Source organism: Epinephelus lanceolatus, chromosome 4 (genome assembly GCF_041903045.1).
Source record: "Epinephelus lanceolatus isolate andai-2023 chromosome 4, ASM4190304v1, whole genome shotgun sequence".
In the NCBI taxonomy this organism is placed as follows: Eukaryota; Metazoa; Chordata; class Actinopteri; order Perciformes; family Serranidae; genus Epinephelus; species Epinephelus lanceolatus.
Genome location: NC_135737.1, coordinates 24,426,266 through 24,713,986, shown reverse-complemented (window position 1 = coordinate 24,713,986; position 287,721 = coordinate 24,426,266). Strand labels below are relative to the sequence as shown.

At 41.1% G+C, this 287,721-nt stretch overlaps 15 protein-coding genes and 1 pseudogene across 26 annotated transcripts; 8 read left to right on the top strand and 8 right to left on the bottom strand.

Moving 5' to 3' along the window:
* Positions 1-9,949: 9,949 nt before the first annotated feature.
* Positions 9,950-25,820, top strand: LOC117259544 (uncharacterized). 4 transcript variants are annotated; one of them, XM_078167058.1, is made up of 17 exons: positions 9,950-10,146; positions 16,027-16,308; positions 16,421-16,509; positions 17,157-17,333; positions 17,428-17,668; positions 17,789-17,944; positions 18,082-18,191; positions 19,529-19,636; positions 21,197-21,316; positions 21,442-21,519; positions 21,610-21,657; positions 22,152-22,762; positions 22,992-23,302; positions 23,690-23,868; positions 23,968-24,140; positions 24,230-24,444; positions 25,284-25,820. In XM_078167058.1, exons 1-17 carry the CDS (start codon positions 10,140-10,142, stop codon positions 25,526-25,528), a joined length of 3,150 nt encoding a protein of 1,049 aa, XP_078023184.1. In that variant the 5' UTR covers positions 9,950-10,139; the 3' UTR covers positions 25,529-25,820. The 4 variants fall into 4 exon arrangements, with proteins under 4 accessions (XP_078023184.1, XP_078023186.1, XP_078023185.1 ...); XM_078167060.1 differs by lacking the exon at positions 9,950-10,146 and adding an exon at positions 13,006-13,019 and having other exon boundaries at positions 22,350-22,762; XM_078167059.1 differs by lacking the exon at positions 9,950-10,146 and adding an exon at positions 13,006-13,019 and having other exon boundaries at positions 22,242-22,762.
* Positions 25,821-26,832: 1,012 nt separating this feature from the next.
* Positions 26,833-32,481, bottom strand: LOC144462740 (caspase recruitment domain-containing protein 18-like). The gene is made up of 4 exons (XM_078167069.1): positions 32,353-32,481; positions 31,650-31,782; positions 31,463-31,499; positions 26,833-28,112 (listed from the first exon to the last, which is right to left on the bottom strand). Exons 2-4 carry the CDS (start codon positions 31,764-31,766, stop codon positions 27,832-27,834), a joined length of 435 nt encoding a protein of 144 aa, XP_078023195.1. The 5' UTR covers positions 31,767-31,782; positions 32,353-32,481; the 3' UTR covers positions 26,833-27,831.
* Positions 32,482-32,598: 117 nt separating this feature from the next.
* Positions 32,599-47,061, bottom strand: LOC117259553 (caspase-1-like; annotated as a pseudogene). The gene is made up of 10 exons (XR_013490907.1): positions 46,744-47,061; positions 41,074-41,140; positions 39,255-39,528; positions 38,437-38,613; positions 38,105-38,341; positions 37,829-37,984; positions 37,582-37,691; positions 33,248-33,375; positions 32,776-32,990; positions 32,599-32,680 (listed from the first exon to the last, which is right to left on the bottom strand). The product of XR_013490907.1 is annotated as a caspase-1-like (transcript).
* Positions 47,062-50,294: 3,233 nt separating this feature from the next.
* LOC117250483 (caspase a-like) lies at positions 50,295-59,009 on the bottom strand. 2 transcript variants are annotated; one of them, XM_078167067.1, is made up of 8 exons: positions 58,912-59,009; positions 54,067-54,348; positions 53,866-53,954; positions 53,043-53,219; positions 52,657-52,897; positions 52,381-52,536; positions 52,134-52,243; positions 50,295-51,387 (listed from the first exon to the last, which is right to left on the bottom strand). In XM_078167067.1, the coding sequence occupies exons 1-8, from the start codon at positions 58,949-58,951 to the stop codon at positions 51,283-51,285; spliced, it is 1,200 nt and encodes a 399-aa protein (XP_078023193.1). In that variant the 5' UTR covers positions 58,952-59,009; the 3' UTR covers positions 50,295-51,282. The 2 variants fall into 2 exon arrangements, with proteins under 2 accessions (XP_078023193.1, XP_078023194.1); XM_078167068.1 differs by lacking the exon at positions 58,912-59,009 and adding an exon at positions 58,295-58,449.
* Positions 59,010-61,210: 2,201 nt separating this feature from the next.
* LOC117259555 (caspase recruitment domain-containing protein 18-like) lies at positions 61,211-66,244 on the bottom strand. Its single transcript, XM_033630939.2, has 3 exons — positions 66,004-66,244; positions 63,652-63,929; positions 61,211-61,538 (listed from the first exon to the last, which is right to left on the bottom strand). The coding sequence occupies exons 1-2, from the start codon at positions 66,008-66,010 to the stop codon at positions 63,652-63,654; spliced, it is 285 nt and encodes a 94-aa protein (XP_033486830.2). The 5' UTR covers positions 66,011-66,244; the 3' UTR covers positions 61,211-61,538.
* Positions 66,245-69,493: 3,249 nt separating this feature from the next.
* On the top strand, positions 69,494-76,936 carry rabgef1l (RAB guanine nucleotide exchange factor (GEF) 1, like). Of its 2 annotated transcripts, none has more exons than XM_033630937.2 (9): positions 69,494-69,631; positions 70,301-70,494; positions 70,633-70,805; positions 71,399-71,574; positions 72,251-72,332; positions 72,443-72,575; positions 72,710-72,801; positions 72,917-73,173; positions 74,056-76,936. In XM_033630937.2, the coding sequence occupies exons 2-9, from the start codon at positions 70,322-70,324 to the stop codon at positions 74,479-74,481; spliced, it is 1,512 nt and encodes a 503-aa protein (XP_033486828.1). In that variant the 5' UTR covers positions 69,494-69,631; positions 70,301-70,321; the 3' UTR covers positions 74,482-76,936. The 2 variants fall into 2 exon arrangements, with proteins under 2 accessions (XP_033486828.1, XP_033486827.1); XM_033630936.2 differs by having other exon boundaries at positions 70,298-70,494.
* A 2,303-nt stretch (positions 76,937-79,239) lies between these two features.
* Positions 79,240-83,178, top strand: LOC117259307 (high affinity immunoglobulin gamma Fc receptor I-like). The gene is made up of 6 exons (XM_033630571.2): positions 79,240-79,319; positions 79,427-79,462; positions 80,275-80,565; positions 80,852-81,124; positions 82,034-82,309; positions 82,450-83,178. The coding sequence occupies exons 1-6, from the start codon at positions 79,295-79,297 to the stop codon at positions 82,869-82,871; spliced, it is 1,323 nt and encodes a 440-aa protein (XP_033486462.1). The 5' UTR covers positions 79,240-79,294; the 3' UTR covers positions 82,872-83,178.
* A 1,532-nt stretch (positions 83,179-84,710) lies between these two features.
* On the bottom strand, positions 84,711-87,985 carry otol1b (otolin 1b). Its single transcript, XM_033630570.2, has 5 exons — positions 87,903-87,985; positions 86,978-87,393; positions 86,798-86,887; positions 85,963-86,034; positions 84,711-85,877 (listed from the first exon to the last, which is right to left on the bottom strand). The coding sequence occupies exons 2-5, from the start codon at positions 87,378-87,380 to the stop codon at positions 84,979-84,981; spliced, it is 1,464 nt and encodes a 487-aa protein (XP_033486461.1). The 5' UTR covers positions 87,381-87,393; positions 87,903-87,985; the 3' UTR covers positions 84,711-84,978.
* Positions 87,986-99,847: 11,862 nt separating this feature from the next.
* On the bottom strand, positions 99,848-106,088 carry sptssb (serine palmitoyltransferase, small subunit B). Of its 2 annotated transcripts, none has more exons than XM_033630419.2 (2): positions 105,331-106,088; positions 99,848-103,397 (listed from the first exon to the last, which is right to left on the bottom strand). In XM_033630419.2, exons 1-2 carry the CDS (start codon positions 105,344-105,346, stop codon positions 103,147-103,149), a joined length of 267 nt encoding a protein of 88 aa, XP_033486310.1. In that variant the 5' UTR covers positions 105,347-106,088; the 3' UTR covers positions 99,848-103,146. The 2 variants fall into 2 exon arrangements, with proteins under 2 accessions (XP_033486310.1, XP_033486311.1); XM_033630420.2 differs by lacking the exon at positions 105,331-106,088 and adding an exon at positions 105,116-105,324.
* Positions 106,089-111,458: 5,370 nt separating this feature from the next.
* Positions 111,459-127,481, bottom strand: nmd3 (NMD3 ribosome export adaptor). The gene is made up of 16 exons (XM_033630372.2): positions 127,344-127,481; positions 126,873-126,964; positions 124,889-125,023; positions 124,640-124,736; positions 122,505-122,585; positions 121,852-121,980; positions 120,673-120,763; positions 119,869-119,947; positions 118,795-118,891; positions 118,111-118,228; positions 114,905-115,050; positions 114,468-114,580; positions 114,311-114,383; positions 113,978-114,084; positions 112,097-112,167; positions 111,459-111,939 (listed from the first exon to the last, which is right to left on the bottom strand). The coding sequence occupies exons 2-16, from the start codon at positions 126,914-126,916 to the stop codon at positions 111,806-111,808; spliced, it is 1,515 nt and encodes a 504-aa protein (XP_033486263.1). The 5' UTR covers positions 126,917-126,964; positions 127,344-127,481; the 3' UTR covers positions 111,459-111,805.
* A 1,944-nt stretch (positions 127,482-129,425) lies between these two features.
* ppm1lb (protein phosphatase, Mg2+/Mn2+ dependent, 1Lb) lies at positions 129,426-192,867 on the top strand. The gene is made up of 4 exons (XM_033631825.2): positions 129,426-130,348; positions 175,230-175,446; positions 187,365-187,526; positions 190,636-192,867. Exons 1-4 carry the CDS (start codon positions 129,950-129,952, stop codon positions 190,974-190,976), a joined length of 1,119 nt encoding a protein of 372 aa, XP_033487716.2. The 5' UTR covers positions 129,426-129,949; the 3' UTR covers positions 190,977-192,867.
* Positions 192,868-194,680: 1,813 nt separating this feature from the next.
* LOC117259414 (ADP-ribosylation factor-like protein 14) lies at positions 194,681-197,033 on the top strand. Its single transcript, XM_033630735.2, has 2 exons — positions 194,681-195,165; positions 195,955-197,033. Exons 1-2 carry the CDS (start codon positions 194,851-194,853, stop codon positions 196,258-196,260), a joined length of 621 nt encoding a protein of 206 aa, XP_033486626.1. The 5' UTR covers positions 194,681-194,850; the 3' UTR covers positions 196,261-197,033.
* A 1,944-nt stretch (positions 197,034-198,977) lies between these two features.
* On the top strand, positions 198,978-213,641 carry kpna4 (karyopherin alpha 4 (importin alpha 3)). Its single transcript, XM_033631599.2, has 17 exons — positions 198,978-199,202; positions 201,039-201,083; positions 201,230-201,319; positions 203,914-203,943; positions 204,029-204,081; positions 205,712-205,807; positions 206,128-206,213; positions 207,106-207,192; positions 207,282-207,451; positions 208,000-208,044; positions 208,225-208,356; positions 208,515-208,643; positions 209,356-209,460; positions 209,551-209,622; positions 209,821-209,983; positions 210,088-210,182; positions 211,282-213,641. Exons 1-17 carry the CDS (start codon positions 199,134-199,136, stop codon positions 211,375-211,377), a joined length of 1,563 nt encoding a protein of 520 aa, XP_033487490.1. The 5' UTR covers positions 198,978-199,133; the 3' UTR covers positions 211,378-213,641.
* A 154-nt stretch (positions 213,642-213,795) lies between these two features.
* On the top strand, positions 213,796-225,623 carry trim59 (tripartite motif containing 59). 2 transcript variants are annotated; one of them, XM_078167066.1, is made up of 5 exons: positions 213,796-214,191; positions 216,654-216,954; positions 217,093-217,314; positions 217,430-217,639; positions 224,047-225,623. In XM_078167066.1, the coding sequence occupies exons 2-5, from the start codon at positions 216,700-216,702 to the stop codon at positions 224,587-224,589; spliced, it is 1,230 nt and encodes a 409-aa protein (XP_078023192.1). In that variant the 5' UTR covers positions 213,796-214,191; positions 216,654-216,699; the 3' UTR covers positions 224,590-225,623. The 2 variants fall into 2 exon arrangements, with proteins under 2 accessions (XP_078023192.1, XP_078023191.1); XM_078167065.1 differs by having other exon boundaries at positions 216,564-216,954.
* A 318-nt stretch (positions 225,624-225,941) lies between these two features.
* On the bottom strand, positions 225,942-246,947 carry smc4 (structural maintenance of chromosomes 4). Of its 3 annotated transcripts, none has more exons than XM_033631597.2 (24): positions 246,746-246,947; positions 245,112-245,269; positions 243,888-244,078; positions 243,123-243,314; positions 241,908-242,084; positions 239,651-239,815; positions 238,929-239,056; positions 238,514-238,654; positions 237,831-237,981; positions 235,692-235,856; positions 235,332-235,565; positions 234,924-235,109; positions 234,540-234,701; positions 233,999-234,224; positions 233,743-233,819; positions 232,852-233,004; positions 232,543-232,669; positions 232,149-232,338; positions 229,994-230,138; positions 229,679-229,852; positions 228,087-228,269; positions 227,638-227,870; positions 227,351-227,534; positions 225,942-226,270 (listed from the first exon to the last, which is right to left on the bottom strand). In XM_033631597.2, exons 2-24 carry the CDS (start codon positions 245,257-245,259, stop codon positions 226,106-226,108), a joined length of 3,897 nt encoding a protein of 1,298 aa, XP_033487488.2. In that variant the 5' UTR covers positions 245,260-245,269; positions 246,746-246,947; the 3' UTR covers positions 225,942-226,105. The 3 variants fall into 3 exon arrangements, with proteins under 3 accessions (XP_033487488.2, XP_033487487.2, XP_033487489.2); XM_033631596.2 differs by having other exon boundaries at positions 246,771-246,947; XM_033631598.2 differs by lacking the exons at positions 245,112-245,269; positions 246,746-246,947 and adding an exon at positions 244,852-245,034.
* A 467-nt stretch (positions 246,948-247,414) lies between these two features.
* Positions 247,415-287,494, top strand: ift80 (intraflagellar transport 80 homolog (Chlamydomonas)). Of its 2 annotated transcripts, none has more exons than XM_078167061.1 (20): positions 247,415-247,698; positions 247,911-247,974; positions 248,263-248,481; positions 250,726-250,836; positions 250,968-251,036; positions 254,504-254,613; positions 256,482-256,571; positions 256,962-257,099; positions 274,804-274,983; positions 276,720-276,838; positions 277,564-277,638; positions 278,754-278,917; positions 279,005-279,069; positions 279,974-280,109; positions 280,612-280,759; positions 282,423-282,594; positions 284,086-284,175; positions 284,319-284,491; positions 286,204-286,327; positions 286,759-287,494. In XM_078167061.1, the coding sequence occupies exons 2-20, from the start codon at positions 247,935-247,937 to the stop codon at positions 286,867-286,869; spliced, it is 2,334 nt and encodes a 777-aa protein (XP_078023187.1). In that variant the 5' UTR covers positions 247,415-247,698; positions 247,911-247,934; the 3' UTR covers positions 286,870-287,494. The 2 variants fall into 2 exon arrangements, with proteins under 2 accessions (XP_078023187.1, XP_078023188.1); XM_078167062.1 differs by having other exon boundaries at positions 247,415-247,782.
* The last annotated feature ends 227 nt before the right edge of the window (positions 287,495-287,721 follow it).

The window sequence follows — 287,721 nt, the reverse complement described above, 5'->3', positions numbered from 1 at the left end:
TGTAAACAGCTGGCAACATAAGTGAGTACACCCCACAGTGAACATGTCCAAATTGTGCCTAAAGTGTCAATATTTTGTGTGCAAACCATTATTATCTAGCACTGCCTTAACCCTTTTGGGCATGGACTTCACCAGAGCTCATAGGTTGCTTCAGGAATCCTCTCCCACTCCTCCATGATGACATCATGGAGCAGATGGATGTGAAGACACCTTGCGCTACCCCACCCTCAGCTTGAGGATGCCCCACAGGTGCACAGGTGAGTTTAGGGCTGGATACATACTTGGCTAGTCCATCACCTTCACCTTCCTCAGCAAGGCAGTTGTCATCTACTAGGTGTGTTTTGGGTCAAGCAAAAAAATGCTTGAAAAGATGGCGCCAGCATGTGCGGCTAGCCGTCTGTCAGCTCTGCTGGGATTAGTGTTTGCAGTTGTATTTAATATTTTCTGTCAAGATGTGTCTGCTCTCCTGGTGTATGATCACCAAGCACTTATTGATATTAAAACACCTCATGAGAAGCTGTTAATGTTTGATTATGGTGATCGGACCTCGAGCCCTCCACCATTCCTGGCATCCATACCAGCTTACCTGTGTCGCTCACCTGTCCTCTGGAAGAGGCGGTCCAGAAGACGAGGGAAACGAGGGGGTGTGCTGGTGAGAATCAAGGCTTACCTGAGGGCCGGCCTAGGGACTAATCCTCATCGTCTTCCCAACGGATTGTCTGCAGCTTGCTGGTCTATGGGAATCCGGTGGATCCGGCCTATTGTTCCCCCTCACCTGCCTGGGATCCTGCCTCACTCACCGGTGGAGATTCCTCTCTCTAGGCGGAGCCGGGTGCGCTATGGCGGCGTCAATCGCAGGAACCTTCGGGCGCTGGACCGCGCCGCTTTACCCAGACCAGAGGAAAAGGATCTTCACTTGGCTCTCTTTAACACACGATCGATAGCAAACAAGACGTTTTTGCTAAACGATTTCTTCGTCTCACGTAAACTGGATTTTATGTTCCTGACGGAGACATGGCTACATGTTGGTGAGTCCACCCCACTCTCGGAACTTCTCCCTCCCGGCTGTCTGTTTCTCAGCTCCCCGCGATTAACCGGCAGAGGAGGGGGGCTAGCGTCGGTGTTCATATCCAGCTTTCACTGCCAACAATCGTTACCTGGCTCCTTTTCTTCTTTTGAACTGCTGTTAAACTTAACATCTCCAATTCTGTGTGCGCTGGTCTATCGCCCACCTCACCTCAATAAGGATTTCATACAAGACTTTGGTGATTTTCTGGCAGAAACAACATTGAAATATGATCGGGTTTTAATTGTTGGTGATTTTAACATACATGTCTACTGTGAATCAAAACTTCTGGCCAGGGAATTCATGAATCTTATTGACTCGTTTAATCTCACCCAGTCAGTGGTTGGGCCAACGCATGAAAAAGGACACACACTGGACCTTGTGCTGTCACTTGGTTTAAACTTAAGCATTACTGAGATTTGTAATACTCATATCTCTGATCACTTCGCTGTTTTATTTACTGTTACTGTGCCTTCTTCCCATGTTACACCGTGCGCTCCTGCGCGCCATGCACGCACTATTAACTCTTTGACAGCATCTCAGTTTTCCGAAGCTTTTAATGTCTCTGGGCTCCTCGCCATCGAAGGGCGCTGTAATCTTAGTACCGAAAAGTTTACAGCTCTTTTAAATTATACATGTACTGACTTAATGGATTTGGTGGCGCCTTTTAGGATGAAACGCGCTAAACCACTGACTGAACCATGGCTGAATGACCACCTGCACTCTCAGACGTGCATGTAGACGCGCTGAGAGAAAGTGGAAGAGAGATCGTCTTCAAATCTCTCTAGATATTTTAAGAAATCGTTTATCTGAATATCAGAGAGCTGTTAAAGCTGCAAAAACTAATTTCTTCTCAAACCTTGTGACAAATAACAGCCACAAACCTCAGTTTCTTTTTAATACTCTTAATTTGCTTTTAAATACCTGTAATTCTACCTCCATTGTATCTTCTCCTGCACTATGTGAAAAATTTCTTAAATTTTTCAATGACAAGATTTCTGCCATCAGGTCCATTCCCTCTCCTCTGGCCTCTGACCCTGTTGCTTCCTCCGTAGCCCCAGTTATTTTTGAGGCTTTTGAGCAAGTGTCTCTTCCTTCTTTGACTAAAACAGTTCAGCAGCTGCTGCCATCCTACTGCCCCCTAGACAGCATTCCACCCCGTTTCTTCAAGGATGTTTTTATCACGCTGGGGCCTTGTATTGTCGACCTTATAAATTCTTCCTTGATGTCTGGCTGTGTCCCCGCTGCTTTCAAACATGCTGTGGTGCAGCCCCTCATCAAAAAGAATAATCTTGAACCTTCAGTTTTGTCGAACTACAGACCTATTTCTAAGCTGCCTTTTTTGTCCAAAGTCTTAGAAAAGGTAGTGTATGAACAACTGCAGTCGCATCTGGACTTAAATGGCATTTCTGAAAAGTTCCAGTTGGGCTTTAAAGCACGCCATAGCATAGAAACAGCCCTTTTAAGAGTCTTTAATGATCTGCTTTTAATTGTTGATTCTGGTAACACTGCTGTTCTGGTGCTCTTAGACTTGACTGCAGCTTTCGACACAGTAGATCATAAGATTCTTTTATCACGTCTTGACCTGTGTGTAGGTATTAAAGGTACAGCGCTCAAATGGTTTGAATCCTATTTATCAGAAAGGAGTTTCTCTGTTCACATGGGCCAGTATAGATCTGCTGCATCCTCACTCAATTGTGGGGTGCCTCAAGGTTCCATCTTGGGCCCCATTCTCTTCTCCATTTATATGCTGCCCCTGGGCGCTATATTTAGAAAGTACAATATAACATTTCATTGCTTTGCAGATGACTTACAGATCTACCTTCCTCTTCAAACAAACAGCTCTGCCTCCATTCAAGCTCTGCTGAACTGTCTCAATGATGTTCACACATGGATAGCTTCAAATTTCTTGAACCTAAACAAATCCAAAACTGAAATTATTTTATTTGGCCAGTCTGACCTTTTAGATGGCTATGACAGTGCCATTGGCCCATTGGCTTCCTACTGTCACCCTGCTGCAAGGAACCTAGGAGTAATTTTTGACTGTGCCTTTAAATTTAAAAAACAGATTCAAATCAAGCTTCTTTCAATTAAGGCTACTTAGTAAGGCAAAGCCCTACCTCCCTCCACTTTATTTTGAGAGGGCAATTCACGCTTTCATGTCGTCTGGATTATTGTAATTCTCTTTATGCTGGATTGGACCAGCAGTCACTGAAACGCCTGCAGGCTGTCCAGAATGCAGCAGCCAGACTGCTGACAGGAAAGAAAAGACGTGATCATATCACCCCAATACTGGCCTCTTTGCACTGGCTCCCTGTCCAGTTTAGAGTTCAGTTTAAAATCTTATTATTTGTTTTTAAAAGCCTGAATGGCTTAGCTCCATCCTATCTATCTAAGCTTGTTCAGCTTCACACGACAGCCAGAGCACTGAGATCAAGCAACCAGCTGCTGCTGGCCTGTCCCAGAACTAAACTTAAAAACAAGGGTGACAGAGCCTTTTCCGTTGTGGTGCCAAATTTATGGAATACTTTACCATTCCATATAAGGGCAGCTCGAACTTTGGAACACTTTAAATCTCTTTTAAAAACCTACCTCTTTTCGCTTGCTTTCACCTCTAGTTGAGACAGACATGTCTTTTACAGCTTTTATTTGTATTTAACCTGTACTCTAATGTTGATGTTTTATTGTCTAAACCTATTGTTGATCTTATTGATAATTTTTGTGGTTTTTGCTATTCATTCACTCTTTGGATGAACTGTACAGCACTTTGGTCAACCGAGGTTGTTTTTAAATGTGCTATATAAATAAATTTTGACTTGACTTGACTTCAACTTGAGATTAAACAGTCTTTTTCTTTGTGTATACTACACATTTCATGTCATCACTCAGTGTTTTCCTCACCAGCAGGTGGAGACAGATCCTGACTGCTTCACATCATCACAGACTACAGCATAACTAACAACTACTGATCTGCCTTCAGCTGAAACATAGTATACAATGGATGAGAGTTTCCCTTAAAGTCAACAAACAGGACATTGCAAACCTACTCAGAACTAATAAAAATATTTTTAAAATAGTTTATATCCAAGTTTAAACTGTAAATCTGTACAAATAGAGAATCATCATGAGCTTGGGTTTGTTCAGCAGCGCTGGACGTTCCTCTGAGCCCAAGTGTTTGTAAACGTTGTCAACAGGAAATTCATCTGTTCCCCATCATTATATTGTTATAGCCAGACCCAAACACAGCCACCAGTTTCCCATCAGACATGGTAACTACAAATACACTGTCTGTCTGGGCGAGTTTTGGATGTGACCTTTTCACAAGTACACCACTGGGGTTTGTGTGTTTCACCACTGCATATCACAGGGCTGTGAGCAGTTCTTCTGCGATGTTATTCTCAGCACCATCTCTGTTTATTTCTCATCAGGAAAAACTTTCCTAATAAAGTTTTAATCCAAACAGCATACATTTAAACAATATGGTTAAATTTACATCTTTAAACACCTCTTAAATAACCTCTTAATGGCAAAAACTATATCTGTATGTTATAGATTTACATTATAAAACTTAGGATAAAACTAAACAACCTTTATTGTACTCAGAATGTATTCATTCTGTATTCATTCTGCACTAGGGCTAGTTTTTGCATCTGTCAGTTGTCAGTTAAGAAAAAAAAGACTATGAGATGTTTGAAATAGATTAAAGAAAGATTTATAAATACGACCTCTGCTCCACTAGATGTGCCTGTTTTCCTGGCTGTTCTCGTTTGTTGCAGGATGCGAGTTAAGGCAGAGAGTTATCGCTGACATCATGAGCCACACCTGGGCCTGGTGTGCTTCATGATACATAACAGAAAGCCCTTCTTCCCTCACGGCGCAGCTGCTGTTCTTTTGGTTTTTCTACAGACATTTCCACACACCCATACACGCAACTTTCACATTCACATTTATTAAGTGATTTATCATTATTTTGTAAATAAATAAGCTTTTAACTTGTCTGATCTCACCAATATTTCTTCACAAGCCTCGTCTCACTGAGTTTTATCATTAAAATTACCCGGTGTGTGATTAAACACATTTTTCCCCACGCCTGTCTTCACAGCCTTCCACGGCCCGACGGGTTCGGTCAAAATGTATAAATTGTATTCGGGCTCGGGTCGGATTCGGTCAGCTTTCAGTGAAAATGTAGTGTAAAAATAAATAAAATCCTAATGTCTGTCCTGTTTATTGCTTGGGGAGTGTTATTTACGTGACAACACCTGAACACAACACACACACACACATTGGCTGTTTTTTTCTACCTCTCCCCTCTCTGGAAGCCTAGGACCTTCCGCCGCCCGCCTCCTGTTAAATAGCTTGTAACCATAACAACTGTGTGACACAAACTCAGTGCTTTAGTAATTAAATAATGTCGGGCTTGGTTTGGTTTCGGACATAACAACACAGATTGACTGTCGGGTTCGGATAGGTTCAGACAGAAATATGCGGCCTGTGCCCCACTCCAACACACACACACACACACACACACACACACACACACACACACACAAGGAAAACCAGACATTATCATCAATTTATAAACACCCCCCGGACGCCCCGGACAGGACGTCAAAAGTGGACATCTCCGGGCAAAAGAAGACATTTGGTCAGCCTAAAATTTTATGCTTACACTCAGACGACAAGATGATGAGAAATCAATTGTAGCTTTCTTGGGCTTCCCTGATTTAATTATGTTCTCTTGATTGCATCAGAGGAACATACCTGTTGCAACATGTTAGGTAATTGGCTGTATCTGTTAGACAGTCAGTGGACTGTCTTTGAAGATGAGATTACAGTGATTGTAAATCTCTTGATGATGTCAAGTAACGACAGATGTCTACAAAAGGGGAATGCAAAGGTCACACACAAACACATAGGAAGAATGAAACAATGTAAGCGTATGCATGAAGAAGACAAAATTTCCACCACACATCGTCGTTTAACTAACGTTGCATCTTCAGAAACTTTGACCTGTTAAGCAGTTCAAAACAAATTAAAATATGTTTTGCTGCCTTTTCATCTTTACTAGTTAACAGTTAGTTAGCTTCAGACTGAGAAAAAATAATACAATTCACTGTGCAGCTCAGAGGCTACCAGTAGTACCGGCAATGTTTAAGGTGGAATGTTAACACACCTTAAATGTCAATATGACAACTTTCACCATTCCGCTTGTTTTTATCATCTCCCTGGATGACAAACACTTTACGGATGATTAGATTTTTAAGCGCTTAAAAAAAATGTAAATACATTTCAACTGGATTATGCAAACTGCAAATATTCCATTTCCTCACTTGAGGAAATAAAGTGGTGGAGCACTGTTCTGGTGCGCTCGGAAACTGTTACATTACATTTATCATTTTTACAATATACTATTATTGTTTTTCTTGCCATTATTCTTAGGCCAAAGTTATCACCCTTGAGCAGAAGCATGAACCCATCTTTGTGAGAAAGCGTTCAGACTTAATCAGGAGGCAACTTTTTCAGGAGGTGCACATAGAGAGTCAATGTAAAGATGCAAGAGGGGGCAAACCAACCAAGAGTTCACACACATACACACACACACACATGTGAAATGATGCAAACAAGTGTCTGCGGGTTAGAAATCTGGTAACTTAAGCAAAACCATGTGTGCTTACTCTGGGCTGTATCAGTGAGAGACAACAACACAGTCAGCATGTTGACACAAGGATAGTAGAGTTGAAGCACAAACTAGCAGCCACTTTATTTTCCTTCACCTTGTAGGTAAGATTCATACAAATGCCAGAAACAACATGAGTTATCTTTTCATTCACAGACATTTTTCCACACCTAGTAAAGACAAAACTTAATGACCCATCAGTAAATATCCAAGGAGCTTCCAAAAACTGGCCTTAATTAACAAAAAAAAAAAAACAGTGCCCTCCCTTTTTGTTCACGTGAATAATATGATTTTGTTTATCATCTACATTTACACATTATCAGCAGACACAGTTTCAGTTCACACAAGAAATAAATCCAGCGTTAGTATTATACTCTCTTTTTAAATATGTTTTAGTCTTAACCTTCTCCTAATATCAAGCTCTTAGGCTCTTTAATGCTCCTCTGAAATTTGATAAGGAGTTACTGAAGAACTGACCATTAACTACTCCTTAGTTCCTCATTAGTTTCTCGGTAACTACTCTAATTTTGTGTATCTTATTGTAAAGTGCTACCAAAAGTTCTCCTTTCAAACTGAAAGACAGATGCCGACCAAAGACAGATGCACTCTAATAAAGCGCTTCTACTTCTTCCCAGGCCTCTAAGGGCAGGATTCACTGTTGTTCAACACAGACGTGTAGCTGCGTTTAAAATGATGCTTGCAGTGTCTTTTGAGGCACTACTTTGTGAAAAGATAAAACTTATAGATGTATTGCTTAACTGGCCCACTGGGCACAGGCCAAGGGGCCCGAGGGGCAGAGCAAAGAGATGTAAAGGGACACAAAACAACTGCAAAGAGACATAAAATTACTTAAAAGAGATGACAGTGACAGGCCATGTTGTTCACAGTTGCTTAGTGTCTCTTTTAAATCTTGGTGTTCTGCCTTTTTGTAGTAGGGGTTTGGGGCCTTCAATATGTCTGTCCAGGGGCCTGTTGTCTACATGCACATGTAGAACCACAAATAAAAACTTAACAAAATCAATATTGTGTCTTTTTTTGGGAGGACACATTCAGCATTCCAGGTGTTTTGAGATGAGCCAGGTTGGGAACGCTTGCTGTTGTGCTCCTTTACACAATGTGTGACACTGGGCTATCCAAATAATCTTCATCCCTTGTCTTGTAGCTACATGCACATGTAGCCATAACATTTTAACTAGGTTCATTAACAACCCAAAGTTCTGACTTCAGGTAGTTCACTGCTGGAAGGATGGTCTTTTTATATAGGCTTTTGGAATTGGGGCTATGACCAGAGAAAACAGAAGAAAATGAATGCGGCATTTGCTTTTGCTCAAGAGGCAGAAACACCTGAGACACCTTATCTATCCATGGCAACAGCCCTAGAGACATGAGCAAGAAGATCTGGACGCTGGTAAGATGGAGGGATGTTTACCACAGCTCATTTACACATACCACCCACATTATGATACAAAGCTGGTTAAAAATCAGTGAAATGTCCCTTTAAAGTAAATCCATTCTAACTAAACCCAGCAAATGTAAAGACAAAGTAACATGCTGAGCAGTTAATACTTCAGCCTTCTGATAACCAAGGAATATCTTTTCAAAATAAAACCCTCTTGTTGTTATAGGAAGTGAACTAAATTAAGGATTTTGTACTAAAAACACAAACTTTGGAGATCTCCAGTTGGTTTGTCTTATTCAGACTGCTGAATAAATCCAGCAGCCCAGGAGGTGGGGTGGCTCGTCCACTAGTCGTAAGATTGGCGGTATCGAAGTAGCCTCGGGCAGGACTGAACCCTAAATTGCACCCTGTTAACTGTGGTGATGTGTCATGTTCAGGTACTCCTCTTTGTGCTCTCTAGATGAGGTCCTCTGCCTTCCAGTCTCTTACTGTTACTTTTTTATCATGTTCAGTGGCTCTGTTTTGGCCACATGCTGCATGATGCTACCATTTTAGCAACACTTGCATGGAAGTCGTGTTTCTTGATAGCTTTGATGGGAATAGATTACCCTGTTGCAATGCAAGAAACATCCTCACATCATGCAATACTTGTTACTCACATATTGGAAGGCTGTGAAGATAGGTCTGGGGAAAAATGTGTTTAATCACCCACCAGGTAATTTTAATGATAAAACTCAGTGAGACGAGGCTTGTGAAGAAATATTGGTAAGATTTTGTTAAAACCTGGCTCTTAGGCTGCAACAATGACAGGAGACGAGACAAGTTAAAAGCTTATTTATTTACAAAATAATGATAAATAACTTAATAAATGTGAATGTGAAAGTTGCGTGTATGGGTGTGTGTCTGCGCCGTGAGGGAAGAAGGGCTTTCTGTTGGAAGGTGATGAGCTTTTATAAACTCAGCCTATTTAAAATATGGTTTAAATAACAAATGAGGGAACTTTTGGAGCAATGGTTCTTTTTTTGAGCCTGCAGCAGTGAACTGTAGGCTAGTACTGATGATAGTGCCAGTGCCATGAACCCGACTTAGTGATGGGAATACCGAGCTGGTTCTTTTGGCTCGGCTCACTAAAAACAGCCGGCTTTTTCGGTTCCCAAGTGGCTTCTCAGATTTTTGTTGTTAAAATTAATTTATTACCAACAATAATATAAAATAAATTACTAATGTAAACATTGTATCAAATGTTTAGCCTACTATTTATATGGCATTATATACTCTACAGAGTGCTACAAAAAATAAATTATTTTAAACTTTTAGCTTTTTACTATTAAACACTTAACTATCTTAAACTTGTAACTATTTACAGTGAAACAACATAGAGAAGTTTACAGAATCACACAACAGAATATAACTAAAACTGCAGCAGCAGTTGCAGTAGACACACTGGCACCTTCATTAATGGCAGGTTTGCTTGCTTCCAATTGCACTGATGGATGAACAGTTCTCATGTGCCTGTGCAGGTTGTTTGGATATGAGATTTTTATCTTGCAGACTCTACACTCTGCCCTTGTATTGTCAGTGTAATTGAAATGATTCCAAATTTTACTGCTTTTCCTGCTGTATTCATTTTCTCAACTTTTTTACCTTTCCAGCTTGTTGTCTCTCTCTGTAGCACCTGCTCTCTTTCTCTCTCTGTGTCCCTCGCTCCTGTTCATGTGCTCACTGTGCTGTGTGTGCCTGTAACCCTCGCCCCTCCCTCATCTGCTCACCAGGACACACAGAGGACACCACACATATTGACCATCACAGGCAGCTTGAACAGAAAAAAATAAAACCAAAGGGAGCCGGCTCCCGTTGTTAACTTCAAAGAGCCGGCTCTATGTGCCGTTTCGTTCGCGACCGACACATCACTAGAACCCGTCCCTGCGCACAGGCTGCCGCTGGAAGCTGTTTTCCTGAGTAATTTTTTCAGACTTCGGTTTAAACAGATTTGGGAAATGGCAGGTAAGAGTTCACAGTCTAAAAGCCCTTCATGGTAAGAAAGACAATGTGAGTTTATGATTAGTTCATGCTTAATGGATCATCATTTAATAGGCTAATTAACCCACACATGCATCATTCGTAGGCTACGCATTGCTTTTTCAGGGACCCTTTTAAGTTTGTTAAAGGATTGTTCAGCCAGGAAAAGGGAGGGCAGCTTAAAGCAGAAAGGTTAGAGGTTGAAGAATATTTGAGAAACACGTATTCAGATTTGGAGAAGAATAGGATAGTAGGTTTCCCACCTGATATCCCTCCATTAGGAGGGATAGAGCATGAGATGGATGTCAGGCCACCTAGGTGGAAGGAAGTTCAGGAGGTGGTCAGGCGTGCAAAGGCTTCTTCGGCCCCAGGGCCTAATGGAGTCCCCTACCGGGTTTATAAAAGTGCGCCTGATACCCTTAAATTTTTGTGGAAACAGCTAAGAATAGTTTGGGAAAAACAAATTATACCAAGAGCATGGCGTAGGGCAGGGGGTGTCCTCATTCCTAAGGAGAAGGAGTCTGTGGACCTTAGCCAGTTCCGGATGATTTCTCTCTTGAATGTGGAGGGGAAGATTTTCTTTAGTGTAGTAGCGCAGAGACTAGCTAGCTACTTAGAAAGGAATAGCTTAATAGATACCATGGTGCAGAAGGCAGGAATACCAGGTTTTTCAGGGTGTTTAGAGCATACTAGCATGATCTGGCACCAGATTCAGGCAGCGAAGATTAACAAAAGGGACCTACATGTAATATTTTTAGATCTTGCAAATGCGTTTGGTTCAGTACCGCACAGCCTCATTTGGAGTGCGTTTGACTACTTCAGAGTGCCACAGGTAGTTGTTAACTTAGTGAAAGCATATTTTCAGGATATTAGGTTGTGTCTAAGTACAGCAGGTTTCACAACAGGTTGGCAGAGGCTAGAAATAGGCATCATGGCAGGGTGTACAATTTCTCCATTAGCATTTACTATGGCAATGGAAGTAATCATCAGGGCTTCTAAGTGGGTGGTAGGTGGGGAGAGACGGCAGAATGGGTTGCATCTTCCACCAGTTAGGGCTTACATGGATGACATGACACTGGTGACCACAACAATGCCATGTACAAAGAGGCTACTAGAGAAGGTAAATAAGAACCTCAAGTGGGCCAGCATGAAAATCAAGCCTAGTAAATCTAGAAGCATCTCGATATGTAGAGGGAAGTTAAGTGATAGGAAGTTTGTCATAGATGATGAGGACATCCCAACAATTAGGGAAAAGGTAGGTGCTACAATGTAGAGTTGAATGATAAGGAACAGGTGGTGAAATTTAGAAAAGATGTGGCTGAAGGATTGGATAGAATAGATAAATCAGAACTTCCAGGAAAGTTGAAGTTGTGGTGTTTGCAATTTGGGCTATATCCTAGGTTAATGTGGCCATTGTCAGTTTATGAAATTCCAATATCTGTTGTGGAGAGAATTGAAAGGTCGGTTAGCTCCTACATTAGGAAGTGGTTGGGCGCTCCTAGGTGCCTAAGTAGTGTTGCATTGTATGGAAAAGGGATACTTCAGCTGCCAGTATCTAGTTTAACAGAGGAATTTAAATGTACCAAGGTCAGGACAGAGCTCTTGTTATCTGGGAGTAAGGACGTGGTAGTTAGGAGTGTGGTTCCAAATCCAACCAAGGGGAGGAAGTGGAACCCAAGATCGGCAGTTCAGGAGGCAGAGGCAGCTCTTAGACATGCAGAGATTGTAGGTAATGTTCAGTTTGGCCGGGGAGGCCTGGGGCTTGGCTCAGGTAAACCGGTATGGAATACAGCAGGCCTCAAAGATAAAAGAAAGCTGGTTGTAGAACAGATACGCAGACAGGAAGAGATAGTAAGGGGCGCAAAGGTAGTGGCCCAGGCTAAACAGGGACAGTGGTTGAATTGGGAAAGTGTAGAGAAGAGGAAGCTTAGTTGGAGGGACCTGTGGAGTATGGAGGAGAATCGTATTAGATTCCTGGTAGGGGCTACATACGATGTGTTACCAACCCCCCAGAACCTAAAACTGTGGGTAAATGAGGACCCATCATGCCCATTGTGTTCACGTACCGCAACTTTAAAGCATATTTTGTCAGGCTGTAAAGTTGGCTTGTCACAAGGCCGATATACATGGCGACATAATCAGGTGTTGAAATGTTTAGCTGCAGGCATCAAAGGGAAACGAAGACAGGTGAATTCAGAAGGTGTTAAGGATAGGGGCTTAGTAATTCAGTTTGTCCGTGAGGGAGAGAAATACAGAAGGGATAAGTTAGTGAGGAGGCAAGGGTGTGGCCGCCTAGAAGGTGCTTGTGATTGGGAAATGCAAGTAGATTTAGGGGGAAAGCTTGTTGTTCCTCAGGAAATAGTCTGTACCAGGCAGAGGCCTGACTTAGTGTTGTGGTCAGTGAGTCAACAGATAGTTTATTTCATTGAGCTGACAGTTCCTTGGGAAGACTCAGTGGAAGAAGCCTATGAAAGAAAAAAGCTTAGATATGCAGACTTAGGAGCAGAAGCTGAGCAGCGAGGATGGAAGACTAGGATTTGTCCAGTGGAAGTGGGGTGTAGGGGATTCATAGCAAGATCAACTGTCTCACTCCTGGGGGAACTCGGAGTGCGGGGACAGAATTTGAGGAAGACAGTGAGGGAAATGTCAGATGAAGCAATTAAATGCAGCCAGTTTATCTACTACAGAAGAAATAATGTCAGCTGGGGGCCAGCAGGGGGAACTACTAAGCAGGGCACATAACTCCTTGAGATCAGGTGGAGAGATCCACTTCCTGTCAGGAGAAATCCAGGAAGAGGAAGTATTTAAGTGTGGGAGTGGCCTATTGGAATCCATTTTGTTTGAGGCCATGCGGCAAGGTGAGTGTGCTTGCTGATCCTGTAAGTCCAGTTAGCTCCTTTAACTTTAGCTTATATTGTAGTTATGCTATGTAGTGTGTGAAATAGAGTATGGTGAATGTGACAGGAAAGCTAGTATCAGCATTGCTTCTGCCTGGAGCTCGCATGTATGGAGCCTGGGTTTGGTTGAAGATGGCAGTGCTGTTTGGGCTGAGAAAGCCATGTGTAAGTAAGAAGGAAATCCAGGAAGAGGAAGGTTATTTAAGTGTGGGAGTGGCCTATTTGAATCCATTTTGTTTGAGACCATGCTGCAAAGTGAGTGTGTTTGCTGATCCTGTGAGTTCATTTATCTCCTTTAACTTTAGCTTACATTGTAGTTATGCTATGTAGCGTGTCAAATAGAGTATGGTGAATGTGCTAGTAAAGGTAGTATCAGCATTGCTTCTGCCTGGAGCTCGCATAAACGGAGCCTGGGCTTGGTTGAAGTTGGCAGTGCTGTTTGGGCTGAGATCACTGTCCAGCCTCCTGGAGGTGTCATTGTTGTGAGGGCTCGTCCTGGGGAGGTAGACTGTACAGCCTAACCCGGCGGGGGAGTGTGATAGCCTAACAAGGCTTCCTTCCCTGGGTCTACCTCCTCTGTGGTAGTATAGGTAAGGTAAAGGAGGTTGTTCGGTTAGTGTGGGGAGCAGTGAGACCTGGCATTAGGGGAGTGTCTCTGGGACGCCAGAGATCACTGTCTAGCCTCCTGGAGGTGTCGTGGGACTAACTAGACGAAACACCGGTGAAAGGAGGTTCCCACCCGATGACCCCAAAGACATGTTAGTTATCACTGCTCACGGGTCTGTATAGTTAAGCCTTGCCATAATAGCTTATCGTAGGGCTTAGGAGGATTATTCACTGAGCGCTGATCCCTTTTTTTTTTTTTTTTTTAATTAGAGCACAAACTTCTTGTGTTTATTTGAACATGTGTTTACAGTGGGTACTGGTTAAAATGGACACCTCACTCTCACGGAGTGGGATTCACGCTAATTTATTATTGTAGAATGTATTTAGCAAATCACCACTTTCAACTGGAGACATGGCGCAGCAGCAGCGCAGCAGCAGCAAAAAAAGGCATTATAAAAAGCCTACAAATAGTGTTAATTAATTGACATGAGACATTGGAGAGGTTGTCAGTCCTATTCTATAGTCTGTAATATATTTTTTTACTTTATCATAACTTCTCGGAAATTACTCAAAAATACATTTTTTGTGTGCTTCTGAGCACAAGGGCAGCATAAACAATGAAGTTACATATGATGGTCTGGCAGACTGTTGCGGAGCTTGGAGGGGCACTGTAATCCTAGTTAGCCTATATAGCGTTCCTTGGTGAGACAGTCAGGTTTCTTTGCCTTCTGTAAATTGTCAGACTAAAGGCGAGCCCTGCCCCCTTCTTTCACAGCAGTTCAACTTTCTGAATGGGTTGCAAAGAGCCCATTTCGGCTGACCGCGCTGATGACGTGTGAATGTGCTGAAAGAATGTAATGTGTGAAGTGCGCTACACAAACAGTATGGACAGAGGAATAACTGGGAGGCAAAAATGTAATTTGTGAGATTGTTTACAATTGTGTAATTAGTTTATAAAAGCTTGTTTTGTTTTTTTTAAACTTAAGCTTCTAACTAAGCTGACATAGCAATATTGAAAAATGCTGCACTAAACATGCCTTTCGGAGCGCTGCCAAAGTGTCTTGAATTAATAACATGACAAAATGCGCAAAAACTGCTGCCAACAGAATGCTGAAGACTAAACTCAAATGAGAGAACCCTTTAATTAAAATATGAATTTCTACACAAATTAGTGCTATAGGCTAGTTATTTTATTATTATTATTATTATTATTAACTCTGAATCGGTGGAAATATTCTGATCCAAATACTACGACAGCGTACAGTATTAGGGCCACACGAAGAGAAAAAAAATGAGGAGGAAAAAAATTAAGTTCCTATTTCAAGAATAAACTCAAAATTTCGTGATTAAACTCGAAATGTTGAGAATAAAGTCGTATCTTAATGGCAAACGTAATAAACCACAACTTCCCACAAGTATAATAATACAATGAATAATGGTTGTTGTGGTTTGTTTGCCTATACACATAATAATGACCGTGGATGCAAAATCCAGGCGAGCAGGTCTGCACTCTCCGCGCCGATATCACCCAACGGAGCGGTGCCCTATACGGTGCAGTATTTCAGTAATAACTCAATAATAAAATCATAAAAATAATAAAATCATTCATCCAACATCAGTAATAATAAGTCTTTGTTATCGATGCCTATCGACAGTATCAGTCATCAGGACGGTAGTGGTCCGCCTGTTATCCGTTGAGTTTCTATGTAAAATAATTTAATAATAGCCTATTGGACATTACAGAATAAATGCTGTTTTGATTTTCACAAGCTACTGTCAATTAAATAGGTTATCATCTATCATACAGACCATTGTTACAACAGAAACTGATTCAGATCAGATCTATCAGGATGTAAATGTTTCTGTGACTTCCTAATACTGTATTCTGCTTTGAAAGCTACTGGAAACTGTCCGACTTGACTGCAGTTTTTTTTGTTTTTTTTTATCGCTGCTCCCTGCTGTATGGTTATGGCGGCGTCCTCCTGCTCACACATGCCACCTGGTGGTTGTTTGGGTACATTGCAGCTTCTCCTGAATAACACAATTACTCCTCCACTGCAAGACACGTGATCCCCGCGGGACTCACGTGAGAGTCATGTGTGAATCCCACCAAATTGAACCAGGACCCAAAAAAACAAAAACAAAAACAAAACACACAGTTAATACAACATCCTGCAATAAATCCTACCATGAACGGTGTAATATTTTTGTTAAAACTGGTTTTAAAGGTGTTGATCCAACTTGATAATTTTGAAGGATGTAGTTTGTGATGCGTTGAACTGTATTGCCTTGTACTTGCAGATGTCTGTATTATTTTGTCCAGCCAGTTTATATCAATGTTACTTCATATTCCCTCTTCCAGGTGAGCTCGGCAGAGTGAGGAGAAAATTTGTGGACAAAGTGTCCAACGTACTGATTATGCAGTTCCTGGACGACCTTTTAGACGATGGCGTCTTGAATCATGGCGAGAAAGATTCAATAGTTGAGGAGAACAACACCACAGCAGACAAGGCACGCACTCTTATCGACACAGTGAAGAAGAAAGGAGACGAAGCCAGCAGGAAGCTGATTGCTCACATTCACAGCAGAGATTCAACACTGTACTCTGAGCTGGGTCTGTCCTGTGTTCAACCTGCTCAGCCCGGTGAGCTGAAATATTTCAACCTATTTTGATTCAGACTTGTATTATACTTTAACACAGTCACAATCACAAAAGAAGTACATTGTTTTGAACAGAAATGTTTTGCTATCCCCAGCTGCAGTGCGACCGAGTGAGCAGGAATGGTCGATCACCCTCAACCCTGCCACTGAGTCATTCTGGATGGACAAAGTGAAAGATAACAGTGTCAGTCATTCAAAAAAATCACATCAAATATCTCACATGGCCTCAAAGGAATACTTAACCCACAAAATCACCATTTGTATATTAATTAATCATGCCCTGTTACCTTGACTTTGTGAAGAAAACTTAGCCTAGCATGCCTTCATTGAAAACAGCCAGCATATTTATGAACTGATTGGGCACCATGTTTAACAGCATCAAAACTATTAAAAACACATTTGGTTACAAATTCTCACACAAGTCATGCTGCATAATCCAAGTCTTTTTTTATCTAGTCATATGCTCAAAACTTCTCAAATATGTGCATATTTATAATAATTATAATAATAAGTCACCCAAGGACACTTCACACAACCAGATAAATGGATGCTTTGATATAGTTGATAAAAGTGGTCCCCAGTCAATAAATAAATCAATATGTTTGCTGTTTTCCGTGAAGGTATGCGAAGAAAAAAAGTTTTTTTTGCAAATTCAACAGTAACATGGCACAACTAATTTACAAATGGTCATTTTGTGGGTGAAGTATTGCTTTAAATGATGGATTTAACCTCTCTTGGATAGACAAGTGGAGAAACATTAAAGTCTACAATATATTGTCAGACACATGGTGTGTTTTTGTAATACTTGCTTCCTTTAAATTTGTTTCTCAGGTTTACCCTGTGGACAAAAAATCCATTAAGAACCGTGTGGCCCTGCTGATCACTAATATAAAGTTTACTGATGAGAAGATGAACAGAAATGGAGCTGACAAGGACGAGGAGAACATGGAGAAACTGCTCACGGCTTTGAAATATGAGGTGGTGAAATACACAAACCTCACAGGAAAGGTACCGCATAAAATATATATATAGCCTTTATTTTTTTTTCCCTGGTTGATTTTGTGGTATAGTAACGGATGTCTGACTTTTTGTGTTCTCACAGGCGATTGATGATGCTATACTTAAGTTCTCTAAACATCCGAAACTCAAAGAGACAGATAGTGTGATAGTGGTCATCATGTCTCATGGGAAACTGGGAAAAGTCCTCGGTGTCGACTGGAAAAAGGGTGATGAGAAACCAGATGAGTTCCTCATCGACAACATTTACAAACACTTGGGCTCAGAGAAATGTCCAGCGCTGCTGGACAAACCCAAGATCATCATCATCCAGGCGTGCAGAGGAGGTGACCCCAAACTATTACAAACATCTATAGACATTATTTTAGGAGTCTGCTGAAGTCTTGTTTGTCTTTATGTGAGCAAGGTCTCGTACACTGTTTTAAAGTATGCTTCATGTGTTTCAGAGGAGGAAGGATCAGCATTTGTTAGAGATGTGGTCAGTGATGATGCGTCACAGTCAAATGTGCCCCCGCCTGCTGATGAAGACAACTTAGAGGCTGATACAGTGAAATGTGTACACAAAGAAAAAGACTTTACTGCTCTTCTTTCCTGCACTCCTGGTCAGTTAACTCAAATATTGTGATATCTTATTCTGCACCTCACAACACAATGAAGATTAATAATCTCCATGAAAAATAGCAAAGGATGTTTATGTAACAACAAATATATTTTCTGTTCGGGTATGTTTTCCCTCCAGATACTGTCTCATATAGACAAAGAGATCTGGGGTCTTTTCTCATCCAGTATATTGTTGAGGTATTTAACACCTTCGTGCATAAGGATGACATTGAGGAACTCTTCAGAAGAGTAAGTGAAAAGTATTACCAGTTTTGAGTAGTGATGATGATGCTCTTGTTTCATTAAGCCCAGTTCAGACCAAAGATTCACGACAAGACAAAATTGTTTTCGTACATTGCAAAGGAAAGTTGCAGCGATGTGAACTGGCTGGTCTCAGGCCCCGTTTATACGACAACGATTTCAACTGAAAACAGTAAACTTTAGCTGCGTTTTGGCCGATCGTTTACACGACAGCGGAGTTTTTGGTGTCTGAAAATGCAACGTTTTGAAAACGGGTTCCAGAGTGCAATTTTTTGGAAACGGCAGCGTCTCTGTTGTCAAGAAGAAAGTCAAACAAGAAAGTCGACCGTCACAACAACAATGCCGAGCTCTGTTTGTGCTGCTCACCCTGTTGATTTGAAGGGAAGTGTAGATCTGTTACTGTAGCAACTCCACCTCGTTGTCCATCCGGACAGTTATCTGTGCATGCTTTCGCCATTGTGTCTTCTTTGTTGTGGTTTGTAATCACCGTGTTGTAGAGGAAGGCGCTTCAGCGCAGGCGCATGGCGTCATGTTATGGTGTTGCTTTGCAAATTTACACTGCCACCCATTGGCCTGGCGTGCATACTACAGCGTTTCCAATAGATTTTGCAGCTCTGTGTGAACAGGGATCGTTTCAATAACGTCCTCATATAAACGCAGAAGTTTTTTAAAACGCAAAGGACAGACTTTTCCATTTTTAGAGAAACCGTTGTCGTCTAAACAGGGTCTCAGTTTGACTCTGACTTGGCAGACGGCGTGCTCGCTTGCTGTGGCAGCAGCTCTCCATCCCTGCTAATCCTGAGTCTCTCTCATTTACATCCCTGGGGCTGTTAGCATAGCTGTCGGTCTGCATCCTCACAGTGTGCCAGTGTTGGACAGTGGGTTGCTGCTGCTCCCTGTATTTGTACATGTCACACACATACATACTTTTTGACTAAATAATCAGAGCTGGTTATTTAGGTCATTGTGGCGTATTAAGGCCACAGTGAGTACAGTCTAGCTGAACCTCAGGTCGGTAATGTTTTCCTGTTCCATTACTAAAAATGCAACTGTAGCAAATATCTCACTGTCACTACTCTCATTAATATTTTAGCAAGTTACAAATAAATAAAAAAAAACCCTGAAAAGCCTGAAGTTAGAACAGAAGCACATGCAGTTATTGCTATGGAGACAGTACACCGTCTCGTCTGGTGGAGTTGGTCTAAACTGGCATTGCAGACCGCTGCAAGTAGCTGCAAGGTTGTAACTCATCTTGTTGCAAGTCTTTGGTCTGAACTGGGTTCAGCCTTGCTTAATTTCACACACCGTTTGTTTCATCCACACAGGTCATGCAACGCTTTGAAAAGTTCTCCCCTCGAACTAAAAGACAGATGCCGACCAAAGACAGATGCACTCTGATAAAGCGCTTCTACTTCTTCCCACTTGACAATAAGGTACACAAAATTAGTGTAGGTACTGAGGAACTAATGAGGAACGATTGAGGAACTAATGCGAACGATTGAGGCACTAATGAGGAACTAATGAGTAGTTACTGAGGGACTAATGAGGAATGATTGAGGAACTAATAAGGAACGCATGAATAGTTACTGTGGAACTAAGCTACATAAAATTAGAGTAGTTACTGAAGAACTAATGAGGAACGAATGATGAACTAACTATTAGTTAATGGTCAGTTCTTCATTAACTCATGATCAAATTTCATAGAGGGGTTAATCACGACTTAATGATTAGTGAACTAGTTACTTCATCAGTACAGAATCATTACTCAATAACCTGTCCATTAGTTAACCTTTTTATATCCTAAAGTAAAGTGACACATAATGAGTAGTCTTTCGTTACTTCATCATCATCTTTACAATTAGTTCCTTAACAAAAATTCACAGACAGCAGGATTCTTGAGAAGAGTTTTGTTCATTATTTTCAGACCACATACACATTAATATGACCATCCATGTTAATCTGTCCGATGATGCCTTAGAAATAAATATGATAGTGTGTCACATTTTAGGTAGGCTAAGCTTAAAGAATTTATCACGGGGGCTGCGTGTAAAGTCCTGTATACTGATCACACTGTTGTTCGCAGTACAGTTGTTTGAGGTGCACAAAATTTAAAGTAGTTACTATGAAACAAATTTGGAATGAATGAGGAACTAACTATTAGTTAATGGTCAGTTCTTCAGTAACTCCTGATCAAATTTCAGAGGAGTAGTTACTGAGGAACTAATGAGGAACGATTGAGGAACGAATGAGGAACTAATGAGAGTGATATCTGCAACTGAATTGTGGATATCTGTAATTCCAGTTTGAGATATCTACAATTTAATTTTGACTAGTCATAATTCAAGTTCAAGATATCTTTAATTATCATCAATTGAAGATATCTACATGGTCCTTTCTAGATATCTTGAATTAAGTTTCAGATAGTCAGAATTACGTTGTAGATATCTTGAACTTGAATTGTGACTAGTCAAAATGACGTTGTAGATATCTGCAACTGAATTGTAGATATCTCCAATTCAGTTGCAGATATCCGCAATAAGAATTGCAGATATCCACAACTACATTGGAGATATCTATAATGAGAAACCCCATACACATGAATGGCAAAAGTAGTTTGAATCTTACTAGTCAAAACTGAATTACAGATATCTGTAATTAGAGTTTTGACCAGTCAAAATCTAATTACAGATATCTGTAACTGTAGTTTTGACTAGTCAGAATGACGTTATAGATATCTTCAATTAAAATTAATACTAGTCACAATGACATTACGACTAGTCAAAATGATGTTGTTGATATCTATAATGGTAATTCCGGATAGTCAAACTTAGCGATTAAATGTTAAAATGGCTTGCCATACCGCTACGGCAAGTGGAGAGCAGGAGCGATTTGCTCATCAAGCCATACCACCATGTCAGAGCATATGGCAAGCCGTTTTTCTTGATTATTTTGAAAGATATTACTGCTGTGTGTTTTTATTTCTCTTCCTGAAGCAACACCCACATCCTCTGCCATATCCCAGAGTTCATTCCCACCACTCAACTGCCCCAGTACAAGATGGGACCATCCTTGTGGCTGAGAGTACCCAAGCTCAAAATGTAGTTTCAGATCAGGTCAATAATTCTGACAATTTATATCTTAGAATTTTATTCTTTGTTTATTTATTTTATTAATGTGTGTCTGTGTGTCTGTACTATTTTATGGTGATTCATGAGGAATGTCATTTTGGATGATTTAGGCTCTTCAAGAATGGCGAGCAATACGTGCCCAGCAAGACCAAGAATGTAATGAAACCTTGTTGGAGGACCAGGAAAAGGTAAAATTCTCAAAGTGTTTTTGTTTATGATTTACATGCTCATACAAAAAGCATAAACACTTGTTTTTTATATGTTCTTTTTTTACACAGGAGATGAAGAAACTGGCTTATCAGGCCTTTGAGGAAAAACGTCAAAAGGTTTGTTTTTGTAGTGTGTTAGCTTGTTTTAGTTATCAACAAGACGTCAGCGAATGGCTGCGTGAGAGGAACCCTCAGATGGGGTATCATTAAAATTTAAATATGTCAACATGAGGAAATTCTGCTTGTCTGTGACAATTCAGGTGGGGTGTTCAGTTTCACAAAATATGAAGGGTCTTCTCAGTGGTTCTGAGGGTTGTAACACCTGTCTGGTATATTAGTTTTTTGTTTGACTTTGTTGGTCAACATGAAATGGCCAGTGAAATCTTTAAGGTGCAGGAAGCCATATCATCAAGAACAATTGAGAGCAATTCCTCTGGGTCAGTAATGGATCATGACCTAAAAGCATCCCCAACTCTATATGTACTTTGGCTTTCAAATCAGGATGTACAGGTAAATGGAAATGTATTTGCATATCTTACGTCCTGTCTCAAATGGAATCTGTGTTTGGTTCATGCGAGCGCATCTATTGTGCATGTTTGTCTTCAAATAAGGAAATTATCTCAGGTCAGCAAAATGATGGAGCTTATGCCCTACACCATGCATCTCCTGATCAGCCACTGCTGTCTGTGCCCTCCACCCAGCCTCCACTCTCTGTGCCCTCCACCCTGCCACTGCTGTCTCTGCCCTCCACCCTGCCACTGCTGTCTCTGCCCTCCACCCAGCCACTGCTGTCTGTGCCCTCCTCCCAGCCACCACTCTCTGTGCCCTCCACCCTGCCACTGCTGTCTCTGCCCTCCACCCAGCCACTGCTGTCTGTGCCCTCCTCCCAGCCACCACTCTCTGTGCCCTCCACCCAGCCACTGCTGTCTCTGCCCTCCACCCAGCCACTGCTGTCTCTGCCCTCCTCCCAGCCACCACTCTCTGTGCCCTCCACCCTGCCACTGCTGTCTCTGCCCTCCTCCCAGCCACCACTCTCTGTGCCCTCCACCCAGCCACCACTCAACCTGTTCTCATACACAACAGAAATCCAAATTCTTGAAGATGGACCACTCACTCCTTCATCTGCCCAGGATCTAGACATTATTGTTGATGAACAAGAGGAGCCAGTTTCACAAAGTCTGTCACCTGTATCACAACATCAACTGGGAGAACCTGTGGATGAGTATGTTTCTTCTCATTAACCCTGCCTTTATATTGTTTTGTTTGTCTGAGTGTACATTTCTCTTAATCTAAATCACACAAAGGACTCACTCTAACCCAAAGTAAATATATATAGCCAGTGTGATGTGTATGTCCTGTTGCATTTAATCATGTGAGCCCAAAAATTAGAACTGTTATAAAATGTGGTACATTTGGCATATGATTAAATGCATTAACTTTTTTGGTTGCAGGACTGATCTTCAGAACATACTGAAAAAACTGGTCAGCAAAGTTGATGAAAGCTTCTGTCCAACCAGCAACCAAATAAATGTATGCAGGAATAATGTCTTGCTGTGTAGCCTGCGAGCATTCAAACGTAGGAACTTCAACCCTGAAGCAAAATTGGACGTTGTGTTTGTGGATGAAGATGGCAATGGTGAAGGGGCAGTTGACGAAGGTGGGCCAACAAGAGAGTACCTAAGGCTGCTGATGAGGGCCATCCACCAGTCAAACATCTTTGAGGGCCACGAGAAAGATCGGCAGTTATCTCTTGATACTCAAGGTAAGTAAACCCACATTCTCATGATTGTCCTTTGGGTCCTTGCAAGTTTATACATGGAAACTAATTTTTAAGAAATGCTCTCCCTGAACTCTTTCTCCTGCCTGATTTGCCAGGTATTATCTTGTGTTATCATTGTCTGGGTATCACCTTACTTGTATCTGTTATTTTTGTTTAATAATTATTTTTGCCTTGAAGTGTGGATTCTTCATTGATTCATGTTTTAAATTGACTGAAACACCTTTTACATGTTTTGAAATGTGCTATAACAATTTATTATCATCTGTTGTAGCACTAATGTCAGTCATTATATTTTTAAGACATTAAATTTTTAAGGCATTACATTTTTAAGAACAGAACAACAATTTACAGCTTTTTCTTTCATTTTAGCTTTACAGACTAATCTATACACATGGGTGGCAAAAATGATAGCTGTGTGTGTCGTTCATGGAGGAGTTGGACCACATTTCTTCTCTGAAAGGCTTTTCCAGCAGATCTGTGGGATACCAACATCCCTCGCCAGTGTAGATGAAGTTTGTGACCATACCTTCAGGCAACAGTTAATCAAAGTAAGCAGGAGCGTATTATACATTGATTTTACAGTTTATGTGACACAGCCCTCAAGTTGCTTTCTATTAAATTTCTAATGAGAAATAAACTCTTTTTAGATACAGGAAGCGACAACGGTCCAAGAGGCAAACAGTGCCATTGCAGAGGGAGCAGACAGTCTCAGCATTATAGGTGCCTTGAGACATGTCTCCAACCTGAAAGAGAAGGACTCCCTTGTCCAGTCTGCTGCAGACTTTTTTGTCAACGGAAGGATGCAGACTGCCCTGGACCAGTAAGCATTTTCCTATCCTTTCTTTGGTCAGATTAATGAGACTGTGATTAGCCCGGGAAAAGTCACAAATGATGTAACATGTTTTACAGGTTTGTCGAGGGGTTTAGAACCCTAGGATTACTGGAGGAGCTTAGAGAGAATCCAGCAGTGTTCCGCAGCATGTTCGTCAGTGAGGAGAGGCCACTGCAGGCGAAGGACCTCTTCTCTCTATTTGGAATTGACTACTCTGTGCAGGGCAGCAACAAAAGAGCCAAAGAAAACAGCACAATATGCTATTGGCGTGACTGGCTCATTGATATCGAAGGTATACTATTTATGGCATTAGTTATAACTTCACTTTCACTTTCAGTTTATATCTTTTATTTATGAATGGCACTGCACATCAGTCCAGGTATTACCTCTCTACTACCATATGTAAATTTGTAGAAGATGGATGTAAAGTGGTTTTTCTTCTGTTAAAGTTGATGGAGACATCCAACTGGTAAAAGTAGCTGACATTGCACCAAATTACATTTTCACAATATTGCACTGGAAAGATGAAAATGTCTTTAACCCTTGGGAGTCTAGTCTCTTCAAAAACCAATCCACATGGAGCACTACCGTCAACTTCCATCAAAAGTGCAATATGGAAACTCCATGCCAGTTTTTGTTGGATGTTGATAGACCAAGTAAAAACGGAGATATGATCATATAAGGTTGAAGTGTTTTGTGTTTTTGAGTGTTTTGGGGTCTAGTATGTTAATATAGTATGTCAGTAATTGTCTGTCATGTCAGTGTTTGATATCTTTTTTTTTCAGCACAACCTCAGCTATGTGATCAAACATGTTTTTTTTAATGTGGTGTATAAAGGCAAAATCAAAAATAATTTAAAACGGCCAAAATAGCCCAAGACTCATAAGGGTTAACCCTCAGGGACTGTTTTTTCAGCTGCATCAAGGAGTGAAAGGCATTACATACTGTTAGCTGTTTAGATAGACTGAAACAAGTACTAACAAGAACTACTTAAATTTGTTTTATTTTTTCAAATACTTGTGAAACAATTTCCAGATTGTACTCTTGACATTTATACTGCTGTTTTTGTCATTCATACCTATACAAGGTTATGTATATACCATACATTTTTCACCACTTTCTGTCTTACAGAAGGAGAATGCAGTGCAATCACACTTGAGAAGGTACTGGAGTTTACCTCTGGAGCCTCAACAGTGCCTCCACTCGGATTTCCACACCGTCCACAAATTCACTTCATCCACGAAGCCAACAGAGTGTTTCCAGAGGCCAACACCTGCCTCATAATCCTCCGCTTGCCCATACATAGTGATTATGAGGACTTCAGCAAATACATGGAGGAGGGCATTCTGCAGGCCCCTACTTTTGGTGTTGCGTGAACAGTCTCTGAAAGCAATAGTTCACCTACAACATGTGTCTATGCATTTATGTTGTTCTTGCTACTGTTCCACTGTCACATGTGACACAAAGAACTTAATACTGGAATACTGTTCCACCAAATAAACTGTTGCTGTGCAGAGTTTTACAATGTTTGTCAAAGTTTTAACTATGATTTCAAACAGGCATTTTATAATGTTTACAAAATTTACCATGTTTACATTCGGTACAACTCGTTGAGAGTTAAATTAAGTGTAGAACTGAACCGAAATAAATGGATTGTTTCAACCTAAACCAGGGGTGTCAAAGTCATTTTCACTGAAGGCCACATCAGCATTATGGTTGCCCTCAAAGGGCCAGTTGTAACTGTAAGATGGTATAAATGTAACTACTCCTTAACATATTTTTAAATAACTGTCTCTGTATTTGATTATTTATTCAATATATGATTTACAAAAATAGTATATGTATTTGCATAGATGTAAAAATATATGTAAGCACATTGCTTTTTGACTCACCGGCCAAGTTGACTGGTAGATGAAAAAAATCCACTGGCCAAGCATATTTTTTATCGGCCAGATGCATATTGGGTGAATTTAGTATTTAAGCAGTTCGAAAAAATTAAAATATGTTTTGCTGCCTTTTCATCTTTACTAGTTAACAGTTAGTTAGCTTCAGACTGAGAAAAAAATAATACAATTCACTGTGCAGCTCAGAGGCTACCAGTAGTACCGGCAACGTTTAAGGTGGAATGTTAACACACCTTAAATGTCAATATGACAACTTTCACCATTCCGCTTGTTTTTATCATCTCCCTGGATGACAAACACTTTACAGATGATTAGATTTTTAAGCCCTTAAAAAAATGTAAATACATTTCAACTGGATTATGCAAACTGCAAATATTCTATTTCCTCACTTGAGGAAATAAAGTGGTGGAGCACTGTTCTGGTGCGCTCGGAAACTGTTACATTACATTTATCATTTTTACAATATACTATTATTGTTTTTCTTGCCATTATTCTTAGGCCAAAGTTATCACCCTTGAGCAGAAGCATGAACCCATCTTTGTGAGAAAGCGTTCAGACTTAATCAAGAGGCAACTTTTTCAGGAGGTGCACATAGAGAGTCAATGTAAAGATGCAAGAGGGGGCAAACCAACCAAGAGTTCACACACACATGTGAAATGATGCAAACAAGTGTCTGCAAGTTAGAAATCTGGTAACTTAAGCAAAACCATGTGTGCTTACTCTGGGCTGTATCAGTGAGAGACAACAACACAGTCAGCATGTTGACACAAGGATAGTAGAGTTGAAGCACAAACTAGCAGCCACTTTATTTTCCTTCACCTTGCAGGTAAGATTCATACAAATGCCAGAAACAACATAAATTATCTTTTCATTCACAGACATTTTTCCACACCTAGTAAAGACAAAACTTAATGACCCATCAGTAAATATCCAAGGAGCTTCCAAAAACTGACCTTAACAAAAAAAAAAAAAAAAACAGTGCCCTCCCTTTTTGTTCATGTAAATAATATGATTTTGTTTATCATCTACATTTACACATTATCAGCAGACACAGTTTCAGTCCACACAAGAAATAAATCCTGTGTTACTATTATACTCTCTTTTTAAATATGTTTTAGTCTTAACCTTCTCCTAATATCAAGCTCTTAAGCTGCTCAATGCTCCACTGTGTTCACCATTAGTTGCGTGTAGCAGAACTACAGTGGCCAACGCAAACACACAATGGCCCTGACGAGAGTCTGTGTTTGGTTTCTCTGTTCTGGGCGACTGGAGAACAACATGGACTACTCTGTGGAAGAGGACCTACTCTGTATGTAGATATAAATGGCTCATTCAGGCAATGAAAACACAACCATTCTTAGTTTCAGGTGATTATACTCTATGAATTAGATTCCATTTCTGCCAATATATCCCCCTAATTCCTACACACGGTACCCTTAATACAAAAATACTGATCAGTGCAGCGCTGATCAAGTTCTTGAGAGTTGATTTAACATATTAACAACTCAACCATTGATCATGTCTGTCACCTGATATGACTTTTAGTGCATAATGAATTAGGAGTGTCTTCATTCTTCATTTCTTTGTATCAGCAGCAGGGCTGAGTTTGGGTTTCTCTCCTTCGGTCTTTGCAGGTAAACCAAAATATATATCAATGCCATCAGATAATTGTTCAAGATAATATTTCACTGTGCACTAAACTGAAATATGAATAAGATCAAGGCCTCCCTCGCTCATTAACATTGGCCAGCTCTGCTGAGACAGACCTTACCTGACTAAACAGGTAGGCCAGAGGGCAGCCCCAGCTCAGCACAAAGCATAGGGTCTCTGCTTTGAAGGTGAGTTAACAACTTCCTGCTGGCTTTGCGTCCTTTCTTCCGTATCATGTCGATGAGGCGGCGTGCCCTGTTTGCATCATTACTGTTCTCCTGTAGTATCGAGTCTTTCTCCCCGTCATTCAAGACACCATCCTCCAACAGATCATCCAGCAGCTGATTGATAAGCTCTCTGGACACCCTCTCCACAAGTTTATGTCTCAGTCTGGCAAGCTCCTTGTCTAGAAGAAAAAGATAGATAGATAAAATAGATAGAGAAATACTTTATTGATCCCGAAGGAAATTCACTTTGCAGCTGCTCCATAACACACACATTCCAATAAAAATAATACTTAAAATATAAAATCAAAGAAAGATAAAATACAAGAATAATAAAAATGTAGGCATAAAAAATATATACATTATGTGTTGTAAAGTGGCAGAAGTGGCTTATAAAAAGTGTGAAAAGAAAAAAAAAAAAAAAGGGTTGGACCTAAATATTGGATTGTTCAGATTTTCATTTATCTGGTGGGTATTCAGTTTCCAATTTTGGGAATTTTTTTTTCTTTTTTCTGAGGAACAACAAAAAGAAAATTATAAATAAAAACAAATCACAGGGTTTCCCATACATTTGTGACGGTCCACTACTTTATCAACATTGACAGCCACTATTCATTTTCTATTTTCTGTTTGTTTACTATTTCAGATGGGTAAATTGTTGTTTCATTGTAGAGCTACACACAGCATATTAATTCACCCAGCTCCTCCTTGCCCTGCTCCCTCTCTGTCTTTATCACAAGAGCTCTGCACCGGGCACAGTTGGGCTAACTGTTAGCTTCACATGGCTAAGGGCTTGGGTACATGCAGTGTTTTTAACCACCTGGAAACCCCGATGTCGATCGCTGCTTGCTACTCCTGTGGCTACTCTGTGCCAACTTTATGGAAGACGAGAACGGCCATGTATTTTTTTTTTTTTTGTGCACTGTTATCTTGTGATAACGACTTATTATTTCGTTAGATGCCTCCTACTGCTGCTGTTATCATTAGTCACACTTCTACTGTTATTATACACATGATTATTGTCACATACAGCCCTCACGAGCTTCTCTCTCCCTGCCTGCAGGGCTGTCCCTCCTTGAGGCAATGAATGAGGAAATAATCGCCCCAGCGTTTAAACGGACCAGCGTTTAATACACAAAATGGGGTCAAACCACCGGCGGCTATTAGGTGCCTGGCGGCTATTTGCCACCGGGTGACTATTTGGAAATTTACGGTATGTGACAATAATCATATGTGTATAATAACAGTAGAGGTGTGACTAATGATAACAGCAGCAGCAGGAGGCATCTAGCAGGACCACAGCAGCTCTTGTAGGCTGAAATCAAGACGATCACATTAACCAGTCAATCATCAGACTTGACAGTTATCACAGGAAAACAATCTTTGTTATGTCGAGATAACAAAATAATAAGTTGTTATCACGACATAACAGTGCACCAAAAAAAAATAAATAAATACATTCTTGTCTTCCATACAACTTCACCTGAAGTTGCTAAGCGACCATAAACAGAAATCCAGAGTTTGTGGCTGATCTTCTTACAGGCGTTGTTTTTTAAGTGTCTCTGAGGCCTAAAATGTTGTCTCCATTGTATGGGTAGCCTTGATAAAAAAAAAACAAAAAAAACAACTGCTTCTCCATATCAATCATAGACTAATATTTAGGGAAGAAAGGGGCGCTATCTAACGGCTGTGATTGGTTGTTCCTCATCACATCATGTGGTGTGTGTTGTTGGTTCCAAAGGTGGAATGTTTTTTATCTTAGGGTGCAGCCGTTACGCCCTGAAAAACAGACACTTGAGAATGCCTGTGTGCTGCGACAGCATCCCTTTTGAGTGCACCTTCCACGTGTCTCCATTGACATTATATTCAAGGGGGCCAAGAAACACAGGATGTGTGCGGGCCCTAATGTTAACGATTATTAACAGCTTTAATGACAGAGATGAGCCATTTCAGTGTCGGTGTGAGTTTGTTGGGAGTGTTTAACAGCTCGGTATTGGATGTTAGCCGCTGCTGCTGTGGTAGCTTGTGCTAAGGGGCAGACGTACTGAACATTCGCCAGGAGAGCAGCTCTGGAGATGGTCCTTTAGTCCTGCGTCTAACCTGCGTTACAGACAGGCTAAATCTTATAATCTCAAATCCTACATTTGTGGAGCTAGTGTACTGTTTCTGCACTTCTGTTTTACAGCCCTTTGCCAGATATCATCTCAAATTTGGAGCCTATTATTATGACCACCCACCTCCACCCCAGGCCAAGTTTCAAATATTCACTGCTGATTACTCCCAAAGCCCAAAAAATGCTATTTGCAATGATGCTGCAATGATTAGTCGACTAATCGGTGACTAATCGACTATTAAAATAATCGGTGACTATTTTAGTAGTCGACTAATCGGTTTGAGTCATTTTTCATAGAAAAGTACTATAAAAGTACCCCAAAATACTCTTATTGCAGCTTCTTATGCTCAAATATTGGCAGCTTTACACACTCGTTGAACTAAAACCCTTTAGCGTGAGTACGAAACAAGACATTAAATGACAATAATTTTGGGGTTTGGGAGAGACAGACTGACATTTTTCAACATTTTAACACATTTTTTGATAAAATGATTAGTCGGCTAATCGAAGAAATAATCGACAGATTAGTCGACAATGACAATAATCGTTAGTTGCAGCCCTAGTTTGGGACGCCTTTTTTTTTTCCTAGAATGGCAAAGGCATGACCCACTCTACTCTTTTTCTGATTGGCTAGTGCTCGTTGTCTTCCTTATATTTTATACATGTGTATTAGGGCTGCACGATGTTGGAAAAAAACTGACATTGCGATTTTTTTTTTGCAATGTATATTGCGATGTTAAAAAATACAAGAATTCTCACCAGATGACTTGAGTAGCTCTATTTGGAAAGAATTAGGTTGATTCACACAAGTGGAATTAACACAAGTGACAAAATAGACGTTATTTAACACTTTATTTTAAGTAGTAAACATCTTTTAAACAAATCTACAAATAAAAGAGCAGCTGCATCAGCCCCAAGTGGTTCACACAAATCCAACAATGAAATAAAAATCTCTTTGAAAAACAGCAGCGAAGTAGTAAACATCTTTTCAACAAAAATATGAAAAATAAGAGCAGCTCTATCAGTGTACCATGTCTGTCGGCCAAGTCACGGCACGATTTTATGACTCCACAGTCATGTAATGTGACAGTGACTTTCAGAACGGGCAGAAAAGTCGTGTAGTGTGTACCAGGCATAAATCCTCCCTGCATGTCGCTCGTTTTCAGTGTGACTGCAGCGTGTGCGTGAGAGGGGGAGGGGCTGCTGCGTGCTCAGAGAGGCGAGAGACAGAGAGAGAGAGGCGAGTGGAACGGAGCAACGAGCGGAGCTTCAGAGCTGCTTTTCTGAAGCAAAACAAAAGTTTACATGTTCAAAAAAAAGAGAAAACCTTGCACGTCCTGCGATGACAATGTTTAAACGATGTATCGTGCAGCCCTAATGTGTATTTCTACTGAGTACTCATTATATATTATGTCTTACCAGACATCACCGGAACATCACCAGTGTTTTGATAGATCTGAAATATAATCCAGATAAACAATATGTAAATTTTATGTTCTGCATTCACAATACAAGACATTTAATTTAAGCCATTTTAGCTAAACAAGAATGATATACAGGTGCCGTAAATACACACATCACAGAATATCATTTCATCACCACTGACCTTTTCGAATCGCACAGGTCCACACTTGTCCACTTGTTCTGTGTGTGAGTCCGAGCTGGAAATTACTGTCAGGTTCGTCAATGAACACTTCGAAGAAGTTTGGGCCACACCATTCATATATAAGCTTTAATTTCTGTGACAGAAATATATAAAAGGGAAAGGAGCAGAGTTAGACTTTGTGCTGAGGTCAATTTTTAAAATGTGGTAAGTTACACTACTCGGTGTGTCTGTTTTCCTGGCTGTTTTTCTGTTTCAAGATGCGGGTCAAGGAAGAGGGTCGTCATTAACCTCATGAGCCACATCGGGGCCTGGCCATGATACAGAAGCTCACCACCTACCAGAGCCTCCCTCCTCGTTTTCACAGATATGACTGATGACTTCCACGTTTGTTTGGTTATTTATTGTTATTTTGTAAATAAATGAGCTCTTAAGTATTTGTTCACTCATCTCATTTCCCATCATTGTTCACAGTGTATTTAACAAGTTGCCATTTTACGAGAGATAATACAGACTGTTAGTTAGCTTAGAAGGTGCTGGTCAGATTTTGTGATCTTTGGACAGAGCCAGGCTAGCTGTTTCTTCCTGTTTTCAGTCTTTATACTACGCTAAGCTAACCATCTCCTGGCTTTAGTTTCATATTAGTCCATTTTATTTATTTCTGGACAACAATTAAATCAATAAGTAAAAACAGTCCAAACTTTACCTCAGGGTAAATTACTGCAGTGTCCTTATCAGCTGTGAGGGTGAAATAGTCACGCATTTTCAGGGATTTTGCTGGGTATGGCTTTTGGATCATTTTGTATCCACTGGATAATTCCTTGTTCTGTATTTTCTGTGGGAGGAAAAAAGACATCGTCAGCACAAAGATGCTTCAAGGTTACAGCAGCCAACATTGCTGCCAGTGTTTTGAAGTGTGAATCAACATGGTGCCAGTACGATATGTAATCACCTCTTCTAGAGCCGGATCACAATGTCTCCACATGTATCTATGTGGAGGACTGCAAACTTGTCTAAAACTGTAGGGTTGTCTTCTGCACAAAAGACACGTGTATAAAGGTTTTTAAAGACATACGTCAAACATTACTGAGGTTGTTATATCTTGTTTTTATCATATGATGTTGCTTACCTGTGCAGATCCAGTGTGGCAAATGTGCTTCATCTAACTTTCCAGCAATGACTGTAATGTCCAGTAGGGGACCTCCAGGGATGTACTGCATGGTTTTCATTCTGTCCAAGTGCCCCTCCCAAGAGCCAAACTGGTACCTGAAGCTGACCTTTTCCTTACAAACCCAGCACAAGCCAGAGACACTGCATTCAAAGGCACCTGCTTCAGACTGCAGGCTAATTCATGAAAGGGAAACAAGTATTTAAGTTTGGGTCTCCTTTGTGCTAGAATATTGTAAGATCAGAAATCAGAAAAGTCGTTAATGTAAACAGAAAACAAAATCTGCCTTGTTTTAATTTGCTGTGAAATGTAACAATACCACGATAATTGTAATAATGTATTGGCATTAATGTTAAAACACCGAAAAAGATCATAGTTTTCCTTTTGTAAAAATGTGTTTGCACTGCCAAAGTATTTGAAGACATTTTTTCACCTGTAAGTTGGAGCATCGTCTGCATCCACACAGTTCACTTCAGGCTCAAGTTTAATCCAGTCATGCTCAGGGAACAGATCACTTCCAGTTGCCCCCATACTCAAAGGAGGATCATTGTGTGACATCATCTGAAACAGGTTAAAGTAATAACTTACTGTAGATTCACAGTATATTCGAAACAGTAGTACAGCTGATACTTTTGTTGTGGTGAGATAAAAAGAGTCTTGAAAGGTTCTGTATGTGACATTCAGAGCATTAATGTAGCTGCAATCAACTATTTGCTGTGTAAAGATTTTAAAGAGTAATGACATCCTGAGCAGAGAATGAAGTCACGCTCACTCAGCGTGCTGTTATTCGAGCTTCTCTGTAGGCTACTCTGTTGTGGTCGACGGTCCTGCTATGAGTGTTGTTAATGCATGTTGGGCCGTGTGTGTTTATCCTGCTAGCTAGCTAATCTGCCACTGCACAACACTCAGAGGATTTACCACTGACAATGCCATCCTGACCCACGCTGGTGGGACGCTGTAGTCGGACAGGTCAAACTGATATGATGCTGATTTACAGGAGAATTCATGTCAAATGGAGGATAAACCATGAACATAAACTACAAATCACCTATAAAGCATTTTAATATCTATCATAATTAAAATAACTGGAGACTGAGAACAAACTGATATATGGGTCTGATCACTTTTTTAATGAACTGACATCATTCCAGACAGGATGTAAGTGTGTCTTTGACTTCCTATACGGACTGAAGGCTGCTGGAAACTGTCGGGAAACTGTCCGACTTCACTGCGGCTTTTTGTCACCGCCCCCCACTGCGGCCGCCTGCTCTCGTCTACTTTTCAGGCGAAGCGCAGTTCATCTCCAACGAACCTATTAACAAAGTAGCGGAGTGAGAGAGTGGTACATCCTGTCAGCCGAGGGGTTTCCTATCTGTGCAGCCCAGCACCGCAGCACCTCCACGGCCTGTTACATCCAGACAGTCCCGGTGTTTCCTCTGCAGGCTTCACTTCACTTAGCTGCCCTTTAATCCCGCTGCTTCTTCCCACTTTAACCTGAATAACAAAGCCGGGCTCGGTGCTCAGGTTGGGTCCAAACGGAGAGCCAGGGCTAGCTGGGAGGCTAGTGGAGGCTAACTGGCTGTGCTTCCCTCCGGTCATGCTGCTGCGGCTAATGCTCCACTAGCCACACAGCTAGCTCCGGTTTGTTATTCAGGTTAAAGTGGGAGAAAGCAGCGGGTCTGTCGGGCAGCTGAGTGAAGTGGAGCCTGAGGAGGAAGCACTGGTTAGCCCCAGTTTCACTACAGGCAGATTCACTTGCTACAGGGGCGAGGAAATAAAACCTGAACACCAAATCAGAGTGATCTCTCTCACCGACAAGCTCCGTCACCGATGCAACATGCTCAATCGGCCGCAAATTTGGAATGAATGAGGAACTATTACCTAATCATTACCTACCCTTTTTGTGTACCCTTAAGTAAAATGAGACATCAAAATGAGTAGGTAATGAGTACTGAATCATTACCTACTCATTTTGATGTCTCACTTTACTTTAGTAAAGTGACCATTAGTATAAGTATATAAATGTTTCTCTTTGAATAATAATGTATGCTATAGTTTCTCCACAAAAAAATCAATTATATTGTTAAAATCCTTAAAATGACATCTACACCTTCTCCCTCATTAAAAATGCTAGAATCTATCAATATGCCAATTTTATTCTTCATCCCAAAGGTTTCACTGTTAAGTCCATTCTCAGTGTACGTGCACTGGAGGCTTCAAGTTTCCACATCACACTTGTGTAAGTTGAACATTGGACCATGACTGGCTTCTAAAATATTTGTGATGTCACAAATCATGCTTGTAGCCCTTCCAAAGAATGAACGACATATTTAAGTTTTTGGCTTTTGATATGCAGACATATTTTAATTAAATGGTTCAAACACAGGCTACATAAGCCACCAACATAGGCTCGTAGCCCTAGCCCTTAAAATCATATGAGCATTTTCAGCAGATAAATGTGAAAACAGCCTTCGAGTGTCAAGCTCTGCACATACATCATTCTGCAGAGTAAGGCTCAAACATTCATCTGTAGGAACAAGAAGAAAACACATTTTTGAGTGGAGGAGGATTAAGTTATTGTAAACCATGGTTTTTAAAACCTTACAACCTGCACCTGACCCCCTATGAGAGCCAACCCATCCCGCACCGCCACTGTCTGAGGTGCTGAACAGGTACTGTAGGCCAGATGCTGCAGAGAAATCCGTATTAACAAGAGGCAGAAGAAAAGAAAATAAATCCAATTAAACGACATATTTGCTGCCACAGAGTAATTCTGTGAGCTGACAAGGAATGACCAATGTGTGTGTGTGTGTGTGTGTGTGTGTGTGTGTGTGTGTGTGTGTTTCTGTAAGGTATTTCTAACTTACTCAGAACACTGCTCTGTCACTTTCTGATCCGCCCCACCCAACCTGCGGGTTGCTTGTCAACACACGCATCACTATTGGCAGGTGTATAAGTAAACAAACAAACAACAACCACCACAAAGATCATTATTCAGTCTCATATTACATTTGTGGGAAGTTATTACAGTTTAGATTTTCACCTTCCCACATATGTAATAATTTTCCGCAAATGTAATAGTTATTACATTTGCGGAAAATTGTGTGTTACATTTGTAGTAGGCAGCTGCTATTGCATTTGTGGGAAATTTATTACATTTGCGGGATTATTACATTCAAAGCTGCAGATTTGTATTACGTTTGTGGGCTGTTATTACGTTTGCGGGTGTAACAAACCATTTTTTGTATTTTTGAATTTGATTATTAAACAAATAATGAAAAAAAACGTTTTTTGATTTTTTAATTTAAAGGAGCTATATGTAAGAAATCTAAAGCAAATAGTCATAAAATCCTCCTAATATGTCACAGAGACTAAGGAATAATGTTCTTATAACATACTGATCTCACCAACAACAACAGTACGGCCAGAATATTCGCATTTATAAAAATATTTTACAGTCCACAAATCACTTTATGTTTTGAATTTGTGTTTTGGCCTGTTGCACCACCCACCGCTGTCTACCAGTCATACAGTCAGTAGAGTCTCAGCATCAGTTACAGTTACGACTGAGTTACAGCAGCACGGCAAGCAGCATTAGCGGTGTCCTAGTACATAGCATTAGCACTCTCCTCCGCTGTATCCGGCAGCAGCGTTAGCAGCAGAGAAGCCGGACTTGCTCGAACGGTCCGCTGGAAAACCGAAGATCAAGAACGTGGCAACGCAGCCCTGCCACAGCAGCCGTCCGTGGGCAAACAAATCAGTCTCCAGCGTGCTGCTGTCCAGCAACCTCGAATCTGTAGGGGAGGGGGGGCGGACACAACTCGCAGCAGTATTTTGAATTTGAGTGCAGTAACTGTTTTGGCCACATTCTTACATACAGTGCCTTTAAATTGAAAATGGAATGAACGAATGATACACAGATCCTGCTGCCACAGCAAGCGAGCACGCCGTCTGCCAAGTCGGAGTCAAACTGAGGCCCTGTTTAGACGACAACGGTTTCTCTAAAAACGGAAAAGTCTGTCCTTTGCGTTTTAAAAAACTTCTGCGTTTATATGAGGACGTTATTGAAACAATCCCTGTTCACACAGAGCTGCAAAATCTATTGGAAATGCTGTAGTATGCACGCCAGGCCAATGGGTGGCAGTGTAAATTTGCAAAGCAACACCAAAGCATGACGCCATGCGCCTGCGCTGAAGCGCCTTCCTCTACAACACGGTGATTACAAACCACAACAAAGAAGACACAATGGCGAAAGCATGCACAGATAACTTTGTCTGGATGGACAACGAGGTGGAGTTGCTACAGTAACAGATCTACACTTCCCTTCAAATCAACAGGGTGAGCAGCACAAACAGAGCTCGGCATTGTTGTTGTGACCGTTGACTTCCTTGTGCATGCCTAGTGACTGGAACCGTAATGCGCATGTGCGAAAAGTCTCCGTTTTCAGAGGAACTGCATATTGCAAGTTTACATGACAACGGAGACGCTGCCGTTTCCAAAAAATTGCACTCTGGAACCCGTTTTCAAAACGTTGCATTTTCAGACACTCAAAATGCAGCTGCCAAAACGCAACTAGAGTTTACTGTTTTCAGTTGAAATCGTTGTTGTATAAACGGGGCCTGAGACCAGCCAGTTCACATCGCTGCAACTTTCCTTTGCAATGTGCGAAAACAGTTTTGTCTTGTCGTGAATCTTTGGTCTGAACTGGGCTTAATGAAACAAGAGCATCATCATCACTACTCAAAACTGGTAATACTTTTCACTTACTTTTCTGAAGAGTTCCTCAATGTCATCCTTATGCGCGAAGGTGTTAAATACCTCAACAATATACTGGATGAGAAAAGACCCCAGATCTCTTTGTCTATATGAGACAGTATCTGGAGGAAAAACATACCCAAACAGAAAATATATTTGTTGTTACATAAACATCCTTTGCTATTTTTCATGGAGATTATTAATCTTCATTGTGTTGTGAGGTGCAGAATAAGATATCACAATATTTGAGTTAACTGACCAGGAGTGCAGGAAAGAAGAGCAGTAAAGTCTTTTTCTTTGTGTACACATTTCACCGTATCAGCCTCTAAGTTGTCTTCATCAGCAGGCGGGGGCACATTTGACTGTGACGCATCATCACTGACCACATCTCTAACAAATGCTGATCCTTCCTCCTCTGAAACACATGAAGCATACTTTAAAACAGTGTACGAGACCTTGCTCACATAAAGACAAACAAGACTTCAGCAGACTCCTAAAATAATGTCTATAGATGTTTGTAATAGTTTGGGGTCACCTCCTCTGCACGCCTGGATGATGATGATCTTGGGTTTGTCCAGCAGCGCTGGATATTTCTCTGAGCCCAAGTGTTTGTAAATGTTGTTGATGAGGAACTCATCTGGTTTCTCATCACCCTTTTTCCAGTCGACACCGAGGACTTTTCCCAGTTTCCCATGAGACATGATGACCACTATCACACTGTCTCTTTGAGTTTCGGATGTTTAGAGAACTTAAGTATAGCATCATCAATCGCCTGTGAGAACACAAAAAGTCAGACACCCGTTACTATACCGCAAAATCAACCAGAGGAAAAAAAAAAAAGGCTACATATATAATTTTATGCGGTACCTTTCCTGTGAGGTTTGTGTATTTCACCACCTCATATTTCAAAGCCGTGAGCAGTTTCTCAATGTTCTCCTCGTCCTTGTCAGCTCCATTTCTGTTCATCTTCTCATCAGTAAACTTTATATTAGTGATCAGCAGGGCCACACGGTTCTTAATGGATTTTTTGTCCACAGGGTAAACCTGAGAAACAAATTTAAAGGAAGCAAGTATTACAAAAACACACCATGTGTCTGACAATATATTGTAGACTTTAATGTTTCTCCACTTGTCTGTCCAAGAGAGGTTAAATCCATCATTTAAAGCAATACTTCACCCACAAAATGACCATTTGTAAATTAGTTGTGCCATGTTACTGTTGAATTTGCAAAGAAAACTTTTTTTCTTCGCATACCTTCACGGAAAACAGCAAACATATTGATTCATTTATTGACTGGGGACCACTTTTATCAACTATATCAAAGCATCCAATTATCTGGTTGTGTAAAATGTCCTTGGGTGACTTATTATTATAAATATGCACATAGTTGGGAAGTATTGAGCATATGACTAGATAAAAAAGACTTGGATTACTCAGCATAAGTTGTGTGAGAATTTGTAACCAAATGTATTTTTAATAGTTTTGATGCTGTTAAACATGGTGCCCAATCAGTTCATAAATATGCTGGCTGTTTTCAATGAAGGCATGCTAAGAAAACCAAGTTTTCTTCACAAAGTCAAAGTAACAGGGCATGATTAATTAATATACAAATGGTAATTTTGTGGGTTAAGTATTCCTTTGAGGCCATGTGAGATATTTGATGTCATTTGTTTTAATGACTGACATTGTTATCATTCACTTTGTCCATCCAGAATGACACAGTGTCCAATCTCTGCTGTGAATGTGAGCAATCAGCTTCCTGCTGGCTTCGTCTGCTTTCTTCTCCACTGTGTCAATAAGAACGCGTGTCTTGTCTGCTGTGGTGCTGTACTCCTCTATTATTGAATCTTTCTCGCCATGATTCAAGACGCCATCGTCTAAAAGGTCGTCCAGGAGCTGCTTAATCAGTACGTTGGACACTTTGTCCACAAATTTTCTCCTCACTCTGCCGAGCTCAACTGGAAGAGGGAATATGAAGCAACATTGACATAAACTGGCTGGACAAAATAATACAGACATCTGCAAGTGCAAGGCAATACAGTTCAATACAATTTCTGATTCAACGCACCACAAACTACATCCTTCAAAATGATCATCAAGTTGGATCAACACCTTTAAAAACAGTTTTAACAAAAATATTACACCGTTCATGCAGGTAGGATTTATTGCAGGATGTTGTATTAACTGTTGTATTAACCCACTTGTATTGCACCAAAGAGTAAAACTGTCTGTGCCAACAATGTTCCGGTGCTGTGGAAGCTTTTCTTTTTGCATTTCCTCCATATCCTTTATATCAGATGTCATTTTCTTCAACTGCTCGACAAGTGAAGGCAAAAGCACTGTTAACACTGTTATCTAGTGTGAGTGTCTTTGAGTTTAATCGTTAACCTGCCGTGGCGAGCACCCTAACTTGTTTAATCTAATCACACTGTTGCAGTGATGGCTGTATTTACGAGTTTGAGGTTGTTCCAAAGGTCACAATCTTAGGGGGCGATCGCACAGAAATGAGATGCAGAAACGTGGACGCTTCAAAGACGCTTGAAACACTGGAAGCACTTATTCAGTGCACACTAGACAAAAAAAAAAAATCAGCAAGGAGCACCTGTGGAGCAGGGGTGCGTGCGCAACGGGCAACACACACACACAGTAGAGAAGACAGTAGAGACAGTAACTTACATGAAACTAGTACTGAGTTGTGCGCATGTTGTCTAATTCTTCAAAATCAAATATTGTCAGGATAAATTTCTCGTCTTCGGATTGCATTGTGTTGTCTGACGTTGGTAACTGCCACAACAAAACAGGGAGGAGGATTTGATTGGCTGCCTGGGCCAATGACGACAATGACGAATGGTGCTACTGGCGCCTGACGTTCAAAAAAATTGAAAATATTTTAACTTTTCAGCGTCTATGCGCGTCTAAAAACGAGCATCTAGTTTCATAGTCGACACAAAGGCACGCAGACGCTAACGCATTGTGACGCATCGAGACGCATTGGCCGCCATGATACGTGCTTGCGACACGTGTAATACGTTGCCAGCAGGGGTGATAATGCAAGCGACGTACTTGAAATTAACCACTTTTTGTTATTCACAGAACAAGCAGGTACTCAGTCAGTAGTACAAAGTGTGTGTGTGTGTGTGTGTGTGTGTGTGTGTGTGTGTTGCCATCCTCGAGAGGCTGCAGGAGATACAGCAGGAGAGAGAGAGGGATGGAGAAGGAGAGAGAGCAAGAGAAAGAGAGGCAGAGAGAAAGGAGCGACATACAAGTCACTTTTTGTAATTACCTGTGCACTTTTTTACAAGGTCTCCCACAGGAACAGAGCGCTATATCGATGCACAACATCAAACAACTGATGCGGCACGCACCACGAATCTTTGGTTAGGCCGATATGCAGTCATGCCTACATGTTAGATTAATTAGGTTCATTTTGTCTTCTTTTTAAAAACTTGTTCAATATTTTCTTGTCTTTAGACAAAAAAACATGTAGGAGATGTATCTTTTACCTGCTTGACAGTTTCGACTGTGACTCCAGTCTTCCTCAGAAGTGTCATCCGACGTGTTGCTGACGTGCTACTGCGAGCCTTCTGCGTAGCCACGTACCCTACGACGTATTGACGTCGTTGATTTAACGCAGGACCATAAATCAGGCTTAATTTATCAGCTGACCGGCCCAACAGACCTATCGGAATCTGTTGGGCCGGTCACACCCCCGCTGTTATACGGTCTCTGGAGGAGGGAATCCCATGCACACCTGGAATTCCCTCTCCTCTGTTGGGCCGGCCAGCTAATAAATGACGTCCTCTTCAGTAGCCATTTTGACCTCAATATCAAATATGATTTCACCCGTAATGTACCGGTGACTCTGCTACCCCCTACTGTGAAAGCGATGTATTGCATTTCAAGTGTCGCCCGCGTCGCTTGCGTTCAATGTTGAAAGGAAGCGCGTCGCTCGCGTCGCTTGCTCGCGTAGCATGCGTCAACTATGAAACGGCCCTAAAAAGAAGCGTCTACAAAAACGCGCGTCTAAAAAGACGACGGAAAAACACCCGTTTGTGTGTGGGAAGGCTGTTCACTTCAGTGGCAACACCACATATTTTTAAACAATAACAAAATAAACATGTTTCCTGCTTTACGCATAGAGATTATATCATCAGTAGCCTACTAGCCTACAGTTCACTGCTGCAGGCTCAAAAAAAAAACATTGCTCCAAAAGTTCCCTCATTTGTTATTTAAACCATATTTTAAATAGGCTGAGTTTTTAAAAGCTCACCACCTTCCAACAGAAAGGCCTTCTTCCCTCACACGGTGGCGGCGGCGGCTTCTTCTTCTTCTTCTTCTTCTTCTTCTTCTTCTTCTTCTTCTTCGTGGAGTTTAACCTCACACGGTGGCAGACAAGGGCGCAGCCATATATCCAATCCATACCGGAAGTCCATACCGGAAGTCCATACCTTCTTCTTCTTCTTCTTCTTTTGAATTTTGGAGGAGTGGTCTAGGTATCTAAATTATCTCTTATGTATTCAAATTTATGTATGTCAAACAAAACAAACAAAAGAAACAAAACAGTCCAAAAAAAATAAAAATAAATAAAACAATCAAAATTCACATAACATCAAATGACCCGGCCTTATATTCTATTCATTAATCTAGTTGATTTTAAAAAATTCATTAGCTGTTTCCAGCACTCGTCACCTGAAGATTTTCATAATATGTTAATGATATTGACTTCCCCTAGCTTTCTTATTTCCTCCTTTAACACAGCTCTCTCTGTTATATATCTTTGGCAGTATAATAGAATATGGTCCACTGTTTCCTCCTCTCCACAATGTTCACACTTTTCTGTATCATGTTTTTTTTATTAAAAACATAGAACTGTTTAACCCAGTATGCCCATTACTTCATCTGGTTATAACTCTCTCCTGGGTCCTGTTCCGCCCGCCTGTTCCTGCACTCCCTACTGGTTTATGTTTGAAAAGGTACCGTCCTTTACTCTCCTTGTTCCACTCATTTTGCCACCTCTTTCTGATCTGTCTCTTTATCACCCCCTTGACTTCTGATTTGCTAATATTTACATGGAGTTTATGCTCACTCCTCAAAGCTCCTTTGGCTGCTCCATCTGCCCTCTCATTCCCTTCAATCCCGATGTGTGCAGGAACCCACACAAAACTGACAGACAAGTGCATATGCTTGATTCTAAATAATGACATCATTATTTCAAATAATAAGTCTTCTCTGCATGTGGTGTTGAAATAAAATAAACTTTTTAATGCTGCTGCTGAATCTGATAGTATCAATACTCTTTCTGGCCTGCTGTCTTCTACCCACTGCAATGCAATTATTATAGCCATCATTTCACTTGTAAAGACAGATAATTCATCAGAGAGTCTCTTCCCGCATACCACATTCACTTCAGGGATGACTACTGCCGCTGCTGTTCTGCATATCTCTGGATCTTTTGAACCATCTGTATATATATGTAAATAACCATAGTATTTCTTTCTAATGTATGAATTTACACTATTAGTATTTCTCTCTTGTTCTTCATTTTCCCAATCCAGGAGGCTCAGATCTACCTCTGCCTGTGGCAGTAGCCAAGGTGGAACAGCTGGCAACACAACAGTTGGCGAAATTTAAATCCCCATTTCAGTGACCACTGCTCAACTCTTTTAATTGATTCCTGCAACTGTTTGACTACATATTTCACATTTCTTCCTCTTTTCCATAATGCTCCATCATCAGCGAACAGAGATCTCCCTATACTTTGGCAAATATCTTCATATACGTCATCAATCATTATTGAAAATAACAAGGGACTTATGACACTTCCTTGCGGTGTTCCATTATCCATACCATACCTTGCTGAAAATGTTTTCCCCACCCTCACCTCTATAGAACGTTCATACAAAAATTCCTTCACCCATCTGAACATTTTACCTGTTATACCTAAACTTTTCATTTTAATCAATAAACCTTCTTTCCACAGTAAATCATACGCTTTTTCAACATCAAAAACTACTGTTACCACCACCTCCTTATTGACTTGTGCCTTCCTCACTTCTGTTTCTAAACATAGTATTGGATCCATTGTTCCCCTTCCTTTCCTAAACCCACTTTGATGTTGTGATCTAAGATTTCTTATTGCCAAATAATATGTTAGCCTTTCAGTGATCATACGCTCCATGACTTTACACATATGAGATGTCAATGCGATTGGTCTATAGTTACTTGGATTAGTAGGATCATTTCCTGGTTTCCTGATTGGTACTATAACTGCACATTTCCAAATTTGTGGTAATTTCCCTTCCTGCCAAATCTTGCTGTATAAATGTAATATGACCTCTAATGATTTGTCAGACAGATGGCTCAACATGGTACAGCATATCTGATCTTTTCCCAGAGCAGTTAGTCCTGATTTACCTAAAGCCCTTTTCATTTCTTCCAGTGTAAAGGGAGCGTTAATTGCATCATCCATCTCTTCCCCCCTTTCCAGCAACTCCTTGTTTCCTTCACTTGTTTCCTGTCTTCCTTTTCTCCCCTCTTCAGACATATTTTCCAACACTGGGTACCCCCACTCACGTCTTACTCCCCCCATTTTCTTTATCATTCCCCAAATTTGGCTAATTGGTGCGGTTCTCCCTATGGAATCACAAAATGTTCTCCAATACTTCCTTTTAGCCTCTTTAATAGTCTTTCTCACCACTGCTTGCATTATTTTATACTGTATGAAATGTTGAAAATTATGTGTATTCTTTAATACCTTAAAAGCCTTATTACGTTTCTTTATTACCTTACTACATTCATCATTCCACCATGGAACCAACTTCCACCCTTTTGTACCAGCTTTCCTTACAATTGTCTCCTTGGCAGCCCCAATCATAGCATCTCTTACACTTTGTTGGGAATAGAATGATGTTATGTGTTTTACTATAAGTTGTGTTTCACTATATAAGTTTTAGATGTGTGAACAATGAGAATACTGAGATGATTTCAGCTGATCTGAATGTGTTTGCTTTGCAGAAGTGGAGAAGTACAGGAGAGGAAGAGACATGAAGTCTGAGGAGCACATACCGCAATGCTTAGATAATTAGTTTCATATATGGTAAAAAGAATAGAAAGTGATATACAGATAGTAAGGTACAGCACGTGTAGGGAGTTGTGTTGTTCTCTTGTCTTTCAAAACAGGAACCACGCCCCCACCGCCAGCGGGAAGGAGTCAGATTAACACGAGGCAGGGGCGTGGTGTGGTGAAGGAGGAAGTGGAACTGCCAATGAGAAGAGGACAACGCCTTGCGTGCACAATGACACTCTGTTACGCTCAAATATACTGGGTCAGGGAAAGGACAGGAGGTCAGACTTCGTGAACTGACACACCTTTGTTGTTCGTCAGGGACGTGAAGTTGAGACCCAGAGCTCTGTAATTTTATTCCTTTACTGCTTAATAAACTACATTAACTGAGACCGAATATCTTCTCCTATTGCTTCATTAAAGAACACGCAGGACTGAGCTCACACATAGCACATTAGAGAGTAGGATGAGACTCTTAGTCCATCAACTTCCATTCAATATCTCTATATCCTGTTTTCTATCTATATTCCTGAAACTTGATTCACTTATCTCTCTGAATTTATCCGACTGGGTCTTTCCAAACATCCACCTTTCTAATGAATCTTCTATGCCCAGCCTGCTTTCATTACCTATTTTACACAAAATTGGGTTATGATCACTTCCAACTGTTGTCTGATTCATTACCTCCCACAAATACCTGCTAAGGATTGTGATACTAGTGTTAAGTCTAAACTTGACTCTTTTCCTGTACTACAATCGATCCGTGTAAAACTCCCATCATTTAAACACACAAGTCCCAAAGAGTCCATCAAATCCTCCACTATCAAACCATTCCTGTCAGTTCTGTCCCCTCCCCAAAGAGTACTGTGGGCATTGAAGTCACCACACCAAATGACCCTCCTCTTATCTGCTCCCTTTCCAGTGTTTCCAATTCCATCCTCTGACATGGATTGTAGAAATTCACAATTACTAAACTTCCATCTCCTAACCAAACCTCAACCACTACATACTCCAGATCTTTCCCTTTTTCTAGTTCTCTGTACGAAACACCTTGCCTAATAAAGGTAGCACATCCTCCCCCATTACTCTCTACTCTATCCCTTCTTATGCAAACATATTGTGAAATTAAAAAATCTAAATTAGGTTTCAGCCATGTCTCTTCTACACATATTATATCTGGATTACTTTTTAAAGCCTTAAGAAATCCTTTAAATTCTTGGCCATTTGCAGACTTCTTGCATTCCACTGAAGAAGTAACATGATTAATACTAATCCAGTGAACATAGTTCTTTGTCCAACTGTCCCTGACTTTTAAGCTCTTCTTGAACATCCAACCCAGATACTCTGTGAATATTTAAATATTTTGCTGCACTCTTTACGATTATCTCAATCTTCTCAGATCTCCCCTTTGCTTGGAATGTGCAGTTAATTACTTCAGCCATGAAATACACAAAATTCTCCTTATTTACCAGCAATATATTTTCATCTTCCATCTGACTCTTTCTTACAGTTCGTTCGGTTGACTTTTCCTTCTCTATTGTTTCTTTTTCTCTCCTCTCCACTCTGTGCTCCCTCTGAACCACCTTCACTGCTTCTGCATAAGATAGATCATTGTTCACTCTTAGCTTCTGCACTTCCACTGCCTTCTTTCTCTCTTCACAACCCCCCATAGGCCTCCACAATTAACACATTTCGGCTGTGCCCCAACCTCGCATTTCCCGTATTCATGATCCCCTCCACACTTTCCACACTTTTGTTTACCTTTACACCCTGCTGCAATGTGCATATTTCTGGCATTTGAAACACCTCAAAGGTGGCGGGACATATGCTCTTACATTGTAACTTATATATCCCACAGTCACTTTATCTGGCAACACCCTCTCTTGAAAATCCAGCAATACTGACAAACTATCCACTTTCTCTCCTCCCCTCACCTTCTTGTTTGCAGACGTTTTATGCCAATAACTTTACCACCTCTTATGTTTGCCCTTAAATCCTCCAACTTTTCTTCCACAGGGATACCATGGATAACCCCCATCACAAAGCGACCATCGCCTGTCTTTTTGGCTATTTCCACCACTTTATTTCACACTTTAGTCAACTTCATTACTTCCTTTCTCTGCTCCTCGTCTTTACACTTAATGAACAGTCCGCCATCCCTCAGCACTTTCGCCGCCACAATTTCGCCAATCTTCTCCTTCAACCAGCGAGTTAATTCCACCGGAATTATATCATGCCCTTCCTTGAACCTCAAAATCACTTTAAACCCATCTTTCTCCTCAAACCTCCTCTTGATCACCCTGCCTTCCACTCTCTCATCATAACTACTACTACTTCCACTACACTCCTTTCTCTTATTCCGTACTACATTCCAGTCACTTGCATCCATATCCTCACTCCCACTCTCCCAGTCACTATTCCCCGCCATCCTAGTCCATTCACAGATCAGTTTATGCACAACCACCAAACCTCTCCTTCCAAACAATTTGTCCACTCCAACCAACTGACGCTGCCTTCAAGAAAGATCGGTAAGGGAATGAATCTTTTAATTATTAGAATAAGACAACTTTATGATCATTGTACATTGTACAACGAAATTCTGTTCAGCACTTAGCACTAGTACTAGCTAGTAGCATAGAGTACCAAGCCACTCCGTTTATACGCACCGTCATCTTCATTATATTTTAACACGTGTGTTATGTTCTCTAAGATGCAATTCTACGTAATGTATCGAATCATTAGGGGGACGTCTATGTGGGGAATCTCGGCATGCACAAATTACTACCACTGGATGGGTTTAGCTACATTTGTTGTGTAAAAACGAGGGCATGATTGGTATTAACTTAACGTTAGCTGCTCAAGGTCTGTTGTGCTCCCTTTCATCAATGTCTGTGTGTAAACAGTGTTAATGTTGGTCAGAGACTACTACTGTCCTCGCTTGATGTGTTGGTTAATTTCGATGTGTAGTTTGCAGCTGGGTTCATATGTGTTCCTCTGCTTTTTGGTATGTTGTGGTGTAAAACATCTGTGCACACACTCACTGCGCACAAGCCATTTTTTCCAATTTTTGGTTAGCCTGGTCTCCTTGTGTATTAATGCTTGTATAACCTCAACCCTGCACTGCTCAATCAAGTTCTATACATTTTTTTTTCCCGGAGATATTCTAAAAATAGTAATGAGAGTCGTCTCATGTGGTATACAACATGAGCCACCCCCGAGGGTTAACCGGGTCAGATAAATAACATATACATAGCCCCGGGTGTCTGCAAAAAATACATGTGTATTATGTTTTAGTAATGCAGAGCACTAATACACACACACATGTGGATGAATAAATAGCTTTAGTGCCTCCTCCACCATGAGTCCTTTAGATCGGTAAAATATGGTTGATGTTCAGTATGTTTTCCAGCTATCAATGTTGATTGGCTTCTCCTTTTTTCAGATGCACCCCTCTATTTTGAGTGATGAAGCCAATCTGGGGCACACAACCCTTTCACCATCCGAGTTTGGGTGTCCTCTCTGCCCAAAATTAAAACCAAAAATGAGAGCGCAATCCAGAGGCACCTGAAAAGCTATACGGAAAATGCAGTTCATTTCCATGGCATGTTGATGAGAAATATCTGTTTGAGATCATGTACTTCTACATTTAACAGTGTTTAATGATATTTGTTTGGGACAAAACAAGACATTTTAGGCTGCATCTTGGGATCCTGTGATTTGTGGAACAGTGGTTGACATTTTATACCATTTTCTTACATTTTATAAACCAAACAATTAAATTATTTTACTGTTTTTCCTTCTTCTTTTTTTCTACTTTTGAGATTGATATGGATATCTGGAATAAAAACTTGTTCACAAAAAAGAGAACTCCAAGTCTACTTCTTTATGTTGCCAGTACAATAGTGTAATATTGTGTTTACATGTGTTCCTGAAATATAATAAAATACATCTGACAATATGACAATCTAATTATTACGTTCATTTAATAGTTAAATAGTTATAATTAACCATACTGATGTAAGAATATGACATTTGTTGTGTCCATGGTTTTCAGTTGTTTTGAATGACCTGATAGTAATCTGCATGTTGCAGCTGTAGCCCAATAAATGAAAGTGGTCACCTCATTTAATCTTTGTTTAAAATTAAACCAACCAAAATTCATGTGTTTGCTGATTTTCTGCAATTTTTGTAGGTTTAACTTGTTGGGGTCAATGTTATTCCAAACAAAACATGATTGTATTTAAAATAATTGCTGAAATAATTGTATTATTATTATTTATTTTATGATATATAATTCTTGACTGCTTCAAAGTTTGTAAATGTAAATGGCGCCCTTGTCCGCCATCTTGTCTGCAGCTGGGTACTCTTGGGGGTTCTTTTGGTTTTTCTACAGACATTTCCACACACCCATACACGCAGCTTTCACATTCACATTTATTAAGTAATTTATCTTTATTTTGTAAATAAATAAGCTTTTAACTTGTCTTGTCTCCTGTCATTGTTGCAGCCTAAGAGCCAGGTTTTAACAAAATCTTACCAATATTTCTTCACAAGCCTCGTCTCACTGAGTTTTATCATTAAAATTAACCGGTGTGTGATTAAACACATTTTTTCCCCAGACCTATCTTCACAGCCTTCCAATATGTGAGTAACAAGTATTGCATGATGTGAGGATGTTTCTTGCATTGCAACAGGGTAATCTATTCCCATCAAAGCTATCAAGAAACACGACTTCCATGCAAGTGTTGCTAAAATGGTAGCATCATGCAGCATGTGGCCAAAACAGAGCCACTGAACATGATAAAAAAGTAACAGTAAGAGACTGGAAGGTAGAGGACCTCATCTAGAGAGCACAAAGAGGAGTACCTGAACATGACACATCACCACAGATAACAGGGTGCAATTTGGGGTTCAGTCCTGCCGCCAATCTTACCATTAGTGGACGAGCCACCCCACCTCCTGGGCTGCTGGATTTATTCAGCAGTCTGAATAAGACAAACCAACTGGAGATCTCCAAAGTTTGTGTTTTTAGTACAAAATCCTTAATTTAGTTCATTTCTTGTAACAACAAGAGGGTTTTATTTTGAAAAGATATTCCTTGGTTATCAGAAGGCTGAAGTATTAACTGCTCAGCATGTTACTTTGTCTTTACATTTGCTGGGTTTAGTTAGAATGGATTTACTTTAAAGGGACATTTCACTGATTTTTAACCAGCTTTGTATCATAATGTGGGTGGTATGTGTAAATGAGCTGTGGTAAACATCCCTCCATCTTACCAGCGTCCAGATCTTCTTGCTCATGTCTCTAGGGCTGTTGCCATGGATAGATAAGGTGTCTCAGGTGTTTCTGCCTCTTGAGCAAAAGCAAATGCCGCATTCATTTTCCTGTTTTCTCTGGTCACACCCCCAATTCCAAAAGCCTATATAAAAAGACCATCCTTCCAGCAGTGAACTACCTGAAGTCAGAACTTTGGGTTGTTAATGAACCTAGTTAAAATGTTATGGCTACATGTGCATGTAGCTACAAGACAAGGGATGAAGATTATTTGGATAGCCCAGTGTCACACATTGTGTAAAGGAGCACAACAGCAAGCGTTCCCAACCTGGCTCATCTCAAAACACCTGGAATGCTAAATGTGTCCTCCCAAAAAAAGACACAATATTGATTTTGTTAAGTTTTTATTTGTGGATCAAAGCCTGGACAAAATTAGGCTACTCCAAAAAAGTACAAAAGCAAATGCCCATTCAATGTTAACGTGTCACAATACAAATCAAAATAAGCTTCTCGTGTGTCTGTTCTGCAAATCACTTACAAGATCTGAGAGTTATCTGAGCAACCACATCTACCAACATTTTTATGCTGCCTGTCTCTGCCCTGGAAAGGATTTCCAAACATTCTAGTCTCTGTTAAATAAATACCACCACCTCTCTTAAATGGTGGGACGTTAGGAAAATAATTTGTCATTTAAATAATTCATGGCATTCATGTCTGGTGTCCCATAACTTTTACAGAGTTTAAACTAGATAACAAACCTTCCACATTTGACACGTTGCCTTGGTCGTCTCAAGGATCAAAGGGATTTCATACATTCACAGGCAGGCATGTTTTAAAATGTTTGGTGGAGGAACAAAAATCATTCATTCAGTATCTTGTAGACTAGCTGCATGACGTCCGTGAGTAAACAACCTGTTGAATGCAAGTTGATAAAAATGTCTATGTTCCATTTATCTAAAGGCTTACACACTGCCAGATATATAGAAATATAAATGTATGTTTTAAGTATATACAATAGTTTTATCATGGACAGATTAAGAGACAACATTCCCCTGGACAGACATATTGAAGGCCCCAAACCCCTACTACAAAAAGGCAAACCACCAAGATTTAAAAGAGACAACATGGCCGAATCTTTGTGGTCCTTTTCTGTCTGTCATCTCTTTTAAGAAATTTTATGTCTCTTTGCAGTTGTTTTGTGTCCCTTTACATCTCTTTGCTCTGCCCCTCGGGCCCCTTGGCCTGTGCCCAGTGGGCCAGTTAAGCCATACATCTATAAGTTTTATCTTTTCACAAAGTAGTGCCTCAAAAGACACTGCAAGCATCATTTTAAACACAGCTTCAAGTCTGTGTTGAACAACAGTGAATCCTGCCCTTAGAGGCCTGGGAAGAAGTAGAAGCGTTTTATCAGAGTGCATCTGTCTTTGGTCGGCATCTGTCTTTTAGTTTGAGGGGAGAACTTTTCAAAGCGTTGCATGACCTGTGTGGATGAAACAAACAGTGTGTGAAATTAAGCAAGGCTAAGACTTAAACCCAGTTCAGACCAAAGACTTTCAACAAGACGTGTTAAAAACTTGCAGCTACTTGCAGCGGTCTGCAATGCTAGTTTAGACCAACTCCACCAGACGAGACGGTGTACTGTCTCCACAGCAATAACTGCATGTGCTTCTGTTCTAACTTCAGGCTTTTCAATTTTGTTTTTTTATTTGTTTATTTGCTAAGATATTAATGAGAGTAGTGACAGTGAGATATTTGCTACAGTTGCATTTTTAGTAATGGAACAGGAAAACATTACCGACCTGAGATTCAGCTAGACTGCACTCACTGTGGCCTTAATACGCCACAATGACCTAAATAACCAGCTCTGATTATTTAGTCAAAAAGTATGTATGTGTGTGACATGTACAAATACAGGGAGCAGCAGCAACCCACTGTCCAACACTGGCACACTGTGAGGATGCAGACCGACAGCTATGCTAACAGCCCCAGGGATGTAAATGAGAGGGACTCTGGATCAGCAGGGATGGAGAGCTGCTGCCACAGTAAGCGAGCACGCCGTCTGCCAAGTCAGAGTCAAACTGAGACCAGCCAGTTCACATCACTGCAACTTTCCTTTGCAATGTGCGAAAACAGTTTTGTCTTGTCGTGAATCTTTGGTCTGAACTGGGCTTAATGAAACAAGATCACCATCATCACTACTCAAAACTAGTAATACTTTTCACTTACTCTTCTGAAGAGTTCCTCAATGTCATCCTTATGCGCGAAGGTGTTAAATACCTCAACAATATACTGGATGAGAAAAGACCCCAGATCTTTTTGTCTGTATGAGACAGTATCTGGAGGGAAAACATACCCAAACAGAAAATATATTTGTTGTTACATAAACATCCTTTGCTATTTTTCATGGAGATTATTAATCTTCATTGTGTTGTGAGGTGCAGAATAAGATATCACAATATTTGAGTTAACTGACCAGGAGTGCAGGAAAGAAGAGCAGTAAAGTCTTTTTCTTTGTGTACACATTTCAGGGCATCAGCCTCTAAGTTGTCTTCATCAGCAGGCGGGGGCACATTTGACTGTGATGCATCATCACTGACCACATCTCTAACAAATGCTGATCCTTCCTCCTCTGAAACACATGAAGCATACTTTAAAACAGTGTACGAGACCTTGCTCACATAAAGACAAACAAGACTTCAGCAGACTCCTAAAATAATGTCTATAGATGTTTGTAATAGTTTGGGGTCACCTCCTCTGCACGCCTGGATGATGATGATCTTGGGTTTGTCCAGCAGCGCTGGACATTTCTCTGAGCCCAAGTGTTTGTAAATGTTGTCGATGAGGAACTCATCTGGTTTCTCATCACCCTTTTTCCAGTCGACACCGAGGACTTTTCCCAGTTTCCCATGAGACATGATGACCACTATCACACTATCTGTCTCTTTGAGTTTCGGATGTTTAGAGAACTTAAGTATAGCATCATCAATCGCCTGTGAGAACACAAAAAGTCAGACATCCGTTACTATACCGCAAAATCAACCAGGCAAAAAAAAAATAGGCTATATATATATATATATATATATATATATATATATATATATATATGTATATCTACACACACATATTATGCGGTACCTTTCCTGTGAGGTTTGTGTATTTCACCACCTCATATTTCAAAGCCGTGAGCAGTTTCTCCATGTTCTCCTCGTCCTTGTCAGCTCCATTTCTGTTCATCTTCTCATCAGTAAACTTTATATTAGTGATCAGCAGGGCCACACGGTTCTTAATGGATTTTTTGTCCACAGGGTAAACCTGAGAAACAAATTTAAAGGAAGCAAGTATTACAAAAACACACCATGTGTCTGACAATATATTGTAGACTTTAATGTTTCTCCACTTGTCTATCCAAGAGAGGTTAAATCCATCATTTAAAGCAATACTTCACCCACAAAATGACCATTTGTAAATTAGTTGTGCCATGTTACTGTTGAATTTGCAAAGAAAACTTTTTTCTTTGCATACCTTCACGGAAAACAGCAAACATATTGATTTATTTATTGACTGGGGACCACTTTTATCAACTATATCAAAGCATCCATTTATCTGGTTGTGTAAAGTGTCCTTGGGTGACTTATTATTATAATTATTATAAATATGCACATATTTGAGAAGTTTTGAGCATATGACTAGATAAAAAAAGACTTGGATTATGCAGCATGACTTGTGTGAGAATTTGTAACCAAATGTGTTTTTAATAGTTTTGATGCTGTTAAACATGGTGCCCAATCAGTTCATAAATATGCTGGCTGTTTTCAATGAAGGCATGCTAGGCTAAGTTTTCTTCACAAAGTCAAGGTAACAGGGCATGATTAATTAATATACAAATGGTGATTTTGTGGGTTAAGTATTCCTTTGAGGCCGTGTGAGATATTTGATGTGATTTTTTTGAATGACTGACACTGTTATCTTTCACTTTGTCCATCCAGAATGACTCAGTGGCAGGGTTGAGGGTGATCGACCATTCCTGCTCACTCGGTCGCACTGCAGCTGGGGATAGCAAAACATTTCTGTTCAAAACAATGTACTTCTTTTGTGATTGTGACTGTGTTAAAGTATAATACAAGTCTGAATCAAAATAGGTTGAAATATTTCAGCTCACCGGGCTGAGCAGGTTGAACACAGGACAGACCCAGCTCAGAGTACAGTGTTGAATCTCTGCTGTGAATGTGAGCAATCAGCTTCCTGCTGGCTTCGTCTCCTTTCTTCTTCACTGTGTCGATGAGAACGCGTGCCTTGTCTGCTGTGGCGCTGTACTCCTCAACTATTGAGTCTTTCTGGCCATCATTCAAGACGCCATCGTCTAAAAGGTCGTCCAGGAGCTGCTTAATCAGTACTTTGGACACTTTGTCCACAAATTTTCTCCTCACTCTGCCGAGCTCAACTGGAACAGGAAATATGAAGCAACATTGATATAAACTGGCTGGACAAAATAATACAGACATCTGCAAGTACAAGGCAATACAGTTCAACGCACCACAAACTACATCCTTCAAAATGATCCTCAAGTTGGATCAACACCTTTAAAAACAATGACTTTAGTTGTTCTTTTATCTCAGACATGTTAGGATATTACATACATCCTACATTCCTATACATTACATACATATATACATACGTCTTTATCAGCTGATCTGTCATACTGCATGTTACAATGCAAGATAAGTTGAATATAGTCCCTTGACACGCCGCTGATGTGAAAAGCTCCCTCCCACCCAGTTTATCCGGTTGACGTGAATTAAACCCGGTGGAGCTCTTAAACCGGACCGAACCAGTTAAACCGGAAATCGGGGCAAGCCTAGTTGTCATAATGCATGTTACAATGCAAGATAAGTTGAATATAGTCCCTTGACACGCCGCTGATGTGAAACGCCCCCACCTGGTTTATCCGGTTGACGTGAATTAAACCGGGTGGAGCTCTTAAACCGGACCGAACCAGTTAAACCGGAAATCGGCACAAGCCTATGTCACGCCTCCCTAATATCGGCTGATCAACAGATCAGCTGATAAAGACGCGTCACAACCACCACCAAGTGACACTTCTGAGGAATGCGGAAGTTTCCGCCGAAACATGTCAAGGTATGTAACATCCTAACATGTCTGAGATAAAAGAACTAAAGTCATTATCATAAACTAAAGACATAATAAACACCATTGAACTACCTTTAAAAACAGTTTTAACAAAAATATAACACCGTTCATGCAGGTAGGATTTATTGCAGTATGTTGTATTAACTGTATTAGTTTATAGCAAGATGTACCTAATAAATTGAGTGTACAGTTAGTAAACACATGTTGAAGTAATGCATACAAATTAATCTGAATGATGCATGTGTGAGTTATCATTAAATCATGATCTCACATTGTCGTTTCTTAATAGTGATGTAAAGCACTACCATATCACACAGGTGAGTTGAATAACTCACCTGTGTGATATTCATTATTTTATAGTCATTATTTTGTTCCAGTGCATTGTTCTGCTGGGAAACCTTTGGTTCTGGCATTCATGTTGATACCACCTGACATGTTCCACCCACTCAAACACCGTTGCAGACCAAGTACCCCCCAGCAGGATTATGCATCCTGCTTACATCGCTCAGGATTGGCCCAAGGAATATGACAAAGTGCATCTGAGCATCTGTGGCATATGCCATTAACCACCTGTCAGTGGTTTTAATGTTTTGGTTATCACTATATATATATATATATATATATATATATATATATATATATATATACAGTACAGGCCAAAAGTTTGGACACACCTTCTCATTCAATGCGTTTTCTTTATTTTCATGACTGTTTACATTGTAGATTCTCACTGAAGGCATCAAAACTATGAATGAACACATGTGGAGTTATGTACTTAACAAAAAAAGGTGAAATAACTGAAAACATGTTTTATATTCTAGTTTCTTCAAAATAGCCACCCTTTGCTCTGATTACTGCTTTGCACACTCTTGGCATTCTCTCCATGAGCTTCAAGAGGTAGTCACCTGAAATGGTTTCCACTTCACAGGTGTGCCTTATCAGGGTTAATTAGTGGAATTTCTTGCTTTATCAATGGCGTTGGGACCATCAGTTGTGTTGTGCAGAAGTCAGGTTAATGCACAGCCGACAGCCCCATTGGACAACTGTTAAAATTCATATTATGGCAAGAACCAATCAGCTAACTAAAGAAAAACCAGTGGCCATCATTACTTTAAGAAATGAAGGTCAGTCAGTCCGGAAAATTGCAAAAACTTTAAATGTGTCCCCAAGTGGAGTCGCAAAAACCATCAAGCGCTACAACGAAACTGGCACACATGAGGACCGACCCAGGAAAGGAAGACCAAGAGTCACCTCTGCTTCTGAGGATAAGTTCATCCGAGTCACCAGCCTCAGAAATCGCAAGTTAACAGCAGCTCAGATCAGAGACCAGATGAATGCCACACAGAATTCTAGCAGCAGACCCATCTCTAGAACAACTGTTAAGAGGAGACTGCGCGAATCAGGCCTTCATGGTCAAATAGCTGCTAGGAAACCACTGCTAAGGAGAGGCAACAAGCAGAAGAGATTTGTTTGGGCCAAGAAACACAAGGAATAGACATTAGACCAGTGGAAATCTGTGCTTTGGTCTGATGAGTCCAAATTTGAGATCTTTGGTTCCAACCGCTGTGTCTTTGTGAGACGCAGAAAAGGTGAACAGATGGATTCCACATGCCTGGTTCCCACTGTGAAGCATGGAGGAGGAGGTGTGATGGTGTGGGGGTGTTTTGCTGGTGACACTGTTGGGGATTTATTCAAAATTGAAGGCACACTGAACCAGCATGGCTACCACAGCATCCTGCAGCGACATGCCATCCCATCCGGTTTGCGTTTAGTTGGACCATCATTTATTTTTCAACAGGACAATGACCCCAAACACACCTCCAGGCTGTGTAAGGGCTATTTGACCAAGAAGGAGAGTGATGGAGTGCTGCGGCAGATGACCTGGCCTCCACAGTCACTGGACATGAACCCAATCGAGATGGTTTGGGGTGAGCTGGACCGCAGAGTGAAGGCAAAGGGGCCAACAAGTGCTAAACACCTCTGGGAACTCCTTCAAGACTGTTGGAAAACCATTTCAGGTGACTACCTCTTGAAGCTCATGGAGAGAATGCCAAGAGTGTGCAAAGCAGTAATCAGAGCAAAGGGTGGCTATTTTGAAGAAACTAGAATATAAAACATGTTTTCAGTTATTTCACCTTTTTTTCTTAAGTACATAACTCCACATGTGTTCATTCATAGTTTTGATGCCTTCAGTGAGAATCTACAATGTAAATAGTCATGAAAATAAAGAAAACGCATTGAATGAGAAGGTGTGTCCAAACTTTTGGCCTGTACTGTATATATATATATATATATATATATATATATATATACACATATACATATATATATATATATATATATATATATATATATATATATATACATATATATACATATACATATATATACATATATATATATATATATATATATATATATATATATATATATATATATATATATATATATTCAATATCTCCATATGTTCCATAACTTTGAGTAAAGGCCCCTCTTTGTATATTGGCGGAGGGTTGGCTGTGGTGAGCCCTTCCTCCTCACAGATAGGAAACATACACACAGCTACGCCCAGGGTTACATTATTTGACTTGATCAGCTGAACACTTGTAACATTTTCACATTATATTATGACTTATTAAACCATAAGCGATGTGGCTTTTGTATTTAACCTTTCAGTCAGAGGACGCTTGAATAAATAAATATAATAAGTTTATCGGCTGACCCGGGACTTTGGACATTCTGGCTCCTTAAAGAAGTCGCTTTATGCTTTTCAACTTTCTGAGCCAACACTTGAAATGTCTGACAGTGAGCCGGCTATTAATACACTGTAGCCTATAACACACTACAGTTTTCATGTCAACAAGATAATCTTGTACAAAAAGCTTGTAGATGTAAATTCTGAAAGCCTTTAAAGGCTGCATCATATTGTTTTGTCTGCGTTTTGTTATACAACCAAACAGACTTCACAACGGCACAAACCAGCAGGGCGGGCAGGAGCCACGACAAAACGAAACTACAAACGTGGCACACACGCTGAAATGCAGAATTATCAAGACTTTTCTTTGACAGACTGAGTTACATAAAGGAAGCATAAGAAATTATATTTCTAACCCCATTCTCCTCACCGCCATCATAACGCTGCACGGATCGTTTACGGCAAGTTTGCCTGCATATTTCCGCCACCATACACCAGAGTAATTATTGTTACCATGAAGGGCTTTTAGACTGTGAACTCTTACCTGCCATTTCTCAAATCTGTTTAAACCGAAGTCTGAAAAAAGTTACTCAGGAAAACAGCTTCCAGCGGCAGCCTGTGCGCAGGGACGGGTTCGTGCGTACTGGCTGAGGTGATAAATCAACTGAAGTGGGCGGATCGATAGAGATAGGCTAGGTGTCGTTATGAAGATAGACTCCCAACGTCATAGGATCGATACCGAGGAGGGATCGGCTTCTCTCACCTACTTTGTAACACACTTGTATTGCACCAAAGAGTAAAACTGTCTGTGCCAACAATGGTCCGGTGCTGTGGAAGCTTTTCTTTTTGCATTTCCTCCACATCCTTTATATCAGATGTCATTTTTTAAACTGCTCTACAAGTGAGGCTGGTCCAAAGGTCACAATCTTAGATGTGTGTGGGAAGGCTGTTCACTTCAGTGGCAACACCACACATTGTTAAACAACAACAATAAATAAACATGCTTCCTGCTTTACACATAGAGATTATATCATCAGTACTAGCCCACAGTCCACTGCTGCAGGCTCAAAAAAGGAGAACCATTGCTCCAAAAGTTCTCTAATTTATTATTCAAACCATATTTTAAATAGGCCGAATTTAGACTCTTAACATGAACCACACCTTGAAACAGGGTGCTCGGCTGTGCGTCGTCCAGCAGCATGTAGCCAAATCAGGCGACTCTCAAATCAAGGACAGCAAAGGAACTGTTGACTGTTTGATTTGCAGCCTTTAACTGTGCAAACAGACCAACAAAAAGCCAAACGCATATATAGTCCACCTACAACAGGTATACAACTACCATTGGTTGACCAAGATTTCAAATCTATTGGATAAGAGGATCAAAAGGTGGGAGTCGCCATTTTTAGTATCCAAGTGACACACCCCATTTACCACAATCACATCAGGAACAACAGATCTGAGTAATGCTTAAAGTTACAAAGATATAATAAAATAAAAAAAGTGAGTTTGTGCATTAGATTAAAGGAAACATGGCAAATTCAGTGATTCGTTTAGATCAAAGGGCTCAGCTGCGTTAAAAGAGTGGGGACCCAACGTGCCCCTGTGCAAAGCAAAAGAGAGGGTGAAACTTTTTGTATTCCTTAGAACTTTAATGAAGTTACAAAGCCATGGTTAGCCTGTGCATATTGTGGGGAAACATCCCTGTAAAAGCCAAATATGTAATTTCCCTCAGTAGCCATGAATTGTATTTACTATTGGTGCACACTTGGTGGTGCTGTATTGGTATTTGGAGCATTTATGTAGCCTATGAAGGTAGGAACAAAATTGTTCTTGTCAAAACCACAAGAAGGCTAATTCTTTTGTTAGCCACACCACTAAAAAACAATACAAAATTCAGAAATTCATTACTTGCCGCTCTACATTCATGTCCGTGTGGCCTACAATATATAGATAAAACCAACCACCAACTCAGAACCAGCATCAAAGAACACAGAAGCTCCATCCACAGCGGTGATCCTAAATCCCCTGTAGCTAGACATTTCCAGGAAGCTAAACATCCAGCTACTGAACTTAGATTCTGCGGCACTGATAGAGTGAATCCCAGCCGTAGACACACAGACCTTGAAACAAAACTCCTTCAGTCTGAAAGCAGATGGATTTTTCTCCTTCAAACTGAACAGCCTCTAGGCCTTAATACTTAATTTGTCTTATTTTCTCTAGGTGGCCCTTTTCCATCCCGATCTGCATGTGCCAGCATGTATCTCCTGTACCTATGTAGATGCTTTTTATTCACACGCATGGTTTAGTGATAGTATTGTTGTTGTACATATCTTCTTTCCATATATATACATTCAAGTATCTCTGTTGTAGGGTCTTTTTATTACCAAGAATTGTATAATCATTACTTTTATTACATTGCTTCTGAATGTTAGTTGTACTCACAAGTATGTCACATCTTTTTAATCAACATCAGCTTCAGCTGCTAGATTGGCCACACTTGGTAGGGCCTGCCTGTCTTTATCTCTGTTGGAAAACACATGTAGCACTGATGATAATCTAGGACTGAAACATTTGCTTGCTGCCTCTTTTGCACTTTTTTGTTGAGCACTTTTTTGGTTTTTGCACTTATGTATTAATTAAAGTTTTGGACTTTTTCATATTGATCTCAGCCTGTGGACTCTTTATGTGGCTTTTTCCAGCCCATTTCTTTGGTGTGCGGGTTACTCCTTTGTGGTTCCCCTCACTTGTTTTCTCAGTACCGAGTCGACGCACCCAAATGAAAGCTTTTTGATTCCTCAGGTAGGCGCAGGGCCACAACATCTTTAACTCCTTACAGGAACAAAATTGTTGCCATCAGGTGTTTCACCCAGGAAGGGCAAAAGGTTTTTGACCACTTTGGCGCGGGACAGTGTGCAATGTGCTGAAAGCTCTGTGTTCGGTTTGGATAAATGTTAAAGAAATGGACATTTATTCAACCTATGTTTGGTGTGTATGAATAAATATGATGATGATTCTGCAACTGTAACCTGCAGTTTTTTGTCTGAACTCAACACAACCAAAGAAACTGTTGCCAGATCAGGCCAGGTGAAACATCCATGTTTATGTGCATATTGCAGTATTGTATTCAGAAAAATCCAAATCTTAAAAGCTCCTTTAGTTTGTCCAACATAAACCAAGACCACAGGGGCATTTCAGCATGTAGACAACATGTCCTGCTGCAGTTTATGAAGGATTTTATGGTTTATTTTTTACCAGTACGTGTAGCATCTACAACCCATAAGTTTCCCTGCAAGTATTACAATCAGCAGATATAATTTCTCCCAGTACAGGATACATTAATAATCTCAGAAGCTGCAAAAACATTTTTATTAATGAAATAATCATGACGTAAAATTCACCAGATGTCCCATAATCCGTTAGTCACGTGACAATTCGGTCAATTACAAAAAAAACACACACACACAGTTAAATATCATTTTATAATGAGTCACACATTTTATCATATATTTACTAAAAATAAGTATATAAAGGGCATTAATATTACCATAGATATTAAGACATCAAGTGATTATAAGTTCATGACTGCATGTCGTGCATTGAGAAGAGTCTTAATAGAAATCTTCTGAAGTAAAACTGTATTTTTTTTTATATTATACAGAAACAACGTCTTTATAAATTGCATGATAATGAATGACGAGTATCTCCATTCCTCATTTCCTCTGTGCACGGTGCATCAGCAGTAGGGATTAGTGTGGATGACCAGTTCCGCTTCTCTTGAGACACTGCGGCTGCAAACAGCAAAACACAACATCACTGCATTCAGGGTGCTGTTCAAAATGACATATTTCTTTGTGCTAGTGATACTGTATGTCTGTTTGTCTTATAGTCAACAAGTCCTGTGAAAAGACCGAAACAAGTGAACTGATCCTACCAACAGGTATTGCCTGGGTAGCCAAAGCTTGATATATCTTGTTCCTCTATTGTCGTACAAACACACATCAATGAGCCACACTGTTGCACCGGGTGACATTTTTCCACACTAGGTCCTTATCAGCCCTCTAAACGGACTTTTTGCGCATGTGTGAACACTCCAAGAGAACTCAGACCCCTCTGACACAAACCCAAGGTGGTCTGAGTTTGGTTCACTTCAAGTCAACGGTTCACTTAACCTGTGCCTTGTGAACACAAAATGCACCAGGTTCGCTTTGCTCTTTGCCACTGTATTTAGCCCTCTAGATTACATGCTTTTGCACTGGGATACTTGATAAAACAGACGAAACCACGTCGGCCTGTAATGCTTGCAAGCATGCAGGACGAGGAGTAGTTTGGTCCACAGAAGATACTGCACGTCTTCAGATGTGGCATGTAGAATACATCAAACAACAACAGTCTACAGCACAGAAACACTGAGGTTTTCCTCCAATTTTAAGTTCATCTGAAAGCGAGTGGCTTCATAACCTCACTGCAGGGCCACGTCAAAGTAAAAACATAACTATGTCAATATATATATTATATAGAGTGTGAACAGGAAGAGGACTGAGGCCCCATCAGAGCTGAAGTTTACCAGAAAGAGAACTGAGTGTTCTTTCAAATGAACTGACAATGTGAACACAAAAAGGACTGAGTCCCTTTTCTGTTGGTCCACTTTCAGAGGAATGAGTTTGGTTTGTTTAAACAAGACTACATGTGAAAACACCTTTAGTCTTTGCATGTTGCTGTTCCTATAGGAGTGCCACAAGGGGGCAGTATACAGCGGGGTACAAAATGCTCCAAAAAGAGCTATCTTTACATAAACTGAACATGTGCCAAATTTACGAGCAAGCATATTAGCTTGGGCGTACAACTTGCAACACTGTCTGTGGATATCTTTGTCATCAGATAAATCATTGACAATATAATGGCTGACATATTTAATCTCATTACACACTTTAAGAGCAACACCAGATAAGAAGAATTCAGGAAATACTAATTTTCTGTCTTCTTTACTTCTAACAGTCATAATGTTGCTCTTATTGGCGTTATATTTGATATCAGAATCTGCACCATAGTTGTTGTAGGCCGGCACTGTACGGGCAGAAGATTACCAAATCATCTGCATAAGATGATTTATTTAACTATATCCAGTCAAACACATCCTCAGTGGAAACAAAAAGTGTTGAGAGACAGACTACTGTGTTATCTGATTTTGTCATTTCATGGTATTCATAAAGGGATATATTGAATAATGCCAGACTTATTCTTTAGACAAAAATAGGATAAAGTTCTCTCCACCTCAGGCACATTTTACGTTTTCATTTGAACTTGAGTGTCAAGTGTCAGTTCTGCAAACAACGGATACGTTAAATTTGTACGTTTCATACATATATTAATGTTTCTGAAGTGGCACTTGAATATGAGCTAGCTTGTCATGGGGAGGTGGAGGGGATGGTGGATGGCTTGTCACCTATAGGCAAGATGTCTGCCAAGCTGTAGATCACTGTTACAGACCAACAAACAACAAAACCGGCTGTTTTAAAGCAATAAATCGTTGCATCTTTCATCAGCTTTTTAGCCACTGAACATGGTTGTTATTCAGTGACCCGTCTCTGTGTTTCATGCCGGGATAGTGCTACAAAAAGTGGTTGTTTCCTAGAAGCAGGATTGTGTTACCAAAACTGGGTATAAGCAAAAACGTGATTTATTTTTCTAACCATTACCAAGTGTTTTTTGTTCTTAAACCTAACCGCACATTAACCACAATGTTGTTGAAAAGTTAAAATATTCAATGTATCCGCTACATAATAATGGAAATATGTAACATAACCATGGTTTACAGAAATGTTTAATGCCAAAATTTATTCTGGCGACTGGGTTTCAAAGCTCAGAAATGCTGACCAGCTCCACTGCATAATGCCAGCTCACCTAAACAGGTTGATCCGAGGACAGGCCCAGCTCAGAGTACAGTGTCGCATCTCTGCTCTTCAGGTGAGCAATCAGCTTCCTGCTGGCTTCGTCTCCTTTCTTCTTCACTGTGTCAATGAGACAGCGTGCCTTGTCTGCCGTGGCGCTGTTCTCCTCGTCTATTGAGTCTTTCTCGCCATCATTCAAGATGCCATCGTCTAAAAGGTTGTCCAGGAGCTGCTTAATCAGTGCTCTGGACACTTTGTCCACAAACCTTCTTCTCACCCTGGCGAGCTCATCTGGAAGAGGAAATATGGAGCAAAAGAAATCACACAACTCAGAAGTTTTGATTTCAGCAGAGGTACAAACACTGAATGAGAAATTAGGAGTAAATGCTGTTTAGCGTACCTTCACTGACATAAATGGGGTGGACAAAATAATATTCAAGAGAAGGCACTCTCACTAATTCGCTGCAGGAAGCTTCCTTATCCACAGGAATCATGAAGCAAAAAAATGCACAACTTCAATACTGACTTCTTTAAATATTTTAAAGATCTTATGATGAATATCAAATTAAAGGGGAACTAATGTTTTTTTCAACCTGGGCCCTATTTTCTGATCTACTTTTGTCTAAATGAGTGATAGGACGTTCAATATTTGACATTTCTCCAGTACGAAGCTAGGGCTGACCTGCCTGCAGCCCATGAGCGCACGCTATATTAAATAAGGCACTCAGACAGCGTCAAACAACGTCAAAACATCTGCTCATCCCACTTCAGTCTTTTTTTTATTGCAGCAAATTGAATCTATTGGGCTGCAACAGCAATTGATTTTCAAGTGAGCTACCAAAAGTTTATTTGTAATTGCAATGTTAATAACTTATTGAATAAAGAATCAATAGCTACTTGGTGCCCAGGTATCGATCCAATATTACAGCACATAATATTGCAATTCTTTGCTGTATCGATTTTTTTTCTCCCACCCCCACTAAAGACACTGTATACAAAAAATTAATATATATGTACCAGTATGCACATATCATTTAATGTTGCATCTAGTAAAGGTGGAGCTAACTGTAAAACTTATTACACTGTTGTTTAATCCAGTGGTTCCCAACTGGTCCAGCCACAGGGTCCATATTTCTCCTTATGCAGGATTTACACTTCTGTATCGAATCGAGGCCGTACCTACGGCGTGTGCTCTGCTTGATGTACAGCCTACGCCGCTGCCTGACCTCCCAGAAAATGTAACATGTGCCGGCAACATCAACCTTCTGACTGTTTTTGTGAGCAGAAATCCATTTCCCTCAGTGGAAACGAAGCTTTTATTTTAATTTCACAGATAAGAAGACTGTGAAGACAATAAAGCCTCCACAAAAATACCATTTTAAGTTTAAGTTTTTAATCTTGTATTTATGATTATTGTGTATTTATTTATTCATTTTTATCAATCTGTTTTTTTTAGCTGGCATATTCTTCTGTTTCATTAGTTATTTGGTTTTTGTTGTTGGGGTTTTTTTTGGGGGGGGGGGTATTTTTATTGTGTGAAGCACTTTGTGTTGTGCTATATAAATGTTAGTGTAAAACAAAAACATTATTCATCTCAAACCATTTTAATAACATTTGCTCTCCCCTATTGTCACTTTCCACCAGTGCAGTGAATGCTGGTCTCTACAAGGTCAAAGTGTGTATTTATTTAGATTGCTGGTTTCCCCAGATATGAAACCAAACTTGTCTAACCAAGGTATGAATATCTGTTTTTAATGTACTGTTTGTTGCAGTCAGAGAACATAAATGTATTCATTACAAATTCTATTAAACCTAATTCTTTCCTTTTCTAATCTCTTGGGATTTAATATTCAGTCTCTAATCTGTGTAGATTGTTGAAGAGCAGGTGGCAAACTGTCACTTCTTGTGGTTACATAAAAAACAACAGAGACTGCAGCCTCATGGTCAAAGAGCATGTAAGAGAAAGCGAAAGTTTCCCTTCAGAATCAACTCTATTCAACTGAATGTCATATAAGACTCATGCGTTAATAACAGGCTTTCTGTGCTGACTGATTGATTGGAGAGTTATTTTAAAGTCTCAAACGTCTTAATAAGAAATTTAGTTCGTTTATCTTGCAACTGCAGTATGGATACGCCCAGGAAGCCTCACAGTTCAACTTGACTTTGAACTGGATTGTTTTACGCACCGCATGAAGCTGTGTATAATCCTCAGCAGGCTGCTGCAAACACTGTCAAAGAAAAGTCTTTACAGCCTCTGTAAGCTATTACTTTCTGCGCGCCAGTACGATTTAATTACCGCAAAATGTTCAACTTGACTTATGCAGCTTTAACTGTAAAGTTGTTTGCAAAGTGTATTTCCTCTTACCAGCCATCTCTCACACACTTCGTGTCACAGGATCGTAAAGAATATAGTCCAGCGAGGTTACATTAAAAACTGAACCCTGAGTGACGAGCTACTGCGTAAACTTTGCGTGGAGATTTTCGCGCCAAATATCCTGCATAATGTTACTAGTTATCAAAATGGAAAATGATGCAACATTTTGAATTATTGTTGCAGACAAACAACACGGAAACATCTGCACGCAGATGTTCGCCAGAGGAGAGGCGGAGTCATAATCTGATGGCTCATGTCTTCCTTAAACTGGGAAACTTTGTTTATTCTTACAGATTAGATCATGCAATTAAGTAGGTGAAAAAAGGCTCCACCTCGACCAGCAACATTAAAATAATCTTTACGTGTTAATGCAGCAGTAGCAGACTATAATACATTTATATAATAAATCATATATAATATAATTATAGAATAAATACAAACAGTAAGGGAATTTGCAATTTCCATCCTCTTCTTGTTTTGCACAACACCCTGGATGGCTTTGTCCTTTAATTCTCCCTTACTCTGATGCTCTCCACTCCATCATTTACCTTACACTCACTGGCCACTTTATTAGGTACACACATTAGGTAGGCCCTACAATTGCTCGTTGATACAAATAGCTGATCAGCCAATCACGTGGCAGCGACTCAAAGCATTTAGGCATGTAGGTCAAGACGACCTGCTGAAGTTCAAACCAAGCATCAGAATGGAGAAGAAAGGTGATTTAAGTGACTTTGAACATGGCATGTTTGTTGGTGCCAGATGGGCTGGTCTGAGTATTTAAAAAATTGCTGATCTACTGGGATTTTCACCCACAACCATCTCTAGGGTTTACAGAGGATGGTCCGAAAAAGAGAAAATACCAGTGAGCAGCAGTTCTCTGGGTGAAAATGCCTTGGTGATGCCAGAGGTCAGAGGAGAATGGCCAGACTGGTTCAAGGTGATAGAAAGGCAACAGTGAGCGCGTTTACATGCACACTAATAAATCAATCATTATCTGATTTCTGGAGTTACCTGACTATTCAAGTGGTCATGTAAACAGCATAATCCAATAGGCTTTATCAGATAAAAGCCATTATCTGATTATGAGAAATCAGATAAACACGCCTAGCTTTTTCCCCAGTAGTCAGATTATTTGGTGCATGTATACCCTTTAATCTGGTTTCTTTCGGGTTTTGCTATTTTATACTCCTACTCCACTACATTTTAGAGGGAAATATTGTACTTTCTACTCCACTACGTTAATCTGACAGCTTTTGTTTCCTTTCAGATAAAGATTTTACATAAAATAATATATTTTTATATTCTCAGTGTTTAAATTGTCACTTTTATTTTATCTTACTTATATGTTATGCACTTTGTGTGACAAGTTTATATACAATACACTTGTATATTGCACTTTGCAGTACTTTTACTCCGAATCTACCCAAAGTATGTAAAATTGGCTCCACATTGATAAACTACACATTAGAATGCTCTCACATGTATTTGTTAATGATAAAAACAAACAGTACTGTAAGAATATAAGCTGTCAGCATGATGAGTGTTTTATTTTCCAAATATATGACTTGCGTACTTTTTGAGGTTTTTCAAAGATATGAGTACCTACTGTAACAGGAAGTTTGAGTTTTATGTCATGTACTTGGGGAGAAATCCAACTGAAGGACTGAATCATGTAAACCAGGTTTTTCTGATTATCAGATTATTGAAGTGCACGTAAACACGTCAAATTGGATTATTACCATTACCTGATTATTCCCAGTTATCTGATTATTGTGTGCATGTAAACGTGCTCAGTAACTCAAATAACCACTGGTTACAACCAAGGTCTGCAGAAGACCATCTCTGAACCAACAGCACGTCCAACCTTGAAGCAGATGGGCTACAGCAGCAGAAGACCACAACAGGTGCCACTCCTGTCAGCTAACAACAGGAAACTGAGGCTACAGTTCACACAGGCTCACCAAAACTGGACAATAGAAGATTGGAAAAACGTTGCCTGGTCTGATGAGTCTGGATTCCTGCTGCAACATTCAGATGGTAGGGTCAGAATTTGGCATTAAAATCCTAAAAGCATAGATCCATCCTGCCTTGTATCAATGGTTCAGGCTGCTGGTGGTGGTGTAATGGTGTGGGAGATGTTTTCTTGGCACACTTTGGGCCCCTTAGTACCAACTGAGCATGGTTTAAACTCCACAGCCTACCTGAGTATTGTTGCTGACCGTGTCCATCCCTTTATGACCACAGTGTACCCATCTTCTGATGGCTACTTCCAGCAGGATAACGCACCATGTCACAAAGCTCAAATCATCTCAAACTGGTTTCTTGAACATGACAATGAGTTCACTGTACTCCAATGGCCTCCACAGTCACCAGATCTCAATCCAATAGAGCACCTTTGGGATGTGGTGGGACGGGAGAATCTCATCATGGATGTGCTGCCAACAAATCTGCAGCAACTGTGTGATGCTATCATGTCAATATGGATCAAGATCTCTGAGGAATGTTTCTAGCACCCTGTTGAATCTATGCCACCAAGAATTAAGGCAGTTCTGAAGGTAAAAGGGGGTCCAACCCGGGACTAACAAGGTGTACCTAATAAAGTGGGCTGTGAGTGTATATCTGACCTTTTAAATTCACCTATAGCAGCTGTCTATGTTGCCTATAGGTAGATCTTTCTCACAATATGAAGGTCATCCGGGAGGGATTTTAGGATAAAGATTTATCACAGACTTTAGAAAAAGCACAGGTGTACATAACAAAATTAATAATGCTAAGTTCCATTTAGCCGCTTCAGTTTCAGGGTTGTGGTCCTGTGCATGCTCGTCTTGCAGTCATGACTTACAAGGACTAATACAATGTGCTTTTCTTTTATGATAAGCTGTGAAAAAGGTCTATTGCATGATTCAAGTTGTGGCCACTCGAGATGACTTATCATGGGAAGGAGTCAACAATGAGAAATGTTGGCAAAATAATTTCAAATGATATTTTTTGACTGAATTCCTCAATATTGATTATGTGACATCCAATATTAGTACAGCAAAAAGGTAGAAGCATTGGAACTTCATTACACCTAGGCCTTCTTAAAAAAAATCTGGGTTTTAAAGGACATATCAAACTTTGTACCTCATCTTTTATATATCTCACAGTTTGTTTTTCTTTACAATGAGCATTACAGCCTGCCATCAAGCAATCTTGTTGGACAAACCAGCAAAACACATTTCAAGGGTCAATTAACCAAAATTGGGGATCTAAAATAGTGCTTTTCAAATGGTTGTTTTTATTATATTATGTTATAGAGTTGCATACAGACTTGTCTTTTTATTGAAGCAGGGTAATTAATTTTATTATCAGAGAGTTAATGCTATTTCTTGACAATCTAAGAGGAATAAAATATGGGCTATTGCAATATGGCAACGCTAGAGGACGATGATCCGTATAACCTGATTTGTTGCGTACTAAAAAAAAAAATCAGCGAAGAAGAAACAACTAACTGACAGACAAAATGGCTGTGGGACGAAGCTAGCCGCTGGGCTAATGTAAACATCCACCAACAGTAGACTGGAGCTGCAGAGACGATAACGTTACCCGATAGCTTTTTGACACTGCGAATGAGACTGTATGTTGACACAAAATTCACGCAGCGTCTTCGCTAGCATAACGTTAATTTGGCTTGTTAGCTTAGCTAGCTAGGTTAGCTCTGTAATTAGCTTAGGCAAACACTGGCAGCTAACTGTGGTTTAGCGTGTTGATTTAGCGTTTTTGAGTGACGTTAAACTTTTGGCGTGTGAGCATTCCGGTTATTTGTAACCACAAATAGTCACCTTCCAGAGTGATATATCTGTATGAGACATGGCTGTTTTGTGAGGATATTGTGTTAGAGTTTTGCTCTGTTCAGTCCTGAGAGAAAAGCTGCTAACTTAGCTATTAGCGAATGCTAACAAGTAGATAGGTCAGAGCTGAAGACATTCATCAGATGTATTGACCCGGAGAAAGACACGCAGTTAGAGTCGTCAGGGCCTTGATTAACTTAAACACTGTGGAATTTGTTACGATAAACAACTGTAGTGTTAAGACTAATTGGCTGGGTCTGTTAAACGACCTGTGGTGAGATTTGGATATAAGCTCAGCTGACGGAAGAGTCACTGCTGTACATAGTTGTTCTGCAGTCTTGAATGGATTAATGTGCAGCGAGGCCTGTCTGTTTGATCATAAAACAAAGCACCATTGTTGGTTGTACTCACTGTTTTGGTTGTTGAAGTTTCCTGTCTTCTGGTGCCCCCAGCAGTCTGTCTAACTTTGGTGAAGGATGATGAGCCAGCGGCGTGGGATCCATCTGGACCAATCAGAGCTGCTTTGCAAAAAAGGATGTGGTTTTTATGGCAACACTGGCTGGCAGGGCCTGTGCTCAAAGTGCTGGCGGGAGGAAAATCAACGAGAAAAGCAAAGGCAGATCCAAGAAGACTGGGCACTTGCTGAAAGGTTTGCCTGTGCCCTGTGTAGTCCCAAAATACAAATACTGTCTCTTTCTCTCCTTTACCTCTTCATTTTGTTGGCTCGTTCTCGTGTCCATGTGTCCAACCTCCAACGATTACAGTTGTACTGTCTTCTCCACCCCAGGCTGCAGAGAGAGGAAGAGGAAGCTTATGCAAGCAGACATCAGAAAGCCCAATCGCAACATACCATCACACCCTTCAGCCGGTTTGAGGAAAGAAAAACTAAAGAGAAGTCCAGCAAAGTCAACACAGTCACAAAGTTTTTTACTCCTTCCACAAAAACACCACCGAAAAAAGGTACATACTGTTGCATGTACTGTCATTTATTAAACCTTTCTTTTTTTAAGTTTTCATTGCTGTTCTTAAGTTAAACAATATATATTTATATTCATTTTTCATTATTCTAAGTGAAGGCTTGTTTTGATTAAACTTTCTTCTGCTTGGGGGCGCCCTGGTAGCTCTCAAGGTTGAGTGAGTGCCATTGAGGCTGAGTCCTTACGGCAGCAGCTTGGGTTTGTGTCTGGCCCAGCCCCTTTGCTGTATGTCATCCCCTGTCTGCCCTATGCCTTTCTTGTCTTTCTCTCTCTCCTTGAAAACAAAGCAGAAATGCCAAAAAAATACTGCCTGCAGTTTTGCGGAACTGGTTCTGAGTACGTGTTTTACTGGAAAAACATTTAAGAAACAAAACCAGGCTGAGGTCACCAAAATTTTAGCTCAATAATCTGTTTGTGGTTTTGTGGTCAACCCTTCCTTAGAATTCATAGCTTGATAACCTACACACACTGTCTGGTGAAAATAAGATATTACCCGCAGCACGTAGGGCTTCTAGAAAGCCTCTGTTTTTGTTTTTGCAGCTTTGGTTAAACTAACATTAAATGGCTTCCCCCCAGATGCTCATTTCGATGCTCACTCCAGCCCAAGCCCGAGCTCCTCTACAAGCCGGCATTCCTCTGTGGACAGTGACCATGCAACGCGAGAGTTCATTGATTTCCTCAAGCCTCTGAAATCAGGCAGGGAGATCTTCAAACAGTGCAGGGCCTTCACTGAGAGCATGGTCTATAAGCGGGTGAGCTAAAGTGGATTACTCATCAGTGTTTTGTGTGTTTGTGGGTGGAAATAGCTTGACAGAAATATTTAATTCCTATGAATGAATAGTTTGTAAATGTGAACAACCTGTGAACAAGATACTTACATTTATTTTTAGTATAAGATTGTGTTTTCACTCAAAGTCATACAGCAGTGTTAGCAGTCCTGATTTTCAGGTTATTGCGATGCACCACTGTCCACCAGTTTGTATCTTTGATACTGTCCCATTACCACTGTTCCTGATTTATAACTTAACACTTCTCCAAATTAACGTTGCAGCCGCTGAATAAATGGAGCTTAAATTGCTTCAACTCAAATGCTGATTGTATTATTTTTTGCATGACATTGTAAAATTCCTTAAACAATTCCTCTGCATCTCGTGAAACCTTGCATGTTTCCCTGTGAGATGCTAAAAGTCACAAAGTGAAAACAGGTGTTTTTAAATACATAATGGGGAAATATGCCCCTTCAGTCATTACAGATGTTTGTAGAAAGTCAGTTTGTTAAACATTTCAAAATATCAATATCAAAATTTTGCACAACATATCACTCTTTTATATTTGGGCTTGATTTTAATATCTGTACCCTCTAGCTTGTTTTGAAACTGAAATTCAATTCAGTCTGATCTGAATTGTTCATTTCCATTCTTTGCTCAGGACATGGGTGCTGATGAGCTGTCAGAGTGTGTGCAGGACTTCTACCAGAACCTCTCAGACCGTCTCCACACCCAGTTTAAAGGCACTGCTTAACTCTCAAGAAGACTCTAAACAGTGAATGTCACTAACATTATACAGCGTGTAATGCTGTTGCTTTGTATATCTTTGATGTTAGTGCTTTTATGTGTTTAGGTTCATCAGATCACGTAGAGAGTGTTATGGATGAAGTAGAGAAGTACATGATGACTCGTCTCTACAAAGAAGTGTTCTGTCCTGAGACCACAGACGATGAGAAGAAAGATCTGGCCATTCAGAAGAGAATCAGGTCAGCAAACAAAAGTTGTAGTAATGCTTAAATTTGCTACATGACTAATCACTGATTTCTCTGCGTTCCCTCTGAGCACAAGGAAACGCAATTGCAGAGACAAGAACCTAAATCGTTACTGTTTTCTGTTACAGAGCCTTGCATTGGGTCACCATTGAGATGCTGTGTGTTCCCGTAGATGAGGAGATTGCTGAGGTGTCGGACAGTGTAGTCAAAGCCATCACAGGTAAGTCTCGTTAGGCTTATTTTTGAGAAGGCCATGGTTGGACATCACCGTGTTTTATTAGCTGTATAGATCCAGAATTCGTTTGTCACCCTCTACCATCTCTGCATCATTTCAGATGTGATTGAAATGGATTCAAAGTGTGTGCCCAAGGAGAAGCTGGCGTGCATCACTCGTTGCAGCAAGCACATCTTCAACGCCATCAAAATCAGCAAGAAAGAGGCGGCATCTGCAGATGACTTCCTTCCCACACTCATCTACATCGTGCTGAAAGCGAACCCTCCGAGACTGCAGTCGAACATCCAGTATATCACCCGCTACAGCAACCCCAGCAGACTGATGACTGGAGAGGATGGTTACTACTTCACTAATCTGGTGAGGAAATGAGTACATGCTTGCATTTATGTAGTTTGTTGAGTATGTCAGCTAGTCTCCATGTTTCTGAATTTTTTGTAAAAGTGCTGCCAAATTGTGTGGTATTATACAGACAGGTGTTTCTATTATTTTGTCCATTACATTTTTGTCAATGCGGATAGGCTGGGGTGACAGAAACACCCCTGTGCATAATTCAATGCAGCAACACAAACTCAAAAATGAGTGTAAATAACAAAAACCAGATGTCAGATTTTTGTATCAGTCCAGCTCACCTAGAGATTTATGTTAGAAGCAGCTGAGTTACAAGTCAGACAGCAGTCTCAATAAATCATGATGCAATGCCGCTATAAGACGTGTAACATGGCTTTATTTTGAAAAACCTCTTGCTTCACTGTGCTGTTGTTCACTCTGGTAGCAAAGTGGGAAAAGACAGATTGAGAAAAAGAAGTTAATGCTGACTACTACATCAACCGTTTGTCAAAAATTACCTTCTGGAATTCACTGAATGTCAAAATCAGTGGGAAAGTATTAACATCCCTAAAACACGTAAGACTAAAAGTGGTCTTGATGTATACTGTTCCACTGGCAGCACCATATTCCAGGTTGCCGCTCTAGGGTTTTACATTTAAATTCATTTAAGTCTTAAATATATTACAGCTTTGTGTGCTGCTTTTCTCCTTGTGTAGTCTGTCTTCGAGTGGTTAACAACTGCTTTTATTTTGGTCATGGTCACCAGTTCAGTTGGCATTAAAAGCTCTAAAAAGTTTTCAATCTGAGTGGACATGGGACATCCTGCTAGGGCAAGTTGTTGGGATGCCACAGATTGATGGCATCCATAGGTGAGATTTTCTTTCAATGACTCTCCACATCTCCTCTCCCCAGTGCTGTGCGGTGGCCTTCATTGAGAAGCTGGATGGCCAGTCTCTGAATTTAAGCTCTGAGGAGTTTGAGCTCTACATGTCTGGTCAGGCATCCCCCCACTGGCCACCATCCAGCGAAGCTTCCTCCTGTTCTCCAGGCAGCGCGGCTCTCAGTCAGGTCCACAAACGGTTGGATCTGCTAACAGGGCTCGGGGAAAGGCAGGAGCGGGTCATGGAGAAGGCTCGCCAGCTGGAGAGCGACCTCATCGACTGGACAGACGAGGTGGAGCAGAAGGTGCAGAGCGTCCTGGAGAGCTTTCCACCAGAGACACAAAACCCTCCTGCACCCTCAGCTAGTGGGACAACTTCTGCATCAGCAATAGACTCTGATAACGTTGAGAATGAGCACCTGCCTCCACCACTGCAGCCACAAGTGTTTGCTGGTTGATGTGAAGAGATCGACTCAAAAAAAAAAAAAAAAATCCTCTAGATGCTTTACTCCACCCTCCCCTTTTTCCCTGCTGTTAAATGTTGCTGTCTGTATGCACATACAGCAGCTATCTGATATGGATCCCATTCATCTCCATTCCATCCATCCAAGTCCAAGAGGCCCTGCAACTACACTGAACAGTAACAGAGAGTTAGATGAGGAGATATAACCACTTAGCGTAGAAGAAAGGCGAAACAGGTAGTCTAGCTCTGCCCGAAGGTAACTAAAAGCAAATAAGTATTTCCCAGAATTTCCTGGATGCCAAATACACTCCGAGCCTCCAAGCTTTGTCCTGGTTGCAAAGGATTTGGTGCAGTACCTGTGGTAACGCCCTGCTTCAAGCACACACTGGTCTATTACATTCTGCTTCCTCAAAGCGAGACGTGCAGGGAAACCTTCCACGGAGTGGCGTCCAGGAGACATCCTGATGAGAATCCCCAAACCACCTCAACTTCTGCTCCTTTAAATGCAAAGAAGCAGACTGACTCCACTCCAAGCTCTTCCCGAACACACCCACAATGACATCTTCAGTACCTCAGTGCGTCTTCATTGTTGTTATTGCAGTTACATTTGAGCAGACGGGATAAATGGTTTGGATGTGAATTTGAAACATGTTTCTGTCATTCACAGCTTTTCAGACAAAACCAGATGTTTTTGTTTTTGTGTTGTGATGTCTCTAAGGTTGGGTATCATTTAAAAAAAAAATATACCAGTACCAATACCAGCACGCTCAAAGTGACAAATAGAGTACTTCATTTGATACCTTTTTTCCCTGCTTCATTCAGTACCTGTTTAAAATGTTTTAATGGCATCTCGGCACACTGAACTACACTGAGCTTGACTTCACCACACCACAGACTGAATCCCTTGTAGCTGCTGTGGTAGTGGGCCAATCTCACGTCGAATTAAATTGAAGAACTCTCGCAGTGAAAGAGTCTTTTTCTCTAGATCTGGGTACAAAAAGGGTGAAATGCAGGTATCGTGACTGGAGACGTTTCAATACTACTTGGTACTGGGTTATTTCAGTTGATACCTTAAAGAGGTTGAGTGCTGATACCCAGCCTTAGATGTCTCCAGGTGTAAACTGACAAGTGGAGGCTCAAGTGGACACACAGAGCCACACTGCCCAAGTAACCTCCAACAACTTTACAGGAATTTTTCAGTCAAATATGTTTTTGGCAGAGGAAATGGTGAAATCTGAATGATGCGAAACCTAACTTCCCCTCACTGAGACAACCCTCCAGCTCATGCTCGTGATTCGTGCTGTGTTTATTGTGTGTTTCTGCAGAGAAATATCCGGAGAGAACGAGACGTGCGTGTGTGTGACAGTTGTGCATGCGGGTGAGAGTGCGAGCGTGTGTTGCATGGACATGTTCCATTAATGTCGGTGAATCATAGAGTCCTCCAGCTGCGTGTGTGTGGATATCGTAGTCATGTTTTCATGCCAGACCTCTCAACTCCAGTCGTAAGCTGGGTGTACAGAAGTGATTTTATTTTTCTATAGAGTGGCAGGTATCAATTCTTTTGGATGCAATAGGAGACATTAATCCTGTAATATTTACAGTAGTACTCTTGTTAAAGAACATTGCTTGAAGACGTTACATGAATTCTAATGATTCAATAGTAAAATTTTCATTTATTTCACAAGAGGGTGTTGTAAGCATGTCCCATAAAAGGTTTTAGGTGATTTTTTTTTTTTTTTGGGGGGGGGGGGGGGGGGGGTTCGCCCTGTCAGAACTGTTGGATTAAATAGGTAAGAAGAAGTCAAAGATGATGCTGTTTGCTGTAAACAAGTCATAAAAAAACACTCCTATGGTCGGTTATTCTACTAGTGCTGAAGAATCATAGCATAACCAGTTTAATTTATTTTGAAGCACTTTTCTTCTGTTTGATTTTAAAAATTCTTGATTGAGAAGTGAATTTAATGAAGGAAGTAATGGCTTTATTCATTCGAAAGGATAAATGATAATTGGTGAAAGCAGTGTTGTTAAAGTGTGTCTGTATTTGGCAGTCATGTCTGGGAGAGTTTTGTTTTGCTCATGAGCTAAGATTTCCTTCTGTTGCTAGACTTGTATCTTTTTTTTTTTTTAATTCTTATTTGCAGCACGTATAGTCAGTGTGCAGCTGCTGTCCAATTTTAGTTTGAGAACAGACTTTTAATGCAAACTTAAACAATAGCTTGAACCGCTTCATATTGCACTGTATGCAGAAGCCATTTATCAGGTATTTTAATGAAGTTTAAAACATCATCTTTGTAACCTTATAGGTTTGTTATTGTATCACATATGGGAGAAAGTAACTCAATACTGTCTTTTATTTAAATGTAACTTATTGGGGCAGTATTGGTTTATTTGCCTCTGTGGGTGTGTGATGATGGTTAATAAAAATTGAAAATGCATGTGCAGTTCCTGTTCATCGTGTAGTTTCACATGACTCATAATTTTGCAAGACAGGATTAAATAAAGAGCTGACACACTGAGATTTTAACTTTCCGTACGGTTCTGGATCAGAGTGGAGAAATGAAAAGGATAGTGATTGTATAAGTTTAACAAAATATAGCATTACTGGGATTCATGAACCTTTTCTCCCTTTCCCAGTGTGTGAATTTACAAAGTAATTTCAGTATTTGCTGTATAGTCAAGAGTAAATGTTTGGGCTTTAATTCCCAGATGGGGGAATTCTAACATTACAGCAGCACAAAAACTATCTGAAGAGGTAGGAAACACATGAAGAACTATTTAAAATGAATAAAACAAAGTAAGAATGTATTTAAAAACAAATTCATTACAGAACCTAGTTGGAGTTAGTCTGACTAAATCATGTGAGTATCTTCCAAAGTGACATGTTCCTCTAGCTGTCAAAGTAAGAAAAGATCATTTTCTCCAGCAGGCAAAATAATGTAACTTTTAGTATTAATATGGAAAATACAACAGATACATTAAAAAAGACCAAACTAGTAGAATTTCCAGAGATGATTACTCAGTGCCAAAAAATTCTCTCCACTTCATCAGAGAATGATAGATCAGCATTTATTGTGTCCTTTTTTAACACTATGTATTGTGATTTGTTTCATTATTCCTTCCCATATATCTGTCAATGGGCGTAGCCACATTTTGACTGAAATTCAGAATCAGAAAAATAAGGGTGTGTTACTTTCACTTCCCTTAGTTTTTTACTTAACTTTCCAGGATGAGATGTACATCAGACGAGGGCATTAGGTAGAAATGAAGGAGTAACCTAAATAATATAAAGTAAAAAACTCAGTACACATTATTTACATTAACTGCAATATAACAAAAGATGATTGCTACTGAAATCAGAAATACTTGATCGATCCCCAGGGAGAAATTGTCATTCGTTACGTCACGTTTTCATAAAAATGCAAATACAAAGTATTTAAAACTATAAAAAAAAAAAGCACAATATTTAACAATGTTTAACAAGAATGTATTTAAAGACACAAGTGCATCTCAGAAAATTTGAGTATCATGGAAAAGTTCTTTTTTCCCCTTAATTCAGTTAAAAAAGTAAAACTTGTATATATTCTAGATCCATTACACATAATGTGAAACATTTCAAGCCATTGTTTGTTTAAATTTAATGATTACAGCTTATGAAAATCAAAAAATCTGAAAATTATCTTCATTTGCACTCAGGACTTGGTCTGGGCTCCTGTTGCACGAATCACTGCAGTAACGTGATGTGATATGGAGGCCGTCAGTCTGTGGCACTGCTGAGGTGTTATGGAAGTTCAGGTTGCTTTGATAGTGGCCTTCAGCTCTTCTGTGTTGTTGAGTCTGGTGTCTCTCATCTTCCTCTTGAAAATACCCCATAGATTGTCTGTGGAATTCAGGTCAGGCCAGTTGGCTGGCCGATCAAGCACAGTAACACCACATGGTCAGCACACCAGTTACTGGTAGTTTTGGCGATGTGGGCAGGTGTCCTGCTGGAAAAGAAATCAGCACATCCGTAAAGCTTGTCGGCAAACGGAAGCATGAGGGACTCTAAAATCTCCTGGTAGACGGCTGTGTTGACTTTGGACTTGAAAACAACAAAGCGGCCAACACCAGCAGATGACATGGCACCCCAAACCATCACTGGACCTCTAGACACTTGGATTCTTTGCCTCTCCGCTCTTCCTCCAGACTCTGGTACCTCGATTTCCAAATTAAATGTAAAGTTTACTTTCATCTGGAAAGAGAACTTTAGACCACCGAGACCATTGCAAACAGCCAGCCCTTTCAGCAATGACCTTCTGTGGGTTACGATCCTTGTGGAGGGTGTCAATGAGTCTTCTGGACTACTGTTGGGTCAGCAGTCTTCCACATGATGTGGTTGTGTGTACTGACCCAGACTGACATAGTTAATTAGCTGAGTAGAGCTCTTCTCAGGACTGTGTGAGTCCAGATTATATACAGTTTTCACTTTCTGAAATAACTGAACAACAGAACTTTTTCATGATATTCTAATTTTTTTCTGTATGTGTATCATGCTTAGTATGTGAATTATGTAAATACCCATCATAATACCCATTCGTTCTTGTGAACTCTGTTGTGTTTGAACAAAGAAATCCCCGTCTGTTTCCACAAAAGTATGCTTGCAATTCAAGAGGAAAAATAAACTTATGTCAGAAATTAAAGGGTTATTTTTGAAAAAGGGGATATCCTGTGTGATGTGTTAAGAAAAGAGAACATCATTTTCACTTCCCTCCCCAATTTGGAATAAAAGAATCTCCCTCAGTCTCTGTTTCTCACAAACAGAGACCATCACAATGGACAAGGTCATTTTCCTCCTTGGTGAGTTTCCTTCAGCTCATTCGTAATATCTCACTCACTTAACATTGTCTTTAAAGAATTTTTTATCAACCTTAATTTGTCTAATGCTCGATTATCTTTTTTTTCAGTTCTTTCATCACTACCACAGCTTGTAGTACCCGAGGGTATGTACCACATATTCTTCCAATTAGATGTTAACCTTACATTTCCACTGAACATGGGCATTATGTGATTTTAAAGGACCAGTTTGTATGAATTAGTGGCATCTTGCAGTGAGGTTGCTGATTGCAACAAACTGAATACCCCTTCCTTCACCTCTTTGTTTCCAAATATATAGACTAGAGAACCTGCGGTGGCCTCAGGTAATGTGAGGCCACTGTGGCTACTGTAGAAACTTGGGATGTCCTGACCTGATCTCAATGATCTGTATCAAGGCTGATCAAGGCATTTTTAACTGATCTTAATTGACTATATTAAGCTGTGTAGAGCCTGAACCGACCCTTTGTTTTACATCAGCTGTCACACAGGTGTTTTTATATGTGAGGCTTTCGTGAACAGTTACACAACACGTGCAGAAATCGTCAACTCTCCAATTCTGCGTCTCCCCAGTTAAACACCACACATCATAAACAACAGCAAAATGCAGTATGAGAATCTTAAAGGGATAGAGAAATTCCCTTGAGGAATGGGAGACTCCTTGGAAATGCTCCTGCTCCCTATGTAGATAAGACGGGCTCATTCTAAATTAATGAACACACAACAGTTTTCAGACACTTGTGAAAACATAATAAATAAGTTATAAATATTATATTCCATTTCTGCCAATAGATCCCCCTAAATCCTACACACTGGTGCTTTAAGTACATAAGTTGAACATTAATATTCATAATTAAAACATACAGTGCAGGTATACAAATGATTTAGATTCTTTTGGAGTATTCCTCTCTAACAAACCCAAATGTGTTTGTCTCCATAGTTCACTCTGTGACCTCCTTCAGAGCTGTGGTGGAGATGGTGTCAGGGGATTCAAGGATCTTCTCTGGAGAGAGTGTCCGACTGAAATGCAGCATTCCCAATGGCCACAGGTCTTCCTGGAAATACCTGTGGTTCAGGGGATCTGAGCAGCTCCCACAGCACGGAGAGCACTTCGTTCTGTGGAGAGCCAAGATTCAAGAGAGTGGGAAATATTACTGCCAAGGAGTGAGGGACACAGTGGTGGGAGACATACACACCCTCCAAAGTCTGCCTTTTGAGGTTAACGTTGATGGTAAGATTTTGTTTATTATAGTGCCATTTAATTAGAAATCTAACTGATTCACATGTCAGGGCCTCCTCCCTTTTTTGCTTCTTTTGCTACTCCTGTTAACACTGAAAATTGGGAACTGCGAAACACTTGCTGCCCTGAATGTCTTAAGTATTGCGTGGTGCCCCTTGTGTGTTTGTTTTGCTCATCTCAAACGTCATTGGCCTGTTTTATTACTGTGAGTATGTATCAATATAAGACCACAAGATGTTATCTTGATGTAACTTAATTCTTTGTTATCTTTGTTCAGGAGGGTATGCCATCCTGCATGTCTCACCTCAACCCAGCTTAGAGGGAGACACATTAACGGCCACATGCCGTGTTCGAGGCACACCCCAAATTCATGAGGTGATTCTGTACAAAGATGGCTTTGAAGTTATGAGACAAAATGGCATCAACCCATATTTCAACCTGACCAACCTGACCATCGAGGACCAAGGAATGTATTCTTGTAGGGCTTCCTGGGACACAGAGAGACGTACACGCTCTGTAATTTCAGTTGACACTCCACTGCAGGTCGTAGGTGAGTCTATATACTGGGTTACTTTTGTGTTTGGTTGTGACTGCACATGTTGAAATGATCCACATATAGTGAAATGCACTTTTTGCTGAGAGTTAGATCAATGCCACTCTTACCTCTGCATTCAGTATCTAAAGCCAGTTTAAGTTTCAAGCTTAGTGTAAGAGGAAAACAGCTGGCTCTGTATAAATAAATAACTACCCACCCACCCAACCAATCAGAAGCAGCTCCATCGATCGGGAGCACTTTGACTGATGCACAGTTGTCAATCGTGACGTCAAACCCCCTTTTTATGGCATCGCACAGCTAATTAAAATCAAACTTACCAGACAAACACTTGGACATACATCAACGTGATAAAAACTACCTAAAATGGCAGAAACCATCTTTGGAAAAAATCAATTTGACGTTTACTTGGACCTTTTAGTTTGGCCCATATCCCATCTGCTAACATGGAGAGGTTGGGGTTTATGACCTATACTGCACCCAGCCACCAGGGGGAGAGTGAGATGTTTTGGCTTCACTTCTTGGGAGCTGTCATGTCGTCCATCTTTATTATAGAGACTTTGACTATTTCTTGACCGAGCGTACGTGATTGGGTCACTTGGTAGAGCCTTTTCCCCCTGTTTCCAGTCCTTATGCTAAGCTAAGCTAACCAGCTGCTCGCTTCATATTTTGTGTACAAATATGAGAGTTGTATTAATCATGTCATCTAACTCCCAGCAAGAACGAGAGTGAAAAAGCCTTTCACAATACATCAAACTATTCCTATAAATAGAATTTACCATAGTTGTTCTCAGCCTAATTTCCACCTAAATACAACAGGGAAGACATTCCTGAAATTATTTTAAACTATTCAAATATATCAGTAAAGTTTTGTCAATAATATTTTGTCTTCTGTGGCTCTATCAGAGGTCGTGTCGCAGCCAATTTTGGAGATTGTTGCCGACAATAACCAGGTTCCAGTAAATAAGATGAAGCTCATCTGCCACGTCCAATACAACGCCCATGCTCCTGCTCCTCCAATACACTACTATTTCTACAAGAATAAGAGCCGACTGGGAATAGCAACCTCTGAGAACCATGATCTGGTTAAACAGGATCCAGGCCAGTACAGCTGCAAGGTCAAGGTGCCTCAGTTGGGTGTCACCAGGTGGAGTACACCCCAGAACTTTGCACAAGTGACAGGTACTTTGAAGTAAATGTAACCTGTTGTTTGTCCTCGACTAAAAGTGAAAACCCTAATCTTCTTCTTGAACTGTCAAAACTGTGAATAATTGCACAGCAGTTGCGAAACTTCTGAGGTCAACTTGTCTCTGACCCAATAGGACCACAGATGATGAGGCCTCCAACTCTTCAGCCAAGAGACCTATTGCCTTTAGCTGCCCAAAACTCACCCCCAGACCTCCCCCTGCCTCCTGCGTCTGAGCCAACAGCAGCCCGGCCCTCCCCTCCCCAATCAACAGCAACTTCTATTTTTATTCAGTCTACTAAAGTAAGCACCCAATCCTCAGATCCCTCAGAGAAGCCTTCACAGCCAGCGCCAAGCACTCCACCTACAGTCCAGCCTCTCAACCAAACTGCCACTCCTGTCAACATGTACAAAGAGTCTGGGGAAATGTCTGGAGATGGTGACTGGCCCAATGAAACAGAGGACTGGGACGCGGAATCAGGTGACTGGCCTGAGGAATCAGGTGACTGGCCCGAGGGCTCAGGTGGCTGGCCCGAGGGCTCAGGTGGCATGCCTTAGGACTCTCCAGACACTGTCCCTTGGTGACAAGCTGTCACACATTACAGACCAGTGCAGAATTAATGATGCTAAATCAGAGTAATAACGCACTATTGCTACATCTTTAACTATCTGATATAAATCATACATACAGGGCCACTGAGCTGCCACTGCACACTTTTTAAATGATTCATTTTGTAATATTAATTTACATGTTAGCAGCTGTCAGCTTCATGATCTCATGTACAAGACTAACTGGATCAGTAGTGTTGGAAATAATAACAAATGCTATATTGGTTAAAGCAAATAAAGCATTTCATAAATCCTACAGTGTGTACTACTGGATTTTATTTTCAGTGAACCCTTTTTACAGCCCTATGATACAGCAGTACTGCTTACATATTGGTGTAATAACATGGACAGTGGATTTACAGTAAGAAGAATAATACAGGCACAGTGATATTAACACATACATTTTTATGTCTCATTTTTATGCAATTACATATATTGATTGCCTGGGTCATCAGTGAGAGTGTACATAAACAGGAGTAGAGGACAGAGTGAAAGACAGGAAGAGCAAACAATAAGGTTGTTAAGAACTTCTGTGAGACAGATGAGGTGAGGGAGACATGGAGTCACGCTGTTTAACTGAGGGCAAAAACATTTTAGGCAAAGTATATTGTTTAGGAACACTGTGCAGGGCTTGTAGAGGATAACAGGGGTCCTTAAAAACAGAAAAAGCCTCTGCACACCCAAATGTGTGATGGGTGCATTGGTGGAAAACACAGTTTGAATAAAATTAAAAAAAAAAAAAAAAAAAAAAAAAAAACAACTACTGCTTTCTTGCTTGTTCCTCAATTGCATGCACAAGCTTCACAACAATTTTATATATGTACACTGATGCAGGATAAATTAGAAATTTTATAATTTTATCATACACTGATCATTGGTGTTTGGTACTTTTGCTCTCATTTACCTTTGTCATTTTGTTAATCTTTTCATAGTGTGATTTTTTTAAGCACCTGTATGTGAGATGTAGGGGTATTTAGTGCCATCTAGTGGTGACGATTGCAGATTGTAACCAGGTGGAACTTCTCCTATTTAGAATTCCCTCAGTGCTCAGTGTTCAGGAGGTTTTTACTCGGAGCTGCATTACCTGCAGAGGTCTTTTCCTCTCCAAAACAAACGGACCAGATAAACACTGAATACAGTTTCATGTTAAAAATTTCTTGTTAAAAGTTATATGCTCACCGTTTTTGTCTGGTAACTTAATGTGGCTCACCTTAATTCTGATCCAGGAGGTTTTTACTGGGAGCTGAATTATCCGCAGAGGTGTCTTCCTCTTTAAAACAAATAGATCTAGTGATTTAAACTGGTAAAAACACTGAATGAAGCAGTTTTACATTTTAAAAAAAGTGTTTTTCTGACTCTCTCATTGTATAGGGGCTGCTCACTACGGTGGCCATCACAAATCCAAAAACATGAGTGGCTTTAACTAGAGCCAGTGTTTGGTTTGTCCATTCTGGGCTACTGTAGAAACATGGTGGTGCAACATGATAAGCTCAGTGGATGAGGACCCACTCCCAATGTGAATATAAACCGCTCATTCTAAGGTAACAAAAACTGAACAATTCTTATTTTCAGGTGATTATACACTCAAGAAGACATATTTATATTCCATTTCAGCCAATATGTCCCCATAAATCCTACACATGGACCTTTGATTACCTGGGTAGCAAAGTGTGTGTTTCTAAAAGATGTGTCACTTACCACTTGACCTCATTTTTGTGGTCTTGATAATTCACATCTACAAAGAACTATTATGATGTGTGTTCATATACCTGATGAAAGCAGTGTAGATCAAAATGTTGTAAATAAAATATACCAGAGCTAAACAAGACTTTTCTTTTTATTCGGTACATAACAGGTGAAATAACAAGATATTAGTGAGGTGATAATACATTTAACTTGATCTTGATATTGCCTGTCCTTAAATTACCATACTAGTGTGCAATACAGCTTTGGAGCAGTTTATCAGTAATGAGTACAGTGTAGCACCACCAGTAGTTGTCCTTTTTAGGGATCAAGTTGGAACAGTCCAGTAGAAGAGGATATTTTGAGTTGAGGATCAACCCTTGTCTGAGTAGAGCAGGAACCCAGAGAAGATGCTGTCGTCCTCACTACTGGCATACGCCCCATTCCAGTCTCTGAGCGTCTCCATCCACACCTGATCACCCACCGCCAGCTGCAGCACCACCAGAGTGGACGCCTGGTCGATGTCTTGACCATATAGAGAGTCCCGTGTCCTTACTCGCCGTGACCCGTTCACTACCAGTGTGGCTCGCAGTGGCTGATTCCGTACAGTGATGTGGAAGGAGAAGACGTAAACCCCGGCGTGGACACATGTAAAGCTGTTGGAAGTGAGATTGAAGTGGTTCTCTTCGTTGTAGAAGACTTTGTCGAAGCGGACTGGGAAGCCAGAGGGAGGGAAGGACTTTCTCGGGGAGATACCCACACTGAAGGCCGAGCGTTTCTGGGGAACCCCTGATCCCTTAGCTCCCTTGAATCCACGAAAGCCGCGATCACCTCTCATCCCAGGGTAACCTCTGTCCCCTTTCGGCCCAAGCATCCCTCTTATGCCTTGTGGTCCCTGAGGTCCTCTGATTCCTGGTTCTCCTTGTGGTCCAGGAGGTCCTTGATCCCCTCGGATGCCTACAGGACCAGGGGCACCATGCTTGCCGTTAATTCCTGGAATGCCCATTGCTCCTGGAATGCCAGGAGACCCAGGATCTCCTCGCTCTCCTTTCTGTCCCCTCTCCCCGAACGAGCCACATTCCCCCTTATCTCCTTTGTCTCCTTTAGGACCTAGCTCAACAGCCACTCCTGGCGGTCCAGCTGGCCCCTCTTTTCCTGGTTCTCCCTTCTCACCTGTGGTGCCATTCTGTCCAGGTTCCCCTTTCACCCCACCATCACCTTTGGCACCTTGCAACCCCACTTCGCCTTTCTCACCTTTTGAGCCAACTTCACCTGCAAGGTAAGGAAACTGTGTCAGAACGGTTGAAGTCTGGAAACAAAATAAAAGAATTCAGCAGTCACCTCAACAAGTTTGCACCTTTTTGTCCCGGTTTTCCGGGAAGTCCAGGTGGTCCACCTGTCCCACTGTTTCCTCTGTCACCTTTATCCCCTAAGAAATTGACATAACAAAGCTAGTATTCAATGAACAATATCCAACATAAACAATATGAATGTGTCTTTTTTAAATGATGCTTATAGGAGAAAATGATATATATAATTTGACAGGTCTACTGGACACAAGCTCAAATGTCAAAGCAACCTGATTATACTGATTCACCACTGTGTAATGGCCCCTGGGCTTTATGTGTTGTGCCCAGGTGCCAGTTGTTTCATTATATGCTCTTCAAACATAATGGCTGCATTCTGCAGTCTTGAAATATGTAGGGGTGTCACGATATACCAGTATTGATAATAACTGTAATATTAAAAAAATGAAATATTGATATTATGTTAATAGTACACATATGATAAAGTTGTGTAAATAAGCCAGCACCTCTTATATTTTCACTTGTCTTTCTGTTCTCACTTTGTCTCCCCTCTCTCAACACCATCTGATTGCCTTTTCACTATCCATTAAGTGTAACTGCTCTTTTTGTACTCTTTCATACTGTTATGGTTACAGACCCTCTCTCCATCAAGTGTTATTAATTTGCCAAAAAAAAGACAAAACACACAATAAACAAAGTTAAAGATAAATTTGACTGTTAGCTTTATTATTATTAACTTTATTTTTTTTAATAGATATTGCAATAATATCATTATCATGAACTCTTTTGGCCACGATAATAATGTAGTGAAAATCTGATATCGTGCCAGCCCTATATGTATGTAATAATCAATTGTACATGTGTATTTAACCATATTATACCCACCTTTGTCTCCCCTTAACCCCATAGGGCCACTCACTCCTGGTGGTCCTGGTAAGCCAGCTGCTCCTGTAAGGCCTCTTTCACCTGGTGGCCCTACGTAGATGAGCAAACATAAATAAAGTTCAAAATGGTGAAAGCAAACATACAAACAACTTAATTGCACTTAATCCGTGAGTCTTATACCTTCCAGGCCTCTGTCTCCCTTTGGCCCCCTGGGGCCTCTCTCAGGTGGACAGCACTCACAGAAGTTGAAGTAACACTCATTGTAATCAAGAGTGTAATTCTCAGGGCCAGCACCAGGGGGCTCCATGCTCTCTGTGTAGTACTGTGGATAGACTTGATTTGGATGGGTGGTCCTCTCTGTGGTGGGCAGTGGACGGGGCGCAACAGGATTTGCACTCGGCACTGCCTTGAGAGTCTTGGGCATGCTGGTGGTCACAGGGTTGTGCACGGTGATCTGAGGGACAGGTTTCTTGGTGTACTGGTACTTTGGCTTCTGTGTCGTCTTAGCTCCAGCGCAGGACACCACAGTGAGTGTAACCACAACTACAGCCACAAGGGTCGACTGACAGGAGATAATCCTCATGGTTGACTGGGAGCTGAGAACAGACACGTTTATAGGCTACAGGACTCTTCTGTTTGTCTGCACTGATTTCATTTCCCATTCATTTTAGGTTAAAGACAGCAGATTAAAAGAAACATGCTGATTAGCAGTTCATCAGCCCTGTCCAGCTATCACTCCTCTCGTCTACTATTATCTCAATATAGTATCATCAATTCTTTTTCCTTGCTTCTCTATTTCCACTTGCACGTTTCCTGCACTGTCAGTTTCAGATTGGAGCTACACTGTTTTTCAGTCATGTGCCGTTATAACTAGAAATCTATAGTTAGAGCATTCAGAGCTGAGTTTATGGTCAGTAAATGCAGCTGCTACAATGTTCAACTGCAATGAAAACCTGCATCTTCATCATCTTCATCAAGTTAAGTATGCCCCTCAGCTTAGCTATGCTATTCTTCATACATAAACTAATCACTGTAACAGGTGACCAACTGTCAACTGTCTGTGAATCATCAAAATGAATCATTTAGCAAAACTGATGAGACTTACCCAGTTATGCATAAGTGGTATGATCATTTATCCTCTCTAGCAGTGGTTTGGAGGCAGCACCAGGAGCTCCAGATCCAGATCTGATATCTCTGCCAGGCTTGGGCGAAAGAACATTCCCACCAATGAGGGTGGGTGCTGGAAGCACAGGGGGAGGTCTGAAACCCAACTACGGTGGGCTGGAGCCGACCCAACAAGAACCACTGTGCTGTGGCCCATTCTCTGTACGCCTGTTGTGTAGAAAGGTGCTTTTGTGATACGGGATACAGCGCCCGCCAGGAGCACTCCCTCTCTGCGAGCTAGGTGAGGAGCAAAGGCCGTGGGGCAATGGGTCACCCGATATGGGAGGCATTCCTCCAACATCCAACCTGCTATCCAGGCTCTTACAGTGGGACAAAGCCAACCAAAGAAGCTTCTATGACAGAGGCCGGGGCACTACAACAGCCTTTTTTCCCCAAGTGTTGCTTTGGACAGTATTCAGCAGGAAGGTGCAAACCGTTTCTATCCAGAATTTTTACATGTAAAGTGCCACGCTGCTGCAAGATGAAGTTTGAAGAGTACACCTAGATGACATTATCTGCAGCAATTCATTTAAAAACCTTACCTATTAAGTGATGTAAGCAGTTGCTTAGGGCCTTCTGGTCCATAGGGCCCCCCTAAAAAAGATTTTGTTCGACAAACAGGATACAATAGATTGGCAGCACGGTTGTGTAGTGGTTGTCACACCGAATTGGCCTGTGTAAAATGCTCAAATGACTACTTCCTAATTAACAGCCCTTTAGCTTGTTACTATCACTAAAGTTGGTCATATTTGTATGCCATATCAAACTGCAAACGATGTTAGGCATAAATAAACAAGTTTTAATCATAAAATGTGATCATGCCCTGTACCTTGTCTACTTTTGTGTCAGGATCAGCTATAGACTGACAGGTCAGAGATGACTGCTATCTCATTTTCACATGGATATGTGTACTGTTGTCTTGCTACCACTAGAGGGCACAGAAAAGTGTCCACAAACTAGAACAACAGGTCCAAGTTGAGCAAAATGAAGTTTAAGGTGTAGCAGTCCCAAAATGTAATGTCCCCATAGGAGGACACAGAATCGATGGAGGTCAGATATGATGAGTTAGATAAAATTAATGAACAAGACAATAATGAAAGTCAGCGCAGACTGGGATATATCTTCTCAAGCTATTCTTTCAGTGTTTGCCAAGCACTTTAGCCCATGATTTCAGTTGAATATAATACATTCATTCATTCATTGTCCGTAACCACTTTCATGTTAGGGGTCACTAGGGTGCTGGAGCCTATCCCAGCTGTCATTGGGCGAGAGGCAGGGTGCACCCCGGACAGGTCGCCAGACTATCACAGGGCTGGAATAAATCATATCTGAGGTCAAATTAAGAAGACCATTCAGAGGGTTGGGGGGTAATAGACAAAGAACTGTATTTATTGTAGTCTATTTAAATAGTATAACTGACCATAGGTATCAGTTTAGTCTGTGTGTGCTTGAACTAATATTTACGATGCACAGGTCTGTTCAATGCCATGTGAAGTGGCAACATGTTAAACTGAGGGTGCCCGTCCAAACAAATTTCTGCTTAGGGCTCCAAAAAGTCTAGGGTCGGTCCAGACTGGCAAACTGGCGCACACCACAGGGAGCTCAGTATTTACAATCTGCGGGTACTTGGTGAAGATCCAGAAGAAAGCTTTAGCCTTAAGAGCGCTGATAATCTCCTCACTCAACAGTTGCTAAACCTGAGCTGTTTGTCAAAGGAACCAGCTTATCTCCTTTAAATCACTGCAGTTGCAATGCTTGCCTGATCACTGTGACCGACTTTCTGCACATGATCCCCCGAGACTGCTGGCAGCTACATTTGCTAACTATGATTCATACTGTGTTGCCGGACAATGATGCATTCTTACGGTGTAACGAGATAGCATCAGGTTTTTGTAGAAAAGTGATTTTCTGGTAGCTGTCTAGTCGAAACTCTGGACTGGCCGGTGAATGAATGTTTGAGCAGTGGACATGCCTCAGTCGTCAAAGACCTCACGTCCTCAGAGGGATCTATGTCCAGCTATGAGTGAGCAGGAGGAAGGGAAATGAAATTTGGGAAACAGAGAGGGGTGATGGTAGGATGAGGGCTACTAAATAGGAGAAGATTGTGTTTATTTATCCCAATTTTTTTCATCTTCTCACTAATACTTTTCTCTACCTCCTCACCTCCATTCACATGCTCCTCTTCCCAGCAGCTCAGGTGAAGTGTCCCTGACTTACCCCTCCATAAGAGACAAACAGATGCAGTGTAAGAGAAATGCAGCGGAGTCCTGAGAGAGGGGTTCCTCTGGGGTTCTACGTGCCCTGAGCTCAACCCCGTCGTCTCTCAGCTCCATTCAGACCACACACAACAGCAGCGGTCAGCTTACAGTGCCCAGCTGGTCACAGAGGACCCAGGCGCTGCTCACCTGTCCGTTCATTTAACACTGGCACCGGCCCTGCCCTCAGCCTCCATCCTCACACACTATAGAGTGAGGGATAAGGAGGAGTTAACTTACTCAGCGGGTGCAGCCGAGCAGAGAGAGGACCAAAGATGACTTGGGTGGATGGAGGTGTATTGCCTTACATTAACCCTATTCATGTAAAGGTGATCTTGAAGCTGAAGTGAATGTGTATAGAGTGAGTAAGAGAGGGTGAGAGTGAGACAATAACGTAGAGACTTGTTTGGTAACCCGCACAGTCACTCTCTGTATGAATATTTCAGCACTAACAAGGCCGCAGACTGTTTTATTTTCTTCTTCTATGGGATCTTATCACAGAAAACCTAGATCCTGCAGAATTAGCAGCTAATGACTTTGGCAAGAGATCTGCTGGCAGTGAAGACACATCTCATGTAGTCAGAGTACAAAAACACTTTCTCCCGCCACACTTACCCCGACAAGCCTCTCTGATGTTGGGGATTGGTTTCTAATGCGCTCAGAGTTGCCTTTTCCAAAAGAGAGGAGCTGTTTTGAAGAAGTCCATCAGACAATGATTATATCATTTGATGTTGTTTTTGAATGAATGTTTGTGGATGTATTTTTCTTCACACCTGAGCTGACCTGGACATTTCCTGTTTAAAGTTAATTTGTGGGCACATTTTTTCAGCTTTCTTCCCAAGAGCTAGAGATGAAAAGGCTGATGCCACTCTCATATTTGTCTATGAAATATAAAGATCCAACAAGCAGTTAACTTAGCTTAGCTTACCACCAGAAACGGGGAAACAGCCTGCCTGGTTCTGTTCAAAGGAGAGAGAATCTGCTTAAAGGCTCACTAACTAATATCTCCACATGTTGCCTGGCATCCTCACAGGGACAACAGAGGTTGAGGAAGTGGTTATTAGTGAGCTTTAGAAGAGCTGGTAGGGAGATTTTGCTACCTTTGCTACCTTGCACAAAGCCAAGCAAGTTGTTTCCCTCTCCGGTCTTAATGCTAAGATAAGCTAATAGTGGGGCAGTTTAGTGTAAGACTTTTGCCATAAAAGCAACACATTTGACACAGATGTTTACATGTAATGAAAAGATAGCCAGATATCAGGGGCTGCAAATTCAGCCCCTCGGGGCCATGGCAGCCATTTTTTTTTGTGTCTGAATGTTGCAGAAAACAAATTTTATGACTCTTTTTATGACTTTCTCTTGAAAAAGAAATGTGTTGCTTGTGATGCAAAATGCACAATTGTTATTAATTCTTTAACCTAGTTTTCTCCACTTTAACCAGCTGCTGGCCATAGCCGTATATTCAGGTATGAGAGTGGTGTCAATCTTCTAACTCTTGGCAAGAAACTGGAACTATTGCTTTAAAGAGCATCCTATCACCAGCTGAAAATCTTTTTTGTGTGTTTGTTTGTTTGTTTGTCCAACCAGTATTTTAACTTCTCAGCTTGCTGCAGTGATGTATAGCCTAAGTGTTCTCTGGGTGTGCCAGTGCATTATGGGATCACTGTTTTTTAGGTGTGGTTACATGTGCAACAAAGCTGACTACTGGCCATACCCAACAGAGGTGCAACAGAGTTGAAATTTCAACCAGAAGGGTCTGTAAAACGCTTCCCAGCCTTACATTAATTAACTGTTTACATGCAATGCAAAAAATGAAGGCACTACAAACAGAAAGTGCAATGTTGGCAACTTCCTTTGGTTAGTAAACGTAATGCACAGGTGACTGACTGCTGGCCTGTTGGTGGAATTTCACTGCTGGACAAAAGGCAGGATAAAAAGAAGTCATTGCATGGTTTTATGATTTTATGATTTTGTGGTTTTGCTGAGCAATGGTGCCTCCTGTGTATTCTATTTCATCATATTTTTTGTTTTTAATTGTATTTAAATGTCCTTTGAATTGCCTTGTTGGTGGATTTTCTGCTCATTCTTTTTTCATGTGAAGCACTCAGTGCATGTAATCCCCTTATTGTAAAGGACTTTGTGCAGCATTTCTGGTTGGAATAGTGCTTTAAACAGGGTCTTCTTTACACCATCCTCCAACACCACAGAACCTCCCTAATGTAGCCCCATTGCAGTCACATTGTACATTTCCTAACTAAAATCTCTAATATCTAGAACACCAACTGACCCTCATCCCCTTAAATCAATGAGCACCCCTGGAGAAATACAAATCAATAACAATCTTTCTTTCAGCACCACTCAACTTCAGCCCTAAGCTGATTATTTGAACAGGTGTAGTTCACCTAACAGACTCCATGACCCTGTGAAGATCAGACGGGTTTGATATCCAGTAAAAAAAAAAAAAAAATTACAAAACTCTGTCTCACTCTGTCCCTTGTGTGTTTCACACTAAAATTCTTGGTAGCCTGTCAAGCATTCGTTCACAGCAGCTTGCACACATTGATGGAAATGTCCCTCTTCTCCAGGAATATACAGAACCATACCAGATAGTCTTAACTGAGGGAAAATTGTTAGAGTACTTTCTTAACTAGAGTCAGAGACTTGTGATGATTTTACCTGAGCAAAGAATGAGATCATTGTCATCACATCTGTGCTACACCGAGCAAAAGATTATTTTTCTATTCGACCACTTGGTGGCAGACTTGTGTTTTAGGTTTAACCACAAGGCTCCTGCGTGTAAACAATACATATCAGCTAATTTTATCCCTTACAAAACACCTTTACAATTAACAGCATCCAGATGGTGATTAAATTTTGTTCTCACAAATGTATTAAGCAGCACAACAACCCTGTCTCTTTATTAAGCTACACTGTTTATCACCAACCTATTCAATGAACCAAACGTAGCACAACATGTTTTTATTTGAAGTGAAAGTGCATTGAACATGTCAGGGTTTGGCTCCAGCTATGGTTTAACGCCTTGCTGGGCTCAGGTTTTATCAGGCCAACCACTCCTAGATCTATATTGACTGATACAGATACACTGTAAAGCTGGGAGCTGTGTCATGGGGTGAATTCCTCCTCCATCTTTGATCAACAAAGAAAGGCAATAATTGCACAATCACTCTGAATGCCTCCACACAAGCCTTGACTGATTGCACCAAAATCAGTCAAGAAAGAAATCTGACATGCGGTAGGCCATAAAACAATATAATTTATCCTCAAACCATATCATGATAATGGATGTGATTATATTCACAAATTATGGTACTACTTGGGTCATTGTGACCAATCTAATCTAATGCTTATTGTTTACTCAGTGATTTTCCAACAATGTGTTTAGAGCCTCTGCTTTTCTCTGTATGTGAAGAGTTTCAATTCAAAATAAGAAATCCAACAGTTCAAAATGAAAATATAGAAGTACAGAAGTGTGTTGGCTGACAAAGTATTCCCAGATTACGGTTTAATAGGAAAACTGATTCATATAGCCATAAAGACATCTGCTTAGTATATTTGGGCTTTTTGGAAATGACGTAACAATATAGGAAAAACACAGCTTAAAGAGTGTGTTTAACCAAGACAGTCAAACAACAGACACACACCCAACAGTACAAACAGTGTTTCCTAAAACAAGCATGTCGAACGACACTGCAGGTATTGTCTTGTCCTGTTTCTTTTGTTTGTATTTTTGTTTTCTGATGCAAAATATTCTTTCACAAGTGACTGGAACACTTGCAGCGGTCATTGTCACAATGTATCACAAAACTGTCACACAGATAACTAGAAAACATGCAGATTTTTAATGACATTTCTTGATCATATAATTCATCTGATCGCTTTTAAGTATACTGATTTCATGGCAAAGTCATTAGTAAGCCTTAAGCTGTACCAGATAATAAAATTACAACAAAATTCATAGACTGCACAGTACAAAAAAAAATAAAAAATAATAATAATAATCTTGCATGGTGTTTATTTTAGGTAATGAAAACAGTTTGCACAGGTATGTGCATGTTAGTGCTGTTTAGATCATTACCTTTAAAGGAGAAATGCGGCCATTTTAAAAATTCATACATGTTATATCTATGAGTCCAAAAATATTTGTAAACATGAACAACTCTCTCCCAAATCCAAACACTAGTGCTAAAACTCAGATTTGTGATGTCATAGGGTATAAAGTCGAGAGCTGCTCCTTAGATAATGAATTGGTAATGATGTCCTAGATGACACTGAGAACACCCAGGGGAATGTTCTGAGTATATGGGTACATTTTCTGTTCCTGAACTGAGACCACTGCAGTAAAATAAAGCTTACCTGGGTATAAAAAAGGAAACAAACATTCTGTGGGTCCACAAAATCAGGCTCCCATTCATTGTCCATGGAGCAGCTCCAGACTTTATACCTTATGACATCAAAATTTTGAGACTTCTTGGTTTCTGGCTTTGAGAGTGAGTAACTCATGCTCACAAATATTGACTGAAAGTTCCTAGGCCGTAGCTAGCCTGGAAATCCAGACCCAAATCTAGAAAGATTTAGACTCGCTGAGCAAATTCAAATTGTGCTCTAGCAAGAACTCTGGATTTCCAGGGTAGGCCGTAGCAATAATACATTGGAATTCTTAATCTAGGTTGTGTTGACCTTTAAAAGACTTTTCTGTGATAGAAGACATTTACTATGTACAGTATATTGTCAATATTTTGTGTTTTAACCAGGGGCATTTCTGGGATTTGAGGACTACCAGGGCTTAGGTTGGACCTATAATGAAGTAAGTATGTATGAACAAGTATGAAATAAAATAAAATTAAATAAAATTAAATAAAATTAAATAAAATAAAATTAAATTAAATTACATTCAGCTAAATTAAATTAAATCAAATTAAATTGAATTAAATTAAATTATTATTATTTTAAAAAAATGATTTAAAAAAAACAGTATGAACAGTATCAGTATTATTAAAGTATAATATAGATCTGGTATTATCTATAAGTATTATTTATATAGTAATATATATATTATTAGATCTGTAGTATTATTAGATCTGGGCCTTTTTTTATTATAGGCCTATTCTTATTTTTGAAACATATACATAGCATAACGGGCTATTTATAAAACATTTGGGGCTGAAGCCTCGGATGCCCAGGCCTAAAGACATCACTGGTATTAACACACCCAACACGTATTTAACGTACCACTGAACGTCAGACTCAAAACCTTAAAACACATTTTCTACAAACAACAATAGAAGTGTCTGTACTTGTACGCACAGACCCCTCTACCAAACAGGAACCAAAGCTAAGAACGATCAAAAAAACAAAACAAAACATGAAACAACTGGCTTTTTTGATGTTGTATTTTTTGAAAATTGTAGTGAAAGTACATAAACATATGTTTGGTGACTTTAGTAAATGTTCTTCAGAGAAGACTGAAAATTAAATGACACAAGCGGGATATAAAAGCACTTTTAGTTGAAGACAATTACATAAAAGCAGACTCTGATGTAGTGTTTTTACAGTAGTCAGTCAAATATGTCATATTAGGCTGATCAAATATGCCTAATCAATTACACTAACACAAATTTGTGATGTTTTGTGTGTGTGTGTGTGTGTGTGTGTGTGTGTTTGCATGCAAATATGTCTATGCCCAACCGTGTCTTTTGTTGTGCATGTCACTCATAGATTGAGGCTAAACAGCAGTCGTGAGTTATTACCATGGAAACGGTCATTGTAATGGCACACACCTGTAAAGCTGAACAATAGCGGGTAGGCTGTTTAGTCGTAGGACTTAAGCTCTGTGTGTGTGTGTGTGTGTGTGTGTGAGTGGTTAGTTAGTTATCACAGGTATTAATATTTGAACACTTTCTGGGGTTTCCTTGTAAACTGAAACCTGGTTGCAGTGGCAGCGTTGGAGCATACACGTGTGTTTTGCTCGTCTTTTCTCTGTCTCTGGACGCTACAGTTACTAAGAGTCCCCCAGTTTTATTTGAAAGAAACGGTCACATGTAAACACAACAGAAACAGTACACCACCCCTCTGAGTGTTTCGAGTCAATTTGAGTCTACAGATAGCAATGTTTACTCCTTGTCATTATGGGGTTGACCTCTGGCCTCCTCCTTCACGGGATACAAATTAACATGTCAAGTGTAAACAGAGGACAGCTCTTCAAAGACCCTGAGGCAGACTTGCACTGTGTAGGATGTCATGAGAAAATATAGGCCTTGGCATTTTCTTTTTTAAGTGAGAGGAGAGGAAGAGAAAGAGGAGATAAGAAAACTAGAAATGAAAATAAATAAGTGGAATGGAGAAGAGGGTTGAGGAAAGGATAGGATAGCCAAGCAAAGGAAACAAGAAGATTGGAAAGGAAAAGCAAAGGATAGCAAAGTAAAGGAAACGAAATGAGAGTTGAGTTGAGGAAATTGAGGTAGGAAGAGGAGGGAGGAAAGAAATGAGTGAATGGAAAGCATAGTTAAGGAAAAGAAAGGATGTAAGGAGAGGAACTGAAGGAGAGGAGAGGAGAGGAGGAAAAAATGGAAAGGAAAGGAAAGGAAAGGAAACATAAGGGTGAAAAGAACAGAAAACATGTTAAAGGCAAGGAAAGGGGGTAAGGAGAGGAACTGAAGGGAAAGGAGAAGAAAAGAGAGGAAAGTAAAGGAGAGGAACAGAGTAGAGAAGGGTTTGGTGTTATTCTGGGATGAGCTTATGTGGGCAGGTCCAGAACTGAGGATGAAAAAAAAAAAAACCCATGACTGAGGTGTCTAGTTACAAGGCATAAACATAGCTACCTGGCGAGTCCCTACACTGATAACAATCTCCTGCTCCCTCATCCACCATCCATGTTGATAATATTCCAGGAAATTTTATTTCAGCACCATGGACCTTTTTCACCGCAGACATTTTGACTGAACAAAAGCACAGGTGAAAGTGAAAACATTAACAATGACTCAGTTCCATTAAGTGTCCCAGTAAGCTATTCAAGTGAGTCAGAATGGACAACACCAGGACCTCCCCTAAGTGGAATGCAGCTATCAATAATGTTATTGAATACACCTGTGCTTTTCCTGCTATGACATGTCAAAATGTTTGCTGTGATAAAGGTCTATTAATCTCAAACTTTCTACCATCAAATCTTTAAAACAGGTCTCGCTTATCATCCTTAATAATGATTCAAAGTGAGTCTCTTACAACAAAGAGGGCGGATGTATAGGGCTTCGGGCACAGGGCATAGGCAGGTTGCCTAGTATCTGCAGCAGGGAAAGCAAAGCCCCTGGGTATTCATTCCTGCACTGTCTGGGGAGAACTGGTTTGGTGGCTCTGCCTTTTATTGTGTGGAATCACTTAATGTGGTACAGTCAATTGTGTCAGGAATGTGTGACCCATAAGCCTTTGTTTTGCTTGTTCTTGGATTTCAAAGTAACTGCTCTGCTTGACTGAGGGCATAACTCAGGGCTTAAAGGGATAGTTATGATTATTTGAAGTGGGGTTATATAAGGCACTTATATATAGTCACTTTATTACAGTCAGTTGGAAAGCCCCCAGTTTGGAGAAGCAGACAGGAGTACCACCACAAAAGCCCAGCAATGCACTGCAGTGAATGTTGGTGTTCTGTAAAGCAGTCTAAGGGCCCGTTCAGATGTAGCGTCTAAAAGCGCGTGGAAAAATCCAGCTGTGTCGTTTCCATCCTTTTATCCAAGGCGCTTCGAAAGTTGCGCTACTGTCACGCCTGCTGTTACTAAGAAAAAAAAAAGTTGAAAAAAGTTGAGATTTTTCCATCTCTGTGTGCCGCGGACGCGCACGAAAAAACAGGCGCGTCGCACCAAATGCGCGCCACTACGGCGTCGCTTTGGATTGTGAGCGCGCTTGACGCGCGTCTACATTGAAACTAATAGATTTGTGCGCGCAAAAGACGCTACATCTGAAAGGCCCCTAAAGCCCTTTTTAGATAGGAATTGTGCAAATTTGCAGGAAAGCCCAATCAGTCTTTTTTCAGCATTGGTAGTATAAAAACAAAATTGGGGAGTGCAGCAAAATGCCACCTTTCTACTTTTGTTTATACAGAATGCGCCTTTTTCGGGGCAATGGGGGGCGTGAGCAAGTAACAAAACGTGTGGCTCAGAGTGTGAAGTAAACAGTGACATGGGAGGGAAGCCGCAGCTTGTCAGTCCTTCGGCGATTCTCTCGTAAGTCGGCCCGTTCTTTACCGTCCCTGTCATCTGACGGTTAATGGCCTCTTCGTTTGCAAGGGCAAGGAGGGCGCGCAATTCCTTGTCACCCCAGTTGCTCATCTTTACAGTGTCTGTCAGGTTTGCGTTTCCCTCTTGCTACTAGCTGCTCGCTAATTCCTGCTATCAGCTGTTTCCTGTTTATCCACCACCAGTGGGTCACACATGCGGAGTCCTCAACAGCCCCTCCCGTTGCGGAACGCTCTGTGTGTCTAAACGCTCACAGCTTGCCGGCAAAACGGCCCAACATTCACCAAAAATCTGGCAGCGTAAAAGGGGCTTAAATCTAAGTGGGTGCTATATTGGGAATAATTTCATTGGTGGTGCCCCATTTTTTCAACCATATAACTTCCATATTTCTACGCAAAAGCTCAACTTTTGTTTGGGTCAGAAAGTGCTGTTGCCCAATCCAGTTCAAACCAAACTTTACTTTTCTAAAGATTTCTTAGGATGGTGTGTGCTTGTGTTTTTCCAGGCTGTTCAAACAATGACATGAAAACAGCTGTGACTAGTTACAATGAATATAGACGTAGCAGTAAACATTTCTCTTAAGAGGATTATGTAAAACCATCACTTAAGGGGGGGCAGTGGCTCAGTCCGTGGGGCCTTTGGCTTGGAAGCTTCAAGTTTGTGTATACTTTGCCCCCTGGGTACTTCCAAAGTACCCTTCAGCAAGGCACTGAACCCCCAAAAACTGCTGCAGGGCACAGTATCATGGCTGACCCTGCACTACCCCTCTACCCTAATTGCATGTGTGTGCCATAAGAGGGATATGCAAAAGTCACATTTAGACTGCTAACTGCCTTAGCGCCTAAGCAAGAGAGACACTTGCTGAAGAGCACTGCCATATCCAACCATCAAGTATAATTACTCAAAATACCTACAAATAAATGAAAATACTTATCAAACAGCCATTCAAGTGTGAAGCGCTGGCATTTCTGATTCAGTAAGAGTCCAACTCATGGTAGCAATTGCTCTCTGAGTCCGTGGACACAAGTTTACAGTTTTAGTTTGAGAAAAGCTAAAGTGGTGAAAATATTCTCAATATAACGTTCACTTGGACTGATACTGATTTTTTCTGGGTAGGCCATTTTGAAGTGGCTAAATATGCTTTGCTGCTAACCCCTTCCACAGCAGTGCATTTCTGAGCATCTGTGGTACACCTACCTGCTTCTCCAAACTGGGAGCATGCCGACTGCCATCTACTGTATGTAACACACTGACTATGAATAAGTACCTCATACAACCCCACTCCAAGAACTCTGAACTATCCCTTTAATATACTGCATGGATACATTTCTCATCAGTATGCATCAACATTTATATAAAAAAAAATAAACTAGGATGAGAAACACAACTTTCTAAGTATCTTCAGATGACTTTATTTTCTGAATATTGCAGTGATGTGTTTGTATAATGTATAAATGAAACATTCATTTTGGTGAACGGTGAAAAAGCCCCTCAGAGATCTTTTCGTTCTCGGTACAGGAAATGTCTGGGACTATGCAACAGTTTAACCAAACGGAAATGAAATGACACAAACGTGGAACAATATAAAAGCACTTTAAGGTGGAAAACAAAGTAAAGAACAATTTATGTGTTACTTATGGCCACAAGAGAACACAGATATAAATAATCAAACAAAAAAAGTTTGGTAATTGACATTGTAACCAGCCAAGCATTTACCAGTGTATATAAATATATAACTCCATATAAATAAAGTTAACTTAGAGATCATGATTAGACTGTAATCAGCGAGCCCTTGACCCAAAGCACAAATATTAAAAACTGATCTTAAACACACAACTAAATGCAATGCTCATCACAGCTACCAGATACACTACGACTCACTCTCTCCCTGGTTCATTCTCTATAGATCAACTATAGGTGAGGAAGACGGTTCTCGGTCGGCCAGTCGGGCTTTGCTTTTCATTCAGGCCAATTTGACTGCAGTCTTTGCATTTTGCATGTGACAGCAAACATTTCTGCTTTGAGTTCAGAGGCTGTTGATTGAGTAAAGCTACATCATTAACAAAGCCAAGCCTAAAACACAAAGGTGTGTTGTATCAATATTTGCTCATGCTCAGTGCCGAGCACACCTTCCTGACATACCGACAGTTAAAAAACAAGAGATAAAGAGAGGGCTCGGCACACATCTATGCAGTTATTTCATTTTATTACTTACTTTGACCAGTAAATCGGTAAATTTCACAAACAGATCCCTGATCGTGACACTTTTAGATCCATTGCATAGCATGGGCTTTTCTACCAACTATCTCTTGAAAGGTCAGATACACAATGACTTGAAATGTGCAATGTACCCTGCCAGTTAGCATTACGGTGCATAAAGGCAACTAAAAAGGTGATAATGGTTCTGATACAAAACCATAGATCAACCAGTAACATTAAGTGCATGTCACAAGAATGTTGGGATGAGTATTGACTCCCTTTTTATCGGAGAGCAATTAACATGGCGTCACAGATGCAGATAAACATAAACACACACATATTTAAAGGGGCACTCCACTGATTTTACACACCAAGTTCAGTTCACTTGTCACCTGTGGCTCTGAGAGGGAGCTCTCCTAAGGATGTGTCTAAAATCACTCCCATATTCATTTGTTTACTTCTTACACACTAAACAGTCAATAGCATACTCTGTTCAGACACTTAAGACACTTGTGAATCTTCATTTTGCATCATCATTGAGAGCTGTAGAGTCACACAATGGTTATTTTCACTCCTATAAACTGCAGTGCAGTGCATTATTGGATTAAAAGCAGAAAGTAGTGTCCATGCCTTAACTTTTTTTGCTCCACTGATTGTTTGAGGGCAATAAATAGTGCATACATCAGCCCAGTCGGCAGAGGAAAATGTTGGCATCAGCGATGCTAATGTAGAATGTTTTATGTGTACAGCTGACCCTCGTTGACCAATCACTGACCATTAATCAAAAGGCTGGGGTCGGGGGTTGTATTGCTTTGCTCAGCGCCACCTTGTCCCGCTCTGTTCTCTCTCTGTTTATCATGACCTCACTGCTGCGGGAGTGTGAGCTCGGTGCTGGTGACATAGAGAGTCTGCCTGCCCCCCCCACCCCCCCCCCCCCACCCCCACACACAGTGACAGAGCTAACTGTCAGCATCACACAGCTAACATTACCTAACAAGTCTAACGACAGAGAGGACAGGTTTTTGTGTCAGTGTGAGATTGTTGGTACCGTTAAACTGCTCAGTGTCAGATGTTAGCCGCTGCTGCTGTGTTAGCTCATGCAAACTGCAAACTGACCGTCTGTGTAATGGCAGCAACAGAAAGTTTGCTGTACCTTTCCACCAGTGAAGAGGATTAGTATCCAGTGAGGGGGGATGATCTCTCATATAGGTGTCCTCCTCTGCCTTTTGGGTCATGAGCTTCTCGAGGAGTCATAGTCATCTCTCAGGAGAAGCATCATGGCATTGCCCTGGCAGTGTCATACAACACCAGTGTGGGCAGCAGCAGACTCTGCTGTCTCATCATCTCCCCCCATGGTGCCAGTTTTAATATATTTCTAACTGTTTACCAGATAGTATTGATTGGTCAAAATTCTTGTTTTCTGTAAAAACAATTAATTAATAACATCCCTAGTTGGCATTGTACATTTCTACAAACCACGGATATGTTACGCTGGTACATGTTTCAAGTGTTTTGGGTTTTTTGGTTTGTTTGTCTTTTTTTTTTTTGAGCAAACCACCAATTGCATTTCCAACAGTGATTGTGCCACCCAAACATGATCTTTTTTTTCTAACCATAACCAATGTAAAGAAACATAATGTTTCAACATATCTGTGCTTTGAAGAAATGTACAATACCAACATTTATTCTGGCGGATGGCTTGCAAACATTTCACAATAGAGATTTCTGATGCAGCCAAAGTCTGAAAAATAATCTGAACTTGGGGTGTTGGGCTTTAAAGATGTCGGGATTAACCAGTCAAGGAAGGTCTGCCTACATACCATGCTGAGTTGTATTATGGATCTTGTAGGATGCAGTGTTTTAGGTTTTTGACTTAAGACTTTAGAGTCAGGATATCTTGGTCCTGTTGCTTCAATTACAAGCACTCTCTTTTTTAATCTGTTTCTAACAATTTTTTTTTATCAAAATGACAAACTAGATTATTGGAATGCCCCTTTAAAGACTGCAGCTTGGAAGTCATGATGGGAAGAAGAGAGTCAAGTAGTATCCTGTAGTGAGAAGAGCATGCAAATGGACTACCCACGAATGACCCTATCATGCAAAACCCAAAGGTGGTATGCACTCACACAGGACATATCGTGAGGAAAAATAAAAACAAATAGGACAAACAACATTTCACAACACATTTCACAGCGAGGATGTGAAAGTAATGTACAGTTGTGTGTCTAATACCATGGGGTAAGGCCAGAGGGTTTGGGATGTAAAGAAGATAGTAAGGCTCTGATTTCCAGATCACTCCATTAAGATCTTCATGTTTTCAGTCTTGATTAGCTGAGGTGACAAATCGCTGTGCTTTGGGATGAATGTGGTGTAAAGAGGGGCTCAAGGTGCTCCAGGGGATAAGGAGTTGAGTTGTAGGGAATTATTTGGGGATTCATGCTAATCCACCCAGTCGCTGCCTCTTTCTCCTCCATATTCTCTCCGTCTTTTAGTTCATGAGTGCCATGGTGCTCTCAGGCTGGCCACCAAAGATCCCAGAGAAAAACTCCAGTGCAAGGCGCACGTGGATGGGCACGAAGACATACGAGGTGTAGATCACCATGGCGATGGCGGAGAAGAGGATAGAGTTGAAGATGGACTTTTCCCAGGGCTCCAGGACATAGATGCCGGTGATGAGCAGGTACTGGTAGTACAGCCAGGCCAGGTACTCCCTAAAGTTCTTGAAGTTCATCTTGCAAGCTGGATGGAAGGGAAATGGAGGTGGAGTGTTGTTAGATTCAAGAAACAGATGGTGTGAAGGAGGATAGACACACAGAAGGTTAGCGAGGAAGACAGAGGATTTGGAGCAGAGTGATTATAAAATGTAAATAAAAAATAAAATAAAACAGTACACAGTTATGAGCAGAGTCAGTGTCATAAGGTTAAAATACTCCACTACAAGTTCTGCATTCAAAATGGTACTTCAGCAGAGATACAGAAGTGATGTTGTCTTCAAACTATGAGCGACACAGCAACAAGCTACAAGTCATTTGACATGAAAAGACATGAAACTAAAAAATGACACCTGAAACATTTTACTGCAGACAGGTGGGGCCTGCTACAGTAAAAGCCGAGCTAGCCTCAACATTTTTCACTGCTCCAATGACACGGTAAAGCATCAACCAATCTTATCTTTTTCTTTCTAGCTCTGGTCCTGTGTTATTAAGTTACAAAGTTATAAAGTTATTTTACACGCTGTTGGGAAGTTTAATTTATAACAATACATATTTTATACGTAGATCCTTGATGTTTAGACAAAAAATTGTGAAGTAAAAAGTGCAATATTTCATGCAAATGTCTGGGCCCCTGAAAAGGTCCATTGAAAACTGAAGTGAAAAGCAATTTACTGTCTCTGGAAAAAAAATGCAGGCTACTACTATGTACAAAAGATTATTTATAATGCTCGCACTATATCATAATAACATATTCATCTTTTTTAATCATAAATACTGATGCTCTCCACACAACTTAGCACATGATGGAAACAATGCCTGAGTCCAAAAATAGTCCTTGTGGCTGTGCATATATCAATAAGGAGGTGTGAGAGGGAATTAGGTGTGCACCTATAGCCCCTCCAAGCCCACAGCAGAGCCCTGAGGGAGCAATCAAACTGGGCCTTGTGGGAGCTCAGGGTCTTACAGGATTCATTAGAAACACCAATGAAATTAAACCCAGGGGATGTAACAGTCCTCACTTATTATCTTGGCACACATACATGGTGTTACCACACATATGGGACACTTATAAAGACGTTTATGCTATGTGAGGAGGGTAATGAGCAATTTTCCACCCCTACACAACATACATGCACAGGCCAAGACATGCACTTTCACATAAGGACCGACTAATTATTTTAAATCTTTGTTTGCAGTAATTACGGTGTGTGTTTAAATCTAAAAATGTAGATAAAAATCTGTATGTTTAGGTTATTTGAAGGTTTGCATAGCCGCAGGCAGTAACAGATCCTGCTGCACTGGTAGGGGGCGGGGCCAACAGGTGCTCTACAAGTGCAGGTGTACTCTGAAATAAAAAAACGATACTTCATTTTTCAGTGTCTACAGGATGTAACCAAATTAACTTCCTTAATACTACAGTAGGACTGTTGTGCTGAAGTTACAGCAAGCAGACAGCATTTAGGTGGTGATCAGCATCCTTTCATACGAGTTTGGATGGTACCCATGTCTTCATAAATATCTTAATTAACAAGTTTGACCCAGAAATATGTAAAATAACTCAAGCAGAAGTTAAAATCTGTGTCAAGATGGTGTAATAAATAATGATTTGCACATAGCAATGATGCATTTTATCACTATTTCCCAGTTAACTGATAATAGACAATATCAGAGGGGATATACTATTCCTTGAGCGCTCACTGTATCATTTATTGTGCATAACCGAATCCATATGTTGAGACTCACCTTAGCAGCCGACGTGAGGTCTCCTGGATATCTACAACTGAGAGATAATGACAGGACGAGCCACAGACACCAGCCCCGTCCCGCTGCTGCCGCTCCGCTGCTTTGTGTAAACGAAAAGCTGCCTCACCAGTTTGCCGCTGGCCTATATGTAGCAGGTCATACAGACTATGAGGACAACACCACGCCCACTACTCGTGCTCACACTCACGACTCACCTGGTTTACAGATCATGCAGGTGGAGTGACCGAGGACATAGGCCAGTGTGTGTTTACGCAGCCCAAAAAAAGCTGTCCTCGCATTAGAGGCACAGGGAGGAGTCGGTGTCACGGTTGCAGCTCTGTTTCAGTCATGTGAAGTCCGCTGCTTTGTGCAGCATCTTTAAACTTTGTGCAGTCCGTGTCGCATCCTTGTGCGCATCTGTCCCACCATGCTGCAGCCCGACACTGCGCCGCAGTACCACCTCTGACGTAGGCAGCAGCAGGGTGGAAAAACAAGCCGAGACAGCAAAGGCATCACACTGCTCTGCACTCATACCGCAGCGTAGGGATGTTGCACAGTGTTACTTATGAGCTCCATATGGACACTTGATATTGAACGAATATGAAATCTTACACTGAACTTAAAAATTATTTCCGACATATTAATATTCAGCTGCAGTCTGTGAACACTGATCAGTAGTCTGAGACGCCATTTAATAACAGTCCTGCTCATTCCTATTTTTATTTACTGCATGTTAAAGACTAAATAGAAAAATGAACAAGCAATAAACACTTGGACTCACTTCTATGATAAGCAGTGATGGATAGCACCACTCACTCAGATACTATACTTAAGTACAATTTTGAGTTTGCTCGTTGCATTGCTCCTATTATTTATTTTTTTAAATTAACCCTGTGAAACCTGGAGCGACATCACTTGTCTTGTGCTGCTTTCAGAAGCCTTTCACAAGTGTTTAAACCGTTGAACCTTGAGCAGATTGGTGCTTTTTTTATGGGAGACATGGGGGAAAAAGGCAATGAACAACTTCCCACAAACTGCAAAAAAAAAAAAAAAAAAAAAAAAAAAAAAAACTCGGGAGAAAAAAGGAAAAAAGCCAGGGAAAAACTATATTTATTATTATAATTATTAAATTTTAAAATTATGTCACAGATTTATTATAATTGTAAGCACTCTTTCCAGGTCATTTCCTTGTTTGTTTGTTTTAAACTTATTTTTTTCTAATTTTCTTATTTTTAGTTTTCTCTTTTTACTAATTTCTTGAAATTTTTTTGAGTAATTTCTTCTTTAATTAGCCTACCAATTAAATTATTTTATTTTATTTTTGTATTGCCTCTTCTATTCTCTTTGACTTCCTTATTTATATTTATGCTTTTGCACTGTCTGCACAGAGTGAAATCTTTCCATTCTCTGTATGTCTGTTACATAACTGTAGAATTGACAATAAAGCCTCTTGAATGTTGAATCTTGAGGTTCTTGTACTTTATTAAGTATTTCCTTTTTTGGGATACTTTTACCTCCTAAGACCTCAACTTCTGTTCAGTGTGCATTTTTAATTTCTCTTGCTATTTCACTATATCAGTAGGACCCAATAAGTGTAAAAAACTAAACATTGTCAATTATAATTTAGTCCCAATGTCCTCACACGAGTACTTATTAACAGCTTCTTAGCTTCTTACTGTTGCTAAAATTGGTCAAATTTGTTGCCATACCAAACTACAAACATTATTAATCATAAATAAACAAGTGTCAACCATCAAATCTGATCGGGTTTGGGATCTTGTCCACTTTTGAATCGGGACTGGCTGCAGACTAAGAAATTGCATCTTGTTCTTAAACAGATAAGTGTGTTGTTCTCTTACTACCACTCGATGGCACAAAAAGTGTCCACAAACGAGGACAACAGGTCAAAGTTAAGCAGAATGAAGTAAAAGGTCCAGTAAACCCAAAATGTGATGTCTTAATATAAGGACACAGGGTCTCAGGAGGTAATTCACTATATTTCAGAGGCAAACATACTTTTTTTTTTTTTTTAAATCATTTTAGTTTCTTATTTTATCTATATTTTGTATCAGTAATCTAAATGTGTAAATAGGTCATAAGCCTTTTGTATAATTATTGGTTAACCCACCCCGCAGTACATAGAGTAGTTTAAATTTGCTCCACCTTTACAAGCTCCAACATTAAAGTGATCGATTGATGCATCAAAAATTACATTCAAATAATAAAATAATATATATTACTCTGAAATGGGCCATTGTGCATAATGAGCACTTTTACTTTTGGTACTTTAAGTATATTTTGATGCTAATACTTTTGTGCTTTCACTTATGTAAGATTTTGAATGCATGACTTGTAAATGAGTATTTTCACCATGTGCTATTAGTAACTCAAGTACAAGGTCAGAATACTCCATCAACCATGGATGGTAAATATATTCTGCAGGCTGCTGTGAGTGCTTCTGTAAGATCACATCACTGCATGCAGCATTTATAGGACCATGTGTCCTTCAAGTCACAATTTGACCAATATCTTATCATACATTCATCTCTGTTCTTTTGCATTTCTGCATTTTGGTGGCAGAAATGTGATTATCTATGATAATACAAGAACTGACTGAGCTGTGTGACCGGTCCGTTGATTCATCTGTAAACATACTAGAGTTGACTTCATGTTTTTCCTGGAAAACCACACAAAGCCTAAACGCACACTCAGACACACAAATGTATTTAGAGAAGAACTAACTTGGCCTCTCTTATTTGCTAAGTCCCTGTCTAAACAAGAGCTGGGCAAAACATTTCCAGATTAACTGTGAACAACCTGAGCCTTCAAAAAGGTCAAATTAAAGAGAATAAACAAAACAAGCCCACCTGGAAAAGAAATCTAAGTGCAAACTAAGAAGCTGTCCCTTTTGTTTCGGGGCATTGAGACAGACAGTTAGGAAATCTTATCTCCTATCAGCTCAGGGTTTGCTGACCTGCTCAGTTCTTGCACTTGACAACACTATGCAATATTTATGTGTAAACACAGACAGTGCCACTGCGGCGCACCCGTTACCCATGATTCACTAAGATTTTGTCAGCGTCACAAGGATTAAGACCTGGTTCAAAATGCTAGACACATGGCATGAATAAATATTTCCGTTTGCAGAGATTTGACACCTCTTTGTATTATAAATATTGACTTTCTTTACATCAACTGCTCTGACCTGCTCCATTTTGGAAATTAGTGCCCTCAGATCCTTCTATCTCAAGTGATGTTGGGAATCAAAGCTCCTCCAACATGTCACCAGTCTTCTTATCCTGAGTGATGTTGGGTCTGTAACAGAAGAAATTAGGTAAAGGGGGCAAGAGACAAAGCCTTTGGGTCATGAGGTCTCAGTTTGTGCACCTGCAAATATGGCGAGAAAAGCAGGTCAACAGGAGGGTGATCAGGGAAAAAAAAGGAGAACCCCTACTCTGCGATGTTGTTGCCCAAATCCACACACACTCACACAAACACCCATAGGGGACTCACCTCATTCACTTTCCCAAGTAGATCAGATTTCCATTAACAACCAGCTCAGGTTGTGAAAAACAAGCCCGCCTCCTCCCTCTTCAAACTCAAACGTGAGACATGTCACACAGACTAATATACCCTGTGATACACACACTCTTGGTGTCTTAAATTACACAAAGCCTCGCATTAGTAGCTCTGGACAGCCATGCAACACACCAAACGTCTTCAAATCTTCAACTTTTACGTTTAAGTATGGCTGCAGCTGAGGAGAAGGCCGTGTGTGAGCAACTTCCACAGTTTCACATTCTCAAAATCATCAGGGATCATCCAAAAAGTATGTTATTAAAATGTTTACTCTGCTCTTTCAAGCCTTTTTAAATTACTCCAAAGCGGTTTTTAACAAAAACTGTCTCACACAAGGTACTCGCCACCTTTTTATTGCCTTCTAACAAGTAGAATTTTGTGTTGTGCTTTCCATTTTTACATTGTGTTCTGTTTTAATACTTCCATGAGCACTACATATAAAGTAGTATCATGTACTAAGCCATATCAAATCTGCCCACCATCTGAAAGTTTTTAGCTACTTGAGCTGTGTGAGGTCATTTCTGGGTATAAAGTGTCCCAATGTAAATGCTTGTGTGAAATCTTGCATTGACATTTGGACGTATGTCTGTGTGTACCTTTGGTGTAAATGACGACTGCTTGCACATGAGCTATGGTTTCAATCAGTTGCACTGAACTCCAGATCACATGAGGACATCACTGTTATTCAGAACAGCCTTGATTCTAATTTACATCTGCACCTTCAGCCCATACCTAAGCACAGCCCGGAACTCTCTCTGCCTGAAAAGGTGGTGCAGCTGAGTGAGTATTTGAATAATGTCCACAGTAGTCAAACGACACCATTAACAGGTTCAGCCTGTGGCTATTTACATACATAACTTCTCTTTTGTTAGAGGCCCAAAGCTCCCTCTGGTGGATATGAGCAGCAGAGAAACTGACAATAAAATCACTACATATTGATTCTACACAGGTTTTAGGTGTGTATTGTGTGTTCAAGTGGCAAAATAAAGTCTACTCAGAGCAGACAGTATGAACTGGTTTTTGAATGTGCTGTTGATGTACTCTATTCTCCCTTGGTGCACAAAGGAGGAGTTCCTCACATCAGGTAAACTGAAATAGAATTGTGGATGGTGGCGAAATAGTGCCAAAAAAATCTTGGAAATTAAATACGTATTGAAGCCGCAAGCAGCGATGAACAGGCGCTGGTGGGACGCTGGTCAACACAGCCGTGCATTTCTGCGACTGCCGAACTGTTGAACAAAAAAATAGATGTATCTGTTTCAAATATTGTAAACGTGGCTGCCCTCATACTTCCATGCATCCTTTATGATGGTATAGGTACAGCCAACAGATGGCACTAGAGAGCAGTCAAAAGTTTCATTCAACAACAAACAAGGCAACAGTGAAGAAGGTCATAAAAGTGGTAAGTGGACTTGCTTGAGTTTCTTTAAGACGTTTCTTCAGTTCCTGAACTGAAGAAGCCTCTTGGATGAGAAGTGAAACGTCTTAAAGAAACTCAAGCAAGTCCAGTTGCCTACAATGTAGCACTTAGGATTACTTTGACCTGGATGACTGAGAGTCCACACCAACATATATATTATTATATATTACCAAGTCATTCCCTTTCGCCCTATTTAAATGTCTTCCTTGTCACCTACGGTTATATCTCATTTGAACTTTGCTACACTGCCTCCATGGTCTCTGGTGGTACTGCTTCATTTCGTCCATTTCCATAAGCTTTCAGAAGACGCGCACAAATGAACGCAGCGTACAAACAGAAGGCTCCGTGTCTAACGTTGAGCATAAATGAGCCTTAAGATATTTCCTGCATGAATTGCGTGGTGCTGGAAATTAACTATTGCAAATTGTGTCCCACTTCCTGTGTTAACTATGTGGCCCTAGAGAGCACATACTACTTCCTGTTGCCAATAGGTGGTGCAATGACTATGAGTCAATATGGGCATGTTGAGCTCGTCATACCTGCTCTCTAATCAAGCATGTGAAATCTGGGGCAGACTGGACCATGTCAAGTTGCACCTAATGGCTGTGCCATCGGTGTGTGAGTGCTTGTGAATGTTTAACTGGGCAGGACACACCATGTATGGTAGGTGGCCACCAGGGTGTGAATGTATGTGTCAGTGGGAGAATGTGACATATAGTGTAAAAGCTTTGAGTGTTTGGAAGACTAAAAAGGCGCTATACAAGTACAGTTCATTTACCATCCATATAGTCAAGATACAACAGCTTCCTGTGTCATGTCTTGTTAGAAGAAGTATAAAGCATGTCTTTACTTGTTGCCAGTAGGTGGTGCTATACATAACTAAATTTTAGGATAAAAGTCTGTGACTCTTTAAACAACTTTTCATTTTAAACCTCTTTAGAAGCTAGACAAAATTTAAAGTTGATCAGGTTAAATCTCCAGGAGGAGTGTGTTTAAATATGACCCCTGTAAATGGCAAAAAATACACGTAAGTTGCACAGTTTATTAAAAAATGCTGACTTCCTGTTGGGTTTAGGGTATGACATCTTGCTGTGTCACATGCGCCTCCAAATTTTCATATATCTATGTAAAACACACCACCAACATACTGGTTGGTGCTCGGGCCCTGATTAAACGTTGGAAAAAAATGTTTCTGTGAAGTTTAATTGGCAGTAGCTTTACAAATACTCAGTGATTTGCCATCTGATGTCACACATAGTACTTACTGCAAAGAATTAGTGTGCAGTATGGATTTGGGACTGTGCTAGTGTTTTAAATCTCTGAGCAGAAAATGTTTCTGAAAAGTTTGCATTAGGACAAATATTTATTTTGATATAGTGATTAGAGGCACTCCATTTCCAAATCACTTCAAAATGTTATATGACAAAGGGGGAAAACAGTACTTTAGAAACACGTTTGTTACTAAGTGGCACCGTTATAACACAGTTTGTGGGTTTTAACTGCAATGAGTCAATGCATCAGCGTCTGATGAGCGGTGGATGATTGTAGTATGAAACATGACGTGTCATTGAGTCAATCAGTCCTCAATCTGCTGTCAGTTCAGCCCTGTGTGTAACTGTGTCACTGTATCAACAGCGGACCTGTATTTGACATGTCAGCTGTCAGTGTCACACAGGCAAGATGGCGACCTGCTAGTCCGTCATCATGTCGGCACCCTCTCCTCCTGTTGCATCTGATAAGCTGAGCTCCTCCAGCATCTCCATCAGCGAGATACGTGGTGCTCCGTCATCATCGGTGTCACTCTCCACTGGGATCTTTGATGCATCTGAAATAAAAAGTAAAAAATAAAAATGCAATAATCATCTATAATAACCTTATGTGACACTATTTAAGCTGCAACACTGGCAACAATCCTCAAGAGAAGGGCTGATGTGTCTGTGGATGCTGGTGCAGTGACAGGACGGTGGTGTCCAGCTGCTCACCTCTGTAGATGTTAACGTTCTTCCTCAGAGCCTCATCCTCCTCCAGGTCCTCCAGGAAGTCCTGGTATTGTCTGAGGACAAAGAAAGGTAAAGGGAAACCAACATTACAGAGATAAACATAGTCACAGGATACCTGGCATTCTTGGCACATTATTACTAACCAAAACGTCATGTCTGTGCTACACCTATATCTATGTTTTTGCTCGTTTAATATCTCTTACCTTGTGCCTTTGTGCTCCTAATTTGTTTATCTACATGATTCCCTTTTTTACTGAAAAAAAAAAAAATATATATTCCCCTCTTGATTCATAATATAATGGTACCTCTATGTATTATATTTGATTGTGTTACAGCATCATTTTCACCATTGTTGCTAAATGCTATCCTTTGTCTTTGTACATCTATTTCCTGACTTGTTTCATATATTTTTCTTGTGTTCAAAACAAAAAAAAATGTTTTTAGTCACCATTTAAGTTTTCAAGTGTTTGCTCTTATTTTCTGTGAGAGCTTAATTTGTACTGAAAATAATCTTCAAGCATTCCTCTGAGCCTCAAAATTACAACAGCAATTTAGGGCCACTGTAGGTTAAAATAAATAATTAAAATAAATACATTACTATAAAATAGAATGAAATATGGAGCTGGGGTAGGAGGGTAATATTCTGAGGAAAAACTCCAAGAAAATTTCCAAGATTAAAGTCATAAATTTATGAGAAAAATGCCTTCAGGGCCTCATACAAAAGTAATGTACTCTAAAGAGAAACAAAGTTGTGGTGAATTAATGGATCAAGCACAAACTCTCATGCTTGAATATCTGAGTTTTTTCTCTGGTAAAATTTACAACTTTATCTCAGAAATTCAGCTTTTTTTCCCCCTGGAATAGTACACCCCCCTCCCCTGACCCTACTGATTTATTTTTTTAACCTGCAATGGCCCTAATATCCTGTCGTACAAAATAAAGTTAAGGATAAATCGCTTGTTTATTTAGGTAGGTATTTTCTATGGACAAGTTGTTCTAAATTTATGCAGCTGGTTTTTTGTAGGGATATTTCATGAGAACTTTTCCAAGCACTCTGACATTTACAAATAAGTCTGGGGATATTCTACATTTTCTTATTGTCAACTACAGCTGCAACAATCTTGTATCTTATGTATCTAACAAACGTTAAATTAGTCTAATCATGATTTTCTCAATTAATCAATGAATTGTTTTGTCAATGAAATGTCAGAAAAAGGTCAAACATGCCCAGTGTAATCTTCTAGAGCTCAAGGTTACATCTTCAGTGTATGTTTTATCCAACCAACAGTCCAAAAATCAAAAGCTAGTCAGTTTATTATCATGTAAGACAAAGAAAAGCATGAGATTTTCACATTAAACGCATTCAAACAAGCAGATATTGGACTTTTTTGGTTTAAAAAATGATTAAAATGATTATTTGATGATAAAAAAAGATGCAAAATTAGTTTTCTGATTAATTTTCTGTCGTCTGAAACGTATCAAACACATAAATGAGCCTCACTGCTGAACTGGGTGACCTGTTTTTTCATTACGATGAACACGGGCATTGTAATTCCAACAAACACAGTTCCGCTGCTGTACATGTTCATTAGAGCATCTAATATGCATCTCTCCGAGTCTGAAAATAGTTCCCAATAAATGCGCTATTCAGTCCTGTTTGGGTAACATTCGCTAATAAACTAAAACACAGAGTTACTTTAGAGAATTATTTATCCTTTTATAACATCGCTGGCATTATCCTTTAAAGATGACTTGGTAGACATCAGCCATGCACACCAGAAAGAACTTTTGAAAACGACAGGCTGTGATTGCGAGGATGAATTCTTGAAGCTTTAATTCAGACAGTAAGAGTTGCTGTCCTACCTTTCATCATCTGATTCCATGCCCTCACGGTCTCTCGCCATCTCCTGCAGTTTCCAGTTCCTGCGCTTCACCCTCCTGCTGCGGTCGTAGCTTTTCTTGATCAGCACCTGCGACAGACCACAATCAGGTTGTTCAAATGATAACCCCACAACGGTCCGTCTATATTCTGTTCTTAACTTGATGCTATGCGTGAATGTAGTATTTATCAAGTATGGGATCATATCTACAGTCAGTACTGCATGCTGCCACTAGAGGTCAGTGTTAATCAAGTAGACGGTAGCTGCTCATGGCATCATTGGAGGCCCAGGTGTTCACTGAGGAGTTGAGTCTTACCACATCAGGAACGTAGTGAGGGTTCATCTTATTCAGGTATTCATCATTGATGTTGGAATTGGCAAAGTCGAACCTGAATGGTGAAAAGTAAATGAGCCATGAAGAGTAAAGCCAACCTGACCAACATCTAAACTTCTCACCAGCCCCTCACACTCACCCCATCACCAGGTCTCCGATGTTAAGCAGATGGCCCAGGAATGTGCGGCAGTGATACTGCTGACTGGTGTCCATCTCTGACGTCTTCTGGACCCACACCTCAGCCAGGGTGTGCTGTAACACACAAATACACAAAGAGGGGATTTAAGTGTTGTTTCAAGCCGTTGGAACAATATCTTGTTTTTTTCCCCTCCAATTTGTTCAGACAGTTGCATCGACACTGATTAAACATTCAGAGCAAGGAGAAAGCGAACAAACCGCATCCCCTGCGCCATATCAACAAATACTCCTGTGTGTTCCTGTCGCCTTGGCTTGAATCCCGCATTCAGACTCGGGGATAATGTAATGCCTCGCTATTGATTTTGCTTCCAAGAGAAAAGCGATGTTCCACCCATAATGCAATCTGTTCCGCAACAGCACACACAAACACACCCTCACCTTATTGGACCTTATGCCGGCTCCAGCGCCCAGCTTCTGGTTTCTGATGATGTCGACGTCCATGACGATGAACTCCTCCAGTTGCCGTGGGTTACAGAGGCTGCTGAAGGGGTTGCGCCAGTATGTGTTCCCGTCCACCTCAGCAACTAGTGAGTTAGAGATTATTTATGTATTCATTACTGACAGCTCCACTCTGATAAGATTCATCATTAGAGCTCACGGCCAAAAACACAAATTATACATCACATTCTCGTTTTTACCTGACAGTTAAAAACCTTGGAAATTAGATAAAACACATGCACTTCATCCATCATTATTTCAGTGACAGCTCTTCAAGGAATTAGTCACATTTTATTGTTTAATTTCTGAAAACTCAAACTTCAACATATTCTAAGTTTCTTTATCTAAAAGCCTTCAGGGTACTTAAAATGATATGAATCTGTCAGTTTGTTTTCCTATCTGTGCATAATCCAAATAAACCAGACAGAATGATGTGTTTTTTGTCCATACTGCAAACACGCTGAAGAAGACAAACAGCCACACAAATATTTTTAATACTCCAGTTAATTGCCTACTGCAGCCCAAATCTGCCGAACAGAGCTCTGCCTCAAGGCTGTTTCGGTTATTCAGACTGCTCTCAAACTTTCTGCAACAAAAATAGCCTACTCTTTGAAGAGTAATTAAAAACGTGTGTTCCGCTTACAAAATGTCAGAATTCTGCTGAGGAGCGTCTCAGCCTCTCGCATAACGAGTGATTACACCAGATACAGAGGAAATACATCGCCGCTAATTGTCAGCATTCTTGCATTGATTAGAAATGCCTTCAAATAAGCTGCCTCAGCTGTGACGGCGAGTACAAAATCTGTTTTTGCTTTTCTTCTTCTGAGTGTGTCTCATGCTGTGCTGTGACGGAGAGCACAGGGAAGCTGTTGAGTTCGACGGCTGTGGTGAACATGTGGTCAGCAGACTGGGGTCAGCTTAGTGCAGCACTGAAGGGTTTCACTCAAGCGATGACTCGTTATATCACCATGGTAACATACAGGAAATGCTTATCATATTTCCTGTTAAACACTCAAAGACACAAATGCACACAAATGCAAAATTTGTGGCAGTGATAGACAAAGTGTAAATCATAACATACATTTTTTTTTAGCACTGTGTCTCCTGGACGTCTGCTGCTGACAGTCTGGCACCTGATCGCCACCTTCATACAAAGCCCCGACCCCACCTGAGTGCTGTGGGTGTACACGCCCCAAAACGTCCAAGAGGACAGAGAATAAGAAGAAAATGTCCCTGCAGATAAATACTCCGCCACACCAGTGACCAGTGGGTCATAAGTGACGATTGAGAGGGATTACTTCAGTGCGAGTCTATACATTCATTTTTAGGAAAATCCTGAATCCCACATCTTTAACTGTTCGAGTCATTTATCAAGCCAAAATATTATCTTATGTGACAAATGTGATAACAAACTACAGAGCTGACCTGAATGTTTCGAAGCTTTAATTGCTGCCACAGTGATCGGCATCAAAATCATCATTTGAATGCTCAGTTTTTATATATATTTATATATATGCATGACCCCAAAAGCCCTGAATAGTACTAGAAATAGTAATTCAACATTATTCAGCATGCATCAACATTAATTATTATTAGTTATTCTCAGACAAGGACATTTTAAGTTAGTGGTAGTTTTGTGACTCCAACTCACTCTGATCCACATGTGTCAGGCTTACAGATGGGCTAGCAAGATGTAAAACAATGTTGAAGATGCAATAATGACCCCCATAAAGTCAAGTGACAAAGTGGCTAGTTGACTGTTTCAGACACATCGACTGACTGTCCCCCACAGTCCTCGTCTCTCATTTACCACCCCTCCATCAAAACTTTGATTAACTGAGAATATTTCTCACTGAAGCTTTGATGCCATGACCATGGTATTCAGGACAGCCCTAGTAAACTGATTTTTTTTTTTGCACAATTTTCTGTCAAAACAGTTAATCAAATAGTCAAGGAAATAATTTACATATTAATGAAGATGTTTGTTGCAGTCCTAATGAAGCGAGTGCTCTAGTGCTTCAACTACATAAGATCTGTGAAAGCTCCCATTGCTGTGCTGCCGAGTCCAAGATAATGTCTTCAAAGTATGTTTTTTTTCCTTCAGAGGCCACAGTCAAAAAACCCAAAATATTCAGTTTACAATGACTTGTAATGATTTAGAGAAACACGCTGATTCCTCACATGTGAGAAGCTGGAGCCAGAGCATGGTTTGGGTTTTTCATTGGTAAATGACTTAGCATGGGCCAAGGAAGAACCCACTACATTATGGAGCGGATCAAAAACACGGGCAGAAACACAGATCATTTTTCACTTTGCAATATTCAACATTCATAGTCTGGGCCTGATTGCCTGCACACAGCACCCACCTCAGATGCCATGAGAAAATGGCAGAGTCAAAATTGTCACGGCTAGCAGTGCTGACAGAGCAAAACAGTGCTGACAGAGCTTATGGGTGCTAACAAGAGTTTGTTCATTGTCACCGGGTGGTAACTCCAGGGTTGGCATTGCGCTTCTTTGACAAGGTCATCTTGCCACTGTGGGTCTGGATGGTGTTATCAACAGTGCTAACAGCTAACAATGGCAAAAGTCAAATGCCGGTGCTTGTATCATCGCCGTATGAGCCCTGCTCTCCCATGCACACGTGGGCCAGGTAGTGAAGTGCAGAGTGGCGGCGATCAGATAGCAGTTTGCTGCTAAATCAATGTTCTGAATGTTGCACCTTCATCAATGCGAGATAGGGCATTTGGCTGTAGCAGAGATCCGTGTGCTCCAAGGGCTCTTCAAGATACATTTTTGATTTTGTTTACTTTAAGTAACAACAATGGGACGACAGTACATAAGAACATTTACTCCCCCTGTGTACTGTATTCACTTGACACTGAGCTTAATTCCTCATTAGAGAGCATGAAAATCTTTGGAAACCTCTGACGTGTTGTTCATCAGATCTTTCACAATTCCTTTACACAGAGCTCACATTACTGGATTTGTGAGTGTAGTGATTTAAACTTCAACTCCGCTGACAACAACCAGATACACCACACCGCCGCTACATCAAACCGCAACAGGGTAAGTTGTATTTGGATTGGACTGCGGTGTCATTCAGACCTGTTAAAGCTCAGCAGTACTCTGGCAGCAGGAATACTCACTCTGCAGGGTGTTGGGATCGATGAGGTGGATGGTGCTGGTGACACGGACGCACACACACACTTGACCCATGTTCCCCAGGCTCTGCGCCAGCCGTGGTGAAAGGCACACAACGTTGTCCTGGAAACCAGACAAAACCAGACAACCCGGGGTCAAACTGAGGTCGAAGAGAAAGTAAAAAGACTGGACTCGCTAGAGAACTTCACAATGTGTGGGAAAAGAAAGCCCTCGTTATCCTACAGGCCAGATTAAAAAAGTAAAACATAAAAATCCGACGAGCAAAGCACTATTCTGATTCCTGTTTTCATTTATTGTAATTACCCTGTGTGACACCTATTATTCAAACATGCCATGAAAACACACCCACATCTCTATATTGCTCTTACAAACAGAGACGTAAAGCTACCTGTCAAATGGGATTAAGGAACTATGAAAGTGACAAGAATATCTAACCCTGCCTTACCTGCAATGTATTAGGGTAGATTAAGTTTGAGTTTCATTTATTATCACCTGACACCATCAAGAACAAACATGAAAGATTCTGGGCCAGCCTCAGGTTTCATAAGACAGCAACATTTTGACTACCCTAACAACGCAAAGGCTTCAGAGATGACGTGCAAAGGAATACAACAGCTCTGGCTTGTCTGAACTTAACTTTAAAACAAATAAATCACATGGCTGTATACCTTGCAGACAGGTACGATCTCCATGGAGAAGGTGCTCTTATAGTTGTACGTGTTTGAATGGATGTCGTGAGAGATGAGGCGCTGGGATGTCTTTGACCTTCAAAACAGGAATAAAGTGTTTATTATTTTCATCAGATGTCAGTCAGAGACACAGCAAAGCTCCTATCATAGCATAACAATAAAATTGCTTGGACGTAATAAGATGCTCTGCACACATGAAAAAAAAAGTGTACTGTGCAGTCATATGGCTCATTTATGTTCAATGTTGGATACGGACACAGACAGCGCCCTCTGTCTGTACTCTGCGGTCTTTTCATCCATATTTGTGCACGTTTTCTGAAAGCTAACGAGTACAGATGAAATGCAACAGTACCAGCAGAGATCATGGGGGCAGTGTGGCGTAGTTCCAGCAAGATATGACAGCAAGATACGACAGCAAGACAAGACAAGAGAAATGGCGGAGCGTGATGAATCAGTATTATAGTAAAAAAAAGTCTCTGTCCTGTTCTCTGTATTTAATGACCTCCGCTGACGACCTCCTCTACTGTCAACATGTTTGTTGTCGCAAGAAAGTTTTGGCCTTCTAGTGCCATCTTTTGGTTGTATCCATGCCAACAAAAAGGACACATAGAGGTATGTGGGTAGTGATGTTTGAAATGAACGCATTTGTTTTCATATCTGAAGGAAGAATAAATGAGCCTTAACTTGTCTGAACTGCTGAAGGTCATGGAAACATCTAGGTGACTCATTATATGTTTGAATTTTTATTAATCCTGCATCTTTTTTGGGACTATATTTCTGAGCTATATTCTTTGTTCATGCAGTTTCTTATTAAGACATTTATTCACTTCAACCCACAGTTTAATACACACCCACCAGCAAATTATTTTTCCTGTGACATTGCCATATTTCCTCATGAGTGTCTGGATCGTTGGATGAAGACTGAGAGTAGGCAGCCATAATCAGCTTGAATCCTCTTGTGATTAGCATTAAAACAAAATGGGAATGCTGCTCTAATACTGAGACTCATGAGGATGATGTTTTCACGGAGACACAGACTGAGGCGTTGCTCACCTGCAGGGCACGGTGCACTGGAGGAAGTCGACCATCTTCTGCGCATGCTGCTTGGAGCCATAGTAAAAATCAATCCCCTCTGAGAGAGAAGAGAAATACCATCAAACACCTCTCCACCAATAAATTCATCCCAGGAGCACTTCACGGGTCATCGCCCTTGCAGAACACATATGCATGCAAACAACACACACACACAAGAGCAGATGAAGATGGGAGAAAATATGGCGGCCACATGTTGTAACCTTTGTAAAGCTTTTTAAGTCCTGCCGAGATATGGAGATGATTTAGATTACGCCACCAGCCAAAACTCCACTTCACAGTCCCGGCCAAGTGCACAGAGCTGCTGCTGAGCCGTCACTCAATGCACAGCACGTGTGCCTGAGTGTGTGGGTCCTCTGTGTGTGTGTGTAGCAGTTAGCATCTCTAAATGGGGTATGAATCAAGCTTGCATTGCAGGGTTCCGGTGTGGCATGCCTGCTCTGATTACAGCACACTGATTAGATGCACGACGCATGCCCTCCTCTGAGGCCCACACAAGGACAGCTGTATGGACTGATTGGCGCCAATGATATGCATGCATGGCTTGCCGTCTGGTACGAGGTAATTAACACTTGACACATCATTATGTTCTGCTCAGTTCTAATCCGCATTAGTTACGCTGGTGACGAATCAGACAAGTTTCCCACTTTTCAGTGTAACTCAGGGAGAGGCCCTGAGGAATACAGCAGGTCGCTCCCTCTAAAGATGTGTGTACTATCAAACATGGGAAAAGGGTGTGTATGAAACAATATGCCACTGACTTACCGTGGATTTCTTTAATGTTGAGGGCATTCTGGTGGAGTTTGTGCTTGAGGATCAGCTGTTCTAGATAGTAGAATGTCTTTTTATGAACGGTCTGTGAAGATATACAGAAAGAAAGACATTCATACAGATCCTGCCAGTCCTGTGCCCCAATTATTTACGCAGTCATTGGTATGAAACTTTGCATCTGCCACTACCCGTCGCCACATTTTGACCTTTCAGAAACACAACTCCAGTTAAGACCTTCATCCCCTGAGGCTGTCTGATAATATACTGATATTAAGTGCAGCTGGGAGGACGCATCCTGGGAGCAAAGCACTGCTGGGGAAACAAGTGACAACAAGTAGACTGTTGTTGATTCTATCATGCTGCTAATTCCCAACTCCCTGTATAGTTAGACAGAGTAAAAGCTTTTCAGTGAAGAGAAGTGACTCTGGCTTATACTGGGATGTTGTTGAGTTTTATATTCACCGAGGGCAGCTTGGCTTATTTTAGTGAAGTTAAAAGGTAACAGAGGCTGAAGGTTTTAATCTATAACTGGACTGAGCTTGCTTGTTTCTGAGTCATCATCTCATAAGTCTACAGTCTACTGCAGTTAAGCTTGGTCTGAGTGCACACCAGTGATAAAACAAAGAAGTACAACCCTAGGATTTAGTTTTGTATTTTCTGCCATAACACTAAGGGCATTAAGTTTGTTTTACATAAAACATTCGAGCATAGCTTCAGGTTTTAACATGCCATTGCAAAAGAAAGGGTGAATAGAGTACACTTAAAATGGAAAAATGAGAAGAACCAGGGGAGATACATGGTTACAATTAAAGGGCGCAGAAGCAAACATGCAATCAGCCAACATTTTTTGGGAATATGTGCCTTTGTGGCCCTTCAGTATAAATTTCCTTGCATGTTTCGATCCCAGAGCATGAGCACTTTTTCAAGTCCTTTTTGCAAACCTGGATGACCAAATTTGCAGATTTATGACAAAATAAAATGGATATTAATGTTAAACCAAACAACTAATCAATAAATACTTCCTAAACGTGAGCATACTGCATGTATGCAGGTGCAATTTATTAAAAAAATATTTTAAAAAAAGTTGAAAATGTGAATAGAGTTCAGGTACAGTAAGACAGGAGATAACCAAAATCAAAAAGAAGGATATTTCATTAAATCACAGACTCCTACCTTCTGCCTAACTTGAACCACGGCCTTCCAGAAGTCCTTGGCTTCCACGCGGTGGCAGTCGTCACACATCTGGTACTGGATGACAAACTCGACCACAAACACCTGCTGCAGGATAGCACCATTCATCACCTGAAGAAGCAAGGACAGCAACAAGTTGCACCATATGCCTAACTGTACGGCAAACAGCGACAAAAACTCTGCACTCACAGTCATTTAGATACATCTGAGCAGTGGGATCCAGAGATGGTGTTATACAGACACTCTGACAGCACAAACAAAAGAGCTGGCCCTGAGAAGCACAGGACTCAGGTTCTCGCTAAAGGTCAACGAGATGCGATGACAGCCACTGGCGAAAAACTTTCTTCTCTCAAACACACATAACTCAGTCAGAAACAGACGACTCCATTTCTTAATGTCACAGAATGTCACTTATCTTAATTGGGTGTGTGTCACACCTTGGCATTATTATTTCCTACATAAGAAAGCTTAAATACAAACATGCACTGTGCTTGCTGCCAATTACCACCTGAAGAAATAACCCAGATAACCTTTAGATGAAAAACATGTCGCCTTTCTCAGGTCACTTATCACTTTTAATCTGTTAGTTTGAATGTCACTCTCCCGCACTTATCACTTCTACCCTGTTTTCTTACCTCCTTCTGGATGGTCACTTTCATCTTAATCCTTTTGGAGTGTGGCTCTGTCCACAGGAAGCCAGCATCAATGAGACGCACCTGTGAGGGGAGGGGTGTTGTTGAAACTGCAAAGTAGCCCCAATAAATATCTCTTTCCTCTGCACACTCCTACAAAAAAACCCTGAATAATCTCATCTTTGAAAAGTAAAATAATAATAGAATTAAAAATGAATAGGCTAAATAGCTCCATGAGACTGAAACAAATAGTTTAGCATGACAATTCTGGAAAGATTAGGAGGGGACAGGAGACACCCTGGAATTTATACCTGCAATGTTCATATGTATACATATATATATATATATATATATATATATATATGTATATATATATATATATATGTATATATATATATATATATATATATATATATATATATATATATATATGTATATACAGTACAGGCCAAAAGTTTGGACACACCTTCTCATTCAATGCGTTTTCTTTATTTTCATGACTATTTACATTGTAGATTCTCACTGAAGGCATCAAAACTATGAATGAACACAGGTGGAGTTATGTACTTAAGAAAAAAAGGTGAAATAACTGAAAACATGTTTTATATTCTAGTTTCTTCAAAATAGCCACCCTTTGCTCTGATTACTGCTTTGCACACTCTTGGCATTCTCTCCATGAGCTTCAAGAGGTAGTCACCTGAAATGGTTTCCACTTCACAGGTGTGCCTTATCAGGGTTAATTAGTGGAATTTCTTGCTTTATCAATGGGGTTGGGACCATCAGTTGTGTTGTGCAGAAGTCAGGTTAATACACAGCCGACAGCCCTACTGGACAACTGTTAAAATTCATATTATGGCAAGAACCAATCAGCTAACTAAAGAAAAACCAGTGGCCATCATTACTTTAAGAAATGAAGGTCAGTCAGTCCGGAAAATTGCAAAATTTTTAATGTGTCCCCAAGTGCAGTCGCAAAAACCATCAAGCGCTACAACGAAACTGGCACACATGAGGACCGACCCAGGAAAGGAAGACCAAGAGTCACCTCTGCTTCTGAGGATAAGTTCATCCGAGTCACCAGCCTCAGAAATCGCAAGTTAACAGCAGCTCAGATCAGAGACCAGATGAATGCCACACAGAGTTCTAGCAGCAGACCCATCTCTAGAACAACTGTTAAGAGGAGACTGCGCCAATCAGGCCTTCATGGTCAAATAGCTGCTAGGAAACCACTGCTAAGGAGAGGCAACAAGCAGAAGAGATTTGTTTGGGCCAAGAAACACAAGGAATGGACATTAGACCAGTGGAAATCTGTGCTTTGGTCTGATGAGTCCAAATTTGAGATCTTTGGTTCCAACCGCCGTGTCTTTGTGAGACGCAGAAAAGGTGAACGGATGGATTCCACATGCCTGGTTCCCACTGTGAAGCATGGAGGAGGAGGTGTGATGGTGTGGGGGTGTTTTGCTGGTGACACTGTTGGGGATTTATTCAAAATTGAAGGCACACTGAACCAGCATGGCTACCACAGCATCCTGCAGCGACATGCCATCCCATCCGGTTTGCGTTTAGTTGGACGATCATTTATTTTTCAACAGGACAATGACCCCAAACACACCTCCAGGCTGTGTAAGGGCTATTTGACCAAGAAGGAGAGTGATGGAGTGCTGCGGCAGATGACCTGGCCTCCACAGTCACCGGACCTGAACCCAATCGAGATGGTTTGGGGTGAGCTGGACCGCAGAGTGAATGCAAAGGGGCCAACAAGTGCTAAACACCTCTGGGAACTCCTTCAAGACTGTTGGAAAACCATTTCAGGTGACTACCTCTTGAAGTTCATGGAGAGAATGCCAAGAGTGTGCAAAGCAGTAATCAGAGCAAAGGGTGGCTATTTTGAAGAAACTAGAATATAAAACATGTTTTCAGTTATTTTACCTTTTTTTGTTAAGTACATAACTCCACATGTGTTCATTCATAGTTTTGATGCCTTCAGTGAGAATCTACAATGTAAATAGTCATGAAAATAAAGAAAACGCATTGAATGAGAAGGTGTGTCCAAACTTTTGGCCTGTACTGTATATTACATCTTTTATGAGAGCAAAAATGCTTTTGTCTACTTTGTGAAGTTTAGTAAGAATCACACGCACTTTGGTCATGGAGCTCTTAATTTTTTTCAGGCAAAGGGCCAGCAGTTCTCTGGACTCCAGGGCACACTGCACCCAGCTGGCTGGAGGCTGCAAATACCTGCATCAAAGAGGAAAATGTTCATTTAAGCCTCAACTTTCCTAACAAGACTTATCCAATACCTGTAAACGTTGTAATGATATCATCCATGTATCACATAAAAAGGTATTTTTGATTTCTGCTTATAAATAAAAAAAGTGCATGAAACCAACCTTTCACACTGCTTGCAGAAGTGCACTGTGACTTGCTTGGGGATCCCCTCTGAGATGTCAATCTGAGTCCGCATGCAGGCTACACACATGTTGGCTGGGTTGGGAGGAATGGGGGTGCCACAGGTACAGCACAGGCTGAGGAGGGAAGAGGCAACATTGGTAAAACTCAGTGAAATAAAAAAATATTTGGCATTTTACACCTCTGGGTTGGACTTCTTTTTAGTTTTAGACTATTCAATAATCACAACATGTACTAGGGCTGTACCAAATGTTTTGTTGTTTTTAAACATGCGAAGCCTCTATTGAGATTTTTGAATGTAGCTTTAAACTTCTGATGTCACTCCCCTTAAAACAAATCCACTGAACATAATCCTGTTCCACAAATCCATTAAATGAGTAAGTTTTTTTTTTTCATCAAATCAATTTTCCGTGATGGATAAATGTAATTTATGGTGCTATTAGACTGCTGATTGACCGTCCTGTTAATACAGGTACGTTCCTCCCTCTGTGTGTTTTTTGACCACAGTGAAAATGTTTTTTTAAAGAAAGGCTCAACTCAAACAAATATGGGTTGAAGCAGAATGTTTTGTTAGATAAAAACGTGAAATTTAGAAATGATTCCATCTTCCTTTCCTGCCTTTATGCTTATTCAATAAATTTGGACTTTTGGACTTCACAATATCTTGGAGTTACTAATGGATCACGTGAGTCAGAAACAATCCCACGCAGCCACCACTGGAATCTAATTTAATAAATTCTATAATACTAATAATATAAGTGTAACCTTCTCTTTATCTATGCAAAAATACTGACTTCAAACAGACTGAGAAGACATGCAAAATAAGAAGGCTGTGCAGCATTTAAATGTTGATTCAGAATTTGAAAGTCAATGCTAGAATGAAGCTTTAAACTATTCAGTACAGCCCTAACATGCACTATACATTACTGCTGTGCTGACAGTGCTGAAGCATGCCAAAGTTTATTTCATCTTTCTAACAGACATTTTTTTTTCTGGTAACTTTAACATGCAATGCCACTGAGCTTTCAGACTGCTCAAATCTACATAAAATCATGAATCCTTGCGATGAGCATTAAGATGTCTATGGTTTTGTCAAAATGACATTAAAATTGTGCTGTAGAGCTGTTGAAATCAAAGACTGTTTAGAAAACATGTACTGTGTTACCGTGCAAGTGGGAAGCATTCACATTTGAGAGTAAGAACAAGCACGCAAACAGCAACCTGCCCAAATTCACGCCGCCTTTTATCTCCAGACTGGGGACATGTTAGCCCAGCGACATGGTGCTTTGGATGGGAACTGGCTCAAAGAAACTCTTTCTATGTCAAGTCTTAGTTAAGGTTGCTCTCGGCAGTTATGTGAGCAGAGCTTCAGACAAAACTCTTTTGGAGCAATGTCAAAGGACTCCTAATGAAAAGACAAGATGCTTGGTGAAGACAGTCGATGGTTTTGTGCTTCATCGCTTGTGAATGTACAGCTGTGTAGCAATTAACTGTCAATGGTTTTCCAATACTCAGTGCTTTCAGTGTAAGACGATATGATTCATAATGTTGAAACACATATATTACCTTATGTTTACTATGACAGATTGCAAAATCTCCCACCTATCCCATTATTGATTATTATTACATACTTAAGTAACATGTCAGCCACTACAAAGGGACATGCTGGCTTTAATTAATTTGTCAGAGAGGCAAATATGTAACAAACCTTTCTCACTGTGAACATCTTAACTCAGCAAACACTAATATCTTTAATAATGGCTGTACACCATTTAGGTGTGATGACATATTTTTATGACTTACTGGCACCTTTAAATAGAGCCAAGCATCACTGCTACTAGTTGCAGATGTTTCTTCTCTGTGTCATGTCACCATGTTAGTCTGGAGAAAGGTCTTTGATGTGTCAGGATTCACACTGTACAACGGATTCTTGAACATAAACACCATTTATATTTTTATACTTACATATTCCCCTGACTGCTTGTGGCAGGAGCTTGCATGTACTCCATTCTTGTCAACTTGACAGGTCAGTGTGTGCCAGCGGGTCTTAATGATCCCTGAGGACAGAAACATGACAGACTGAACTGGACCAGTCAGAGATACAGCACAGATTTGACAGTAACAAGCCAACATTAGCTGGTAGCGAGCACTGTACAAGAGTTGCTAACATTATTTCTAACAGCAGTTACATAATATAGTACTGTGGTTTTGTTAATTATAGTCAGTCACTGATAGACAGCTAAATAAACACTGTTAAATAACCAAAAAGACGCGTTGCAGGCTCCTAGCTGATGCTCAGTATCAGTTAGCATTAGCGGCTAATTCGCTAGTTTTAAGAGTGATTCTGAAAGTTATTCGTGAGGAAACAAGCACACAATGTTAACCAGAAGTATAAGATAACTACAACGGGTATTATCGACTGATGACAAAACCTACTTGCGTTATTTTGATGGGAAATCCAACACACAACGTGAAGTTAAAACCCCACGTTTTCCCCACCGAGGACCGAGGAAGCTGAGTGACGTCATGCAGTGGCGAAGGACCCCGGGCCTGTCTTTGTTTGCCTGACTAAAATTCCTTCAAAAATGTTTTTAAAAAGCTGAAAAAAATTGAATAAAAACTTTGAGACTAGGCTTTTATCTTTTTCTACCTCAAATAAAAAAGACAAGAAAAGAAAGAAAAGGCACAGAAGTAAATTTCTGCTCTTCTGCAACACAGAAGTCATACAAATGTATTAGGCTAAATAATGAATATGACAATCTAAGCCTAGTAGGATATATAGTCCAGGCTAGACCATAAAGGTTTATGACCTTAACTTGGACAGAAAAAGGGGATTCCATCAGTGCATGTAACTCAATTTATAAAATAAGTAAAACACATTGTCTGGACCTATTTAGAAATAATGTTAGTAACAATACTATAGTAAAGAGAGTCTAGCATTTATTTGACTGAACGAGGTAGGCTATATTTGCTTTAGGACGTTTTGTTTGACTTAAGAGAGTAACTGTACAGCATTTCCTAATTCATGACCCCTCACACCTCAGAACATCTGTTAACCTAAACATTCATAAACAAAACCTGTATTGCATTGATTCCCCCACGCTCACCTCACCCCCCTTTGCCATGGCCAGATTAACATGCTTGGGGGCCACAGGGCAAAACATGAGCTGCTGGCCCCACCTTTCTCATTCCTCCCACTTTCTGCAGCACTCTTGTGCTCATATACTGCAGGAAAGCCAGTTTTTTTTGTGTGCGTTTTGATTACAAACATAATATCTTTGGGAGTATGCACCATATGAGCACAAAGTCATCTGACATAATTTTAAGACACAAGGACCCTCCTCAAAGCAGGCTCTCAAGATCAGGTAATAATGCACTGCTTCAAGGCCCTTGTCATGTGAGTTAATACTGATTTATGTGAGCATATTCAAATATATCTAAACAAAACTGCAGAAATAAACAAACAAACATATTGCCATCAAGGGTTTGTGGGGCCCCTGAGAGTCTGAGGGCCCAGGGCAGGTGCACAGTTAGTGATCCTGTACACAGTTTTGGATTGTTTATCTGCTTACATCAATTATTGTAATGAAACTGGCAAAGTTAGGCCCTGTGTTTAAGAAATTAATCCACAGTCTTTCTGCGCACCTGTGGTATGGCAGCTACTTGGATGCCTTTAAGTGCTGTCGGAAATATCTAAACTCGAAACGAGCGCGCTAATCATCACGTCATTAACCTAATTAGTAAATGTGCAGTGACAGGAAACGTCCGAATACTTACAGCTACAATACCAATGTGTGACTATTTGAGTTAAATATGCATGAAATCCGTGTCACAGGTAGTAGTAAAAGACATTTTATGTTAATATTACTTTAATCACTGAGGTTTACATTTCTTTGCAAGCATGTAGGGTTTTCAAAAAGTGTTTTTGGTGTTAAAATATACAATAATATGTAAAAATAAGTTGTATCTCTTGTAACAGTCCGCGGCGTTTGTGGGCATGGTTAGGGGGATAATTTAGTCTAATCATTGATCACATTTCAGTGAAATCATCCATTTATGATATGAACTTATCGTGTTTTCACTCAGCAATTCTTTCTCTTCTTTTTATCTAACTTTATCTTATTTAGATTTGGCTTTAATTGTGTTTTTAAATGTTGCTGTAATGCTTTTCTTAAGCAAGGCAATTTGAATTGCCTCTTTTTTTAAAGGAGTTATGCAGGTAGGTATGATCAATTTTTCTGTGCAAGCTGTTATTCAAATTAAAAGTGTTTGTTAGATTAAGGTAAAGAAGTTGGTGTCATATCATGTGGAGCAGTGGAAAACAAACTTGACACATGATTAATTATAATTAATTAATTAATTGTAGGTGTTTTTAATTGTCAAAACGTATAGAATAGAAACAGAAACATGGTTAAAACGTTTATTTCAACATACTACTATAGAAATTAATCACACTGGCTCCTCTAGGTCTGTAAATCGTTTGGCGGACATTCCGAGCTGCACCTGAAGGCAGCACCCCCGTTTAGTCAGTCAGCGGCGGAGAGTCGCAGCCAGTGTGGCAGCTGGGAATGTGGGGGTTTCACCACAGACCGCTATTTTCAGGACTGGGAACCGTAGCTGGACTGGCCAGGGAGATACTCTGCCCACGGCTTTGCTCTAGCCAACACGCCGGCTTCATCTGAAGCCCAAAAGAGGCGACCTGCGTTTTACCGTCCGGGGAGTCGGTGTTCACGGACCGCACGGACCGTGGCTCACTGCGGGGCTGCATGCTCGAGGGGAACCATCCGGAGCACCGCGTTTGTTCCGCCGGTCTGTGCACGTAGGCTAACACCTCACCTCCTGCCTGGTGTGTCCGGTTAACATGCAGTGAAGTGTCGTCCGTTTAGTGAGTAAAATCTGCATGTGTCCCGGTGTGAACCGCTCGGTTAGATGTGTCTGTTTCACCGCTACCAAACCTCTCACACCAACGACGATGGACTGAGATCTGCGGCGGGGGCGAGCGACACACAACCTGCCGCGATTTCCTGCATGTAAATAAATAAATGATAGAGGATACAATGACCCTGCTGTCTCTGTTAGGTCGGATCATGCGTTATTTTCTGCTCAGACCGGAGACCTTGTTCCTGCTGTGCATCAGCCTGGCTCTGTGGAGTTACTTCTTCCACACGGATGAAGTGAAGACCATCGTCAAGTCCAGCCGGGATGCGGTCAAGATGGTCAAGGGGAAAGTGGCGGAGATGATGCAGAACGAGCGGTTCGGTGGGCTAGACGTCCTGGACGCGGAGTTCTCCAAGACTTGGGAGTTCAAGAGCAACAATGTGGCCGTGTACTCCATCCAAGGCCGGCGAGACCATATGGAGGACAGGTTCGAGGTGCTCACCGACATCGTCAACAAGAGCCACCCGTCTATATTTGGGATCTTTGATGGCCATGGAGGAGAGGTGAGTGCAGTGTGTGGGGAGAGGGGCATCATCTGCCTGTGTAGTGTCTCCTTCAGGCATGCAGTCCACATTACACTCACTGTCTCATTCAGGGCCTACATGTGTGTGTGGGGACCCAGGGGCCCCAAACTGAGCTGTTGGGGCCCCTAAAGTGTCTGGATCCAAGTGTGTTTTTATCAGTGTTTTGTATCTATCCTGTCTGGTCTGGTGTGCAGTCAAAAATGTACTGAGCCCAATCCACAAGTGAGTCAAAGCAGAGGAAGCCCCAACCGTCCTTTTTAGACTTTGAAAAGTACATTTTTAAAGATGGAAGTATGCGTTTAGGGCCCAACTTACAATTTATTTATTTTTTAGACAATGAAACAAATAAAAAGCTTTATTAGGCTACATGTTAAAAATGATGTCCAATGCCCAAATGCAATGATTAACCTAATCTAGGCTACTATGACATTTGCAGGGCCGGATCATCCTGCCAGGGGGGTAAAAATAAACTGCTGGGCTCCTGTTACAGTAACTCCTGTTATTATTCCCACTTTTTAAACCAGTGGCCAGTGTGTATATTATTCATAAAGATGTGTTTTCATTGGTATATAATAACCCGAAGATAAGAATAGTTGGGTTTTCGCTACCTTAGAGAGCCTTTTATATCTACACACTGAGCGGGTCCTCCTTCATGGAGTCCACCATGTTGTTTCTACAGTAACCTGAATGGACAAGTCAAACACAGACTCTAAATAGGACTATTCATGTTTTTGCATTGGCCATGGTAGTTCTCCTACACACTTGGCAAACAGTTTAAATGTCAATTCTGCAACCTCACTGCAAGATGCCATTAAATCCTTCACACTAGATCTTTAATGGACCCCTTTTCTATCATTGAGTAAACTGACGACCCCTGACCAAGGGACATATTTTATGGATATTTAGTAATTTATTTAATGCATAACAATATTAGCACAGAATAACTGATAAACTGTAAACTTAACCTGAAGAGTGAACGCAATAGCTATAGGAATTCTAAAAAACAAGCAATTTTGATTAATTTTGAACAGATTATTTTCTGTGAATGTTTCATCAGAGATAATTTTCCTGAACTTTTTCTGTCTGTATTATGTATTCTTATTAAATTATTAACTACTACTGCAGTGCCCATTCAAAACATAGGTGTTCGTAACGGGCCGATTGCTTGCACTGTGGTATTATGGCTTGCAGCTCTCTGCTTACACAAACAACTTCACACTCGATACTTAGCTTTTTCATCCCTTGTGAAGATGTGCTTCACTCTCTGCAGAGCCCTGAAGCCCCGCCCCCATTGCTGCGAAGAGCCACAGAGCGCTGTTCACTTCTTTGTTCAAAGTTTTTTGATATTAAACATGTTGCGTGTCCAAATGGCACCAAATTCCACAATGCAATTTTTTTATCCCCCCAGCAATACTCTCCACTCAATGTGTACGTAGTCTGTTGTTTAGCCCCGCCCACACTAAACACGTTTGACCTACACAACGGCACTACCTGAAAGTGGGTGTCTATAGAGAATAGGCAACGACGTCATGGCAGATTGCCTTCTAGGTAGTAGCATCCGTCATTTAGAACAAATTTTTTTAACGGAGATAATAAACAACAGTGGACAAGTTAAAGGGCAAGTGCAACTTTTTCCTTTTCTTTTTTGTTAAAGATTATTTTTGGGCTTTTTTGCCTTTAATGACCAGACAGTTTTATGAAGCGTGAAGGGGAGAGAGAGAGGGGGTGACATGCAGCAATGACATGGCTGCAACGGCAGTGACACTGCCCTTGTACCTTGGGATGCCCACCTTACCTGCTAAGCTACTGGACACCTTAAGTGCAACGTCATTTAAGAGAGAAGCTGAACAAGCAAGTAAAGGAGCGCTACTTTGCAAATTTAACGGAAACAAACAGCCTCAATCCGTACAAACTAGTGATTCGGTCAGGCAGTTTGGGTAAGCTTGTTAGAAATTATCACGGGTGTCGAGCGGGTGGGTCACAAAGTGACACAGCAGCGTAGTAAATAATTTAACTTTCAGAGATGTGCAATAATCCAACATCCACCATCTCTTTGTCTCTCTTCATGTCTTTCGGACAGCAAGCAGCTTAATCATCAGCGCTACTGCACTCAGGCTTTTGAGCAGGAAAATCTGTTGAGGTCCGACATATTTAAATCTCTCCTGTCATGATGTCCGGTAAAAACATTTCCCTCTTCAAATATGTAGGCTTAACACCATGTCCTAACAGCAAGCATGTTCCCTTTCTGTCCGCACTGTAAATATGCCCTTCTGTCATATAAACAAACCACTGTATGTATAAGCTTTGTGCTCATATAAACAGGCCACGTAGGTTATCAGCTGTACGCTCAATCATACTTCAGATGTGTGAGTGCTTGCTGTCTTCCTACATTTGTACTTTATAAACAGAAATCATACATTTTATATTGTGATATTTACTGAAAATGACATAGAATATAACCAACAGCGAGCAGGAGCATCTCTGTTTGCGGGTTTATGGTTCGGGTTTAGGTCATTGATTAATTCAAATGTTTACACGTCAGGCGTAGAATAGTTATGGCGGTTAATAATGCAGCAAACATTCACCATTCCACCATGTTTTCAAGCTCATATATGAACTAAATCGCATCGTCTAATAGTACTCAGTCTCTGTTATAATCTGTAACAAATCACTGGCTGCATATGAAGATATAAGGGTACAGTTGCAAATTGACCTCTTGGTTTTCTGGCTGAAGAGCGGAGTACAGCGTGGGTCAGCTGGAGGCTGCTTAGAGGCTGTGGGATATAGCCAGGCACCTGAGAGTCAAGCCAGGGCCCACGAAGCACACTGGAGGTTTTACCGGGGCTTAAGAGGCAGTCATAGCCGGTGAGAGGCCTGCAGAGCATGTTGGAAGCTCCACATCCAGGGGTGTGTGGAGTCTTGCACTCCGTCTGGTTCTTCAACATCCTTTGCGAGCCCTGGCTCTCCTCTCGCCGGAGAACCAGAGGGAGGGTGAGAGGTTGGCGGGGTCTGAGCCCACAGCCCTCTGTCGGCTTTCCTTCAGTGTTCACATACCTCTGGAGGTGGAGCTGTGGACTTTTGTCTGTTTTTCCGGGAATTTGTAGGGCGGGAGTTGCAGAGAAAAGTAACGTTAGTGGGATGGACCTCAAGGACAAATAATAAAGAAGAACCATAGATGGTATAGATAATGGACGTAGCTTCAGTGACATCACCCACTGGTTTGTGGACTGCTGTTTAGAAACCTCGAGCCTGGCATTTTGTCTGTCGCCGTTTTGGATTTTTGAAGCCAGTAGTGACCATATTTGGATGAGAGGCTGGAACTTTGGAGGATGAGGGGTGGATCTGAATCAAAGACTGTAGTGACGGCTCAGATAAGCTGTCACTCAAGACTTTGGGCCTTAATTACATGTAAACGGGTAAGTTATAAAAAAAAATGTACTCCCTGTACAGATGTCACGAATGTTGAAATTTGCCATAGAGACCAAAAACGTTTTCTGTACCAGGCTGTAAACATGTTTATTTTTGCTGTTAAGTTAAGCATTTTAACATAGGGGTTGATGGGGATTAACTCTGTTTTGGAGCCAGCCTCAAGTGGCCATCTGATGAACTGCAGTTTTTGGCACTTCCACATAGGCTTCATTTTTCAAGCCTCAGAGGTTGCTGTTTGAGCAGGACACACTTTAAGACCCTTAGTTGATATTGTGTGCCACTGAAGTGGTGCATAGTCAAATACAAGGACAAAGCAGGGGACACATAACACGAATGGAGATATCGGGGCTCATGGAAGCAAGTTGTAATCCAGCCTTGGACATTTGTCATTGAATGTTTGTAGATAAGTGGAGCAGCAGCCCAGGATCCCCAACTGTGCGTATTGGATCCCATAATTCCTTGCTACAGCCCTGCACACATGCACCCACATTTAATCTGTTTTCTTCCAAAGTCAAAGCTACTGCTTCTCATCTATTTACAGCTTAAAATCATGCTAAAAATATCCGTCTCTCATGTTTTTTAGCCAAAACATTTTTAGGATGCAGACGGCACAGGCCCCATGGTCTAACGTGATTATAGCTGGGAGGAGGAGGATAAACTCAAATCGGTGTGCTCCAGAGGCGTATAAACCACTAGCTGAGCTCATGAGCAAAGCATAACTGAAGTGGGTCATTAGATCACTGATTTGCTGGTAACTGTCCACCTCCAGTTGAAACTTGTTTGCAGCTAAGCAATCTCCTTTTCCGTCCGCTTCCTTGTTACTAACTAATGTTGTTTTTCAACATGAACGTGGCAGTGCGTTCAGGGCAGCACAGCGAGACTCTTAAAAAGAGAAGTTGTCAGTTAAAGGGACCAAAGAGCATTGGAGATGACAACACGGTTAGATGGGAGCACGTAAACACTGATTTCTCATGAAGTCATGGCACGCCTGAACACTGGTATTGTTTCCAGGGACTTAAACATGACCTCAGCTGACAGTAGTGATGCGACAGAGCCACACAGAAAAAAAAAAAAAACGCACTAAGTGTAAGTGACAAGGTATCCCATTTTCCTCTCTCTACCCCCCGTTCTCTTCTCTATTCAGCTTGTACATTAAACATTACACACTTTCTGATCAGTCAGTTCTGGTTGCTGGGGAGCTCTGTGCTGTTTTTGGGCCTGACAGAGACTGTCTTCAGTTTGACTGCTGTGGTCTGATTGAGGCTGAACAATAACAGGCTAAAAATAGGCCGCCAAAGGCATAGAGGATAGCTGTTCTTTTAGGGGAAATTAAATTTTAGGCCGCGGTGCTGACTGCTGCAGCTTTTGACCAAAAGTGGTCATTGGATTGTTTTTCCCCTGCGGCCTTTTTCCTCATGCTTCTTCTCTCTGTGGAGTTCCTTTTTAGAGATCGGTGACCTAACCTGTGAGCCCTGCTGCAGCTACCACACATATGATTTAGAGGCTAGGAGAAATAAATAGCGAACAGGAGATATATGTTTGTGTATGTGTGGGGGAAAAAAGGGATAAAACGAGTGGGAGAGCATCCATGGCGAGAGTGAGAAGAGAGGGTTCAGATTTGCCCATGTAGGCGAGGAAGCTGTTTTATCACTGCATGTCCATGGGCAACAATTTGGTCTGTTTTCGTTCCCACGCCCTCTTTTGAAGTGTGTGAAATGGTTGCCAGACAGCAGCCTTCAGAAACAACTTCCTCTCTTTAGCGAATCTAGATTTTTGTTAGCTAGAGGGCACTGAATAAAGCAGAGGGATGCTGAGTGGCCCAAGGCAACACCAGGAATACTGGCTGCCTCAGCTGGCTAGTTAGTGAGGTGTCAGCCGCTTCCATTTCTCTCTCTCCACACACACACACACACACACACACACTCTGCTCATCCAAAGCACATACACAGTCATTAAAGGAATGTCGGACTGGTGTCACCATCTATCTAGCATCCAAGACTTTGCATCAACATCAACAGGTCTTGGCCACTGTTTACAAAGTCTGTAATGGACGGATATGCAATTTTCACTGGAGTATGATGGTGCCAACTAGAGTGGAGATTCAACATAGACGTCAAGGGAAGAGGTAGTGGATCCAAATGCAATTAGGCCTGCAGCTGATGATTTTTGATTATTATTGTTTAATCTGCCGGTCATTTTCTAGATGGATTTTTCATCTATAAAATGTTAGAAAAAAGTCAGAAATGCCCATCACAATTTCCAAAAGCCCAACATGACATCTTAAGACTGTCCAAAACCTAGATATTCACTTTCCTATCACATAAAACAAGGGAAAACAGCCAGTTCTCATAAGTGGCAGGCACGTTGAAATCCCAAGCGCCCATTTTTCAGGGCGCAATGGCTATGCTTTGAGATAAACCAAGTTCAACTTTTGCAGCACGCACCACATGTTACGTGACGAGGAACAACCAGTCACAGCCGACACATATCTTTCCCTTTATCCGTAAATATCAGTCTGTGGAAAATGTGAAAAGGTGTCTTGGTCATATTAAGTCATGCTTATAATTTGTTTATTTCAAAATGTAGAGAGTAACATTATGGTAGACAACTGTTTTGTTTTTTTTTAATTTTACCTGTAAACGGGTCACCGATGCTGCTTTGCTTGACTTTGGAAACGCACAAGAATTCCTGGTATGCAGCATTGCAGCAATACTGAAGTTCAGTCAGTTTTAAGTCGGATATGCAACGCGCTATCCTGCCACTAGAGGGCACGTGATCAACTTTCAGCTTGACCAATGTGTGTCGCTACTCTGGTATTGTAGGGTCCTAGTCTCATCTAGGTTACTGTAGAAACAACATGGCGGACTCCGTGGAAAAGGACCTGCTCTATGTCTAGATTCTATTGTAACAAAACCCAATGATTCCTATTTGCAGGTGATCATTTACCAATGAAAACATAGCTATGAATATTATACTCCATTTTTGCCAATGTGTCCCTCTGAATCCTACACACTGGACCCATAGGTAATAATTATAATTTTTATTTACCATCTCTGATTCCAAGCTTCATCCTTTTGCAGTTTGAGAAAGCTTTTGCTCTCTTCCTTGTACCACCTCCACTTCATCGAGTTGTTGTAAATGCAAGTAGCAGGTGTTGTGAAATAGTACAGGCTGTAAATGGAGCTTTTGAACGCTAGGAATAACAGCACCTGATGTCATCACTGTGTCATTCTTACAGACTGGCAGAGATGTTTTGCATCATGGGATGCATAAAATCACATCTTTATTTATGGACCCTGTAGGGTAGGTGCAGTTTTAGGTTAGATGTTTTGGGAAACACTCGTTGGGAAACTAGGGCCCTGGATATTTGACTTTTAGGATATTTGTTCATTGGGTAGTTCTTTGGTTTTCAATTTTAGGATTGGGACATTGTTTTTTTCTTTTTTTTTTTACTATTTAAATGGGTAAAACCTTATTTTATTGTAGAGCTGCATATTGATTCGCTTCACAGCACTGTTAAGGCATTGTCAGATTTGGAGGCTACTATTACAAGCATTTATATATGTCTATAATTTATACCTGATAAGAACAATTTGTCACAAGCTGTTATTGTGTCACAAAAAGTTATAGGGCCTCGTTCAGCTAAACCTGTTGGGGTTACAAACATGCATACACACACCAAGCCTTCTGGGAAGTGTTCTTTATTAACAAATAACAAGGCCGAAGCTTCGAATATTCGCTGTGGATTACTACCGAATCTCTGGAGCCTAAAAAATGGTATTCAGGACAACCCTAGAAGCAACTAATAAAAAAGGATCTTCTTACTTATTCGTCCTCCATAATTCAGATTCGTTCAGCTTTGTTTCACGCCATGTTTTTCCCCTGGTCGTCCATCCGCAGTGGTTCCACGTCCCCTCAGTAGGATGGTAGGTTTGAGAACCACTGTGCTAAGCTAAGCTGTTCTCCACCAGGCTCTAGCTGTTTACTTAGCTTGCAAACTTGAGAGTGGTATCGATCTGGTTTCTCTCTTCAAGAAAGCCAATAAGTGCATTTCCCAAAATGTCAAACTGTACCTAACAGTGTCAATCTGCATTTGCAGTAAGATCCAGGATGATTTGAACTCTGTGATGTGGATGTGAGTTCAGCGTGTTGGAGGATAGAAAGTTAAGGAAGCCAGTCAGTTTATGACCAGATAAATCAAAACTCTGTGCTAAATAACGTGAAAATGCTCTTTTTTTTTCTTTCTGTATCTCTCCACACCACACACTCACCCACACACACCAACGCAAATTCAATTTAATTTTGTTAAAAATCCGTTTTTAATGTGAACACATCCATCGGCGTTCTCAGCCATATTAGACGATGACTCAGGGAGGGGATTTATCTGTTAAACGGAGACTGATTTTTAGCTGACACATGGGAATAACCTGCATGAAAGTGATAGCCCTGGGCTCTCCATCCACAGTACAGCAACATGGGCCAGTTGTTCCTTACTGGCATGTAGAGACTCGGCCATACTCTGCTCCTGCCCGCCACACTGTCAGGTTGTGACTTCAGGTGCTGCAAAATTACCTTAACTGTAGAGTACAGAGAAGGCATTCACTACAAGGCTGTTAAGTGTGGGAGCTTCTTCTCTCTGTCTGTTTTGCGGTCCTTTTAGCTTTTGTTCTGCTGATTTCTTTTTCTATCACGGGCACGGCTCACTCTTTCAAGTAGTTTCGATCTACTGTGTTTGTTTGTGAGTGGGTTGTGATAGATATATAGTCTAACTGTGTAGGAGGCGATAGGAGAGCGTGGAGTAAAGAAGTTGAAAACAAAAAAACCCACTAACAACAGGACGATGACCATTTTTAGAGGGATCTTCTGTCTTTATTCAGCTCTTAGCTTGTCCTTCGTTCACCTTTGCTTCATATTCAGGCTGAATGGCCATTTCATTTAAACTTCATTATTCATTTCTTGAATTGCAAAGCAGACGTGACTTTTGGGAGCAATTGCAGCAGTGGTGCAGCATAGTTCACCTTCTTTGCCACTTTGCAACGAAGGACATCTTATAGTAGGAGAGGCTGGTGTTTGAATTTTAGATATTTTAATGTGTTTATGTGCATGTTTGTGTTTTGCTCCAGGAGCACGGGGTGGGTTACATAGTTTATATACTAAGCAGTTTGAATTCCTCCAGAGTTTGCTCTCACTAGAGAGATGAAAGAAAGAGTCGGCATGTGACTAATTGCACTGTTGGCATTACAGGATTAGAGAGGGAGCAAACGAAGGGAGGGAGTGTGTGAACACCAAGGACAGCAGTGTGTGTGTGTGTGTGTGTGTGTGTGTGTGTGTGTGTGTGTGTGTGTGTGTGTGTGCGTGCGTGCATGTGCGTGTGCATGAATATTTATGTGTGTGTTGCAAGCTTGCACAGGACAGTGCACTGCTTCTCCTTCATGGACTTGAGGTCTCACACGGAGATGAGAGGGGCAGTGTGGCGTTATCTGGTCTTCCAGGAAGAGATGACTTCACTGTGAGAGAGTGAAATGCCAGGGGCCTATCGGGACCAGACACCTGCTTCACACTATTTCACATCATGTCGTCAATCAGTGCCCTCAGGAAATGTGTAAAATAGACTTAACAGGCACTCATTTTGAAGCGGACTAGATAAATTTAAATTTGAATTTATTGTTAAAGCAGCTATAATCAGTATTTTTATATTTATAATGGATCCTGTGTATCTGAAAGGGCTTATGTGTAGCGATGAACCAACAAAACCCAACTTCACTTTTTCGGTCGTTGTTTGGTTTTATAGCTCGCAACTTTACTGCTGTGATTCATTTTGGCCACAGCAGGAAGCTGTTTTCAGCAAAAACAAAAGCGCTAAAGACTCACTGTACACTACCTACCCAACTCTAAACAACAGACAGACATAGTTAGGAACTAACTGGCGAACTTACCGGAGCATCTATCTGCTAAAAAGCCAGATATTTCCCCCTGGATTGGTGGAGACCAAAAACAGAGCTAAAAGAAGAATGAATATTACTTACATTCATCAGGTGGTCATAAGCACGACTCAGAATAAATGCTAATGTTGCTCCATAGCTGCTAGATGTGAAACTAGACAAACTGTTTAGCAGGATAAAGCAGTTTCATGTTACAAATCAGCATTTATGCCATGCTGTTTGGCTCGTCAGACTGGCTGCTAGCCCAGCACCTGCTAATGTGTGCTTACGTTTTTATGCCTCTGCGCTGGAAATAGCCATAGCCGGAGACATTATGTTTTTGGGTGTCCGCCCATACGTCTGTCCCATTCTCATGAATGCGATATCTCAAGAACACCTTGAGGGATTCTTCAAATTTGGCACAAACATTCACTTGGACTCGACGATGAACTGATTAGATTTTGGTGGTCAAAGGTCAGTGTGACCTCACAACATGCTTTTGGCCATAACTCAAGAATTCTTACACTAATTACGACAAAACTCACTAATGTCCCCAAAAGGTCAAAGGTCAACTTCACTGTGACAACATAATGTTCTGCAGAAACACTTTTCTGGCTTTTACACCGCATCATAACTCAGAAAAAGAGACATTTGGCCAGATGCTGAATTGGTGACACTAATCTTGAGCGTCCGCCTTAAAACTGTGCTGATTTTATAGATCTTATGTGCTGCCGGGGGCAGTGAAGCATCCATGTTTTCACAAACATGGATGTAAACTTTAAAAGAAATTTACTGGTGTGCAGAGGCATACAACCGCAATAATTCTAGTTAACCTGATCATTTCAGATCCAGTGTGAACCTGCTTTATTCAGTGACTTTCCGAAGCTGCTCATATGGTGGCAAATGCAGAAATGCAAATGGCCCTATCTGGAGTGTTTGGTTTGTCCGTTGTGGGCTATTGTAGAAACATGGCGGTGCAACATTTGGATCTCTGTGGATGAGGTTTGCTCCCTACTGTATGTAGATATAAAAGGCTCAATCTAAGGTAAGGAAAACATGATGATTTTTTTTCTCTCATTATATTCCATCCCTGCTAATATATCCCCCTAAATCCTGCACACTGGACCTTTGAAAGGTGATAATATGTCCATATGTGTATTTACAGCTTGTTTCTGCTGCCCCAAGTGGCCAATGAATCAGCTATTGCCGATTTAAGGACATAAAATCCCTCCACTGATGTGGTGTCACAGGCCAGCTCATTCCCTTCTATAAACCATGACATGACTATGACTGTAGTGCATAGCATCACCAGGCTGAAGCTGAAACATCAGCAGCAGGGCTAAAGTCATACACTGGAGTGTCCTTGACTAAGACTGTATTCCTGGCAGCTCCAGCAGTTTACTCTGCACTTTAAAGGGCAAAAAAAGGTGAATTAATCTAATGAGGGTCGGCACAATCACCCATTACTACTGTTATCCTTCTGTACCCACTTTTGGCGAAAGCTGACGCTCAACATTTCAGCTCTTCCTTGATGTCAAGTGAAGCAGAAAGTGGAAAGCACACGGGAGGTCATGTTCTGCTGGAAAATACTAGTGCAGCAGAGAAGAGACCGCAGAGCTTGAGGACTCTGCTGAAACGTCCTCTGACCTTTTGGTAATTTGTCCCCGGTGGTGAGGTTTGTTTTCCTTGTAGCGAGAGGACTGTCGGAGAGCGACAGAGGAGTGGAGTCCCGGAGTGAAACACACCAAATAAATAGATGAATGGGCCTGTTGCCTGTCAAGCAACCTAAATGTTTAGCCCTGGAGTAAACATCTGTAATCTCTTCCTTTCCACTGTCGCCCTCTTCCATAAAGTAAATGTCATTCAGAAGTCTGCTCATTTTAATAATGTTTTGCGTCTGTGTGTCTTAGCATGTGAAAACCTCCTCCTAGTTTCAGATAAGAGCATTTAGGAGGTTAAAAAGAACATGCACTTCTCTGTTTTAATAGGTGTTTGTGACTGTGTGACAGGATCGTGTGTGTGTTTGCCAACAGCGTGTAGCGCCAGATAAGAGTGCCTTCTTCAGCCTCAGTGTGCCGTCCTTCCCTGTTGGCAGCGACTGCTCAATAATTTAACACCCTCTCTGTCAAACACTTCTGCTAAAACCCCCTGACTAAATATACACGCACCTCCAAGGAGAAAGAAGGCACAAGGTCATTGTTCACATCTCATCATATCACGGTATACGCTGAGTTTTCCGGGATGTGGAAAGTTGTTGTGAAGTTGGAGCTTCATGGTGTTTAGCTTCTCTTTGTCGTCCTCCACTTCACCCACTCATCTCCCAGTGGGGTTAGTTTGAGCTGACATGGTGGTGAAAGGTGGGTTTGGTAATGGAGCTGTTGTGTTTGTTTGCCAAATCCCTCTGTGACCCCACATCACCCTGTTTTTTTCTTTTCGCCTATTTTCCCCTCCTCCCTCCGTCTTCGCCTCTCTCTCAGGGGGTTGGCAGTGAATGAATGGGCCACAAAAACGCCATCTCTAAGGCCATGTCAACCTGCTGTCCCCCCATTATAGCATCTCATCAGACCCCACTGTGTCCACACTTGCCTCGGCTGTTTGCCATGCTCAGTCGCCACCACCCCATGCGATGTGTTCCCTATTTAAATGCCAAGCATGCTGCTTGTGTTGGAAGTGTAGGTTTGAAATCCAATTCTGGACATTGCGAAGCTACAAGTCTGGCTCTGACTGCATAATGCTCGCCTACAGCAGTGCTATATTTGTCCACAGCAGTGCTATTAGGTTGTACAGTCTTATGTGTGTTTTTTGGTCTGTAGCTGATTAGCAGTCCCTAAATCAAATCACATGGCTGGAATTGACTGGGCTGCTTGGTCTAATCTACACGTCTGTTTGAAAGAGGGACATTCTTCACGTACAAGGCAGTTATGTAAAATGCTGAGATGAAAGAATGCATGTTTTTTTTTCATCTTTTCTTTTGAATATCGTCTACAACTTTAATCTGACTACAGGAGTTTGTATGCCAGCACCGGCTCCACAATTGTTTGTTTGTCTGTGTGTGATTGAGAAAATAGATGAGTCAGTTGGAGTTTGCCTGCTCGCTGTCTTGGCAGCGGAGGACGGCGGGAGAAGAATGTTGGCTGAGAGAAGGTAGCAAGTCGCAGCTGTTGTGAGTTAGCGACATTGGTGTGATTGTGTACGCAAAGAAAGCGGGCCGTGATTTTTTGTAACGCTCACAGTTGTGGCTCTTTCCTCTCGTCTCGCTGGCCAGATGGGCCTGTGGGTAGGGCAGGTGCATCCTGGTAAACGGAAACAGCCCTCCTGGTTGTGTTTGTCTGTCACTGTCGCTTATCACTATCCATATCCATGAGTTGGACAAGTTGTTCATTTAAAATCTCTCAGATAGAAAATGAAGTGTTTTTAAGTTATAGAATTTGTTCTCCATGGTTACTTAGTCTGAATGTATGATTCCACGTCAACACCTTGGTGTGAACATTAAAAAGTTTGCATTCTGGAGCTGGCCTGCCGCACATGTGCTCCGCAGCCCTTCAGACATCGATCCATCCAGACAGGAGGAATGCAGCTGATATGAATGTTTGATATTTGCACATGGTTTCTATTCAGTGTGAGCCACAAACCTTCAAATACACTCTGCAGTGAGCCAACTCTGAGCCAGGTTGTCTTTAATTTACACTGTGACGAAGGCTCACAAGATAAGAGCGGATCGGAATCCACAGCATGTCATTAATTTGTGCTTGTGATTAAAATTGGGAGGTAGAAGGATCGTATATGCACACAGATGTGCATGTGTGTGTGAGTGTGTGTTCTGAATGCATTCTTAAGCACAGTATGTGTGATTGTTTGTGTACCAGGGTCTTGCTGGACCTCTGCCATGTACTGTTGATTATGGCCCTTTGAGATTTATGACCCTTACGGTTTTTTACACCCTGTTGTTTTCCTCTGTGGTTCCCTCTTTTTTTCAGGGCACTTATTGAAAAAGGGTGGTGCCGGGGCAATCTAACACTGGTAAGGGTTTCTGGTGAACCATCTGCTGCGTAAGGGTTAGATAAAGTTGTTGGTCCTAAGGAGAAAACAGATGAGTTTGGAGAGAGAATGGAAAAAGACATAATAGGGAAGAGGAATAATGAAGCAGATTGAGGGTAATTTGCAAACAGATTGCAGACGAAGCCCACATGTTCGTCAGGGTAACTGCAGTAAATAAACTTAATCTTCCGATGGGATTTTAAAGTTGACTCCAATCTGGATTTGTCCGACCCTTTCTTTGTAATCCTGAACCAAGTCAACAGTGGCTAAAGGCCACAACGAGCAAGATGAGTATAAACCCTACACTTAGCCTATTACTGACTGGGACGTGGCTATCTACTGGATGCCAGAGATTAATGTTTGAGGCATCCAGAGGTATCTTTTGGCCTCATTCAGAAAATCAGAAGTTCACTTGCGCTGACCCCAGTAACATAACTGCACTCACACATTTTTTCTGTTAACATCACGTTTTTACATCGGCTGCAACTTCAGATTATTTTCATTGTCGTTTAATCTGTCAATTATTTTCATGATCAATCGATTAGTTGTTCGGTCTATGGTACAAAAGGTCGATAAGCGTGTCCTAAAGCCTAAGATGACATCCTCAAATGTCTTGCTTCATCCACAACTCAAAGATATTGAGTTTACTGTCCCAGGGGTATGAAGAAACAAGAAATTATTAACATGTAAACTGGAATTAGAGAAATTTGATTTTTTTTTTTCTTGAACTATTACTCAAACCAACTAACTGATTATCATATTAGTTGGTGATTAATTTAAAGGGCCAGTGTGTAAAATGGGTTGAAAACAGTGACATCAGTGGTCAAATTCTAGATTGCAGGGCTCACTCGCTCACCCCTCCCGTCGGGTAAATGACGGTGGCCTCGTAGGGACAAAAAGCCTTGCGCACGAGTTTTTCAGGAGGAGAATATTTATTTAGAAATCTAAACCATGTTACGATATTGTAATGAATCCCTCACGAGCAGGATACCAGAGGAGCGTTCGGGAAAAAGGCCAGTTTATTTGAGCACTCCAAAAACTCCGGTAACACTCCAGGGTGTAAAAGACTCCGTCCCAAACTCTGACTCTTCTAGCGTAACAGACACACTTCATACACACATACTCGTTTACTATACCGAGTGGGGACCCCCCTCCCCTCTCTGCTCCGCCCACCTCCAGCCCGCACACTGACTGACAGCGTAGCCGGTAAACAGAGCTCAGCTGTTTATTTAACCTAGCAATATCTCCGGACTATAGTAGCTGCAATGGACGACTTTGAACGCGATTTTGAAGAGTTTCTTGTAGCGGACACAGACCCAGAGCCATACCTGTTTGAGCTGGAGCATACAGATGAGGAACTCCATGTGTTTGATGCTGAGCGGGCGAGAAGAGAGGCTGAATGCACAGAATGGGATTCGGTGCTACCATTGTTGGGGAGATATATCATCAGGAAGAAAAGCGTCGCAGAGGGTGCATCACAGGGAGTGAAGCTGCGTCTTCTTTTCCTCGCAGATGACGGTTCGGGTTCATTCTCTCCTGTTGCGTGGTAAGTGTGGTCCATTTGCAAACTTTATAACTAAAAAAACTTTTCACTACTCTCTATCGACGAACTACTAACACTCTCTGCTGTTTCCTCCTCCTCCTTCCTTCCTTCCGCTGTCTTCGTTGGTTCATTTATACACGCGAAACGCGCTCTCTGGCGCTATATATATATATATATATATATATATATATATATATATATATATATATATATATATATATATATAAGCATAATTATAAGGCTACGAAAACCAAACGAATTTTATTTTATAGCGATTATACACTTGTATAAACATATTAACGGGTAGAATATTCAGATTCAGATTCAGATTGACAATAAACCATGCCAAATATTACACACTGGCCCTTTAATAGTTGACAGGTAGCCAGTTAATTGTTGCAACTCTAATGATCATTGTACTGGAGCTTAATCCATACCAGAGGTCAATGCCTTAACGTTTTTTATTGTAAAACATGTAAATATTTTAACCTAACACCATTTGTCTCACTATCAAGTATATATTAAAATGTTTGCAGTTTTAAGATGAAAACTACACATTTTTACAAAATAGCATGCCTTATTTTAAAACTAGGTTTCTCTACTAGTAGAGCGCCAGTGTCCTTTGCGATGAAGGAAGTCAAACAGCATTGTTCTTGATACAAGGGCCTCAGGTAGCGATCGTTTTCATTATTGATTTATTTGTCAGTTCTTTTCTTGGTTAATTGCTTGGCCACAAAATGTCAGAAAAGCATTAAAAATGCTAATTTTCCTTGAAGGTGACGTCTTCAAATTGCTTATTTCATGTGATCAATAGTTCATTCAGTTTCCGTAACCGCTTACCCAGTGCAGGGTCATGGGTGTGCTGGAGCCTATTCCAGCTGTCATTGGACAGGTCGCCAGACTATCTCAGGGTTGGCCCACTGACACAGACACATTCACAGCTCACATTTACACCTACAGGCAATTTAGAGTCACCAGTTAACTTAAACTGCATGTCTTTGGGTTGTGGGAGGAAGCCAGAGAACCTGCAGAAAGCCCATGCTGACACGGGGTAGAACATGCAGTCTCCACAGAGAAAGGACCCTGGCTGGCCAGTTGATTCAAACCCACAGCCCTCTTCCCAATGTGTTGCCCTTGATCAATAGTCCCCAACTGAAAAAATATTCATTTTACAATCATATAAGATAGAGAAAAGCGTTGAAAAAGTTGAAGAAGCTTGAACTGGAGAATGGTTTGTGTTTTTGCTTGAAAAATGACTCAATCGCTTAGTTATAAATAATTAATACTTTAATCGACTCATCGTTTCAAGCCTTTCACACGTAGCCATGGCAGGTTATTGCTCTAAAGATAATGTGTAGGTGTAATAATAACTTCGATCTGCCACTGACATTTGTGCACTACCCATTAGGGCAACAGATATACAGTATACTTTAACTTCAGCGTGCTGGTAAATGGGTCTCATTTAAAGGAGCTTTGCAGTATGTGTGTGAGTGTGTGTTGAGGGTCACGGGCTGGTGATGGCTCGGAGTGGATGGGAAGTTTAGAGGCAGATAAGCAGGGTTGGTAATTGATTAGTGTGGTGCAGAGGAAGCTTACGGTGATGTGAGCTAATGCTAACAGCTCAAGGCTCTTAGGATCCCTGCTCTCTTCCTGAGAGCGTCTCTAAGCCGAGGCTAAAAGGAGTAGAGGAGACAGCGGGGCAGATTAGATTTACACTAATCCCACTGGGGAGATTGGGACTATACATTCTCTCTATGGATTCTTTTTTTCCGCCGTCCCTCTCCCGCTTGTCTGTGTTTACTCATTTTCCCTGATTAATTCCTCTTTGCCTTCCTGTTCGACTTATTTATATTTTTAGGTTTCCCTCTCCTTCTAGCGCAGACATATACACATCCAGTACCTGCATGTATTTGTTATCCTGAGAAGTCTGCATGTTGCCCCCTTCCTGAGTTGATTTAATGAGCTTATCCAGCAGCAGAGCTGGCAGCCATACTTACAGCTGCTCAGAGGAGGAGAGATGCTTCATTGAGGGTGAGAGGAGAGGAAAACGACAGTGTGGATGATAAGTGCCCTCAGCTGGGTCAGGAGAGAGGAGGACAGAGGGGGGAAAGATGCCAAGAGGGGAGGAGAGGAGAAAAGAAGAGAGGGATTGACAAATAAGCCCAAGAAATAAAAATGCCGCAGGCTTACAGAAATGAAGGTAGTGGAAGACGGAGCTTAAAGCTGCTGTTTGGAGGTGAAGAAAAGGCAGGGAAGAAGGAATTTCTTTCAGAGGGGATGGGATAAAAACATGGATGCTGAGAGGCAACGCCTTGCCCATAGCCTTAAGATTTTCCAGGCCTGCAGCATAACTCATGTTTGACAGAAAGTTTGTGTAGATTCAGAGGCTCAAAGAGTACGTGTGAAGGAAAGTGTTGGCAGATAGAGGCTAAACATACTGTAACTGTACAGCACACTGTGAGTGCCAGCTGAGTTTTTTTTTCTCATCTTTTGATCATACGTCTGTCAGACTGAAGGCCGCGGCACCATGGGGCAGTTCCTCCCCCGAGAAAGCATGACATACTTTTCCACCTCTTTCTTCTGTTTTTCATCTTCTCTCTCACACTTGCGCTCTGTCTCTGTTGACCTTTTCCCCACAGTAACTGTGTTTTCTCTTCCTCTCTTCTCCTCCCGCCTACATCTTCATCCACTCCCCTTCCTTCCGCCTCACCTACTTATCTCTTGTCTCCCTTCTCCCCTTCTGATCTGCCTCTGATCTCTTTTGTCCTCAGAAATCAGAATCTGTCAGTCACCCTGAGTGCGTCCAGGTCGGTATTGTCAAGGGAGTGCAATCGGAGATATGTGAGGAAGTAGAAAGACAGATAATCTCCTTTGGATCGCACTTTTGATTGGACTATTGAACTATACAGGTTTTAAGGTTTTTATCTGCATTTCTTAGTGTTCCTGGTGTGGTAAAATGTTAATAGTAAGCTTACTGTCAGTATGTACTATATCAGATACTTCCCTTTTTGCCAGAGGTGTCTGGATTCAGCTGTCAGGCCTTTTATAGAATAAATAGTCTTTTCTGTTTTCCCCATTCCTTCTCTTCATGTCTTCTCTGACCTTTAGCTCTATTACCTTATATATCTCTCCCCACCTCACCATATCCATTTCCTTCTCCTTTTCTACCTCTGTCTCCCTCCTCATCCTCACCCCACCTCCCCTCCTTACCCCTTCCCGCAGAGTCACCTTATCTCTCTGCAGTCTGTCTGACTTATTTATCACTGCTCTGAAATATTAAAGAGTCTGCTGCCTCCAGTCCTGAGGGAAGTCCACGACTTTTTACTTGCAACACGCGCACGTGCAAACACATACACAAACTCATAATGTTTTCTGAAGATGGCACACACTCTGCAACACCACACCGTGCACAAACTACAAGTCGTTTTTCAGTTTCAGAGTCATCTCCCGCAGACTGACAGACTGAACACAGAGTCCTGACAGAGTCTGCTCCTTTGGGACCCTGTAGATGCATGTAGACTGTCAGAAAGTCTGTTAATATGTACGCCCGAGTGTCAGTCTCCTGTACGCATGCCAGTTCCATGACGCCAGTTAACGTTAGTTTGTCTTGCAAGACAAGGGAGTCCTGACTAGAGCTGAAAGAATTAGTGGACTAATCAATTAGTCAACCATCAGATAATTAATCGGCAGCTGTTTTGATAACTGAGTAATCGTTTCAATAACTTTTCAAGCAAAACTGTCTAAACTTCTCTGTAGTGTCTGCATTGTGAGGATTTGCTGCTTTTCCTTGTTATATATCATTGGGATGAATGATTGTGCAGTAGTTACTAGTATTTATCAGCTCTGTCTCCCATCAGCAGGGATAGAAATACAACACCCGGGTGGACACACTACTTCTCCCCTCATGTGGTGTGATGCAGTGATGCGCTGCCACGAAATTACTCGTCTCCACGTAGGCAAGCAGCACTCAAACATCTATCAAAAACAGTCAGCACAGAATTTGAAAGGGAGAAGTAATAAGTAACGGATATAAAAACGAAGTAACCATCATAACATATTCACTGGTCTCCATGCTGCTTTCTACTGTTGACTAACTAGATTTCTGGTATGTTTGTGACGTTGAACATGACACACCAGAAAAGTTATTATTATAACTTATTTCTGGCATTAAATACGGTTGTTTACTCACCCAGATAAGTTTGGTGTCATTTGGAGTCCTTCGGAAGATAATTAGATCCGCGAGAGCCGCGTACATCCATATAGTGGGAATGATCGGGGCACCAACAATGAGGCTCTAAATAACACATGATCTGCCGTGAAACTCGTTCATTTCACCAATATGTTTTTATGAATCGCTAGAGCTGTTTGTCATCATCATCCGGGTCATTTATACTGACCTACTAACCTCTGACCACCGAAATGTTCACCTTTCTGTTTCTCACTTTTTGTCACTGAGCACTATGTAATAATAAATTCACGTTTTGCATAAGAAGTGCCTCTGCTTTTTGTGCAGTGTGCGGGCTGTTCTACACAAGGGATGAGAAGAAACTAAAGAAATGTAAATTCTCATAGTTATTTACTTATCAAGCAAACAAATTCAAGGAAAATAAACAATGTATGCATGTGTGTAGGCTACTTACTCAATTGAAAGTTGCCCGTTCGGTCCTGCAGGCTTTGGCTGGGTCTTCCAGTTTACTTTCGGGACATGAAAAAAAGTTTCTACAACAGCACGGTTGATCATAGAAGTGAAATCCTCTGTAGTTGTGAGGCAGTCATTTCTGGAGACATCCAGACGTGTGTCTCCTGGCCTCAAATCCCACTCGGAGCAACAAAGGCATTCCTCCTCTGAACACCACCAGTTAGCATCTATTCTCGGACGTGCAGCGGTTTGTTGTTCTCTGGCCAGCTGTTCCTCTCTCTGCCTCCGCGTCCTCCTTTTAAAGAGCTCCTCATCCGTATACTCTGACTCAAAACGCTAAGGACGTCCATCATATTCAACCTCAAAATCTGACAAATATTCAGCCATGTTTCAAAAAACTAACAGTAGCAAATTCCAGCTGTAAACAGAGCCGTGCTGCTGGTGTGCGGCAGCGCGCACTAACGTCTGACCTGGATGACATCATCCAGGTCAGACGTTAGTAGGTCAGTATAAATGACCCGGATGATGATGACAAACAGCTCTAGCGATTCATAAAAACATATTGGTGAAATGAACGAGTTTCACGGCAGATAATGTGTTATTTAGAGCCTCATTGTCGGTGTCCGATCATTCCCACTATATGGATGTACGCGGCTCTCGCGGATCTAAATATCTTCCGAAAGACTCCAAATGACACCAAACTTATCTGTGTGAGTAAACAACCGTATTTAATGCCAGAAATAAGGTCCAGGTTGTAAAAAATGGAACTTCCCCTTTAAAGTTTTTTAATGGGTTTCCCATTTATCTAAAAACCTGCATATACAGTAAGTACCTATTTTGGTGGAAACAGGGTATTGAGAGAGAGAGTAAAATAATAATTAAAAGTTACCGCAGTAGCACACGTACAACACTGAGCTGCACTAAAGATGGACCTTCTCCGGAGTAGGTCCAAAAGCCGGGATGCCCGCCCTCAAGCGGGTAGTGGTGACATCTCGCCAACCGTAGTGAACCCCAACGACCCTGCTTCTCCCCCCCCAACAAGCCTGTGTGTGTTGTCTCTGCAGGAGACCAGAGAAAGGACCCACTTGACCCACTGAATCTCTGTAGTTTGGACTTTAGATTTTCTCCTGCGTCCTGTTTGTACTTTAGATATCTGCTTTTTTAATTGTGAAGAATTTACAGGAAAAGAAATACGTTTATCCCAGAATTAGCGGAACCTTATTAGCAGCTTTTCTTTAATAAAGACAAGTCTAATAATATGGCAGGCAGGGTTAGGGTTAGAAACAGCCACAGTGAGATGTTGGCAAAGAGCTGCAGACAACAGGCTTTTACTGCACCTCTGCAAACAGCTCACCTCTAACTTCTTCTACCTGCCCTGCTGTGGAAAAACACATGCAGCAAAAATACCAGGGAGCTTTAGCCATGGATCAGCGTGCAACTGAACATGTAGCCCATTTCGTAGAAAATACCGAGCTATACATCGGGTATCGCTATTCAGCCTGAAGATACAGAGATATGAATTTTTGTCCATATTGCCCAGCCTTATATGAAAGTAATCGTTAGTTGCAATCCTAATCCTGAGTCATCTGAGCTACTGGTGGCACATCACGTACTCTAATAGCAGCTAGGTGGTGGCCCAAGATTTTATTGATGTGATTAATGGGAAAATATTTTCTCAGTCAGTATATCATTGTGCTTTACAACATGTACGACATACAACAATCTCTATTTATAGACCCACAGTTCACATGAGGAAAAAACTCCCATTTTAATGAGGGGAAAAAGGGACACCATCAATCACCTCCATAAAGGTGGAAGGTGAATTTAAAAACATAAGAATGGAAAAAATTGATGCGGCAAAGCCCAAGATATCCTTCTTCTATTCTTAGCAGGCAGTCCCTTGGGGGGCAGTGGTGTGTAAGACTGGAAATAGTGAGCAGGCCAAAGTGGAGTGGGTCTGCTCCATGATGGTGCTGCACCTGTTTTGGAAACTGGGCTGCCTTGGAGACCCGTGGCTTGGTTCCTGCTGGCTCCACTAGTGCGCCTGCAGCCCTCCCTCACCACGCGGGCACGACAACAAATGTACAAGCTGTCAAGAGCTTGCAAACCAAAAGTGAACAAAAATGATTAGAAGCATTTTTAATCCAAAATTGTTCCCTGTGCAGGCAAGCTTATTCTGCATGTAAGCGTTGATTCAGTTCATTAGCTGGACCATACTGAAAGCAGAGTTGTTGGACACGTTCCACATAAAGCTTATTGAACGTGGCCAGCCCAAATGCCCACGGTTTAGTTCTGAGCTGTAATGGGCAACGTTTGGGATTGTTTTGGAAAGTGGGCACTGGGTTCCGTGTTTGGCTACACATCCTGTCCTCATTATATTGTATGGGAACTTGGCTGTGCTGAAGATTTGAGCCATCATGGAGCAGCATGTGTCATCATCACCACCTCACCATCTGCCACTTAAATCGATTTGACCTGAGGGAGTAACTTAAGTTTAAGATATAAATAAAGGAAAATGAACATCAGCGGGTCACCGAGCCAATGAGAATTAAGTTTCGCTGCTCCCAGACCATAACTGATTGAGTTCAGTCAGTGCCTTGTTTTCTTTGTCGATTGAAGACTAGTATTAGAAGACACAGCGATCCAGATTTTTATTTTCCAGGGACATCCGTTACTCTCAGCCAGTGTGGGAAGGGACAAGCCTGTCACAGACTAATGTTATGCAGGATCTACCTCTGTCGCCGTCCTTGTATCTGGCATGACTCACAAGCTCAAGCTGAAAGTAGCTTTTTCTTTTGGTCTACTTTTACTCATATCTCCATTCCTATTCTGCTGTATTGTTCCTGTATTCGTAGCTCCATCATGCAAAGCCCTGTCCCCGTACGCACTCAACAATCCACCTCGTATCCAGAGTCCATTTAATCTAATCAATGCTCTGATTGATGGAGGACCCACAAAGTGATGCATTCACACACACACACACACACACACACACACACACACACACAGCCTTTATTTTCGTCAGCAAGCTTTACAAGAGCAGCAGCAGTGGATGGAGTATGAGTATTGATTTTTATGAATGTCTGTATGTTTATCAGCTAGTGCAGTTTGGTTTTGCTCTATGACACACGCAAACAGGCTTTGCATTGATCGCTGCGTGTTTTTTCTTCTCTCTGATGAATGGGAATGCAGAGTGGGGGAGATGCCAGGAAGCCGGTGTTTCGGCTAGCGAAGGAAGATCCAATTTTTCTGCATTGCATGTCACTGAATCCTCAAGAGGACACAGGTTAGGATTGGTGTGGGATAACCTTGTGACTAACCGTGTGTATGTGTGTATAGTACCTGCACACGCCAATGAAGGCCTTGGTAAAGCACTTTTATTTATGGCTTCCTTCAGTGGTGCTTTTTTTTTTAATGTCGCTAATCAGACCGAGAGAGGAGGCAGGCAGTTTGTAATTAACGTGATAAATGCAACATCTGTCTCCAGAGTGACAGCTAGAGAAAGGGGGTGAGGTTAGGAAAAAGGAGGATAAAGATGGAAGCGCTGGAATAGGCAAGCGAGGAATAGAGGGGGGGTAGTTGTGAGCTGGTGCAGGAGCAGAACGTAAAGGTGTGAGAGGGAGGTAGTGATCCAGATGACACCAGCAGAGTGCGGCGGTATTAAAATGAAAAGCCATCAATTTATTCACACATGCATCTCCTGCAAAACAAATCAAAAGAAATCCAGGCGTCGCACTGTTCCTTATTTATGGGTGCCCCAATTATGGGCCTGCCGTTTGCTGCTGCTCAACACGCTCTATGTGTATATGGAAATTAGGTGCATGTGCGTGTGAAATATGGAATAGTTACTTTGCACCATATGCCCAGTGTTGGGTTATTTTTCATGTGTGCAATGTTGTTTAATTGAAAGAGTTGTTGTGCCAAAGAAGCCAGCTGTATGGAGATGAGAGCGATCATGAATGGATGGACACAGGAAGGGATGAATAGAGTCCAGGAAGCTGTCGACTCAGGATGGTGGAAGCGGCACTTGGCAGAGTTAGCTGTAATGTGCCTTGTGGTGGCAAGAGTCGACTGCAACGACTCAATCTGCATTTTAATAATCATCAGGTGTCTGTATTGATAACAGTGATTTTATATTTAGAGCTGAAGCGCTTTTCACAGGTAACAGCTTCTTAAATATAGGGATTTTATGTTTTCCTTAAGTGGCAACCTCCGGAGTGAAAAAATGATGTGGAAGCAGAAGTGCCATGAACTGCAGTTCCTCTAATGGCCACTTGAGGCTGGCTCCAAAAGCGGGTCAATCCCCATAGACCCTCATGTTAAAATGCCTAACTTAATAGCTGAAATAAACATGTTTACAGCCTGGTACAAGAAAAAAGTTTTGGTCTCTAAAGTTAATCTACCCATTCTTGACAACTGTACGGGGGTAGAATTTTTATAAAACGTACTTGTATACTTTTTCTTAAGGCTTAAAGTTACTCATATTAAAGGCCGGGGCTGCTTGAGTAACAGACTGTCTGTGAGGTGTTACCTCAGTCTATGTGTCAGATCCAAATATGGAATAAAAGATAAAGTCCGCACACCAGAAGCTGCTCCTTGAACAATTTATTCATGTGTTACGTTTTGGGCCCCTGCCCTTCATCAGACATTCAATTCATGTCGTAACACATGACACATGAATAAATTGTAACACATGAATAAATTGTTCAAGGAGCAGCTTCTGGTGTGCGGACTTTATCTTTTATTCCATACTTACCTTTTGGTCTAGCACCCAGCATTAAGTTTTTTGGGATGTGCGTGCTACTTTTACCTGTTATCAGATCCAAATATGGCCACGTCTGGCTCCAAAAATTTCAGATGGCGACGGCCAAAAGGCCAAACTTGAGACTTTAAAACAGCAGTCCACAATAGGGCTGGGCGATATTAAGAAAATCAAATGTCACGATCACAAATACTTCAGTATCGATATTGGAATGATATTATAGGGCTGACTATTGGTGCTTTCACAAAATATTTACCCAATGGGATTTTTTGAAATAATCATCAGTAATGTGGATACAATGACCAAGTGGGTAGAGACAAATAATAGAACAGCTACAACAGTCTAGTAAGTTAAGACAACACTTACAATATTACCATATCCAAAATCTGAGACGTCTCTAGTCTCATATCATGATATCGATCTAATGTCAAGATCGAGCCCTACACAAGCCTATGGGTGATGTCACGGTGGCTACGTCTATTTATTTGGCCACATTTTATTTTTAGTTAAATATCTTTGGGTTTCAGACTGTTTGTCAGATCAACCACGTCGTGTTGGACTCTTGGAAATTCTCATGGGCATTTGTCATAATGTTCTGACATTTTATAATAGATTTATAGAAGCATTAGATAAAAGTCTTGCCAAGGGAAACATGTTTAAGTTTTTGTTTTAATTTGATAACATGAGAAGATTTTGAACCCCTTAATTCATGTTGAAAACCTTTTAAACATGGGCAGAAACTGTACAGAGTTAGCCAGATTTTTAAGGCCCAAATTGGTCACTTTTGACCAATTTAAAAATGGAGATGAATTTTAACTAGATCAGCAATCGTTTGACTTCTAGTTCGTGGGTGGTTGTGATGCCTGATGACGAAATGATGGATTTCTTGCATGTCTGAAATTTCCAATTTCCCTCATGGCTGCTGTCAGAGGATCTGTTTTAAACTATGTGAGTTTTTTGGATGCTATTGGAGAAGTATTTTACATGTTGTGGTCACCTGTAGTCTCGACCAAGACTGTGCTGCCGTGAAATTAAAAAAATCTGATCTCACTGTAAATCAGACAGACCATATATTCCTAATCTTTTCAGATATCTGCAGGCCAGTATTGAAGACATGGCTATAAACCTTTTACAGAATTGTCGATCCAACCATACAGTGTGAGCATAGAAATCATGATGTAAGAAAACACTCAACATTATCAAGAAAATGGCATCCGCCCAGCTCTCTGCCACAGTTGTATAATGAAAAACAATTTGATGATAGATGCCTACTTAGATTGGTAGTGGGTGTTCACCTCTGGCAGGAAGAAGTAATAGAGGGGAAAGGAGGAGCTGGAGGAACAGTAGGCCAGTGTGTTTGCTTCAATATGTAAACAGCTCCAGCCTTCCTTCCTTCCTATCTCACTGTTTCTCTCTGGCCCACAGTGAGGGCATTGTGGTGCGATAAAACACACAAGCACAACAGAGGTGGTAATCTGTAAAGAAAAAACCCGGTTTGCTTTCTTCTCAAGCTACAGCTTTGGTATTAACACTGGAATTTCTCCTATCTCACATTCACTCCTTTAATCTCTGAATCTTTGTGTTTTCCTTCGTCCTCTGAAGATCTAACTGGGAGTGCATGCTTTGTTCTCCATCTGTTTATTTCATTTTCTTGCCATGCTTTCATTGCCTTTTCTGTCCTTGATAGCAGAGGATGTATCCACCTGAAGAGAGTGGGAGCGGTGTGAGAAAGGTGGAGTTTTAAGTTCAGATTCTGCCTAAAGAAGACATAATCACCCCTTCAATCAAAGCTGGAGAAAGTGAGGCTGAAAAGAGCAAGGACAAGGTTTCCTTTAGGCCGAGTGATTTGTTATCACCGTATTGATGTGCATTGCTCTTGCGCTGAAGTGGAGGAAAATGTAAAATAATATTGCAGATCAGAGGAGCTTGACGCGTGCACGGCTGCAACACACGCGTGTGAATGTGGGAGAGAGAGAGACGAAGCACGGGAGCAATGAGCCGTGAAGACGTGGGAGAGAAAGTTGGTGAGCGGAGATGACGAATGCACAACGACAAGAGGTCTTGAGTTGTCTCTCCACCAGCAGCACCTTAATAGCTTCCCACCCACAAACGGTGAGGGAGATTCGTACTCCCACTCTAATGAAGTAGACAACACCAGTGTCATTTACCAAAAGTTGGTGTGTCTTTGTGGAGAAATTTAGCTTCTAAATTATTTACGAATTTCTTTATCAGGTTGGACTTTAGCTAATATCATCTTAAACTGCAGAAGAAGGGCATCTAAGGACTAACTTATACTCTGTGTGCATTGTGTGTGTGTGTGTGTGTCTGTGTGTGTGTGTGTGTGTGTGTGCGCGCAGTCGCAGGTTTCAGCCGTCTCATTGAAGCTGCTCAAACATAAAAAGGCTTTCAGACAGGTGCAATTTATCTACCAGAGATCCGCTGCACCAATTAATCAAGCAGGAAATGATTGATAAGCGGCTTCAATCACAGCAGGAAAGAGACCAAGATGCACTTCTTATTAGACATCCATTTTGTGTGTGTGTGTGTGTGTGTGTGTGTGCATGGAGTGACGGACAGACACTGACATGGTCCATTACGTTATGTCGAAAGACCCTGCTGTGGCAGCTCTCAGCAGTTCAGTGTTGACAAACTGTATGTGCATGTGGAAGGTTAGCATTGTTTAGGAATGCACCACCATGGTGTGAGAGAGTGTGTGTTTGTGTGTGTGTGTGTGAGAGGAGTGGGGGCTGGTGAAGCTTGCCACTCTTACTAGTGAATGAATATTCATGCAGTTGATATATCAGTGTCTGCCAGAGAACGCAAGCTCCAGATCGCAGGAATACAAATAAGAACACTTGCCAAGTGTGTGCGTATATGTGTGTGTGATCTGTGTGTGGGCGCAGAGGGAGATTATAGGCCCCGGAGTGCATGAGCAATTGGGAGGGTGTAAGATTGAGATAGGTGTGTGTGTCTGTCTGTGTGTGTGTGTCGGGGAGAGAAAGAGAGGCGTAGCTGACATTTACTTAGCGCTTGTGCTCTAGGCTTTTTGTGCCCCACATTCAAAAGAGGGAGAGGAACACTCACTCTTGTTTTTTTGAAACTTTTGCCTGCTGTCTTCACAACTCAGGCTCCGTCACTATATTACATCCTGCTGTTTGTTCCAAGCGCATGGATAAAATAAGCTCAGTGTGACAGTACACTGAAATAAGAGATCAAAGACTCAACACAAGTATTATAAGACCTTAAAAAAACAACCACATTAGGTGCTGAATATCAACCAGCTGTTCAGTCAGTCGACTAGGCTGATAATTGTAACATCATGCCAGCATCACTTGGGATGCACAGATTTTGGGCTGAAAATCTGGGTCAGTAGCCAATACTGATGTTTTTTGCTGTTTATTTTGTTTTTGTTGTTATTTATTTTCCCTTTTTTGTGCCAGGGAAGCAAAAAATTTTAATTAAAAAAAACTGTTTTAAAGTCAGTCAGCACTTCATTACACCACCCTTGAATGAGCACAAATTCATTTAAGGCCATTAGTCGACTAGTCGCCTGCATGTATAGGATATTAATTTGATTATTAAATTATATATTTTGGGCGGGGCAACACAATGGTTTGAGTTGAAGGTGTGAGAAAGAATAGTATCAGTAACGTTGTTAACACTGTGCTACATTACAGAGAAATACAAAACCGTACTAATGACCCTTCATTAATATAGGCCTATATTTTATCTACAAGTGCACGTCACACACTGAGCGAGCCGCCTGTTAATGATGCTGTCGGCAAAGCAGTAATGATTGTGCTAAGTGGCTAATGGGCATGTAGCTACTGACATGTTTCAGATGATACGTCATGTTTGTAGTCGACCAATGAAGATGAGTTTACATATCACCTTGGGTTCGTCCTTCACCTTCTCAAAATGATCCCACACTTTGGATTTCCTGCCCGACATGTTATTAACCAGCCTGTGGAATAACCACAGGTACCAGCCCTGGAAATTAGGGGCCGTATACATGCCGCGTCTTTAACTGCCTGGAAAATGCAAGGTCAAGCGCTGGTTTTGATTTATCCAGACTTTTTTCTGCGACTAAGTGACCAGTGAAATCTTGCTGACTAATGACCTTTCTGGTCGACTAGCGTTTGGGCGACTATTAGGGGGCAGCCCTACCTTTAATATAACCATCTTTCACATGTACATCTTTATTTAAAAGAATAACAGCTTCAAAAGCCTTTTTACTATACATATCATAATTCTCTCTTTTTTTTATACTGCTGTGAAAATCTCAATAAATATTTCCTTTAAACATCAACAACAACATGTATTTATTCAAATTTCTCAACATAAGCTAAATTTTACACGTTTACATTCGAACACATCATGAGAACGTTATAATTTACCTTTGTACAATCATTTTTACCAACTAGAGCTTGAAAGTATCATAATTTGACTCAATGCAAGCCGTTAGTTCTGGCAACCAGCTGCAAACCGCTAACGTTAACTAGCTCTCCTCCTCCGACTTTAACACAGATTTGTTGTTCACAATGTAACATTATCAGGGAAAAAATAGGGCACATCCCCTGAAGCATCGATAGTGAGTTAACTGTGTTCTTCTGCATCGAAAGGCATCCCGGGGAAGATTGCTCATCATCCCAAATATGTTTTATTATTGTCTAGGGGATTAGTTGGTCTCAAACCATGCTATTTGCCCCGCGCAAAATTGACGTGACCGAACAGAAAAACATTGGCCACTGCCATAATTGAATGTCATCTTATTTGCCAATAGGTCAACGAGGCAAATATCAGTACTGATGTTTGACCGATAATTTGGTGCATCCCACAGTGTCATCAATGTAGATCGTGTGATTTAAAGGATATATTTACATTTTGTTCCAGTCTTTTTGCCATGTCTTAAAACAACACTCAACGTGCCTATATGTACATTAAAGGAATTATTGCTGTAATTGTTCTCTCTGTCTGGCTGCGAAAAAGATCCCCAATGGAAGAGAATGGCGACAAAATCTACAGTTTTTGTTCTGTGTTGAAAATTACCTCTGAAGTTCAGCTGAAGGTAGGATGAGAATTCGGCAGTCTCAGTTAGACAAATCAAGTGGGTATCGTCAAAAGTTACAGTCTTTTTGTACAAAATCCCTCCACTGCAACTCAGCAGAAAAACGCTGTCTGGGGAAACACAAAAAGGGGATTTTGTATTAAAAAGACTAACTTTGTTTGAACAGTTCAGACTGTTGAAGCTTTATGTTAACTTTGGCTAAACTTTGGGATACATTTTTGCCCACAATGGGGACTGTGGGTTTTGCCCCTCATTACTTTTATCGGGATTACATTACAAAGGTATATTTACACAGCCACAGAAGATTCATAAGTGGTAATGTCCAGCCAGGTACACTTGCACTTCTGGGCCAAGAGAAGATGCAGCAACGGCCCCTTAACAAGAATTATATGAGTTTTATTTGCTGGGAACTTGTTTTTGAGAGGTCTCTGCAAATGTCTTTGAACACTGAAAGACTGGAACAAAGTATAAAGAATATAAAAGCAATAACAGCAGAAAAACAGACAACTGGAAGAAGAAAAAGACAGCATTTTAACTCTGCATGTAGAGAATATTGCTGCTGATTAGTGTAATATAAATAAACTCCCCCAGGTTTTTCCTTTCCTGCAAAGCAAAAGGGAGACTGACGACAACTAAATGTCAGCAGTATACTCCACACACGCGCACACACACACAAATCGTGCAGGCGTGTGTGTATATATAGACCAGAGGTAGGTGTTGGGGTCTGAAGGACAAGTGAAATTCTAATAGATGCCAAAGGACAAGCCCATGGAGACACCAGACATCTATATTTGATTAGTGTCTCAGTCCTCTTCTCTTCTCTTAGTTCTAGCTATAGATCGGCACTTTTCGGTGTTTTGATCAGAACCTATTGTTATGTACAAATGTGTCTCAGAAACTTTTAATAGTGCTGGCTCTGTCCTCAGCACAAGGACATTTGTGAGCTGATGGATATCTGAGAAGTGCTTAGCCAAACCCTCTGGGTCCTGAACACAAGCAGTCATCATTCTAGCCTTACATCTGTTCATTTAAGAAAATTGCAAATGTGCAATAACGTAGTCTGCCTCCTGTCATGATTCTGTGTGATAAGCATCAAACTGAAGTGTTTTCAGCCAGGCTTTGGTATTATTCAGACCTTATGAATATACAGTCTACTTGTCAATGTCAGTCTATATAGATTATTTCTACAGATTGCCACCGTTGTTGTTTTGTTCAATCTGTTATTACCTTTGAGTGCTGCCACTGCCGATTACTTTCATCATACATTAATCTGTGGATTTTTTTTCAACTAATCAAGTGGTCTGCAATTTTCCAGAGTGCAAAGTAATGACTTGAAAGTGCTTGTTTTGTCCTAACAACACTCCAAAACCTTAAAGTATCTCAAATAACATGAGCCAAAGAAAAGCAGCAAATCCTCATGTTAGACAAGCTGAAATCATCAGTCACTATTATTTAGATTATTGATTAATCTGGAAATTATTTACAAGAAAACTGATTATTTGTTGGATCTGTGAAATGTCAGAGAATTGTGAAACATACCCTTCACAATTTCCTAAAGCCCAAGCTGATGTTGTCATATTGCTCGTTTTATCTGACCAACAGAAGAAAAGCATCGAATCAAAATGTATTCACCTCACCAAATGTTTTTAACTCGTTTTCTGTTTTTCAACTAATCAGTTAATCAGTTCACACTAATCAAAAGACTTATGTCACATAATATAATTAGGATCAAGCGACAACCTCCTGCAGCCCCTCTTATGGCCACTTGAGGCTGGCTTTAAAAGTGAGTCAATCCCCACCAGGGCTGGAAACACCCTCCACCAGCCAAACTCACCTGCATTTGGATTTTATTAACCTGCCCGCCACAATATTGGGTAAACAATTTAACAAATGATTGAACTGTTCCTTGACAAAGTTGACTCAATCAACTGGGTGCTCTATCTCATGTAGGGTGTCTTTACTGCATCAAAACCTCTCCACTCCAAGTGAGGTTTTTCTTCTTCATGTTCTTATTTGTGGTTACTGGCGGACTGCAAACCAACCAAACAGCTGCCATAAAAGAAGACAAAGAAGAAGATTCACGAAGTTGAGTATTTTAAGGACAATGTGGCGACATGTTACTGGTATAAAGAGTGACCAATGTCACAGAGACCACACAGGAGGAGACAACTCCAGTTCATGAACCAAAAGTAAAGAGGCAGTTTTTTTAGTATATTAAATAAGAATAATAATAAATAATTTTTTTTTTTTTGCTTAGGTGTCTGCATTTTGTTTTTATGCATTTGAAGTGTGTGTCTGTATGAGGGAGAGAATAAAAGATTGATAAGCATTAAATCAAATATTAAACTGATAATTTTTATGAGAACAATGTGTATTACTGTTCAAGGCGGGAATGTCACAGCGTTATTCCGCCTCACCGTTCTTTCTAACGGTGTGATTGCAGAATGAGAGAACAGAGGTGTCTTGCCTTTAACATGGCAGTGGAGGTAGTAACAGTGCCAAATCAAGGTCTATGTAAAAGGAATAGCCAGTAGGGCAGGACATTTGTGATGTTTTGATGACGTGTTACATGTGTTACCCAACACAAAGAAGACAAACAGCAGCCAAAAATGTCTGCAAATTGGGGACACAATGAGGTCTGGGAGCTCCTTACCCTCCGAGCAGACGACGATATCAGCCGCCATATACCAGGGACGGTAAATGATTTTTATTGGCATGTTGTGCCACTGTTATTGTTTAGAAAGCGCTGCGGACGCGTATGTTGTATGTGACACAAGAGGCCGACGCTGTTGTGTTACACGTCACCAATCATGCTTCTTTTGCCTCTGGGATGCTCACATGCAATCTGAAATCACACACTGGAGCCGCATGATGTCCCCGTTGTTTATTTCTGTATAAAAAAAGCAATGGCGGCATAAAGAAGGGACTTCATAGCGGCCCTATAGCACAGTGTCTGTGTAAAAAGGGCTTATGAGTCAGATCCACCCCTTGATTAAAAGTTACGCCCATTATTTTTTTTCCAGTCTATGATCAGAAGAATGTCCTGATTCTTTAGTAATAAGACAGATAGGTCTATCATTCCTGGCATGCAATGCCTTGGCTTGCACTAAACAATCAATAATGCATTTTTCCTGCCTTAAAGACAGAGGCTCATCTGTGCAGTGGAAATGTTGACCCTGCAACTTGGTGACATTGCTCCATTTGTTTCTGCAGCCCGCCCCTCCTCCCCTCTTTTCAGCCAATATGATCAGAGTATGTAGTTTTCTTAAGGAGACTTGGAAGAGGAGACTCGTGGGAAGGCTTCGTTGCCCCGTGATACAGCGGGAAAGTGCAATAGTTGTTCAGAATTATCATTTGTCTTGCAGCAGTAGTAAAGGCGTAGGATTATGCGTTGTTGTTGGTAGCTGTTGGTAATAATAGACTTACTGGAGGTGGGGGAATGAGAAAGTATCCAAAGAATAGTCTGTGCTGAAATCACAACATGAAAACACCACCTTCTCACAGTAACATCATGTTCCAGCGTGTATACCCCCTAATCATGGCTGAAGTGTTGCTTTGCTGAAAACCCCTTTGAAATGGAGCTCTAGAAATGGGCTTGGAAAAAAGTGACACTATAAATGAATTTCTGTTGTTGTTCAGACTTGTAAAACCTAACCTCTGTGCTCTTTGTGGTCATTCATGGCTCCCTCTGGTTACATACATCTGTCATTATTAATTCTCAAGAGATGACAGTAATGAAAGGACTCGTGCTTAGCAAACGAATAACAAAATCATCATCATTTTGTGGAAAGCAGCTGTATGAAAAAGGCATATAAATAAAGCTTGAAAGAGACGCTCAACCAGTGTGTGTGTCTGTGTATTTTTTAATCATCATTTGGAAGTCGATCTGAGTAGGAAGCAATTCTTTATTCTCGTTCTTCTTCTCTCCTCATTTCTCTCACCTGAGTGCACATCTAAAATGGTTTTATCACCTCTGCTCTCTTCCTCTCACCTCCTCATTTCATTTTTTTTTTTTGCCTCCATCACTCTCTTCTTCCCTCACTGTGGTGTTTATGGCCCGTGCTGATTTATGCCGGTTGGAGTTATTCTAATTGCCACCCCTTCGCTCTGTGAGACAGGCACATGACGTGTGGCGCACCCGGGCCAAATGTAATAACTGTTTCCGTCTATCTGTCTGTGGCACGCACAGACACGTGAATATTGACACTTGCGCACATTGCACAAGGCTGTTCCTCTTCAATCCTGCTACCGCACCGACCTATGTAGATTATAGATTATTACCCAAGAAATTATAGGGCTGTAATGCTTAACGAGTAGCAGTACATTTCATGGGTGCCACATTTTTACCTTGGCTGCACTGAGTGAGTGTGTGTGTTAAGTCTAAATGTTATTTACTGCCATGCTTGAGATGTGTGAGCATCAGCGCCTCGGCACCTTTCCACTTAACATTTTCCACGATCTTTTTTTCCTTTGCTGCGTCAGTAGCAGCAGTTTTCTTGCTGTTATCAGGTGATTATGGAAGTTAAACAAATGTAAAGGCATTGCTGCTTACATAGATTATCCACCACAGCACTGCAGCTCTTCTCTGCAACACACCGATCCACATAAACCGGCGGAACACATTACAGCCAAGTCAGTCGGACAGTTTGCGGATAATGAGGTGAGAAAGACAGAAGACAACCTGCAGCAAAGGTCCTCAGCTGGACTCCAACCAGGTTTCTCTCCAGCACACCAGGACGCCTCTAATCTGTAGACTGCCTTGACTTTATCCTAGTTTGATATCAACTCAGTAAAAAACAATGCTAGAGAGTAAATGAATAATGGGAAAAATCATTTTCCTCCTTGTCAGTGTAACTCTGGCAGCCATTATAAAATGCATGTTTGCAGTTATTCTGTTGCTAAACGAGCTCGCTAGTTCACCATGAAGCTATATGTTGATGTTGAAGCTAGCTAATGAGTCGCTAATGCATGCTTATCCTGCCTAACTGAAGTAATAGTATATATTGTATTCACGACTTGCATGTCATTTTGGTACACCATACATACGGTACAATTTTGCGATGTGAAATATAAGCATAGACTGCTTGATATTGGTGGTGGTTGAGGTCAAAGGGAGCCAAAGCATGATGCTTAAACAAACTGCGAGCAATTCTGAGATGTGCCGTGATACTGATGTGAAAGATTTGGCATTGATTCACAAATGTCTAAAATTGATTTTCTAAATGTTAGTTACACAAGCATGTTTTAATTTAATGTCTAAATAATTACATGTGCAAGACAAACTTGAAGTATATTGTGAATACTACCTCTGCTGTCATTCAGAAACTAACGCTAACGGAGCAGAGAAGTGATCAGCAGTAACATTAACAAACAAGACCAACACTCACTCCAGCATCAAACGACTTAAAACACCTCAAAATCCCTTCACCTGCTCAGCGTCTTGTCTTTTCCTGCAGCTAAGAGTGCAGCAGAGATGCTGTTCTCCACTACTGGAGACATAACGTTCATAACAACACAGTGGAGCACTCCACCTCGATTTGTTATTCTCATACAGGCAGGAGACTGTAAGGTGCTTTCAAGTTAAGACATTTATTAATTTGGTACACAGTATGATGGAGCAAGCCTTTTCTGTTCATTCAGTCATGCCAAGCACAAACTGGAGATGGACTCACAGAGCAGACTCACAGGCTCAGATAAAAGTTCAGGTCTTTAATCAGGCTCAGGTTGGTACGCTGGTGATCAATAACACAGGCAAAGGTATGACACACTAGGGAAATGCTGGAACTCTCACTCAAAAGTAAAGACGATCTGGCAACAAAGGAGGGGAAGACAGGGACTTAAATAAACTAAGACGAGGAAGACAATGAGACACAGGTAAGAACACATTAGGCCGGGGCAAGTAATCACAAAGGAGGGAAACTTGACAGGACGTGGGATCTGAAATGAGACGAGACAATGGTTACCAAAATAAAACAGGAAACACAAAGATGACAAATAAACATGACTTTAGGAGCGTGATGGGTCATGACAAATCGAGAATTGAAAGGAAACGAATCGTAAGGTTCCCAAATATTCCCACCTCTCAAAGAAAAAGACCAACATTTTGTGAAAGACAATGGTTTCATGCAGAGTTAGCATCAGTTTCTTCCCTGTGTGTCCAGGACAGACGTCATTCTTGAGTGTGCTTAGCCTAGCTTAGCACAAAGACTGAAGGTCGGGGAAAACTGGTAGCCAAGTCAATAAACACATCTGAACAAACATAAAGTAAAAATATCCATCCATCCATTTTCATCCGCTTATCGGGCCCAGGTCGTGGGAGCAGCAGGCTGAGCAAAGCACTCCAGACATCCAGCGGGAGGCGCCCAAGAGGCATCCTAGTCAGATGCCTGAACCACCTCAACTGACCCCTTTCGATGCGAAGGAGCAGCGGCTCTACTTCGAGCTCCCTCCAGATGTCCGAGCTCCTTAGCCTGTCTCTAAGGCTGAGCCCAGCCACCCCACAGAGGAAACTCATTTCTGCCACTTGTATCCGCAATCTCATTCTTTCGGTCCCTACCCACAGCTCATGACCATAGGTGAGGGTTGGGACATAGATGAACCAGTAAATCGAAAGCTTTGCTTTCTAGCTCAGCTCCCTCTTCACCATGACGGACCAGCGCAGTGCCCGCATCACTGCAGAAGCTGCACCGACCCGCTGATCCATCTCAAGCTCCATTCTACCCTCACTCGTGAACAAGACCCCGAGGTACTAGATACCTGAGATGAGGCAGTAACTCCCCCCAACCCATTTTTTTAATTACAAAAAAATGTTCCCCAAGACTTTGAGATGCAGTTGAAAACTTTGGAAAAAGCTTGAGTTAAGATTGTTTTGTCAAAGTTTACACTTGCCTGCTTTTCATTACTATTTCACTAATATCTGTCTTCTAAGCTTGAAGCTGAGGCACAGAGCAAGCACACAGCCAATCTCTGAGAATGACTGGTACATAAATGTATGCAAAATGTCTCGTCGCCTGATTTGTATGTAAAAATTAATAGAATCCTATCAATATCGGTATTACGAGCAACAATCCAGTATCAGTCAGGCTGTAATACAGGCAGCTCATATCCCTGCACGCTCCAGCAGTTATATGAATCATGTCCTGGCACCACAGAGCCTTGAAAATGATGCTGAGCCTGCTTTCTATAAACTAAACATCAGTCTATTATTGAGTCGGTGTCCAGGCCGTAGACACTGACAGGGTGCTCTTACTACGAGGTTAGGCTGCAGGAAGCTATGGATCAACCAGACGGCCTCCTTCTAATAGACTGTTTAGGTTTAATATGAGCTTTCACCTCCTCTAATGGACCCGGCTGTCGCAGGAAGGACACACGGTGAGATCTCACTCCAAGTCGTGTGTGTTGCGAGCGGAGAGGCAGACTGATGACTCTGAGTCTGTTCACTGCCTGAATGCGAATCAACTCCGTAATAGTTCCCTTCACTTTATGAGTAAAGAGGGGCGAGATCTGTCTCTGTTTATGTGACTGAGTGTGTACCTGTGTGTGTTTAGAGCGGTGGAGTTGGGAGTTTCTAGACGGTCACCTTTGCTGTAAAATCTGCTTTATTGGCAGCTGAATGAGCCAACAACCTGTGGTCTGTTGTCCTCGCGGGCTCGCGGTCTTTGTGTGTTAACGCAACTTTAAGGGGACTTTGAATGAGTCGTCTGCTGAGGTGGGACAGATGTTCAGCCAATAGGAGGCTTTGGCAGCTGTAACCATGGTTACCAGATGTTCTTATCATCCCAGTCTCACACCTCTCGTTCTTTCACAGTCAGAGAAAGAGAAAAGAGCCGGGGCTGACTCTGTTTAGCCAAGAGGCAGTATTTCATGTCGAGCTCTCTCTCTCTCTGAAGGCTGAAGGCACTGAAGCATTTCCTGCCACTTTTAATGGACTTCTATTCAACTTTCCAGTCCTGATCCACTTTTATAGCTCTGTTTTTTTGCTTCTGAAATACTCATTCACTTCTCAGAAGTCATTTCTGTCCTCTTTACACTGTCAGCCACGCAGCACAGTGTTGGCCATTACACATACCCTCTGAGACATGACTGGTATTTGAATATGAATGTTGCTCAGAGTGGTTTATTTTTGAATGTTTCTTGAGCTAATGTAGTGATGTGTGCTTGTGTGTGTTGGCAGCTAAAGGAGATTTGAAGTTCGCAGTACCACCACCACCGTCGCTCCGCCCCAGCCCTCCATCCCTGAGCCCATCTGTGCTCAGAATGTTTGTTGTGGTTTTGGGTGAGATTTAAAAGCTGGGAGAGTGAAATAGTTTTGGGATGCCTGGGTAAAATCTGTGTGTTTGGGCGCAAGGGGGTGTTTTCAAGGCCACACAAACATTTCCAATCTGGCTTCAGGCTCACACTGCACAGGAAACTAATTATTGCGTTGCAATACTCAGTCTTACAATAATTTTTCCTAAAAACAAGTGAAAGTAGAAGGGCACTCAGAGAGCGCAGACCTCAGCCAAGGCCAAATACCCTATCTCTCAACATTAACAAAAGCAAAAAATAATTTGTCTATTCACCCTGTGATTTGGATCCACTCCAAAATTTAATGGGTTCTTCCTTGGCCTGTGCTGCACCCTTCCACCAAGTTTCACGAAAATTAGGCCAGTAGTTTCTCAGTCACCCTACTGACAAATAGACAAACCGAAAACAAAACCTTTCTGGCAGAAAAACCAAATCTACAAATTGTTATTCAGTGTTGCTGCACTTTGAAAATGGATCAGTATTCTAAAACCCCACAAAATGTGTGCAGTGACTCCACCACTGTCATAGACAGATAGACTAATAGATATAGATGTGATGTGCTACAAATTGAAGATAAATAAATTAACACATGTAAATGCAAATACATATTGTGCATAAGGATAACATGGCAAGTAACTTACAATCCAAGCTAAGTTCCCATGAATGGAACACTTGATCTATATATTGCTACATTTACAGGTGACAATGGACATTACTGACCTTTTTGAAAATATCAGCATAAATGTGCAGGTGTTTGCTCAATGTGTAATTTGTATTCATGATCCCAGCACAACTGAAAACTAACAATAATGTTTAAAACTAATAAAATTGGCTAAAAATGATCGTGCAGTTATTTGGTTTATATAAGAAAAGTAAGACTTCATAATAAACTAAACAACCTAATTTAACAAAAAAAATAAATAAGCAAAAGTAAAACTCTTAACTCAAGGTCCACTTTCTAGCTTTTTCCGGAGCTTTAACCACTTCTCACAGTCTTCATCAGCAGAGGGAAGTTTCTCATTTTAAAAACAAACAAACAAAACAAATCAACAAATTGGTTTCCTGTGTGGATGCAGCTGTTTGAGGAAGCAACTCAGTATTTTAAAACGAGGCAGAATAAATGAGATAACTCCAGTAAAACACTGATATCATGAAAGGTGGATGATGAGATGAGGTTTAAAGCTCCAGAAAAAAAGCTAGTAAGCGGACCGTTTAGTTGTTTTTCTCAAACTACTGAACTCCTGTTTCCAGTGTCAAGAAAAAACTGTCATGCTTAGTTGTTAAGATCATGCTGTGATTTGTTTCCACCACAGAGTGTCACCAGTGAAAGATAGTCTGCTCAGTTATCCTAGAATAATAAATGTTCAAATTTACATTATTCTGAGCATCTTAAGGACTTCAAGGCCTGCCTATCTGGACTTAAATTTCGAGCTCCAAAACAACCACCAAATGGACCTTAGGGTAAAATTGTTTTGCTGATTTTAACGTCAAGAATGATCTTTCAATCTCAACCTTTCAAATGATAAGTGTGTGTTCAAGTGTACTGAGCTCAAGTGTTTGTCCGTATTCACATTCCTCTTTAGTACAAATGAGAGGGATTCTATTTATATTACAGTGACAACATTGTACCAACACACACACACACACACACACACAGTCCCACTCGCAACCTGCACTTGGCGTAGCCTTGACACATACAAAGCTCAGGTGTGAGATAATTAAATTAGGGCTCTGTGCTCACGCTCAGCCCGGCCCTGTGGACCCACTGAGCTCTGCAATGTCATCCTGAGGAGAAACATGTTTCACCTCTGCAGTGTGCATGTGTGTTTTTACAGAGCACCGGCCCTGTTTGCCCTGTTTATAGATCAATATAATGTATATGTTTCCTGCTTAATTCAAGAAAGGTACAAATGGTATCCATGCTGTCCATAGCATTACTCAAATAGTGAATTGTAGTCCTTTCATACTATAGTGAGAGCAGAAAATTGCAAATGAAGTCTCCTCCGAGACCAACCTCGTGATTACAGTTTAAAACTTGTGAATTGGAAATCAACACAACAAAGAGAAATATTTTGAAATGATCTTCCTCCAGACTTCCTCTTCTTAAGTATCCATTGCTTTCTCTGTATTTTCACAGCTTTGATGTTTTTCTGTCACTTATCTCAGTCTTTAAACTGGAGGGACCGGCTCTCCTTCTCGCTCTCTTTCTTTAATGATGTGCTTGAGTGATGCTAATGAATAGTTCTTACACTCCTCCTCAGACCCCCCCTCCCTTCATTCCCTTTCTTCTTCTTCTCTCCATCTGCCTGCTTGATCTGTCAGAGAGACCGCAGAAAGAGATTTTTCTACTTCGGTTATGAAACTCCCTCAGGGTGATTCTAAAGGAAAACTCGGATGACTTTCCTCATTTCTGGCGGCCTGGCGATGTGATGGATGGAAGTGTTTAAAAGGCCTGACTATTTCTGTTGGGCTGTCCATCTGAATGGCTCACAGTTAGCAGTCAGGAGGGAGTGGTTGGGTAGATGATAAAAGTGTGTAGGTGGCCCTATTGACATAGGAAAGTGTTTGCATGTGCATACTGTATGTGCATACAAGCCTTTGTCACCGCATGTGTGGTGCAAGGAAGTGTGGTGTGAAGGAGAGCCCAATGTGACGCTCTGCACTGCCATGACTGATTGCACCCTGAGCCAGCTCTCCTGTGGTGGGACTGGGAGTCACAATAATAACTTTCTCCATGGCAAAAAAAAAAAAAAAAAAAAAAAAAATTGTCGATGGATTTGAAATTATTGGTTGATAAAGTTGCTCCAGAGAAAACCAACACATTCTCACTCCCAACTCATGAAATACCGAGGCCTGGTCAGTGGTTCCCCTCCAGGGTCAGTTTTAGACTCTCCTTTCCAAAAGAAACTTCCAAGTTCACAGGAGATGTACATTTTCTGCTCGTTAAAAGCTTACAGTATCTTTTCCAATTAAACTTAGAACATAGGGGAAAAGGTTTTTAGGTTTACTTTCTTAGATTAAGGCAAAAAAGGATGTGGTTAGGTTTAGAAAAACATCCTGGTTTGGCTTAAAATAAGTACGATTTTAACATCACATGACATACATCATGAATGTCACATAGGTTACAGCATGCTACTAATACTGGCACACTATGTTGCTGTTAAATACCTCAATTGGCTGTTAGTATAACATGGGACACAAACAGCGGTCTCCACGGTGCAAGTCCGGAGTTTGTTTGACCTGCCTGCCCTATATGGACTTTCTTGCCCTTTATGCTACGGCAGTTGCCTGGAACCTCAAAAAATGCTGCTGTCCGGTTCATCTCATACTGACGCTAAAGGGTTCCTCGCTGCATCTGTATCTGACGCACAGGGCCACTGACCAAATGTCAGTATTTGATGAGATAGCAGTGAGACAGTGTTGTGGTTTCACTCTTTTACCCAAAGAGTTGGCTCTAACACACCAACAAAAGCAGGAAAGAAGAAAGCAAACATAGTCAACAATGAATGAATGATTTAAAATAATAAAACCTACTTTGCAAATCCTATATGAGAAAGAAAATGCACTCGACACGTTAATGAGTGCTCAACAGTACACACAGTGGTTTTTGGTGACTAACAGTGAGTGTTAATATTAGGGGTGGGAATCACCAGAGGCCCCACAATGCAATATAATTGTTATTTTAAACGTTTTGATGAAATGTTGGGAGTTTCAGTAAAATATACTGCGGTTAATTACCTGTTTTCAACTGTCTTTGTGTCCCTAAAGAAAAACGCAGTAAATATTTGTTTTATTTAATAAGTTTTCAGTCTGCTCATCTCACGTCATTCATCTTTATTGCAGCAAAATGTGTCTGGTGCACTGATAAAAGCAATAGATTTTATTATTCTAGTAGGCTACCAAAAGTTTCATTTGTATTTGCAATATTGATAATTTATTTAATAGCAAATGGTGTATGTGTATTGATACAATACTGCGCATTTTAACTTTCCCCACTGCTGTGCATTGGAAAGTAGAGACTTTTAGCTCTTGACCTGGTGCTGCTCCAACCCATTGATGCTTCTGTCAGCTAGAATAACTGTCCCATTACACACAGCCGTTTATTCTGCTTCTGCACTCTCTGCTTGCATTCCTCTGTTGTGCTCTTATACCAACCGCTAATCTCATCCCCCATTTTGTTCCCTCTTGTGTTACTCTCCCTGATCCTTGCCATCTTGTCTTCATCCCTGCTATCTCACAGTCTACATCCCCATCCATCCCTGCTATCCCTCCCTCATCCCCCCTTCCCTCCTTTCATCCTCTTAAGCCGGTGCAGAGGCTGCAGCCAGGTGTTCAATGTGTCGATGTGGTTAGCCAGCAGGTTAGATTGTCAGATAATCAAGACATAGCCTCCGACTCCCATTCTGTCAAGGCTGTCTGCTGGTTTAGTTCCCAAGCTGTGACACACATGCCGTCACAAAGACTGATTGGTGTGTACACATGCATGTGCAGTCAAATGTTCAGAAGGAATGTAGCTGGAGACAGGTTTTGTGACCCTGGTGCTTTGTTAAGGACTGACAGACGGACAATTAAACTGCTGGGTAATTGTCAGAGCAATAACCCAAGCAGACAAAAGTCTTCTTGTTCTTTTTATGACCTTTAAACCTAGTTTATGACTCCTGCTTTCTGCATTGTAACTGCAGGGTGAAGGTATGTCATCCGTGATTGTCTTCAGACAAGAGAAAGGAGTGTGTCAGAAAGATCCATTTTGGACTGATCATCAGCGTGCACCCAGAGAGAAGGGACTGTGGGAAATGGGAAAATTGGAAGCACTTTGGTTTCATTGGAGAAGAGAGAAGAGAGAAGAAGGAAAGCTTCAATAACACTGACAAGAAATAACAAGAGAGGAGTTGATGAGTTGTTTTCATGTGTAGAGAAGGAGCAGAGGAGGCTGGGTTATCTGAGTGCTTCAAAGTAATTTCCCAGAGCAGAGTGAGATATAGACGGAGAAAGAGAGGAAGGTATAGATAGGCAAGGGAGCTAAATGGGGACAGTGTGTGAGCACTTGAGACATAGGGTTCATCCATGGGTCTCTGTCATATGACTTCAATCATTATATTCCACAGCAGGAAATTGCAAACCTTTTCTCTCCTGCAGTCTCAACTGGCTCATTCTCTTTTCTTAATCCACTGCTTTTTAATTACTGCAGGCCAGTTAGACTCTTTTCCAGTAGAAACCATGATGTACGAAATATGAGCTGTATGAATGCAGCAGACCAGTGGCAAGTCAGCAGAATATTATCTGACATTTCTACTTGAAACTTTATGAACTTCATGACCTTGGACCGGCGTGTCTTCCCAGTTTGGCGCTGAGCCAGACGAGGGAGGCATTATTTGCCCCGAAACGCAGGTGGGGATGTGTGAGAAAAGGTTTAGTTGGTGTTAGCCGTAGAGTAAAATGGATAGAGGTGAGGATACAGTTTCTCTGGCTCAGCTCTATCCCACAGCGGGGTGTGAGTGTGAGCTTGTGTACATTTGATTGGCAATGCACTTTTTCTTTCTTTATCTCTGTTTATCTGTGATTCATCTGCTTTGGCTAGGCAGAGAGGACGAGCAGGTTACTGCCACTGTAGCCTGATGTGTATGCCACTTGATAAATACAATGTGAGTGTATTAAATGTGATATATAAAAGGGTCTTTGAGAAAAATCAACAAGCACTAGTTTACAATATTATGTACTAGTACTGTTCCAATATAGTATTTTTTTTTAAATATAGAATTCATCCCTTGACACATTATGCACTTGTGATCTGTCCCCCAATAAACAAAGTCTCGGAGACACTGGCAATGTCTTACCTAGCCATTTACTCATGTGTTTAAGAATTGTGCTCCAAAAGGGCCGAATAAGTGAACAACAATCCCAAATACAGTGTAAAAAAGTGCCAGTTTCTTCCTGGCATTTCCAACATAAATCCATCCAATATAGTATTTATAGTCTTTTTAAACTTTCTAAATGCCGTTTTAAGATAAGATGTCTCAGGCTCAGCTCTCTTATGCTCTTTTAATCAGGTTTTCATTGCATTTCTGTAGGCTTCACATTATTAGTTTACCAACCGCTAATCAATTGGCAACTATTTTGATAATCCATAAATAATTACGTCGGGTCCGTTTGTCCATCCCATTGTCATTTGGGACAAACTGAAAGTGGCCCTAATGCTCTGTCTCTTCATTCTTAAGATAAAGGTGAATGCAGTATCTCAAATTTGGCACAAACGTCCACTTGGACTCGAGGATGAACTGTGACCTCACAAAACATGTTTTTGGCCATAACTCAAGAATTGATCAGCTGATTATGAAAAAGTTTCACAAAATGTTTAATAGGATAAAATGATAAAGTGATGATATTTTATATCCAAAATGTCAAAGGTCAACTTCACTGTGACATCATAATGTTCTGCAAAAACACTTTCACAACGTCATATCTCAGGACCAGAAGGGGAGACATTTGGTCAGACAATGAATTTGGGTCGTCCAACTTGAAACTGTGTTGATTGTATGGATCTTCTGTGTTGTCAGGTTGAAGATGTGTGTGAAGCACCTGTGTTATAGAATATGTAGCCTCTTTGCAGCAACATCCACATTTGAAGCATTGTCTACTGTCATGGCTACATAAGTGTCTGGACAGACATGGCTGTAAATTGCACCTTGACCGGTGGATGCAAACAACTGTGAGGCATTAATTCTAGTTTCACTGATGATTAGCATAACGATTTGTGAGTCTAAAAAATGAATGTTAAAATGTAAAAAAACGAATGTGGTATCTTGAAATTGCTATTTTTGTTTAAGTAACATTCCAAAAACCAAAAATATTTAGGTTACAGTTAGATAAAACAGATATGAGCAGCAAAATGTCATGTGTGAGAAGCTAAAATCAAGAGATTGTTTGGCATTTTTGTGAATGCATTAAACAACTATTCAATTGTTACAATGTTTGTTGCTTTTTTAATCAATGAATTGTCTCAGCCACCAACAGCGCTGCTTGAACGCGGTCAGTTTAAAAAGAAAAACCCTCATCAGTATGTAGGTGAGAATGTGTTTGCCTAAATAAGTACTTCTGATAGTGTTTTTGACCACACTAATTTTTATCTGCAGCCCCTCTAACTCGTCCTTTGTCTCCCTCTGCTCTCCATTATCAGGCTGCTGCTGACTTTGCCAAGGCCCACCTGCCTGAGGCGCTCCGCCAGCAGCTACTGACCTACGAACGGGAGAGAGAGCGCGACAGAGAAAAAGACAAGGAGAAAGATGAAAAAAAGGAACGGGGCAGCCCGTCCTATCCCTCCATCCTGGAGCAGCAGATCCTGAATTTGGACAGAGAAATGCTGGACAAGCTCTCTGCCACGTACAATGAAGCAGGTGTGTGTGTGTGTGTTTGTTATACACCACGACAGCCACAAAACAGTAAAACACGTACATATACTGTAAATGTATACATGACATATTCAAGTGTATCCATGCAAACGTGTGCAAGTTCTTGCGTGTATGACAGTTTGGGGATATTTTTCCTGCAGTGGTTTTGTTTGTCTGGATGCTTCGCTAGCTCTTTAATTAGCAGTGATATATATGTGCGCATACTGTACATCATCTTGAATGTGAGGCCACAATAGAAGGCAGAGGCCACATACAGTTAGAAATATAACCACCAGTGTTGCTCATTACTGGGGACACAATTAAAAAGCACCAGTAAGTCCAGGAAGATGTTTTTAAATGTCCCCCATAAAGCTGCACACATACAATTATTCCCTACTCCAGTGTTTCACTATTATTGTTGAATAGTGACTGTCAGCACCCCCAGCCCTTGCTTATTCAGCTGTTTAAATACAAGCTGATCTTCACAAGGCTTGTAGTAATTATCTCTGGAGAGAGGCGGGGGGGGGGTGAGCGGCGACGCAAGAGGGAGAGTGATGAATGGAAGGAGGTAGGAGAAGGGTCAGAGGGAAAGAGGACATTTTGCTGGTGAGAGCTGTACGGTAGGAAGGGGGACAAGAGACCTGTGCGACAGGGAAAATGAAGGGAGGATGATAAAAGAGAAGTGCCGAGACAAAGCGTGAGGAAAGACAGGAAAGGGGCAAACAGATTGGGGAGCATTCAGAGGGTGAAGAGGATGAGAACATGGATACAAAGGGTGATGAAAAAGTCTGATCTGTATGAACCAAAACAAACCTTTGGGGAAGCAAACAGAGAACAAAAAGTCCCACAGTGCAGAGCAATGCAGAGACATACGGGCTTCATTCATAAACATATGTGCTCCAGATTCCATCCCAACTTTGTTTTCTAAGACAAAGGTAAAATATGTTTTTAATAGGTTTTGTAGACATCAGAGAGTTGGTAACACTAATGGGTGGAGCTGCAGAGTAATGAGTTTAATGTGGAGTTTCATCCACCTCTGTTAATTTAATATCTATACCAAAGGGAGAAATTAGAGGAGGTCAAGACCACCGATACTGGAGATGAGTCTTTTTTTCACCAGAAATATTATTGGCTTAGTTAAACATGCAGGGGTGGCGATTCAAATACAGATTATAAAATGATTACATGGACTAACTGTAGTGATGTGCTGCACCCTCAAATATTCTGGCTCCTGTGGGAAGGTCATTTTTCCTCCTGGTGCTCCTGGTTAAGCCTTTTTTGCTTTGGGAGGTTCCCTAACTGAGTGAAATGACCCGGAAGTGGCAGCCGCAATAAGAGCTGGTCAGATTCTCCAAATGCCAAGCAAAAGCGCGTCAATGTTTTCCTGTCTTATCTCCTTTAGCATAGGGTACACTGGACCATCCTTTACAAAAGGGAAAGAGAAAATGCCATCACACAATTCATTACAGCAGCAAATTTTAAAGTGACACACCATAGAGTGGTGCAGGGATGAAGGTTATTTGTAGGCCAAACTGAAAGGTGGCATCACCCGAGTTCTCTCGTCAAAAAGCCAGTATGATTTTTCCTTTGGATTTTGAAACTCTATGGCAAACAAAACTGTGATACTTACACATTTTGTCCAGCAAGATAATCTTAATAAATGAGCACCACTTTTATGATTCTTTCTCCAGAGGTAAAAAGCTAACATTAGGCTATAGACAAACTACACTACAGTCACATGACTTCATCGGGACCGCCACAACTAGGCTGTAAAGCCATGTACAGTGTGATAATGTCCACTTGTTAGCAACTGCCTTTTTTAAGACACATAAAAGCTTCTAAATTTACCTGCGGGGTATTTACTTACTTTGTTCAGAGTTTAAGGACTTCCTTAAGGACCTCCTCCAGCACTCTATTCAACCATTTACGTTATACCTATCTTGCATAAATTTAAAGATTACTTTCATATAATCTCACTGGGATTCATGTTGATAAATATGAGTGGAAAGGAAGGTGAGCGTGAGCAACCATTCTCAATATGACAACCATTTGGTTTTACTTTTGTTACTGGGGTTCCTTTTTGTTTTTTTCATTTCCAACTTTGGGAATGAAGTTACATTTTTCACCAGGTTGGCCAAGTTTGTATAGCCTGCATGAAACAACACAGTAAGAACGCATCTATGTAAGATCATAAAACTTATAATAATAATCTTTATTTACAGAGCACTTTTTAGGATCCATGTTACAAAGTGCTTCACAAGGGCAGTAAAATAAAACAGACAAGTCTGAAAATCATTATATTTTAACAGAAAACAGATTTTAAAAAGATAAAATGAAAACAATTTGGTCTATCTTCAGAACATCACCAGATCCACGTCATTTACTTCCACTGCTGCATTACATAATGTAATGGTACGTGTCCACAGGGGCATTTTTGGACACACGGGGTCGCACCGCTTCCAGCATTTGACTCTTGATGGGCGTGCCACTGGGCTTGTTGTCTGTCTGCTTCCAGATATAAAATTAGACCAACATGGCAGCTTGTTTGGAAACTTTTTCTTATATTACGAAAGCACTTCACCAAAATGTGCTTCTGGAAACATTTGTTGCGAGAAATAAGCGATGCAGTAGCTGAATCTGTCTTTATTTTAGATTGATGACAGCTAGTTTAAAAGTATTTCAGTAGTCTCCAGAGGTGGTGAGTCACACTGGACGCCCCTCATTCACGTAATGTAGCCCAGATCCAAAATTATGCAAATAACGAAACACTGCCCCGTCTGTCAAAACAGCACTGAGCTACCAGAATGCATTGCACGGTTGCTTACAATGATGGGGAGTGTAGAAATGATGGATCCTATGGACACGTACCACAGGTGCAGTCTGACTCAAGTCCTTCTAAATTCTCCTTCACATCTTTAACTGACATCTTTGACTTCATGTTGTTTCCAGCCCACTCTCAGCTGAGAAATGGTGGCACAGTGAAAAGGTTTGGGTTTTATGGAGTGGCTAATGACAGAGATGAGTAGTGTTATTGTTCTGTAAAGGGAAATTCCAGTTTCAAGCAGTGTTGGTTTTGAAAATAAAAGTTTTACCCATGATATAACATTAAACTTGCTAAGTTAATTGCTGAGATTCTTTGAACACAGCGACACCACTAAAAAGAAGCTAAATAGGGCGTCTGAACAGTGTGTGGCCTAAATGACAACCTGCACTAACAGCTGTAAGTAGGTGAGGGGGTCATTGGTATGAAAGGGCCATTGGGAAGGCCTCACATGCTTTAGACAGTGATGAGTCAAATGATACACTGATGGTTAAAGAGAAGAATTAAAATTTCCAGCCCTGGAGCGCCCACTCTATAGGCGACGGCTGGTTATTATATTACAGAACAGTAAAGGTTGATGTGCTGCAGCTCCATTACATTTTTCTTACAATTCCCCACTCTCAACCTCTTCTTCCTCTTTTATACTTTCTGATCTATGTCGGCTACAAAGAAAATCTCCCCTTCTGATCCCTCTGCCAACTTCTGTTCTTAAGCTACGTGACCTGTTGCATACAGGCTCCAAAGATCTGTCCAAATCTTTTTTTTTTATCCCACTATATCTCTATCATCCTTTATTTGGAGAGCACAGTAAAAAGGACTGACACGGAGCTTATAGATAAACTTTACAGTCAGGCTCCATTACAGTAAAAAATGCTCCTGTGTCGTCTAATCCGAGCATTAGACAGTCAGGGATTGAATTTGCTGCAGTATTTGTCCTATCTTTCTTGTCAGCGTCTCAGGGGGGGATCTGCTGATCAGGTAATTGTTGTGCATTCTTGTCTCTGTATCTGATTCAACAATTGCATCATTTAAGGTGCACAGCTCCCTGCTTTCTGCCGCAACTGGGGCCTAAATTAAGCTGGCAGTGGAGGAAGAGAGAGGGGAAAATAGAGAGACACGCTCTCAATTCAGCTCCCAGTCCCCAGGACAACAGCGTATCAGATTTATCCCCCTGTTCATTCATCCCTCTGTTGTTTATCAGCGAACAAAAGCACTTGAAAGAAAGATAAGGGAGATGGGACTTTGATGGAATGGCCAGGAGCTTAGAGTCTATTATGGAAACAGTCTCCTTAATGCGCTGTGGTATTCTGTTGGTGCTAACCTTTATGTAGCTGTGTGGCATGCTTCTCAGCACACATTTGCACCCACGCAAGCACACAGCAGTCTTGAGTAGTGCATTAGTCCATTAATCAGTAGTTATTGTTGCAAGCAGCAATGTAGAGACTAGACTGTAAATTCAGCCAAGTCATCTTACATAGAGCGTCCTCTCTTAAAGGTCCAGTGTGCAGGATTTAGGGGCAGAAATGGAATATAACATTCATAATTATGTTTTCATTAGTTTGTAATCACCTGGAAATAAGAATTGTTCTGTTTTCGTTACCTTAGAATGAGCCATTTATACCTACATACGGAGCGGATCCTCTTCCATAGAGTGGGTCGTGTTGTTCTACAGTAGCCCAGAACGGACAAACCAAACACTGGCTCTAGATAAGGCCGTTCATGTTTTTGTGTCAACGACAGGAGAAGTGTCAGTTCAGGTTAGGGACGTTTAAGATTTGTGATTAGATCGTGGAAATATATGCAGGAATATTTTGGGGAAAACATTCTCACCATCTATCTTCTGGAAGAGAAAAAAATACCTTTAAATATACCTTAAAAAAAGCAGGTATTAAACGTTCTGTATTCTGGATTTATTTATTGCATTATAAAGCAATGTTGTCAAAAGTATCAATTTATCGATACATATCGATTCTGAATATTTAAAACGGTTTCAATAGTTTTTCAGTAGTTTCAATAGTTCAGTAGTTTCACTACAGCCATTCTGCTGTTCTCTGCTACTAGCTAAGAAAAAGAAAAGTGGTCGTCATGTCAATGCCTTGTTATTGTTATATTTCTCTAAAAACTTTAGATTGTATGCCCCTAATGTCAATTTTTTTTCCACAGTATCAAAAATGGTTTCGAATATCAATATTTTTGAAGGTATTGTATCAAAGTTAGACATTCCAGTATCATGACAACACTTACTTTGTGTTTTATGGACAGATGATATAAAACAATGAGTGTGTGGAGACTAAGTCTTCACACACACAGCCACGTGAACACACACAGCATCATTTCAATGTCAAACTCCCAGAAAGTAGAAGCTTTTAGAAATCAGATATCTGCAGGGAGGAAGGGAATACATCTGCGTCAGTAATGCAGCACAAGGTATTCATATTACTGGTGCCAAACTGTTGATATTGTATTGCAATATAATTTATCTTTATACAGTATACCGCTATAAAAACTATATACCTCCTGTGTAGAAATCTTTAGACTTTCCTAAAGTGTCATCACAAACAATATGAATGTTCTCAAACTCTCTTCAGAGTGCAGCTCGGTTTTGTTAAGCACCAATCATTTAGATTTTGCTTCTCTCAGCTCTGCATTTATTTGCTTTTGTGATTATATTTAGCTGGATGTTGACGCAGTTGATAGCTCTTTTTTTCTGTGATTGCTGTGATGCTATCATTTCATCTTCCTGCTCTGGCTCCAGTGATGTTAATCTTTGTTCTTTTTCTAAGTGAAGTGTGTGATTACTTTAAGAAAGCACTTTACATTCCATTCTCCTTCAACTAAATGTTTGGTCACACAAAGTATGTTTGCAGCAGTTTGTTCAAACTCCTCAGTGTTTACTCCTTTAGTTCTGTTTGTCAAGTCATCATTTCAACTGTAGTGGCATCAAATAGCGACGACAAAACTGGTCTTACAGCCCCAGTTATGTACACTGTAAATGTTCCTATACTGTTTTTTTTTCTTACTTTAATTGTTTATCACCCTAGTAACCATAGACAGGTCACCCAGTGTATCTGACTCATTTCACATCAGTGAACAGATCTGAATAGATGCCTTCGTGTTGCCTTTGGAAGTGAAGTTACAGCAAGATGATCAAAAAGTGACTCACATGTACCTGTGGAGCAAGAGGTGTAATTTCTGCAATTTTGTATGCAGAGCACTGAGAGCTTGTGACTCTACCAAGTCTTTTTAAACAAGATGAGACGAAACACTACTTTCTGAGTCTGTTCTGTGTTTCTGCAATAGAGACAAACCAACTGTTTGTGGGGTTTTTTAACCCAAAGTTGACTGCTCGCTGTCAGTGTTGATATTGTTAATTGAGACTGCTTACTGTTGTTGTGTGTGTGGCTTTGTGGTTCACTTGTTCAGCTGCGTGTTCAAGAATAGTTCCAATGAGGTATTGTGACAGCTGTTGTGTAGCCAGCTAAAAAATAAAGGATCGAAGTTGGATCAAACATTTTAGCAGATAGCAATCTATAAAAAAGGGCTTTGATGATACTGATACTGATCCATGCAGTACATACTGTATTTTGGGTTGTGCTTTACAGTGTAAAGCCTGATTTATGGTCCTGCGGCGTACCTACGACGTACCTACGTCATTGCTGTGACGCTGTCGTGAACCCTTCGAACTTCTCCATCACTCCATTTCGTCGCAGTGAAAGTCACCGCCAGAGTGGTAGGGGGCTGCGTTCCTTTCCTGAGTGGTTATCGTCGTCTCTAGTTGATTCTTTGTTTAGCTTCCAGCTTTTCCGGTCACAGTGAACAATGGCGACCGAGAGAGAGATAATCTTGCTGGAGCTGGAGTTGTTGGATGTCGAAGAAAGTATGTTAATACTGCAACATCTACATCGCAACAGAAGATGTTTAAAGATGGCGGGGATGGCGCAATCTGAAAATACGGAACCGGAAATGCGTTGCTACCAAGCAAACCAATCCAATCACAGCCCTCTCGGTCTGCGCTGGGTCTGCTTCGCCTTGACGTGTAGTTACATTTTTTGGGAGGTGCACGTTAAACGACGCCGGGGGCTACGGCGAGCCTCCTGCGTAGCCACGTAACCTACAACGTAGGTACGTCGTTGATTTAATGCAGACCATAAATCAGGCTTAAGTGCCTAAATGCTGCAACCTTTGGCAAGACTGCATAAAAATATGGACCCACAGATTGACAACATGTAGAAGTGTGTATCTGCAGGATACAAAAAGACAAAATGTTTTTTGGAATCAAGTTAAATTAAAGAATAAGAAGACACAAAAAAGATAATAATATCCCATTTAAGTTTTACTAATGTACAGTGGAGACAAACGTGCACTGGGAAACGTGTAAGGTGGAGGTATTGTCCAATCCACCAGAATCGTAGGTCTCTGAGCTTATCGGTTGCTTTTATCGATGCCGGCATATTTTTCTGACGTCTTTACATAACAAAAACAATGATTTCAAACTCATGCATCTACACTGCAGAAAACTTCCAACAAGAAAGAGTCATGGCGGAGAGGAATAAACAGTCCAAAGCCTGGCTTCGTTTTAAGAGGAAATATGACAACAGTGCTGCTTGTAATGTCTGTAAAGTGATTTTTGGAAGTAAGAGTGGAAACACCAGCAATATGCTGAAACATCTTTCCACACAACACGGGCTCACACTCCAGAAATTCCATGTTTTTGACACTACGCACGAGTGACTGCTTCCCAGAAGAGCAGCAAATCAGTTACTGAGGGTAAATATCCTGTGGTATGATAACATTAGCACCAAGCAGGCAGGCTTAGCAGATTTTTTATGTGATTCAAAACATTCAAATGGAAAGGAGTGCTGTACAAATATTCTCTCATTTTATCCATTTTAGATAATGACACAGTTTGGACACTGTGTTCAGACTCAGAGGTCATAAAACAGTTGTGTTAATGCTAAAAACTTGTGTAGGCCTAATTTTTTCCACACAGAAAAATCATCAGGAACCAATAAGGGAACTGATAAAGAATCAGACCTATAAACAGAATCAATAATGGCATTGGTATCAATAAAATCTTATTAGTCTCTGTCCCTAGAAACAGGTTTTACAGGCTCTGACATCTGAGATATGACAGTTATTGTTATATAACCACACAGCTCATCATCGCAGTGGTTTTTGGCAGCCGACTTCAACATTTCCATCGCCTGAGTTTCCTGAACTCACCAAGGAGACTCTTTTAAAGCCGTTCTTGCTCGCTGCATGACTGCAGGACCGTCAGATAGGAAGGTTTCTCATTGTGATGAATTATCTATCATGTCAAGCAACCTTAGAGCCTTTGCAAGTTTGATGTTGGATTTAAAAGTGCTCCAAATGTCTGATCGCCGCATGAAAAACTCATTGATTTCATTCAAGATTTTTGTGTTTAAAGTTGTTAAAGTGTGTAAAGACTCCAGGCGCTGGTTTTCCTGCACCCTGTTGGTTGTGTGAAGAGGAAAGAGATAAAAGTTGTAAAGCAGAGTCGGCAGCATTTGTTAGAGTTGAAAACTACAAGTTTGAAAAAGATAAAAATCTCGGGGTGAGGAGATAGGAAGGAGTGCCCTCACTATACCTCTGTAGCCTGTTTCTCATCTGTGCTTGAGGCTATATCAGCCACTGCTAGCGTTACACACTAAGCATTGTGGTTAATGTAGGCACCAGGTTGTGACAAAGAAAAGGAATGTGTGGAATAAAACGAACAGCATTTCATACGGCACACAAACGTAACAGTACACTGACTATCATTATAAACCACAGTCATGTTTTTCTAGAGTTTGTCTCTCTAAAGGTAAAAATTGTGATATTTAGTGAATCGATTTTGATCCTTTTTTAAAAAATTGTCCATCAGGACTCCCACAGTGTTAGAGGGAATAGGAGTACATTTCTAAATTGGTCGATTACTCTTTAAAACCACTTCCTAGCCCACAAGGTTGCCATTACCACCTTGCATAATAAGAGGAGATACTCAGATCGATAAACCTGTCACGTCATGGGCTGCTCCCAGATATGACCTGTATGCCACTGCGGTTTATGTTGGATAATTATCTACCATCTATTTTGTATCATAAGAATTATAAAAGGAAGAATAAACACCCTGGAGAAATAATTGCTGCACATGTACATAGGAGCCCAAAGAGGAATCTCACATACTGCTTCAAAAAGGCAGAGGCTGGCCCCCGAGGCAGCTAGTTATTTAGGAATGAATGGAGTAAAAACTATACATTATGAAAGCAGAGGGTTTTTTTAAGCTTCATAGTGGCATGGTATGCAAATTCAGAGTGCCGCACAGACTTTAGAAAGCAGTTTAAAATGCTTTATGCAGCACACAACGCTAAAAATAGCTTTAAATGTTAACAGTGCAAGTCCAAGGAAGGCAGGTGAGACAGGACAGCAGCTCTTTGGGGGGAAAAATCATGTTGTGGGTGGACTAATGGGCAGGTAGTGTTTTTGTGTTTCGTTTGAGTTTGAAGGAGACAATGAGCCGGGGCGAGGGAGGGGTGGTTTCAGTCCTGCCCTCTCATTTTTCACCTAAATGCCAAGCAGCTCAGTTAAGACCATAAATCCATGGGGTGTATTCTGCTGCTATATGGACACTTGTGCTTTCCAGAGTCGAACTCCGGGGGAGTGAATCAGTGCAATGATACAAATTGGAGTGGGAGACTAACGGGGGGCTGAGATGTTAATCTTATTGGAGTGTTGAAGGTGTGCCTGGCCAAGCTAAGCCAATAATTAGCAGCGTGAGCAGAGGGTGCATACAGGTCATGGTGCCATTTTAATAGGGAATGCTGAACGTGTGCTTGGCATGGCTGGGCTAATTGGGGAAGGGTGTGCTAGCAAGGCACCTCAGTCCATTATCTCCATCGCCATGGGAACTAGATAAGGATAATTAGCTGGACAGCATGGCACAGTGCAGCGGCAGCTATAGGCACCAGCAGCAGGATTAGGGATGCATACGATGATGAAACTAATAGAAATGGATTTTTCACAAACCGCGTAAAAGACTTAGTAAGTCGTTTACAATTAAGTGGCATCAACATTCACTTCATTCATCTGAGCCTTGCTTCCAGCTTGTGCTTTTTCCTCATAGTTATTTTCTGTCAATTACTTTTTTTTTCTTCTGTTTATCACTTTTTTCTCACCCCGAGCTATAAATGGGAGTAATAAAATCATTGTCCTGCTGAGAAGTAATCTCTTCTCTCGTTCTTTCCTCTCCTCTCCGAGCTCTCTCCACTCGTCCTCAATTCATCTGCATCCACTGCTGCCTGTGTTACCGCTCTCATGTGATTCCTCACGTACTGTGACGGCGTCAGGTGTAGAACTGAATCAGAGGACCCTTCATGGGGGAAATAGATTTATTGTATTCAGAGACATACTGTAAGCTGTCAGTCAGGATCACACCCAGATGTGGAACTCCTCTCTGCCCAGGTGGTCCAGACTAGTAGGACCCCCTACTTTCTCCACTTTTTTTTTCTTCCTCCCTCCTTTGTTCCCTCCTCTCCCTCTCTGTCTCTCTCTGCAGTTTTGTCTTTTCTCTGTGTGAGCAGATGGCCAAACAGGCAGATCTGTTCTTTCTCTACAGGACTTTGGATCTCACACAATAGGCCTCAGATTCTGAGTCCAGACTCTGTTCTGCCTGGCCGGGAAGCTAAACAAAGAGAGGAAGGAGGAGAAGAAATGAAAGCGTTTCAGACAGTGGTACAAGGGAGAAATGTTACTTCAAAGAGTTTTTGCAATGTTTGCACATGATTCATGTGTTTCGCTTTAGAGCAGGAGGGAGGGAGGGAGAGAGGGAGGCAGCTTTTCTTCTTGGATTACTGAAGTTTTTAATTAAGGTTGCTATATTTAGGGTTGGGTGATATCAATACATACCATGAGTTGATAAAAATTTTTCAGGCGGAACTTAATTTTTAAGCAGGGCTGTTTTATGGCAGCATTGGATTATTTCAGCCACACTAGCACCAGAGTGTGGCTCTAGCGATGGCAGTGTCGCTCCGTCAGAGGTCCATTCCTGGACACCAGAGGATGAACCCTGATGACCTACTGACACCCTCAGTTTTCCTCTAGCACCACCATGAGGTTGACATTTTATGTTCTGGGTGAAATGTCTCTACAACTGTTGGACGGACTGCCATGAAATCTGTCACACACATTTACATCCCCTTCAGATTAAATCATATTAACTCAAATGATCTCCTGCCTTTTCATCTAGCGCCATCATGAGGTCAAAGGTTAAATTAGTTTATGACCAAACACCTGCAAGACAGAAGACTTAAGCTTCAGCTATACTCTGTTTAGCGCTAATTAGCAAATGTAAGCTGCTAACACACTAAAATAGATAGTAAACATGATATCTGCTAAACATTAGCATGTTAGCATCGTCATTATGAGCTATTAGCATGCTGGTGCTAGCAATTAGCCCCTCTCTGATCTACAGCCTGACATGGTCCTCGTATGGTCCCATTATCTGAGTTGGGAGGTTGTTCCTCTGACTTTGGTGTGTTCATGAGCTTTCATTCATAACCAGGAAACAACATGGACGCTACAAAGAAGATGTGTTGTACTTTATTGCTCAGAGCATTTAAACAACACATTGAGGCTTTACATTACAACGTGATGTCATCCCAGCTGCACCAGTACATCCCCTAACACTACTAAAACATTGTTTTACCCAACGTATGCTAATAAATAACTTTCCTAACTAATCTAGGTCACTCTACATGGACAGCATTGAACATTTACTTTCGTACGCCATGTTTTTGCACAAATGACATCAACTCAGCAACTCATGTACCAACATTTTTGCCAACTTAGAGTTAGTCTTGCTGTATGATATATGCAAAAATGTATTGTATGTAAATTGTCAGGAATTTGATAAGCTGCATGCCATAAAACGACAATCTTGTCTGTTTATTTTGTCCATGAATGGTTTCTATCAATGTACTAAATTACAATATTACATGTAGCACACTCTAATTCTGATCTCACGTACTTCCTTCTCCCCCAACCTTCTCCTTCTCCATCTTCCTCTGTTCCCCTCCTGCTCGCCTCTCTCCTCCATCTGTTTCAGGTACTACGTGTCTGGTGGCTCTGCTGTCCGACAAGGAGTTGACAGTGGCCAACGTCGGAGATTCACGTGGAGTTCTCTGCGATAAGGACGGCAACGCCATTCCCCTGTCGCATGACCACAAACCCTACCAGCTCAAAGAACGCAAGAGGATCAAAAAGGCTGGTGAGAAACCGGCTGCGGCCCAAACCAGTTGATGTTTTTTTTCCTGAGCAGGAGAACAAGGCTTTAGTTACAACTAGAGGGGAACATCAAAACTCAGATTGTTGTCATGAAAGCATTAAAAGTGTTCTTATGATCAAAGCTGAGCACCATTATCCTTTTTTTCCACCTCTTGTGTCTGTGTGCTTGGGCTGACATCAAACCCCAGTGACTGATAACACAATCTGCCTCTGAAGCAGCATGTTATCGAATGCAGCCAGACAGTGCACAGTATTTAAGGTGTATTTGAAGGCATAATTCTCCCTCCTGCCCTATCTGCATACTCTCTGTGCTGAGGAGAGTTTGATGGCAGGTTGCCAGATTAGTCAGTCAGTGTGGTCACTGTCAGGATAGCCCGCCATCTCCATCTAATGGTCTGACTGGGTACTAAAAAACAGATTAGGTTTACATTCATGTAACATGCTTGCAGTTATGATACAGCAGATGATTTCATACTGTTTTTACTTCAGTGAGGAGGGCATCTAGTTTTAATCACAGATACAGAAACCACTAATGTACTAATAAGGGGCATATAATCAGATCATCTCTCTACCTGTGTATAGAAACTACAGTTCATCCTCTCTCATGAAGTACCATCATCTTGATACAGTGCTGTTTGTCTCTGTGACACGTTCTTGTAAAGACAGACACGCAGGAACAATTAATGATAGAAACTTTATACCTACACCACCGGCTCCACAGGTAGAGCTGATGATCTGATTAGAGTCTTGGAGCATTTTGCTGCGTACATTTACATATTAATGAGGGAAACCTGATTTTCTTGACACTGCTGTAACTCCTAAATGCTAAATGAAGTGCTGTCTATGCACTGAAAGAATGACAAATGAGGAGATCTTCATATGGAGCCACAGAAATCCCTTAAATTGGACAAACAACGTATCCTAAAAGTCCAGTGTGCAGAATTTAGGGGCATCTAGTAGCAGAAATGATGTGTCATATTCATGACTATGTTTCGTTCGTCTAGTTTTTTTGTTTTTATTACCTTAGATGAGCAGTTGCATACAGAGCAGGTCCTCCTCCACAGAGTCTGCCATGTTGTTCTTCAGTAGCCCAGAACAGATAAACAAAACCCTGGCTCTAGATAGGGCCATTCGCATTTTCATGTTCTCAGCCACCATATGTCTGCCACATGCTAAGCACACAGTTTCAGTTTCAGTTCTGCAACCTCACTGCTAGATGCCACTAAATCCTTGTGCCACTAAATGGACTTGTAGGAGCCAAAGAATACAGCACAACATTTTTAGCAAGCATTTTACATTGACTGTTTACTTGATGTTTCCTTAATGGTAGTTGATATTCTATTGTTCTTGTATCTTTCTTCATTTGTTGACTTTTACTACTTAAATTTTCTGCATGTTTTTTTTTTATAGGTTATGAAGATTATCACTTGTATATAAGACTTGTTGACCAATGTGAGGGAAGATCCTATATGTTTTTTTTTATTCTATTTTACTATGATTTAATGTCCTTTTATTTTTATTTTATTTCATTTCATTTTATTTTTATTTATTTATTTTTATTTTAATGTGATTTAATTTATTTTATTTTATTTATTTATTTATTTATTTACTTGATAGAATGTACCGGTAAAGTAATTTATTTTCATTTTTTTATTGCATTCTGCGCATCTTAGGATACATTGTTAATGTCATATTAAGATTTTTTTTTTAAATCAGTTATTAGACATTAGTGACTTTTTTTCAGTCTGTGGCTGTAGCACAAGAATGATATTCGATTACGTTAGTTTGATGCCTGACAGTCCTCTGATTGACACGTTGCATTTTCAATAAACTTGGTGCCATGGACTGATTATGAGACACTGGGCCCCTGGGCACAGATATGCAAAAGGCCCCACCACCTCTCCTACATAGGATCAAGAGAGACAGGTTATGTGGTGGTTTTGCCTCTGTTTTTTGTTGTTGTTTTGCATCTCTTTGTCATTGTTAGGCATCTTTTTGTGGTTTTGTGTCTCTTCGCGGTTCCTTTGCATCTCTTTGTGGTCCCTTTGTGTCTCTTCCTGATTGGTAGATGTTAATTTGAGTGGCATTTTGCCAATGAAGGCCAGGAGAACCCCTGACACTTTTGGCGCCAGGGCTTGTGCCCGGTAGGCCCATTCAGTAATCCATCCATGCTTGGTGCTGACTGTACAGGAATGAAAAGTAACTAAATAATGACATGAATTAATGTCAAATAAATGCAAGCTGTTGTTTAGGTGAAGACAAATAAACCCAGTCTAATGATAATGTGAGGACAGAAATGTTTGCTAATTAATGCATTCATTCGTTCAACTGCCGCCCTCAGCAGCTAACTGCTTCAGTTAATAACTTAGTGACTCATGTCGCTCTTGATTGTAGTTGCAATTTGTACATTATGTTTCCCAACAATTACGTCAAAGCACTTAACTCAAGAGGCAGTAGCTGCTGAAGTAGCTGCTATTGAGGACAGCGAGGTCATGCCCTCTGTGATCTCTGGGAGTTTGGAGATTTTAGCTAACTTAAGTGCAGTTTATAATAGAGAGTTACACATAATGGGATTATTTACAGCCTGAACTCTCAACCTCAGTATTTTTAAAATCCTGGCTGTGGCCTTGCTCGCTAGGAATTAGGGAGGCATCGTGACCTAGTATGGAAGTCTTCATCTTATCATTTCCAGTGCAATTCCCTGCTTGCAAATCTGTCAAAGCCAGTGAGGATACACAGCTGTACTCACAGGATGTGACATGAATTGAAATGTATCCAACATAAACAATTGCGTTCCATGAGCAGGAACGGTGAGCACTGAGTGAAAACATGTCAGTGGCACTGATCCATATTATTATTTGCACTTTGATGTGAACACAGCGGTCTCATAGTTGATGGAAATGGACGGACATTCTGCCAGATGCTTCAAAGGAACAAAAATAATCTTTTGTCTTGCAGTATAATGGCAGTAATGTGGAAAACATGTGTTTCTCTGCTTTTTCCTCTCACCTTTGTGTCCCTCCATCCTCCGCACATCCACCTCTCGCTCTTTGATTCATCACTTTCCAACCATTGCCCTTCTTCCTCCTCAGGTGGCTTCATCAGCTTCAATGGCTCGTGGCGCGTCCAGGGAATCTTGGCCATGTCCCGTTCCCTGGGCGATTACCCCCTGAAGAACCTCAACGTGGTCATTCCCGATCCAGACATCATGTCGTTTGACCTGAACAAGCTGCAGCCAGAGTTCATGATCCTGGCGTCGGACGGCCTGTGGGACACCTTCAGCAACGAGGAGGCGGTTCGCTTCATCAGGGAACGACTGGGTGAGCCTCATTTTGGCGCCAAGAGCATCGTCCTCCAGTCCTTCTACCGTGGTTGCCCTGACAACATCACTGTCATGGTGGTCAAGTTTAAAGGCAAGGCCAGCGAGCAATAGACCACCCATCCACGACACACAGTATCTATGTAAGTAAGAGTAAGATAGGCTTAAGATGAAAGATTTAAAAACTGAGCCCGCAACTTTTTGAGCGAGAACTATTTCTATCACAGATATTTACAGACGTTAGTGCATCAAACCATGCCATCTCCCCCCCCCCCCCCCCCCCACTTTTACTGCTGTAAAAGTGACACTTGTAAGAAAACGTCTTTCATTTAGGCTTAGCCATTTTTGTTCTGATACCGTAATGGAAGCTGGGTCACTGTTATGCAAATAAACAGATTTAGCTTTGTGCAGCTGTGGGTATGCCCATGTGTCTGCACCAATATGTGTGTGTGTGTGTGTGTGTGTGTGTGTGTGTGAAGAAACAGTGATAGATGTCACGTTAACAACCAATTCATTGTCTAGCCAATAATGAGAAATTTAAAATATACAAGCTAGCATGAAGTTTCACTTCCACATTATTTCAAAGGTGATGTCTGTCACTCAAAGTCTATGTGACCACTAATTTTTATATTCTTAGTTTCCTAACTGTGTGTTTCCACAACATTTAATTGTACTGACGTCTACCGGGAGACTGCACTGAATTTTTTTTTTTTAATTTAGTCCTGGATCAAACACACATCACTGGTGCAAACATGAATTTATTCCCTTTACACATGAACAACACAAATGATAATGTGCATACGCCTGTTCAAATCTCATCACTCACATTGTACAGCAATAGAACCAACCACAGTGGTCACACCACATGTGCTGAACGTGGGAATTCTCGATGTAAGAATTTTGTCTTGAATTTTATACGTTTAGATGTTGAATGTCTTAGTTCACTTAAAATGATTGCTGTTAGTTTCTGTACTGATAAAGTCTCATTTCTCTTCTGATTCTCTGATTCTTTAGACTCTAATTTGATCCCCATCTTTTCAGAATCCATGCAACTACTGATAATGTAATAACTGTTGGATAATGCAGCAGGTTGTCAAAGCAAATCTCACTTTAGATGGGTTTAAAATGTAAAACAACTGTTCAAAGCAATACCTTGTGGTGATAACGTAACATTTTACTGTCACTGGAGCTGCTAATTATTATTTTACAAGGTTTGTCACATCAATTGAAAATAAAATAACTATTGATTTAAACTTGTACGGTAATAATTGAGTTATCACGTGAGATTTACAGCCCTTTTAGTAGGCTTCTTTTTTTACATATTGACACGCTATTCCTTTATCTGACTTTTCTTACATTATCATTTCATAAGTGTACATGAAATACACAGCACATGTACTGAAATCGACACCTTATTGTCACAGTGTCATCTGTTAATGCCTTGTCGTCTTCATCCTGATCACACATGACTTTTCCCTGAACTGTAACTGAAAATGTAACAAGCCTTTGAATGAAAACGAGTTATTGTTGCCTTATTTTTTTAACTGTTAATTTCCCGTTATGAAGTCTGCTGCCAAAACTACTTCTCGGGTGTTAATGTAACGCAGTCGATCATGCCATGTACACTGCACGACTTTGGTGTCACACCTTGTTAACTCACATGTAGAATATCATTGTCGTAAGAGATGTCTCCAAGAGACATGGAATTGTAAGATGAATGTACATACTGTCCTCACGTTAGTATCAGCCCTCTACTGTTTATACAGCAATGAAGAAAGCAATGCGCCTGTTCCTGGATTGTTTAACTTCAGAGATATATATCAGATAAAACTGTTTGTGCTTTTTCTGTTCACATTCTTCCTTGATAATGTACCTTACAGAGTGTTTATGTGGCATTTGTACTTGTTTTTGTTGACTTTAATAAACTGTAAAAAAAATTAAATAAAAGAATTCTGAAATTTTAAAATGTAAATCAAAAAGGTAACATTAAAATGATAAATGATCATTTTCTTTGTGCTCGTGTTTTGTTTCTTTTTAGAAAATATAAATACGAAAGTAACTCATACAGATAAAGCAGAGACAACAACACAGACATACAGAAAATAAGAACAGAAAATGCTATGCCAGATAGATTACAGTTTATCCTAGGAAAAGGAGAAATGTCACTAGTGATAGTAAAAATAAGACAACTTGTTTTCCTGTATGCTTTGCAGATTTGCACTTTGGCATCACCCCCCAAATTAACATCTGTATATCAAATAATCCCTGTGTTGAATCTGTGAAGAAAACTTTGTTTTTCCTGCATGCCTCCGCTGGACAAATCATCCAAAAATCCAAGAATTAAAAGTAAAACTTACCTATGCTCTCTTCAAAGCCAGACTCCATTGACAAAAACAGTAATTTTACCTTGCTGGACATGGGGGATGTTGGTCTACTTCTGCCTGGATCAGATGGTTTATTTGTGTCATTGTGTGATTTTGGTGAATCTCAACTAACCATTTAAAACACTAGAGTCACACAGTAACACAAACTGACTAATTGAGGCAGCAGTAGACCAACATCCCCTGTGTTCAACAAGGTAAAACTACTGTTTTTGTCAATGGAGTCTGGCTTGAGAGAGAAATAGTTAGGTTTTACATTTAGTTCAGTTCCCCATCAGAAAAGGCTGTGTGTTTGAGACTTCTCAGCCCTGACTGGAGAAATGAGACTTTGATTATACAGCCGAAGATGTGGGACAAGTGTAAACAGATGTTTTGAGATATTTCTGCTGTTTTTACACGTGGCACCCTTTTACTTTAATTCATTAAGAATTGTCTCTTTTTTTGGATTCTTCATTCACTGTGTAGGGATGCAAGAAAAATGTCTTCTACACGAATTCAACCTAACATGGACCAAATACTTGATACACAAATGGTTATTTGAGGGGTGAAGCATTCCTTTAATATTCCCATTAAGTATTACAAATGCTTGTTCTTTTGCCAGGTTTCTCCACAAAGTGGTCTGTCATGGTTTATTTTTGCAGTCAAAGAGACTAAACAATGGACAGTGACCCTTCAGTTTTTGCAAAGCTTGACTTTAGTCAGCCCATGCCACCTGCTGGGTGATTAGAAGATTACAGCAGTCTGCATTTATTATGATGTAAGGGCTGGGCAATACACCAAGTTTATTTTGCTACTGACGTCATTATTTTCTGCTTATTCCAAGTTGGATGACATTACACTAGTCAATAATTAAATTGTCTGAATCCCACATAATGAGACTGAGAACAGCTACAAAAAAAAACAGAAACAATCCAGAAATGTAATCTATCAATCAGCCTAAAGTCACGATGCAGACTTTTACAGTAATCTTTTTATTGGAAAAATCAAAACAGAATTCAGCCAGCATAAACATTTGGATCATACTATCCATTCCTACTGTGGTACAATATTGTACAACACTTTAATCTATCATGATAATTCAAAATGTGCTAGAGGTTTCCTGAAGTCACATTCAGCCTACATATTGTCAGTCTAAAGATAAAACTACATTTACCCATCTGCCCGGGGCAAGTAATCCTCCAACAAAATGATATCACTTCTACGAGACTTCCAGACAGGAAGAAACCCAATCTTGCCATTAAACCAAACATGGACTTCCTGGTTGCTGCTGTGTATGATGATCTGTAGCAGGTGTGATATGACTCCCCTAACTGTGCTGTGGCAACCAGAGAACTGTATGCAGTTAGTTGCACTGTCACTTTGGCTATAAATAGATTTACTGAAAGCTACGCAGGGGCAAGAGCAATCCCATCACAACAGAAGGGAGGGGTCACTGCCTGTGAGTACATAAGGCATACTGATTGCGGACAGTCTCCATAAGAGACCAGACACACTAAGCCTACAGATAGTCAGTACAAAAGGAGCCACTGGGAGCAGGCACCTAGCTGGACAGAAAGAAGAAGCCATCTTTTTTTCCCATATATAGACACGACCTGCACTTCTAGGACATGGGCATGCATGAATCCAAGCCTCAGCAACAAGCACACGTCCTGATGCTGGGTCTGGACGGAGCAGGAAAGACCACCCTGCTGTACAAACTGAAGTACAACGAGAGCGTGGTGACTGTGCCAACTGTGGGCTTTAATGTGGAGACACTGGAGACAGACAGGAGCAGCCCAGGCCTCACAGTTTGGGATGTCGGGGGCCAGAAGAAGATGAGGCCCCACTGGAAGCATCACTATCCTGATACAGCTGGACTGGTGTTTGTGGTGGACAGCTGGGATCAAAAGCGGCTGGATGAGGCCCGCAAGGAGCTGCGTCGGGTAATTAAATCAGAGAATATTTGATAATTGTTAAGAGTAACCCTTAAAGTCCTGCTCCATCCAAAAATGTGTTTTCCTTATTGTAACTTTACTTGAATGTTTGAGCTTCAGTGTGCAGAATGATGAATGTCCTGAGATTTAATCTTTAATTAATGGCTTATAGCACAATTTAAGCAAATATAAGAACATCAAATTGCTTATGTATTTGTCAACAACTGTAACTGTATCTTTTTAAGTAATTTTAATGAACACTGCACACTGTAGCTGTAATCATATTTAATGATAATGATCACAGACAGGTTTAAAACTGTATATAAATGTGATCAAAACTAAACTAAATCCTAACTGATGGCTCACTTATCTAGATTTAATCAGTTTTGAGCAGGATCTCATGGATGTCATCATCAAGTTTGCTCATTTGCCAGTAGAGTGAAGAAGATTTCTAGTTAACGAAATATTTACTTGATAAATAAATGAATAAATAAATACATTATAACTGTTATACTATCAATCTCCCATTATGTGTTCATGCACCTGGCACGGATGCTCCATAAGAGGAGTTATAATTGTTCACAAACACATTAATTAATGCTAAAAATGTCCTTATCTCTGTTTACAACTATAATCCATAAATTGAGTGTTTATATTATATGGGTTAATGCTTAATAGATGGAGGTTTAACACAACATCCTCATGCAATGGAGCTATTTGTCTGAAATGTTTTACAGTGCTTTAGTGTTTCACACTGCAGCATTTAAAGTGTTTTCATCTGCTTCCCCCACTCACCAGGTCCTGAGGCACGAGTGTCTCAGAGGAGTTCCTCTCGTGATCTTTGCCAACAAACAGGACCTCCACGAAGCTATGAGCATAGAAGCGCTTTGCCTGACACTGTACTTGGAAAAACTGTGCGAGGGAAGGGCCTGGTTCGTCCAGCCCTGTTCAGCCACCACTGGTATGGGACTAGAGGAAGGTTTCAGGAGGATTGCCTATCTGATGAAGACTCCATTTAAACAGACTCAAGAGGACATTAAGGTGAAGATGAGGTCCAAGGGCTTCAGCATCACAGCTTTGAAAAAGTTCTTGCTCTGCCGCTGACGAGGGATGCAAATCTTTATTGGAGATTGATGTGTAGGATTCCTTCTCGCCCGCCTGTGTGAGCCATCAGCAAATGGCCTCTCTGTGGCGTCTATAGGAGCAAATGACAGGAGTTGATAAGAAACGGGATGAGATTAGTTCTTACACTTTTAAGGGTTAGTCTCAGTGGCAAAAAGAATTTTAACTCAATCCTGGTGAAGACAAAATGTCGTTGGACTACTGTGTTAGGCCATGAGGACGCTGCGAGTGATTACAAAGATCATGTTAGGAAAACAAGCTGCTGCGTCACAAGCTGATATGAGCTGTTTGTTAAACATAGTGTCTGAGATGATTCAGTCTGATAGCAAACACACTGTACGGGTAAACTGATTAAAACCTGTGGTTGTTTACTCAAGTCTGTGTGGCTCAAAGTAATGTTGTTTTCCAATTATGCCTTATGTGTTTTTTTAATTGTATTTATTTATTTATATTCACATCTATAAGATGTAAAGACTTCTTTTTACGTGCGTACCATTTCATACAAACTTATTTATTTATCTGGTATGACACTGCTGGTATTGTCACACAATGTGTTAAACTATATAGCCTTGACTGAAACATGCATACATGATATTGATGTTAAATATATTGATATCGTCTACTGTTACATAAAAAAAAAACACATCATGAAAAAACTGTAAAATCTGTCTTGTCATGTTTTAAACATGACATATGTTGTGCTGGCTCAGTGTTGTTTGTTTATTTGTTGCAATGAAATAAAGATATTAAAATGAGTGATGGTTTTATAATATGTTCAATTTCCTGCATGACCAATGCTCAGGATTCATTTTCTCACTATGTCAACCTGCAACACATGTGACTACTATGATTTTTGTTTTATTACTTTCATGAGGGACAAAATCTATGGTGTGTGTTCTGTACAAGAATATCAAAGTTCAGAGAAAGCTAATGCGAGTTTTAGGAATCTGAGTCAGATAAACAAATTAGTATATTCCTACATTTATGTGTTTTCTCTTTGTGTTACAAGGAAACACTGTCCAGGGAAACAAAAAAGGGAGTTATGAATATTGCATAACAATGAAGGCTACCTTATCGGTCAATCTGTAGTTGATTAACTAACCAAAAATCAATTGATAGTGAATTTGGGGCAATTGTCCTTTTTGCCTCATTGGTAAGCTAGCCTTGTTTGTAGTTTATCATACTGAAGGGCTGGGCCATATGAAAAAAAAATCAACTATCACAATATTTTTGACTACAAAACTTAATACTGATATTGTGACAATATTGCAGAGTTTACATAATGAAAGATTTTTAATAAACAGTCATCAGTAATGTGGATATGAGGACTAAGAGGGTAAAGGAAAATAACTGAACAGCAAGAACAGTCTGGTAAGTTCAGCAAATCACATCACGTTACTGTAATGCAGCCTTTAAAACTAAGAGACAACACTTACAATATTATAATATCCAAAAAGATATCTAATCTCATATCATAATATGGACATAATAGGCCCATCCAGGGGCGGATTCTCAGACCATGGGGCTCCTGGGCACAGATATGCAAAAGACCCTCACACCTCTCCTATTTAGAGCAAGATACACACACACTTTATAGTTGTTTAAACTCTTTTTGTGTCTCTTTAAAGTTATTTTGTGTCTCTTTGAGGCCATTTTTTGGTCATTTTGTTGGTCTCATTATGATTGTTTTGCATTTTTTTGTAATTATTTTTGTCTCTCTTTGCAGTTCCTTTGCATCTCTTTGTGGTAAATTTGATTCTCTGTTAATATGAGTGACATTTCAGCCTGTTCTCATTCCCAAGTTGCAGAATACTGTCGCTTTGTCTGTGATTTCGGCAGCATGATATGCCACCAGGTGGCGTCTGTTTGTAATGCAACTGGACCTAACCTTTTGTGGAGTTATGACACGCTGCGGCTAGCCAGATGGCACCTGTTGCAGCCATATGAAACATTGACGGTGTCAGGTTGAAACGGTAACAACATAATATAAGGAGCTGGAAAATCCAGATAGGGCGGGAGGGAGGGGTAGTGGATGGGTCCAACAAACTGAACTTTCACCAGGGAGCGCATTGTTCCTCTCTAACCATGTGCTTTTGTTGATATCTTGGTGTTGGTAGCGGTGACAGCAGACGCAGGAGGATACCTGTGTATAGTATGTAGATGTGAAAAGCCACTGACAAAGTGACAATATGCGACAACCTGACGATGAGATGACAGATGAGAACATGTTGGACATTTATCAGGTGAGAGTCAGGGGGGCCACCCTTACACTTTAGGCCCCAGGGCCTGTGCCCATGGGTGTATTGATATATTGCCCAGCCCTGTATTGATAGGTTACTTTACAATAAAAAAAAAACTGCATAATTTTTTAAAACATATTTTATATATAAAAAAATCTTAATTCGCAAAGTACCTACAGCTGTACAATAAATACAAGTAAAATAGAGAAGTAGTGGCATAAAAATGTAAAATGCAAAATACTCAAAATTGTACCGTATTGACTGTAATTGATGCACCTATTTCTACAAGTGTATATACACGCATATAAATATATATATACTGCATGTTAATTGTCATTGAATATAATGATAAAGCATGAGTTTGTATCTTGTTATGTGGCGCGCCCTGCAGATTGATGTTAACAGTGAAACCAATGAGAGTGGAGGGGATTTCCCCACCCTTCCTCTACGCCAGAGCGAGGCTGCCCTCCACCACCGGCAATCCCAGTATGCACCGCGGACAGAGCAGCAAAAAATAGTCCGTTAACGAAAGGCTGAGAAAAGGGAACTAGAAAAGGGTAGCTCACCAGCTAAATCCACGAGTTAACTGTATTTAACGTAACCAGAACCGCTAACATGGCTGACAACGAGAAACTGGACAACCAGCGTCTGAAGAATTTCAAGAATAAGGGCCGTGATTTGGAGGTAAAAGTTATGCAGATCGGTGTCGAGGATCTCCTCTTTTCCTCGGCGCCGCCGCCGCTCTGTTCACGGCCAGCTTCGCCTCCTGGCTTCCTTGTGACGTCGTTTCTAATTTCCAACATCGGGAACTTTTTACCCAAAGCCTCGACCAGGGCCTTCGCGGACCATTAGTTAAACACCGCTGGCCTTGGTCGGGCGATTTCCCTCTGCGTTTCACCGGTTTCGCTTTAAAACGAGACCGCGTTGGTTATAAAACATGTAGAAAAGCTAGTCAGAGTTCATCGCCTCCGCTGGATGTGCTCTGCTAGCTTGATGCTAGCCAGGCCCACGGGGGACACGCTAGCTTAACTGAGGCATATCGTCCACCGGAGCGGTTTATGTCGATATGTTAGCCTGGGAAAACGTTTAATGATTGTCTAAAAGTACATATAGTTGACCTTGAGGTTGTCTTGAGGAAATATGTGCCTGATTGGCAAGCTAGCACAGCGGCAGATTAACGTTATTTTGATACTGCAGTTAGCTAACCTGCGTGCTAGCTCGCCTGCTAGCCACCGTGAAGCTCAGTGGTTGGGCTTGGTGGTGCTGGTGGCTGCAGTTCCACCCATCCCCCGTCTTTATCGCCAAAAACAATGGCGGAAACCAGTTAGCCTCTTAGCTGACCAGTTACCTGGTTATTTTAAACCGTGGCGTGGTGTTAAAAAAATATTCCGTGGTTTACCAACGTCACACATGCTTGGCAAACAAGGTTAAAGGCGACCAGCTAGTTAACACGATCACATGACTGATAGATCAAAGCTACACGTTAGCTAACGATGGATCTATAGATTCAGATCATTTACAGTCAGTTCAGTACCATGCTTCGTTAATGTTAGCAGGGGATGTTGTTGTCAGGCGGGCTCACTTCAGATGTATATGAGAAGGATATAGTCACACATTCTGTTTGACAAGTTGTTTCTGATGCGACCAAGGCCACTAGACATGAGATGCATCGTCTGCCAACCTTTTAACTTTAGCTATCATCACCAAGGTGGATGGCTGTCAGTGGTGGACATAAGCATTACAGACAAACATCTCATCTATTCGCTCATAGTAACGTGAGCTTTAACATATACCTTATGCTCAGCTGCCAGTTTATTAGGTACAGAGCAAAAACTAGTGTGATCTAATACAGCATTCCTGCAGTAAATCCTGTCTGCACTAAGGATATCACAGTCATTGTTAAAACTGTTTTGAAGAGGTGCTGATTCAACTTCATGGTCATTTCAGAGGCTGTAGTTGTGATGCTGTTGAATTGTATTACAATCTAAAAAGAATCTGCATAAACTACTGCCAAATAAAGGCCACAAATCAGAGCCAGCACCTCTCTAAAACAGTTTCCTCAATCAAAAAACAAACATTATAACCTTCATGAAGGTCTTACAGCAGGACTGCAGTAGTTTTTGCTGGATGTGCCTAATAAATTGGCAGCAGAGTGCATCTCATCATTGTAACAGTTGTTTTTTTAATGGAAAAAAGCATGAATAAAAATGGTATATATCAAAGAATACGGGGGTTATCTGTCTTGTTAAGGCACATAAAATGGCCTAGCTGTAACTTAAGCTGAGTCATATTCGGTCATCATGCTCATGTTAAATGTGTTTGGGTGCTGTCATACGCAGAGTGTGGGCTGTTGACTTAATGCTCCAGGTATGACTGATACTGCAGATCAGCTCTGGTCGCATAAACGAGATCCTGATCTGAGACTGTGCCCAAATTTAATTTTGTAGCTTGTGTCACCCTCTTGGGCTAATATGTTAATGTTCCTAGTTGTGTAATGTTAATGTGCTGTCTCACCAACAGACTATGAGAAGACAGAGGACTGAGGTAGTGGTGGAACTCAGAAAGGTAAGTACATTTGTATTATATTGTGCCACCTACTACAACTAAGACTCAAGACATTATATCTGCAGTACTAAAAGATACAGAGTTTTCCTTGTTATCATCGTGCATTTCTTCTGCATGAAGTGGTATTTCTGTTCCCTCCACCACAGAACAAAAGAGATGAGCACCTTCTGAAGAGGAGAAATGTGCCCCATGAAGACATCTGCGAGGACTCTGATGTCGACGGAGACTTCAGATCGGTACGGTTGTGCACCCTCTGCTCAAACTGTGTCTGCTGCCACCAGAAAATCAAATACACATATTTTTAGGTTTTGTGATGCAAGGGCAGAGAATTGTATAGCTGCTGTGAGGTACTGCTGAGTACTGGGAATGACAGCTTGGCATAATGTTAGTCTAAAGGGTTTTTGTTTTGGGTTCATCTCACTGGTCAAACACTCTAGAGGTTTGGGACATGCTGACATTTTGTCTCTGTGATGCTTCCTCCTTGGCTCCTCTTGCTCAATGTCAGTCGGGTGGGGCAGGAGTGTAGGCAAACGTGCAGTCTGTCTTTCTCTGTGCTGCTTGGTGTCTCATGGGATATTTTTTTCCATATATCTACTGCACACTTCTGAGGCACTTGTTATATATAATACGCTAACAACGTCACAAAAAATAGATCAAGAACCCCACCATCACTGAGGGGCTCCACGTTTGACAGTATTACTGGATAAAAAAAGGCCACTCAGCAGTTCAGAAATTCAATCACAGTAACTGCCTAGTGGTATTGAGAGGGTTGACTCCAAACGGGCTGCTTAGCAATATATCAACAATGACATGCTGCTCTGACTCACTGCAAGACATTAGAAAGGCTTCTGTGGAAAAGTGTGCTGGCCAATCTAGTTTAAATACTTAACAACCAGTGACCGCTGTGTGAATGTTTTCAGTCGGTCTAAAATAACACACGGATTGTGCCTTTAGGACATTTGCTTTTTTGTTTTGTATTTGTTAGTTTCCTATTTGTGCTTAGCTCTTTCGCAATGAAAAGTGTGGGCATACTTAGCTTGTTAGATTCACCAAAATCCTCACTTTCCCTCAGCTTTTTTATTTTTTATTTTTCTGCTATTGTCAGCGTCGCTGTCACCACTATTTTAGTATCCCTAGGTTACACTTGTCTCATGCATATTTTGTATGAAGGGCTGTGTTAGAATGACATGTTTTGTATTTGAGGGTGCACAGGCAATCAGCTGCAACTGCTGGCTCTCAGAGGCGTCTGCCAACTTTATTTAAAGCTGTAGTTGGTAACTTTTATATTAAAGACAAACTTTTCTCATATTTGCTGAAACTGTCTCTGCATTCATACAGCACTTAACATGACAGACAATATGTGAGAAAGAAAAATCATATTTCCCTGCCTTCTCTGTTGCCTTGTAGCGCTTTTAATGGCCTTACCACACATGAACAGAAACAAAGAACTAGAGCCGAGGAGTCCCTAATACAGCTGTCAATCACTGCTTGTGAACTGCTGTCAAACTGTCAGCTGGCAGTGCTGATCAAAAATGAATCCAGATTATGTTACTACGTTGCCCATTTCTCACCTCCAGATGTTTTCAGATACATTTTTCAGTGCACAGTTTGGCTGTAAAGTGAGAACGTTGGTTAGGACTCTTGGGGGTTGCTTTCAATATGGTGGCCGGGTCACAACCTGATTTTACAGCTAAACAGTACACTAAAATATGTTTCTGAGAACATTTGATGTGAGAAATGGGTAATGCAGTAACGGAGACTGTGAACTGTTGTCAAACCAGGCAGTGCTGATCAAATATGAGTAAAAATTCTGCTGCTGCATTGCCTATTTCTCACCTCAGATATTTTCTGAAACATATTTCAGTGTACAGTTTGGCTGTATAATGAGAATGTTGGTCCAGTTGGTGGCTGACTATTTTCAACATGGCAGCCAGGTCACAAACTCTCATTCATTTTACAGCTAAACAGTACACTAAAATATGTTTCTGAAAACACTCAATGCGAGAAAAAGGCAACGCATTGCCAGAGTCTTGATTCATATTTGATTGGAGCTGCATAGTTTGACAGTTTGTCTGCAGTTTGTGAGCAGTGTACATGACTGACAGCTGCATTAGCAGCTTCTCGGCTCTAATTGGTAGTTTTTGGTGAGCTGGGTGGATTCTACCAAATCCCATATGAAGCAGTAAGAAGGGGAGGAAGGATCTGTCACATTTCAGAATAAAGTGACACTTTCCTCAAATATGTCACAAAGTTGGTTTTATGAAATGTTACCAACTGTAGCTGTAATAAAACACCAGTCATGGTCAGAGCTTGATTAAGACAGTAAGACAGACTCTACACCACAGCCCACACTGGGCCCTGAACTCCCTGCAGAGGGCATCAGGTGAGCTTGCCAGTTGGCAACTTACCGTGTTGAATGCTGGCCCGCACGTCCAGCCTGCTGACTGTTGCACCACAGCACTACATTGGTGCAAGTGAGAATGTAAGTCTCTGCATTGTCCTGGTGGCATTTCCCAGTCATGAGCCTCCCCTCACTGTTCTCGGCGGTGCTTTCGTTGCTTTCCTTCCTGCATGTCAACTTCACATACAAAAGCAATTTTGGGGAAGGCTCTGCCAGGATATGCACTCTTCAGGGTATTCAGATGGCTTTTGTCTGGTGGACGCTGCTGTGTGCAACAGAATTGACTATTTCTAGCCTAACCAGTGATTTTGAAATGTACCTGTTACTGATCATAGTGTAACTCCTGATATCACAAACTGTACTCGTTACAAGTGTGTGTCAAAGCACAATTCCTGACTCATGACTCTCCATAATGTTTCATTTTTTTAGCAAAACACCTCTCTTGAAGCAATAGTACAAGTAAGTGGGATGTTTTTTTCATCTCTGTCATTTATCCCCAGTGTATATTATGCATCAGATTTTTAACTTTAACTTTGCATTGTAGAATGCCACCAGTGATAATCAGGGTGTTCAGCTGACTGCTGTTCAGGCTGCCAGGTAGGAAAACACACCCTCACACTCTTGGACTCTACCCATTATCCCTTCAATAAACACCACATCATTAAGTATTTATTTAGTATTAATTAGTATTTATTTATTTTAGTAGTTTATTGCCTCTGTATTAACAACAGTGTCACATTTTTCATGTTGTTATATTGATTTTCACAGTTAAAGCAAAGTGGATCGACTACAGGATTTTAGTGAATACAAAAGAAGTGCTTCTACTGAGTCTGTTTGTTGAGTGCGATCTTACAAGCAGTCTGTATAATCCAAAATAAACTGAACTACACATGTGACGGTGACCTAAATGAATTAGTGAAATCGGACATGTCTTAAAATTAAAACCCCAGATGGAAGTTAACTTCACCATGGTTCCCTCGCCAAAATCCAGTGGGAATTTTCCATTGGATTATGGCAACAATTAAGCTCTGTGGCAAACAAAAGCTAATGATGTTACATGTTTTGTTTAGCACTATAATTCACTTTTATGATTTTTGAAGCATAAATGCAAGCGCCAAAAGTAAAAAGCTAACATTAGGCTATAAATGAACTTCACCACAATCACATGACGCAAACATCTCCACCACAACAAGGCTCCAAAGCCATGTCAGTGTGATGGAACTCTGTAGTGTCACCCAGCAGCTTGTTAGCAACTGTCTTGTTTTTTTTAAGACGCGTACAAGCTTCAAAATTCTCAAGGGGAGTATTTACGGATGCATTTTATGCTACAGAACAAAAGGTGAAAGTCTCATGATCTTGTGCTAACCCACAGACCTTACTTCAGGCATCTAACTAAAAATGATTTTGAGACAAGGGACCCGAAAGTGCTGAAATGCAAACTCATTTCTGGGTTTTAGGACTCATTCCTGCACTGCCCTAGTAATTCATTGATATGTGAATATAGGTAATATTGCGGTGCATCAGTATCAACTCAAGGCTGTCATGATTATCCCATTACCACTCAAACCTATTTTTCACTATGAATAAACTATATGGATGCTGTATAATGTTAAAGTAGTAGTTTGAGTGTAGTACAGATTCACATCTGGTTCATCTGGTATTCGTGAGCCTGAGATTCTGCACCAGTACAATAATACTTTGTCTTAAGAGGTTCTCTGACTAAAATTGATAGCCTCTTGCAAAATACGTCTCCAGTGTTGAAATTTCAGGGGCTGAATGTTTTTCCAGCTCGGTTAGACAGCGGTGATTTACAGTAAGTCAGCCCCGTCTGATTAATGGACGTTGTAAATGGCACTGCAGCTCGGTAGTGCAGCCCTCCTCAAGTCCGGTCAAGTGCAGCACAAGGTGGCTGAATTCATGAAACATGTTTCTGGATTAATTTTGTTTGTTTGTCTTTAGTTCTTAATGCCATTGAAGTCTACTCTGCAGCTTTATCTTGACTCTGAAGATGTCTTCACATGTTACCTGATGTTGATGTTAGGTCATGTTCAGGGTGAAGTCTAGTGTCATAACACTAATGAGGACTGTGTCTGACTTACATTGTGTAGACACATTCTTTAGCTGTTTCTCTGTGTGTGTCATTGGTTCGTCTTCTTGGTGTGTGTCAGCAAAGCTATGTGAGCCGAGTGAATGAGTAATGGTCATCTTTGTCCCTTTGTTTTTGTAGGAAGTTGTTGTCCAGTGACCGTAACCCTCCCATAGATGACTTGATTAAGTCTGGGATCCTTCCTATACTGGTTCACTGCCTGGACAGAGATGACAAGTAAGCAGGCTGTAATTCTGTTTGTCTGCATGTAGCAGTGCATCACGCTTTTTTTTCCATGTGTGATAATTATAGTACGAGCTAGCCCTTTTTCCCCAATCATGTTGAGTTTATGTACACTTCAAAGTTATGCTAATGAGCAAACCAGGTTTAGCCCAGCCTACATCTGTAGCGGTTATGTAAATGTGTTCTAGTTTTCACCTTCCAGGAATGGCAGAAATATAAATGACTCATGATTAGCATGCTCTCACTGTTTGACACCGCTGCCCAGTCACACTCACTTTAACCGTGGCCCTCATCCATCTCTCACCTCCTGACAGTCCATCTCTCCAGTTTGAGGCAGCCTGGGCTCTAACCAACATAGCGTCTGGTACCTCAGAGCAGACCCAAGCCGTGGTCCAGTCCAGTAAGTCCCACACACACACACTGCTATTTCCTCTTTGTCTTGATTATAGCTTAATCTCTTTTCTTTTTGATGCATCTTTGTGATCATCAGCTTGTTTTATGACAGATTTTGAACGCTCCACTAACTGTTGATAAACCTGTAGTATTATTTCATCACTTAGTAAACCACAGTTCACATTTACATCACCTTGGCAGCTGATGCAGTTTGCAACAAGGTGAAAGAACCCCAGAAATGCACAACTGCACACAAGAAATGTGTCTGTAGCACATACATCAATATTTACCTGCATTATTTGTCACTAGTACTTTTTGTCAATTTTGCTCAGCAACTAAAATATGAAATTAAGTCTTACTGTGGATGTAAAGTCCAAAAATTACTATAAAGAATTGCACTGCGTGGCCATCTTGATATTTGTTTGCCGCATGAATGTACTGTGCTCATTCAGAGGTGGTGATTGGTCCCTTTAAATGGTAGTACTTTAAGCAAGCTTTACCATAAGGGAGCTGAAACTGAAACACTTAAATCAGCAAACTTAAGGATTATTTATCTTGACAACACATAACATCACATTCTATGTTTACTTAGGCAGGCTTACGCAGAGGACATGCTTTGGAACTTTGCTTTTCAGTCGATGCACCAAAAATAATGTGACAGTTAGCCACTTTGTTAGCATGCAGGTCGCAATAACGTTATAATGGTATAATCGCTAGAAAAAAAAGAATACTTTGTAAGGCCGCTAAGCTGTTGCTTACAGTTTTCCATGATTTGCCTATCTCTTACTAGAGCTGTTAAAAAAATTCTGTGAGGATCATGTTGTACCTGAATTGAAGCAACACATCTGATTGTGAAATGCCCTTTATGTGATTGACACCTGTCTGTGTCCTTTGTGCAGATGCTGTGCCGCTGTTCCTGAGGCTCCTTCACTCTCCTCACCAGAATGTGTGCGAACAGGCGGTCTGGGCCCTGGGCAACATCATAGGTGAGTCGCTGTTGGTGTGTTTGAAACAAAAACAGTCAGTCCCGAGATGACATGCGCTCCAACTGGGTGTACATGTGTGTTCTACCCAGGTGATGGCCCTCAGTGCAGAGACTATGTGATCGGCCTGGGTGTGGTGAAGCCCCTGCTCTCTTTCATCAGTCCCTCCATCCCTATCACCTTCCTCCGCAACGTCACCTGGGTCATGGTCAATCTGTGCCGCCACAAGGACCCTCCACCACCCATGGAGACGATCCAGGAGGTGAGTACTTGTGTTAGACTTAGAGATCGAGAACAAGGGAGATGTTCGTGTAGATTTTTGAGTAACATGGGGGTCAAGGAAAGGCAGTATTTCAGTGTTTAATCAGTCATGTAGTCTTCTTTAGTTTATACATATTAGGAAGCAAGATGTCCATAATCATAAATGCCAATATTTCTCAAGATCACGCGTCCTTTTTATTTCAAAGCCACGATCAGAAGAGGGGATGCTACATACGGTCTAAAGCTTACAGCTGGAATATTTTATGAAAATAGGGAAAACAGCTCCATATCATTGAGGTCAGGTCAGAAGAGGCTCCTTCACTGTTCTACCTAAACTGGATAAATGAGGTCAAATTTACTTTGTTGTTTATGTTCTGAAGTGAATTACAGTGTAGCAGGTATTGCAGAGTACAGGATCATGCTGTCATGTCAACTATTAGCCTATTACAGCCTGTACAGATCGCGTGGTAAACCTGTTGATGTTTTTGTTTTAATGTTTTCCACCTAATGATCCCTCCTGTCTTTTCCTCTATTCGAATTTTTCCTCAGATCCTGCCAGCTCTCTGCGTGCTGATCCACCACACTGATGTCAGTGTAAGTAGAGTAGATGTTTTTCCCAGAGTTTTTAAGCAGGCTGGTGTGACTTGGCTTCACACTCTCAACTATTAGCAGAGCTCTATCCCCACAAAATGAGTCCCTGTTATATTAAAACTGTTCTAAAAAAAGGGTGGAGAATGAAATTCATTAGTTTGTTTTGCTCTTTGCTTCCTCCAGATCTTGGTAGACACAGTGTGGGCTCTGTCTTATCTGACGGACGCTGGAAACGAGCAGATCCAAATGGTCATCGACTCTGGCATCGTCCCACATCTGGTACCTCTGCTCAGTCACCAGGAGGTCAAAGTTCAGGTATGAAGAGACACCAGGCATGGCACTGATTATGCTCAGGATTAGATTAATTAAACTTCAGGCATGGACATTAGAGATGAGATTGATTATACGTGGGATCAAATTAATAAATTGTATCATCATTATTAAACAATGTTGCACTTCCTCTCCACATCCAGACTGCTGCCCTGAGAGCTGTTGGGAACATAGTGACTGGCACAGATGAACAGACCCAGGTGGTGCTCAACTGTGATGCTCTCAGCCACTTCCCTGCACTCCTCACACACCCGAAGGAGAAAATCAATAAGGTAATGCATCCTCCATCTTCCTTCTCACCCTACACACGTACATGCCCTCTGTTTGCTGCAACACGTGTCGCCTGGAAGTGATGAAATCTGAGACTTGGTGCTTGTATGAATGCTGTGTGAAAGGTATAGATGGGACAGATAGCTGTAGGGATTCGCAACGTGGAGGATCGCGAGGAGCAAGAAGACGAAGAGGATCTCAGTGGGGAGCTGGTTGTAGTTAGTTGGACAGATTTGGGGGGTTGGGGGAGGAGGGTTGTCTGTGTGCATGTGATTGAACGTGTGATACCGTGGGTTGGTGGCCAGAGGGTGCTGAAGACCACGTGTCTCTGCTGATATCGGAGTGCATCTGAGACCAGTCACTTAAAAATGAGGCCCACTTTGTGACTTGGACGATGATTAGAGCCTCAAAAATCGCCCTTGCCCCACCCACAGCACTCTGTCTCAACCAGAGGTCAAACACTCAGTGTGGACATCTGGATTCTGATCCAGTTAAGATACAAAAACTCATACTTACAAGTGTTTTAGCCCTTGGGAAGAGGGATGGACGGTCTGTCATGTTTCATTAATAATCAGAGTTCTCTTTAGTTTAAAATGTGACTCAGTGAAATCACTGAGCTGCTTTGTTTAGGATAAAACCTGTGTACACTTACATCTCCATGTCTCGCCTTCCCACAGTAGAAAACTGACTGTATTTGTGCTTCTTGTCCTGTAGGAGGCAGTGTGGTTCCTGTCCAACATCACAGCAGGCAACCAGCAGCAGGTGCAGGCTGTCATTGACGCCAAGCTAGTTCCCATGATCATTCACCTGCTTGACAAGGTGTGTATCCGTCTGTCTGAATAAGCTGTGACGTACAAGTGGATCATGTATGGATAAATATGTGTCGCTCACTTTGGATGCATTTTTTAGGGTGACTTTGGCACTCAGAAGGAAGCAGCCTGGGCCATCAGCAACCTGACAATAAGTGGGAGAAAAGATCAGGTAAGAATCATGTATTCCCCAAAATAATTTGCCAGCCGTGGGCTTAAACTCACCTGCCCATCACTCACCAAGCAACTGTTGCAATTTGATTTTATGTACAAAATCAAATGTATCTTACAAATTAAATTAAGTCATAAAAGCAAAAACTGAATGATGATAAACAGATGTTTTTTCCCTTGTTGTCTCTGCTGCCTACAGGTGGCACACCTGATCGAGAAGCAGGTGATCCCTCCATTTTGCAACCTGCTAACAGTGAAGGATGCCCAGGTCGTGCAGGTTGTTCTCGATGGCCTCAGCAATATCCTCAAGATGGCTGATGATGAGGCTGAAACAATTGCTAACCTTATTGAGGAATGTGGTGGTAAGTCCCGCTCGTACCTTCAAGGTTTTATGTTTATGTTCATTAATATTAGGTATTCATGTGTGATTTGAATGGTGTTAAATTAGTTATTTTTTATTCCTCAGGTTTGGAAAAAGTGGAGCAACTGCAGAATCACGAAAATGAAGATATCTACAAATTGGCATATGAAATTATTGATCAGTTCTTCTCATCTGATGATGTAAGTTACAAGAAAATGCACCCTCCCCCCCCCCCCCCCCCTTTTCAAAGTTGATTTCATTACTACAGTTTGAAGTACGTGTCAAGCAGAGTCCTGCACTGGTCTGATTATCAAGACTGAACCAGAAATACTGCATCTGCCCGCCACTCGCACACATGACAAGTTAGTTCCCCGTCCGACCAGACCCACCAACACAAGATCTGCAAATCCTAAAACCATGCACTGTTCGAATAATTATGTTAGGCAGCATGTTGTTAGTGATGTAAAATTTAGAAAATACAATTTAAATAAATTGTATTAAATGTGTTTTTTGCTTATTCCGGTCTCATCCTCTGTTTGGAGGTTAAGGAGCTCCAGGACCACATTGTTTTCCTAATTTGCGTTTTTTGTCTGCTGGTCTTCTTCTTTGAGTTAGCTGCTAACGGCTTCTAGCTACTTTTTAATCTCCCGCAGTGGGTCACACACACATAACACATCGACAGAATGTCACAGCCCATCCTGCTGGTTTTTCGTTTTACACAGATTATACAGGCTACTACCTGCGCTGCTGGTTTAAAGGCAGGACAACACTGTCACATTTTATAAAGATCAGTGAAACAGAATAACTGCATGAAATTCTTGACTTGAGCAAGCAGTGTAAAAGGGGTGCAAGTCGCTAAATTAAATCCTTATTATTCTAATTTTAACCTGGGATCCAACCCATATGTGTTTTGTTTTTTTTTTTCACGCAGAAACAAACCCGAAAATAATATTAAGACCAAATGCCACCCACAAATCACCTTTTTGGTGGGTTAGCTGCAGGGACCCGTCCTGATGGAGGACTCTGGTGGAGTCCAGTGGTGCTTTTCAGTAGTGTTGCTGTGTTGTTAAGTTGAAGGCTCAGGTTGATATCACACTTGAGCATTTCAGTACCATCGCATTGAAGTTATGGACGAAACATGTTGAGGATAACTCACAAGTTAAAGGTGGCATTTGGTATTTGACTTTTGTAATGCAGAAAGTTGCCTCATAATGCAGTGAACACCTCTGGTGATTGATCTACTGTCATGTCTGCTGTACATTGTTTTAACACCGTTTGTCTTGTTGTCTTTTCATTCAGATTGATGAAGACACCAGCCTGATTCCAGAGGCCATCCAAGGTGGAACTTATGGCTTTAACTCAGCCAACGTGCCAGCCGAGGGATTCCAGTTCTAGACGGCATCTGGGGTATTCTGGAGTTTTGTTCACGATGCAGCACTCTGTTCAACATAAAAAAATTAGGAGAGAAAGAGCGAGAGAGAGCGAGAGTGTGAGAAATTTGATCCATTGTGCTTGGCTCGTGGGATCCATGGCTGCATCTTATCTGAGAGAAAAATGTGTGGATTTCATTTGGCATTCCAGGGGAACCAGCCCAAATGAAGTTTGAGATGGCGAGTGGGTGCGAGTGAGAATGAGTGGCTACATGTTGCAAAAAAAGCAAAACATCTACATCGAATGCGTTGAGAGACATGCCGACATAACTTCTGTGTTATTGGAGCTGTCGCCTTCGGAAAACTACTTCAAACGACAACAAAAAAACTCGATGTCTGCCCGGGGAGAACCAAGGACATCCAAAAAATATGAAATCAAGAGATCTTGAAATATTACAATACAACAAAATGCAGAGATGAATATAACTTTAATTATGAACTGAGATGAACCACGAACCATCACAATTCTGCGGTCCTCCGACTCGAGAGGGCGCCACCCTCAATGTGCCCCTCCCCCAATCGGCCACGCTATCAGACATGTGTGTGAATGGACCCATTGTGTATGAATGGCTGGACTCAGTGCTGAGGAGCCAGGTTCATCTCCTCCAACGAGACGCCCCGATAGGGCACTATCCTCTCCCCCTGGTGGGCGGGGCCAGGAGTCCGGCTGCGCGTGTCGCATGTGCGAGAGAATGGACGGATGAGTTGTTGTGTGATTGGCTGCGTGCGTGACTGGGAGTATGCAAGTCTGGGTGAGAACGCATGCAGAGACGGGAAAAAAAAAAATACAAATACAACATCTGAAGAGAAACAAAATTGCAACAAAGAGGTCAGCAAAGGTTTCAGGAAAAGAAATTCTGCCTTTGAAAGAGAGGCTGATCTGCAAATCCCTGAAAGGAAGAACTTTGGATATGAAAAAAAAGGCATCGTCATCACAAGGATTTTTTTTTTTTTTTTTTTTTTGTTTTGAATTATTGTTAAGTTAGTATTAATTGACACTGGACAATGCTATTGGCAGGTGTGGAGCAAAAGTGCATTGTATTAAGATGCATTTGGTGGCTTTTGGGCTTTTCTTTTTGCCTCCAGTGTGTTCCTTTTTATGATATTTTTTATTTTCAGCTTTTAGTTTCATTGCTTCTGTAAAGGTGATTGACGACGATCGTATTCCACCCTCACACCAGAACCCTAACCTACGCACCAGACATGGGCTTGATGCTGTGAAATTCTGACACCATCACTATAGTCAACCAAATGACCTGTTCCCCTTGTGACACTTAATTCTTTTTTTCCTTCAATTTACAGCAAAATCACTGCTTTGCAGTATTGTTGCCATATAGCTTTGACTTATCACCAAGGGAGAAGAGAACAACGGCCATTTCACGTAGGATTGTGAATCATAACCTTTGCATGTACTAAACTATAGCACAGTTATTTTTTAGGATATTTTAGTTTCCTTAGGCTGTGGATACAGTGTAATTTTCATTTTAAGTAAAACTGTGCTTAAATGTTACATGTTTCCCCTTCCCTAACCCCTCACTAGTGTCCGATTTGCTAAATAATCTATGGTTTTGCACATGTACTGCAAAGTGAGGCCTGAAGTCTTTCTGAAGGTGTGTTGGGCGGTTTCATAGGTTTTGACCTGCCAACAACCTCCACAATATGCATCACTGAACCACAATCTTTGTTGTCTTTCTAGAGTAATCCAATGATGCTTTTTAGTGATACTTGAGAAAATAATGACTTTATTTCAGGAGCAGCAGTAATAAAATCTGCTAATGTATCTCAGCTAGACTAAGATGGGATTTAGCCTCGCTTTTCTCAAGGTCAAAGGGTGTCCCACATGTCAGACTGGAGTTGTCCTAAGTGGGTTCTCCTGAATAACAAATAAACCCATGAACAAGTTTGCTGTACATTTAGTACCTTGCAGAGTCCTTAGCCCCATACTCCTCTTTCCTCTTATACCAGCTAGGTGTACAAGCTTACCCTTTTCCATTTTTTGTGTTAACTTCAAACACTGTAGTAAATGATTACACATTGTGCTCATAAACCTTTTGTTGAACATAGGGGTATTTTTTTGCAGCATTCCTTGTTAGCAAACATGTGGTTTCAAATCTAAAATTATGACGTGGAAGGTTAAAAAAAGGTGGTTTGCCCAAAAACCTTTTTTTTGGGGAGATAGGCTACAATATAGGTTGTCTTGGAGAAAATAAATAGTGAAACCCAAATCGAGAGATTGTGTGTGTGTGTGGTCTGTCGTGAAGAAGTGGTGTGATTAATCCCTCTGCATTTATTTTCTTTTTGGACTTTTTAAAATGCTGTAAAACAGCCAAACTCCGTCGTTTCTTCCAAGGATCAAGCTTGAATTCAAATCTAAGAGAGGCGAAGCCTGATTGGCCGGACAGACCGTTTATCCGCATGCGCACTAGAGGAAATAAAGATGATGCATTCCAGATTCTCTGGAATGTTGGCTTCATGGCAGGGGTGGAGTACGTCCACTCGAGGAAACTCAGAAAAGTCCATTTATTTCATGCTGGAAATAATGATTATTAAATAAGGCAAACGTCACATTTTTTCTTTAACTTGCGGGGGGGAAAACGCTGATTTAACGATTGCAAACAGCTATCGCGAATCCCGCACATATTTTGTCGTATTTTTTTACACAAGCGCTTGAATGTGTTTCTTAAGTTTTACTGAGAGCACTTGAAGGGAGCACGAGCAGGAACAGGAAGTGACTGCTCTGTTTTGGTTTTGGACACACACATCAGACTCCGAGCAGACGGTGAGTCTTTCCTTGTTTAAAACATCTTTTTAATCTTGTGCACGTCGTGTCACCAACACTAAAACAAATAACGATAAAATAAACTGTAAGAAATGGCTGACAAGTCGCGGAGAAAACAGTCGTAACAACTGCTAACGGTAGTTAACGGTAATTAACGTTATGTGGCTATCGCTTTTTAAGTAAGCAGATTTAAAGTTTGCTTGCTTAACGGTGCGATTTCTGTGATGTTATAGAGATTAAACGGATGCGACAGTTAGCTGGGAACTCCATCTGCCCCCCTAACGTCGCGACATAAACAATTAACTAAAGAATAAAAGAAACACCAACTTTCATAAGCATATATTATACGTGTGGATATGACTCAAATTAATTAACGTTAACTAATAACACTTAATGGGGCCCCAGCAGACCACCTGTAACCGTCTGAACCCGGGCACCTCGGCTGCTGTTGCCTCCATAAATGGATCAGGTTTTGGGGGTCAGTTGCACAACTGAACAGCCTGTCCTGACCACAAAGTGTGTGTCTGTGTATGTGTGTTGGGACTGGGTGGGTGCTGGCAGAAGGCCTCTTATTGTCACTGCGGTGCTAGCTGTAACTAGAGGAGAGAGCCCGTACACACACACACACACACCACAGTATAACTGATCCTCTAATAGGGTCTGAGCCGCTTTTTGGTTTGTTCTCTTGTTTTTCAGCACCAGATGTTGAGACTTGGTTGAGACAATCCACACATCCTTATGTTATTAAAAGAGAAGCACTACTTCATTAATCCAATGCAACCCAATATAAATGTTCTGCCACAAAGTCTACTCTCATGATGCCTATAATGTCCAAGTTTCCCCCCCCACTAACTTAGAGATGTTAAATTGTATGGGAAGAAAAAATGAAGTGAGTGGCGCAGGAACAAATGCACTTGAATTAAATTAAAAGGCCTTTCTTCAAAAACATGGCTGCTTACATTGAATGGATTGAACTGTCTGTTTTCATTTTTTATGTGATGGGTGTAACTTTGATATTTGTTTAGTAATATCTCTTTTGTGCAGGATGTTTTTTCTGAGCACTCATAGAGGTGTGTCACCTTCAAAATGGCCTCTCATTGTGATCCATTGCTGTCACCCACCTGCATTCATCTATTAGTCAGGATTGGGTGACACTCCCTACCAAGTTTATAAAATGTTTGCCTGACTCCTGTCCACTCTTTTGCACCCTGATGAAGACCTTAGGTATTTTAATGTAAGCAGCCATGATTTTTGAATAAATGTTTTTTAACTTAATTGAAGTGTATTTGTTCCTGCTCCATACATGAGTGCCTTTTCCTCCCATGTGCTGACCTTTTCTTCAAGAGCAACTGTGTCTTTTTCTTGGGTTTCATATGATAGAGACAGTCCTCGAGCACACCACTAATTCATTCTCCTGAATGTTTCATTAGGCTATATGTTTTAGCATTAGGGCCATAATGGTGGTGTTGTACTGGACTGCATTATTTTGAGGTTTTTCCATCGTAAATAAAAAGCAGAAAATATTAGAAATGCCTTTTGATCATAATGTAGCCCTTGTAAACATATAGCCTAATTAAATTCAAACAAAACTGAACATCACAAGTTTTATAAAGGCACGATCGATGGCAGTGCTGTTGTATTGGATTGCAGTACATGGTACAGGTGTACCTAAACACTAGTGCACTGGCAGTCACAGACTGGAGGACTGGAGATGGCAATGACAAAGAGTTTTACACTTGGCTTGGGCGGTATGTGTTTACCATACCTTCATACCTTGCTGACATTTCACTGGGTAAAATGTAAAAGCTGAGCCACTGGTGATCTACAGTGCTGTGTTTCCAATATGAAATCAGCCTACTGACACAAGTCTTGCTGGGTTTAAATACCCAGGTTCAATGATAAGCACCCTTCTTGCTGTAGGACCTGATGACACACCAGTGGGCCAAACTGAGAGGATGTGTTGAATAAAATTCTGTGGCTAATTAACTGCGTCTATAGCTGGAAGAAGTCATCTCAAGATAAACGTACATGTGGCAGTACACCCAAACATGGGCAGAGGCAGTTTTCTTTTTTTACTTGTAACGTAACTAGCTCTACTTGCTCTACCAGTAAAGACTGACCTCTGGTGGCTTATGCTGTGCACTACATCATTTTAATACAGCATCTCCTTATCAGTTTAGTAGAAAGAGGAGTATCTGTGGTTTTGATGGTATTGAAAATCGTACTTTCAGGATTTCTAAATACCCTGGTATACTGTAAAACTTTGATATCGCCTAAAACAAAACAATTGGTATCAAAATAGTTCTTTTTTTTTGTCGCTTCACTCTTTTAGCTCAATTGCATTTTGTCCTAATGTTATTTGTCATCACCAGGTTGTATGCACTTCTCAGTTGTGGCAAGTGAAAGCGTTTTGCTGAACAGGTGCAGCATGTAGCTTTTAATCCATCCTGCTGTCCTGCCAGATCTTCTTCCCCTTAAACCCTCAGTCCTGAGCCCGACCTCTCCCCGATGGACAACCTAGAGGAGGACCTGACGTGCTCTGTGTGCTACTCTCTCTTCTCTGACCCGCGAATCCTGCCCTGCTCACACACCTTCTGTAAGACCTGCCTGGACAACTTGCTCCAGGTGTCCACCAACTACTCCATCTGGCGACCGCTCCGTCTGCCGCTGAAATGCCCCAACTGCCGTGGCGTGGTGGAGCTGCCCCCGATGGGCATAGACGCCCTGCCCACCAACGCACCTCTGAAGGCAATCATTGAGAAAGTAGGAGAAGATCACTTATGACTGAAACATTAACCCTTTGGGTACCTATTTGTCTGAAATCCTTTTATTGGTGTGATACTTTGCAGTTTCAGTTTGTGCTTACCTGTTGCATGTCTGTTCACTCATATCCTGTTTCAGTACCAGAGTGACAGTGAGCCACGACCCCCCTCCTGTCAGGAGCACTACAGGCAGCCTCTGAACATGTACTGCATCCAGGATCGACAGCTGATCTGTGGGCTGTGTCTGACTATCGGGCAGCACCAGGGCCATCCTGTAGACGACCTGCAGGCGGCATTCATCAGAGAAAAACAGACCCCATCGCAGCTGCTGGCCAGACTCTCTGAGCAAAGATGGGAACAGGTGGGAAACCCTGTCAGTATGGCCGATGCTTCAAACCGGGGCAAAGTCATGAAAAAAGACACTGAAAAACTTGTGACTTTGTGCTGACTGCCCTTTCTTACTGCCCCTCTGTTAGCTGTGTGAGCTGGTGAAGCAGCTGGAGCAGAAGATGGCCCACTGTGAGGGTGAGGTGGGGCAGGACCGACAGGAGGTCAACCAGTTTTTTCAGAATCTGGAGGCGGTGCTGGCCAGGAAGAGACAAGCCTACCTGGAGGCCCTGGATCAAGCTGATGCAGAGGTGTCCCGGGCCTACAAACCACTCATAGACAGAGTGAAGCTCCTACAGGTGTGTGTCATGGCCACTTTACATCAAATCAAAGCACACATCATCGTCACACATTAGTGAGTGTTTCCCATCCTGTTAGTGCACAAACTAGTTTCCTAGATCAGCTGCCCAACTACTTTAGCATGGAAAGGTAATCACAGATCTGTCTTTGAACTTCAGATACAATGTGTGGTCATTGAGTAGGACATACTACAGGAGCCATGATTAAAGACGAGTGACAGAATCATACTGTTACTGACCCGTGTCCACCCTTGAGGCCAAATCAGTTTCTGCATCCGCGTGTACATGAGAGTCTGCTTTGGTCAGTGTGATTTAAGTCTCGTCATCTGCCTATGTCTTTGAGGGTCTGCACAGACAGTTATCATAGACTGTAAAGATGGACGACACTTCTCCACTTTTTGCCACTGTACAAAAAGAAAGCCAAAACAACCTTCATACCGCCGTTGCCATCTTGTGCTGGTGATGTCATTTGGAACCACAGTCTTCGCAGTAGCAACCTCTGTGGTATCAAGTTCCCACCCATACACCAGTTAGACCAGTCACGAGCAGCGCCATTGAACACAAGCACACTGTTTGGCGCACATAGCTGTCAATCGTGATGTCAAACCCCCTTTTTATAGCATCCAATGACTAATTGAAGCTAAACCTATCAGAAAAACAAACACGTGAACAAACAGCGGCGTGATAAGAACTACCTACAATGACAGAAACCATCTTTGGGAAAACATATTGAAGTATATTTTAGTATACAGTTTTGTTTTCTCTCTCGTTGGATAATGTTGAACTCCCTTATCCCGTTTTGTGTCTTATGTATTGATTGCTTTGTTTTGTGTTTTGTGTTTTTACCTGCAGGAGGGCACTGGGAACATGGGGGAGGGGTTGGGACGGGTCAAGGGGAAATGTTGAATGTTATGAATGGGGACGAATCAACACACGCACAGGCACACACAGACACACACATAAATCAAATCAAATCACTTTTCATTACTTTTTCTCAAAACACAGCAAGAAAGGGAGGAAGGAAAAAAGAAAACAAAACAAAGCGCACATATTTCTGTTTATTAAATCATGTCCACAATTAAATTTGTAAGCTGGAACATATGTGGAATTGGGAGTCAGGCAAAACAACTAAAAGTCATTAATCATTTGCTCAAAATACAAGCTGACATTTGTCTATTGCAAGAAACTCATTTAACTGATACTAGAAACAATGTTCTGAAATCTACACATTTTCCTCATATCTTTACTTCAAATTACAATTCAAGACAAAGAGGGGTTGCAATTATGATTAATAACAAAGTTAAATTCAGTCACAATAACACAATTTCAGATCCGGAAGGACGATATATTATTATTAACATATCCATTGATAGCAACCCTCTCACAATAGTTAATCTTTATGGCCCTAATAATGATGACCCCTCTTTCTTTCACAGTCTTTTCTCTATCCTTAAAAACCTACCCAGCTCAGACTTAATCATAGGTGGAGATTTCAATACAATACTTGATCCAACAATAGATTAATCAAACACAACAGGAAATATCAGAACACTTAAATCTACTATAGTTTTAAAACAGTATATGGAGGATTGTGGTCTTGGTGATAGCTGGAGGCTAAATCATCCTAATGACAGAGAATACACCCATTTTTCAAAAGTACACCATACAAACTCTAGAATTGACTTTTTTCTCACTAGCAACTCATTACATTCTGATACATTTGAAACACAAATCCATCCAAACACAATCAGTGATCACGCACTAGTCTCAGTTAAACTGCACACAAAGACAACTTTCAGTACTTCTTCCAGATGGAGGTTCAACACATCACTGCTGGAGGATCAAGAATTTGACAGTTATTTTAAGAGAGAGTGGACATTCTTTATGGAAATGAATGACTCTACGAATACCTCGCCAGCTCTACTCTGGCAAACCGGGAAAGCTGTTCTAAGAGGTAAAATAATTTCATACTCATCATACAAAAAACGAAAAGACACAAAGTCACAACTGGAAATGGAAAAGAAAATTAAAGAACTTGAAAACACTCATGCAACCAATCCTACTGATAACATTTTTCGCGAACTACAGAAATACAAAATGGAACTGAACAATCTGTTAAATAAAAAAAACAAGTTTCTTATTGAAAGACTCAGACTTAATACATCTCAAAACAGTAATAAATCAACCACATATCTGGCAAATATGGTTAAACAAAATAAAGATAGAACAACTATAACAGTAATTAAAGACTCAGCGGGGAAGCCATACCACAATCCGAAAGATATCAACACTGTATTTAAGAATTATTATCAAGATTTATACACATCCTCTCACAACCCAAATGCTTCTGACATACATCAGTTCCTCAATAATATTAATTTACCCCATTTAACAACAGAACAAACTAATTTACTTGAACAACCATTAACCCCAGCTGAATTTCATAACGCACTCAATAAAATGGAAAATAATAGAGCACCCGGTCCTGATGGCTTCCCTGCTGAGTTCTGTAAACATTTCTGGTCCACCATCTCACCCCTTTTTCTCAGAATGATTGATGAATTCCTCATAACCAACAGTATACCTCCAACGATAAATACAGCCGTAATTACCCTGCTTTTAAAACCTGACAAAGATCCTACTCACCTATCTAGTTACCGACCTCTCTCACTAATTAACACAGACATTAAAATCATAAGCAAGGCACTGTCAAATAGAATTGAAAAGGCAGTCATAACACACGGAAATTATTTAACCTAATGCAGCTCTCAAACAATAAGAAAACCGAAACCATAATCCTCTCATTAGACGCACAAAAAGCATTTGATAGAGTCAACTGGTCCTTCCTATTCACAACATTAAAAAAATTTGGATTCAGAGAGTCATTCATTAACTGGATTAAGGCACTATACACCTCACCGACAGCCACTATCACAACTAATGGGTTAACTTCACAACAATTCACGCTTCACAACGGCACTAGACAAGGATGTCCACTCTCTCCGTCACTTTTTGCAATTTTCTTGGAGCCACTTGCAGCTAGCATACGACAAAACAATAACATCAAAGGTATCAGATCAATATCCACGGAACACAAAACAATCCTCTATGCAGACGATGTGTTGATCCTCCTCCAGGAACCCTACTCATCACTACAAGAATGTCTATCAGTCATTAAATCATTCTCATCTCTATCCAACTACTCCATCAACTTATCAAAATCTACCATTCTACCCCTCTGCATGGACCAAAGGGATGTGGCAGCCCTCACCTCACAGTTTCACCTTCCCATAGGAAATATTAAATATTTAGGAATCCACATATCCCCCAAGCTGTCAGAGCTGTTCAGTCTAAATTACACACCATTACTCAAATCAATACAAAATGACCTCAGTCACTGGACAAATCTACCAATCTCACTATCAGAAAGAATCTCAACAATAAAAATGTCAGTCCTCCCTAAAATTAATTACCTATTCACCATGATTCCTTCACTTCCAAATTTACCCTGGCTTAATTCCCTCAATATAGCAATATCTCAATTCTACTGGAAAAATAAAACACCTCGTATAAAACTATCAACACTACAAAAACCCAAGATTCAAGGAGGACTAGATGCACCCAACTTTGAATTATATCACTTGTCAAGTCAGTTAAAATACTTAAAACAATGGCTCACCTCTTCACATCATGATTCTCACTGGTTAGAAACCGAACAGGCACTATGCAAGAATATAAACCTTTCAGATCTCCCATTCATCAGCCAAACAATTAAAAATGACACTTGTTTTCAGAATATTTCCATAGCCTCAGCTCTGACAGCTTGGTGGAAAATATTTCGTATCAAAGGCTCCACGGTTGCACCATCCACGCGTTCACTAATTTGGAACAACCCAGATTTTACAATAAACAGGAAACCATTAAACTTCACATCATGGAAACACAAAGGTATCACACATCTCCACCATATTGTACAGGATTCCAAAATGATCAATTTTCAAGAATTAATCCAGAAGTTCGACATTTGTAACAGTCAATATCTCCAATACTTACAGCTTAAGTCCACCATTCTCCCCAAAATCAACAGTACATTTAACACGCAAGATCAAACAATTATTAATGAATTTTCAAAGATTTCCAGCTCTGTTAAATTACTCTCAAGGATTTATACATTTCTGACACTTTAACTTTTCTCCCAACCTCAAAGTGGGAACAGGATCTTTCCATCACTCCAAATGCAGATTTCTGGTCTCAAATATGCAAAAATAACTTCACTCACTGCAAAATCCCAAATTTACAACTCATTCAATTTAAGGTTAACCACAGAACATGCTACACAGGTGAGAGATTAAATAAAATGGGTTTCACTACATCAGATCAATGCACTTATTGCACACAGCACACCACAGACAATTACATGCATGCTCTCTGGCACTGTACACCAATTAGACAATTTTGGATACAAGTCATAGATCACCCATCACATATACTAGGCTGCCACATCCCCCTATCCCCTCAACTCTACATCTTAGGAGACATATCATCTGTACAATTACATAATCACATTAAAACTACACTGTTCATAGCCCTAGTTGTCGCCAAGAAAACAATCCTCCTAAACTGGAAAACAAGAAATCAACTGAACATCACACACTGGAAGAATCTGTTAATAGATCAAATCACAATAGAAAAAATGTCTGCATCAGTTAATCACAGCATACCCCGTTTCAACAAAACTTGGTCCACATTTATTCAAAAATCCACCTCTACAAATGCCTGATCTTAATTCCACAGAATCTTGCAACACACCTCGTTTTTTTTTTTTTGTTTGTTTTGTTTTGTTTTCTTCTTCTTTTTTTCTCTTATTTATTCTATTATTATTATTATTATTTATTTATTTATTCTTTCTTTGCTGCTGTTGTTATTAATATCATCATCACTGAAATATCCACACATACAAGCACTTATAAATACAGATTACACACATACTTACACACACACACACACACACTCACACACACATACACATGTGCAGCATATACACAAAAATCCCCAATTAGTTAGGCTACCTCCTTGTCTATCCATTTGTCTGTCCGTCTTGTCATCTGTCTATCTGTCTGTTTGTCTGTCTGTCTGCTGGTCTGTTTGTCAGTATATATGTAAGGCCACACAATAACCCTCCTCCTACTTGTTTACCATCAAAGATCAATGTTAACAACACAAAGTGTATTACTATGTAAATATTTACTTTCTGTTTGATTATTTACCTTACTTCTTCCTTATGTTGTTTAACTTTTTTTAGTTCTATAAATAAAAATAAAGTTGTCCTCCAAAAGTGGGGGGTGGTGGCAGGCCAAAAAAAAATACACACACACACATATATATATAATATATATATATATATATATATATATATATATATATATGTCCTATCCACTAACGTGGAGGGGGCGGGGTTTAGGACCTATACTGCAGCCAACCACCAGGGGGCAATCGAGACATTTTGGCTTCACTTTTGGGGCGTGATCATGGTGTCTAGCGCTGTAAGCTACCAATGATTTATCGTTCTTTGAGGGGCAAGTAACAGATGCCCAATTTACCTCTGCAACCTTGTGCTGCATTCATGTGGTGTTGGAATAATCTGAAACATTAGTACCCAGTCATATGTAATGGCTGATCCGTTTCCCAGGGTGTTGTTTAAACAGTCTGAGCAATTACACGTCTTCTTTGTATCATCCACGTTGTTTCCAAATTACAACTCAAGGCTCATGAACACATCAGAGTAGGAAGAGCAACCATCCAAGATGCACATGAATGCACCATTGGCTTTGGCTGTCCGAGGTCTGGACTTGAGTCCGACTCAGTTGCTTCTCATTCACTCAGCGTAACATTACCCTACGACACTGGTGTGTGGGCGAGTGGAAAAAGGCGAGGATTCATGAACACTTCCAACATTCAACAGACTGACCTCATACATACCGGACACTATAAAGAGTTGTTCAAGAGGATTTATTCGTTCATTTTTGGCCATCACTTTTTTATTCTGTGTTCATGCCAATTGACTCAAGATTGCTGTGTGATTTTAGACATCGTTGTGTGTGAGAGTAAATTACTGTGCACTGACAGTTTAGCACTTTATCTACTTTAGATTTAGCTACTTTGAGTCATGCTGTTTGGCTGATGTGAGGCTTTGTTTGGTCTTCAGGTGCCTCAAATTTATTTACCACCATGTTGGATATATCAGAGAAATCAGAGTTTCTCTGTTGTAGTTAGAACATGGGTATTAACAATAACACTATTTGTAATTCTGAAAATGGGTCTGGGACTTTTAATTGTGGTTGAAATGTGTTTTTATTTTATACTGTGGCATATAGTGTTGAAAGTAATGAGCATAATGTCTCCTGCAGGAAGAGCAGTTGGACCTGGTGTGCCTGGGTTCATCATTAGAGGACGAGGACCTGCCTCTGGTCTTCCTGGAGCGGCTCCATTTGTTCAGAGAGAGGGTGGAGAAGGTGATTAAAACCCCTCTGCCCACTATGGTGAACCTCTCAGTCAGCCCACGGGCAGCAGAGCACCTTCAGCAGCACTGGCCTGTCACAACTATCGGAAACCTGGAGCAAGCACCCGTCCCTAACGTGCGCTGCTGTGCCAGATGCGGCGGCGTGGAGGCTGGCGTGGAGGCTGAAGCCACGAGGGATCAGAACATGCGGTGTGAGCTGCAGCCTTCTTCTGTGGCGCTGCTGGTGCTGCCTCTGCTTCTGCTGCTGGCAGTGCTGTGGGCCAACCCGGTCGGTGGGGCGTCAATTGGTTTCTCTCTGCTCTCTCAGTTCAGTCAGTTAGTGCACGGACTGAGCAGCGAAGTGATCACATCTGTCTGGGACATGGCAGGGTCAGCATACACAGCCATGGAGGCCACTGTAGAGAAATGGAGCTCACTCCTCAGTTGGTGAAAAGGTCCTCCAGCAGCAGTCTGCCTTAGTTAAAACTCTGACATCCCAAAAAAACTCATCACACTGCAACCCTCTAAACCCTCTGCACACTAAAGGACAAATCCACCCTTAAATATCTTTTTAAAAACCTGCTGCTGCCATTGTCCTGGAACAACTTCAGCAACAAGTAAACAGACATTGAAGGCAGGTTTAAGAAAAACTGATAGAGAGAAAAAATTATAATTACAAAATTCAGTCTGGTGGTGGATTTATCTCTTTAGCTCTACTTCAAGGATTTCCAGTTGACCTATGCAGTGGTAGGCATAAGTTCAAAGTTCAAGTTCTTTAAAACTCCGAGCACAGTTTACATTGTCATATTTTTATGTATTGAATTGTGTTATTGTCTGTTTTATTGACGTGTATTGTTCTAGTTTATGTTCACACGATCTAACGAATAAGCATATATCATATCAAACACTAATCAAACTTTCTTAACATAGATAAAGGTTTGCACACAGTAAAGAGCTAAATAGTTCAGCACATATTATATTGGTGCCTGGAGACTCTTGAGCCACTTTTCCCATCATGCAGTGGGACATTTCATTGGCTCTCCCGACATGTCATAGAGCTCAGGACATCAGTACAGCTGCACATGTATCTCCTTACACTGTTTACAGTGACTGTATGTGAACGTTAGAGCCTGATGTGTGGAAGCAGACACACGGTGGACCTGAGATCATGTTGCAGTTGATCCACAGTTCTGAGCTGTGCTGTGCCTTTAACCATCACGCCTTTACCTCGCCACGATGCCTTATTGTAGAGGACTGTACTTCCACCAGGACCAATCACTTAGTGCTGTTTTTACTACAATGGTGTACTAGATATCACAGTCTTTGGAAAAGCTTTACCAGCACTATTTTGCATCCCATGAATGGGTAGATATTAAATATTACTGACACAGGTGTTATACAAACTATACTTCTTCACTAATTCTTCCAAACTTCTCTGTTCCTGTATTTTAAAAATGCCTTTATAAAGTTATTTAAATGCTTTTACATTTTGTGGGTGTTCATCATTTTCTAACATCATCTGCGTGCCAATGTAAGATGGGGTCCAAGTCAATTAGCGTTGCAGTGAGGACAATTAACTGATGCTTGCTACAGTTGTCTTTGTAGTGTAAAATATCATATATGGTGTCCAAGCCATCACATGACCTCAGCAGAGCATCACCAGCACATATATAATGCTAGCAATCTACAGCCTCCCATGTCACAAAAGATTTAAGTAAATCCTCTGCGCACACAGTGACCCAAATATCTACAGTTTGTGATTATGTTTATGCACATGTGAGTGTCTGCATTAATGAAACGATCTTGCCAGAAAACATTTATTGATTAAGATTGTAAAAAGTTAAAATAGTATTAAAGAGTAGCAGCATTTCATTGGAGAGAACAAAATAAAAAGAACATATTTACATGTGATAAGAAAAGTAAAACAGCAAAGAGAGCCTTCTGATGTCAGCAGACATTATTGAGGTTTAAGCAGTTACAGCTTCCTGCTCCCGAAACACGATGGTCTTGGGGTTGATTCCCACACTCTTGGTGGTGTTGTGGGTTTTGTAGATGCCGATGAGACGGTCGGCGATCTCAAACATGTTGTTCCTCAGGGAGATGATGATGAACTGAGCGTTCTTTGTTTGCTCCTGCACAGAGATAAGGAAAGGAAGAGATATTAAGTACTGATCTGAGGACAGATTGAGATTTTTGTCTCAGTTGAGTTTTAGGCCCCGTATACATGTATACAGATATTTTAGTGAACTATTTCCATCCACATTTTGGCCTCTCTTCTACAGTCAGATTTTTTTTTAGGTCACCAAAACTTTTGAGGTACTCATTTTTCAAAACTCTGGTTATTAATATCTGTGTGGACATGTAAAGCAAAGTGTTTGGCAGACGATGTCATCTCAATTTGTTGCTTTGTGTAATGAGCTGCACCAGAAATAACAATGGCAGGCTAACTTAACGGTTTCTTTATGTTTTGTTGGCACTGCTTGGTTTAATGACTACTTTACTTAAATTTAGTATTGCTGCACCACTGTTTTATTTGCTCCACCTGAGCGTCCATTGGTTTGAAGTCCACTGGAAAGGCAGTTTCAGATCAGCCCTGACCCTTTCCTCTTATGAAAAGGGAATCAAAGGTGATGGGATCTCCAGTAGGTGTTTTGAAAAAGGTAACATTAGCCTGTACACTTCACTGCCTGTGAGAGATTAGGGGAGACTGCTGAAGACAGCTAACGCCAGTGAATCATTTTCACGCTCTGTCTGGAGACATTAGTAACGAAGGTTGTGTGGATAAAATTAAAATCAGGGAAAATATCTGTTTTGAAAAATATCTGTATACACGCAGACAAGACCTTATGTAACATGCTATATAAGAGCTGCTGTCAAATTGTAGCCTTCAGAATGAATTTAACATTTTTAAAGAAGTTAAAGACGAAGTACTTTGTTTTGATTCAGCTCCCAAAAACAGGTTATTTGTCCGAGCTCCCTCATTAATCCAGCCTTACACAACAACACTGATTTGCACAACAGTTCTGAAATTAATAGGCTAAACTGTAATTAGTTCTTGTTGCATCACTGTATCACACTGACTTACGCATTACACCACCTTCCTACTAAAACTGTACTTTGACCTTAAAAAAGAGAAAGATCCTGAACTCATAGCTTCAACCCTTCAGAGTGCAGCTAGTCTTACTGCCTAACACACAGGCCCCCACACTCACATAAATGTAACAGGCCACGATGGAGACGTTCTTGAAGTCGAGGGCAGCATCTATCTCGTCCATGAAGTAGAGCGGTGTGGGTTTGTAGTGGTGCAAAGCGAACACCAGAGCCAAGGAGCTGAGGGTCTTTTCTCCTCCTGACAGGTTAAAGATTTTCTTCCAGCTCTTCTTTGGTGGACGCACACTAGAGGGAACGAGAAACAGAATATCAGAGTTCTGTGTAGAAAAGTAGTAAACAGAAATCAGCCTGTGTGGTTTTCTAGCGGTTTACTTTTCTCCTCTCTTACCTGAACATGATTCCCTCAGAGAAGGGGTCTAAACTGTCCACGAGCTCCAACTCCGCATCGCCACCCAGTGTGAGCATCTGGTAGTTTTCCTTCAGCTTGTTAGTGATCATGTTGAATCCGGTCATGAACTCGTTGAGGCGCTGTCTGCGCAGGTCCTCGTAGCCACGTTTGAACTGGTCCCTCTCTGTGGTGATCTCGTCCAGCTGAGCCACGCGCTGCAGGTACAGCTCCTCCTGAGAACACACATAATGACACATATTAAGCTTGTGTTTCCTTTTCGGTAAATTCCAAACAGGGTTTCATAATTATTTTCACACCACTCCTCACTTGTACTGTCTCCTGAGTTAAGAGCATTAAACTGAATACGACAACTGTAAGTTTCAAAGTGACAACATTCATGAACCTCTGCTGAGGTTAGACAGAAGGTACCTGTCTATATTTGTGCATACCTTCTTCTTGTACTCAGCGATGGCGCCAAGGTTGGGCTTCATCTGAGCACACTTGGTCTCTAAAGTGATCATCTTGTTGATAATGACGTTGGGGTTGGAGATTTCTTCAAGTTCAGCGGAAGTTAGTACAGGAAGTTCCTCTGCTGGCTGACCCTCAATGGTATGAAGGGACAGTTTGGAGGCCTGAAGAACACAAACAAGATTAACAGTCAAAAATATAACTCATAATAGGTTACAGTGGAAGAAGGAAACACTGCTTGGTTCTGCTGACTGGTGGTAAAAGCACATGTCTTGAATCTTGAACATGTTACCATTAAAAAACTTTTTTTTTTTTTTTAAAGGGAACATTTCATATTAAAGGTGCAAAGTGACTCAGATAACTGAGTAAAACAGCAAATACAGTCAAATATCAAACAGACAAAACAATAAACAGCTAATTCAAGAATTAGTACAAGGTAAACAATTACAACGGTGCCAGAATAAACAGTCCCTGAAATGACTGATTAGACAAAACTAAGAAGTGAATTATTATGAAGCATTTATTACTATTTATCCCATTGGAACAATTTTCAGTAATGAATGAATAACGAAACCCTTCTTTATTACAGTTTTAGACGCCAGAGGGACTTTGTAGCACCTGCCTGCACTCAAGAGCATGCAACTAATATTTCTTTATTGTTCCAAATATGACAATATTCTGAATTTGCTACTGGTCATGTAAACAGCTTTTTTTTTTATTTCTTTATTTATTTATTTTTTTAAATGAAGCACTTTCCGATTAAGACACAGGATATGTTGGTGTTATTCTGGGCCTAGGGAGCTTTCTTTGGACATGAATACGGTGCATTTGAAATATGCGTCTCAGTTGGGGTTTTTACCGCAGGTTGTGACACACATCCTCTTGTCCGTTTACGGTCAGCTCTGTGCATTGTCATGGATGTGTTGTACACAAAGCAATTTGTGAGATTTATGCCCAAAAGAAAACCCCACATTTCTGGCTGGAAAGAGAAACACACCTACTTAAAGATTACGAAAGACCTGGATATCAACAGGTTTTTAGATATGCGCAAATATCGCAACTCTAAACTTTTCGAGAGAGTTGTTGAAGGAATGAAAGAGTGAAGGGAAGCAAAATGGCACAAGCAGCTCCAGCCGTTCCACTTTTCCATATTTTGGCATAATAAACAACACGTTACAGCACATTTATCAGAGTATGCACGGCTCAATGTACACGGAAATATTAGTGGAATATTTGTTTTCATTAGCCATGTAAACAGCTTAGTAGGAATATCTTCTTATTTTGGAATAAGGGCAAAAACTAGAACATTTTGTGCCCGTTAACATAATCAGTGAGAGTATCCTGGCAGATGGATCCCATCCTCTCTTCAACCAGTTTGAGATTTGAGCCTCTGGCAACTAAAACTGTACTTAAGAAGTCTTTCATCCCAACTGCCATCAATATATCACTGAGCTCCCAGAACTATTGTTTTAGTGAGGATTATGTTATCATTAATAGAACCTTCAGCCAGGTACAAAAAATGAAACCCAAGTTGTGCTTTAATTCACATACACACACACCCCTCCTCACTCACCTCTTTCTGCCAGTGCTTGATCTTGTTGTTGTGCTCAGTGATGGTGGTCTCAATCTGTTCAATGCGCAGCCGGACGCTGAGGGACTCCTCCTGCAGTGCGTGCTCCTGCTGCTGCAGCACCTTTATCTCCTTCAACACCCCCTGATACTGCTCCTGCACCTCAGGAAGTGCGGCCTGGAGGAACAGAAACACTTACAATGAACGGCTGTGAAGAACGTCTCTTGCAGCTACTTTTGGATATACAGTATTAAGTGTCAGTGCATTTTTCTGTAAATTTCTGTTAAAAAAAAAAAAAAAAAAAAAAAGAGTGCCAACCTCAGCCTCCTGACAGGCCTTCATGACCTCCCCGGCCTCATCTTCCAGTTTCTTCAGTTGTTCTGTGAGCTCACCCATTGACTTCTCATTCTCCTCTTGCTCACCCTGCACACGACTCACACTCTCCTCACATTTCTTCAGGTTGCTGCAGACAGATGGGACATAAGACAGATATTAGTCTGTCAGAGTGATAGTGGTGAGTAAAAGTACTACTGATGATGTCCGGGTCAGTACTACAGAACAGTCTGCTGAAGAGCTTTATAGTTACAAGGATCTCAGCTCAGTGACAGTGTTTCAACATCTAACACCAGGATCTGATGTTTATCACCACTAACAATGTGTCTACACAGAAGGCAAAATGGAGCAGCATGTTAGCAGAGCAGCTGCAGGACTCCATCTGTGTCTACACAGGGTGTCTTTAGGCACAGTCTTGAGTGTGGGTCACCTGTGTTTTGGCAGCACTCAAAGGCCAACACACAATCGCAGTAGTTATGCGCAGAAAATCGACTTTAAGTGTAAAAATATGTTGCATAAATTAAGGGTGCGCAAGCATTTTTCCCTTGGAGGGCCAAAACAGAAACTTAATGTTAGGCCAAGGGGCTAAATGAGACACATATTTTATTATAAAGATGCAAAATGGTAGGAACCCATTTCCCTGAACTGAAAATGCCTTTTGATCGTGTGCCAGTGTCTCTGCCTCCCCATTTTTATCTCACCTCTCTTGAACAAAAGTGACTTCATGCACAAATTGTCATTCCGCCTGCTGTGCTCAGATTATGAAAAATAATTATCAATAATTAGGGATCCTACATATTTGAAGAGCATTTTTAAAAAAATAATAAAGTTAATTTTTTTTGGCTATAAACATCTGGCTGGCCAAATCAAACCTTATAACGGGCCAGCAGGCCATCTCTTTGGGCAGCACTGGTATAACTGCAACCAAAGGGGAGGTGTTACATGGCCTGTGTAGACAGCTAAATTAATTAAAACAGAGGAGTACTCATTCAGTCAGACAAATGTGAGATTGCTAACTGAACAAACAGCTATAATGCTTTCTGTGTAGACACCCTCTTAGATGAATAAATTATAAGCAGACTCTTTTCTAAACATTTGCTATCAATACCAAAACCCTTTACGGACACTCACACTATGTTTCAGTACAGCTAAATGCACATCCAAGGTGTTCTAGTGGATTACTTTTCTGTTTCTCTTCTCAAACAACTACACAGTGGTGAAGCAGTGATGTGATGCGGCTCATTAATACTACTGGCTATACAGGGTGAAGAGGAATCCCTGCACTGCTGCACCCAGACCCTCAATCAAACTAATATGGCATGCCTGTGAAATCATACAACATAAATAGAAATACGGATGAACGACAGCACTGGTGTGATGACACATGCTAACAAAGATGTGCACCACACCATCATAGATATTTTCTTTCACTGAAACTACAACAGCTCCTCAAAGATTAAAGCTATTTTCAGACATGAAATCTGTAATCAGGGTTCATCTTGGGTCATGTATGTTGAACTCATGGCTTTTTGTCTTTCATGCATGCTTGCAAAACTGCAATGTTTGTGCAAAAAGAAACATCTACAGCCATTTCCCCCTTCTCACAGTTTACATATATCAAAGCTGTATTTAACATCAAGGAAGAACTTTCACACAGGCTGCCTCGTGTATTTCAGTGTATAAAACTCCAATGTGTTCTCATTGGCAGGAGTGTATCAAGCCACACAAACCACGTCACATGCAGCCACCAGTGTCGTCTTGCTACGTCAGACTGCCAGACCGTCCTGCCCACACTATCAATCTTAATGTTCCAGCTACAGATGCTGATGACTAGATGCCCATTTTGGTTGCTATAGCCGCAACATTGATTAACTTAAAGGGAAGCAACGAAAACCATAGGAAGGAGAGAGCAGTTTAGTGATCCTGTAAGTGTATCTGATGCACAGACCTGACACAAATGTTGGGAACTTTCAGCACTCAACATAACAACAGAATTACTTATTTACAGCCTCTGTAAATCAAACACTTTACCAAACAACAGAACAGACAATAGAGTAGCTGATTCATCTGACTTTAAACAGAGTATGAGTGTGTGAGCAGCGCATGTAATTACAGATCCTAACATGTATTATTTCCTCACCGGTCAGCTGTCTTTATGGCCACTTGGGCCTTGGTTATGATGGATGAGCAGTCGTCTAGCTCCTTGTTGACCTTGTCAAGCTTGTCCTGCTGAGCCTTTAGCTTGTGGCTATTGATGTCGACAATGAGGTTGTGGAGTCTTTTCACCTCATTTTCCACCTTCCCAGCTTTACTGGACGCTGCATCAAAGTCTGAGAGAGCAAGAGAGGAGGACAGAACATGGAGACAGGAATAAGAAATATTCATGTTGGACATTTTGACAACATCTGATTATATTGAGTGTATTATTTTTTTCTATAAATTCCAACTCCGTCTAACATGAGATCAAACAAACTAAATTACTTATATTTAACAATTAACACTATTTCTCTTAACAGTGTACGGGAGGATCGTACCTTTCTTGAAGGCATCCAGGCTCTTCTCCATCTGTTTCTGTTTGGCCTTGTCTGGGGCAGCAGCCAGCACGTTGGCCTCAAGTTCCTTGATCTGAAGTTTCAAGTGAGTCTCCTGATCAGCTAAACTCTAAAGTAAGGAAAGAAGGAAAATATTCAAGTTACGCAGGTCTGCTAAGAGTGAAAGGGTTTTTCAGTTAATGTTTTATGATCGGCTATGCACAGTAAGAGGTTATTCTTTAGATCACAACACAGCCAAATGAGTGAGACAGAAACACAGCGAATGAATAGGAAGATGTGTATTTGTCGTACGGTCATGCTGTTGGCGTATTTTTCCAGGGTGTTCTTCATATCTCTGAGCTGTGGCTGCAGGCGCTGAATGTTCTCCTCTAGCTGCAGCCTTTTCTCTTGGCAGCCCTGCAGCTTTGACACTTTCTCATTCAGCTTGCTCTCCATTTGGTCAAGCTGCAGAAAACACATGAATATCATCACATCTCATACACTAATGGCCTGTTGTGATGATTATCTCAGAGCAGGGTCCATTTTCATCCGGTATCTCAGAATTACTTCTGGGAAATGTGCTCACGGTAAATCTTTAATACTATTATAATATAGCAGGAATTAGGAGTTATTTATGAGGCTTGCTTCACCCAGTTGGAGTATAAGGTCTCTGAGAGTGACAAGCAATAGCATGACAGTTCTGTGATACTGAGAACTTAATGATGATGTCTTATTGTTTGTCTCTGCACATTCAAAAGACTGAGTATGAACCATACAATCAACTGAATAGACACTTGTATTTAGAGCTAGTTCTACACAAGTAAAAAGTGAACGTTAATTAACATGAACTAAAATTAAATTTATTCTGCTTTTTGAGTTCTTGTATTGCATCCTGTCGTGCTTAGACAGTATGCCTGTTTTTTTTTTTAGGAAGTCCTATTAAATACGAGCACAATCTGTTCTAATGGTCTAGCTGCATCGATGTGACATTTGGTCATTTCTACAAAGGAGGCACTGTTGTATAAATGCAGCAATCACTTTGGACAAAATCAGTAACAAGTTATAAACTAAAAAATTATATCCAAAAATGTTGCTTTATTTTGAGTCAAATGCAAAACATTTTTTCTATCTCGAAAATCTGAGATAAAAGTAGCACCAAATAGGAGCTCATTTCTACTGTAAGATACCTGATAAAACACTCACCTCATTCTGGGAGACCTCCGTGCCAATAGATGAACCCATTCGGCCCTTCAATACTCTTCCTCCTCCAGTCATGGTTCCTGTGAAGCAAACACCAGACCACAGGAAGATTTAAAAAAAAAAAAAAAAAAAAAAAAAATCAGACTTATGAAAACAGAATGCATGTATGCATTATCTTAATGGAGAGCCATCAGTATGCAACCTAGAGAAAAAAAAGATCAGCCAGGTTAAGTCATGGCAGAAAAAGCGGGTCACCCACCAGCCATCTCGATGATCTGTCCCTTCAGGGTGACCACTCTCCAGCGCTTGTCTTTCTGGAAGGCCATCCGTGTGGCCTGCTCCATGTCCTGGGCCACCAGGGTGTCCCTTAGGGCAAAGTAGAAAGCTGGTCGCACACTCTCATCTTTCACACGCACCATGTCGAAGAGACGAGGGCTGTCCTCTGGAGTGCGAATGGGAGTCATATTCTTCTCCCATACCTTCATCTGAGCAAGGGAAGTGAGGAAGAATGATAAGGTGGTGCAAGAAAAAGGAGAATATTTGTTTTCTCAGAGGAAAAATGAATAGCTTAGCATAGTTTTTAAGTAAAGTAAATGCATGTTGTTAGAAATCCCAGTTAGAAGCTGCTATAATTTCTGTACATGATCAAAGACACTGAACTGAACTACAGTCTTGACCGGCTACTTCAGTAATTACTGGAGTGTAGTATATATAACATTTCAACCAATCTGTCCTTAAAGACACAAAATCATCTGTTTACACTCTCTTGATTGAGAGTCCCAAAGCGTAATGATCTTTACCTTGTCAAGGCCGATGAAGGTGGCGAATCCGATGTTCTGCTCTTTAAGGAACATGACACATTTCTGAGCTGTGTCAATGGTATCCACCACGATGTTGTCCAGAGCGCCACAGCTAGAGGAAATGGCCACATCATACTTCTCATCTATGGCTCCGAGGTCTCCCTACAAGCACAATAAGAAATTGTAATACAGCTACTATAGACTTCTGCTCTTCATTCCAGACACTGAATGCTTAAAAGTCAAATAAATAAATTTATCAAGGAAGGGTTGATGTTAATGTAGCAATGATGAGACTCAAGTTGTTGTGCACACCTCAACAAAATGACCATAGATTAAATTGTCACTTTGTAATACTGTATATTAATATGTTTCAAAGCTTTTTACCAGTCTTCCAAAGATGCCAGGGATTCTGCCACTCTTCTTCTGCTGCATAAGAGCATCCAGGACTCTTCCTCGACTGCGGTTGGAGGACAGAGAGCTCTTGGCTTCATCCACCTTCTGCCTCATTTCCCTCACCACTTCTCTCGTCTCATTATCCATCTTTATCAGCTGCTCGAGTGCTTCCTCGTCCTGCAGAGTAGGAGAGAAGCATTTCAACGAGAAGCTCACACAAATGTTGCTTTCCATTAGGCAGTGGGCAGAAATAGTCATCAAATGTAGTGAGATGTAATGAGCACAGTTTGATGTGTACTACTGGTCCCATCACAAGTTACTTAAATTAGACAGATGTAAAACGTCACATGTAAATATTGCCTGAACAAAGAGACATTGAAGCAACAATGTTGGTTTTACCTTCTTGAGCTCCTGTTCTTTCTGGGGTATTTTGACTTCCAGGTCTTTGATGGCAGCACGGCGCTCACTCAGCGTGTCAGATGTTGTCTGAAGTGTCTGCTTGGCCGTGTTGAGCTGTGTCAGAGCTGTGTTGTGGCGGCTAAGGTAGATGTCAAGCTCTGACTGAGCCAGGTCCATACGAGAGCGAGTCTCATTTACAGCCTTACTGAGCTCCATCAGCTCTTTCTCTTTGGTCTGGGGAATACAAAACAAGAGATGACAAAGATATACAAGACAAGACAAAGAGATGAATGCAGAAAGTTTACTATTTAAAGTTAAACAAAGCATGTAACAAACTCACACCGAGATTTATACACACACCTCTTTGTCCTGTTGCAAGCCGCTGGTCTCTTCCTTCAGACTCTCCATCACCTCCTCGAGTTTTTTCTCTTCTTTCACCTTCTGCTTCTCCAGCTCTTCCTTGCGAGCTGTTGCCTCAGAGATGGCCTTTTCGCTGTTGGCTGGTACACCGCGAACTTCCTCCAGCTGAAAGATGAGCCAGACAGGAGAACATACAAAAACAGATGAGATGTGTCCGACTCTAGATTCTGAGCAACAGTGGCTACACCTGTCTCGGTTCAACTTGAGAACATAATTCATCAATGCACACTTTAACCAAGCACAGAGTAACAGCCCATCGCCTCTTAAATTAGATGATGAGATTAAGGGTTCAGGGAGGACTTAAGGAGACAAGAGGTATAAAGTAAATGGATTGAAGACGGTTTTTACCAGTGCCAGTTACGAGCAACTGTGCTACACATTCAGAAGCAGGCCAAAACACACAACTGTAATCAACTATAAACACACATTCAGGACTGAGCAAGCCCTGGTTAAGACTGGCACAACAGTCTGCTGCTTGGCAGGGCTGAAACAAGGCAAGGAGTGGTGTGTGTATATAGTCTATGTTTTGTAGGGTTAACTGCGGGTGAAATGTGAATGTGGCTGCTGGGAGTGTTACACAAGCCAGGCCATAGTTGACTACCACACAGCAGAACACAGCTCCCCAGAGGTCTGCCTGCCTCTGCCCAGCTCCCCCTCTGACCAAGACATTTCCAGAGCACAGCCATTGTAGGTGGAGCAGATAGTTTTAGCGCAGAGAGGGAGATGAGGAGATATACCTACAGCTACGAGGGCACTCTAAACTCTCATTTGTGTGAAAAACTTTTTCAGAAGTGTGCAAGATAGAGAAACATTAGCTCAGAAACAGAACATCCTTAATAGTGAAACAGAGCATGAGAGGAGTTATCACAGAGCAAACACTAACAATCAACTTGTGTGTTACTTCACAGCCCCCTAGTGGCTAGTTTAGGGCAAATAGCCCTTTCTGACATGAAATTTGATTAACTATTTTACACAGGTTTTGTTTTTATATGGATAATGTAAATTAATTTAGAAAAAATATCAGGTTTCCTATTTGTCCTAGGAGAATAAATGAAAAATTAAAGCAAGGCCTGTACACACTTTTGCAACAGTTACAGCATTTTTTTTTTTCAAATATGGCATCATGTCCACGACCAATATCTGTCAGCAGGAATATTCACGTTTTTTGGGTACAAAAGCCAATTTTACTGGACTTAGTGTTGCTTTGTGTGGCTGTAACGATCATGCAGAATGATGTCAGTTGTACTTCTCTGGACACTGTAACCCTTACAGCAGCCAGACCTTTGTTTTAAATGTTACACTACCTGCAAAATTTTCACACAAATTTATACTATCTTTGAAACTTACAGAATGATTAATTTCTACATTAAAACACCCACAAACATTTCAAAATCAATTATCTCTAGGTAGTTTCTCACTGTAGATTCCATGTATATTATGGCAGAGAGCTATTCACATACTGAAATTCAAAGGTAGATAACATAAAATGAATCATAGTTAAAAAACTAAAATAAAATACGGCACAGTGTTATGTTTGCAACTGTAAAACATGACCCTGTGACATGATGGATGATTTGGGGGTTAAAAAACAAAACAAAAAAACTTCTCAACCTACAAGTGATTCTAGTAAATCTGATTATAATTACACATATTAGAAGTTAAAATTGTTGTTGAGTTCTGCAGTTCATTTTAGTTTCTGTAAAGTCTTAACAAATGTCTTTCTTTCTAGGCCTCAAAACAGCCTGTGTGTTTTTTTTATTTTTTATTTTTTTCTATAAGCAACGGAAATTGTATTTTTAGTGCCCATGTTTCTTTCTTGGCCACGGGACAAAATAAACAGAGTAACACTGGAGTGTCATACCACTGGTGCTAGCTTGCCTTGACTTTATATATTGTAAATTATGGAAAATTGCTGCAATTATGCTCTCCTGACAGATTATGTGACTCTGTGCCTCTGAACATTGTGAGAATGCCCACTGTGATACTGTCTGAGTGGGATAATCACAACAGCTACAGAGATGCAAACAGTGATACAAAGTTGAATTAAGCAATTGGACCGTGTGTAATAGCGCAACACACCTTTTCTGTGTCCTTTTCCAGCTGCTTCTGCAGTTTCTTGTTCTTGCTCTTGCAGTGTTTAATCTTCTCACGCACTTCAACGTCCTGCAGGTCCAGCTGGGTGAACTTCTCCTTCTGGGTCTCAATGTACTTGTTGAGCTTATTTTGCTTCCTGTTGGAGGAACAGCATTTCACTGAGTACACTCAAGTCAATCATGGAAAAAAAATCGACTGAAATATAAGGTAAACTACAAGAATATGAAAAATATGCAAAAGATTTTATACATAATAAATAATAACAGGCTCAATTTCTATAATACAACACAATACACTCTTAATAGTAAAGCTCAGCTAGTTTTGTCAGTTTTTAAAAAATAGTCTATGGTCATCAAAGCCAAATAAATTTTGAAATCTATCATCAAGTTTATACCTGTTTTTTTTTTTATTGTTGGTTGTTTTATATTTTGCAATGGAGCAACGCTTTTCTTTTTCATTTTTCCACATGACACATACACATAACACACTACAGTTACTTCTATACTTTTCTAAACCTGAACTGACATTTTGCCACTAAACAAAAATGTTCAGAGCAGCAGAGGCACTAACAACCATAAATGTATTAAAATCAATAGAAGAGGTAATAATCTTATAAGCACAAGGTAGTAGAGGGAAGGAAGAGGAAGGAGGGAAAAACAAAGCCTTACTTCTCCACATTTTTGAGCTCTTGGTTCATTTTCTCCATCTCCTGCGATATCTTTGCATTTTTCTCGGTGAGTTCTTTGGTGTCCTCCTTGATCTTCTGTTTCTCTTGCTCTTTATCCACCACACGCTTCTGCAGATCATGACTAATGGCAAAGAGATATGAGGGGAAAAAAACAACAGTGAGAGGTAAAACTTAATAGTTTACACATAAAACAAAGAAAACGGGATCTGACCCCAGAGAAGGGTCACGTTGACCATGTAAGGTTTAAAAATAGATTATAAAATTGGCAATCATTCAATGGATTTTTTTTCTTCTCTTTTCGATGCTACTGTTGGGTCTACGATGAAATGTAATGAGATGATATTACAGTTTAATGTGTCATGTACTGAACAGAGAGATGGTGCTGGTGCACTCACACATAATATTGGCAGAGCTGACTCTTGTGTTTGAAGATGTCATTCTCCAGGGTGAGGAACTCCACAGCTTTGTTCTTTTCTCCCTCCAAAGCATTCTTCTCCTTTTCCACAAGCTTTACACGGTTCAGCTAGGACAGTGAGCATATTGCAGTACTTAATATCAGGTGACATAACTTAAATAAAATTTCTAGACATAACATATGCTTTTGTAACATGTTCAAAAATATATATCTGTATTGTTTTTACATTCTGATGCCATGTAAATATTTTAATAGCTACATTAGCATCCATTTGTTTATAATCACTCCAGTGTTGTGTTATTTACATAGTACAATAAAATGAATAAATAAAAAACTAAATAAATGATAACTATCAACATATAAGGCAGCATGATCTTCCGATGTAAATATATGTGCAAAAAGTTGTTTTTGTTTTGTTTTGTTTTTTAAAAAAAATGAAAGACCATGAATCATGTCTGGAGCAGCTGGCCCAGCCACGTACCAACTTAGCTTACATACTTCAGTTACACTATAAAAATGTATTATTTTCATCTCAAATATGTGAATCAAAAGCTTCTTAACACATTCAAACACAAAAGAATGCCCCTTGAATCTCTAACCTCTACTGTAGAAGTGCACAACAGATGAAGTCAGGACACAGGAAGGAAAGTTGGTTTGCTTATGAGTGTGTGTGTGAGCAGATAGTGTATGAAATTATGTCACCTTCTCTCCCCTCTGCTCATTGAGTAGCTCAATGCGGCGGGCCAGGGTTAGGATGGGCTCCTTAAGGCGGCAGGAGCCGATAATGTCCTCCATGTACTCCAGCATGCCCTCGTCATGCTCTGTCTGACCTTTCGGCTTCATCATGGCAATCTGCTCCACCTCGCCCTGGGTACAGTCCACAACAACACATGGACAAAGACATGCATGCAATCATTGACTGAAAACACAGAAATAAACACTCCTAAGGAACACCACTATAATTAAATAAATGAAATAAAATACATCCAAAACACCCACCATTAAGATATATAGTCAACTGAATTCATAACTCTCAGTTTGCAATAATGCTGCTCTGCTACACACACAACTTGGCAGACACATACAGTCATGTACAGTGTACAAAAAATAATTTATAGAGGTTGCCTTTAAGAGCACAATAACTTTTCCTAAGCTCATAACCACCACACCGGAGCTAAACAAACTCTTAAAACAATTCTAAACAAAAACTCAACACAATCTTAAAATTTAAACAAATACTCTTTCCTCAAAAAACACACACAAATTAATCTGATGAATGAGTATATAGTGTGATCATAGACATGTTAAACATGATTCAGAAAACTTGAAAATAATAATGTTGTAACAACACATTATCACCTCAGCACCCCACCCCTCCAGCAATCACTGCCCACTACACCACTTGTGTAAAAATTAGCATTGCCGAATTTAAAGTGTTTTAAAAACAAATGCTTTTGATAGCATGCAAATTTTGACTTCTTGTAGCTACACCTTGGTTGAATTTCCAAATATTGTACATGCATACTACATGACCATGAGTTCAGGACAACCTTCAAGTGAAATTTTTAAAATCTGAAAAGTGTTCATTTTTATTTATTTATTTATTGAGGTAGGCTGGCTTAGACTGACAATATTCCTACATAGATTTTATGTTAAATACAAACAAAATCCAGATATAAAGAAACTATGTCTTAAATTATGTTTTATTTATATGTAGGGGAGAGAAAGGCGGCTCACATATTACTTTTATGTATGACAGAAAAGAGAAGCCAGTAGAGGTAGGGGAGATCCCATGTCATCCTCTGCTCTGACCAGTGCACAAAATAGACAGCTTCCCCTTAGCCAGAGGCCTGGAAAAGTGACCTTGAAGAAAAGACTAAAGCCTCTTCCCATACTCATGCGACCATGTCATAGACAGAGAGCTGAAAATCTAACATCCAAGTAGAGTAAGAATAGACATGCACACACACAGAAAAAAAGTCAAGCAGGACAGATGTAATCAACCAACTAACCATAAAACCACAGTGAAGGGTAGAAACTAAGTGTTCACCTGAAACAACCACACACTATAAACATAATTAAATAAAATAGAAAAAAATGGGACAACAAAGATTAAATCAGCCATTTTGTTTTGCCCTGACTTGTGTCATCATCACCCCATAGAGCTTGGGTTAATCAGTAATAATGGGTAGGGTTACACAAGTAATACAATCAGAAGGAGTAGGAGTGTAACTAGTGAGCTGGCTCAAACTCAGTGCAGCACAGTGCTAAATTAAAACAAAATGAGTAAAAAATTCTAATGAGAAAAACTATTAAAAAATACACAAGAATGCATTTCATTCAGTGGAGGTAAAACAAAAAAAAACTTAACCAATATTAAAGCCATGGTAATGGAGGGTGTCTGATCCAGCCACACTGAAGCAGCACTGCTAATATTGGGGTTGGGGTCTATTCTCACACGCCAATATTTACGTGCTGCTAAAGCGTGGCAGGTACAAGGGGAAGGGAGGGGAGGGGAGGTCCAACCTGTCCCCACTGGAGGGTTAATCCCATAAAAAAAAGATTACCCTACTACAAAATCTGAGTTAGTTGTTCAACTACAACAACTCACATCCAGGTCCATGTAAAGGTAAAACTGCATTTTTTCCTTAAAATTCTAAAGCAGCAAATAATGGTTCGCACCTTTTCCACATTGTTTCAAACCATGATGCGCTGCTATAGCAGTCTAAGGGCTGACAGAGGGCACATCCTCTCCTTTCCAGTTCCAGTGCAACAGGTTATTCTCTAAGACAGGCATGGCTTTAAGGTAGCTATGAAACATTTGACTCAAAGAGGACAGGGAAATGGGCCGAGAACGAAGAGCAGGAAATCTCTGACAGAATGGGATGGTTACAGCAAGGATAAAAAAAATCTGAGTTTGAAGTGGAAGAGGAAATTACATTAAAAAAATTACAATTACCTGTAAGATCAGAAATCTGTTGTGGTCTAGGTCAACACCATGGCTTCGGAGTAAAGCCCCCACTTCTTTGAATGTGGCTTTCTTGCCATTGATATGGTAGGCTGAAGAATTGTCTTTGTTGGCAGTCCTGGAGACATAGAACTTGCTGTTGGGGATAACATCGTAGTCATCTCCTTCCTGGCTCAGAGGGGGAGGGGCAGAGACACAGCAGCTTAGTGCAGAACAGCTCAGGAGAAACTCTTACAGCTCTACACATCAAATGATAATACTCATAATGCAGACGAATCCACTGAGTGATCAAGAAAAAAATACTGCACATTAAAAACAATATAGAAAAAGGTTTGTTTAAAAAGCACATAACAGATCTAGGCCAGCTAAACTTACATGTAAATACACCATATAAGACTGGAATATATTCTATTATGTTACATTAACAAAAATGTAAACAACATGTCATATACAATGAGGAGAACATAAGTGCATTGCAAAAAGGTAGGTCATTTGCCTAAAAATGTATTAATTTTAAAAACATGTCTAATAATATAAGTTGTCTACACCACATCTTTTAAAAATATATTTTCAGATTTCAGAAATGGCAAACTGTAAAGCTGATAAGAGTTCACAGAATTAAGTTATTAGTTTTACAACTTGATTTTTAATTTACTATGAACTGATGGACCAAAAAAGAAAGGCTTAGAAATATTTAGCAATAGTCAAGGCAAAACTTACACCCCCTGTGGCAGATGAAACACAGAAACATGTTTAACAGCATTTCTTTAATCTAGAGTCAGTTTTCAAAGAAATCTGTGGCCTAATTCAAACGAATAAATTTGTCTTTTAATATAGACATACATTTTATTAACTTTTCACTGTATATTCAAATAAGCAGAGCCCAGTCACTAGCTGGCACATTTAAAAAAATATTTAAAAACAGAGGAATCAATTCTGGCACATTATGGCATGTGTGGGTGTTAGTTGTAACTTTCATGACTGATTTGAGTCTGTGTTTAGTCACTAGTGTGATAATTGTGTGGCAATATCACCTCATGGGCATTGAGGGAAAAAATATATATTTAAAATTCAAGGAAATATCTGCCCTCAAGAAAATATTTCTAATCATCTCTTTCGATTCAGACTATGTACTGATTAATTTAGAGAGGCAAGAGTGAGTGTAGTGTGCATCTGTGTGACAGAGATATGGATATATATATATACCTTATCAATAATCTTTTGAAAATGCACCTCCACAGTACAGCTTTGCACATCCTTGTGTTTATCAGAGCTGTGAATCAGCACTGAGAGCTTTTTCGATCTGATCTTTTGAGCTCTGTATCCAAACACAAAGAGCATTGAATCTATCACATTGGACTTTCCACTCCCATTTGGACCAATGATGCACGAAAAGCGCTGAGAGAAAGGTAAGAAAGAAGATAAAAAAAAAGTAAATCAATTATATAAAAATATACTGCATTCACGAACAAATACTGTAAATGTCATAACATTAGAAGCTATACATTAACATTTAAGCATAGTAAGACTGTGATACTGAATATAATCCAAGTAGGTGTAGTTAAGATTTAATTTAATATATTTAGATTTGCAGCGCAATGAGGGGAGCAGAAAAAAGTGAAAAGACAAACTTAAAGGAAAGTCACAATTTATGGGAAATGTCAGCACATCACTAGATCACTACCCCTTGCACGATACACTCACTAAATCAAAGCAAAGGAGTGTCACTTCTTTTTTCCACACTTTTTTTTTTACTCAATAAATGTTATAATGTGGCATCAGTAATATTTTTATACGTTGTATGTACCACCACACAAGGCAACAAGTACAGTTGCATAATATGAAATTAAAGACAAACAAAATAAAGTTGAGAAAGACTACAAATGATAGTATAACAGTGAGCTTAACACAACACATTAACAAAGTATTTCCCACAGCAGGGCTGACATTTGTAACCATGTTTGGTCGTACCTTGTGAAAAGGCCCCAGAATCTGCTCGCCTGCGTAAGATTTAAAGTTGCGATTAACTAAATGTGTTATCATCAGGCGAGGAGCGCCCGGTTCATTGGTCATTGCTGGGGGCGGGGGTGGGGGGATGCTAGCGAGTATCTCCTCCAAACTTCGATTATCAACTGCCTCAGCAGCCTCCCCGTGAGACGGATCTGTGGCACAGAAAAAAGTACAACTTTTTATTTCTCTGTGCCAGTCGTTTCAGGTGGAAGGGGGGGGGGGGGGGGGGGGAGACAGTGATGTGTGGGGGAGGGGAAGAGGAGCAAAAAAAAAAAAAAAAAAAAAAAAAAAAACACAAACAAACAAAACACAGGCTGCAAGTTTACAACAGCAGTCAAGCAACGACTCCCGACAAAGTTCACAGTTGACAGGCGTTATTTTTCTTTGTTCTGAACACAAGAGCCAACCCAAAAAGAGAAAGAGACCATGGCCGCTTATGAACAAACCCATATTATTATACAAACGCTCTCCGCTAGAAGCGTCGATACGTGAGAGTAGATGCGCCACATTCATTTCGTCGTTAATAAATAACTGAAGTGCTAATTTCGATAATCAGCGTCACATTTTCACTCATGCTCAACTGTGCTCAAAACGCAGACAGCCAAAATCTGTTTTTCTGATGATAATGTATGACGTTAAAGCGATTATGTTAGCATCACACCAAGCCACAACGACCTGTCCAAAATCTATTGTGCTCACATAAGCATAAACAAGCTAAGGGGTCGATGCTTGTAAATTGCAGCCAGACACCCAGTGAAGCATTTCAACATATTCTAACGAAAACAAACATCACTTAATGCCAGTGTGCATCTTGAGCTTCGCAGACAATTTATCACACAAATTACAAATTATTAAGTTATAAGAATAACGCCAAACACCCCTTTGATCTACTACATAAAACAATTCATTATCCGAAATAGATTACCTCGTTTGCTGAGAAGATCCGGGAAAGAAGTGCACTCGGCGATATCAAAATAATCTCAAAAATCATAAGACATTTATTGGTGACTGACACTTTAGAAAAAAATACATCAGCCATTCTAACTACGTGTTGAGATTAAAGTAAGGCAAAAAGCTTCACAGCTGTGCCAATTGGCCACTACTAGTACGGCAATACACCGAACGCCATTCAGAGAACACAACTTATTTAGATTCACAGACACCAAAACACCCTTTGTTACTTGCCAATCGTCGGCGGTGCCTCCTCTTGGCCATTGGACTTGGTTTCTTGAGGGGGTACATCCAACTCGTCTTCGGAGTCATCCCGAGGCTGCGACCCTTTCCCTTTAGGTTTGGCGGAGGCAGTTGAGCTCTTTGCCGTCTTAGATGGCATGATTTGCAATCTGAAGGGGTCATTGGTGAAAAGGGAATATCCATGAGGGTTTTTTGTGCCTGTCAATCTCTCAACTCCACTTTACTCGGTCACACGCAGCTACCGTTGTCAGGCTTTAATCATTACCACAGTCAGATCCCACTGCCGCCCATCTAACTGTTAGTCGATATATTTTTCACATGGGAACATAGGTTTTTTTAACGATACAACAATAGACAAAGTTACAACGTGAATAAGAGTGTTTAAGTTTGTTATCTGAACAACGTGAGTTATTTAAAGCGAGATGGCAGCGATCGGGCTGCCAATCTGCATGAGGACTGTGGCAAATTAGATGCTATTCTAACACCAAACCCAAACAACAGTAAAAATGAATGGCCTCCTCCTGTGACAGAAACGTTTTAGTACCTATGCAATGCCTCTGCATCTATTTGATATGCGTGTCACAATGTTAAACGGTAAATGACACTTGCAACGTTTGGGAAAAAAAGGAAAAATAAGGTTAACATAACGTTAAAGCTAACTGGGAAACACATTCAGTTAATATGCAAATTGCAAAATATGTCCCCACAGCTCTTAGCTCTGTCTTGTGGTTGTTACTGAACTGACGCAGCTAAATATTCTCTCTGGTCGGTGGTAAAGACACAACGTCCTAAATCTGTCGAGGTATCAAACCGACACAAATATCAACTTCAACGTTATCCCTTCAACTTAATGCTGGGGGCGTATGTGTAGACGGGGCAACCTAACTCGTTAGTTAATTGAAAACCACATTCAAAAAACGAATGTAACTTAACCGGTAACGTTGGATAAATAGTGACATTATAACTACGCATACGTCTGCCAAATAAGTACCTATGTAATTTAGTACTAGCTTGGCCACCGGATAAAAACACGTAACCTTTGCCACGTTAGTGCGCTATTTTCACTTTGCTAATGTTAACGTTGAGTTAGCAGCTGTTGCTAACTATCTGATATGAAATAACGGAGCAAAGCTAAAGCTAACGCGATTGTTAGCTTTCACTAGCAAACGTATCTGCATTGTGGATCTGTAACGTTAACGCAACACACTGTACCGTTAACCGTACTCAAAGTTAGCGTTATCAGAATTGAAAGGGGCACTTAACAGCATTTGCCCCAACTAACATGGGCTAAAGCTAAAGAAGTTGACGTTAACCCGACAGAAGTATAGCAGCTCAAACTTTAGCAACCATCTGCGACATTAACATCGGCTTAGACAATTGGAAAAGTTGCATGATACTGTAGGTGTGTGCGTGCGTCTACGAAACGGCGATTTTTGCGTCAATAGTAACACAAAGGAAAAAGTGATAAACTCTCATAACATCCCAAAGTACTGATAACTTAAGTCAGCACGTTTCCCACTGTAACTAATGTTAAAACTCGAGTAGACGTGTTGTTAATTTCAGGTCTGGTTTGGTACTAACGTTATGCATTTCAGCAAATAGACGGAACCCAGTCATTAACTTACTCTCAGCTAAAATGTTTCAATGTACCTTCCGCAATAAAGACACGGTCCGTCAAGAGTCCTCCTTGCTGACCCAATTCACGTTTTCGAAAAAGTGTTCGTTAATCCAAAAATTGGCGAATATAATCCAGAAATTTAGCCCCGTGTCATTCCAAGTCGCTCTCCTGCTTGAAAACTCTAACTTGTAAATGGCGCCTAAACTGTGCTGTCGAACCAAATTCGTTACAAACTGACGCAAGGCACCATGGAACGTCAAAGGGCAAGGGAAAAAAAACATGAAATTCAAAAAAGGGGACGAAGCCAACTCCGCCTCGCTCCAAACAAACAATAATAATATGGCACAAATAATCAGACGAAACTCAGAAAGTAAAGCTACTTATTCAGTACAATGTTATATATTATAAAAGATTATTGTCAGATTGAAAGCCTTATGTTTCTTCGTGTTCAAACGGTTGCCTGGTGACAGTAGAACGAAGTCCCGCCCGGAAGAATAGTTTACATTTCAGGAAATAATGTTCGATGGATAAACGATTAACGTTACTTTATTTGATTTTAATGAGTCCTACTTAATACATTTATTCAACAGATGTCGTTTTTACTTGTAAATAATTCAAAATATCCGTTTTCAAGGAAGTGAGACTTGCAACTCTCGCGATAACTCACGCTTCAAGTTAGAGCTTCTTATGACCCAGATTACATGGCTACCAGTAGTTAGCTTTGATAACGTTATCGAGAAAGTGCTATTTAGTGATGGATAGGCTCGCCCTGTACCGTATTGACTATTCATGCATCACTTGCTGGAGTTAAAGAGACGCATATACTGCTGGTTGTCCCATAATAATGTCGGTAACGACAGAAGGATGCATATTTTAACCAGAAAACCAAGTTAACGTTAGCATACAAGTCGCAGGCAGGGCTCGAGGACACCACGGGATTCACGTTAGCAACGGTGACAGGTACCGTAGCAACTGCAGACGCTTGTTTCTTTCACCATCACTGCTAGCAGAGCATGCTAACAGCTAAGCCACCTAATTTACAGTGTACGGCTCATCGTTCTGGTTTGGTCTTTTTTGTTGTTTTTGTCTGCGTGTTGGTTTGACGTTAATGTGACATAAGGAGCTTTAATATGAGAATTACTGTCACTAATCTAATTGTCTTACTCGTGTAGGGACCAATAGAGCAAACCTCCACCATGAGACTGAAAACATCGCTGCTACAGGAACCCAAACATATCCTTCTAATGATGTCGTTAGCTATCTTTCCTCAATACATGTGTATAGCTCAAATATATAACGTTATTATGTCACATACTCTGCTATTGTTGCACTTATTTATTGTTAACACCACTAGAAGTAGTATTATAGCTTTTTTTGTAGTGATTGCTTACTTCTTACTACTTAAATCAAGTATCGGTCATTTTTCAGAAGACCCAAGTTATTGTAGAAGCTACAAACGCATTTCATATCAGTTTATACCATGATAACTCACCTTGATTACTTTCCTTAATAGCAGATCACATAAGGAACTTGTGAGTTGTGTTGGCTGGACCACAGCAGATGAGCTGTTCTCTTGCAGTGAGGACCACCACATCCTCAAGTGGAACCTGCTGACCAGTGAGACCAGTCTGGTTGTCAGATTGCCAGAGGACATTTACCCCATTGACCTACACTGGTTCCCCAAGACTGTTGGTGTCAAGAAACAGAGCCAGACTGAGATCTTTGTCCTTACCAGCACTGATGGCAAGTCTGTTTATTCTCTAAAATTTGGGCCAGCGGGCTACAGGGCTTTGTTTTTGAGTTTACTCATATAGTCAATATATCATTCGTTCACAAGTTTTTCATCAGTGATTGTTTTCAGTCATACCTGTATATGGAAATATTAGTTTGACAACATTATGTTGATGTAGAGTAGCAGTTGTAAAATATTAACTGAAGTAACATGACAATTGCTAAACAACCTGGTTTTATACTAAGTATGATGACAGTGCCTTGCTTGATCATTAGAGGTATTAGGCAATTGTATTTAAAGGAAATCCTCTCCACCAATTTTCACAGTTTCACTTCAGGAAGAGGATTGTATTATTCAAGTAAAGAGTGAGTCAGTCTCTGCTCTAGTTTTCATTAGTCCTTCAGTGTCAACTCATCAAGGTGGATTTTTGTTCTGCATCTGTATATTTGTAATACCAAACCTGGCGACGGAGTCTTTGTGACGTGCATCCACATGGCCTCTTAGGTCTCCTCTTCAGCCTATATTAGATATAAACACACATAATATGGATGTACTGTTATGGCAGGCAATGTGTGGTCACAACACTAATGGCAGTGTAGGGTTGCATAAACACACCCACAAACTGAAGCAGCAATTTTCTCTGGCAGACTAGAGAGTAGTGAAAACTCTGTTACAATTCACTTTTGCAACTTTCTCCTGCTTTTTGCCCTTTGACAGCTAACAAATATCAGTATTGCTGGAACTGCATCTTTGTTTTTTATCGGAAACAAAACAAGACAGTCACACCATTCATTCTTTGTCAATTTGTTGTGCAGTGAAGATCTTTTCATAAATCTGGATAATGTATAGGGTACTTGACATTTGTTAAGAGATCTGTGTGATATAGCTGAAATGAAACAGTCAGCAACCAGGGTTTTATTGGGTGGGAGGACTCTGTATTAACGTTGTGGCTTTTCCTTATTTGATTAGTCAGCCTCCCTTTCCCCTGCCAGCGTATAAAATTTGTTTTTTGTATAGTGCACATACAGTTTGACCTGTTTTCTGTGTGAAAAATTGTTTTGTGTAATAATTTATGGTGCTATTTTCTCTTCCTGCTTTCAAAACAACATATATTATATCTAATAATCTATTTTTTGAATATCTAATTATGAGTATACTTCATGATTTTGGAATTTCCCCATGGCTAAGCATAATTGCATATCTTAGATGCATTATTTACCATTCTATAAGAAAGTATGATGTGTGGAATGGAAGCAGATTTGTCCAAAAGAGGACTAAATTAAGCATGAAAGATATTGCTGAGCCCTCTGTTAGTGACAACAGTGTGTCAGTCTCTTTTACCTTGACCCTGTGGAACTATAACATGACGTCATAATAGATTTCACACAAATGTATCATTGGAAATTCCTCAACAAACCATTTATAAACTGAAGTAAAATAGCAAACGGTTGATATGTCGTCAGTGTAATTTGTCATAAAAACCATCTGCCAGATAAGCAAACAAACAACTCAGCACATAGAAAGACTGCACACAAACTATTTGGCGACACAACACAAAATTGTTGTTTTTTTTCCACTTGAGAAAGTCTTTCAGTACAGCTGTATATGCCTGTTATACTCACTACCTGCTGGACCAGCAACATCCACGTTTGTTGGGATGTCCAAATATAGAAATGGGAGAGAGCGGCAGCGTGCTGATTTGCAGTTTTAGGCCACCAGAAATTACATAGAACGTTCAGAATTTTTTAATACACACTGCCACAAAGTATATGTTAGGCGAGTGTCTTCAATAACTGTCTCCATGCCTGATCACCCTTCGTGTCTAGCAAATACAAAATTGCCCTAATTCAACCAACAGAAACCCTTTAGTTTGGCTCATCCACTTTATGCTTTAAGTTTGTAATTTAGCTTGGAGGACAAAATGTAACTGCTGCTTACTGTGTGTTCAGGGATTGATCATTATTATACTTTCATTTACAGTGCTGGATTAGAAAGGGTTTTTTAAGCATAGTAAATAGTTTGTCCTCACAGGTTTTCTGGATTGGCCAAAAAAAAAAACCCTTTTGGCCCATTTGCCTCATGCAGCAACCTGAATCAGTCAGATTTATGAAACCATAGTCTCTGTGGACAACTTCCACAAGGTAGCCACAGAATTACAGCAGACAGCAGTGTTCCTGAATTATTAACTGTAAACATGCAGAGCAGACCTAGAGTGTGGAGTATCCATACAGTAATACTCTTTTTGTCTCTTACAGGGAAGTTCCACCTGACCTCCAAGATGGGGCGCATTGAGAAGAGCGTTGAAGCACATAAGGGAGCTGTTTTGGCAGGAAGATGGAACTATGATGGGACTGCACTTATTACAGGTAGATGACATGGACATGCATGTTTTTATTGCCATTTAACAAATACTTGTTTGATCAGCCTGCTGTATAAGTGAATTCACTTTTAAAAATTGTTACATCCAAATCTATTTCGTCTTTGTTTAATTACTTAGCTGGAGAAGACGGGCAGATCAAAATCTGGTCAAAAAGTGGGATGCTACGCTCAACACTAGCCAGCCAAGGTAAGGCTAAAGACCCTTGCTTTAATTGAATGAACTTAAAGAGATACTTTGCCAATTCCCCCACCAGCTTTGTAACATAACGTTGTGGGTAGTATGTGTAAATGAACTCTAGTTAACTTCCCTCCATCTTACTAGCGCCCAGATCTCCCTGCTCATTTCCCAGCTTACATTTTCGCTGACTTAAGGGCTGTTGTTCGAACTTAAGATTTTAGTTTTGAATTTTCATATGCCCGCCATCAAGAACACAAAGAGTGTAGAAGCAGATCGCTCTCTCTCAAACAAGGCACAAACTGTAGCAACAAACTGTAAAACAAGGCAGTGCTGAAAAATATGAACCAAGATTCTCTAACTGTGCTGCCCTGGATTTACATTAGCAGACATATGCTGGCTTTCTTGCTGGTATCAGGTGTAGTTGTACGGCACATCCACAACAGCCACGGTCTTCTTCTCCCTCTTCCTTCTTCTTCCTCTTCCTCACTGCTTTCTCAGTGTAGTAAGGTGAAAGCATCATGGATCAAGGAGGACCTCCAGCACACAGTGGGTCTCCTCATAGAACAGCCCGGAGATACCCTTCTCTCCACCGCAGTGAGCCAGGCAGTGGATAGCGGGCGTGGTGATTTATGGTGCCGCACCGAGTCCTTTTTTTTCTCCTTTGCTTCTGCCACTAAACCTCTGAATAGTACACACTGTTCAAAAGACCACGTCTTCACTTAGCTCATTTCCAAGTTTTATTGCCATTTAAATGTAGGCTTTTATAGCTATTTAAACATATATCCAGTAGTTGTTCTATATGGCTGGAAATCTGGAATATTAACGGCCATATTGGCCATCGAAAAAGTCTAATGTAAACCCTGGTGTTGCCTATTTCTTATCTAAAATGTTTTCAGAAACATATTTTACCTTATTGTTCAACTGTAATTTGAGATTGTTTGTCACCAGCCTGTGGCCATATTGTTTCCTGTGTCAAAACACACAAACTCGCATTGCATCACCCACCAACAAAGGCGTTTATTGGTCCAGTGTGGTGCAGTGCATTTTGGTAGTTGTAGGTTTTCTACCTCTTGAGCACAAACGAATGCCACAACCCTTTTTCTGTGTTCTCTGTGGCCATATAACACCGATTTCAAAAGTATTAGCATCTTCCTGCTGCAGAGACAACCCAGTTTTATGAAGAAGACCATCTTTCCAGCTGTGAAATACTTCTTCAAGCCACAAACATGTATCTAGAGCTTGTGTGCAACTGCTATCTGTATTTGTATAGTAACTCAACCACTTTTTTTATGATCACTCACCAAAAATGAATCAACAAACCAGAGTAGATGAGTTTGTCATGCTTGCATCTTCTGCCCTGTGTTGTCACAGTAATTGCTGCAGATGCCCGTTTGTTTACAGCACTTGAAAGACTGAATAGTGTAAGTAAGGCTTAAAAATAGGAGAGATGATGTACAAATCTTGATTCACATCATTTGAGAAAGAGCTGATGTGAGTTTTACACCCATACAGTTTGGAGCAGGTCACATCCATAACAGCTGCCAGCCAGCAGCAGAACCCACGTGAAGCCAGTCTCTGATCAACCAGCTGTAGGCATTTAGTAAACACAACACAACATACCGACACCAATTACAGCCTTTCCGTCTCTCCATATCTCTCTCTCTCTCACACACACACACACTTACACAAACACACACACATATAGTAGTGATTGCTTTTGGGCCTTCTGGCTCAAAGAGTGCCTCTTGTGACAGAGCGAAAAAGAGCAGGAGGCAGAGACCTGATCAAGAGGCACACAGAGCTTCATTTTCATTCATGTGTATCTGAGGAGCCTGTCTTTTTCTCCTAATGCTTTAAAACAAAAGCTCACCTCCTCATCTGGCTCCCGTTTGACACCAGACTCAGACTAACCCCCCCTGTGTATGAGCCTTACAAGTCCGCTATAACATGTGGTCCCAGATGGCAAGTAAATAGTCACACCTGACATGCTGTTTGGTTTTCAGACTTTCATCCTGCAGTTTTTAGGGATACTTTGCTTTCATTATAAAAGTGTGGTTGTTTCATTCATGAGCATGCACCTCACATGTACATGTGCCCGCGCCGGTGCGCTCGCTAAGCGATCTGCAAGATTTGCTTTTGTGTTGAAGCTGCCCTTTTTAGTCAGGCCAGGTAATTTAAAATGACAATCAAGGAGAAAATGTTTTTTTTCTGTCCTTGGCTGTGTGATTGTGTGAACATGTGTGTGGTGAGTGCTCGGCATATTAGAATGTAATTGTGCTCAGTTCAACCAAAAGCAGAGTTCTGTGTTTTTTATATTAAAAGCGCCATAAAGTTTCAAAGCTTTATAGGAGTGTAGTTTTATTAAAAGCCATAAAAAAAGACTCCTAATGATACATTTATCTATCTGGCGTTCACATTACAGATGGCTTACTTTTTAATTGATTCATCGTGCTGTTTGACTTATTAAATGTTTCTTCTCAGCTGTGGCACAAAAAAAAAGATGGGGGGTGGATAAAAGTTTGCTTCTGGGGAAATGGATGGCACACTCCTGCTGAATGACGGGTGCTGTGGAAAACCTGGCAGAGCAACAGCGATTCAGCCCCAGTATTTAGGAAAATTTTTCCTTAGCTGGTTGTTTGGAGAATGAGCCGCCGGGTGGTGGGCTGCTCAGCAGACCTACAGATTTGTAAAACACCTGGATATACTAGTGTTGCCACAGATGCACACCATCCTCCACATGGCACTCAGATCACTGCAGGTGTTGCTTCTCTACAGAGCCTACAACTACACACACACACACACACACACTGACACACGCTACGGGAGCAGGCTGTTCTCCTTGGGTATTCTGACCCATTTAAGAGAGAGAGAGAGAGAGAGAGAGAGAGAGAGAGAGAGAGAGAGCACTGTAGGAAGAGGTTGGAAGTGAGACAGCGAGAGGTAGGGTGGAAGAGGAACTTGCCTCAACCCCTCTCATCGCCTTTGTCAGATTTAGATCATGTGACCAGTTGGCATTTGTGAGAAACCACATGCACCTGGAGTGGGGTTAAATGTCAGGCCCTCTCCCCTCCACACGCGCAGCCTCCACCCAACTCACACACACACATTTTCCACATGTGCACGTAAGCACACTCATTTGTGCTTATACTGTAGAGGTTAGACAGGTTTTCTCAGCTGGCGTGCCTGCAAGCTAAGGGCTGTTGCATAGGCTGAATGAGGTGAGATCTCCCAGGGAATATGATACCCTCTGAGAGAAGGAATTAGCACCATGCTCTGTCCTAGAGCTATTGTTCATACTAACTCCTAGCTTGTCAAAGAGAGGGGGAGAAATTCATACAGACGATTTTAATTCACATCTTTTAAATATTACAGTAAGTAAGTGTGAAAGTCCTTAAGTGTGGAAGCTTAGTCCATTGCTCTTGGCGTTGGATTTATACATCTCATCTTCTACTTACCTCTGTTTCTGCATCTTCCAGGGTCTCCTGTGTATTCCTTGGCCTGGGGTCCAGACTCAGACAGAATCCTCTACACATCAGGAAGACAGCTAGTCATCAAGCCTTTGCAGCCCAGCGCCAAAGTCATACAGGTACAAGAAGTTTATGTACTCTTGTAAGAGGTAAAAAATCTGTGACTTAAGTTAATGGCCACTTAAGATTCAATATGTCATGGTTTTGAAATATTAGCTTGTAACTTACTCTTTTAATGACCCAAAAGTTACAGCATTGGATGTAAAATCAATCAAAATCACATGAATCATATGCAGCCTCCAATTAATTTTTTTCTGAAGTTAAAGGTAAACGGAGATTCCCATGGATCAGTGAATTAACGACAGTACAGACATATTACTGTGTAATAAATAAAGAGCTAGAATTAACACCTAGTGGTTGTATGCTTCTGCCAATCAGTCAAGTTGCAGTTAATATCCATGTCTATCCAGACTCATATGTAGCCATGACAGATGACAATGCTTCAAATATGAATGTTGGGACAAAGAGCTCACAAAATCCTAATACTTCAACACCACTGTGTCTTCAAAAGAGTTGAAGAAGATAAAATATTACATATTACTTTGAACACTATGGACACATCAAAGCCCTGTTCGCATGCGGCTAGTATTACCTGGGGACATCTAACAATTTTTGATAATTGCGGATGTCGTCTGTGATTTTAATCCTTTGTGAATCTGCCATTATTATATCCATAATTTGTCAAATAATTTCACTGCAACTGACCAACCATATTTCCCCAAACACAGAGGTCATGTGGTAATATTTGTGATGTGCAGATCAGCATCTCAGTAAGTTGGTTTTTGTTTTCTCCGTGGCTCATCTGGCTACTCAGCATAGAGACCCATTCATAGAAAGAACAAGCTCATATCAACCACAGCAGAGAAATCTTGAAATATGATGAACCCATGTCTGCGCGAAACACAGACATGGGTAGGGGGCTAATTACTAAATCACACGAGGTCCCCTGGTAACACTAATCCTGTGCAAGTAGGGTTCAAGTCGTTATGATCATATTACACACAGTTTTAAGTCGTATTTAACCTGACTGAGTGTTTGGTCTCTCTAGCTTCACTCATTATCTGCTTTGCCACCTGTATAGTATCTGATTGGGTGTCTTTTCTGTTGTTGATATCTTTGCATGATACTTTTTATCTTTTCAGGTCTTTGAAGTTCAAAGGTTAAAAACATGGAATATATATGCATTTGTTTATTATTCTTCTTGAAGCCGAATAGCACCTGGGACCTTGGATAAACAGTGGAGGTTTTAATGTGTGCCTTCTCAACCCCTTGCTCTCTCTCAGCTATGACCACACATACAGTGTACACGTCACATGCAGCGATGTGAGTTGACCATGTGCAGGTTCAAATGTTTAAATGAAATACAGCAGTTTTGTTAAAAAAAGAAAGGAAAAAAGGGTAAAGGGTTGTGATGAACACCTCTGTGTAAAGGACCCTCATACGATCTGTGATCTCTGCAATCCCTTACGTAGACACAAATGCACGCAACACATGTGCATGTGTTAACACGTTTCCCTTTGGTCCATGGAGTGAGCAGGTAGGGTAAAAAATAGAAACCAAAGTGTAGGCATGTAGAGAGACCAGGAGCAGTATAGGAACATGAGATAATGCTAATGACAGACTTTCAGCTCTTTGTTACACTGCAACACATGATGTAGAGAGTAATCGTTCACTTAGGCTGACTTCACACATTTTATAAACATGCAACTATGTGTAAGAACAAGAATAAATTTCATGCTCTCCGGAGCTTATCCTGCACAACTTTATGTTTTCTCTCTTTTTTGGACTCAGCGAAAGTGGAGGGATTTATTGGAGAGATCTCCCACTCTGTAGCACGAGGGAGAAGTTATGTATGGATAGCATCATTAGGTTGTGTTGACATAAACTGGCCCTCTCTCTGTTTCTCTCCCCCTCGTTCTCTCTTTAGTGGAAGGCTCATGACGGGATTGTTCTGAAGGTGGACTGGAATTCAGTTAATGACCTCATACTCTCAGGTGGAGAAGACTGTAAATATAAGGTGGGCATTGTTTAAGTACTCTTTTGAGCCCACTTCAGACCAAAGATTCACGACGAGACAAAACAGGGTAACGTTGCAGCACTTTGAGCTGGTCCATCTCAGCTTGACTCGGGCTGACGGTGTCGCTGGCGACTCAGCGTGTTAAGTCACCAGCGGATGGTTTTAGAATGTAATGCACATCACCTGTTTCAACAACCAATCAGCTTGTAGTGAAATCAGTTGATCATGTCTGCTACAAACTGTCAGCTGGTCGAAATCTTTGACACAAGACAGAAAGGATCACCTTATCAACTCGTCTCCTTGCCGATCTTTGGTCTGAATGGGGCCTTAGATGTCTCGTAGGTGTGTTTAATCGTTTTTTACCTTTCCAACTATGTCCTTCCTCAACAGGTATGGGACAGCTTTGGTCGTCTGCTTTTCTCCTCCTCGTCTCATGACTACCCGGTCACCTCTTTGGCCTGGGCTCCAGATGGAGAGGTGTTTGCCATGGGCTCCTTCAACACCCTGCGACTCTGCGACAAGACTGGAGTAAGAAAAACCCTTTTACTCTCCATCAGTACCTCATTTTTAGATTGCCCCATAGAATGTCAGAGATGGCAGGAGGAGAACTGAAAGTACTGTTACAGCAGCCTAGTACTTCGACGTAAAGTTAACAGGGTGATAAAACTATTGAAATGTTGTTCAGTGGCTGAGATTTTAAATATGTGGCACTTCTCAGATTTCAAATTCATTTGATTAAATAGTTAATGCAAACACAGTTATTGCTTAGCATGTTCAGCCTGGAAGTCCACTCACTGACGGTACAAGCACACTCTCAAGTGCTCCTGTATTAACAATGCAATTAGTGGTTTTCCATCTAATACTTCTTTCACACATGACAGAGGAATGTTTAAATGGTGATAGCGATCGTGTGCTGTTGTGTGACAAGGTAATGGTTTTCATTTTACCAAAGGCTCTGCTAGTCAGTTGACAAAAATATGCATACACATTTTACTCTCCACACATTTTACTTAGCGTAGGGCTTCAACTAACAATTATTAAATTATCGATAAATCTACTGAACTTTCTCACAATTAATTGATTAGTTGTTTTAGTCCATAAGCTTTAAAGAATGTGAAAAATGCTCATCAGAATTTCCTGGAGCCCAAAGTGATGTCTTCAAATTGCTTCTTTTGTTCATCCTTCACTACAAAACCAGAAGATTCTTCATTTACTATCATAAATTACAAAGAAAAGCAGCAAATTCTCACATTTAAGAAGCTGGAATTGTTAAATGTTTGACTTTTTTTGCTCGAAAAATGACTAATTGGTAATTAAAATATTTGGCAATTAATTTTCTCTCAATCAACAAATCATCGCTGCTCTAGTTTTGTGTACTTTATTTGTTTATTCTTATCTACCAATATGGCATTTATGCCTTGTAGTCAGTCAAGCCCTTTCCCCTGAAACATGCAGTATCTGTGGTCAGCTTTTCCAGTCCAGTGTGGTTTATATTGTGTGGCTCACTGCAGGCCTTATGCTTTCCATACATAGTTTATCTCTGTAAACCACATTAGGCTGCATGCCACATGTTCTTGTTACCTGGTGCTGATGGTAACTGGAGTTGTAATGAGAGGGGAAATGAGAGAATGATGAATGGTAATTGTTGTTTTATTATTGCTGAACGTTTGGCCAGGAACAATATTACCAGCTCCCCGCTCTGCCCTCGTGGGACGTTTGGGGGGCTTCTTTAAGTTTACGTGGAGATGTCAGTGTATTGCTGTTTCAGACCTGTTGTAATGAAAACAAACAGCCAGGGCCGGGTTTTTGTGTGCTGATCACCAGGCATTTCATGCTCCATTTTGATTTAATTAGTATCAAATGGCTTTTTTTTCTGGAGCACTAAAAGAAATGGGCTGGAGCGAGGTCTGAGCCAACACATGTGTCCTCTCCAGAGGGGTAAGGTGTGTGCTTTTTGAGAGGTTACATTAATAAAATGTGTAGAGTATGAACATCCGAAGGGAGACTGGGGAAATCCCTCATCCTTTACCATTACTTTAGGTTTTCTGAACCAGAGATTTCAGTAGTTGGGGGGAAATTTGCCAGATTATAGCTGTAAACCAATGAAATCATTCAGCCAGCTTGTATCCATTTTCTCTGTGTAAACAAAAATAAAAATTGTGCTATTAAAACTGTAACCGACAGAATAGAGTACAACTCACTCCTTTATTTTTTTGTAATGACCTGATTCACCTTACATCCTCCCGTAATGGGTTTGTTTACGTGGTCGGTTTGTTCCATTGTTTCGTCAGCGCACCACTCGCTTTGCTGTGGTGTGTCTCGGTTAAGGCAGTGTGATGATGATGATAATTATGATGATTATGGTTCTGCCCAGCTCTAAGTGGAGGAAGGGTATGCTTGCCTTCTCCTCCCTAAGCCCCTCAGAGACAGTGTGTACTGTAGCATGGCGTGGGAGGCTTGCTCAAGAAGAAGATGGAGGGGGGGTGAGAGAAACAGAGAAAAAGAAAAAAAATCCCCCCAAAGGTCACTCTGACAAATCTGTATTCTATGGGTGAATTCAGACACACAGTCCTCTCATGCATCAAGTTCTAATCAAGTTATAGATACATACGTACACTTTGTCACTGTACTATAATTAGTGTAATCTCATTGTGCATGTGAGTTTACATACATACACAGAAGCCATCACCCAATTACAGGGGCTTTACCTGTGTCGTTGCTGCGGTTTGTTTGCGGCGCAGCAAGGGTTAAGCAGCGCGAAGAGTCTTTTCAGTTACTAGCGTGACTAATGGGAAGGAGTTTCATTCTGTATCTGCTACAATGAAACCTTGCACTTTAACGTATTGCTGCTGGCTCAGCAGGATCAGCCCCACGCATTTAACCCCTTCACCTCCCGTCCAGCTCGGCTCTCCTCTCGTCCCAAACTCGACTCTCTCCTACTCTTTTTTTTTTTTTCTTTTTCTCCTCCACGTTTTCTCCTTCCACGCACCACAGGGCAGATGTAGTTTGTTACCCCCCCTCATTATTACCATGGAGAGAGAGGGGGAGCGCGCACTCACATACAGACACACACACAAAGTTTACATCGAGGCAAAAGTACTGGGAAAGATTAATCTGGTAGTTTCAGAAAGCCAAACATTGACTGAACACAAAGTTTGTTCTCTTTTGTTTTTCCATAGAGCATCAACATTTAGGAATTGCTGAATACATTATTCAGTTATTAATACATAATTAATTATTTTCATTGGGATTTTGTTGAGTTTGGAGTTCTTGTGTGTGGAGTGCATTTTCTCTTGAGCTTTAACAGGACACAAGGCACAAAGAGGTTCACTGTCCCTTTTACAAGATTTGGGAGAAACAATAAGTCAGTGTCTGTCTGTGTGCCTGCCATAGTATATGCATGTGCCCACATGCCTGTGTGTGTCTGTGTGTGTGCATGTGTGTGTGTGCAACCATTGCCGTGCAAATGTGCCTGCGAGACAGCAGTCTATTTACGAGGCGCTGCAGCTGGTGTCTAGCGTCTGGACCCTGTCACGATCCCTGACACTGTCACTGGCTAACAAGTAGGACTCATTGTGCCAGGCGAGCACCCTCTTGCTTCTTTCACTCCGCCTCCCCCTTCCTCCCTCTACTCTTCCCTGCGCTTGTTTTTTCTGTCTCCACTGTACACGCATGCTCCCATACATAAATGTAATAGCTGCTTGGTTTTGCTTTTCTGATGCCTCCACAATATTTGTTTTTGTTTTCTTTTAACTTTCATGATGAGAAATCAGGGGTTTTTTTGTAACTTAAGTTCTGCAGATGTTTTTTGGTCAATGTTTGAAAAACTTTTTTGATGAATGAAGAGAAGATTCTGCTTTATTTACAAGACACCTTTACTGCAGGACATTGTCCCAAGAGCTAATCAGAGTTCAGTGTTTTGCTCAAGGTCATGTAAGCAGGGCAGAATCTTGTAATCAAGGACAGTTTTCATTATTATATCACCATCCTTCCTTTTGATTTATGCTCATTTTGGACTTAGTGGGCATTTATACCAAAAGAGCCCTACGTTTAAACAACACTGGCCATTGCGCTGTGGCAAGAATTCAACTTTTTTGCCGGATGCCCCTGTGTTTGCCAGACCGGCTCATTCAAATGAATGTGCAGCCTGCATTTTTCATGCAGGGCTAATGTCAATCTGATCCTGGCCTTAGACCCAGGCCTCATTTAACTTTGCTATTGCCACTCCCCTCCCTCCCCTGATCTGCTTTAACTGAGTCCTAACTGAAACGTGGCTGAGCTTAGCTCTGGTACGTTCCAGGTTCCTGTCACACTCCTTCCGATAAGCCAGTGTACATCTCCTCTATTTCCCTCTCCTCCCTGTCGCTCTTTTTTCTACTCCCTTATTAATAGGTTATACGTAACCACAGGCAACCTAGTTGGGATCATCGGATGGCTGAGCCCTATTTCTTATCAACACTGTTGACATGTGTAATAACTAAAATGTCTTCTTCCTAGGGTGTTCATGCTTGCAGTTTTCCTTCCACAGTGTGATAACAGCTGTCACCCTCACACAGTTTTGGGAGATGAGTAGTTATAAATCTTGTATCAAAATTATAGCTCATAATGGCAGCATTGCTTTTAGGAGTGGCGTTTGTAAAAGTGTGAAACCACTACTATGTATTGTGGATCCTGCCTGTTATTTCATACTATTGCCAAATTGCACTCAGTCATGAGTTGTGATTTTCTGCCAGTTGTCTTAGAAAAAAACTGCTTCTTTCCTTATCTGTCTGGGCTAGTTCGTTGGTCAGCTTTTCTGTATGAATGTATGAACTTAAGTAAGAGATGGAGCTATATCTTTTTTCTCCCTCTTTGTCTATGAGATACAGGCATGCTTTCCTTTGTAAAGTGTAAAGTATAAACCCCTCCTTTTGCCACACATGCCCCCCTCCTCTCTGTGTATGGGTGTGTTGGACTAGTTTGTGCTTATCAGTGCTCCCCCTCTTGGCTCCCTCTCCCTCCTGCTTTCCCTGAGGCCCTCTTTACCTCCCTTTTTTTCTTTTTTTTTTTTTGGGGGGGGGGGGGGGTGAGTCCGGGGGGTCCCCTTAGGGTCTTTGTGAGCCTTGCTCAGCATTGCCACTCTGGGAATGGGTCCAGGTCCAGCTGGAATCACCATCGCTCCTCTCTCCCTCTCTCTGTTCCTTTCTCCCCCCTTCCCTTTTTAACGTGCAGCCTCATTCTCTATAGGATCTTTGTCTGCCATCCTTTTAGCTGCCAACCATTATTTTCTCTCAGAGAGTCTATCACTCTTGACTATCCGTTGGTCTGCCACTCTCTACTTGTTTTTTTTTTTTTTCTGTATTTTTTTCTTAGCCTTCGACTCTTGTCTTCTGTGACATTCCACCTCCTCCCTAATTGCCAGACTTCAGGCTTCCCTGTCTTCTCAATGAGTCCCTCTAATAGTTTTCCACCCTCCGTCATTGGGGAGCGTATACCTGAGCCTGCGCTGGCAGTCTGCTGCCAACCACTATCCGGCCAACATCTGGAGGTTGCCGCTGCTGGAAGAAAATAAAACGGCCCAGAGTTCTGGTCCTGATCGTGAACCACCGTTAGTGGGGCATGAAAAGGCAAAAGAAACCACTGCAGATTTATTAGACTGTGAGCCTTTATCTGTTTTCATCACATGGGAAGGACGTGTTCAGTAAAGCTTAGTTCAGATAGAGAGAAATGTCACTGCAAAAGAAGTCACAGGGACTTACATACACATGTAGTGGATGGGGGGTGGGGGGTGGGGGGGGGTGGAAAAACAGCAAAGGAGAGATGATAAGTAAGTCAGAGAGAAATTATTGGCAAGAGTCTGACAAAGCGAGAGGATGTGCACACGAGGGAAGATCGTGACTGTTTGAAAAAAGACGAGTAAGTTTGAGAGTGTGAGTGTGTTAGAGAGAGAGAGGGAGAGAGAGAGAGCAAGAGCCAGGGCGCATTGTCAAACAAAGAGAGTCCTGAGTCAGCAGCAGAGCAGTTTTCTCCCCAGGCAACTGGGCAGGGCTACTCCTCTCTCTCTCTCTCTCTCTGTCTCCTGCTCTCTCCCTCCACTTGCCTTACCCCCTCACTCCCTCCCCTTTACAAATCTGTGCTTTTGCATGCTATTTCTTGCTCTCTGCTCTCTTCCTCTCTGCTTTCTCGCTGTCGTAAGCCTGCTCCGTCTGTACACTGTGAACTGGTAGAAAGAGACCACAAGTTCTGAAAAGGGCAATTGGGGTCTATCTCACCCGTCAGAGCTCCCTTCCTTCAGCGCTTTCTCTGTTGTTTTTATAGGAATAATTTTACTGATTCCTTTTAATACAAACTGATGAGGTTTCCAGGCCTGTCGAAGCAGCCTAGTTTAGAGTGTGTGAACAGCACATGACTGTAAAATGTAGTACTTACATGTCAACTTAATCTGTCATCCCAAGCAGCTCATTAGTTCCCCTTCCAAAATGTGAGGATAATGGTTTCTCCTTTGTATTCTGGGTCCTTTGTGCCGAACAGGCTTTGGTTTTCTGTGTTGCTGAACTTATTCTGGCACACTCTGTGGAACAGTGTATACCAAGGTCCTTCTTGCAGATGATTGACCCCAATTTTTTTTAGTGCAAGCGTGTGTATGTGTGTGTGTGTGTGTGTGTGAGCTGGAGCCTGTGTGCGTAAAGTGGGTTAGAGTAAAAGGCACTTGTTGACATGGTAATACTTTTACACCTCTCTAGAGTTCGGCTAAAGGCTTGCCTTGTTGGAAACCAAAAAGGAGGGGAGCTTGAAAAAGAGCTGAGAAAAGAGAGCAGTTGGAGGGGTGGGGGGCGGGGTAGTGTGGAACTGTCCAATATATCCTGTAAAGTTGGCCTAGGCTGTGAGGCTTGGAGGATTGGTCTCCATAAAAGACGGTGGTTTCTCTTTCCCTCAAGTCTCTCTCTCTCTCTCACTTTGCTTTCGTCCCTCTCCCTTTTTTTTTTCTTTACTTCTCCACCCCTCCATCCTTCCCTCCCCCCGCGGCTGGAGTAAGCGTATGACAGTGAGACAGTGCCCTGCCAGCCCCTCTGGCAGAGTCATCATTCTTAGCAGCACTAAATCACTACCTCCACTAGCTAGACAAACATGTCACACTCACAGAGAGAAAGAAGCAGAAACAGAGGAAAGAGGGATAAAATGGTATAAGGAGCGAGGGTGATACTGAGGGAGCAAATGAAGGGCTTCATTGGCGCTCACAAACAAGCAGAGCATGTGTGTAACTGGGGTATCACTTCGAGCTTTACTGCCAACGTAGAGTTCATTAAGAGCTGTTATTGAGGGGTAGGGCTGGGCTGCAGGAAATGGACCAAGGTCCAGAAAAGGATGATTTGAAAGGGTTTAATTTTGGCTGCACCCCTTGGGTCCCCCCCTCCTCCTCTTTTGCTGGCTTCCACATGGATCAGAATGGTGCCACGCTTTGACGTTGACTAATTTATTGACTGGCTGCTTCATGTGGTATAATTTGTTATATATGTTTGCCTCCACAGAGAAGTAATGGGCTTGTCATCACATATGCGCATGTGTGCACTTGGCTTAATGTGTGTGTTTGTACTGCTACCTGTGTTTGTTTAAGTTCTATGAAGCCAGTATTCATGGCCCGATGTGATTTTCATATTATAGAGTACTGGCCAAGGTGTGCTGGTGAAATGTAGACTAGCTGTTATCAACAGGTATTACACGACCCCTTGAAGAGTTGAGGTGTGCTTGTCAAAAAAATAAAAAAAACACACACAACTTATGTGTCTGTGGGGACCCCATAGAAAGTTGTCTCGGCTCATTGGCAAGACCTTCCAAACCCTTCAACCTGTGTGTAGGCCATTAGATGAACTAAGTGATCCAGTATATTCTAGACCTGCCGTCAGGGGTGTAGTTGGTCCGTTGGAGGGTAAAAGGTCTGATGTGTTGTGCTGTTTGTAGCATGCCAAAACACAGTCAAATAACCAAATTACCTGTGTGTGTGTGTGTGTGTGTGTGTTAGTTTGCAAGCGCATGTGTGCATAGTTGGTGCTAATAGAATTCTGCTGTCCAGCTCACAGCTGTGTACTGCTGATGAGTCCCAGGAGGCCCCAGCATGTGTCTATGGTTACTATGTTGAGGCTCCAGCATGAAACCATGTGTAGATCATTTTACTCTCTCTCTCTCTCTCTCTCTCTCTCTCTCTCTCTCTCTCTCTCTCTCTCTCTCTCTTTCCCTCTCTCTCTCTCTCTCTCTCTCTCTCTCTCTCTCTCTCTCTCTCTCTCTCTCTCTTTCCCTCACTCTCTCTTGCGCTATCTTCTAGTTTGTTTTGCCCCCCCCCCCCAACCCCCTTTTCTCTCTCTGTTTCTCCTCGCACTGCCAAAGCTCCAACTTGTGCCACTCTACACTCGTCCCAGGCCCAGCCTCTGTATCTCTTGAGCCGAGCCAAGTGGGTATTTCAATACAGAGATTTACAGAGCTCCTCTCGCTGGCCTATGTTTAGAAACAGGCTTATATGATAGCTATAGTTATTGTGTGGTATTGTAGAGTCAGGGAAGGCAAATGGTTTATTGTGCAGCAGGCAGAGAAAACAGTAAGTGCGGGTAAGTTCGCTTAGTGCATATCGGGTACTTTAACTGTTGGAAATTTACATTGTGTTGTGTTACAGGCAATGACCCTATAATATTCTGCACTGTACATTATACATTATTTTTACACACACACACACACACTTGCACATAAACAGTTCCTTTGCAAGAAAGTGAGACAGAGAAGACTCGCCTAATACACAGAAGTGTACTGTATCTTGCAAGGACATTATTATTAAGGCATATGGATTGATAATTTTGTTTAATATGTGCGTCTAGCAGTGGTTCTGAAAAGAATCTTAGCAATTTAAACAAATAATACAGGGTTTGGTTTTGTTGAATTCTTGTAATTGCAACCTCATAAGTTCCTCAAAGGTCTGCTTTTTGCTCATTTCCTTTTAATCTTGCCTGAGGTTAGGCATCAGAGGTTAAAGATTGAGGTCAAAGTTACATCTCACTTCCCAATAAATTTCTTATATATAGCTACATTTAGCCCTGAGGCTTTTATCGAGGTGATCACCACCTCCCAGATGATTTGTGAGTGTGGCTGTGTGTGTTAATGTCAGTGTGATCATAGAAGTTTACATTATGTGGTGTTATGGAACATTTCAAAACAGCTCTTTTGTGGCCTCATTTGGTTTGATAGTATGCAATGTGATACAGGGGGTTAAGCTTTATGACAAAGCACAGCGCATTAGACGTGCCTCATTTTCCTCCCAAAGGGCATCTTGATAATTACCTCAGCAATCTTCCATGAAAAATCATGTATCTATGCATGTGTGTGCACATGTTACAAAAATGACTAAGGTAGCATTGTTGATTTAATTCTGTATACTTTATTAATCCAATTTCAATTCATTTTTTTACTCTGTTGTCTGTTGTGAGGGTTTGGTGACTTGCTCAAGGGCACCTCAGCAGTTAACTGGTTGCCCAGGAGGTGCCATTTCAACTCCTGGGCAACCAGTTAATGCTTCATATTTGGTCCCGACAGGGACTTGAACCGGCGACCCTCTAATTCCGAATCTAAGTCCCTATGGATGGAGAGAATCAAATGTGAAAGTAGGCACATCAGCATCATCATGGTGCTTTCACAAAATATTTACTCAATGAAATTCTTTGAAAAATAACCATCAGTAATGTGGGTACAGTGACTAAGTGGTTAAATGCAAACAATAGAACAGCTAGAGCAGGCTGGTGAGCTTAGAAAATGACATCACTTCACTGTAATGCAGCCTTAAAAACCAGGTGGAAAAGACCAAAAGACAACACTTAGGATATTGCAATATCTAAAATCTTATATTATATCAATATAATACTGACATATTGCCCACCCCATTGTTGCATAAACATATTGATTACTTACATAGAAATGTGGAACTCACAACAGAGGACATCAAATACAGAGCGAGGTGGCATTGCAGCATGTGGATGGTTGGCTGTCACTCCAAAGTGAGAAATACTCATTGATTTACAGGTAGTTTGGTTCATAATCACCCAGCATCTCTAGAAAAGGTGTGGTGGTCCATTTTAAAAGCCAGTTCTCTGCCAAAGCAGTTCCCACACAGAGGTCTGACCAGTCCTGGACGTAGGCCCAGTTTGTCCTTATCCTAATAATCAATCCCATCCCCCACAGAGGGGTCACACCAAGCTGACATTTACAAGGCCTCCTAATCGGCTGAGCGATTGATGAACCCTCATCCTAAACCACCTCCTCCTCTCCTCAGAACAAATGGCCTTGTTTTTAGTTTCACTCTCAAACACATTTCCATCGCACAGAATCAGTTTGGGCATGGGAGAGTAGATTGAAGAGAAGATTTGTGGCAGCGTTTTCATACATGGACTTCCTATGTCTGTGTATGGCTCAATAGGTGCCTGTGTATGTCCAGTATCCATAAAATCAGACGTGTGTTGTGTTTATTATGTGCAGGGAGTTACGCTCTGTACCTGCACTGCCAGGTCCAGTCCTGCACACAGATACACAGGCAAACTGAAGCCAGCTGGCTTTGCAGAGAGTCTGCCATCTGCTCTGATTTATGTAAGACTGTTAACCTTGGACTAGGTTGGCTCTCCCACTAGCTCCCACTAGCCCACTAGAACAGAGAAGGTAGCCCTCCTTTCACCAGTGGACGAAGTCTACACAGCGGTGTAGGCTTGATCAGTTTGGGTGCTTTTGCTGGTCATATTTGTCATGCAATTATGAGAAAAACCAATACTTACCATTTTATGTTAAAACAGGTGTCACTAAGCAGGAGCAGATAAAACAGTCACATATAGATGGTCCAAATTAGGCCTGAATGATATTAGGAAAGATGCCATTTTAATACTTTGTCTGAAATATTCATTACAACATCAAGTTTCACCAGATACATGCAGCTTGAATTGTTGGTATTGGAAGGTCATTCAACATGTCGCCAGAACTTTATAGGTCTTTATCTATACTCTTGTTGAGTAAAGGTTCTCTGTAGTGTTCATGGGATCTGGGATACTGAACATGTTAAAGTCACTTATGACCCTTCATGCCACACTCTTGGTCACAATAGGTGCTTTTACATGGACACTTATATTCCAATAATAAACATGCCTCATGTGATAACGTCAATCAGAAGAGACTGGAAGGAATTTGCAATCTGGTCAAGAGAGGTGATGTAAACCTTTGATAATCCCTTCAGTAGAAAAATATCAGCGCTTAATAACCATATAAATGCTTAATTTCATAGTTACTCTCTGGTTGGAATAAATGTTATTTCGGCGCATGTTTGCCCCAAGGGGTGGTAACGCTAGATGACGTAAGGGCTGCACACAATTCACTGTAACGGCTGTTTTTACACACCTTCCTCTGCTGATGTTGACAAAAAAATTGTTCATAATTTAAAAAAAAGCACTCTGCCAGTGGTACGTTCTTATGCGAGTGCGCTGATAAATTAATGTATTATCTGACTTTAAAACAGTTGCTTTTTGGGGCGTCGGTATCTTAGGGGATAGTGTCGTGCCCCATGTATAGAGGCGATGCCTTGCTGCAGCAGTCGCAAGTTCGACTCCAGCTTGCGATCCTTTGTTGCATGTCACCCTCTCTCTCTCTCTCTCTCTCTCTCCCTCTCCCTATTTTACACTATCCTGTCCATTAAAGGCAAAAAGCCCCCAAAAAATAATCTTAATAAAAAAAAACAGTTGCTTTATGTAACATTCTCGTTACAGGCTGCTTTGTGGAGCTGCTGGTTATAACAATCACTTATTGCTATCTGTAGCCTGGATATGAGACGTTTAGAAGACATCTGTGAATTGTAGTCTCTACCGATGTCCATGTAGGGTGTTTAGGGGACATCCATAATTTATACCTAAAGAAAATAACCTGGGTTACACTCAATATTACTACTAAATTGTATTAACAAGTGGAACCACCTCTTCTCCGTTTAAACTTGACGTATCTAAATAAAAACTCCATCCATTTTCGGAACCGCTTATCCTTGGGGGGGGGCTGGATCCTATCCAAGCTGACATTGGGCAAGAGGCGGGGTACACCCTGGACAGGTCGCCAGACTATCGCAGGGCCAACACATAGAGATTCCCATACAGAGAACACTTTCACACCTATGGGCAATTTAGAATCACCAATTAACCTATCCCCAACCTGCATGTCTTTGGACTGTGGGAGGAACCCGGAGTACCCGGAGAAAACCCATGCCGACATGGAGAGAACATGCAAACTCCGCACAGAAGGGCTCCCTCCTTGGATTGAACCAGGAACCGTCTTGCTGTGAGGCGACAGTGCTATCCACTACATCACCGTGCCGCCCTAGCACAAGTCAAATAAGTTAAATTCTTGTTTTATGTCGCGCCTGAGTCAACAGTTAAGTTGGAATCACTAATCAGAATGATTTCAGTTGGACTGAATAAATATTGCCCACGTAACCACAGATAGTGTTGTTTTTACACTGTATATTAAAATGGCAGACATCACAGGATGGACCAGTGTGTACTATAATGTCATGTAACAACATGAAATATTCATGTTAAAGCATTGCTTCAAATGAGGGGTGTGGAGTTAGAGATTGCAACAGATCAATGTCAGTGTCTAGAGCAGTATCATTTCAACTGTGTATTCTGCTCTATATAGCACTGCATAGTGCTAAATGTAACTTGTGTTCATCTTTTTATACAAAGGCCGTATTGCAGCTGCACAAAATGCAGGTTTTAGCAGGTCACAGCCTCAGGTTGACCCATTAACACTAATAGCTGGTACAAGCTTCTCCTTGATGCTTGCTTCAGTGTGACAGGAGTGTCGAGATGAAGGGCTAGAAAAGCAGGGAAAGTCTGAAAATCTCATGCCCCCCCCCCCCCCCCCTCCCCTTCTGATTAGCATGTTGTTGACTTGCATTAGGGCTGGGGCGGGGGCGCAGAAAGCGGTCAGGGCAGACATATTTAATGCTTGTTAAGTAATGGGGCTGAATCAGCAGATAGCTCCACTGGGAGCCATTACTCCAGACATGTGTCATTAACCCTTTCCCTGGCCCTAGCTCTACCCCCACCCACCCCCACTCCCCTCAGCCCGGGCCATGAGGACCAGAGCACTGTTTCAGGTAGTGCAGATAGAGAGAGGGGAAAACCAATGGCACAGATACACACTTTCATTTTCTCCTTTGACTTTAATTCTAGTATTTTCCTTGCGCCCCCCTCAGTCTGTACACGTCTCTTTTTCAGGGATTTTGCTTGTCATGTGTGTGGTGTTTCAGTCAGAGCAAGTTAAATGAAGAGTGTTTGATAGAGTTGAGGTTATGTTCCACTTAAAGTCTATATTTTATGCTTTAAATACTTGCACCTTGTTGGCTTTCAAGGTGGATGTAAAATGAGGAGTATATTGGCTGTGGACTGCATCATATCCGTTACAATGGATTCTAATAATTTACCTTTCCAGCAGCAAATCCACATCTTCCATCCAAATACATCACTTCCATTTGTTCTCAGCAAATGAAGTTGAAAGAAGTTAGCTGTACCTATATGGAGAGGAGCACATCACATAGAGAATAAGAGGCAGAGGGTACCTTTAGAAACAAGTCTGGGTTATATCTTTTGAGGGTGCTCAGAGTAAGAACCTCCTTGCCTTTGAGCTAACTTTTTTTTTTTTTTTTCAATGTAACCTTTTCGCAGGCCTCCCCATGTTGGCTGCGGCTGCGGGGCAACAATAGAGAGAAGGGGCAGGCCCACAACACCTGCCAGTCTTAATGGTAAACATATGTCGAGAAATGCAGAGAGAGGGAGCGGGAGGAGGGAGAGGGCAAGCTCACTCCTTAAAGAGGCTCTGAAGAGGCCGTGTGTTCGTAGATTGGCTGTGTTTTTTGGGTTGCATGCATGCATACATGTGAGTGTGCAAATGTGCTGTTGTCTGCAGAACTGTCAGCGTGCCTGTGTGGGCCTATGTCAGGTTGTGTGCTGCAAGCCAGGGTCTGTGGATCATCACTTAGGTCTGCCTCCTGAAACAAAAAGAGATCCAGATAGTAACACCGCCAGGCAAATGAAGTGAAGGATGGTAGATGGTAGAGCAGCGTTATCGAGTCATTCTGTGCGGCGCTACAGCAATCCCACAGGGTCATTTTACAGGTTCAGGGTTTGTCACCTACGTGCAACTAACGTCTGCGCGTCTGAGTCACATTAACACACACATGTCAACACACACAGGATGCATGTGTGGGTGTTTTGCTTGGTGCTCAAAGTGATCATCACAAGTGTTAGACTACCAGGCTTGGTCTCCTGCCATGTCTTTGACACAAGTACATGTGTGGGCGTGTGTGTTTCTGTCTTAATTGTAGTGTGTACCTAAACTAACATGCACAGCCATGCGTTGTTGTATGTACATAGTCCGCGTGTATAAGCTCATTGTACATTTGAGGGGTCTCCCCCTCTCTCCCACAGAGCTCAGCTGAGAACTACACGTCATGTCTGCCACCTTCTCTCTGGCCACAAAGCTGCCCATTATGGACAGACAGGGTGCAGTGACTAGAGAGTGGACTCCAGCTAGATGAAGGCCCAGACCCACCTTCTGTAGTCCCTCCTAAATCTTCATTTTGGCCTTTATAGACTCTCTCTGCATGTCTGTTTGCTGTATAATATCTCTTTGCACTTATCTTGAATCTCCTCACAGCCTTGTCCAGTAGCGTTCTCAGTATCCAGTAGAGTTCCACCCCTTTTTGGCTGCAATAAAACCAGTTGCCAAATCTACTGCCAATGACCGATTGACCTCCCCCTGCTGCTTTCCCCTTTTCTCTGTCTCCTCCATTTCTCCTATCCACGTAATAATCCATCCTCACTTTACGAGCCTCACATTCTTTTTTTTAAATCTGAAAACACTATTCTGGCTTAGTAGTGTGAAAAAGACTAAATAGCATTTCCAGAATGATCGGGTCAGATGCAGCAGAAATGGGCCGAATACACAATACAGGTATTGACATTGATCTGTATAAGGGAAGTTTCTAACAACTAACTTTCCCGACATTTAAACGGAAGTTTAAACTTAAACTAGTGTGAATTGTGCATAGTGCATCATGAACATAACACATTAACCTACAAAATATGACACTCACTAAATGAAAGTTAAAATATTTATTGAAAACAGTATTCTTCAGGAGACGTGCCTGATTATTACAATAGCATTTTCATTAAATAAACACAGTCACATTAAATAATAATAATTTCAATAATTAGTTTAAGTTGTGAGTTGCAGACAAGCGAGGGTGGCAACATTTAATCCACTAGTCGACTAATCACGCACATGTCCAATCTGTATTTATTATTATGTCGTGTTGCTACCATAAAATAGTTATTTGATCAGCGGCCTCAGTCTCAAATTGTGTTTGGCTACACTGAAACAAAATCATTATTTACTCAATTAGATGACAAAAAACAAGTTCAACCTGCGTGACTAAGCGGAGCAACTAGAATCAACCTGTTGTAAATCTACAAGTTGATTTTGTTATTGTTGATGAACTTCCTGATGCAGTTTCTCTCCTTACCACTTCCTTGTTAGGCAGCTAACTGGCAGAACATCTGAACTCTTCACGAGTAACCCAGCTGATCCCCAGTGTCATTAGACATTGATATTTGGTTGAATTTAGGTAGGTTAGGTGACCACAATTCAATAATGCCAGTGTCAATTTGACGTAGAATACTGGTGACAGATGACAGTTTGTGACGTAACCGAAATCTGTCTGTCAAACGTCTCCTTTGCAAACGTCATCTTGACATAGAATAATGAAATTTAGTCATAAGGTATGAAGAACAAAACCCAACATCTGCAAAAACGTCACAATGTTAATGTCCACACATTGTGAAATTTTAATGTCATTAGAAAGTTAAAATATAATTTGCCTGATTTTCATTCCAACCAAAATTCAACGTCTGTCTGATATAATAGTTCAGCATCTTTCTGACGTCATATTGACATCGGGTGCCAGCTGGGAAGGAGAGAGGGAGTTAGTGAAAGAAAGATAGATCGGGTTAGGCGAGATCTGAATGCTGCTCTGGAAAAGGTTTTCGTGTCACGGGTTTCTGCTCCGCTGGCCCACTCTGTTCATCTCAGGAGAGCTATAGGAATCCCCATGTGTCCCATAGTCAGACACAGGCTGACAACTCTGACAAGCCAGAGGATTTTCACTTCTTTTACACACATGCACACACACCTTCAAAACAGACATTGGACACTCACGAGAGGGAGGAGAAAAAAAAAGTGAACTCACATTTATTTCTCTCTGTCTACACACACATTAATTACTCTGATGTGGAGGGGTCCCATTTTCGGACAGTTAGTGTATTTACACCATCATCATCGCATCTGTACCTTCTCTAGCACACACAGACACATGTGCACACAAGCACTGAACACACAAAGAAAATCCCCTCTTCCCAAACACACACACACACACATTCTCACTTGCTGGCTGGCTCTAGAAGGAGTCAAATGGCTCAATGTGTTAAAAGCATTAGGTAAGCATGGATCCAGCAGTGCTCCTCAGTCCGATATCATATGTCCTGCTTCATTACAGTCTGGTGTATACATTCAGCTGCATCTCTGACCCTCCATCTATCTATCCCTCTCTCCTCCATCCCACCCCTCTCCTTTCCCCCCGGGGTGCTTTAACACTGAACGGGCCATCTCAAGATGTTAGCTGAAGATTAGATGAGATCTCTCAGGTTTGGGAAACAGAAAAGAAATCCACGCATAAAGAATATATGTTTATAAAGAAAGGCAGGCAGCAGTAAGAAAGTGTGGACCTGCAGAAATCAAAGAGAGAAGGGAGGGGAGAGAAATTAAAAAGCAATTTATTTCACTTTTAACAAACTGTCTCTTGTCCACATGGCTGTACAGGTCTTATTTTTCCCCACAACTGTTTTGGGTCCTGATATGACATTAACTGCTGGGAGGGTGCTGACCAAAGCCAGCTGAGCAGTGTGTGTATGAGGCACACAGACAGACAGACCAGGAAGATTGAGAGAGATCCAAGCAGCGGGGCCTGTAACCTGTAGCCTGCCGACTGTTACCTCACACCTCACATCCTGCAGCTGCATGTGTACGAAGCGGCGAACACACTGAGGCCTTTTTTCCCAAACTTCACCGCAGCACTTGGCCTGCTGCGCCACACTTGTCTCTCCATCGCAGGCATGCAGGCAGCGCTAGGCTAACATTAGCACTTTTCTCCCTCCGTAAGCAGTTTGCAGTGTGAATGCATGTGTTTGTGTGGAGGATCACAGCTGACTCAGATCAGTCAGTCGCTTGCGTTTAAGGCAGGAGTGAGGTCAGAAGACGGACCTCAATAAATGATATTTGGAGTAGATAGAAACTTATCTGGAGTACCTTACTTCATGAATCAGAAAACCTTAAACTGCTGGTGGATCCAGACTGTCTCAACTGATTTGTGTTGAAACAAAGCGCAAGATTTTTTTGTGTGTGTGTGTGTGTGTGTGTGTGTGTGTGTGTGTGATTCTTCACAGAAGACTTGAGGGACAGGCATGTGGAAAGGCAGTAGAGGGAGATGGAAAAAGTACTGGAAACAGAAAAAAATAAAAAGATTGCATAGAGAAAAGGGATACCTCAGGGAAAGATGAGAGAGGTGTTCTTGTCTTAAATACTGTAAGGGGACGCATATCTCTCAACTGTGTCCTCCACCATCACTGACAGTCCCCCCTCTTCCCTCCTGGAGCTCTACGTCTTTCAAACCTTTTCTTATAAAAAGAAGGGAGAGGTCTTGTTAATCAGCTTTTGGCTTCAGTTTGGGGGCTCGTATATAAACCCTCCCTTCCCCTCCCTGTACCCCTGCCCCCCGTGTATGTAATAGATGAGGATAGCAGAGTGTATGTTTACGAGCGCGAGTGCTGGACTTGGCAGGGCCGAGCGCTACTTCAGTGTCTCACAGTTCATCACAGCTCAATGACTGACTGACTGGGCCCCTGTCTTTCTAGCGGAGTTTACATTATGTGCATACGCGTTCGTTTGCTCATATACGACTCCTGACTCTCACCGCTTCTCCTCTCTCAACTTCTCATTGATTCTAGCTCCTAAGCTGCCACCCCCCCCCCCCCCCCCCCCCGCCCCCCCCCCCAGGTAATTGTTTAACATAGTAGATAAATATCTGTAGCCATTAACCATCTCTTTCTCTCTCCCCTTGCCCCCCTTCTTCCAGTGGTCCTATGCGCTGGAGAAGCCCAACACAGGCAGTGTGTTCAGCTTGGCCTGGTCTGCAGACGGCACCCAGCTGGCCGGGGCCTGCGGCAACGGGCATGTCATCTTTGCCCATGTGGTGGAGCAGCATTGGGAGTGGAAGAACTTTGTGATCACCCTTACCAAGAGGAGAACCATGCAGGTAGAGAGAGAGCAACGCCAACATTCACGTGTACAAGGGTGTAGGTTTGGTGTCGACACATATTAAAATGGGTCCTCCACCAGAAAATTTTGAGTGCCAACATGTACTGTGCATTCTAGTCAATTTTTACGCACCAATTTGTGTCCTTAAACATCAGTTTATGTTGTAAATGTCTTGAATTTTGTCAAAATAAAAGTCATTTGCTACTTTCATCTTTTTATTGGAGTAGACAAATACATAAGTTCTAAATTTTGAGGGGGACATGTTCCCTGCTTCCCCTCCATAATCCACATTTATGCATTTTTATGATTTAACTGTGAAGATGGTTAGTTAAGTTTTATTCAGGGTCTCAGTGATTCATGTCATGTAAAGTTTGAGTGTATTTGATTGAACAATAAATAATAAAATACAAAGCAAAGACAGAAACTAAAAGAAGAGACATACATTTTTCCTAAATCTCAGCCAAATTAATCTCAGCCATGCTGAAAGGCAACCCTGATACGCAGTCCATCATAAATGTTATGGCTTTACATACTAAAGGTGTCTTTAAGTGTTTTCAAATATCACTGAGCACCAGCATGTCTGTTAGGAAACTAATATACTCTCAAAATATTAACAAAGCCAAACTCAGTTATGTCAGCATAACAAGAGAATTGAGAATTATTGCGATGCCATAAGCAGTCTGTAAAGAGGTGAAGGAATATTCTATGTACAGAAGCAAATGCTTCCCTGGCCTTGACTAGTTGTGGCCATATATTAAAGTAGGACCTTCCCAGTGTGGCAGCGTGCAGCCCTGCAATGACAATGACCAGCCTGTCTAGCTGCCTCTCTCGCTCCACCATTCTCTACTGTTTAAACTCATGCTAACCACAAGGTAGCGTTTACATGCGGTTAACACACCCAAATGTACACACACACACACACACACACACACACACACACACTTGTATACTCTCAGAAAGGAATACACGCGTACACCTACAGAAACAAGGTCATGCACACGCACGTGTGCCTGTACACATGTGCGCTCGTTTGCCATAGACATCTTTACCGAGCGCAGTTTGCGTAAACCAAACAAAGTCGGATCATCAGCCATTTATTTTCAGCCTTGCAGGCGCTTTTCTGTCTCCCTCCTCCCCCTCTCCTCCTTGCAGTCCTTTTTAAAAGTGCACATCTGCCAGTGGTTTGTGAATCAGCCAGCTAAATTTACCACCTTGCGGTCAAATGTTTTTTATTCCTGGTTGTGTTGCATGTAAATTTGGCTTGCTGGAGGGAGTAGAGGAGGAAGATTTGTAAAGCTGTAAAAATAATCCCACCTTTCACCTGGTGCTGGAAAAAGGCCTTTTTCATTCATTCACAGAGAGAGCTGGAGGGAAGTATTTGTCTATGCAGGTGAAAAAATGAGTACCAACCACCGCACGCACACACTTAAAACAGTAAAAACTGCTTTCTGCAACCACAGTTGCCCTACATATACTTGGACATACTGTAGACTGTTTCCTGTGTATATTAAGAATAAATACACTCCAATGTGTACGTGACTGTGTTCGCTCCACTGTTAGTGAAGCCAGCGTCTCCCCTTTGTTGTTTGCGTGTTTAAATGTAAAGTGTTTGTTCAGTAGTTAAAAGTTTATGCATTCTTAGTCAGTTCTGAGAGATGTGTTCATCTCTACTCTTGTCTTTTTTCCACTTAACTAATCTTTGTGCCTCCCTCTCTTTTCCTTATTTTTTCTTAGGTGAGGAATGTGATGAACGATGCAGTAGACGTACTGGAGTTTCGAGATCGAGTCATCAAAACGTCTCTGGCATACGGTCACCTAGTGGTTGCCACTTCCCTCCAGTGCTACGTCTACAAGTCAGTAGCCTGCTCTTCGTTTGCATGTCTCTTGTGATCCTCTCATTTTCCTATTAGCCCAGGACTGAAAATTATCATCTCATGATTGCAGGATTTTCTTCACACATCAGGGTTTTGTGTCACACATGCTCATCTTTAACATCTATTGCAGTGTTGTAATTGTAATAATCTTCAGGTCCAGCTACAATGTAGCACTATCACCGGTCGTGTAGCTAGATAAGCCTCCAAAATGTGCCTCTAAAATTCTGTCAAAGAATGAAAATAACACAACTAAGAAGTGCTGGAACAACCGCATTTTACAGGCTAATGTTACCAGATGACCTCTGTGTATGTTTTGAAATACGGTCATTTTATTTTAGGTGTAATTTTCACTTCAACACAGCATAGACATGGCAGGATTTTGGGCAAGTGAATTGCTAGATTTACGAGCCCGAAGTGGCATTTTTCTTGCCCCCAGGCATCCTTTATTGTTCAGCCCCATACTTGGCAAAAAGTCTGTTTAAAGTGTGTGTGTCCTGTAATGATCGTTTGTGTCAGTCCTGGTATATCTTTGTACACTCCTCATACTCTGTCTGTATATTTCTGTCTCCTCTAATTTCATTAATATTCCCTTTTTTTTGTTGTCTTGTTTCTGTGGTCTTCTCACTTGTGCATTTATGCCAGACATAACACTTTGTTATTAGTGTCTGTGTTTTCACATATTTCGCTGTGTGTGTTTGTGCCAGCTCGAGAAACTGGAACACTCCCCTCATCTTTGACCTGAAGGAGGGAACAGTGAGCCTCATCCTGCAAGCGGAGAAGTGAGTCTTTCTGTTCCAGGAGCAGTGCAACAAGAGGGAGAGAACAGGCTGTTGGATCGTCTATCAGCTTCTCTAATGCTTCATTGCTCCACACTGACCACTCATCAAACAGCCGACCAAGCACACACACTCACACATACACACACATACACACACACACACACACACAGGGTCTGTGCTCTAGATTAGCCCGTCCAGTCATACAATAAGTCTGAGAATGAAACCACTAGGGGAAATTAGATTAATATGAAGTAGCTCTTGTGCAGTATTCCAGTGCACTGTCCCTGACACTCAGCATGGAGCTAAATAGATTACTGGCCATTCTGAAATCACAGTATGGCTTGATGAGTCTTGCTGAGTAAGTCGGTGCTGTGTTATTGCGCATTACATGTATAAATTACTTGCTCATGTCAGTTGATTAACTGTTACAGACTCTTCATTCTTTTACTCTCTATCATATCTCCTTGTTCCCTTTCTTCCCTCTCCACGCTACCTCGCGCCTAGTCCACACATACACAGGTATTTTTGGAAACTGGGTTTTTCCCTCCTTAGTTCTCAAAAAAATCCCGTCCACACAAGCACTGTTATAAAACAGTTCCCACCCAAATTTGAAGTGCAGTCAAGAGAACGCCAAACTAACAGGCAGAGATATAACCCTAACCCTAAAAACATGCAAAGACGAAGAAGATGTTGGCCAATCAGAGGCTCGAAAAAGCTTTTACCGAAAGGCTACATGAAGCAGTGGCCTCTGTAACGCATTCTGATGCCTCTGTTTGTCAGTATAGTGGAAGAGTAACTGTGTAAACATGTTTAAAGTCCTGTTAGCAAGGTGAGAGCCATCGCTGTTTTGACTGCATCCACTAATGCACAAAATGTTGCCTCATTTGTGATGCGTCACAAAGGAGATAATGCACACACTGACGTTATGAGCCCAAAACTTTTTTCCCCCGTCCATTTTCAGTGACCTAAAATGCAGTTTGCGTGAAGGTGAAATCAAATATACCTGTGTGCATGTGGACTAGGCCTTACTCACCCGCATATAAAATCAAATGCTGTATTTAGAGAACACCTACTCTGCTCTCATCTACTGTATCCCCTTGTCTTCCCCACCCTAGACATTTTCTGCTCGTGGATGGAGCAGGGCTGTACACCTTTTCCTACGAGGGTCGATTGATATCCTCCCCCAAGTTCCCTGGTATGAGAGCTGACATCCTAAATGCCCAGGGTGTCTCCCTTAGTAACGACACCATCGCTATCCGAGACAAGAGTGATGAAAAAGGTGAGGGGGCTGCTGTCACCACTATATAATGATATAAGTAGGATGGACTGTGCTTTAATATGTTCTCTTTTCCTTGCTCTTCACCAGTTATCCTTCTCTTTGACGCCCTGAGTGGGAAAGCCCTTGGTGATGGCAAGCCCTTGACTCACAAGGTGAGTACTCCTGTGCAGTTATATTGATTTTGTGTGTTTCATTGACAAGGAAGTGCTCCAGCCCTGTTGTTTTGTCTTTTATATTTGTGTCTACACTTGTAGTGGGATTGTGTCGTATTATGTAGCATGTATCTGCTGCTTGTGATCACCTTGCACCTATATCTTAGGAAATATCTGACCTGTTCTGTAATTTAACAGACAGCAAGACTGACTGACAGAGACAGAAAAAAAGACACCTTCTTCTTCAGCAAGCTATATGCAGCCTGCCCTATAAGAATGATGCTGCTCCTTATTTTCCAAGTCTTCTAAATGAATCAGTTGCTGAGGATGCTGACTTTTTGCAAGCTAGCAGCTAATTTTTTGCCCCTGATGATTCATCAGGCCACGTTTCATCTAAATAGACCTAGCTGAGGGGGAACAGTCTATTCAGAGCAGTTGTTTGTGCTTTAGAATATATACTAATCCATATCCAGAAGGGAGAGAGACAATAATGACATGGGAAGAGATGGGGGAAGGGCTTTGGAGTCAAAGAAGGAAAGAGACAAAAAGAAGGAAAGAATTAGAAGAGAAGGAAAAGAAGTGGAGGTAGCAGTAGTTACTGTTTGTCAGCATGGCTTTGTCTGCCAGTACTCCACAGCTCCAAGACACTGCACCGAAGCCAGCTGGCTCTGGCCAAAAACACACACACACACACACACACACACACTCGATGTCTCTCTATCTCTCTCAATCTCTCTCTCAGATATACACACACACTTGGCAGAAATGTTGTTGGGTCACAGCACAAACTCCTCTCCCCCTTCTCCCTTTCTTTTCCTGATCTTTTGTTGTCCCTCCATCATTCACTCAACTGTTCCCTCTTACCTTTGTGCTTGTGTGTGTGTGTGTCATTGTTCATCTGTAGCTGGAGGTGGTGGAGATAGCTCTGGACCAGTGTGGCCCGTCCACAGAAAGGAAGATCGCCCTGATTGACAAGAACCGTGACCTGTATCTGACCTCTGTGCGTCATCTCGGGAGAGAGCCCAAAATCTGCAAAATCGGTGAGACAGGGTGGAGGGAACTCACTTGGCAAGATGCGTAGAGACTCTCTTTGTTTTTACACACAAGTGTAGCTAACACGGGCGGCACGGTGGTGTGGTGGTTAGCACTCTCGCCTCACAGCAAGAGGGTTGCTGGTTCGATCCCGGGCGTGGGAGCCCTTCTGTGCGGAGTTTGCATGTTCTCCCCGTGTCAGCGTGGGTTCTCTCCGGGCACTCCGGCTTCCTCCCACAGTCCAAAGACATGCAGATTGGGGACTAGGTTAATTGATAACTCTAAATTGTCCGTAGGTGTGAATGTGAGCGTGAATGGTTGTTTGTCTCTATGTGTCAGCCCTGCGATAGTCTGGCGACCTGTCCAGGGTGTACCCTGCCTCTCGCCCGATGTCAGCTGGGATAGGCTCCAGCCCCCCCGCAACCCTCAAGAGGATGAAGCGGTTAGAAGATGAATGAATGAATGTAGCTGATGAACATGATGTTTGTGTATGTGTGCTCTGTCCTGCAGGAAGTATGGTTCACAGCATGGCATGGAATGATGCTGCTAACATCCTGTGTGGAATCCAAGACAACCAGTTCACAGTGTGGTACTACCCGAGTGCTGTCTTCACTGACAGGGAACTGCTGCCAAAAACCCTGCACATAAAGGATGGCAGGTAGACATTTGCAGTCCCTTTCTCTCACTTAAATGCCTGGCATGTCATCACAAACGGCTGATACTGTTCACCAGAGAGGAAAATATGTAAAATAAGAGCTAAGAAGAGAGATAGACGCAGCTTTTTTTGCACCTTCCAGCTCATTCCCAAAGGTACAACACATAGCGCTTTAGGCACTCTTTTTTGCCAGCAGCTGTCAGACTGTACAATGCTTCCTGCCCAAAAGTCCTTAGCTTCAGCCAGTACAGGCGGTGCTAAGGCAGAGTGCCTGCACTGTCTACAGAGGCGATTCTGGACTACTTTTGCATGTCTCTGCACAGTTTTGTTTTTATTTGTGCTTTATGTTTCCCCCTCTCAATGGTTTATGGCTCGCTGTTGTTAATTTTTACACTTCCAATGCTGAATCATACTTTTTCCGACTTCATACATTTGCTCGTAATATGATCAAGTTTTGCAATTGTAGCTTGCTTCAGCTCACTCAACATCAATTTTGGCTCTATTTTATTTATTTATTAATTTATTTTAGCTTTATGCTTTTTACTGTTTTTGGTGCTCCAGCAGCGAGATTTTATCATGGGAGTCATTAAAATTTAGTTTTTATGCAATGTGTGCAAATGAGGAACACCAGATACCAAGCGGCACAGGCTAATAAATAAATACAAAGGCTCCACTTTTACGAATGTGTCTGGGTTTTAGGATATCTGTGACTGAATGTAGGTTGGACAGGGTGTAATGCAAGTTGGAAACGTAGCACTGTCAGTATATCAGTATGTCATCAGTTCAGCAAAATTGTATGTGTGTGTGTGTGTATGTGTGTCTTTGTAATAGAATCTTTTACACATGCACACATATGGACAGTAGAAAAAACTGCGTCGTCAATAAGCTGATTGTTGTATTCATAAGTAGCACAATCCATCATCCTCTACATGTTAAAATGTTACCTTAGTAATAACATATTGCATCACACTGTATATGTTTTTGATCAGTCACACTTTTTCTCTCGCCTGCTATCAATACTAGGGATTTTCCAATTTTGTTTTTTACTTCCCGATACCAATTCCAATATCTAAACTTACGTTTCGGCTGATACCTAGTACCAATCCAACTTTCTTTTATTATCTAATTTGACTGTCAGTACCAAAAAATAAAATATAGGAATAAATAACAATTCCTTTAACAAAACTGCACAAAAAGTGCAGCCCAAAATTTAGTAGTATAATACAGTGCCACCCCTGAAACTAAAGCCTTGTATACTGTACATGTTTTTATTGGTGGGGCTGTGCAGTGCAAAATGTCACATTATATACCTGAAATCAATTCTTCTTCATCTCAGTAGTTGCCAGAGGCTGCATAGCACAACTTGCTGTGTAGGCTACTGTTTTAGAGCAGCAAAGAAGAAGTGATATCCAGGAAAATTGCAGTTTAATCCAGGTGTGAAACTACTTTAAAGTTTATTAATACATTATGTGGTATCGGATGGGGCCATAGACTGGCATATTGGCTAATACCTGATACTAGTTCCTGCACTGGTATCAGAATCGGAACAGTTCTAATATATGCATACAAACAGGCAAACAGTGTGGCCCTTACTGGCTTTTCTGTGAGGACGTGGTTACATATATTTGTTCTGACTCTGGTATGTGTGTGTTTGTCTCCTTCAAAGTGAGTTTAGCCGCGCACCCCACATTCTGAGCTACGTCGGCACCAAGGTGACGTTACGCCAAGGGGACGGTTCACTGGTGTACAGCAGTGTACCACCTTACCCAGCCCTCTTGCACGAATACAGCACCTCTGCACGCTGGGAGGATGCACTGCGCCTCTGCCGCTTTGCCAAGGTAAGATAACAGCATACCTATATCAATGTGTACTAGCTCTTTGTCTTGTCGTACTGTTTGTGTATTGCGTATTTCTTTACATGTTAGATACCCAAACAAAAGCACAGTGTGCATTAGTTAGTAACATTATGAAAATTGCATTGCATTTGTATTTATATAATTGACGTCAACATATTGTGACATGTCCCGCAGTCCAGGGCCCTGGCACAGTCAGGTTCCTGTGGTGTGTGTCACACGCACGCATGAATGTATAAAAGCGAGCAAGACAGAGTCTGAAATGAGAAGGTAGTAGACAGGTTTATGGGACCAGACCAGCAGGCTTTAATTAGCCCTCAATTAGCCTGGTGACACCATTTACCGGATTTAGCCCCCATAGACCTCACTCATAAATACACACTCCACTATATGCATGTGTAAACTCTCCACATGCATACACACACACACACACACACACACACACACACACACACACACACACACACGCTGAATGCAGTGTTGAACTGTGTCTTTGCTTGGGCGATGATGCAATAACCACAACCCTGGAGAAATGGACGGCTAGCAGCAAGAGGAGGGTGGGACAGAAGGGACGGAGAGAGAGGCACTGGTTTTAAGAGCTTTTTTTTTTCCCTCCAGCCCTCCCCCCTCTGCTTCTGGTAAGAGTTTGGTGGCAGCACGGCTTTTCCCAGAATCACAGTCATTGTCAGTAAGCCCTGACCTGATAGGAGTTGATACATGTAATAGTTTACAGGCAGTCACACACTCACACACATAAACACACAGGCATACATAACATACAGTAGATGGCATTTATAATCTAACTATGACACAGGCAAACCAAAAGAAAGATTTGTGATAGGTCGTCATCTATTTGTATCAAGTTTATGACCCCAGGCAGTGGCTGACAGGGTTATTTGTTGTTTCCAGGAGTGGTTTACGATTAGAGCTGTTTGTCTTGGTGATGGACACTGATTAAAGGGGGAATTACACAGTGCTGACTCCAGTGTGAAGTTTGCTCAACTGTTGGCCAATTGGTGGTTTAGGCTTCAGTTTAATTAATGCAGCTGCACGGAATAAAGTGGTGACACATTTGTTTACATTCATTGATGTTGTGTACGGCAAATGTCTGTGTTTATGTTTGTTTGTGGTGCGTGTCATGCATGTTTTTTTGATGGCTTAGAGCATGACTACAGTGCAGCCTGCCCGGATATGAGCAGTATGTAATGGGCACTATAAAGACACTGTTACATCCTGTCCTTGTGCACACATAACTACTTTGACTACGTCTTGCTTTGGTATATTCTTAATCACTGCCAGCTAGAACTAACTTTGCATTTTGATTAAAAAACTCAGGACAAGGTTAAATAAAAGTTACATATGTTCAGATAATAGTTACAGTTCTGTAAAAATAGCTTGACTGAAAAACTCGTCTCCATATCATTGTGTCAGACGGTGAGATATTATCGTAACTACCTCTGCTCTCCACATCTACAGGACCTGTCTTTGTGGGCATGTCTTGCTGGCATGGCGATGGCAAACAGGGAGCTGACCACAGCAGAGATGGCCTATGCTGCCATTGGAGAGGTAAGAGCATTAGTTAATGGCTGATTCAGTTGAACACACTGTTTTTTGTTTTTGCCAAGTCCTCAACGATTTTGACAGGAGCAAGTCAAAGAGGCCAACTTAAGAAGTATCCTATTCACAGCCCTCTCCCTCTCTTTTTGAAGTTACCCAGGGTTCAATACATCAACTTTATAAAGGAGCAGCCATCCAAGGAGTCGTCTTTAGCCCACATGCTGCTGTTCAGTGGTCAGGTCCAGGAGGCTGAGGCCACTGTCTTACAAGCTGGTCTCATCTACCAGGCCATACGAATCAACATCGACCTTTTCAACTGGGAGAGGTAAAATTCTGTGTTTGTGTGAATGTGTGTATGAAGGTACAGCTGAAAGGAGAGGGACAGTATGAGTCGTGTTAGGTTAGAATGAGAGTTTGGGTAGATATCAAATAGGCTAATACTGACTCATATGGCTGAATTGGATATTTGTCACAATAAAGCCGATCAGTTCAATTCAATTCTATGTTTACTTCTGAATACACGTGCACTTACTAGTATGTCATGCATCAGCAACGCGCTGGTAGACCACACTTTTTAATCAGTGTATTCAGTTTTATTGTTTTATATTGGAATGTTAATTCCCATCCATGTTTTAACCAATTTGAAAAAAGTTTACACTTGAATTGTAATACCTGTTTTACAAAGTTGCTGTGTACAATTTATTACTTTAATAATTAATAGCAATTCAGTAAATGTGTATCTGTGTGAGCTTTTAGTTTGTTACATTTTGTTTTACAAAGTTAGCAAAGCAATGGTTAAGTCAAGGCTGATGTTGCCATAGCTTTGGGCAGTATCGAGCAGGGTGTCTACAGGTCCTTAATGTATATATAATAAATGTCTTAAATTCAATGTTACAGCAATAAGGTTTTAAAAGTAATTAAATAGTCTAAACCACTACAAACATTAATTTTTCTGTAACCACTTATCCTGTTGGGGGTCGCAGGGGGGCTGGAGCCTATCCCAGCTGACACTGGGAGAGAGGCAGGGTACACCCTGGACCAGTCGCTAGTTGGTCGATAGTCACCGACTATCACAGGGCTGACACATCGAGACAGACAACCATTCACACTCACATTCACACCTACGGCCAATTTAGAGTCACCAGTTAACCTGCATGTCCTTGGACTGTGGGCAGAAGCCGGAGTACCTGGAGAAATCCACGCTGACGCGGGGTGAACATGCAAACTCTGCACAGAAGGGCCCCTCCACCCTGGGTTTGAACCAGGAACCCTCTTGCTGTGAGGTGACAGTGCTAACCACTGCACCGCCGTGTGAAGCCTTTCAATGTAAAAGTTCACATTTCGAATGTTACCAATCATTTAAAAATTATAATACTATCATTTTACTTCATACTGGCACTTAACTGTTGCCAAAATGTAGATTGACCCAACTCACTCTAATTACCATTTTCCTACATCTGCACAAGATCACACATATGCAGCTTGCCTGCAATTCTTAAATAATTAAAACATGATTTGGCTGAAAATCTGTCCCTGAATTTGGTTAAAAGGTGTCTTGAATGGGTCTTAAAAAGCATTAAATGTAACTGTCTGACACCTGTAGACACCCGGTCAAGGCGTTACAGTATGCCAGGAAATTTAAAATGCCAAAGGTATGATTTTCAATAATGTCAAAAATACAGACATCCCTTTTTCTATTAAACTGATACAGAGATGCTGTATTGAGGCAATGTATTGTAGTGCACAGTGCATGCCACCAGAGGTCACTCTCTACTGGTGGAACCAACAGCTGAGCTGAGAAAGGTGGCGACTGTGAGTGGCGGGATAACATTACAGGACTACTTAAAAGGACAAAAGACTCAGCCCCTGTTCGGGAGCATTGCTACTGGCATTGGATCAGTACTCGGTGTCGGCTAATACACAAAGCGTAGGTATTAGCTGTGGTACTGAAAAGTCAAATCGGTGCATCCCTAAGGTTGAAGCATGTTTGTCCATACTGGACTGATGTATGTCTGCATCTTTTCATCTTGTGTCCAGGGCACTAGAGCTGGCAGTCAAACACAAGACCCACGTGGACACAGTGCTGGCCTTTAGAGGAAAGTTCCTACAGAAATTTGGCAGGAAGGAGACCAATAAAAGATTTCTGCAGTACGCTGAGGGGGTAAGTAAGGACAGCGTTGCACTGCATCAATTGATTGAGGCGGTGATCACACTGGAAGCCAGCAGTGGAGGGTGACTTGTTCTAATTGTTTTCCAAGGGTTATTAGTTTTTTTTTTCGCTCTGCTTAATACACTCTAGAGTGCTTTTAGTTGAGAAAAAGTTAATCTTGAGGGGATAAGCACTTAATGTCACATCAGGTATTTCTCTGCTGTCACATCGGGGTGGGGTGCCTCTGGCTGCAAAAAATGCCTCAGCCTGATCAGGAGGGGGAAAGCATTAAAACACACCACAGTTTTCAGGCATCCAGTGTGATCTCCGCCTTCTCATGTAATCTGACTAATTTAGCTGCTTTGTCAATCCAACACTGATCAAAGCAAAATGCAGTATCTTATCTAGTCTAATCTCATCCCGTCTTTCTGTCACTCTGCCAGGTCGAGGTGGACTGGGAGAAAATTGACGCGAAGATAGAGATGGAGTTGTCTAAAGAGAGAGAGAAGGCTGCTAATGCCTCTGTGAGGAGCAGCGTAGCCTCACGACGTTAGCGTTCGCGGGACCTCTGTCTAATATATCCGCTTCACAGCGATCGATTCCCATGTGTTTTTGACATTTGGCGAATATTAAGTGGTTTGGCCCGGCCTCAGGGTAATAAAAAATGTCTGTACTTGAGGTAAAATGTCTACCATTAGTTACAAGTCCATTAACTTCAAGTGAAAACAAAAGGGAACATTTGGAGATGTGAAGATTAGCAGGCCATGAGGAATATGACACTGACTGTTACACTACAATCTTGTGGTGCATGCTGTGTAATGTAAAACATTTGCACATCATTATACGTGGCATTCTGTTACTGTGGGTGGATGATTTGACTTGTGATGAGACTATCTATATTTCACAGCAACAACACCAGTACAGCCTTTCTGTCATATTGGCTTCTCTGTGGTTTCAGTGTGTCAGGTTTTAAGTTGATTATCTATTTCTGTAAGTCAAAATTATCTTGATATGCTCAGACATGCTGCTTTGTGTTTTGTCACTGAACTTTGACTCTGTGTTTTTATATGAATAGATATTTTTACAGTTTATATATTCAAAACTTTGCCTTCTGTGAACACTAAAAAGAATGTCAGTTAATAAAACTGATGGAAATATTGTACATATCCATCCTAAATATTCTCTTTTACCTCGCTTTCTCCTTTTTTTAATATTCCTTCAATGTCTTGATGCTTCACTGGTATAAAGATCATAGAGTATTTCTGACATGTTTTTTCAGCTTTGCACATGCACCCAGAGGTATTTCTGGGTGCATGTGTGTTTTAGACTCCAATATATCTACAGTGTGAGCTTCTCTTTGAGTTATTCTTGTATTTCCTTTTCTGCTGAGGTGTGAAACCAACTGC

Excerpts from the sequence above, each read along its gene's own strand:
- LOC117259544 (XM_078167057.1), top strand. Across the intron at positions 16,510-17,156 it reads ACAAAGTGAAAGATAACAGT|GTTTACCCTGTGGACAAAAA; the intron begins GTCAGTCATTCA and ends TTTGTTTCTCAG. Across the intron at positions 24,445-25,283 it reads CTGGCTCATTGATATCGAAG|AAGGAGAATGCAGTGCAATC; the intron begins GTATACTATTTA and ends TCTGTCTTACAG.
- LOC144462740 (XM_078167069.1), bottom strand. The coding sequence starts at position 31,766 with ATGAATGGTGTGGCCCAAACTTCTTCGAAGTGTTCATTGACGAACCTG. Across the intron at positions 31,500-31,649 it reads GACCTGTGCGATTCGAAAAG|ATCTATCAAAACACTGGTGA; the intron begins GTCAGTGGTGAT and ends ATTATATTTCAG. Across the intron at positions 28,113-31,462 it reads TGATGTTCCGGTGATGTCTG|ACAAGGAGCTTGCCAGACTG; the intron begins GTAAGACATAAT and ends TTTTTCTTCTAG.
- LOC117250483 (XM_078167067.1), bottom strand. The coding sequence starts at position 58,951 with ATGCTGCTGGACGACGCACAGCCGAGCACCCTGTTTCAAG. Across the intron at positions 53,955-54,066 it reads TGTTCAACCTGCTCAGCCCG|CTGCAGTGCGACCGAGTGAG; the intron begins GTGAGCTGAAAT and ends TGCTATCCCCAG. Across the intron at positions 51,388-52,133 it reads TTGAGGAACTCTTCAGAAGA|GTCATGCAACGCTTTGAAAA; the intron begins GTAAGTGAAAAG and ends TCATCCACACAG.
- rabgef1l (XM_033630937.2), top strand. The coding sequence starts at position 70,322 with ATGATGAGCCAGCGGCGTGGGATCCATCTGGACCAATCAGAGCTGCTT. Across the intron at positions 70,495-70,632 it reads GACTGGGCACTTGCTGAAAG|GCTGCAGAGAGAGGAAGAGG; the intron begins GTTTGCCTGTGC and ends TCTCCACCCCAG. Across the intron at positions 70,806-71,398 it reads AAAAACACCACCGAAAAAAG|ATGCTCATTTCGATGCTCAC; the intron begins GTACATACTGTT and ends GCTTCCCCCCAG.
- LOC117259307 (XM_033630571.2), top strand. The coding sequence starts at position 79,295 with ATGGACAAGGTCATTTTCCTCCTTG. Across the intron at positions 79,463-80,274 it reads ACAGCTTGTAGTACCCGAGG|TTCACTCTGTGACCTCCTTC; the intron begins GTATGTACCACA and ends TTGTCTCCATAG. Across the intron at positions 82,310-82,449 it reads GAACTTTGCACAAGTGACAG|GACCACAGATGATGAGGCCT; the intron begins GTACTTTGAAGT and ends CTGACCCAATAG.
- otol1b (XM_033630570.2), bottom strand. The coding sequence starts at position 87,380 with ATGAGGATTATCTCCTGTCAGTCGACCCTTGTGGCTGTAGTTGTGGTT. Across the intron at positions 86,035-86,797 it reads GGGGTTAAGGGGAGACAAAG|GGGATAAAGGTGACAGAGGA; the intron begins GTGGGTATAATA and ends TCAATTTCTTAG. Across the intron at positions 85,878-85,962 it reads CGGAAAACCGGGACAAAAAG|GTGAAGTTGGCTCAAAAGGT; the intron begins GTGCAAACTTGT and ends CTTACCTTGCAG.
- nmd3 (XM_033630372.2), bottom strand. The coding sequence starts at position 126,916 with ATGGAGTACATGCAAGCTCCTGCCACAAGCAGTCAGGGGAATAT. Across the intron at positions 124,737-124,888 it reads TTCTGCAAGCAGTGTGAAAG|GTATTTGCAGCCTCCAGCCA; the intron begins GTTGGTTTCATG and ends TCTTTGATGCAG. Across the intron at positions 111,940-112,096 it reads GAACGTTAACATCTACAGAG|ATGCATCAAAGATCCCAGTG; the intron begins GTGAGCAGCTGG and ends TTTTTATTTCAG.
- ppm1lb (XM_033631825.2), top strand. The coding sequence starts at position 129,950 with ATGATAGAGGATACAATGACCCTGCTGTCTCTGTTAGGTCGGATCATG. Across the intron at positions 130,349-175,229 it reads TTGATGGCCATGGAGGAGAG|GCTGCTGCTGACTTTGCCAA; the intron begins GTGAGTGCAGTG and ends CTCCATTATCAG. Across the intron at positions 175,447-187,364 it reads TGCCACGTACAATGAAGCAG|GTACTACGTGTCTGGTGGCT; the intron begins GTGTGTGTGTGT and ends CATCTGTTTCAG.
- LOC117259414 (XM_033630735.2), top strand. The coding sequence starts at position 194,851 with ATGGGCATGCATGAATCCAAGCCTCAGCAACAAGCACACGTCCTGATG. Across the intron at positions 195,166-195,954 it reads CCCGCAAGGAGCTGCGTCGG|GTCCTGAGGCACGAGTGTCT; the intron begins GTAATTAAATCA and ends CCCACTCACCAG.
- kpna4 (XM_033631599.2), top strand. The coding sequence starts at position 199,134 with ATGGCTGACAACGAGAAACTGGACAACCAGCGTCTGAAGAATTTCAAG. Across the intron at positions 205,808-206,127 it reads TGCCTGGACAGAGATGACAA|TCCATCTCTCCAGTTTGAGG; the intron begins GTAAGCAGGCTG and ends ACCTCCTGACAG. Across the intron at positions 209,461-209,550 it reads TCATTCACCTGCTTGACAAG|GGTGACTTTGGCACTCAGAA; the intron begins GTGTGTATCCGT and ends TGCATTTTTTAG.
- trim59 (XM_078167066.1), top strand. The coding sequence starts at position 216,700 with ATGGACAACCTAGAGGAGGACCTGACGTGCTCTGTGTGCTACTCTCTC. Across the intron at positions 216,955-217,092 it reads TGAAGGCAATCATTGAGAAA|TACCAGAGTGACAGTGAGCC; the intron begins GTAGGAGAAGAT and ends ATCCTGTTTCAG. Across the intron at positions 217,315-217,429 it reads CTGAGCAAAGATGGGAACAG|CTGTGTGAGCTGGTGAAGCA; the intron begins GTGGGAAACCCT and ends CCCCTCTGTTAG.
- smc4 (XM_033631597.2), bottom strand. The coding sequence starts at position 245,259 with ATGCCATCTAAGACGGCAAAGAGCTCAACTGCCTCCGCCAAACCTAAA. Across the intron at positions 239,057-239,650 it reads ATGAGCAGAGGGGAGAGAAG|CTGAACCGTGTAAAGCTTGT; the intron begins GTGACATAATTT and ends TCACTGTCCTAG. Across the intron at positions 238,655-238,928 it reads CAGCTCTGCCAATATTATGT|TCATGATCTGCAGAAGCGTG; the intron begins GTGAGTGCACCA and ends CTTTGCCATTAG.
- ift80 (XM_078167061.1), top strand. The coding sequence starts at position 247,935 with ATGAGACTGAAAACATCGCTGCTACAGGAACCCAAACATA. Across the intron at positions 276,839-277,563 it reads CTCCAGTGCTACGTCTACAA|CTCGAGAAACTGGAACACTC; the intron begins GTCAGTAGCCTG and ends TGTTTGTGCCAG. Across the intron at positions 284,492-286,203 it reads GACCTTTTCAACTGGGAGAG|GGCACTAGAGCTGGCAGTCA; the intron begins GTAAAATTCTGT and ends TCTTGTGTCCAG.